Below are 288358 nucleotides of genomic sequence, written 5' to 3' on the forward strand. Positions count from 1 at the left end.
TTCACAACAGCCGAAAGGCAGAAACAACCTAGGTGTCCCTGGATAGATGAACAGAGAAACAAAACGTGGTCTGCACATACAATGGAATATTATTTACCCTTAAAAAATGAAGGAGATTCAGACACATGGTACAATATGGTTGAACCTTGAGGTCATTATCTGAAGCGAAATAAGCCAGTCACGAAAAGACAAATACTGTGAGTGTATTCACAGGATATGCACAAGGTGGGTAATCAAATTTATAGAGACAGAGTGTAGAACAGTGGCTTTCAGGGTCTAGAGGGGAGGGAGAGATAAGGAGTTACTACTTATTGGGCACAGAGTGTCAGTCTGGGAAGATGAAAAAGTTTTGGGATGGATGATGGTGACAAGTGCCCAATGGGAATGGACCTTCCGCCACTGGAATATACACTTAAAAGTGAGTCAAACAGTGACTTTGATGTCATGTGTTTTTCACCATGATTGGTTGATTAATTAATTAATTTTAGAGACTTCATTTAATACTTATCTCTCCCTCTAGATCATAAGCTCTTTGAAGATGGGGACTATGTCTGCTTTTTCATTGCTGTATTTTGTGCCTACCATACTGTAATCCATATGTATTTTTTGGAAATTAGATAAATGAGGGAATGATTGGGCTAAGTCATCCCACCTTTACAAGGATCCAAATGTGTCTGTGTTCCAGAGTTCACACCACCTACTGAGACTACCAACCCCACACAGAAAAAATATCCACTGTGTAATCTCCAGCACTCAAATTTCCATTTCTTGCCTCAATATCTGTTCATTGTCAGGACTCGTAATGATGCACATACCTTCCTTCCCTGACCTGTCCAGGGAATCCCTAGGAAGTGTAGCCTCCTTCTCTGGACTCAGAAGGATAATCTTATTAGAATATGAGATCAAAACATTAGTACATTTCCCCAAATTTTAATCATTTCATTTGAAAATAGCCCTACAGGGGCACCTGGGTGGCTCAGTGGTTGGGCACCTGCCTTCGGCCCAGGTCGTGATCCCGGGATCCAGAATCAAGTCCCACATGGGGCTCCCTGTGGGATAGCCTGCTTCTCCTTCTGCCTGTGTCTCTGCCTCTCTCTCTGTGTGTGTCTCTCATGAATAAATAAATAAATCTTAAAAAAAAAGAAAAGAAAAGAACCCTACAATTAGGACAAAAATTTCCTATGGGGATAGCAGTGCTGAACTTTCCTACAGTATCAAGTGTGAACAGTGTGGGGCAAATCATTTCTGCAATTTCAATGCTTACTTAGCTGTCAGTCATTGCTCACGCCAAAACCTACAACTCCGTAAGAACGTGTTACAGATTTTAGCACAGGGTACCCTAAACTCACACAAAGCCAAAAATATTTATATCCCCCGTTCCTCTCCTCTAAAAAATTCTAGAACATTAAAAAAAATTAATATAAGGGAAGACTCCTAACTCTGGGAAACGAACTAAGGGTGGTGGAAGGGGAGGTGGGCGGGGGATGGGGGTGACTGGGTGACGGGCACTGAGGGGGCACTTGATGGGATGAGCACTGGATGTTATTCTATATATTGGCAAATTGAACACCAATAAAAAATAAATTTATTTAAAAAAATGAATATAGCCCTGACCCAACTCTGTATTACAATTTACATGACCAAGCAAGACACTTATTTTTTACACCTTTTTATTCAGGTTAATGACACTTTTGAACGTTGACTCAAAACTTGCTTAAAAACTGATAATCAAATGGCATATTCTAATTGATCCTTCTAGAAGAAAGAGATAGTCTTTCTTTAAAAAATATTGATATTTCCAATTTTAATTAGGTATAAATAGATAGCAAGTTTAAATGGCAGGTTGTATAGTTTTTACCCATCATGGTTGCAAAAATCTTTTGATTTGACTTTTAACTAAGACACGCATTCCTTATACATATGCCGGGTAAGGGAAGATGTTCACTTTTTACCAAATCCCTACTCTTTTAAATATCTATTCAGTTCTTATAGAAAGTATCCGCTCATATCAATTTTATTATAGGTATTATATATTTATTAAAAATTTCTTTAATATCTCTTTCCAATATTTAGTAATACCTCTTTCAAATCTGAATTTTTATAGTGAAAGGAATCAGCAACCAAGAACAGGATATTGCCCACCTCGTGTTAGAGCTTATGGTAACATTTTGAAAGTCTGTATCTTGAATCTATAAACTTGGAAGTTTTCTTGTTTTATTTCCTCCTTGAAAGGAAATACATGCATTGTCTTACTGCAGACATAAAACCAGAGGAGACAAATCCATCTCTTACTCCCACAACTCTCCCAGACTCTGAGTTCCCTCTGAATCATACTCTGAGACCATCCCCAACAGGAGTGACCTAAGCAAACCCTGCCCATCTGTCATCATCACACACCCCACAATGACACCAAGACTGTAAAAATTTAATCTTGTGCAAACTAGAACCCTCAACATTAGAAGCCACTTAAATATAAAACTAAATCTTTTACTGTTTTTGAAAATACTCCAGGTAAATGGCATTACTTCTCCCGTGGCCTGATGATGCCTCTTGTTGCATTTTCCCCACACTGTGGTTCACATGTGGAAGGAGTATAGCCAGCACACCTGTGTGAATTGGGGACTGCTAACAATGGAGCTGGTGAGAGCTGTTCTTTTACAGCAAGCATCCCCAAAACTCAGAGAGCCATTTAGTGAGGTGATACTGCATGGAGGTGAAGTTCTCATTCTGGAACCAGCCAGGGATCTGTCCAGCTACTCCACTTACTAAGCACATGACCTTAAGCAAGTAACAGTAGTGCCCCCTTCTTCATGGTTTCACTTCCTGCAGTTTGTTACCTACAGCCCAGAAACAGATGATCCTCCTGACACATCGTCAGGTCGATAGTAACCTACCACTACATCCCAATGCCTACATCATTCCCCTCACTTATCAAGTTGGTCTTTTATCATCTCACAGCATCACAAGAGGAAGAGTGATTTTAGTATATTAAGATATTCTGAGAGACAGCATGAGGGAGAGAGAGATCACAGTACATTGTTGTAATTGTTCTATTTTATTATTATTGTAGTTAATCTCTTACTGTGCCTAATTTATAAATGAAACTTTATCATAGGTATGCATGTATAGGAAAGAATAGTATAAATAGGGTTCTGTAGTATCCAGTTTCAGGAATCCACTGCGCGTCTTCATATAACCCCCATAGAAGAGGGAGGGCTGCTATCTATGGTATATTTCCACCTCTGTTCCTTTATCTATAAATTGGGGATGATTGTTGTCTCCACCTCAGACAATTGTGAGAACAAAACAAATAGCGCTTGTAAAATGCTCACCATTTTACCTAGATACACTAAGCAATAAATGATAGTTCATTACTAGGATAATTCAATAAATGTGTTAACAATAAATGTTAGCTCACATCATTATTTACTTCTTCCTAGAATTGATTTCTAGCTCCCAAGCTTTTCAAGGACCTTGGCTTGAACCTAATCTTTTAAATTACACCTCACTGCCTCCTCTTGTCCTCAGTTACCACTGGAAAAGAAAATGTCCCCTCCTTATGTTCAACTAGTTCATTTTGGGATCTATGACAAATTGAGAGGAGGAAGCCAGGTGAGGGCTACTTCACAAATGGGAAGGCCATTCTCTCACTGGTTTACTCTACCTGAGGGGGAAAAAAATTCACCTGAAAAATGAAGGGGGAGAAAGGATCTCCTTCAATATTTGGGTGTTTTATTTTACTTAGTGAATATTAAGATTCCTTATACTGGCTTCTTTTCAATGCAGGCAAGCCGTGTGTGCATATGTGTGACCCTAAGCCCACTAAGTGGCTAATAAATTGATCCACTGATAGTTTACCCAAAGAGTTCTTTCAAGGAAGAGAAGACTCTGGGCAGTTTCCTTCTTCCTAACACAACTCAATCTTACTTAGTTTTATTTGGGGTTCCCGGCATAGGGCACACAAAGGAAATGAAGCAGAAGTGGGACTTCTCAAAGCTTACTTTTTTGTCATTGAACTACTGAGGCATCAGAAGGTGAATATGGCCATTAGCTTCGCCAGATTAGAGCTTATGTTCAATTCACCATCGACTATAGAAATCGCAGTGAAGCTCCAAATAAGGCAAAGAAAAGGCACTGAAAGTAAATTCAGCGAGAGGAAGTTCCATTTCACTTTATCATCCTTTTCCAAAAGAAAAACCCTTGGGAATGGGGTGTGGAGTGAAAATAGGTGTAAGGGCACACAAGTCCCACGTGATTTTCCCAGCACACCAACCTAAGCAGGTGGAGTATTCTGAGGAGGGCTGAAGTGACAGATGGTCCAACTATAGCCATTTACACTATGAAGCATGCTGGCAAGTCCTTTCTACAGTCTTCCATGTCAACACTTGTCTCCTCTCAGTAACTGCTCCAGCGTGCTACCTGTGGGGCAAGGAGAGCACTCACACATGAAGGCTCTTCTGCTATGAGGCATTGCCTTCCACCGTCCAGAAGCTGTGCCTTGGGTTTAGGGTGCAAAAGGCCACTAACCATCCTCCTCTCTGCTCAAGACCTGGAACACAGGCTTGGAGTGGAGCTGGGGATGATGGCAAGTGGCATGTCCCATTCTCTTTTCTGCCTTTCTGGGGGGTTTTCTGAGAAATAGGAAATGCAGGGATATAAGCTTGCAGTCACAGACTGACAGGGAGAAAAGTATGGGATGGGTTGCAGGGGATGGGTTCACTATCTTTGCGGGGCTAGCAGACAGATTTCTGAATAGTACTCATTTACTTGAGGCCTCTGCTCATCATCTACTCAGTACCTATACTATCATTCTCATCAACACCTGACATAATCATGCCTTCACTTGCTTACCTGGCAACTCCAGTCAGAGTGTAGCACATCCCCCCCGCCCCCCACTGAGAACCAAGGCTGCTTTGTTCACTGCTTTATCGCAGCACCTAAGACAAATCCTGGATCGTAGCTGGTGTTGAGTGGATAACTACAGAGTGCATGAGTCAGTCTATTGCAGCTGTTACATAGTTTGCATACTAGGCTCCTGGAAACAGAAAAGGATGCCAGACATCAACTTCAGAATCTCATTTCCATTAATGAGAAAACTGAGGATCAGATTTGATTTGCTCTAAATCTCACTGAGCCCAGAAAAGCAAACTGAGGCTCAGCGGACCACTGACCTACCTTTGTGAACATAGACAATTGGGCTGAAAACAATGATATATGACAGGGTGATGGAGAGAAATTGGACAGACTTTCCTGGACAATCCTGGGACATTGCCCAAATGCAAAGGGGACCACTGATCCCAGAGAAAGGGAATGAGTGAGGATGAACAGGTGCCTGTGCCCTGTGTCATACAGGCTGCACACCCAGGGATGGCATGCAGTACAGCAGATGGCTACCCTGAGACATCAGAGCTGCTGCAGCCACACAAGGTGAGTGCCCGTGAGGACCATCGCAGTAAGTGGAATTCCAGAACTCCACTTGCCAGAATGCAAAAAGGAGGAACGAAACTTGGATTTAGGTGGTGTGCTTCCCCAACTGAAAAATGAGCCACGAAGAAGAGGTCTCAAGTTGGTTCCTCATTGCCTAAGGACATATGATGGAGATTGTGTCTTAGCTTTCAACAACCACACAACCATATTGTCAAGGACTGTCTTACATCCACATATAAGAGAATATGGTTGCTGTGTAAGCAGGAGTGTCCCACACTCAATTCACCCAGTTCAGAACTAAGTAGGTCCATAAAATTCTGGGGCTTTGTCAGTAGGACCCTTTATCACCCTTCAAGTTAGCACTTTTAAGCAAGTATGGCAATATTTTGGCTTCCAACTAATCACTTATTTTTTATATTCCATATTCAGCATAAAGACCTGAAAAAATAATAAGCTTAATTTTGGAAATATTTACTTATACTTAAAGGTTTATTTATTTATTTTAGAGAGAGAGAGTGCACAAGCAAGGGGAAGGAACAGAGGGAGAGGGAGAGAATCGTCCATCAGACTCTCCACTGAGTGTAGAGCCTGACTCAGGGCTTGATCCCAAGACCCTGAGATCATGACCCGAGCTTAAATCCAGAGTTGGCTGTTTAATTGATTGAGTCACCCAGGCTCTCCTGGAAATATTTTTTAAATGTCAGGGAGGATCAAGGTGTTCTATAGACAATTGGCTAAATTGTCTAAGGGTATTCATATTAATTGGGGTAGAAATGAAGACATGAAAGTCACAAGAAGGGTGCCAAGAACTGAACTATGAAGAATACCAACATTTGAGAGACAAAGAATGGAAGGAAACCAAGGAATTGCCAGAAGAAAACAAAAGCATGATGTTTTTCTGGATGAGTTGGAAAGAATGTTTTAAGAAGGGACTGGCCAATAGTGACTCCTATTTGCAAATGTATTATTCAACAAATATTTATTGAATATCTACTATGTGCAGAGATTGTTCTAAGCACCAAGAATTCAACTGAGAATAAAACAGATAAAGTCCTTTCTCTCATAGAGTTTATGACCCTGTGCAAATTCACACAGATCAAGTCAGATAAGGAAGGAATGAAAATCATCATCAAGTGTAGCCATCAGCTAGGTGGTCACTAGAGAATTCCACACAGTCATGGAGGAACGGATGCAGACAGAGGGGTTTCAGAATTTACACAAACTGAGGCAACAATCAGACAGGACTGTTCCTGCTAGCTGTTAAGAATAACTAGGGCAGAGAGTGGAGAAAGAGCCAGCAGGGAAAGGAACCAAAGACCCAGGAAAAAAGATAAAAACACACAGAACAAATCTATAAACACACACATGGGTAAATATAGCTTGTTGTGGCGCAAATTCTACTCCAAGAATAGGAAGGAGGTTGAATTTGGCACACACTCTCTGAGTGCCTTATTACATGTTGGGCACTCTGCTAGATTCTGGAGGATACTCCTTGATTTTAAGGATCTCTCAGTCTAGTACAACAATGGAAAGAGACTAAATAAAATGATCGTTATTATGTGCTGAGTGAGAGGCTGTTCTAAGCACTTACAGGCCTTATCTCATGTGATCTTCCTAGCAAACCATGAAGGAAGGATGATTACTGTCCCCCCTTTGACAGATAATGCCACTGAGGGACATAAAGGTGAAGCACCTGATCCGAGAGACAGCCAGGTAAATAATGGAGTCAGGAATGGAATAAGACAGTCTGAGTCCAGAACCAGAGCACTCACCAATGGAAGCTAATCATCTTTGCTTTTGCTTGTCACACATGCAACATTTCCCCTGATCTAATGTCTGTTTTCAGGTTAGGGGGCTACTTGTCAAAACCTAGGCCCTCCGAGTCAAGCTGCTAATGCATCAGGAATGTGAGTTCAAAATGAATATTTGTCCTATTTTAGCAAACTCAGCATGGCAAATGAATTACCTGTTCAGGAAGATGAGCACACAGTCTGCTGGGGATTATTGTTTGACCCAAAGAGCTGGGACCTAACCAATTAATCTGTTTCCAAAACTGTGATGATCATGGAAGGTTCTAATCATTCTTTCAAACAGAAGATCTCTCAAGACCTTTAGAACACTGTGACTCTCGCTCCACCTGACTCAACCCATATGAAAATAGTGGGTTATAGAGAGACCCAGTGAAGCAAGCAATAGTAAACATATGGGAATGGGAAAAGTGGGGTGGAAGACTTTAAGGCTGTTTTATTCCCCAGAGAACATCAAGTTTAAGAAGAAAATGGAAATACAGTCCCGGAGGACACAAACTATTACACTCAATCAAGAAATATCCCAAATGCTTAAATGAGCAAGCCTAAGTATAATAATATATTCCATTCAAACAACCCCAATAAATCAGACTAGCAATTTAAAAAAAATTTTTAAAGAATTCTAAAGTTAATTTAAGAAAAAAAGAAAACTTAAAAATAAAATAAAATAATGCTAGAGTGGAGATGGTACTAGAGAAAGAGACACTGTCCTACCAGACAAGAAGCTTGTTATAATCAAGCTACAATAGCTGAAATTTTGGGGTTCCGGGACAGAACTAAGCTTATAGATCAACAGAAGAGGAAACAGTCCTGAGAAAGACACCAGCGTATGGAGGAATTTTGCATGTTTTTATGGTGTCATTTTGAATCAGTAGAGAAATGAAAAATTTTCCAATATGGTATGAGGACAGCTAGCTAGCAGTTTGAATAAAATTTAATTTAGATTCTTACCATGGGTCTTATTCCAAAATAAATTCAGGATGGATTAATTATTTAAATGTAAATCAAATGCATAAAAACACTAGAAGAAAATTTACGTGGAAATTTTTACAATTCTGATGTGAAGAATTTTCTAATCATGTCATCAGAGTGAGAAACCATGAAGGATAAATTTGAACGTCTAAGAATTCAAAACATTTGTATGGCAAAACCCCTTTGTCACCGACATCAGAAGAAAAAATAATTAATAAAACATATGGCACAGCCTCTTTGACAGGATACTGAGAGAAAAAAAAAAAAAAGATGTTCATGCTTCTCTGGAATAAAATGCAGTTTCAAGAAACACTTCCTGAGGACACACTCGGTCAGGAGCTCTTACGTGCCAAGGACACAGCTAAGCAGGGAGATGAGTTTCCTGCTCTCACTGAGCTTATGATCCAGTGATGAGTGAGGCAGATAGGGAAAAAAAGTCTTTAATGTCACCCAGAGATGAGCAGTATGATTAAAATGAAGCCCAATGCTGCCTGAGAGATTAGTGGGGGCCGGTGAGGAGCAGGGGGTCAGGGAAGGTCATTTTGAATAGGTAATCATTAACTGAGGTCCAAAGGACAGCAAAGAGCAGCAGAAATTTGGGGCAAAGGTTTTCCAAGTGGGGGAGCAGCCAGTGCAAGGCATGATGTGAAGGAGGAAGAACTAGGCCTGTATGAGGGGGTGAGAGAAAGCCAGGTGGGAGCCTGGTAGGAGTAGAGGCTGAGGACTGGGTTCAGGCTGCAGGTCATATTTTTGTAAGTGGTGTTACCTTTTATTTTACATGTAAAGGAAATCATTGGACCTTTCAAGTAGGGCATTGACTTCTGGCTCCTGGAAGGAGGATGCGGCCGCCTTCAATTGCTTTGAGATTTCCAACGGTCTACCGTAGCCACGGCACGTGGTGAGGTCCTAGGTATGTTCTCCCCAAAATCAAATCACAGCATAGGAAGAATCTATTCAAAACAGTAGAATGGAAATGCCAGTATCCAAAAGGTTCCACGAGGTATCATAACATAAAGAATCGCAGAGCTCTTAACCAATTCTGAGGTACATCTACTATCTTCAGCCATTTGCTCTTTCTTCCACTTCATCTTTTTATTTTTTATGCTTTGCCAGCCCAGTGCACTTGAAGGCCAATTTTATATACACTTTCTATTTCGAAATCTGAGCTCTTTTTGAAATCTCACTGCTTTACACGAAAGTACGCAGCTTTTTTTTTTTAATTTAAGTTGTCATGAATATGTGAAAATTTACCAGAAACTGAGATTTTTTTCATTTCTCCAATTAACCAAGAAAAATAATGTGCCTCTTGGAAAGAGTTCACATGTGACTGGGAAAGAGACTTATATAGAAATGGACATAAATGTCAGTGTTTGTGTGTGCACACATGAATGTAGGTGGGGGGAGTGGAGATGTGCAGAGGACCACGACACATACCACCGGTGACAGACACCTACAGCTAGCCCAAACTCAAATCCAGTTCCTCATGACCCAGCTGTCACTCCATCCTCCCTTTTCTCCCACTCAAGAAAGTAGTTCTGAGGCGCCTGGGTGGGAATGTCAGTTAGCATCCAACTCTTGGTTTCAGCTCAGGTCATGATCTCAGGGTCATGAGATCAAGCCCCAAGTCAGGCTCTGTGCTTATTGGGAAGTCGGCTTGAAGATTATCTTACTCTACCCTCCCCCCATGCAAGCTCTCTCTCTCTCTCTCTCTCAGAAAAAGAAAAAGAAAGAAAGAAAGAAGTTCTGTGAATTGAGGGAGATTAAGAAGGCAGATGAATGTGTTGAAAACTCAGCAGAAGAAATGAGCCCACTCTGCTGTTTGCCTTGAATCAAATCATGATAGAATTCATTTCAAAATTCCAAAGGGACATGAAATTGTTTTTTCCAGCAAGCAAAAGCCCAAAGGACAGAAACCCCTGAAATATGCTGTGTGGTAGTAAAACAAAAGTTACTACAAACTGTATAAATAATTAATAGAAACAACAGGTAGCAATAAATGATAATTTAGGAAACTCATCTTTCGATGAATTGATTTTAGGCAAATAGGTCTGCTCCACTCAGGTGTGCTTCTTACTGTTTGAAATCTCATCCTAAGCATTTACGGAGCCTTACGTCTTGTACTGAGAGTCGAGAGAATGTAAAGTTGTCAGACCTAAGACAGAAAGAGAGTTGGCACATCTCTTCCTAAGTTTCTGGAGCCCACAAAGGGAGCATTGCTGCCAGAGCCTACACCTGGAGCAGCTGCCTCTCCACACAAGCTCAGACATTTGTTTTGCTTAAAGTCTAAAAAAAAGTACAATTTTGCTAAATCAAGGTTTTTTGCTTATTTGAAATGATATCACAGCAAGGCTATTGTATTGTTATAGAAGCTCAGAATATATAAAGAAAGTAGAATGTTAGAAAAAAATAACAAAAATCACATTTTAATTTTTAACATCTTCATTCTTTTCTTTTTTTAAGATTTATTTATTTATTTATTTATGCATGAGAGACACAGACTGAAAGAAAGAGGCAGAGACAGAGGCAGAGGCAGAAGCAGGGAACCCGATGTGGGACTCGATCCCGCATCCGGGGATCACGACCTGAGCCGAAGGAAGACATTCAACCGCTGAGCCACCCAGGGTTCCCAACATCTTCATTCTTTTTTTTTTTTTTTTTTTTTTTTTTGGTAGTTAAATCAAAGTAAAAAAAAAATTTATTTATTTATTTATTTATTTATTTATTTATTTATTTATTTATTTTTTCATTCTTAAGTGAAACACTCATTCTGGGAGCTAATTTTTTTCTATTATTTCTAAAACTTTTTAAAGGAGTTGTCTCCATTCCACTGTGCCACATTCACTTGACAAACCCTGAGTATCTGCCATGTGCCAGCTAAGTTTGACCCCATCAAAGGCTCAGAATTCCTGCTTCCTTAGGGTCTGTTAGCACTAAGACCAAGTACAATGTCAGTGTAACTACCACCAGGATGAATGTTCTCCAGACAGGACACAGAGGATTAATAGAGCCTACCCTCTCTCTCATGGTACCTTTATCTCCTTTCCTCTCAAAATAAAAAGTGAAAGTCATCTTCAGTTAAACTTGATCGCCATGATTATACTGATTCCAGTTAAGTGAGCTACAATGCAGGAAATGATGCTAATGACTAGAACATCCGACCTCATGGGTGCTGATGTATAATTCAATAAACTCATAAGCATAGAAGTAAAATAATCAAACCTATTAAACCACCCATCAGGCCTGCTGACACTGTCAATCACATACACAAAACATTCACACCACACATTCAAATACACTTGTGTATGTAATTGAAGAGAAGCAGAATATGCCACCCCAAAATCTACCTTTTGGCATAAGGATTATTTAGGGCTGGTTATTTTTAAGAAATAACAGACACAGGAGAAACTCTGAAAAATGAATGCCTTTCCGTGAAACATTTACATTTATGAAGGAAATCTCCATTTGTAAGGACCTCTTCCTTACAAGGAAGAGGTTCCAAGAAGAGGAGGTTAAGTACATCTCTAGAAACTCTTAGCAATGAAGAATGTGAGGACTTAAATCTTTGAAACAGTCTTACCCCAGTTGACTATGCTTTTCCTGGCTACCTCCCCTAGCTGGCCTGCCCCCACCAACATCTTCTCTTGTCTTTAGCTGGCCATCATACATAAGGTGATGGCCAGGGCTATTTCAGGGTGTTACTCCATTTTCCTGGGGCTCTCCATACATACAGAAGGTGGACATGATATTAGACTTCTGTCCATTTTTCTCCTGTTAATCTGTCTTTTTATTACAGAGGAGGGTCTCAGCAAAGAATCTAGAAGGGTAGAGGGAAAATTTCCTTCTCTACAATATACATCAACACACAGACACAGGCACATCACACTCACATTCATACACCAGCTCACATATCTATACCAAAAACCTCCCATGCTCATTTCCTACCTGACAAAGGAAAAACAAAAATATCTAGATGTGGAGGTAGAGTTTCTTATTACTGGAACTGCAAGCATGTCCTTTTCTTCCTATTGCTAATCTCCCCATCCATCCTAAAGATTTGCAGAAGTACAGAATGAGACACATCCCAAAGGCAGGGGGTGGGTGGGGAGCAGGGATGCATTTGCTTGCTCCAGGCAGAGCACCTCTGTGAAAGAATTTCAATGTGAAATGAAGATTCTCACAAATGTATCCTCAGAAAATCAGACCTTTAAGAACTGAGAGATTGATTTCCATTAAATGTATGCTTTACGGAAGACTGAGACTTATCTCCTGACAGATGAACATCTGTCAAGAATCTCTCTCCATCCTTAAACCGACAAATTGACTGCTTCAAGTCTGGCTGGACTTTGCCCTCTCTGCATTCTTTGCCTTTAAATATAGCGCCAACCCCAAGCTTCCCCACAGCCTCACTTGTAGCTTGCTCCAGTGCGCATTTACTGAATTATAATTCCTCCACTATTCCCAAAGAAACCCAATTTTTGGTCATTTGAGCTGGCCTCACGTTACCTCTGTATTGAGGTTGATACTTTCTTCGTCTGCAAAAAAAAAAAACCTCACCCTGAGAACCGTACTGATGTCATCTTTGATTTCTGTAACACTTCTCTTTTGAAAAATCAAAGCTTTCACACTGAACCAGCTAGTTTGTTCACTACACTTCAGTATTATTGCTTGACTTTTATAGAAAGCAAACACTAAAATGTCACTTGCAGGTGATGGGGATGAGCAGTGAACTCCGGTCTCCTAGCTGCTAGTGCTCTTTCTGGAGATTCTATAGTGACTATAGCCAAGGGCCTCCAGACAAAAAGAAAGAAAAGGGAGAAAAGAGAGGGATGATCTAAGCAAGAGTCCCTATCATAATCAGATGATGTTGAGTCTCCTCTTGGAAGAAAAATTGATGAAAAATCTGTCATCCCAAAGGCTTATTTCTGAATCTGAACAGTTCTTCAAGTATGAAAATCTCTGTGGTTCCAAACATTAACATCATTTGCCCAAAATATGTAAGAAAAATAACAGGACCCATAGCCCAGTTGCAGGGTAACATAAGGATGGGGACTCTGCTCAGGGAGGGAAAATCCCAAATAGTAGTATCTGGAAGAGTGAGTGGCAAAACCCAGGGATGAGCTCCGATATGCCCATCCTTATTATTGTTCTTCCCACCCACACTACGCACTGCCTCTTCTGATACTGCAAGTCTACTTTACTGTACTTTATGGTCAGCATTTGAGAAGCCCCTGCCCTATGCCTAGATAAAAATTAATTCAGAAGTATTTAGTGAGCACCTACTGTGTACACCTCACTATTCCAGGTATCAAGGGAGAGTGTCAAAGATAAAAGGAGATCATCCCTAACCCCAAGGAATATGTAAGCTGGCTGAAAAGACAACACTATACCATTAGCCAATCTAAGTTGTACATTCAGGAAGAGAAAAGGGAAATCCAGAAGTACCAAAGAAGTCATGAAATGCTTCATGAAAGAATAGAACTGAATTGGACCCTGATACCTCATTCTTACTCCTAAAACTCTAAAATTAAGCCTGGGTCCCCCACCTGCAGGGGCAGCACACAATGGTGGAGTGGGTGGTTTGTGGGCTTCCTCTTCTGTGCCTGGCTTAAATCCTGAATCTGCATATAACTATGTTTGTGGCTTCAGGAAAGTCATTTAACTCCCCGAGTCCTAGTCAACTCATCCATAAAATGAGACTACAGGGCTAATGTGTGTCAAGGCTGCATTAGTGTCCGCCACATAGCAGGTGCTCAACCATGGTAATTATCATTATCCGGAGTTACTTCAATATGCTGAGAGGCAAAACGTTTCCTATGTTAGCTGCAATCATCAAAATTTACCAAATACCTTCAAGCTTTATGTTTAGGGCCGTAATTCCCATGGTTTGCCACACATTTGGAACACCTGTGGATCTTTACACTCATAACTGGGTCCCACCTCATATGGTCCGACTAAGTGGATCTGGGGTGCAATTTAGGCATTGAGATTTTTAAAAGCTCTCCAAGTCCCGTGATGCTAATGTGCAACCAAGTTTGGAACCACCATGTTATGGTGGAAATCGGCTTCCTATTCCACTGGAGGCCCCCAGCGCAGCAGACCAAGAATCAGGCATGGGAAGCACTTCTTTACATGGGTACTTTTTTTCATTCTATTACTCAGAGAAACAGGACCAATAGCATAAATAGATCCTACCCACCTATATAAACTATGATCCAGTGAAGGTCAATGGTTATTAGTTCTGATCCCTTAGAGAGAACACACATACATACCCCCAAACAAAAGCGAACCAGAGAGAGAGCATTTCTAGCTTCACCTCTTCACTTTAAAGACAAGGAAATTGAAGCCCAGAGAGACAGTGACTTGCCCAAAGTCACAGAGCAAATGGCAGTTCTAGGACTAGCTCACAGGACTTCAGAAGTTGACCATAAAACCCATATGATGGTTTGCCAGTTGTATTATCCGGCCTGGGGTCCTGGGTGCCCCAGACATTCTGAAAGTTGTTCTGGCTGTTGCTATACCCTGTGAGATGAGCTGCTGATGGCAAAGGCCAGGACTCTTGATGTCCTTCCAAATAGTAGAGCCAGCCCTCCAGGGAGCGATGGTTCATCGTGGGCCTGGATGTACATATTTTGAAAGGGAAAGCAAAATAAATGGGAGGCAGATCCATGAGCTAATTGCTTTGAGATCATTATAATCAATATCAGTTGCCCCAGGCCAAGGCTGCCTTTGGCTTGTCAGGCTGCTGACATTTTGTGCTCGGTCAGCCGGCTCCTCACTTCAAAGTGATAACATTATTGATTTGCCTCCTGTCCCATTAAAGCCTCCCTCTCACCTCCCAAGGGATAGATGATGCCCATGCTTGTGATTTGCTCAGCCACACACTCCTTAGCAGGAAAGGCTACATGATGAGAGGCTCACCTTTGTGATTTCACACCCCAAGATTCTATCCACAGCCTAAAAGTGCCCTTTCACACAAATCATACTGCCTGATTTCCCTAAATGCCCTTTTCATCCCTCTCTACATGTCAACCGTTTAAACACATTCCCTGACACATTCTCTGCCTCTTCCCTGATGATGCTCAGTTCCGAGCCTGCACTGAAGGTGAGCGGCGTGCCAGTTGCTCTCGCCCCTGTGCCAGGGGGGTGTCGGGAAGATCCTGGGCCTTGTGGTCAGATGGAGCTGGGTTCAAATCACTGCTTCACCATTTACCAGTGCTATGACCTTGAACAGTTTACCTAAACCCCATTCTGGACCTTCAAATCCTCATCTTCGAGAGGGCGATTAATAATACCCACCCCATCACTTTGCTGAGCTTGAACATGAGATCATCTATAGGAAGCAAGCACTGAGCTTGGTGACCCATAAGCAAGTCTTATCTGTTCCTTCTTCTCCTGCTCCTTCCTGATAGACTGTGACCACCTTCAGGCAAGGCCCCTCTTTGCTCATCTCTGTGTGGCCCTAGCACCATATATGGCATGGGGGAGCCACAGTGGATGTTTGTAGAACTGGGGACAGCAACGCAGATAAACTTTTCTGGATGATGACACTGCTTCCCGGAGTGATTAAGTGGCCCTTGCTGGTGATAGAAATGAGTATGCTATGTTCCAGCACGTTAATCTTTCTCTCAGTCTTGGTGCTGTTAATTCCGGAACAGTCTGAACACAACAACCGTGCCGACTTAGTGTGGTGCTTGTTGCACAACTTTCCCTCAATTAACTGGTCTTTGATTAATGGGTACCACAGACTCCTACCATCGTCTACACCAGCCCCGCTTTGCTTGCTGCAGCTGCCCCCCTCCTTCCCCACATAGCCACTCCTGGGTACCAAGCAGACGCTGCTCAGAGCAGAGGTGCTGACACAGACGCAGCCCGGGTTACCCCCAAGTTACCTGCACCTGGGACCCAGGGCTCTGCTTCCAGCTGCATTCCAGCTTCTGCACAAATAACACTTCACAAGCCAAAATGCTTTCACGGGCTCCAATTTTTGAGACTAATTCTCTCTTCTGAATTCTTGTTCTGTATCTCAGCCCAGAGGGCAGACCCTTCCACCCAAGGGCAGATCCAGACGCTACCTGCCCATTGGTCTGAATTTCTGTCTCCCACCTGAGTTCTCATGATTAGCTCCACTCACCTGCTGGGGTCCCTGGTACTGCGCCATCTGGAAGTACCTGCTGCGGTCATTATTGACAGAACTGCTCAGAGGGCTCATTTGCCCGCTTAGACTCTTCACCTCTACCATCAACCAGGTATGCCCCTTACGTCCTGCCTGGGTCCCGGCTCTTCACCTGTGCAGACCCTAGGCGCACACACTGCAATGACTTTCCTTCCCCAATACTATTCTTATTTCTCAATTTACCTTTATCTTACAAATCCCTCTTACCACATCACCGGCTACAAAATACACACTTGTCCCTTCATGTCAATTTAGCAACAGTGACATTTCTTTTGTTTCTTTTCTGATAACATATATTTAACAAATAAAGATCATGTAATAAAAGTAAAAATACCAATGTAAAAAGCAAAAGTCCTCCTTTAAGCCCTGCAAAATCCCACTAACCTGCTGACAGATAACCATGGTCAGAAATGCCATGTGAATACAATGGCTGAATAACATTTCTATTTTTTTTTTCTCCAGACTTCCGAATTTGCTCCCCCTTGGCCACTGCTAGACCAGGTGTACAAACATGGGTGTGAACACACATTTAATTGCTTGATATGGGAAAGGCCACAGCAAGACGACAAGGTTCCTCAGGCTTCCTATTTCTGGTTTCCTTGGTTTCACTGGTCCTTGGTACCTAACATTTGGTAGTACTGTGTCTTCAGTGTGTCCAAAACTGGCATTCCTATAGCTGAATCCTGGTGCTAGAGCAGGTGGGGTTCTCCAGGGCAGAAACACACCCCAGCTTCAGCAGCATCCTTAAACACAGGCCCTAAAGCCTGTCCTCAAATGTATTTTAGCAGGTGGTGCAATTCTGAGCAATATTCTTAGTGTCCACACTGTACCTTATCACCTTCCTTTATGAACCAGGAATGGTTTGATTAGGAAGAAGGTAGGACCCTTCCTCCTTCACCTGGGGAAAAAAAAAAAAAAAACAACCAAGAGTAATTCAGGATCTCTGCTGTGGAGTACTGTGGCAAAGACCCTTGCCTGCAGCAGAAGAGATTTTGATAGCTCACATCAAGGCTAAAATAATTTCTGTCCAAGAGGTCCCAAACATCCCTCTCTACCACATTCTCTTTAAACCCAGAGATTCTGTTCTAGCAGCTACAGTTAGCAGCAAATGCACTGCAGTCAAGGGAAACAAAGAGACCTTTACAAGTCTCACATCCTTATCCAATCTAAGGATCTTGGTCCCTTGATCAGCCATTTGGGCTCCCCTTGCCATTTTGCTCATGCTAACTGGATTTGCGATGTCTCGATTCTTTCTTTGCAAAAACAGCAGTTACCCTGGACCAGGCACTGTCCTAAGCACCTTTCACTCAGTAATTCATGTAATCTGTACCAAGTCCTGTGACATAAGGGCTAGGATCTGTACCCAAAAGTGGAAGCCTGGAGGCAAGTTCGATAGGACAGTTCACGCAAGCTGGCACAGCTAGCAAAATCATATTTGAACTCAGGCGGTCTGAGGCCAGCACCCATGTAGTGGACCAACTGTGCCAGAGCAGCTGTCATAGCCCAAGCTCTAGAAAGCCATCTCTATTCTCTGGGACAAACATCATCTTGCGCGTGGCAGGCAACTACTGAAGAGCAAAGGAATCTTCTGAATATGTAGACTTGCTGACGTGCAACCCAAGGGTCATGCCTCCCTCTGACCAAAAAAAAAAAAAAACAAGAATGAATGCCTCTGGCTGGAACCTGAAGTTTTAAGCCATTTGAGATACCCGATAGTCTGGAACGAATGTTCATCAGAGCTAAGACAAAGAAATATAAGGCTAATACAATTTCGACCCACTTGTTTATGACTTAAGTGAAGTTGTTTCAATCCACTTGTTTATGACAAGGAAAAATATAATGTGATGTTTAGAAGTAAAGATGTTTTGATATAAAGTTGAAGTAAGTTGTGTCAGGGTAGCATCATCTCTTCTGCTGTCACCAATAAGAACTCAGTAGCTCAGCCATTGAGGGGTCCCACTGAGGGCTCAGCAATAAAAACATGAAGAAGCAACTACAACAAGGGGATATTTAGACTATAAATACTGAGAGTTTGTGAGGACTGTCTGACAGTGTTCCATCTGGGCAAGCCTGTATTTTGTTGATCGAAAATAGCTCTCTGAAGACCTTGGGGGCAATTAGCTCTTGCAGTGCTGAAGGCAACTCTTTTATGAAGATCATCTTGCCTGGCAACACCAGCACCCTCGTTTCTCAGCAACACATTCTAGCAACACAGGACTTTTACTTTTGTGCTGGCAACTTTCCATTGGCTGAGCCACGCCTCCCGAGTACCAACTCCTATAAAGGTACACATCAACTCATTTGGACTTTACTCCTTTCACTCTCCTTTCCTGAACAACAGTATGATCAATAATATGATCAATCGCTCACTATTTGGGATGTATTATTTCTTCATTGGCTTGCTCAGAGACACTTTCCTGCTATGGGCTTGTGAAATTCCCACCATGCACCTATGTTAAATAAACTATTGGCAAAGGCTGTCTCAATCTCTGAGCATTAATTTGCCCCAAAACGTAACAGTCTCCACCCAAATCAGAGACCACTGTGTGAACCTCGTTAAGAAGCCGAAGTGCAGACCTCATCCTGGAGGGACACGTCGCAGAGTACAAATGAAATCACTATGATTTGAACACGCAGCTCAAAGGGTGAGACCAACAAGGAAATAAGAATAAAACAATTTGTTTTGAGGACCTACTATGTGTTGGGCTCTTCGCTTACATTATTTTTTAATCCACATGACACAGAGAGATCATCAATGTTCCCATTGTAAAGATAAGGAAAGCTGAGACAAAGACCTTCCAAGTCACGGAGGTAGTACTGGTAGTGCAACTAATCCTATTAAGGTCTATTTAAATCCAAACAATTTTAAATAAACATTGGATAATTACATAAGTGGTGTCAGGCAGACTGGGACAATCCAAAAAGAATGAGCTACACTTTAGTCTCACCCCCAGCCCAGCAGCTGGAAAGCAGGCCCACAGAGACTCTACATGGGAGTCATTGGAAAGCACCCAACGAGGAAGCAGGACCTGGGAGGGTCCCGGCAACTACAAGAAGCTGAGATTGGCAGCATTCTGCAGCCACTTAGTGGCTTTGTTTGTGTTGGTTATCAAAGGCTTCTGTATGTTCTGAATTTCTCCTCAGTTGCCTGTCAGTGGCAGGGGCTCTGTTTTCTTCATTGGGTCCCCACGATGTCTAAAAAAGTGTGTCGTATCATAGCCAGTAGGATTGGAAATGGCATTAGGAATGTGACAAAGATAAATGCTGTGAAAAAAAAAGAAGAAGCTAACGTACCTTCAGCCTCTTAGCTCAGTACCTGGCGAGTTTTATATCATTTGATCCTCAATGAGTGGATGAGGCTGATAATATAATTACACTGATCTTAGAGATGAGGGAACTGAGGTAGAGAATATAAGTGATTGCCGGCAAAATGGACAACTATTACGTTGTACAGCAGGAATTGTGAAAGTAGATCTGCCCAATGTCAAAATCCATACCCAACCAACACGGGCCCTGCACTCCATCACAGTAGTCATTGAAAAAGGCGTCTATTAAGATGAACATTCCATATGGTCTTATTTCAGCATGAAGAGTTGTGGACTTCAATAGAGTAATAGTACCGATCTTGAATTTTTAGCATCTTATACCTTCCACAGCACTCTTATAAATTCCTTGTCTTTTAAGGTGACAGTACTGTCCATCCGTAGGGTAGCTCTTTCTCTCGGTGCTGAATCTGTTTATTATCTAACCACTTGTTTCCTATCAATCATTCCTTTCTGTGTGTCAACTCTTTACCTTGTGTTCTGTTTCGTTATTTAAACTTTCTTGGTATTCCCTATTTCCCATGTCATTTAGAACAGTATCTGGCACATAGTAAATACACAATAAATATTTGAAATGTGTCTTGCACACAGTAGACATTCAATACATTTTCATGGAATTAAATATATTCTCCTCACTCAATACTCTCATGTTTGCACACAGGAGACTCTATGCTGAAACTAACCTATTTTCTAAATGAGAAATCTGAGACTCGGCCACGGGAAATGTATGACCTTGGACCACACAGCCACTTCGTAATTTTGTAAGAACCTAAATGTCACATCCTGACTCCCAGTCCAGTGCTCTTTCCTTCCCTTATTCCACTAGATCACATGGTATGAATAGTAGCAGGGTGATACAACTGGAGTTGACATCTTTAATCTGTCTTGAAGTTGAATCATCAAGCCTGGGAACAAAAATACAGCGCAAGAATCCAAGAAGGCTTCCAGTAACACCCTCAGCCAAGGAGCCAGGAAGTGGAGGCTGAGGATCAGGGAGGGCTAGGAGAACTTTGAAGGTCTCTCAAAGCAACTCTGTGCTTCTGGCTTTGCTTTTTACAGTGATTTGCAGAACAGCTTTTAGAATGAAAATGGCCTGAGGGCTTGTTCCTGGAGGCCAAAAAGGAAGACAGGGCTGTAGTGCTTACTTTGCAGCCTGAGTTAGGAGTAGGGGAGAATTTGGCAGGGGCCAGAGGGTAAAGGAACCACAAAAATGGGTGGAAATAAGGTGAATTGCAATGGCTCATAACAACATCAGAAGTTGTCCTAGACACCTGCACCCCGATGTTTCTAGCAGCAATGTCCACAATAGCCAAACTGTGGAAGGAGCCTCGGTGTCCATCGACAGATGAATGGATAAAGAAGATGTGGTCTATGTATACACTGGAATATTACTCAGCCATTAGAAATGACAAATACCCACCATTTGCTTCGACGTGGATGGAACTAGAGGGTATTATGCTGAGTGAAATAAGTCAATCAGAGAAGGACAAACATTATATGGTCTCAAAAAAAATGAGTGGGAAATACCAGAAAGGGAGACAGAACGTGAGAGACTCCTAACTCTGGGAAACGAACTAGGGGTGGTGGAAGGGGAGGCAGGCGGTGGGTGGGGGTGACGGGCACTGAAGGGGGCACTTGATGGGATGAGCACTGGGCGTTATTCTATATGTTGGCAAATTGAACATCAATAAAAAATAAATTAAAAAAAAAAAAAGAAGTTGTCCTAGAAACTTAATGGTAGAGACCTTTGGAGTTTCCTCATGGGGAGCACATCCCCAGCGAGGGAGCACTGCGTGCCAGGCACCCTGTGCGACAGGCACACTGCTTCCCCCATAGCCATTTAGAAAATATCTAACGGTCCATGAACATTGAGCTAAGTTTTTCATACTTCAGAGAGGTCGAGGAGATACGGCAAGGGGTTGAGAGTGCAGAGGAGAAAAGATCATACTCCCTCTATCCTTCAGAATTCTTGGCTGAGACCGCCTGCAATAAAAGATAGCTTATAACAAGATTAAACAAACGGAAGCTTATTAACATTGTTTTTTAAAAAGGAAATCGAGGTCCAAAATGGAGTTAATTGTCCCCAGGGCCCCAAACCCAGACTTGATTTAAGTTCCAACCTCTCCCAGAAATGTGACTTTTAGACAATCTAAAACTTCCTAATCAGCACTAGCAAAGTGATTTACAGAAGACCTCTGCTCATCCCTTCTCCCAAAAAGAATGCCTGAAACAATCTTTCTTGCTAATAGCTATCTTGCCCTTCTCTCCTTCTCTGTATAAAACACTTCTGTTTTGTACAACTCCTTGGAGTGAATGTCAGGTTACTAGAATGTTGCCCAATTTGTGAATCTTTGGATAAAGCCAATTAGATGTTCAAATTTACTTAGTTGAATTTTTGTTCCTAAACAACATGTACACTTGAGTAGCTCGCTGAGATGGCCAAAGCTACCCACCACCCTCCAGCCATCTTCAGCTATAAGCAAAAGAAAGGTGTCCAGGGGTAAGGAGAGGCTCCCTATAGGATGGTACCAGGAAAAGCACAATAAACAAGGATAACGTTTATTATGCAGATTTAATTCTACCCCTCTCCTTGGATGAACATTTCTTGTGATTTGGATTTAGTCATTCTCTCCTCTTGAACAGAGGGAGCCGCCCTTACAAATGGAGATTTCCTTTAGAAATGTAAATTTCTCTCACAAAAGGGTAACTTCCTTTCTATTTTCTGAACTTCCCCTGGGTCTGCTGTTTCTCAAAATTATCAACTCAAAAGACATATTTCAGGTGGTGTGTTCTGCTACCCTTACAAAAGCGTTCCTGTTCTTTAGTCCTAAGGAGTAAGAGACCTGGGCTACATCCTTGGGTGGGGTCAGGATGGAGGTAAGTGATGGGAGGGGAGATTCACAGGAAGAGAGGCAGGGCATCCAATTTGGGTAAATTGGTTTTTCCTAGGGTCTAATGCATCAGATCATTAAGTGAAAAGGTATTTTAAGTGACACCTATGGGGAGTATTTTCAGTGCGATCAAACAATATAATAAACCATTAAACAGTGGCACAGTGACTTTCTAAACCGGGACTTCAAAGGATTAACATAATAGAAGCAGAATTAAAACAAATGAGGCTCATCTTGCTTTCTTTCCCGAACACAACTAGAGAAATTAAATACAAAGGCAGTATGATAAACAATTATACAAAAACAGGTGGAGGCACTTAGAGATCATTCATCGTCTCTCTGAAATTCTCTTTGGGACTCCCACTGATGTAGGCAGGCAGGCACCTAGAGAATGTCCCACAGGACTAGCCAAGAGGGCCCTTGCTTTCAGGAAGGATGGAAATCAGACTCAAGCCAGCAGGAGGTGAAAGCAGATTTTATTGAAGATATATATAGGCAGAGAGCGAGATACAGAGTGTCCTGGAGACGGGAAGGAAAAGAGCACGTGTCTCCTCTGCTTGGCGTCTGGTGTTTTTACTGGTGATTGTGGCCTGGTGCACATGTCCTCTCAGGCATCCAGGAACTATCTGGTCAGAACAAAGACAGTGTCCAGGTGTCCTTCATAAGTCATTTGTTCCCTGGGGCCAGGGGTCTTGGCATCAAGGTGCTTGGAGTCAGTGGTTTTGGAAGACCTTTATGACACTCCACCCCATCACTCATCACTCCTTAGATGCTAGCTATTGTGCTGGAAGATATCATTTTCTCTTTGTCACTTACCAGGACAACATATGCTATCTGCATGCCAAGGCATGTGTAGAGTTGAAGAGGGGGTGGTTTGCAGGTTTGGGCAAGAATAGAAGCTGGAGCAAAGGGGTAAAACAGCTATTTTTATGGGGTCTCTTTGGTTTCGCTCTCTCAATCACAACGCTGTACTATTCTGATCTATTTGACCCTAGTATCTCTCCCCCTTTAATCATTCTTCTGCTGAATTCTTTCTGATTCCTCTCTGCCCTCCTGGACATATCTGGGTTCTCCTAGAGCTAAAACTTCAGTTCTTTTTCTCCTGCGACAGAGGTGACATGGCATCTTGGAACATCATGTCTTGTAGCTCCCAAAGCCTGGCATTACCACTGGCCAGCTGGTGGGCCCGGCCAAACCAGTTAATCTCTCTGAATCTCCAACGTCTCATCTTTAAAAATAAGTCACACAATATCTGCCTCAGAAGGTTTTTAATAATGATTAAATAGAGAGATGGCTTCTAACATTCCTGCCACCAGGTGGGTGCTTCACAAAACCAAGGTGTACCTAGCAGCATTGTCTTACTTTATCTCAAACTCTGCTAACTTCAAATAGACTTTTCTGTCTTTAACTGCTTGCCACAGCACAGTACTGTATTTGTATTTCTGTTGTGCTAGAAGACACATAGCCTAAAACTTGCCTTTTTCACCATTTTTAAGCGTACGGTTCAGTAGTGCTAACTACTCACATTGTTGAGCTAAGTCCAGGATCTGTTTTGTCTTACAAAACTGAAACTATACTTGTGAGATAACTGCTCATTTTGCCCTCCCCCCAGCCCATGGCAACCACCATTCTATTTCCTGTCTCTATGAATTTGACTATTCTCAGCACTTCATAGAAGTTAAATCATACAGTATTTGTCTTTTTGTCCCTGGCTTCTTTCACTTAACGTAACGTCCTCAAGGTTCATCCATGCATGGTACGTGCAGAATTTAGTTCCTTCTTAGGAATGAATAATATTTCATTTTATTGTATACCCCATTTGTCTATCCATGTATATCCACCCACCAACATTTGAGCTGCTTCTATCGCCTGGCTGGTAGGGAGAATGCTGCAATGAACATGGGTGTACAAGAATCTCTTCCAGACCCTGTTTTAAGTTTGGTGGTGGGGCAGGGGGGGAGCAGGCATATGCCCAAACATGGTATTGTTGGATTGAAATGGGGTTTTGAGCGGGGGAGAGGAGAGCTAAGTTCAGGTCTCACAGAGTGAGAGCTAAGTTCAGGTCTCACAGAGTGGAAGAATGAATCTCCCAAACAAAGGAGAGGGAGTAAAGCAATAGAAGTTTACTAAGCAAAGATACAGAGAAAGCTCTTAGAAGTGAGAGGGGTCCGGACAGGGTTGCCACGGAGGGCTTTTTTGGCTGGCCTTTTATAAAAAACCTGACTGGCGGGGGTGAGGGCCTTGAGATTTCTGTTGTCATCTTGAGTGAACAATAAGACTTGATTACTTGATAGCTAAGGAAGATACTCCTTAGTATTTTGGAGCCAGGGGGCCAGATTTACTGCCTTATCTCTGTTGCATCTCAGTGACCTTGGGATTTATGGGAGCCTGACCTTGGGGCCTCTCAATGTCCTTGGGACTTGTGAGAACCCAGAGATTTGTGGGACCCCAACTCTGGGCCTTTCCCTTATCCTTCCCTGCCTAGCCTCATTTTTCCCTAACTCAGGATCATATGGCAATTCTATTTTTAATTTTTTGAGGAATTGCCATGCTGTTTTCCATAGTAGCTGGACCATTTTACCTTCTCACCAATGGTGCAAGGGTTCCAATGTTTCAACAGCCTTGCCAACACTTGTTAATTTCTGGGTTTTTTTTTTTTCTTTCTGAGTTTTGATCATAAATAGCTGCCCTAATTGGCATGAGGCAATATATCATAGTGGCTTTGATTTGCATTTCCCTCATGATTAATAGTATTGAGCAGCATTTCTTATAGTTGTTGACCATTACCATATTTTCATCTTTATTAAGTTTCATACCATCACTTTGAATATACTTAAAAATATATGCACTTTTATTCCTCGAACTTCCTTTCCCAAATTTCCTGTTCTTTGTAAATTTCCCATTTATCCAGACTAGAAATATCATCTTAATCATTTACTATCCCGAATGACTCTACAAGCCCTCACATTCTTTTCTTTGTAATGATTCTTACTTTCACACAATTCCTTCCACTTCTGCATGACTTTCCTCATCAGGAACCTACCATGCTTAGTACAATGTTGTCATGCACATGGTGACTTCCTTTTCTCCATTAGCTCCTATCCATCATGAGCACCGTTGACAAATTAATTCACTTTTAAAATACCACATTTATTTTATAATTACTTTGATCGAGATTTAGTAAAAATTGTCTACTATCCACTCCAGAGGTTCTTGGAATTTGTCTCCCATAGAATGTTTTCCCTTATTTGGCAGAAATATTCTGCTGATAAAATTTAATAATGGCAGTCATTTCCCAAATCACAAAAAAATTAAGTTGACGATTAAGAATTTTTTTTCAATTTTTAACTTTTCTCCTACTTTTGCTTTTTTAGTTTTCCATGCTTGCCACTAATTGACGGGCAGATGACAGGACAATGAAAAAAAATAGTCCATAATTACAATTAATAGAAAAGCTCAGAAATCATGAACTTTATCTATTTGGGCAACTGAAGCTTTTCTTCATTGTCATTGTAGCTACTTGGTTTATTAGTCAGTATATAGACGTGGTTTCCTACTCGCGAAAAAAAACGGTGTTGGGAAAATTTGACAGCCACATGAAACAGAACGAAAGTGGGCCACTATCTTACACCAAGCACAAAATTAACTCAAAATAGATTAAAAACTTGAATATAAGACCTGAAACCATTAAACTTCTAGAAGAAAACATAGGTGGTATGCTCCTTGGCATCAGTCTTGGTAATGATTTTTTTGGATTTGATACCAAAACCAAAGGCAATAGAAACAAAAATAAACAAGTGGGACTATATCAAACTGAAAACCTTGTAAGGGGCATGTGGGTGGCTTAGTCAGTTAAACATCTGACTCTTGGGCAGCCAGGGTGGCTCAGTGGTTTAGCGCCACCTTCGGCCCAGGTCATGATCCTAGACCCCAGGATCGAGTCCCACATCAGGCTCTCTGCATGGAGCCTGCTTCTCCCTCTGCCCGTGTCTCTGCCTCTCTCTTTCTCTCTCTGTGTCTCTCATGAATGAATGAATAAAATGTTAAAAAAAAAATCTGACTCTTGATTTCGGCTCAGGTCATGATCTCAGGGTCCTGAGATCAAGCCCCTAGTCAGCCTCCTAGCTCGGCACGAAGTCTGATTGAGATTCTCTCTCTCCTGCCCCTCCCTTCTGCTTGCATGCTCTATATAAATAAATAAATAAATAAATAAATAAATAAATAAATAATAAATACACAAATATATAAAATCTTTTTAAAATCCCTGAAAACCTTCTGCAGAGCAAAGGAAACCATCAACCAAACAAAAAGGCAACCTATAAATGGAAGAAAATATTTACAAGTCATTTATCTGATAAGAGGTTAATATCCAAAATACATAAAAAGCTTATACAACTTGATAGCAAACACACAATACAATTTAAAAATGGGCAAAGGATCTGAATAGACCTTTTTCTAAAGAAGACATACAGATGGCCAATAGGTACATGAAAAGATGCTCAACAACACTATTCATCAGGAAAATGCAAATCAAAACCTCAATGAGATATCACTTCACACTTATGAGAATTGTCATCATCAAAAAGACTAGAAATAACAAGTGTTGAGGAGGATGTGGAGAAAAGGTAACCCTCATACACTGTTAGTAAGAATGTAAATTCATGCAGCCACTGTGGATAGCAATATGGAGATTCCTCAAAAATTAAAAACATAATTGCATCTGATCCAGCAATTCCACCTCTGGATATTTATCAAAAGAATATGAATACACTAACACAAAAAGATATATGCATCCTCATGTCCATTGCAACATTATTTATAATTTTAACATTATAATTTATAATGTTCTTGGTATTTATAATAGCCAAGACATGGAAAGTGTCCATTGATGGATACATGGATAAAGACAATATGATCTATATGTCTATCTATCTGTCCATCTACCTACCTATCTATAAAGGAAAATTATTCAGTCACAAAAGCAAGAATTAAATCTTGCTGTTTACAACAATATGAATGTACCTTGAGGGTATTATGCAAAGTGAAATAAGTCAGATAAATAAGAAAGACAAATTCGTAGCACATGATTTCACTTACATATGGAATCTAAAAACAAGCAAGCAAACAAAACCAGTCCATAGATACAAAGAATAGATCGGTGGTTGCCAGAGGCGAGGGGTGGAGGGAGGTGATATGGGTGAAGGGAGTCAAAAGGTACAAACTTCTAGTTATAAAACAAATAAATAATTATTGGGGATGCAATGTCCAGCATGGCAACATAGTTAATAATATTGTGTTGAATGTTTGAACATTGCTAAAAGAGAGTATTCTAAAAGCTCTCATTACAAGAAAAATATCTATAACTATGTACAGTAATGGACGTTAACTATATTTATTGCAAAGATCATTTTGCAATATATACAAATATCAAAGCATTATGTTGTACACTTGAAACTAACATTATATGTCAATTATACCTCAATAAAAATAAAATAAAAAGCATTAGATACAAATAAGAAAAAGAAATTGCTAAATGTCTCCCAGGATCCATTCAAACTCTCTTCCCTTTAGCAATAGAATCACCTGAATTTTAGTATGGTACAAGTTAGCCCAAATAAATACAGGATTTGCTAGCTATCCTTGCAATTAGGTGTGGCCATACGATGTAGTTCTGGCCAATAAGTGGAAATGATGTTTACAACTTCCAGATTATATCTTTAAAAAGAAACTTTTCTTGGGGTGCCTGGGTGGCTCAGTCGGTTAAGCATCTGCCTTTGGCTCAGTTCATGATCCCAGGTCCTGAGATCGAGCCCTGAATTGGGTTTATCCGGTCTCCTTCTGCCCCCACTGCGCTCCTGCGTTCTCCCTCTCTCTCTCAAAATAAGTACATAAAATCTTTAAAAAGAAAAAAAAAAAAAACTTCTAAATGTCACATGTGTAGCAACCAACTTTGACCCAGAACCACCTTTTACTTTAAGTCTTTCAGTGACTTTGTGGTAAAAAATATCCTACCAACTCTGGACAACTCCCCTTTGCACTGTTAAATGAGAAAGAAACAAAAATTTTGTTATATTGAAATTATTGTAACTTTGGATTTTCTTGATGTAGAAACTTAACCCCCCTCCCCCACAAAAAAGTCTCAGGCATTATATTTAGGGTTAGATATTGTATATGATTTCCTAAAAGATGTGTAAAGAATTAGAGAAGGTTTTGCAATGGCTGGCAAGATCCTGGGAGAAGCCTGTTCTGATTTAGTGAGTTTGTATCTCAAATAAAATAAAGCAGTTTACACAATAGTTACTGCAGCCCATCCCCCATTTATCTGCCGATCTTGAGGTAAATTAAACAGCTGCTAACCCCACCCTCCTGATGCCACAGCCTCTAAGGAGGTGGGCCAGTCTTGAGGCAGCTCGGCATGGCTGTTCAGGTACAGAGACAGGCACAGGTATGGACTATGAAAAGGAGCAGCCCTGGACAACTGGGATGGCCTTACAGTCACATTGTTTGCATGAAGACCCCCACTAATCTATTGTTTTAATTTTCTCCCTGAATAAAGATCATTACAAGAGGACCCAGGGCATTTACATTGTCCAAATAAAGCCATAAACACTTCATCCACTTACAACCATATTTATCTGGGGAAAAAAAAAAAAAAAGATTATCAATTTTATGAGATTTTCCTACCCTGTAATGAAAGAATGGAGTAAAGTAATGATAGACCTTTATTCTTTCTTTCTTTCTTTCTTTGTTCTTTCTTTCTTTCTTTTCTTTCTTTCTTTCTTTCTTTTTCTTTCTTCCTTTTGTCTTTCTTTTTTCCTTCTTTTGTTCCCTTCTTCCTTTCTTGCATTTTTTCCATTTGTGAATGATATAAAGAATGAATAATTCGGGTAAAATATGTAAGCGCAGAAATTAACCCTTACATACACAGTCAAGTAGTATTTGACAAGGGAGGTGAGAATACTCAATACCGAAAGATATTCAATAAATGATGTTGGGAGAACTGGATAATCACATGCAGAAGAATGACCTCCATCTTATATCACTCACAGCATCTTATAACACTTGAAATTTATTTGAAGGCTTAAACATAATACTTTAGGCCATGTATCTCCAACAAGAACATATAGGGGAAATAAAGCTCCTTGATATTGGCCTTGGCAATGATTTTTTTTTGGATATTACACCAAAAGCACAAGGAATAAAAACAAAACTAACAAGCTTCTGTGCAGGAAAGAAATGATCAACAAAACGAAAAGACAGCCTACCGAATACAAGAAAATATTTGCAAATCACATATCTGATAAGGAATTCATATCCAAATATATAAGGAGCTGATACAACCTAATATTTTTTTTAAATCCAATTAAAAAATGGGCAGTGGAACTGAATTTCCAAAGAAGACATACAAATGGCCAACAGGTACATGAAAAAGTGCTCAACATCACTAGTCATCAGGAAAATGCAAAATAAAATCATAATGAGGTATCACCTCATAGCTGTTAGAATGGCTATCATCAAAAGGCAAAGGATATCAAGTTGGCAAGGATGTGGAGAGAAAAGAACCCTTTGGAGGGAATGTAAATTTGTACAGACATTGTGGAAAAGAGTATGGCAATTCCTCAAAAAATTAAAAATAGGATTTCAAATGATCCAGTTAATCCCACTTCTGGATATCTTATCCAAAGGAAATGAAACAGGGTATCACTGAGATATCTGACTCCCATGCTTATTGCAGTATTATTCACAATAGCCAAGATAAGGAAACAATCTAGCAACATAAGTGGCTGTCTTAGATGAATGGATAAAGAAGATGTGATGTACATAATGATGAAAAAGAAGGCATTTGCAACAACATAGATGGACCTCGAGGAACTGTGCTAAGTAAATTATAAGTCAGACAGACAAAGACAAATACTGTATGATTTTACTTTTATGTGAAATCAAAAATGCCAAACTCATGGCAACAGAGAGCAGAATGGTGATTGCCAAGGGCTAGGAGAGTGGGGTTATGTGGTGATGCTAGTCAAAGAGTACAAACTCCCCCTTATAAGATGAGTAAGTTCTGGGGATCTGATATAGAGCACAGTGATTATGTTAACAAGCCTATATTATGTACTTAAAATTTGGTGAAAGAATAGACGTTAAATTCTCACTACCAAAGGAATAGTAATTATGTGAAGTGATAGGAGTGTCACCTTGTTACCTAACCCTACTGTAATAATTTTACATTTACAATTTACAATTTAGTTATAAATAAGTGTATCAAATCAATACATTGTACACTTTAAACTCACACAGTGTTATATGTCAATTATATCTCAATAAAACTGGGGGGGGAACCTGTTTATTTCTATATTTCATCTAACAAGATGCAGCTATCCTGAAAAGGGAAGAAATTCCCAACTTCTCCCCAAAACAAGGGGATACAAAGTCCGAACTGACTCTGTATCCAACACCAGCTACACTTTGCTCAAATGCTCCCAGTGTCTATTGCTTAAAGTTAAAATTGTAAAGTTGACTTTGAACGACTTGTGTATAAAACAAAAAAAGAGGGGGCACTTAGGTGGCTCAGTGGTTGAGCATCTGCCTTCGGCTCAGGTCATGATCCCAGGGTCCTGGGATCCAGTCCCACATTGGGCTCCCTATGAGGAGCCTGCATCTCCCTCTGCCTGTGTCTCTGCCTCTCTCTGTCTCTCCTGAAAAATTTTTTTTAAAAAATCTTTAAAAAAATGAGAAGAAAATGATTAGCCTATATAAATATACATATTGTAAGAGAAATATGCAAAGTTACCAGAGTCCCCATCTATAATTGGTCAGAATACCCTCCATAATTGATATCTATGGCTTTCTTCTTCCACTAGTCATCCCACATTTCTACTTCCTTCAGCCAGAACTTCCCATGGGTCACGACCTCTTTTAGAGTGAGATTGTGGTTTGTTCATCTGGCTTCGGGGGAGTTGAAGGACTTTAGGGCTAAAGAAATTAACTAGCTGTGTAGGCCAGTCTCAGATGGGTGATCCATACAGACGCTGATATTGCCCAAGGAAAGACAGACATTGATGAGGAACAAGCACTGAATCCAGGAAAGTGAGACAATGTCTCAGCCTGGACCGAGGCCTATGAGGGCTACGTAGGAGGGCCACACTCTACCACAAAGAGAACTGTGATGTACAATTTAACTGCAGCCAAAATACACTCCAGACACTTTTTCTCCACCCTCATCCCCATAATCAGGATGGAGCATGTAAGGAACAAAACAGCTGCTCAGAATTTTAGGGATTTACCAAAAAGAACAAATGTCTCCTATAGTGTGGGCTGTGTCATGCCATTCTTCAATGAGCTGAGATAAGTGATTCATGGATTTGAATCACCCATGACATCTGTCACATGGAGTCTCTAAAGCTGATGTGGATTTGCAGTGAGGCGTGCCCTGCTCTGTTTAGGTCTCTGTGTGTGAGGGTGCGTGTGTGGAGGGGGGAGAGACTCATATCATTATACATTAAGGAGTTTGATGCTTTTTAATTTTAAATAGTTGGAAATGAAAAAAAGTGCCAAATGAACCTGAATGCTCAGATTTAGCTGTCCTTTCTATCTTTCTAGAAAAGAGATATTAATAAACTCTGACTCCTGAGCCACCCTCTGGACTTTTACAGAGGCCCAAGGCATACTTCAAGTGGATATGGGGCAGGATCTTCACAATTTAAAGCCAGAATAAAAATATATTTCATTCACTTTGCCTAGGACATGTATTTCAGTTCCCTAGGCCTTGGAATTCATGTCATATAGAATCCCCTAGAAACAGCTGGGTTGTTGTGATAAATGGATGGACATATGCAAAATCCTCTGATAGCAGGCTCTGTAAGTATTGGCTTCTTTCCCTTCTTTCCATCATCCTTATCAGTAGGAGCAAAGCCTATTCTTTTTTTTTTTAATTTGTATTTAAATTCAATTTAGTTAAAACATAGTGTATTATTACTTTCAGAGGTAGAGTTCAATGATTCATCAGTTGCATATAGCACCCAGGGCTTATAACATCAAGGTGCTCTCCTTAATGCCGATCATCCAGTTACCCGGTTCCCCCACCCCTCCAGCCACCCCAATTTGTTTCCTAGAGTTAAGAGTATAAAGCCTATTCTTTTTTCCATAAAACCCCAAGGGCAATGCATTAGAAAAGCCCCCCAAAATTATAAATTGTGTCATTGTATCATCCTACTCAAAAGCATCCAAGCCATCAACAGGACAAGGTTGGGTTCAAGTATCAGCTCCCCACTTACTGGAAGTGGGACTTTTGGCAAAAATCCATGTGCACAGTCTCAGTTTCCTCCTCTGAAGAATGAGATAATAATGACAGATGGTCATCAAAGGAAAGTTTCAATAAAAGAATACATATAAAGTACTTAGCACTGTTCCTGGCATGTAGTAGTGTACACTCAGAAGCCGTCAGCTAGAAGGTCTGCCTTTTAATGACCTTCACTTTCATCCTAATTTGCACAAAACAAAGCAAAAGAGAGAGAAATCAAAACAGTTTGGGAGACCTTGCTTTTGTCTTAATAACAGAAAAGCTGGTCTAAGTCCTTAATTCCATTCTAAGTTCCCTTGACATCTGTGTCTCCCACCACCTGCCCTGACTTCACCTGGAGATTTTGCTCTCTGTGTTCCACACCATCTTAGAGAGTACAAATATCACAATCACATGATAGTGAATGGGTAGGTGTAGGGGAGGAGCTCCCTGAGAGATGCCCATACACACATGTACATGCACATACACACAGCCACACCCACACCCACCTTTACAAAACCAGAGCAGGGGGCCCAGAAGCCCATTAAAGATAAAAATGTTTGTTTTCCACATTTGGCTCAATTCTAATGAAAACATCTGGGTGTCACAGTGATGGTAGGAGCAAATCTGGGTAGCTACAGAAAGCACCTCCAGACCAGCCAGGAAGCCAGAGCCCTACGGATGCATGAGGAACCAGTTCTGGAGGTGTTAGCACCAGGGAGATGGGTGTCACCTCCTACATCTCTGAGATTCTGCAAGAGTATAATTTGGAGGGTTATAGGTCTTCTTGGGTTTTTTTTTGGGGGGGGGAGGCGCAAATCTACTTATTAGTTTTTGAAATAAAGTAGTCCTTACGTCTGTGTCTATATTTGTCTGTGTGTAGTTGTGTGGGGTGGTAGTAAAGATGGGATCAGAATCACTTTGAAGACTTTGTCAGAATAAATAGATAAACATTCCCCTACCAGCTCCTAAAATGCCAAGGTTTCGATTCATCTGTTGTTGAAGGTCTTTTGATGAAGAGTCTCAGGTAATTCTGACACGCACACACTCCAGCTGAGATGATCAGTAGCAAAGTATCAGCAAGGGCATGTTTATTTACTCCCAAACAGTTTATTTAAAAGTAGAAAGATAGAGCAATCCAGAACCCTTCCATGCAGGGTAAGGGCATTCAGTTCACAAGGGGCATCCATGTTTCCTGTTCATATTTTTCTCCCAAAGCCTACTCGATGCCTTCCCTTCCCTTTTTCCCCTTGTTCTCCTTTTCCCTATTCCTCTGTCTGTTACCCATTTCCTTTCTCCATTTCGCTTCTTCCTATTAGTCCCTGTGGACACTTGCATTAGGGAAGTCTACATTTGCCACTGGCTTATTTTTTTTTAAGACTTTATTCATTTATTTAAGAGAGGGAGAGGGAGAGAGAGAGCACAGCAGAGGGAGCAACAGAGGGAGAAGGAGAGACAGACTCCCTGCTGAGCAGGAGCCCAACATGCGCCTCAGTATAGGACCCTGGAGATCATGACCTAAGCCAAAGGCAGATGCTTAACCAACTGAACCACCCAGGAGACCCAACCACTGGCTAATTTAAATACCTTCCCACTAGGTGCATCTCTGGACCCTCAGGTAGCACCTTCGCTGTGATGCTGTTAACCTGTCCGTGTTCCCCACAGTGGGTCAGGGAGGGGGCTGACCTGAGCCTGCTCTCTCATCTTTGGTGACACATTGTCCTGTCTGGGCTGTTCCCTACCATTTCCAGGCTTCCCTCACCCACTGCTGGTCTCCTTTCTGGGTGCTCCTGCTTGCCCAGGCACCTCTGCGGAGCACAGCAGTTCTCAAACTTCCTCAGATTCCCCCAGAAGGCTTGTTAGAGAAGTCTCCTGGGGCTCCCTCCCTCCAACTTCCTGATTTGTAAGACTGGGTGGGGTCCTAAGAATTTGCTTTTTTCTCATAATTTCCCAGTCACTGTTGGTTCAGGCACCACACTTTCAGAACCACTGGTGAACAGAAGAAGAGAACATAAGCACCAAAGTCACTTGACTTCCATTATGAATTTAGCCACTGACGGCTGAGTCACCCAGGCAACTTATTTGCTTTCATAGAGGCTCTGTATCCTCAGCTGTAATAATATGATAATAACCTCACAGAACTATTTTAAGGAGTAAACAAGATATTGTCTTTCTGGCTTTCTGTGTGAGAAGCAAAATTTATTAAATGGGATCTGAGACATTGAGCTTCCTTCTAGCCATGATGAGCCAATGCAGGTAACACCGGTCCCCAGCACCAATGCTGTACGGTGGTTAGGGATGTGAGTAACCACTTAAATGCACAAAGTCTCAGTATTTGCCCACCTTCCCCTGACACTCCGGCTCCCTGCCAACGTGTAGTCCAAACAGAGAAGGGAAGAAAGTCACTTTCATCTTCCTGGTCCTCTTTCCCCTCCCTCTCTCCCTCACTCATGACGTTCAATCTGGAATCCTGTAGCTAATTCCAAGGAGCACATTTTGTCCTTAGAAGGAATGTACAGGGCTTGCATTCCTGTGCTCAGAAGAGAGTGTGGTCTAATGGGTAGGAAGTGGGAGCGGTAGGGTGGTGGGTTCTATTTAAAGCCTCCCCACTGAGTCACTGAGGCATCCAAGAGACATGGTTTCACTTCTGGGCCTTCGGTTTCCTCTTGGTAGAGGGAGGAGTGATATCCCCTTCTTAGCAGGGTGCTTCTGAGGGCAGAGAAGTCCGTGTTTGAAAGCACTTGGAGCTGCGGAGTTATGTGGTCATATCAAATGTGGACTCTCTGGAGGCACCTAATTCTTCCACCTTCTCACTACAGAATGCTTATGTCCAGACAGTCAGGCATGTTAAGACTCTATCCTGAGTCTCCTGAAGGCCTGTAGCTTGGAAATATTCAAGATAATGAGAATTCTGTAAGCACTCCTGCTGAGTCAGCACGCCCCTTCCCAGATGGGGCAAGCAAAAGCAGGGAGCAGAGGGACCCCTGGCCCAGGACCCTGATTGAAACATGTCTGGGCCCAGCTATGTCTGTTCCATCTTTGGAACCTTGGACCAGAGCCCTCACCACTCTGAGTCTCGAACTCTGGTGATCCCTGACACCCCACCCCTTCTGACCCTTTGACATCCCCAAGGTTCTATAACTCAGAGCCATGAGGTCTTATCCAGGGTGACGGAGAAGTTGAGGGAGACCGTGGAGAATAGCTCTTGGTTTCCATGAAGAAACAACACAAGGCATGCATGCAGTCTTTGCCTTCCCCTGGAGAGGTTGCCTATACTGTCCATTCACTAGTTCACTCAGGTTTCTTGAGTCCTTGTTTGCCTTGGGCTGGGAAGAGGGACCAGACAAAGGTCCTGCCTTCAAAGTGCCCCCTCCAGCAAGAGCAGCAGGTCCTGGAAAATGACCGCACAAGAGCACAGTTAACATCATCCAAAGGCTTAGAAAGGCCTTTAAAGAACAGAGGGAAGAAAAAGGAAATAAGGAGTCATAAGCCACAGGAAAAGCAAAAGGTAGAGAAAAGGCTATTGACTCTTCCTGCCAGATACCAAGCTGGTTGCTTTATATACATGAATTTATTTATCTTTTCATCCATCTTATGTGGTAGATTTTTTTTTTTTTTGCACAATTTAAAGTTAAGAGAAAGTGGGCATAATAAATTCCCTGATGTTCCCAGATCTAGTACTTGGTGCTTTACATCCTGTATTAACACTACAATGCTCCCTCCTTAAAAACATGACACTTGATCCGGCCTTAAACAATCACTAAGGTTTCCCCCAACAGAGAACAACCACAGTTACTCAGGTAGAGGGAGCTAAAGGAACGAAATTATGGCTATCAAACTGAATCAGAGACCACCGCTTAAGGGCAGGGATGCAGGCAGGTGGGAAGTGGGAGCCACCTCATGTGTCCCATAAGCAGCTCCAGGCAGTGACGAGCCGTGGAAATAGGGAACGTGATCTGATTTTGCCCTTTACAGCTGCTGCTTTGATAGCCCTGTGAAGGATGATGGAAAAGTCAGATTCCCAGGCACTGATAAAATGCTATGGGTGGGGGGATGAGGGACCAGTAAAGAGATGATGACAGGAGCGCAGCAGAGAGACATGGAAGGCTGGAGCCATATCTGCGACATTTCATTAACTAACAGGGATGCATAGAATCCCAGGGGGTGTGTACTTGGAATTCTGAGAGTTTCCAGGAGACCTGCCTGAGACTCCAACCAGGATCCTTGGGACCACTTAGTAGGTATGCATTTAAATGAGATCAGTCCTTAAAGGTTTGCACATTCCTAAGAGGATGTTTCAGAAACAGACTGGGTCCTCAAAGCTTCAAGGCTCATGGGGATTCGGGTCTCCTTTGGGAAAGACAGAGGGAACCTGGATTCAAATTTCTCTGGACTCTGCCAAATATACATCCTTTAAATAGAAGGAAGAGCTGGTCTTGACTGAGCAGGCCTTTGATGCTCTATTGTCCAGAAAAAGAGCGGAGTTCTCAGGCACCAACTGTGCTTGCCTGACCTGGGAAGAGAACCAGATACTCCAGATACTGGTCCTGTTAGACTGGATGGTCTGAGGCCGAGGACTCAAGATAACTGGGGCCACAGCAGCCCTCAGAGAAGACAGGGCTTGAGTCCAGCCAACCCAGAGGAGCCGGGGGGAGCTGCCGGGGTGACAGGGAATAGCACAGTGACGGAGCATGGCAGCAGAGAAGTGACTTCACAGAGCCATCACATGAGAGATAAACACAGGCCATGCTGAGGCCTCGAGGGGCCCAGCCAGAGGCCAAGAGGATGTGGGAAAAGTGATACGTGTGCACCCACTTGTGAGTAACTGCGTTAACAGTAAAAGGGGTCACTAAATGGAAATGATGACATTTCTAGTTCTTTTAGAAAAGTCAGGGCCTGGTTTCATCTTTATGTTGACCAAACATTCACTTGTCTTCTTCTTCTCTCACCCCGTCTGTCTTCTCTTCCATGCACAGCTCTCTAAGGGCTCGAGGGTGACAGGGACCACACAGCTCTCTAAGGCCTGGAGGGTGACAGGGACCACGCACAGCTCTCTAAGGTCTGGAGGGTGACAGGGACCACGCACAGCTCTCTAAGACCTAGAGGGTGACAGGGACCACGCACAGCTCTCTAAGGCCTAGAGGGTGACAGGGACCATGCACAGCTCTCTAAGGCTTAGAGGGTGACAGGGACCACGCACAGGTCTCTAAGGGCTAGAGACACTGAGGAGATCCCATCCCAGAGCTGGCCTGGCACCAGTTGCCTTCCCCTCCCATGTCCCTTCCAAGACAGAGGCCAGGAGATGCTGGGGCTGGACTCGCAGACTGCCCTGCACGGTCCCTTCTAGTTAACACAATCTCTCACTTGTTTCCTTCTCTCAGCCCCCTACTCCTCTGTCCATTTATTTTCGTCTTTTTCTTTCCCCTTTCTCTGTTTTCTCTTGCTTCTAAAATCTAGCTCGTGTGAGTAACGTTCATATGGTTATGAATACAGTCGGTTCTTTGTCATCTGTGATAATGAAAGGCGGGTCATGTGGATAACCCCAAACTGCAAACACTATTCATATACACGACTGAGGAACATTCCAGTCTGACTAACAATCTAATATTTGGTTTGGGCTGCACTCACTGGGTATCCATTAGCTCGTTAGCAGGAAGGGCATAGAGAGGTTAACCGGGCAAGCCCCAGGAAGGGTGACAGTACAGACACTGGCCAGGTCTCCTCCACTGAGCAATCGCCTGTGTGCACATCAGACTTTGTTGGTTTGTGTGATGAACGCTGCAGTGGCCTGTGTGGAGAGTGTGGCTGGGGACAGGGTACAGGCTGTCATAGGAGAAGGTGATCCTTTGCCAGAGGTTTGAAGAGACTAAGCCTCCAGACTAAGCCTCCAGAGACCAAGTAGGGTCAGCCGCTCAGTTCCAGGGTGGCTCAGCCTGCAGGGACAGGGCAGGGACAGGGCAAGGACTCCTCTCCAGATTCTGCTGTCAGTTTGATTCCCTGTGGGTGGCCCTGCATTAAGGAAATCAGCCCTCTTGGACATTTACAATACCAGACAGGACCCCATAGGAAATGTAAATTAGCTATACTCTAACACTCAGAGATGAGCACCATTAACGTTTTACTTATTTTTATTCTCTTTTCTAAGGTGACAAATGATGATTAGATAGATGGATAGATAGATGGATGGATGGTTGGATGGATGGATAGATGATAGATGTGTAGATGGTAGACAGATGTTCCACATAATGCTTTATATTTTACATTTTCTTTATACAATCTTGTAAGCATTTTTATATCATTTGATTTTTCTAATGTCTATTACGTCTAATTTAATGCATACTGAATAATTTATAATTTATTATAATTTATAATATATATTTTATATATTATATACATTATTTTTATATATTATATATAAATATATATTTATATATTATTTTATATATGATAATATATTATATTATTATATATATAATAATTTATTAAATTTCTATATTATTGAGGGGCACCTGGGTGGCTCAGTGGTTGAGTGTCTGCCTTTGGCTCAGGTTGTAATCCCAGGATCCTGGGATCAAATGCTGTATCAGGCTTCCCGCCTGAAGCCTGCTTCTCCCTCTGCCTGTGTCTCTGCCATTCTCTCTGTGTCTCTCATGAATAAACAAAATCTTAAAACAAGTAAATAAATTTCTCCATTATTGAGATATTGTTTCCAATTCTTTGCTTATTGTACATGATATGGCAAAGAAAATCCTCCTGCATGCATATTTCTTCGAATTGCTGAGTTGATCCTTAGCAGAGATTCCTTTAAAAATGACTTTACGTGTAAAGGGGAACAAAGAGTTTTAAGGCTCTTGAATCAATTATCAAAAATTTTTCTAGCTCTTTTTCATGGCTTCGCAGAGGTGGTGGGCTGCTTTGGGATGAAGCTGAGCGTCTGTTTCCCAGCCACGGGCTGCCGGGAATTCAGTGCAGTGGATGATGTTTGCAAACTTCTTATCTTTTATGAGGAGCAGAAGTTGCTGCTGATACTCTGGGTGAAGAATGGAAGGGTTATGTGGTGTGAATTCCTGTTGGGAACGACAAGCCAGGTTCCCCATGAAGCAGGGTGTCTCCACCCATGGCCATATCCATCTGCTACTGAGTGATGGGCATTCCTGTTACAGACCAAGGAGGACTGGAGAACGAATGCACACATCTGTGGATGCCCATCTGAGGGTTCTCAATTTCTTGTAAAAACAAGGAGGGGAAGGATATCCCTGGACTCACTCATAGGACTGCACCTCGTCATCTGGGGCCCAGAAGAGCTCGCAGAATGCACAGACCAGTCTCTCTGAAGAAGACACTGCCTCCCAGTATGTTGTGAGAAAGCCCCAAAACAAGGAAGATAGGACACCTAGGACCAATTAGCCCAAATTCTGCATCTTGTTACTCGAGGGTCCACACAAATGTGGGTGTATTGCTCCAAACAGTGTACTAAGAAGAATAAGGAAGGGCTGCAGGTTATGAAACTTTTGACCAAAAGAATGAAGGGGCCAAAGAAAAATGCCAGGAACAGATAACAAGAGATGGAGCCTATCCTCTCTGAGGGCTTCTGCCTCTGAGTCCAGTCAAAAAGGGGATGTTTTAAGTCTGAATGAGAATGGCCATCAGAGCTGCCGCCCACGAGTTCCCCCTGCTGCTGGCGCCTCCAGTCTCCCTCCCTCGACGGCTGCCATGGCTGAAGGGGAGGCTAAAGGAGATAAAGCCAAGGTGAAGGATGAGCCACAGAGAAGATCTGCAAGGTTATCTGCTAAACCTGCTCCTCCAAAGCCAGAGCCCAAGCCTAAAAAGGCCGCTGCAAAGAAGGGAGAGAAGGTACCCAAAGGGAAAAAAGGGAAAGCTGATGCTGGCAAGGATGGAAATAACCTGCAGAAAATGGAAAGGCCTAAACAGACCAGGCACAGAAAGCTGAAGGTGCTGGAGATGCCAAGTGAAGTGTGTGCATTTTTGATAACTGTGTACTTCTGGTGACTGTACAGTTTGAAATACTATTTTTTTATCAAGTTTTATAAAAATGCAGACTTTTGTTTTACTTTTTTTTTTTTTTTTAAGCTATGTTGTTAACACACGGAACACTTCATTGTTGTTTTGGGGGAAGGGCATGTCACTAATAGAATATCTCCGAAGCTAGATTGATAACAAGAGGGAAAAACACCTTCCCCTTCTAGTTTTAAGAAACTTCCTCTTGGCTCCCAGGAGGAGGGATTCCTCGATGTTGACACACATGAGCCACCTTGGTGGTGTGGAAAAACTAAAATTCATTTTTTTATGTACTCTTCTCCCTCTCTGCCTTCAACATAGACTTGACTCCCTTAAACCCAGAGACCTGTTGGAACCTGACTCCATGAAATGGTTCCCAGTATGTCAGGAAATCTGGACTTTACAGTGTCACCATTGAGATGGCGTCCCTCAAAAGAGTTCCTTTTTTTAGCTTGTGGATCTTCAGATTGATAATTCTGCCATTTTCATTTCATTTCCTGAAAGTCCGGGTCTGCTTGTGAAAAGTTGTTAAACAACATGCTAAATGTGAACTGTCAACCCTCACTCTAAACTTGCCCTGTTCAGAGCATCACATGAAGACTTCATGGGGTTTTATAGTGGCTTTCTGATTTTGGTAGTCCATTGAAGAAGGGAGTTTGAAAGTTGTTGTATACTGTTAACAATTGGCCGCCCAAGTCCTGCCTGAAATACCATGATTGTTTATGAAAAGTATCTTTAATAAGGCTGGATACAGTTTGGCTTGGAAAAAAAAGAGAGAGAGAGAGAGAGAGAGAGAATGACCATCAAAAAAGAGAGAAAAGTTTTCTAAGTAAGTGGCAACAATTTATTGGGGGTATAAGTATTGGACACTTGCCAACATTAAACATTCTGTTTCATGAGTAGAATTTAACATAGGTAAAAATGTGATAAATATAATGACTTTTTTTGGTTTTTTTGTTTTGTTTTTAATTGTATTTATTTATTCATGAGAGACACAAGGAGAGAGAGAGGCAGAGACATAGGCAGAGGGAGAAGCAGGGTCCCTCCCTGCAGGGAGCCCGATGTGGGGCTCAATCCCAGGACCCCGAGATCACAACTTGAGCCAATGGTAGATGCTCAATGACTGATTCACCCAGGTGTCCCAATAATTCAATGTTTTAATTAGGATTTCTTTGAATTTATTTTGAGAACATTTTTCCCATGCTTATAGAACTCTCAGTTTATAATGCTGCCCATTTTTCTATTGGTGATTCTTATTTACATGAGCTGTTCTTTTTTTTATGAGCTATTCTTATGAACTTTATGTGAGCTGTATATTTATACATATGTATGTACATTTGTATATTAATCCTGGGCTATGTGCACTGCAAATTTTTTTCTCCATTTGTTTTTGGCCTTTTGATTTTGATGATGATTTTATTATTTAAAATTTTTAATTGTCCTCAAATCTTTGCCTTTACTTTGTGACTTCCTCCATGCTTTTATGTTTATAATTCCCTCTCCACTTTAAAGACTAGAGAATATATATTCATATTTCCTACATGCTTTGCTTTATTTCTTATATTTAATTTTATGATTCATGTTTATTTTTTGTATATAATATGAAGTAAGGAATTTACTGGAGATCATTCTCCAAACTCTTTCTTGACTAATCCATTGGTTTATGATGTTTCCTTATCACATATTACACTGCCATACATGCAGTACACACCTTGGTGTATCACCCAGACTCCCTCCCCCCTCAGGAATGAAAGACTCACTCCTCCAGCTGCAGAAGACAGCCCTTCCCCCAGCTAAGGAGAATTCTGATGGCCCTATCAGCCCCTCCCCATGTGGCTGAAGCCTGTGTTGGGATTGAATCAAAGCTCAATTTCTCCCTTTGCCTGATTTCACTTCCATTCCCTACTTGTTTCCATGATGATCCTAAGAACACTCCCTATCCCACATCCTGCACCCTAATCATCATCCCAGAGTCCCAGGAACACAGCCTGTGACACACATACATAGCGGCCCACAATCTATAACCCTAAACTTCTGAAAACTGAAAGCTGTTTATCATGAGTTTGGTGCCAACATTCATTTGGGAGAAAAGTATGATCCATATCAGTAGGAGGCAGTTTATAGTTTTGATGTATCCTGCCCAGTTTTGTTACAGAAATATCAGTGTATTTGATTATGGAGTAACTGGTCCAGACTCCACTGAAGGTATTCAGTATTATTTAGGATACAACCAAATTACCTTTTAAATTCCAAAATGTTAAATTCCAAAACACATCTGGCCCCAAGAGTTTCAGCTAAGGCACTTGGGCCAATACTGAGTGTATTTTGAAACTTACCTAATGCAGGTGTCCTTTTAATTCTAATATCATCATTAAACATGGTGAAATCTAATAATTAAAGTCTCTCCTTCAGCACTGCTATTCTTTTACAAAATAATTTTGTTATTCCCACCCATTTTACTCTCTGAAATTAACTTCAGAATCATTTACCAAATGACTCTTCAGACTGAGATTTTCACTGCAATAACATTAAGCCTAAAAATTCATCTGAGGAGTAATATCTTTAAAGTACTTAACCATCCCATGGAAGAACATGAGAAACCTATCCCTTTGTTTAGGTTTACTTTTATATCTTTAGCTGGATTTAGGTGGATTTTTAAATTCCTTCAGATAAACTCCACATATATTTTGTTGAGTTATGGCCATGAATTAGCATTAATCGTCATTCTGAAAGACACTAAGCCATTTTTTCTCCATTAATTCTCCTCATTGTTTCTTATTTGTTCATAGAAAACAAAAATTTCTTCGAACTTTTACTCTCTATTGCCTCCCTGAATCGACTGAATGGTCATGTTTCCCCCACAAATTCATATAGTATTCAAACCTTCCCCCTCCACATGATGGTATTTGAAGCGGGGCTTTGGGAGGTAAGTCTTGAGAGCAGAACCTTCATGATTAGTGGGATTAGTGCCCTTATAAAAGGTATCTAGAGAGCTTTCTTGCCCCATTTTACCTTATAAAGGAAATCCGGAGAGCTCTCTTGTCCCTTTTTACCACGTGAGGGCATAGGGAGAAGGCAGCTGCTCATGAACCAGGATGTGGGCCCCCACCAGGCACTGGATCTGCTGGCATCTTCATCTCAGACTTGATGGCCTCCAGAACCATGATAAATCACTGTGTGTTGTTTAAGCTCCAGTCTGTGGTATTTTGCTATACTAGCCGGAAGGGACCAAAACATTTCCTTTCTGAAATTACTTTAATTCTAAGAAATTTTCAAGTGGATTTCCTTGAATTTTTCCTCTATATACTTATGTCGTCTGCAAATAATGATAATTTTGTTCTCTCCCATTGAATATTCACGCACCCTCTTTCCATTTTCTGCATGTTGTGCTGGACATTCTGTTCATAACAATCTGAAATAATGATGGCAGGGGCAGGAATTCTGGTCAGCTTTCCAATCTTAATTGGAATTGTCCCTAGTGCTTCACTATTAAACATCACACTGGCTGATACTTCATGACACTTATTCTTAATCATCTACAGAAATATGTTCTCAGCTTTCTAAGAGTTTCTTTTTCTTCCATGAGAAATAGGTTACATTGTATCCTACATTTTTATATCTGCTGAAATTACTATATTTGTCTCTTTTGAAATACTGCTATGAAATAATATATTGATCAATTTCCTACTGGTGAACCATTCTTGAATTTAGGATAGACTATTTTACTGTAGTGGGTGAGTTGCACCAATTCTTTACAGAAATATGGATTTTCACATACATTTTTATAACTGAGATCAGCTGTGAGGCAGTAGAATCACCACGTGGGAAACAATTTAAAGATGAAGATCACAGGACTCAGAAGCCGTAACCAAAAAGATAAATTTGTCTTTTGAATAATTTTAATTCTCTAATAGAAAACATGCCCCTCAGCCAAAAGACAATAGAAATTTGTTAAAAACAGCGAATTGGAGATCAATTCCATTATTTTCAAAGTGCTCAAGCAATCTATCACAAGAAGGAGAAGAAATCCAGTAGTAAAAAGAATAGTTGCAAACAGGTAGTTCACAGGGGGTAGAAGAAAAACTGTAAGTGGACAATATAATTTGAAACAATTCCCAAACTCTTTGATAATTAAAGAAATACAACTTAAAACTAAAACAGATAGTATTTTAAGTCTATTAATATAGCAAAATTCCAAACATTTGATGAAGACACCCGGTCCTGGCAAGGATGTGGGAAACCAGGTACTCGTATTCCTTATTGTTTCTAGGGAAGGGCTTGGCAATAGGTACCCAATTAAAAATCCATGTATATTAGATCCCAGCAACTCTGCTACTAAATATTTACCACATAGAGGTATTCACAAAGTATATGTAGAAAGTGCAAAAGTAAACCAAAACAACCAATATATTTACCAATCAGTCTTAATTTTGAGACATATCTTTTTGAGGCGCCTGGGTGGCTCAGTCGGTTAAGTGTCTGCCTTCCGCTCAAGTCATGATCTCAGGGTCCTGAGAACGGAGTCACTCCTGTTCCCTGCTAAATGGGGAATCTGCTTCCCTCTCCCTCTGCCCACCCCCAACTTGTGCACTCTCTCTCTCTCTCTCTCTCTAATGAATGAATAAAATCTTCAAAGAAAAACACACACACACACACATATCCTTTTGATGGGATAGTATGTTGCCATTAGGGAAAAAAATAGATTTCTGTGTACAATATATAGAAAGTTTGCAGTATAACTTATTAAACGAGAGAAAGCAACTTGAAGAAGAATGAGCATATTCTGGCCACATTTTTACACTTATTGAAGATGGATAGGTAAAGATAGATACTGGTATATGCATCTTTTTTGTTGTTCACACCAGAAGATATCTTTGGGGACAAAACTTGAATAAGATGGTGGCGAGAGAAGGGGGATACGGATGCTTTTTACTGTGTACTCTCTACACTGTTGGAATCTTCCACATTTCTTCTATTAAAGTGTAATATGAGCAAACATTTTTCTAAGACTTTCAAAACGCATTTTCTTTTATATATTTTTCTATATTAAATTGATAATAAGAATTTAATATTATTCGGCCCCATCCTTAAGGACTCTGATCCAATGGGGAAGAGTGGGACCCACAAATCTGAAATTTTTGCACATATTCCCAATACATTTAATGTAGGTAGCTGAGAAATATACTGAAAATCTCAGTTCTGTAGCTATGCTACTTCATTTTACCTCATTCAGATATTGATACCAAGGTTAAGTTATCGTAATAAATTATTTGCATGGCACTGAGGACCATATGGAAGTGTTGAATCACTATAATTTACACCTGAAACTAATATAACACTATATTAACTATACAGCAATTAAAATGAGAAACTTAATAAAAATTAGCATAAATAAATGATTTGTATAGCTGTCCATGATTTTCTATTATCTGAAAAGTTTTTTTTTATTTTAAAAATTTTTTAATTGGAATTCAATTTGCCAACATATGGTATAACACCCAGTGCTCACCCATCAAGTGCCCCCCTCAGTGCCCATCACCCAGTCACCCCATTCTCCCACCTCCCATTACACTACCCCTTGTTCATTTCCCAGAGTTAGGAGTCTCTCATGTTTTGTCATCCTCTCTGATTTTTCCCACTCATTATCTGAAAAGTTATATAGCATCAGAATTATCAATGCCTGGACAACTGGGGGGGAAAATTGCCAATAAGACAAGTGTCTTTCTGGAAATAAGTCTTTGATACCTTATTTATTTTCTCCAAAGCTAATTTTTCTATTCAATCTTCTATTTATTTTTTAAATCACATCAAGTCAATTATATTTTCAGTCCAAATTATTCAGATTTTCAAATTTATTGCCTTAGAATTATGCAAATAAATCTCTAATAGTTTTCCTCTCTACCATGTCTATTTTATAGCCCTTTCTTATTTCTCAATTTTATTTTTGAATACTCTCTCACTTTCTCCTGATTATCCTTATTTTTTTTTAGATTTTTAAAATTTATTTATTCATGAGAAACACAAAGAGAGAAAGAGAGGCAGAGACACAGGCAGAGGGAAAAGCAGGCTCCATGCAGGGAGCCCAATGTGGGACTCGATCCGGGGTCTCTAGGATCAGGCCCTGGACTGAAGGCAGCGCTAAACCGCTGAGCCACCCGGGCTGCGGTTATCCTTATCCTTATCCTTATTCTATTTTTATAAATCTTATCCTAAATCTATTCTATAAATATTCTTAAAGACGTGCCCCTTGAACTTTCTAATCAACACTAATTATTCTATTTCCATTCTCTAATTCTTTACTGTCTGCTTTTATTGTTATTTATTTCCCCTATTTTACTCAAATTTGTTTTGTTACTTTTGAAACAAAACTAGGGGCACCTGGGTGGATCAGTAGGTTGTGCAACTGACTTTCGGTTCTGGCTGGGGTCCTGATCTTGGGGGTCATGAGATCACCACTCCCCCCACCCCCCAGCCCTTGCCCCAGGCTCCCAGCTCTGAGTGGAGTCTGCTTGAGATTCTTTCTCTCTCCTCCTCTACTCCTCCCCCTGCTTGTGCTCTCTTTCTCTTTTTGCTTACTCTCACTCTCAAATAAATAAATAAATAAATAATCTTTGAAACATAAAACTGTCACTCCTAATAAATCACAAAAGTACATAAATTACTTGTTTTGTCTATAGATATACTGTTCACTTCATATGATAATTTTCTAAATAACTTTCCCAGTATCAGTTCACGATCTGTAGTGAAAATTTTATTTTCCCTTTTCGCTCAGTAGTTGTTTAAGAAATTTTAAGAAAATTATCACATGGTTAAATGCGTTTGCTTGTTTTAGTTATTTAAACCTGATGAAGAGCCAAAGTTATCAGAAAATGTAATTATGCTCTATCTGTATTTTCAAATCTGTTGAGGTTTTCTTTGTATCCCTAAAAATCCTGTATTTATTTTGTGAACATTCTACATGTATATTCTATTTTCAGTAGATATACATTAATTCATTTTTATTAAATAATGCTTACTATTTAATCCTGCCAAATTATATTATCTAACTTAAGTCCTTGATTTTCAGTCCCCTAATCTTTCAAAATATGAGAGGCACATGGTAAATTTTCCTACAAGTTTACATCTGTTTATTTCTGTATCCTTTTATTATATGTGTATTTTTTATTTTTGAACTCAATTTTACAGTCTTTAACTTATTAAAATATATGTGTGGCATGTTTCAGCTGCTTTATTTTAGTTCATGAAGTCATTCATCAAATATTCATTTAATGCTCACCTGTTCAGTAACAGTTGACAGAGCCCCTTGATACAGTTCTGGCCAGTAAAATGAAGCACGATTCTGCTGGAGCATCTGATTCTCCACTTTCTCCTTCTGGCCTGGATGTGGTCAACCAGCTGGAGCCACAGCAGTTTCCTTGTGAACAGGAGGGCAGGATCAAGACTTGTAGATATATCTCTAAAGATGATTTATTTCCCAAAACAACACCAACAACTAACTACCTCTGGAATCTTTATTATAAGAGAAAAAGTAATCCCTATTGTTGAATATACTGTTTATTGGTTATGGTGTGTTTATAGTTGAATACATTCCTAACTAATATATCTTTATATCTACTTCAAATTTTTCAAAGACATATGTGAAACTACAATTTTTTAATTATAAAGGCAGTACACTGCAGTAATTCTCTATGCGATAAAACAAATTAGGATATTACTAATTATCTGCATTCTCCAACCTTTATAAATGTAATTTGTGAAACCAAAATTTCATTTTGGTTGAATTTGTTTATATCATGTTACTTTTGCACTGAATTTTGGAATCATAATTGTAACAATTATTTAGAATTAACATTTTTTTTCTCAATGTTATCAGTTTACACTATGGTTCTTTAATGGTTGAATTTGTCCATTCACGGGTAAGAGTGTTTGACTCATCTTCGGAGCAGCTGTCATGTTTTCGAGCACACATCCACAAGAGTGCTATTTTTCTCCGAAATCCTTCCATGATTAAAAATGCCTTTCTTTGGCCTTTAAGCATGAACATTTCAGACAACAACCTTTTGTATTACTGTAAGAACTCTTGGGTTAACATTTTTCATCAAAACTCTGCCTTTTTAAAACTTTCTTATAAAGTTTTATAAAATATTAGGAAGAATAGCCTAAGGGCAGCACAAATTTTCTTCTTTGTTAAACTACATGTTTTTCAATTCTTTTAAAAAAAAAAAAAGAGTTGCAAGAATATGCTAGTCTATCAATAGTTTATCCTGAAAGATGGTGTAAGCTCCTTGGATCACAATCCACATTTGTGAAGTGCTGCTAATGCTGCTGATAATGGTGATCGTTTTAGATCAGTCAAGTTTTCGTCTATGTATCTTTCCTTATTCTTTCTTTTGTTTTGGTCTCTCTCTTCTGAATGTTGCTTGCCTAAAATTGGTTTTCTGTTCTCTATAGCAAATTCCTCTCTCTAATTTTTTAAGATCTTTTTTTCAGCATCTATAGCCAGATATATTTGTCTACAACATATCTCCACATCACCATTGTCTCTATATCACTGACTTGACTTGATTCTCTGCATTACCTATTCTACTTACTACTTTCAAGGCATATTTTGATTCTTCTGTTGCATTTTTAGGTTCCCAGAATTCTCTTCCTGCCCCTGTCAGATCCTTTTTCATGTCTGCTGGCATTCCAGAAGCCACTTTTATCTCATCTCTCAACTCTTGCTTCACAAGCTCACGCTTTCTCCAATTTGTTGAGAACGTAAAGAGAATGTGGTCTAGGTGACTTTTCTTCTCTTCTGCGTATGTTTTTTCTCATGTGGTATTATCCTTGGACAGTATAGATTTATGAACAACTGCACTATTTTTTATAGGCTTCATGTTATCTTTTTGTTTGTTCATCCTTGACTAATGGAACTTGAGGATTTATTTTGCCACCTGAGTATTCCTTAATGGGTTGTTCTTAACAGACATTAGCAAATAATTGACTGATAATCTTCTTTTCTGGTTGTGGTAACTTGGCATCTGAATTATCATAGTTGCTTTGATGGAAAAGTGGAGTAAGGTGAATCAAGTACAGTTTTCTTGCTGCCACACTACCAGACACTTTGCCTTTTTCTAAAAAGGGAAACCCCATGGTTCATGGATGCAAATAAAAGATTGCAAAACCATGTTTCTTTAAATCACCTAAAAGTGATTAAAGGGAAGCCAGTAAATTTGATTGCTGGTACACTATACCCAATCTGCAGTAGGGAAGCTATACAGGAGAGTGGTTCAAGTAGGTTTAGGGGCTTCTTGGGTTTCTGCCTCTTATCCACTTCCACACAGTGAGACCACAGGAGACCCACATGTGTGAATCTCAGTTCTCTCATGTGTAAAACCATGCTAATTATACCACCTCATAGGGTTATTGGGAAATTAGGTAGAGTACTATATGTTGTATGCCTCATATTATTAACGTATGTTAGGCATCGTTGATGCAGAAACCAGTATATGACAAGTATTCAAGAAAGTATAACAACTACAAATATTTTGTTAGTTGTACAATATTTTGTAAGACCTGATATTTTTTATTTTATTTTATTTTTTTATTTTTATTTATTCTTAAGTAAACCTTCTGTACTAATTTCTTGCAAGTGCCCCGTAATCAAATTCCAAAATGAACACAATGGCACTTTTTAAAAACAATTTAATTAGCTTTATTCACATAAAAAAATGCAGGATCACAGGCCCATTGCCAGCCACTAGTCAATCTGAGCAAGCTAACAAGAATATGGAACCATTTCAAGAACCCTTGGATTTACTTATTAAGAACACATTCGATTTTTGACTCAATTTTACATACTGGTAAGTAGCTTAAAAGATTCATGATAAAGTCTTTTGACAGACAAAGAAAGGCTAAATGTTACCCAGAATTTTATTTCATTTTTATCAGGTGGAAATGCTTTCCCTGTTGACATTTTTGCCAACTTAAGTTCGCAGAAAGAATGTTTTCAGTTAGTTACAAATATCAAAATGGATGGTCACCTCAGAGGGAGGGAAATGGGGAACCAGAGACCCAGGGGGCCTATGAACAACTGCAGGAAGCAGCACTTCCTTCTCTTTGGCCAGCCCTCCACATAAACCTGATGGAAGATACAAATAAAATTTGGATATTCTTCTTCAGATTGAAAAATTAGAGACACTTAATAACTGCCTGCTTTATAATTAAATTGATTTCTTTAAAACTTTGTGGGAAATACTTATATTGAAAATCCTCTTCCTTAGGCGTTTCATAGCTTCATGAATTACTGTTGGACAAGACTTGGAGGGGATGGAATGGCTTGAAGCCTTCCACTGGGGTTGAACAGCCCCTGGAGACCACAGGAGGGGTCGTGTTCTGACGCCTCAGGTGTTATCCTGAATTGAGGGGAGCTGCAGAATCAAAATCCTTTTACATCTTTCTGCTCAAGAGAGCCACCTACTGTGTTGCTTTTACATTGTCCATGTCCACCCTAGGTAAAAACAAGATTATTTGGGGGAGAAATTACATTTTTAATGATTCAAACATTTTAATGGCTTTTTTCATTCTCACAATAGAAATGTATCCATGACTTTAGGAAAGTGGTTCCTTCTCCCTGAAGTGTAACAAATTCTCAAAGAAGAGTATTTGACTAGATATGTAAAATGTCAAAAAGCACTAGTAATTAAAATCTAGCCAAGATAAAGAAAAAAAAGTCTTCCCAATGATGGGGTGAGTTAACTACTGGGGAGAAGGAGGAGATGAAGCACACCTAACTTGAGCCACATCCTTGTATTTCCCAATTGGCTGCACCTGTAAATGTGTAACATTTATCCTGCTCTTTGGAAGATGGCATGGGATGTTTGATGACCACCCTCCAGGTATCTGAAACCCTACATTGTAGGGTCATGTCAAACCAGCCACCACAAACTATGTGACTTTACACAAATCCATTTATTTCTTGAAACCTCAGGTTAAGCATCTTAAATATGAGGGCAATAACTAAATCAGAGGCCCAGGAGCATTTGTTTAAATAAATATGGCCAGAACCCAAGCATATGAAAAGATATAAAATTGGAGCACTACTGAGGAACCCTAACGCTCTGTGGGACTCTGTTTGCAAACTAGGAGACCAACTGATTTTGTAGACATTCTGTAGCACCAAAGCTCTATGGTTCTAAATGGAATATGTTAACCACAACAACAACCAGAGTCCTGTGTCTCCATCTGTACAAGGTGTTTGTGAAGTCCAGCACAATGGAAATTGATCCACATTATGTCATTTTAAAGATGAAGAAAAGAAAATAACAGGGAAAAAATTAGGTCCACTCTAATTAAGAGTCAAAGAGGAAGAAGGTGGTTAGTATTTTTGGTTTTTTTCCAGAGTTCCAGCCTCTCCTTTGAACTGGCCATGCGGGACACTGAGCCCCTTCCAAGGAAAAGAGATGGAATGTGCCAGAGCACTCGCTAACATGAATGTTCTTCCACTTGAAGTCTGTAAGATCGACTTGTACTGACACTGGAGAGAAAAACTGCGTAGTATGAGCCCTTTGTCCTCATAACAGGTTTGTCCTATTTCTTGCTTTGTGAACTAACATAAATCGAACAGAGCAATGCACTCAAACCACACTGGACTTGATAATATAAAGGAAGAATCAATGGGGAGTAAGTGTGCAGCCTACTTTACAAAGTCAACAGATCATAGAAGCACTGTCATCCCTCACACTTCCTCCCCCAGATGTGGCCTCCCAGCCTCTTTTCTTCTTGGGACATGCAGGGAATTTTACAGTAGTTCATGACTTGTGGTCACTTAGGGATTTGGAACTTTTTTATGGAACCCTTATTTTTAACCATTCAGGTTCCATCCCCTTTCTTTAGTTAGTCTTGATGTATAGCTGTTTCCATATTTATCCTTCACATGCCCAAATTCCCTAAATATTCAGAGATACAGCCAACCCTCAATAGATGCCTGTTTGATAATAGATGTATTTTCTATATTATCTCCTGTTGTATAATAGATCACTCCCAAACTTAGTGGCTTTAACAATAAATATATGTTATCTCACAGAGTTTCTGTAGATCGTTACCTTGGGAGCTGGGTGATTTCAGCTGGAGGTCTTCCATGAGGCTGTGGTCAAGATGTTGGCCCAGGGTACAGTCACTTGAACCCTCATCTGAGTCTACAGAATCCCCTTGCAAAATGACTCACTCACAGGACTGTCATAAAGAGTCCTAGATTCCTAATTGCTGTTGAAGGGAAGTCTTAATTACTCCACGCCAACCTTTCAATAGCACTGCTTGAGTGTCCTCACAACATGGTGGCCGATATCCCCTGGCATGAGTGATCCAAGTGACAGAGATCAAGAAGGAAGACATCATGCCTTTTATGATCTAGTCTCTTAAGACATACATCATCACTTCTAGAAAACTCTCTTCATTTAGAAATGCTGAAGCCATGTCCAAGGGGTGAGGATGGGAGGGGGTGACATTCAGTCTCCACCTGTCTAAGAGAGGAATATCGAGCAACATGTGAACATATTTTAAAACTTCCAAAATCTCTTTAGGATAGTTCAGGATAGAAATGATTCAAAAATGAATCATAAGGGTAGCAATTCAAATGACAAAAGAATTCTCTGAAGGACTCTGTAAGTTGGCAGCAACAAAGTACACGTAAGTATTGGTTTTCAGATCATTGCTTACTTGACAATGAGATTGGGAACCAAAGGATCTTTAATTGAAATGTTAGCATTAGAAGAAACTTTGTAATAATCTTGTAAACTAATGGAAAAATTATTTAATTCACAGAGATTTTCAGGAACACACCTGATGTTTATAAGAAATACACCTTACAATTTTTCTGCTATGATGATGAAAGGAAGTCAAAGGTGTTAATGTAAGATGCTGATGAAGATGTTAATGCTTCTAATATAACTGGTGGTGAAAGGAATGCATAGATGGCTGCAATAATCCCTTCTTTGAGACTATTTTTGTTATTTTTGCCGTATTGTATAATAAAATTCTGGAGAGAAATACAATGGCAAACACTGTACAGTTTTCATTGCACGTGTCAGGAATATGGGGTGGAGGAGACCAAAGTTTCATATTAGTTTACAAGACCAACAGTTAATTCCTGTCAAAAGTAAATAAGTAAAATTCCATCAAATGAGATCTTTTTGGCACAGAGGCAAACAATCAACTTGTGTTATTTTTTTTTTCACTTTTCCAACAGTGTGTTTCATCAACATACAACTATAGTGCCCTCTTTCTCTCCTCACACCAAAAATAAAAATAATTACAATAAAAGGCTTTTTTGGCAAAGCCAAAGACGTTTACACTTATGAAACAAACTATTTTTAAGTTCCACTGATAGAGAGACTTGTGGACAAACTGCCCGAATAAATACTGCTCTTCCTTAGCCAATGACTGGGTGTGATGGATTAAATACCAAACAAGAAAAAGTAACAAGTCTCCATGACACTCTCCATGTTTTCTGGCATTTCTCTCTTCGTGGGGACTGTTCATCTCCCCCGTCTTGAACTGTCTGGCTATGAGCTTTGTATTTCCGCCCTGAGTGACACTTTTGCCATCTGTACCTGTTTGCCTCCTACTGAAATGCACCAAGTGTGTTCCAGACAGCAGTGAATCTTTTGCCTCAGACAGGTTTTGATTTACTTAGCACCTATCAGCTAAGAAGGCTTCAGTGTCTAGAGTTGTGTGACTGTAGAGAGTTTTAAGAATGGAAGAGGTTCTTTTATAAAGTCAGTTCTCTCCTGTTATCTCTGCAGCCTTGCTCTCCCAAGTGAGGCCCATGAGCTAGACAGTTCAAATGACCCAAATCTCTGATGCCACTGCAGACCCATGGAATCAGAATCAGGGCTTCTTAAGAAGATCCCCCTTAGGTGATTCCTATATGTACGTAAGTTTGGGAAGCAGTGCCCAAACCATTTCAAACTCAAAAACATTTACATTCCACATAAATGAGAAAGCTTTACACATAGACTAGACCATCAGATGGTTCTCCTTGTTGGGTCATACTGGGAAACTCACCATAGACTCAGGCTGCAGAAAAGAAATTACAAGATGTTAATGTTCACATGAGGGTGGCTCCCCTCCATGTGTGGTGGGAAACTGAGCTATGCGACCGGACCATCAGGCCCAGCCAAGCCAGTGTTGTAGCCAAGAACTCCTAGCAGAGGTTTGCAAACAAAATCCTTCAGACAGATGAATTCTGGCTGAAGGGAAAAGCACGAGGCCACAGCATATACCCAGTTTATGGGAAAGGAGACCAAATTCAGACACATTTAGCTCTGTTAGCTTTCCTGGGTTCCCCCAACTTCTTATTTCTCCATTGAGTTATTCACAAACAGGATGACCATTTACAAATCTATGGACAAAGGGCCAGTGCTTCACTGCTGAAAAGGAGCAAAGGCATAGCTACTGCCATCCCCAAACCAAAAAGCTCCATTTGGGACTGAATCAGAAGCAGAGTTATACACTCACATCTGCAAAGAGCAAACACTCGTAACATTGAAATATTTGAAAAGCCACCATAATTACTGGCTAACAAGAAAAGCATAATACAGATTCCAACTAGCTCTCAGTAGATCTCAGCCCCTTACTTTCTTATTCAATATTCCATGACACCAACAAGGCCTGAGAGGGTAGCATTACCCTCTCCGTTTTACAGGTAAGGAAGGAGGTACTGAGCGGAGAAGTAAATCTCCCATTGTGACAGCTACCAAGTCCCAGAACCATAACTACATCTGGGCTCTGTGATTCCAACGCAGTGTTGTGTCCTCTCTACACATTTCTACACACCACTTGAGAGATTATCGAAGGCTTATCCCAACTACTCCTAAGCAACTAGTCACTCTTCCTTGTGGTGGAATTGCAGAGTGATTTGGAAACTGCAATAAATAAAGCCCCACCCCTTCCCCAAGTCACTACTCAGAGGTCACTTCTATTCTTAAGTAAATTAAAAATAATCAACTTTGAGATAATAGGAATGTAGCCACTAGTCTTCCTCAAATCAGCCAGACATGAAAGACTACAATGTCATGCTTCCTATTTAAGCCGTCATTTCCTAAAGCCTTTGGAGTTGGGTTTAACTATTCTAGAGTCATTTTTTATTCAGTTTTTCAAACGTGGCTCACAGGATTGTGTGTTTCTTCAAAGGCAATGTATATAACCCACCCAAACTCTAGTCTGCTTGAGATTCTCCCCCAGAGAATGCATCGTTGCAAGAAAACTGGAGCTGATGTCCATGGTCTTCCCAGGGCAGTCTCTGAAACACAGTGGCCAAATGGAATTAGGCAAAATTTATGGGATAAGACCCACTTAAATCTTACAAACTGGTATTGTGCTCTTAACTATGCCAGACACAGTGCTAGGCCTCCGGGACCCCAAACTGAGTAAGAATATAAGCATAAAATGGCATAATGTGAGTTGGATGGTATGATTGAAGTACATGGATATTAGTGGTGAAAGGTGTGAATGGTGATCAGTAAGTCACATTGAGGGAGGGCAGGTAAATGGTTGAGCCGAACCTTGAAAAGTGAGTAAAGGTGGGGAGGGTATTATACAATCTATACCAGGACTGACAACTACAGGTAAACCCAACACCAACCCCATTACTGTGCCCAGCACAGACATCATCAAATTATCATAGGCTTCTTTCCTTCTCAACCAAGACATGGTGGTCTCAAAATCCTAATGCTGGTATTTTAGAGAACACTCCCAGTCTGTCCAAATGTCTACAAGTTCTTTGCCATCTGACCTCAATCCGTGGCATCTTCTTCAGGCATCTTTGTTTTCAGCAAACCAATTGTATTGACTTACTCCCATAATGTTTCAAGAGAGCTTAAATAGACCTATGTTTGGAGGAACACTTCTCCATTTTTAATGTTTCCTTCCAAGTGGAGAGAACCCCACTCTGGCAAAACTTCTGGTCTCTCTCTGCCAGTTTTATTTATCCTGTCCCAGTAAAGGAGGATTAAATTAGCTGATTATTAAATTTGTGAAGAATAAACTAGACAAGCACAGTTCATCTCCTCCCATTTTCCTTTTGGAGGGATGAGTTCTCAGTATCTCCATTCCTTATGATTTTTTCTGGGCAAGGTTTTTGTCTTGTAAGTAAGGCCTCCCTCACTGAGGTGGGATGTCCATCAATAGGGCTATAGTTATACTGCATAGTTACATTAAACCACATTTTCCAGGAAAATGAGACAAGGAAATAGAGTTATATCTCAGAAGATTGTATATAATATAGAGATTTTTTTAAAAGTCACTGGGAGAGTAAGACAGAGCTCCTTTCTGCATTCTAGAGTTATGTACTTCATTCCAAAAGCATTATGAAACTGTTTACTCCAGAGAACCATGGCCAGGCTAGAGTTAAGTCTGAAAGAACTTTGCATCTTAAGGAAGGACTAGTCCATCACTCAATCTAGGGCATTAGTGTTCAACAGAAGGAAGAGAGACAGCACACCTCGAAGGTCAGTTACTGCTTGAGGCTGAGCCTTACCCTCTTGGCTGGGGACATTGGGCTGATATTTTTTTACCACAGGAATGCCATAATAGGCATACAATTTCTGCCAGCTTCATACATTAGGGCAGAAATGTGTAGATTGTTTTCATAATGGCCCATAATAAATCATGTCTCCCTATATCCATGCCTCTTTGCATCATAAGTTTGTCACTCTGACCATCAAGAGATGGTCATTTCCTTACCCTTTGAATTTGACCTAGCAACTTGCATTAACCAGCAGAATGCTGCAGACTTAATACGTATGTCATTTGCCGATGAGACTTATGAGGACTGGCACCTGTTTTTTACCCTCTTGAAATTCCCATCACTAGCCCAGGAGAGACTACTGCATGATGAGAACCATCTAGAACGACAGTGAAGATGACAACCAGTGTCAAGGCTCCAGACAGATGAGTGACCCATCTTAACTCCTCTGAGCCTGGTTAAGTTGCCAGGTGATTACAGCCATATGGGTGACCCCAGGTAAAACCAGCAGAATAACCACTCAGCTGAGTTCAATAACCCAAAGAGTCATGAGAAATAATAAGTCATTGTTTTAAGTCATCCCATAATTTGGGATGGTCTGTGCCCCTGCGAAGGCCAGTTGGTATAAAGAGTGTGTTTCTCTGTGGATCTAAAGGCTTTCTGAAGAATCTGTCGCCTTATCCAACATAGAATTCCAGTATCTTTATCTTCAACCCCCTATAAATGCCACAGACTTCTTCTTTTATTAGACAATGACTTTGTCTCCCTCTATTCCCCTAGGCTTCTTTACTGGAGCCTACTTAATTTTGCATCAAGAATCTTTAGGAGAAGCTACAGTTGGCTAAGTTCATTTCCCTTTTTTATTGTCCTCTTAATTAAAGGCATATCCCCTCTCTGAGATTCATACTCCACCACCTAAAATCTCTTTTCCTCTTCTCATATTGTCCAGAGTAATTGAACTGCAATGGAAGAGGACATACATTTCTTGCAAGAGGAAATTTTTTTTTTTTTTTTGACAAATCCTTATCTTACCAATGACACATGCCACTTTGGCTGTTCCTAGCTAGGCACAGGGACTAACTATTGTTAATTAGAGATAGGCCAGCCTCGAAGGGATTTGACTCTGGTTCCAATTTGAAATGGGGCTTGTGTGTTTGGATGTGGATTTGGATTTAGACTGTACTGCAACTTTCCTTTGCACATTAACTTAAAGCTCTTTTTCTTAAACCCAGCCAAAATGTTGCACTCCTTCTTATGCATGGGAGCACACATAGCAAAAAAGACAAACTTTTAAGTGTAGATAAAGGCTTTGAGTTGATATCTCCCAGCTGAAGGAAAATTGAAGATTCCTATTTGGAATTGCTCTGCCTTTCTAGAGCCTTAGTAGAACCAAACCTATGTTGTTTTTGTTCTGCGATGTTCAACGGTCCAACTATATTTTCATGGATTCAATAGATTATTTTGGAAGTCTTACAAACTGCTATCAACTGACTGTTTACTATGTGTATTTGCTTATCTAAATCAATCAGAAGGGTAGAGGTATTATCTCTATTTTGCAGATCAGATATATGAAGAGAGAGAAGTTAAGAAATTAACCGTGTCATGCTGAAATGCTATACTTGGTCTTAGTTCCTTAAAGAGCAAACCACATAACACAAGTAATCCATGAAAAGTTCTTCTACCATAAATACTTACATATTAACTATGTTATTCTGAAATAAACTGCAACTATCTAGCCCTACCTTACACACATCACAACTGATGCATGAATCCTAGAATCTTAGAGTTCAGAGATCTTGTCCAATTCCTTTATATTACATATAATGAGACTAAAGCTCAGCGGGATGAGGTGGGCACTTGACGGGATGGGCACTGGGTGTTATTCTGTATGTTGACAAATTGAACACCAATAAAAAATAAATTTATTAAAAAAAATAAAGCTCAGTGGGAAAAAAGTGTGACTAGCTCAAAGTCACACAGTGGGCACTGGAAAACCTGATTTACAAGCAGTTGGGGTTTGCACATTAAGGCATGTGGTGCACAACAGTAAATGAGGTTGTCCCTTGGAAAAGATTGGCTTGATCCCCTATGAGGTTCACACTGAGAATGGCATTTATCTTGCTGAATACTACTTCATCCATGACATGGCCCCGATCTTATAGACTGTGAGATTCATATTTATTTTTATGCAAGCTGGGGGTCTAGTTCTAAGAGATGGAATCACATTAACCAAACTCACAGACTGAAATAACAAACCAGAGTGTAGATTAATTTACACCAAGGAATACCTTTATCCCTCCTCTGCCAAACACACTGTATGACAGTTAAAATATTAAAATATCTTTCTGAGACACATAGTCATTCTCAAAAGCAGGACAAACATATTCATGGGCAAAAAGTAGAAGAGAATACCCAGAGATAAGTAGAAGTGGAAGCCACCTACAAATCTCCAAGACCAAAAGCAGGAAGAGGCAGCTGGGAGTTCACTGCTTTCAGCCTAACACAGAGGTCCTCAACGTCACCACCATTGACATTTGAGGCCAGGTAATTCTTAGGGTTATGGGGTCCTGTGCATTGTAGGATGTTTAACAGCATCCTTGCTCTCCACCCCCAGCACCACCCTCCCTCTTTACCTTCCAGCAGTCCCACTACATAAGCAAAAATGTCTCTCATGGCCAAAATTGCTCCCGTCTGAGTACCACTGAGACTCACCTACCACTGAGGTCATCTAAATATTACAAACGGCTAGGCTCCAGAGCCAGACTCACTTTAGAAAACCAAGGGTTGAGGTAGAGTATCCTCACTTTTGAACAGAAGCAACCAAACTGCTATCACCATCTGTCTGGCCAGCTGTTGTCACAACACACTCGGGACAGGATGGATAGAGACAGCCATCTCACCAGAGACCCAGCTAAGTCTTCCACTGGCACAAAGCACCAGATCGGTGACTCTCTCACATCCCCATGAGCCACTTAATGCTTCCAGTTTTTATGAGGCCCTATGTCACTTTCATCTCCTCTGGATTAACATCAATAACCTTGAATCCAAACCCCCAAACCAATGATCTCTGCATCATAACAAACTGCCCAAAGCCCACTCAGACTATGATTTTAAAGCCCAAACTATATTGTACTCATTATGGCATCATTAGCTCACCTGAGAATCTGGTACAGATTAGGTGTCAAATAAAATGTTTGTTCATGGACGAAGGGATGAATGGCCTAGTCTGAAGTGAGCACCTATAATGTATGAGGTTCTGAGCAAGGTTTATTAGATTATGAGCTTTGACACTATATACAAACCTGGATTTAGACCCTGATATGCTTCTCACTAGTTGTGGTACCTTGGGACTATGACTTAAATTTCTCTGAACTCTAATTTCTTTTGTAGTAAACAGGAATAACAATGACACTTAGCACGTTGCCTGACACACAGTATGCCTTTCATTTTATTTTTCTTATCCACTAGAACATATAATGATATTTAATTCTGACATCTTGTAAATTGAATCTTTCATTAGCATTTTTATTTTAGGTATCAGAGGGAGTAAGTGATTTGCCCAGGGGCACAATGCTATCAGCGAAAGGATCAGGATTCACAGCTGGCCATTCTGACAGGCTGCATCCTGGGATCTTCACAACACCACCCTATTCAGTAAACTCCTAGAGTCATTTTCAAGTAAGCAACAGATTACCTTGGACTGCTAATTGTTTGAGTCAGGGTGCTTTTTATTTACTTTCTGGAAAACTTCACTTTACTTACCCCATGTCTGGGAGGATGCAGAGAGAGCATCTCCTTCTTGAGCAGACATCATGCCTCCAAGCTCTACATACAGTCTAACTGGCACTATCACCTAGGGGCTCCTACCCTTCTAGAACTAGGATTGGGAGGTATTGTTTTATTTGTTAAAGTCAATGAGGTTTTATTTCTTATTTGTGCAAAACTTTTATTTTGATTTCCATGTCAGAATTTCTCTGTTTTAAAGATTTTATTTATTTATTTATTCCTGAGAGACACAGAGAGAAAGGCAGAAATATAGACAGAGAGACAGGCAAGCTTCCCACAGGGAACCCGATGCAGGACCCAGTCCCTGGACCTGAGATCATACCCTGAACCAAAAAAGATGCTCGACTGCTGGGACCCAGGTGTCCCAGAGTTTCTCTGTTTTAATGAAATTCAGAGTTAGTTTGGATTTGGGATTCACTGCATCCAGTTATTTGAATTGACTGAACTCATCCAGAGTTGGCTCCATCCATCTCCCAAATTCACGATGTCAGCTCCATCAGGATGTTAAGAAGCTGGATGGTTTTCATACAGCAATAAATTCCAGCACCACCAATATAGATTTGAATGTCTGGGAAGAGATGGGATTGAGTAATTGTAAGATCTTGACTCTTGGCGTTCTTATTTCAACACTCTCAATAAGAAAATGTCACTTCACCAAATAAAAAAAGGTAACCTAATAATGTTTACATCAAACACAGCTCATCCATGATTCCTGGCAAGCTTTTTCATTGGCAAGAGAGCCCAGCGATACGGAACTCCTTGGAGCGGTGAATCTGAGTTTCAAACTCTGCAATAATAAACACCTACAAAGAAAGTCATGCCCACAAAAGAGCCCATGATGCTGTCATGGGTTCCCAAGAGAGGGAACCAGGACTGAACCAGGGCCCCAGCTGTCCTCTGCTTTCCCCTAGTCCCTTGCATTTCTTTCTTAATCCCACCATTTCTTCTGATTCAAAGGAAGCATATAACCCAAAGGCTCTCTTGTTTCTTTTTCATTGGGACAAAAGTTTCTTACGAATGCCCCCCAGTACAATTCCTCATTGCTCTTCTTTTCTAAGAGTTACTGCTCTTCTCCTCACCTTTACCAGAGGATCAAAAGTGATGCAGCCAAAGCCTGTCCTCCTCCCACTTAGACTCTCCCCAGACTTGAACCTGCGAGGCCCTGTTCATGCTCTCAGGCAAAGCACTGCTACAGATACAAGTGACAGCTGGCTCGTAAGACCTCACAAGCAAGTTTTTTTTTGGGGGGGTCTTGCTAACATGCATTGAAACAAATAAGGCAGAGCAATTATCACAGTGGTGATGAGGGTAAGCTCCTTCTGAAGATGTATGTTATTTTTATAAGTGAAGCAAACTCAAATGTATTGGTGTTTTGGGGGGTTTGGGGGGGTTGGTTTTTTTGGGGGGGGTTGTTTGGTGTTTATTTGTTTGTTTGTTTTCTTGAGAGACAGCATGTGAGCAGGAAGGAGCAGAGGGAGAAAGAGAATCTTAACCAGGCTCCACACTGGGCAGGGCTCAATCTCATGATCTTGAGACCTTGATCAGAGCTGAAATCAAGAGTCAGGTGTCTAACTGACTGAGCCACCCAGATGCCCCTCCAGTATTTTTTCTGATTTGGGTTTTTCCGAATGACTTTGTGCTCTGCATGTATTCAGGAGGTGGCTCTCACATGGAGAATACGTTTAGAAGCCAATATACTATAGTCGTCACCATTCTTGACTTCCCTGGGAGAATTTTTACATCTACCTAGCACATAGGTGATGAGCATTTCCCTTCATCAAGACCCCTTGGCCTTTTGTCACTACTGATGCCCTCATCTGAATTGGAATGGCCAAGTTCATGGAACAGATGAAGGGAGCCACTCAAATAGCTTTAGGCCCTAAACAGTAAGGTTTAGCCTTCTTTCTCATAGCTGTGCTTTGTAGGAAAAAAAAAAAAAAGAGTCTAAAATGTTTCTTATGAAAGCTACTATAGCCTGAATTATGCCCCCTTAAAATTCAAATGTCAAAGCTCTGCCCCCCAATGTGATGGTATATAAAGACAATAAGGGTTAGATGAAGTCATGAGGACAGGACCCCACCCCCAGTCCAGTTAGATTTGGGCCCTTATAAGAAGAGGAAGAGACATTAGGGCTCTCCCTTTTCCTGCTATCCCAGGGCACAGTGAGAAAGTGGCTGCCTATAGGCCAGGAAAAGGGGCCTCACCAGAAACCTTCCATGCCAGCACCTTGATTTTTAGCCTGTAGTACTGTGAGAAATAAATGTCTGCTGTTTAAGCCACCTGGGCTATGGTATTGTTGTGGCACTCCAAGCATACCAAGATGGAAGCAGATGGAAATCATCACTTATGCAAAAGTAGCCTTGATTTCCTAATCGTAAAATAGCCCTGAAAAGTCAGGAGGCTGGAGAAAGATGAAAAGAAAGACTGAGCATGCTGAATTCTTCAGAGCCAACTATTAGGCTTCAGCAGGCCCCTGGCCCATGAACACCGCCCATGGGAAGAGTGGAAACATGCTGGGGTGGGGTGGGGGTAAGGGGGGCGTCGTGCTCAGGGAAACTGATCAGGAAGGTGGTACCTCAATTCCTTGGGAGTCTCTGGAGAAAGCTGATCTTTTTAATGTACCAACGAACAAACAAACAAACAACAAAAGCTAACCCATTGAAGACCCAACTATCTCAGGTTCTGCAGGAAGGGCTTATTTTTGTTTCCAGGGAATTGTTTTCTTACTGTGGAGGCTTTGCTGCCTCCTGCCCAAGAAGTGGTTTTGTTTTCTCTATAGGCATTTACCAGTCTCTTTTGTTGCAGGAAATAGAGAGCCACACAGGCCACCTCAGATAATAGGGTTTTACCGCAAGGCACAGAGAGCATTAAGGAAGGAAATAAACTCGGGAAAATGGAGAATGGACCCCTCCCCCTTTGACAGTAGGATCTCCCCAATCTCCTCATTGGGAAGATTCCACCCTCCCAGCTATTTCTCCTGTCCCTTCCTCTATGCACCATCCGCCTCATGCTTTACCCTCTCTCCACCTCAATAAATATTTCAGAATGAATGAATGAATGAAATGCCCATCCTTTCTATTCCTTCCTAATGTGGCCTTAGTCACAGCTTTAGCTTTAGAGCCCATTTTGTCATCATTGCTTTGTGAAACGTGTGTGTGTGCGCGCGTATGTGTCTGCATGTGCATGTGTTGTTTTAACTACAATTCTGTCTCCTACCTTCATCTAATTTTCCAAATTAAATTCCAGAAGCCAAGAAAGAAAAAACAATTGACCTTGCAAATCACTATTATCACTGCTTCTACAGAGATTTTTCATACCAGGTCACTCTTGTCTGGTCAGTTGGTTGGTTGGTTGGTTGGTTGGTTTGGTTTGGTTTCCAGATGGTAGGGGAAGAAAGAAGCAAGATCCTGGGGCTTAGAACATATCTACATTGGGGCGCTCACCACTAAGATTTCATGATTTAGCAAATAAAATTGCAGGATGCCATATTTGGATATACTTATTCTAAAAATCACTTATTGTTTACCTGAAATACGAATTTAACTGGCTGTTATGTATTTTATCTACTCCCCACCAAACCAGTTTGAATGAGGCACCTTCCCAAAGATGAGATTGCTGGGTGGCCTGAGTGATGTGCCCAGTCCCCCAGCCTTTAATGGAAATCTGTCTAAAATACATATGTGATCAATGGGAGGACTGAGTGACTCAGTTGGTTAAGCATCCAACTCTTTATTTCAGCTTAGGTCATGATCTCAGGGTCCTGAGATGGAGCCCCACATCAGGCTCCCAGCCAAGCATGGAGTCAGCTTCGGATTTTCTCTCTCCCTCTCCCTCTGCCCCTCCCCCTGCTTGCTCTCTCTCTCAAAAAATAAAATTAAATAAAATACATACACGATCACTGTTTGAACAGACAAAAGGCATGAAGTATACAATTAACCATTTCCTGATAATACGGGGTCATCATTGCATCAGTTTTGGGTGTGTGTTCAAGGCCTCTTGTTGCATGTACTGTTAGCCTCTGCACTGGAACTTTCATTTGGGAGGGCCTATTTTTTCAGATGTATGCTAGCTATGTTCTCGCTGTCAGTGGTCACAGCTTGCTGCTGGTAGTATGTTTGCCTCTTTTGCTTTCAAATATAGAGAGGTTTTTTTTTTTCTTTTGGTAATTATTACATTTATTATATTTTTTATATATTTGGTACTATAGTACTATTTATGTACTTAAAATACGAATACATGAGACTCTGAGTGAGGGCATTAGGAATTTTATGAGATTCCATATTAATATTGTACTTCACAGTTTCAAAACTTGTGAGTTCTAATACTTAGATTTTATAGCATTGGCTCCTCAGAAATAGATTTGCTACATTTAGAGAAGGAAGACTGCACTTATTTATTGTTGCTGAGTGGTGTTCCAGATTCTCTGCTTTATGTGACATACAACTTAGCAGTGTGTTTCAGATGCATGACATTGAGGTAGCTAAATCCCCAGTAAAAGAGGTTATTACCCTATTTTTAAAATATAACATTATGTAATCCTTGATTCCCCAGGCTGTTCCTGAGTGGGGAAAGATGACCAGGGTTAAAGATACCAATTAAAAGCATAGCTTTTTTTTTTAAATTTCTGAGCTTCCACTATTGCAATTGCTGACACCTCAAAACTGCACCTGACCAAGCTCCACACAGGGTGCTCCTCCTCCTATAAGCCCTGCTCCATCAATGGTACCACCATCACCATTGCTCAAGCCAGAAGAAGGTCCTGCTAGACCTCCCTCCTCTCTTAAAATGAATAAGTCATGAAACTGGCCAATTTTGCCTTCTGACTACATTAATCTTTTCATTCTTTCCATTCACACTCACCTGTCCCTGTCCCTTTTTAAATCTGCTGGGACTATGGAAATAGCCTTCTATTTACTTCCCTCTTTTAATTTAGGGCCTTCTGCCCCCACAAATCAATTGTGCACACCATCATTGGAACATTCTTACAAGATAAACCAACCCGTGTCACTGCTCTACCTAATTCCCCACTGGCTCTGGGAACCAGACCCTTCCACACTCGTGGCCTTCATCTCCCACCTTAGTCTTCTGACCTTGAACTTTATACTCTCTGAAAACTGCTTGTGTTCTCTCTCCCATGCAGCACTATTTCACACCTCAGTAGCTTTGCTAATACTGTGTTCTCTGCCAGAAACACTCTTAGCAACTCTACCGCCTAGCCAGCTCCCACTAATGCCTTTCTAAACTCAACCGTTCTCAGCTTCATCCTCTCCTGACCCCAACCTCAAGCTGGGTTTACATGCTTCTCCTTTGTGTCCCAACATCCGGGATAGCTCCTTCTTATAACACTGCACAACATCAAAATTTTTCATGTGAACTTATCTTGAGCTAGACTATGAGCCTCCTGAGGGTAAGGATATTCCTCATTCCCTCTGTCCTAAATGCTTGAAACAGCACCTTTCACACAGGAGATGATGACAGTCAGTGGATCTGACCATGGAGACAGAAACATCTAACATGTTCTTGAGAGCCCTTCAGCTCTCCTCTCCTCTCCTCTCCTCTCCTCTCCTCTCCTCTCCTCATGAATCTCTGCTGGACATCTGGCAGCCCCGCTCTCCAGCTGCTGCTGCCTCTGCTGATGCCAACAGTGATAGGTCAGGGCAATTCCAGCTACAACTCATGCTGTAGCCATTAGGTATTACTCTTTCCCTCATGGCATTACATTTCTTCTAAGGTACCCAACCATGGAGGCTTAGTGTTGCCATTTCTTATAGTCCCTATGATGTAATAAAATTTATTTTGTTATAACCCAGCTCCCTATTATCCAAAATTAGAAAGTATTCCCTGAGGAGTAACTTGAAGAACAATGTGAATGACATCCTCCAGTGCCTCCCTTCTCACCCCTGATCACCTCTTGCTCCTTGTGGGTGCCTGTCCTGCCCAACTGGAACAGAACTGACGTGATAGAGCTCAGTTTTACCATCTTAGTTTGTGCCAACACTCAGATACCTTGTATAAAGTTTGAACTTCACCCTTCTGGGCCCCTTAATTCCAGTACCTTAAAATGTCAACTATGGCTTTTCCCTTAGATCTCCACTAATTTTCGTGCAGATAAGATGCATCTAGACTTCTCTCTTAGATGGTCAGTTCTCTGCAGGGGATTTCCCCCCAATCCCTGACCCCTGCCTAATTTTCTGACCTTCCATACTTTTACTTAGAAATGGCCTCTTCTACTGGAATAAAGCAGATGCCCCTTCAAGGTGGATCAGACCCTCTCCTGAACTGTGAGGCCCCTGAGGCATTATTCCCGGCTCTGCTGACAGAATGTGTCAATATTCTCAATCAATGACAGTTGGGTTATAGAATAACTCTAGAGCTTTGCACAAAATCTGGGTTTTCCCCACTCATGGACTGTACAAGTGTCTGAAGATCTTATATTCCGCAGTGAAGTGTAATTATACAAACAAGCTCCCTGATGACACTGGAAGCAGAGTTTGAAAACTTAAAAACCCACAACTCCTTAAGTGTATTCTTCAAAGTCAGATGATTTATATGTCAATCATGTATAAGGTTTGTGTTTTAGTTTCCCAGTGCAATCTCAAACGTCTTACCCTTTGGTGACTTTTCTCTTCTTACACATCTATGCAGGCCTCTTTTTCCTGGATACAATGCATAATGGCACTTACAAGAAATCGTTGGTCTCTTTCTTCAAAGTAGAACACAATGAAGTTCGTGGCAGATAGTGATTCATGGTTAGATTAATTAGAAACTAAATGAAGGAGACCAGAGTATTTAGTTATCTATTAATGCATAACAAACTACCTCAACACTTAGTAGCTTAATACGACAACCATTTTATTATGTCTCTCAATTTCGTGGGTCAGGAATTCACACAAGGCTCAGCGGCATAATTCTTAGGTTCTTTATGGCATAAAGCAAGTACACTTGGGGGTTGTCCACAGGCAGATGGGCTAGTCTGGAGAGTCAGCTTCGTTCACAGATCTGGTACCATGACAGATGCCTGGGAGGCTACACTCAGCTGGGACTGCCAAGGGGAGGATGTACACCGGGTCATTCCAAGACGGTCACCTCAGAAAAATCGGACTTCCTGTGGGGCTAGCTTCCCACTGAGCAACTACTCTGAAAGACAGAAGGTGGAAGTTCACAGTCTGTTGAGGCCACAGAGTGTCACTTCCACCATTGCCGATTGGTCAAGCAGTCCTGGAGCTCACATAGGAGGGGACGTAGACCTGACCCTTCAATAGAAGAAACAGAAGAGAATTTGCAGCCATTCTTTGATGTACCTCCAAGAAAGGCTCCTGAGAGAGTGGCAGAGAGAACATAACCTCATTCATTGCCTCAGCAAATACTTACGGGGTGCCCACCACTGAGCACAAGATGATATGCTGGGCTCTAGAACAAGTCTGTGAGCTAACTCGTGGGTCGCAGACCAGGACAGCTCTCAGACCAGGACAGCTCCCAGACACTGACAACAGATCTGCAGTATTTGTTTTTAAATACTTGAATTAATCGTCAAGGCTTAAAAATCTGTGGGTGTCACATAAAATCTGAGTTCTCAACTTTAAGGGATGAAAAATTAATCTTGCCAGCACCTGGCTGGAACTGCCAAAGAGCCACACGCAGCTTGAGGGGCCTGGCCTCAGGCACAAAGGAGCACGTGGCTACAGGGAGTTCCAGGCCTTACCACCCCACCCCCCGCCCCCAGTAATGTTCCTTCTGGCTGCTTGTGGGCCCTTCAGCCCACCGCTCCCCCCTCCACTGGCAGAAATATGGATAAAACCTTGTCCCTGTCAGCTGTCACCAAAGCCATAGCTTTTGGAACAATGGCTGAACTGGCCACAATGGCCACAGCTTCTAGAATCATTTACCATTCCGTGACACCATTCTCAGAATTCTTTTTTTTTTTTTTTTCAATTTGAGAGGGAGAGAGAGATAATGACAGAGATAATGAGCGAGAGCATGAGCTGGGTGCAGAGAGAGAAGCAGGCTTCTCATTGAGCAGGGAGCCCGATGTGGGGCTCTATCCCAGGACCCTGGGATCGTGACCTGAGCCAAAAGCAGACACCCAACTGACTGAGCCACCCAGGCACCACTCTAAGACAGAAATTTTAGAAGTGACATATGGGCAGCAAAAATGGCGTAAGAAAGTTTTAAGGGCAGCCTGGGTGGCTCAGCAGTTTAGCGCCGCGTTCAACCCAGGGCCTGATCCTGGAGACCCGGGATCGAGTCCCACATCGGGCTCCCTGCATGGAGCCTGCTTCTCCCTCTGCCTGTGTCTCTGCCTCTCTCTCTCTCTCTCTCTCTCTCTCTCTCTCTCTGTGTGTGTGTCTCATGAATAAATAAATAAAATCTTTTTTAAAAAAAAGAAAATTAACTTAAAAAAAGAAATAGTTTTAAGTGACATAAAAATGCATTTTTATTTTAGCAGACTTGTTTTTAATTCCATGTACCTGAAGAAAAAATATTACCAGCACATCAAACCACGTGATGGACACTAATGATACAAATTTCATATTTTGAAAAAAAGCTTATGAAACATTTCTTGCATATAAAAATGTCTACTACATGTAAGATACAAAGAATAATCTAATAAACGTGCACACACTCACCAAACAGCACAGAAACAGAATGTTATGAATGACCAGTCGTGCTCCTATACCTCTTTCCCTGATCATGGCTTTTTTTCCCAAAGTAGCCAAATTTTAGGTTTTTGTTAGTGTCCCTCCATTGTTTTCCTTCACAGGTTCACTATACCTATATGCATCTTGAAATAACATGTTTAATTTTGAAAGTTTCAGAATTATAGAAATGGAAATGTCCACATGTATTTGTGACTTGCTTTTTTTTTTTTTTTTTTTTTGCTCCTGGTTACATTTGTGAGATTTGTCCATTTTGAAGCCTATAGATGTCATTCATTCATTTTTATTGAGTTAAGTAGTCCACTGTATGATATATTGCAACTCACATAGTCATCCCTCTATTAATGGTCAATGAAATTATACATTTTGGCTGTAATGAATAACGTCATTATGAACATTCCCCTACAGGTGCACAAGTGCAGCAGTTTCTTTAGGGTACATGCCTGAAAAGGAAATATCTGGATCTTAGAAGATGCTCCTCCTTATCAAGTATCCCAAATATAGTATTGCTAAATCACTTCACCAAGTGGCTTAACCCTGCTATCAGCCATGCATGAAAACACCTGCTACTCTACATCTTGGTCAGTACTCAGTATCACTCGACTTTTTAGCATGTACCTCTCTGGGGTATCAAGTGATATTACATTATAATTTTAATTTGAATCTCTCTCATTACCAATGAGGTTGGGTATTTTTTGTCTGTTTATTCTAAATTCTGTTTCCTTGTAAAATATCTATTCATATCTTTTCTATTGGGATAGTTTTCTTTTTTTATTGAAGTGTAGGAATTCTTTATGCATAAAACACTAGGTACATTTGTGGGGAGTTTTTTGCTTTATTAGTAGTGTGTTTTACTGGAAAGTTTTCATCTTAGTACAGTTAGATTTGTCAAATTTTTCATCAATGTTTTGTAGTTTTTAATTGTCGGCTTACCCTGAATCAATAAATACATAAGACAAAAATTTCCCTAAATATTTAAGGTTTTGTTTCTCACACTTAAATCTTTAGTCTTCCTGGAAATTATTTTTATATATTGTATAATGTAGGTACCCAATTTCACTTAATATGGATAATCAATTTTCCCAGCACTGTGCCTATTTCTAGCCCAATATGCAAGCTTTATCTGACACCAAGTTTTATATGTGCAAAGGTAGGTTTCCTAGCTCCTGAATTTATTTTAGTGGTCTAGTTTTTTTTTTTTAAATCTCTGTACTGCTGGTACACGGCCAATTAATATAGCTTCAAAAATATCACATAAGGAATATTTCCCTACCCTGTTTTTCTTCAAGAATGTTCTTTTTGGCCATTTGCTTTTTATTGTGAATGGTATGCTCTTTTTCTTTTTAACTGTATATTCAAAATGCATATTGCTGACATCCAATTTTTAAAATACTTAAATCCAGCAACCTAGCTATACTTCTTATTAATTCTGATAGTTTGTCTATAGGCCATCTGAGATTTTTGGGGGTAGGACAAAAATACTGCCTTCAACTGATGATGGTTATGTTCCAGAAGTATCCTTTTCTTGTTTCTGATTTTAAGGAGAATGCTTCTAATTAATTACCATTAAGTATGATGTAGCTGAAGGTCTTTTGGTCAATACCTTTTATGAGGTTAAGGAATTTTCTTCATATTCTTAGTTTGCTAAGAGTTTTTTTTCCATGAACAAGTGTTATCTTTTATTCCATGTGTTTTCTTCATCTAAAAAGATCAGCATATGGTTTTCACGTTATAGCAAATTTGCATTCCTTGGAATAATTCAATATGATTATGATATTCTGATATTTGTAGAATTACCTTTTCTGTACACTGTTTGCTGAAATACTTTGCCAAGGATTTCTACATCCATATTTATGATTTAGATTGGATGGTGATTTTCCCTTTCTATACAGTCATCATCTGGTTTTGGAATTACAAAATGAGTTGGGGCATTTCCTGTTTTGCTATTATCTGGAAGAATTTAAATAATATTTAAATTACCTTGAGTAACTTGATAGGATGAGCACTGGGTGCTATACTATATGTTGGCAAATCGAACTTCAATAGTATATATATGTATATATATATAATAAATATATATAATAAAATATGTAATATAATAAAATAAAACCTAAAAATTAATAAATATAGGTATATAATAAAATATATATAATAAAATAAAATAAAACCTAAAAAAAAAAAGTAAATAAATTACCTCGAGTATTAGAAAGACTAGTCTGAAATGTCATTAAAATGTTGTATTTTGGGGCACCTGAGTGGCTCAGCTGGTTAAGCATCTGCCACTGGCTCGGGTCATGATCCCCAGGTCCTGGGATCAAATCCTGCTCAGCGGGGAGCCTGCTTCTCCCTCTCCCACTTTCCCCACTTGTGATTCTCTCTCTCTCTCTCTCTCTCTCTCTCTCAATGTCAAATACATAAATTAAATCTCTTGGGGAAAAAAAGATGTTGTATTTTATTTAGGGGAAGATTTTGATATTTATTCATTCAAAAATTTTGACAATTATAGCACCATTCAGGATTTCTGTGTCTGCCTGAGTTAATTCTGGTAATTTATATTTTATAGCAATTTGTCCATCAGAGAAGAGGTCTAGGCTAAAGACCTATCTATCTTTTTATCTCCTGCATCAAGAGCCAACACCAATTGAATAAAGGTGCTAAAATAAAATGTAATGAACCAGTGATACAAAATGATCAGTCACCTGCCATGCTCCCAGACATACTAATTCATGGGCTTCTCAGGGGACACGCCAATGAATCTTGAACACAGCATAGTGAGGGCCAAAGCCTGCCTTGGTCAGTGGCTCATTTTAAGTCCTTAACTCAGCACTAAAAATTTTAACTGGAAATTGAAGCTAATAATCCTGATAAACTGCTCACTTCACTGTGTAAGTGTGCAGATGTAAGGTGATAACACACACACACACACACTGCATTTTGGAATACAATCACTCAAAATTACTAAATGCAGAGGAATTAATGTACAAACCAAGTCCCTTTCATCCCATCTTTAGGTTTCTGGTTCACATACAAAGGGGTTTGCAAACTCTATTAATGTCTCACAAAATGTAGCCACTGGCATGATGCCCACCTTAGCTATTCTCTACTGATCATTGCTTCCAATACACAGTGTATTTCAAAGAGTCAGACAGATTATGCAAGGTCAGACACAGTGCTGGGCCATCCTTCCTGGTGTCTCATGTGGCTGAAGCCGTATTCTATGTGGTCATAGGTTTACTAAACAGCTGTGCTGGAGGAGAAAGAGCTTGAACTTTGGAGTCTGGAGACCCACATGTAACTCCAACTCTTCTACTTCCTAGCAAGGGACCATAGACAATTCACAGAGCTCTTATGGGCCTCCTTCCCTGTATAACAAGAATGAAATCATCTCCCTCACAGTATAATGAGATTGAAGATTCTCACCTCCTTTGTTGTAAATATGAAGACTAAAAGAGATATTTGTACACATGTTCTTAAAACTGCTATGCACAATATAAAATAATCTTTTTTTCCCTAATGATAATCGAATAATATGAATGAAAAGCAGGATTGTATAATGGGCAAAGACTGAATCTTACAACAAGAAAATATAGGTTTGAATACTTAGTGCTGCCTCATTTAAGATGTGTGCTTTTAATCAAGGTACCCTTTACTTTGAGAAGTAAATGGGAGCTTATACATAAAGTGTTGGCAAAGAGAAATAAATAAATAATATTTTATTTTATCATCCCACCCCCGACCACTACACATTTGAATTTGACCAAAGAAAAATACACATATTTATCTTTTAACTTGTTCTGTTAATTTGTTCAATTGGTTCCAAACTGATTTTGAAAAAATCCCAGCCTGATGGAAGAAAAAACACATACGGCTTTGGAGTTCTAAGAATGTGTGGGTGAGACCAGTTGACCTCTTTGGATTAATGCTTGAACTCCACATGTGAAGTCTTTGCTCTGTGTCTGAGCAAGATCTCTCAGTAATTTAAAGACGTTTATCTCCCCAAGATTAGTTAATGGAGGATGGACTTGGGAAAGCCCGGTGATAAAATTTCTTCCTCAGATTTACCTGATGTTGAGCTTGAGAGGGGGCTTCCTCCAGAAGTCATTAGGGAAACCTCATCCATAACTAAAACCAAAACACCCTCCACTGTGGCTTTGCAGATTCACTGAATGGAGCAGTTAGAAATTAACTTGTTCGGCTTCTCTCTTGCCTTTAGCCATCCACACCCAGAAAGAAAAACACCATCCAGCAGAAGCTCAGTGCTGAGGTGTCAGAATCAGAAACTACTCTTCAGAGAATTCAACTGAGTCATTTGGAGATGACGGTTGACTAGAGATATTTTATCACTTTCTGACATTTTAAGTTAAATCTCCTTTAGAGAAATTGTGGAGTTTGAAGTTGCTTAGCAAAAGTCTGCTAATTCTCTGTATTGTATTATCAGCAATTTGAGGACAGGGATCAAGTCTCCTCATTTATTTTTAATCCCTGGGGTGGTACTGACACAGAATTGCTGCTCAATAAACATTTCTTGAATGTTATTCTTCTCTCTGAACTCAATTTGCATTGTGTGGACTTTGGCACCTGCCCCCCACTTGGCCTCCTATTCTTTTCCCATTTACTACCTCCTTTCACTAAAAATGACTAAGGCATTCTTCCAAGACCTGGCTCAAACTCATTTCTAGCAGAAAGTCATCTGAGATTAACCATACCTTCCGTGATCCCCTCCCCCACATTTGGCATTCCTTCAGCCTCAGAGGGTTTAGGCTGCATATTGGTTGCTTTATACAGGTCTTCCAACTGACTTATTTATAATATCTGTTCCTTTCCAGTTACAGAAAGATGAATACCTGGAATTGTGTTAGGCATTTATCACCTTCTCAAAAAATGTGCATTAAAAATGGAATGCATAGAGAGAAAGAAGAAAGAACAAAAAAATAAGAAAGGTAGAGGAGTATTCCTAATGTATGAATGCCTAATATACACTGCTTCTGTAAATGCAGCATCATGGCAAATCAGATGAATAAAATAATTGCCATTGGATTATTCTTCAATAAGATAAAAACAGAACACAGAAAACCAAGAGAAACCATAAAATACAGAGAATGAAGCACATATTGTTTGCCTCTTTACTCAGTTTAACTTCTCATTGTTATAGGGATTTCACAAAGGTGACCACCTTCCAGATATTTTTTATATTTGTCAAACCATCATTTGTTCTTGTAAAGAAAATCTACTTTATTATCCCCCTTAAATGCATCCGGAAGTACAAATTGAGTCAACAAGCAAGGGAGTTGGGATTAAAATCTGATACAACCGTTAGCAGGTGTTTTAGTCAGTTCTGCAGGATGAAAATCCAAGACCAAGATGCCAGTAGACTTGGTTCTTAGTGAAGATCCTCTTCCTGGCTTGTAGAGAGCTGTCTTTTCACTACATCCTTACATGGCACAGAGACTGAGCTCCAGTCTCTTCCTGTTTTTGCAAGGACACTAATTCCATCATGGGGGCTCCACCTTCATGACCTCATCTAAACTTAATCACCTTCCAAAGGCTCTACTTCCTCACACTATCACATTCGGGGTTGGGTCTTCAAATATATGAGTTTTAGAGAGACACAAATATTTGTGAATATAGAATATTCACAAATGTTCTATAACACCAGAAATCTTCAGTTGGTCCAGAGGCCATGTGAGGGTGATGTGGCAATGATGTCTGCCATGAGGGTATTCACCAGCACTAATTCATGCAGACGATGATGGCTGGCTGGAAACAGGCTGTTCTTTCCTCACCACACTGGATTCTTCTTGAAGCCACGTGCTCTGTAGAAGAGAAAATGTTCCTCTTCATTTGTTTTTTCACTGAACAATTATTTATTACTTATTGAATCTCCAGTATGTGTCAGGTGCTCTTCTAGGTACCTGTGTTGGTCCCTCTGGGAGCTTATGTTCTAGCTGGGAAAGTCAAGCGATATAGTAATGAACAAATGGGCAAGATCATTTCACAATAATATATATAATGAAGGGTAGTGTGATAGGTCATTATTCAACTCAACATACGTGACTGTCTGCTCCTTTGCTAAGGTTCCTAGATAGGTTCTCCAAGTTTGTCCTCAGATGATTTTATTTTTGTCAATGTCAGGAGAATCTCACCTTTTCTTTCTGCCATCTTCATCCTTTTCCTTCCAGCTCACATTTATTGAAGCACTGGGTTAAAATGCTTCGCAATTCAGTATCTTACTTAATCCTGATGACAGCACCATGAGTTTAATATCATGAGTACAACCATTTTACAGATGAGAAATCTGGGGCAGAGAATGTTTTAGCAACTTGCCTAAGGCCTTACAGCAAATAAGTGGTGAAGCCAGGGTATAAATGTGTGTCCTCTGATTCCAGAGCCCTTAGCAAAGTCAATCTGTCATCATTTTCCCCAAGGCAGAGTTAGCCCTTCCAACAAAAGGAAACACCAAACAGATGTCCTCCATCTCCCCAAAGGATAGAAGAAGGATTTGTATTACAGCCAAGGGATATAAACTAGACATGGTAAAGAATATCCAGCCATAAAAGCTAAAAACTTCCTAGAGAAGTTTAGGAAACTTTTTCCTCTGGAGATTTAAAATGGGGGTTGCCAAAGTACTACCCATGGGTGAAATCCAGCTACCTGGTTTCATAAATAGTGTCAGTGGCACACAGCCACACTCTTTCATTTACATATTGTCTATGGCTGCTTTCACATTACAAGGATAGAATGGAGGAGTTGTGACAAAGACCATATAGCCCACAAAGCCTAAAATTTTTATTATCTGGTCCTTTATAGAAAATATTTGCTGACTCTGATCTAGAATAGCAGGATGGATTTTGCCTGGGTTGGCTTAAGTATGGTTCTTCCTAAAGCCAAAGAATGGTCTTGTTGAAACTCTAATGTCCTTCTCAGCTCTAGGACTAAAGATGTATTTCTGTGGTCCAAACAGGCCATTCCTAATTGGTGGCACTCTTCTAGCCACTTTTTCCAGCTGTCTTCCAGCTCTGATTTGGCTATGTCCTTATATTGCGTTTAAAGTATATGTAGCTGGGATGGCTGGGCGGCTCAGTCAGTTAAGCATCCAACTCTCGATTTCAGCCAAGGTCAAGTCACAGTCTCGAGGTCCTGAGATTCAGGCCCATGTCTTGCTCTGTGCTCGTGGGACAGTCTGCTGGATATTCTCTGTCTGCCCTTCCCACTCACTTTCTCTCTCTCTCAAATAAATAAATAAATATTTAAAAATAAAATAAAATAAAGTGTATGTAGCTGACAGAAGTTTCCCAAATTACACTGTAGACTACCATAAGCACAGCTGAATTGTGGTGGGGGCTGGAGGGCACCAGTAATAAATTCAACCCCCCAAAGGAATTTAGTGTGGTGCTTGCACTGATGTTAACTCTGCTTCAGTTGCCATTTGGATTGGGTGTGAAGGGATGACAGGTGTCTGTTGTCCCATCACAATAGTGATTAATATTCTTGCTATGATCTCCATTATTACAAATAAGGATATAACTTATTTAATTTTATCTTGGATAAAAGAAAAACTGGTTGTTAAGAACATCAAGTATTAATTGCTAAAGAAGTCTTATTGATCAAACCGGAGGAGCAGAACTGAGCCATTAGTGAATTCCTTTGGAAAAATACTACACACATACACACATACACACACACACACACACACACACACACACCCTGGGAAAAATGTGCTAACTGCAAACATTTTCCATTCCAAAGAACTTCATGAGCATTTTCCCAATTCAGTTCAATATTAGATGACACTCTTTTTTTTTTTTTTTTTTTTTTTTAACCACCCCTGAGAAACTGGCCTGGGAGCCTTCTTCTCACAAACTGTTGTAATCTTAAACAAGTGACTTCATCTCTCTGAGCCTCATTTTCTTCTGTGAGATGTGGCCATAAGAATGGATGCTCTTTTCCTACACACAGAAGAGCCAGCATGCTTGTGAGCCTTAAATGCCCTCCATCCACCCCAGCTGGCTCCCTCCAAGCCACATCTCAGCACAGTGCAGTGAAAAGACATGAACTTGGGAGCTGGCCAGACTTAGGTCCAAACTTGAAAAGCACATTTTTATTTAGCAGTTTGGGCCTCATGCCCCTCATTGAAATGGCAATCCATATCCCCTACCTTCTGCCGAAGACCCTCTATTACTCAGCCTTGTGCACCACACCCTGCATTTGATTATCTTCCACAATCAAATCAGAAAATTAATATTCCTGGTTCCTCTCATTGCCCTCAAGGAGGTGTGTATTCCCAGGTCCCCCCAGGGTGTTCTGCACTGTGAGCTGTGTGTCTGTATGGACTCCTCTCATAGGCAATGACTTCCTTGAAGTCAAGTGCTGTACCTTAGGTCAAGCACTATGGGGACTTCCGCATCAAAAACACTCCCTGAGTAAAGCCCATTGACATCTTTCCAACCAACTTGGGCTCAACCTCAAAGTCCCAATTACAATTTCAAAGGGTCTGCCCAAGCCAGTCTCTGCTGATCTCTCCAAGCCCCATTGTAGGCCATTTGTTTCCCTTCTTTTAGGTTCTCTGAGGCAGGTTCCATCCCCTTGTTTTCTTTATACATATGGTTCCCTCTGCCAGGAAGCTTCTTTATACACAGCTTCCAGCAGCTGGCCCTTTGCAGACCTGAGCTCCTGTCCATTTATTCATTCATTTAGCAAATATTGCTGATTACTTTGTGATCAGTGTCTAGACTCTAGACAAAACTCCCTGCCCAGCTGGAGCCTCTACTCTAGTGGGAGCCAATAAACAATAAACCAATAAATACAGACCATATTGGATGGTGATACATGCCAAGGAATAAGATATGAGAGGGAGAACTCTGGGCCAGGATATCATTTTATAGGAGGGGGTTGGAGAGACCCTACTCAAAGAACAATGGATGAGCAAGATATATAGGAGGAGTAGAAATAAGCCATGTGGGGGTTTGTGGAAGGATCAGTGAGTGCAAAGGCCCTGAGTCATAATGGACCTGTTGGCAGATGGAGGAAGAGAGGAGTAGGAGATGAAGGCCCCCAAAGCAGAGGTCCAGCTCTTACAGGGTCTTGTCAGCCACCATGAGGACTCTGGCTTTTATTCTGAGCGGAATGAGCATTTTAAGTAAAAGGATCCAACTTCCATTTGGAAAGGGCCAGCTGGGTTGTTGTGTTGAGATTGGGTTGCAGAGGAACAGGTGCTAGGAGCTTTCTCCCCTAACAAGGTGAGAAAAGATATTGGCTTGGACCAGGGAGATAGAAATTAAAAGTAATCAACAAATGGTTGGGTTCTGGATATACTTTAAGGGTAAAATCTATAGGATTGATAGATGTGCCAGAAATGCCAAATAACAGTAAGAAAAGATTCCAAGATGATGCCAAGGTTTTGACAGGAGCCACAGGAAGAATGCATTTGCTGTTTGCTAAGATGGGCAGCCACCCGGACCTTTCCTCCTCCAGATCTCTCTCTCTCTCTCTCTCTCTCAAATAAATAATCTTTAAAAAAAAGGTGGAGGAGCAAAGGGAAAGAGAGAGACTCTCCAGCAGACTCCCCGCTAAGCACTGGGGGTTATTCTGTATGTTAGTAAATTGAACACCAATAAAAAATAAATTAAAAAAAAAAGGCAAACATTTCTGCTACATCATGTCCATTTCACCATTTCACTCTAGAGTAATTTCAGTTTTCCCCTATCCAAAATATTCCCCACTGGCCTAGGGCAACCTCAGATTCTATCGTAAATTTTAACACTCTGAATGCCATTTAATCCCTCCTACATACATGGATGGGGACATAGCTATTATTGGTCATTTTGCCAGAGTGTGATTGCAGTTTTCTGGTTGTTTCTGGCTCATGGTTTCAGAGCAGGAATGGGAATGGAGTCCACTCAGCATGAGGCTGCTTCCTGGAAAAAGACTCAAAGGGAAAGCAGCAGAGATAACAATAAACTACTCAAAGGTCCATCTAGGGCATGTCTTACTTTATAAAACTGAACAGAAAAGGTCCAATGAAAGTTGACTCGTGCCTTTAGGCAGCTCCAAATTCAACCAAACGCCAGGTGACACTGAGTAGTCATTTCTCCAACCTAGGTTTTGATATCAGCTATAAAAATTATGGAGTTGGCCTTGATAATCTAACAAGACCCTGCTGCTTTTAAAGCCAAGGCTTCTGTGACTCAGGGTTGACGTCTGTGACTAGGGGACAACTTCTGTAACTAGGTAGGGCTGGGAGGGGGGGCTTGCTCTATTTCCATTTCAGCTGACTAATGGAAATAGAGCAAATAGCCACACAGATACGTGGTGGGGGGAGGAGGGTCACAACAGCCCCAGGAAGTACTAGCCAAGCATCTTAGCACAGCAAAAAAATAATTTCTTAAATTTATTTAAGTACTAACAAAAAATTTCAATGGCTCTGGTTTGCCTCTGGACAAAGCACTCTAAGAGTGATCACATTCTCCATACATGTCAAAGGTCATAAAATCCATTCTTAGTGTTGCCTTTGGCTGACACTGAGTATACAAAATTGAGTTTGGTCTAGTCCCCATGGTGATAACCTCCTTTAGCCACCTTGCTGGTATCTATAGTATAGACTGAACTATAGGCAGTTTTTCCCATAGTGGAGACTGGCTTGTACTGGACCACGTTTATGTACATGTACAATTATCTATGGCAAGATATTCATGAGCCAGTGGACAGGGTGGAGTCTATGACCTCACTCTGGATCTGTGTTTGGTGGAGATTGAGTACAAATAAACAGATAAACAAGCGAGCAAACACGACCACGAAAGAGAATGAAGTCAACTGGATCAGCAACAGAATCCAGCCTGTCGTTCAGCTTCGTTAGCACAGCCCAAGGGCAGAGGAGGAATCATGTTTTTGGATGGCAAGAGTGAGATAAGAAATTTGAGGATCACCTGCTGCTGCTGTCAGGCCTCCCATAAGTAACAGGAGCCCTGGCCCTGGGCACCCAATGTGAATGTGTTTCAGGTGGTGCGAGTGTGTGCATGTGTTCAAAGTACTTGTGGACGGTACACTTAATACGGTGCTTTTCTGTCCAGGAAAACTATATCCCCACCAGAGCCTGAATTATTAAAACCTTGAAGTTCCCCACATCTGCTACGAGCCTCATATCACAATTTCCGCTTGCTCTTGGGTGCCACCCTCTGCATCTGAGGTTACAAGCATGCCCAAGCCCTCCACTGCCAAGCCTGGAGTTGGTTTTGCCATCCTTACAGCCAAGACCCAGGGAGCACGATTCAGAGAGGAGCCAGCACACACTGCAGGGCAGTGAGCTGGCCGGGCTGTGGGGGGGTCTCAACGCTGGATATCCAAGCCTCTCACCCGAGTGTAACCAGAGCCCTTCAGAGAGAAGCCAGCCTGAGGTGCTCCGGCAGCTGAGAAATTTCTCCCGTGGCCTATTATATTCGAAGTTCCTCTTGCTCAGACCACCACCATTTAGATGGAAACTGAGTTAGGTCCAAACAGGATGAACCAAACTTCTGTTCAAGCAAAAAAGTTGGCCCAGGGCTGCAGAGCTTTAAACGGACCATGAATAATGCTTTATTGCCTCAGCACCAGGGTGAACTCACCCCCCACACTCAGCCTCACCTTTCACGGTGTTATTTTTAGAGATCTCATTACACCCCAGCTTAAACTAAAAATATGTTTCCCAGGAATAGCAAAAGCTAGTTTTAATTGTGCGCAGTGACACAAATGCCCATGGACTCTGATTACATATGATGTTTCATGTATTTGATACCTCCTTTAGGAGCAAGGGGGGATTGATTTATTTCTTTTTTTTTTCTTTTTTTTTTTTTCAGAACAGTGACTAGATTGGCTTTGGGGGCTCTTGGGCTCAATCAGCTTTTTCTGGGCTAGAGTTGTTTCCACCGGTTGATGCTTTGGTTTCACACCATTTGGTGTGACTTGCACAAAACTAGAGGTTCCAGGAAGCCCTGTTCGTGAGAAGCTCACCTCCAAGATCTGATCCAGAAACTGACACAGCCTTCCCTGCCCACTGTCCCAGCGCTTGGACATGGAGGTCAAGCCGGAGAGGAGCTTTGGGATCTGGCAGATTGGCAGCTGGATCTCTAGGCTGCCTCTCTACCTCTGCAACTTTGGGCAAGTTATTCATCTTCCTGAGTCTGCTTCCTCACTGAAAATGAGAATAATAAATGTTGTATGGATAAAATGAAATAATTTATGTACACAGCAGGAGCCTAATAAATTATAACATTACTTTTTTATTTAACTAACTCATACACTTGTCAGGCCAGTAGGAGCATTTGTTGAATGCTAACAAAGGCCACACCGGGGATACACCATGTGGTGATGTCAGACCCTGACACGTGGATGTGGACGCAAATGGCTCTGCGCAGGGCAGGGGGATGATGCCACATGGGACTCAGGACACCAGCCTGGACTCTGGGGCTCCCAGCAAAGAAGTACTTTATCTTGGGGAGAGAAAGTCTTGTGAACACAAGCTGGGCCTTGGAGGATTCCTAGAACAGTAGGGCTCTCTCCCCTGGCACACCTAGGGGTTAAGGACGAGAGGCACTCAAGAGGGAAGCCAGTTCTGTCCTCCAACTACCAGCACCACTCGGGCAAGTTGCTGAAGTTTTTCTCCTTAGTTTCTGTATCTGTAAGATGGAGCTCATGACAATACCTGCCTCACAATGTGGCTTAGCGAGGATTAAATGAGCTAGCTCACTTAGTGCACATGTCTTTAGCGTGTTGTCTCCAAGTAAGAGGAACGCACAGGACAATGAAAGGAGCACCACATCCTACTTGGGCCAAACCATGGAGTACATCATTAGGAAAGTCAGACTCTTGTGCATCCTCACAGAGTTAGGCTCTGCATTCCCTTGTGATGTCCTCTAGATCTTCAACAGTATGCATTCAACCTTTCCCCCCAGCTGATAGGTTCCCTAAAGTCAGGAAGTTCCGTCGTCCCCACTCAGAGAAACTCCACCTTCTGTCCTCAAGGGGATCATTTTCCGTTCCTATTTTCAGACTCCTCTGGTTTCCTCAACATCACCGGACCATTCTTGACATTGTGATAAACCTCACAATTTCATGATGCCAATGAGATCATTCAGTCTGGTGAGAGGGAGGCAGGTTTGCAGAATTGCTCTCTAAGGAGAAGTCCACAGGCCCCATCTCACCTATGTAGATTCTCAAATCCCAATACCTTACCCAGAAAGTAGCTTGTTCATACTGGACCTAACAGCCACGTTCTACATCATGGCAGCAGGGAGGGACTGATGGATGCCAAGTCATGGAGGACCACAGAGACACAGGGTTTTTGAAAGAGTCAACACGTGTTTAAAATGGGATTACAGTGGGGTGGGGCGCCTGGGGGGCTCAGTCAGTTAAGCAGCTGGCTCTGGATTTTAGCTCAGGTCATGATCTCAGGGTTTGGGGATCAAGCCCCCCATCAGCCTCCGTGCTCAGCAAAGAGTCTGCTTAAGGATTCTCTTCTTCCCTCTCCCTCTGCCCCTCCTGCCGCTTGCACATGCTCTCTCTCTCTCTCTCAAATGAATAAGTAAATCTTTTTAAAAAAATAAATAAAATGGGATCACAGTGAATATGAATACTTTTTATAATGGATCTGCTACTGAAAGATTCTCTCATGGTCCCTATTATCATTTGGGTTCTTTCCAGAGCATATGCCAGTATCCAATACCAGGAAACTTTTATAGCTCCCCCCCCCTTTTTATTTCTAGAGAGGTTTCAAAGAATCACAAGCGCCCATCTCACTGATGTGTGAAGAAGGAACAATGGTTTTGCACACCGATGTGAATAAAGAACAGAAATAAGTAAGAAAATGAGAAGGCAAGATGACACATGGCCCCACGTCCAGGACTTGAGTGATGTTACCCTGTGAAGATCGCAGATTCCCTGGGTGTTGTTCTCAGATAATAGTTCTACTCTTTCTCCCCAAATCTAGAAGCACATGTATGACCCCAAGCAAAACCAGCAAATGCTTCTGGGGTGTTATTTGCCCTTTATAGGTCTCTTCAACCACAGTCTGTCCCTGCCACATTGACCTTCCAACCAGAGGGCTCTGCCCCCAGCTGCTGACTGTGAGGGGCAGTAAACCCAGCCACAGGGAAGACTCTGCCCAAGTACCATGTCACAAGCCTACTTTTAGGTTCTTCTGCAATGTGGTGGCCCATGTGCCCTGGCCTCCTGAGACCACTCAGGAGTGTCTGAGGATAACAGAGATGGCCCAGAGTAGCAGCCAGGCAGCTGAGGCAGAGAAAGTTCAACTGCCCCATCTCCACCCAGGAGGAGGCCTGCTGCCCAGAAGCAGCCTGGCTGGACAGCTGATCCTTGCTAATCCCTACACTGTAGAGACAAACTGGTTGATTTTCATCTATCTATGACTTCGTGTTGTTCTTCACATCACCTGCTTTATTTTCAAGCCTGTCAACAGTCTTCTCAAAAGGTTGTACCACAAACAAAGGCCTGGGCAGCTCCAGGAAGCACCACAGCAGACACAGGCCCAGAGGGCAGAAGGGAAGGAGAGTGGGAAGGGCAGCCACCCCACACCTGGGAGATCAAGTCAGGAAACCAGGGCTTCTTGTTTTCTTGAGTTTTTCTCTACTCAAAGCAAAAATGAGGCATAGGTTTTTACACTGTGACCCCTTCTGGTAAGGCTTGAAAGCTGGCTATAAATCCAAGATGGACCACACACTTACTAAACTATATTTATCAAGTTTCTTAATAAAGCAAAAGACTCAGAAATGTTTGGGAGTCCACTTTTTTTTTTTTCTGACAGAGACAGAAGCCAGCAACAAGCAGTTTACTGTTGTTGTTCAGTTGCCAAGTGGGTGATTCAGTTAAAATAGGATCTGCCTCACATCTGTTTATATGAACCCACAGGGTTGCTATTTGTAAAGGGGCCCTACTTGTCTGACCTGGGTTGTTGCTACACTTTGTTTTGCAAGATTGTTCCATGGTATCTAAAAGAAGACTCACAGTCCCATCATCAAGGGTGACATTTGCTCACATGCCTTGCTCCCCTTGATACCATCGCATTTTCGTGACAAATACCGGATGGGCAGACCGAGGCCGCCTCTGAAGATGGCTGTTGTGCCAACTACTTTTTCTAAACTGACCAGTTAATTTGATTTAACAATTGAGTTCAAGATCATTAATGTCAGAATGTTAGCATGAAGCGGGTTTTAGGGATTGCATAGGACAGTTTCCTCATATTCAGTTGAGGAAAATAAAGACTGATGAGCTTTTTTGGGGGGATGAGCTAGGACTCAAAGGCAGGATTACCAGTTGATCACACAACCCAAGGAGGTATCTGGCATCTTGAGATATGGCCTGCTTCGGAAACTTCACATTTGACTAGTTGAATGTGTTACACAGTGTGGGGGAGAGGAAAACCTGGGTGTCCCCAGTGATATGAGCAGAATTCTGGGTCCTCATTGTCTACGGGGGTCCTCTTGAAGCTGGGAAGTAGCATCCAGAATTTCTTTCAGCCATAAGCCAAGTAGAGAATTCAGGAAGACTACAGAGGTGAAACATCAGGATAGTCCAGGGACTCACAAGTGATACAAAAGCAAATGGGCAAAGGGCCCTTTCTGGCAAGTTCTAAAGTGCTCTCAGGTATTTTAGTGTAACAAGATGTTAAATTGGAAGTTTTAATTGGGTATCAAGACATAAATACGAGGCATAAAACTATCCAAAAGGCCACTCAATAGCCACCTCACATTTCCCTGACCCTCTCTTTAGAGAAAGCTGTGCCCTGAGTGCCACCCATCCCTCAAAATCTTTTCATGAAATCTCAAGGGAAAACTTAATTTGTTAGAGGCCACCTCATAATTAAGGGTATAACATGAACTGGCACCTTTCTCTCAACCAACAACCCTTAAAACGTGAGGGATGGCTGGCAGGGGAGAGGTGACAGCACTAGGCAGCTTGCTCTCTTTGGGTTTGGCAGAGGGTTTCCAAGGACTCATTGTGGGCCATGTGGGGAAGCCAGCACAGGGGATGTCAGCAGAGAAGTCAGCAGGGGACTTTCTGGTCTCCAGGGGCAGATGGGGAGGGGGGAGTCTGTGGCCACTGCAATGGAGAGCTTTAGAGGGTGAGAAGATCTGGAGGTAAAAGGCCACCAGTGAGCGGGGAAGGCTTACAAGGAAACTTAAGAGAAGCCACCAGCCTTCAACTCTCTGTAGGCTTGGAAAGCTCAGAGCCAGCTGTCTGCAGTTGGGCTCCCTTGGAGCAGAGTCTACCACAGGAATTCTTGTGAGAGGGTTACAGAGGAACAGCTGTCAGGGCAAGGGGAGCTGAGGAATCAGGATAGGATGGGGCAAGCACAAAACAAGGATAAGGTCTCCGTGAGAAGCTAGCTCCTCACTGGCCCCACAGGGAGCACTAGTCTGTCCTGTGGAAAGGGGCCAGGCTTTACCTCCATGTCACTTGGTCATTGGCTGCTGCTCATAATGTAGAGGGAGGGGGGAAGCCAAGGGGTAGGAAGGGTTGGGGAGATGCAGAGTCATCACCGAGGAAGGTGGCTTTATCTGACCAAGGGCAAATTCTTCCAAAAGTGGGGAGGAGGCAACTGTGGGCCATTAACCTCTGATACTCATAGCACCTGGGTACGGACCCTGGAAGGAGCATTAGCAACATTCCTTCTGCCCACTTCGTGCCCATCACCTCAGAACTTTGTGGTTCTCCTTACTCTTTCCATCCCTCAGGGGTCAGAGACAGCTAGTAAGTGAGACAGGGAGGAGGGAGACAGAGAGGAGTGGACCTTCTCTACACAAGTGTGTATACACATACACACACACACACACACACACACACATATCCCTTTCCAAAGACAAAAGACCCACCTATAACAGAGAGCTGGAGGAGAAGTCATAACTTTGAGCAAAATCAAAAGTTTTGATTACTGCATAAGACTGAACATTTCAAAATGCTTCATGGTCATAGGACATACATCTAGACAAGGGCACCTGCCACAGCTCAATGAGTGTTCCCAGAACCACCTTTGTAACAATCCCCAAGGTGAAGAAATGGAATCTCCAGCCACCAAGAGGCTCCCTCCCAGTCCCTGTTCTCTTCTTTCTACCATAAGGGTAACACCATCATGATAATTTTCCAACAGTAGAGATGACTTCTGCCATCTTGACAAAACCTGGGATCCCAACCTATCTGGAGCTTAAGTTTATTTTTTTTAAGATTTTATTTATTTATTCACGAGAGACACAAAGAGAGAGGTAGAGACACAGGCAGAGGGAGACACAGGCTCCCTAAGGGGAGCCCAATGGAGGACTCAATCCCAGGACCCTGGGATCATGACCTGAGCCGATGGCAGATGCTCAACCACTGAGACACCCAGGTCCCCTGGAGCCTGAGTTTATAACTAATGTTGTCACTCACAAACAGATCTTGAAACTCTAACTTCGATGCCTACTATCGTGGAACTAAGGAAGGTAGTTTTCATAATAAAAATGGATTAGAACCAGATTTTTATCTCCTTGCTTATTGTGGAGGGAATGGGGGGAAAACGAGGGTTTCTTGTCGTGTTTCTTCCCACCCCACCTCCACCTGCCTTCCACTCCCCCAAAGGAACACACAAGAAAATCTCATTCGTAAAGGTCCGCTCAACGCCAGCCAGGGACAGAGGGCGTGTGTTTCGGATGTGCGTAAGGTCCCATTGTAGGAAGCGGGGGCCTAGGGGAAGGATGATGTGGGCCTTTGAGATCAGTGGTCCCCAGAGGGGCCTCTGGAAGACTAGCCAAGCCTTTTGTTGCTTTTTCCCACATTTTTGTCCAGTCAGTTGTTTTTCTGAGAGAGTGGGGGATGTTAGGAAGTCAGGCCACTGCGGAAAGCCTTTGTTTAGGAGAATTTTCACCAAACGTATCATTTTCTAATTGGGGCTATTTGCTGTGGCCCTTTTGCCTGACTGTCTGCATTGAGTGAAGGTTATAATTATAAACAGAGTAGCATTTCCATTGAAAACCCGTCGTGTGGTTTCCCTGACTCATCCTAACAAACCATGAACCCCTCAAAAGTAAAGGGATTTTTTTTCCCTAAAGAAAGTACTAGGACGATGACCTCAGTTGACATTGTGGAATGATTAAATGCACTTGTCGTCCAATATTTTAAAATATCGCATAAAAAAGGCAGGAGAAGAGGTGAAGCCAAATGGTGTTTGTGTATATGCTATGAATACAACATGGATATTTACTGGAGACCTTTATTTTTTTAATGATGCCAACATTGGACTGCCATATGGCGGTACCAGAATTACTCAAATACTTTTCTCAAAGGAGACTAATTTTCATGCAAATGTAATTTCACTTCTAGACAAACTAAGAAGGACAAAGAGGAATGAATTAAATAAAAGGATACTTGGCAATTCTGCTTACATGATATGGGGGAGTGGCCGATAGAGTTATTACTTGGGGACAGAGTAGCTTCTCCTGCCTTGCTCAAGTGAAAGTGAAGGATCTCAAAAGATTGAGCAGGATCCCACAGCCTGTACGGTTAGTGAAATTCCCACTCAGAGCAGCCTCCCTGCAGATGGGGCGAGGTTTCACTTAGAGGAACTGCAGGCTGCCTTCCATTCATTAAAGATTCCATCACGTCTGGGGGGAAGAAAGACATCTCCAACCACTTAGGCCTTGAGGACATTCTAAGTAGTCCAGACTCCAGGAAGGTCAGACTGGGGAGGAACCTCCAGGGAGACCCACATGGGCACATTTCAGAAGGAAGGGGGCACTCTCCAGAGAGAGCACCAGGAGGACAGGGGGAAGCCTGGGCAAGTTGGGCAAGTCACCTGGCATCTTTCTATTTCTATTTCTTTTTAAGATTTTATTGATTTATTTGAGAGAGAGAAAGAGAGCAAGAGCACAAGCAGGGGAGTAATGGCAGAGGCAGCGGCAGAGGGAGAGGGAGAAGCAGGCTCCCCACTGAGCAGGAAGCCCAATGCAGGGCTCCATCCCAGGACCCTGGGATCATGACCTGAGCTGAAGGCAGATGCTTAACCAACTGAGCCACCCAGCTGGCCGATGCCCCACCTGGCATCTTTCTAAAAATACTTGCTCTTGGGTCTAATCACAGGCCGACTGAATCCGAATCTGCAGGCTGGAGCCACGACCCTGTAACTCTGATGCATGTCCACACTTGGAGAGTGGTGCTTCCAGTGGAAAGCCTTCCTTTCAGAGTTGATGACAGTAAGATTCAAGAAAATGAATTCCTTGTTGGGAACCACCAAGGGGCTAGTGACAAGAGTGTCTACGTGGAACGTTTAGTGTTCTTCCCATGTTGTGTCCGCAGCACCACGTTGCCTTCTGGAAAGGCCCATCACTTTGCCGTGTGACCCAGAGTCTCACCTCCCTGACCCTCATTTGTCCTCATCTGTAAATTAAAGAGTGATAAGAAATACCAAAGGAGGACTTTAAAAAAGATAAAGAAGTGCTTTCTAGGAATCCAAGAAAGAGAAGAGCAATTAAAAAAAAAAAAAAAAAAAAAACCAACTATCCATTAGTGGGCAAGCGACTTTAGAACACTCAGCCCTCTCAAGAGAAATGGGAGCAGTACTTCAGCCTGGGATGGGACAGGGCTTGGGGCCACCTGAATTTGTCCTTTAGCTGTTACTCACTGGCTCGCCCTTTCTTACCCTCACCCTCAGACTACTTTAGTTTTATCTAGTTTAATAATTTTTTAGGTGGGAAAGGGCAGAGGGAGAGAGAGAGAGAGAGAGAATCTTAAGCAGACTTCCTGTTCAGTGCAGAGCCCGACATGGGACTTTAATCCCACGACCCTGAGATTAGGACCTGAGCCAAAATCAAGAGTTAAATGCTTAACCAAATGAGCCACCCTGGCGCCCCAATGTAGTTTAATAATTTAGTGATGGTTAAAGCTGCTGTCATTACACTGCCAGCCGAGTCTCTCCCACTTCATGTGCGAGCCTCTCCCTGAAATGAAGATCAGTCTAAATTCTTCAGAAAACCACCAGCTCCTCACATGGTACCCACAGAAGATGGACTCATAGGTGGTCACAGAAGCACGGCACTGGAAGATACCCCAGAGGGCCTTTCATTCCACAGGTAACAATATTTATCCAGTGCCCACGACATGCCAGTCACTCTTCTAGGCTCCAGGGTTATACTAGTGTGCAAGAAAAAAAAATCACCCCTGTCCTCTTGATGCTCAGTTTCTATCAGGTAAGAGTAAATTTATAAATAAGTGTCTGAGCTCAGGCTTCTATAACAGAATACCACGGACTAGGTGGTTTCAACAAGACATTGACTTCTCACAGTTCTGGAGGCTGGGAGTCCAAGATCAAAGGGCCTCAGTTTGGTTCTGGGTGAGAACTCGCTTCCTGCCTTGTGGGGTCTCGCATCGCCTTTGATTGGTACAAGCGTGTGGAGAGAGAGTGAGACAGAAAGAGACCAGGCACTAGGTCTCGCTTCCTCTTCTTACGAGGGCACAAATTCCATCCCGAGGGCTCATTCCTCCCGACCTCTTCTGAACCTAGTTGCCTTCCAAAGTTCCCAACTCCAAATACCATCACACTGGGGTGAAGGCTTCCACAAATGAACATGTAGGGGACACAAATATTCAACCCCAAACAGCAAGAGGGGAATCCGAGGTGATTCTAGATTGGGATGATGAGGGAGCCCCACTGTGGGCTGGGCCCAAATGGAAGGGGTGGGACAGAGGGCCAAGGGTTGGCCACAGAGAAAGCCAGGAGAGGGTTGGAGCTTCATAGACCAAGGAGACAAGGAGACGAGCAGGGGTTGGTTCTGCTGAGCAGGTGATGCCCCAGGACAGTCTTGAAGTGGGAGGTGGCCGGGGTCTGACTCATGTTTAACAATAACCAAAAACACACCATAAAGGGATGAGCATGGAAGCAGAGAACCAATCAGAGCTTCTGGGGGGAGGGTGTTGGTGGCTTAGACGGGCAGAGGCCACAGCTGCAGGATGCACTCAGGTCACAGGTTCTCACCTGTGGGGCAGCAAGCATAACCTTCTTCTATACCTGATGGTTTGCACCAGTTCCAAGTTGAGGATGCATTTGCATTTCCCTGGGGATGGAGAGTCACAAAAACTCCACCTATCCCAGTCCTCTCATCCCCTTGTTGTCCAGATCGGGGAAACTGAATCCGGTAGGGTAGGCACCTCCGCAGGTGAAAGAGACCTTGGAAGAAATAGGAGCAGGGGTCCCCACGCTTCTCCGTGCTGGGGAGATTCATGGTGACACAGCTTGGACCGCAGCAGGTCCTGCTCAGGTGGGCAGAGCACCCTCCAAATGTTCCCCGGGGCCAAGTAATAATACAAAAGGGGGTCACAGCAGTGGGGGAGACGTAGCTAGGGAAACAGGACCCACAGTTCCTACGTAAAGGCAGAGCCACTACTTAGCTTCAACCCAGGGCGGTGGCGGGGCGGGGGGTTCGCCCTGCCGGAATGCACACAAGCAAGGCCCAATCCAATTGGCTCTTTGTGAAAAAGCCAGAGGATGCCGCTCCCCTCTGGCCTGAAATCCCCAACTTTTTATATTTTGGCACAAATTCAAATTCCTTGAAGGAAAGCGAAAGGGAAGGAAGAGAGGGCGGGTGGGAGGGCAGGAGGGAAGGTGGGAGGAGAGGAGGGAAGAGGGAGAAACAAGACCTCTGAAGCGGGTCGGCCACCTGTGTGCTTGGGGACCTGGCCAGCCCACAGCCTCGGGGGGGGATGATTAGGCCAACAGGGGCTTAGCGCTCCCCACCACCCACATTGAGGAGCCCAGGCCCACCCTCCTCCCAGGGGCAGCTTGACTCCTCTGTACTCGGAGGAAGTCCCCTTGGACAGTGGAGAGCTGGACACTCTGCACCAGTTGTGAAGGTTGTGAAAATGACCTGCTCCGGGAGCCTGATCTGTGTTAGGGGGGGCTGCAGCTCGGAACCCCCAAGGGGGAGGCAGGTGAAGTCAAGGGGTAGCAATGCAGAGCAGGGTGGGGATGCTTGCTCCCCGGCACCTCCCTTGTAGCACACCTCTGCCTGGGAACCCCACCTTCCAGGAGCCCACCGTCCCCCCACCCCACTGCTAATATTTTGAATCCCTTTGGGCCAACGCCAGGCCTCTGGTTCAATGCTGGGGCGCAAAGCAGACCCCCTACCTCTTATCCAAGGAAGAGCTGGCACAAAGCCCTCTTCCAGTCTTGCCATCCATGGGCAGCACCCACTTTTGCGCCTCTGCTTCGGCTTTCTCACCATCAGCGGCAGGGGGAGCTAACCCCGCGGCAGAGCCAGGGAGCAAACAGCCCAAATTCAAGGGGCAACTCTGGGCTGCCAAGAGCAATTTCCCCCTGTAACCTGTCAGGTGCAGACAAGCTGCATGAAGCTCATGTAACATTTTCACCATATGCCGTTTGGAAATAACCCTGTTCCGCAGGGAAAACCTTCAAAAGACTTTTCTTTGTAAACAGACCTAATATAAAGACATGCTAAGTCCCGGAGCCCAGAGGCTGTCAAAGGTTTTACATACAACCAGTTTTGTCTTATCTCCTGGGCACTGTGGGGTCGAACATGAGCTATAGCTAAGCGCTAAATTTATTAGACATATGTCAGCATCTGTCTGAAGGCCTCCCTGCCACTTGGGCCACTCTGGTTTGGGGAAAGACTGAGTATCGTCTGGAATGTCTGAGCATATTGGGAAGGACTGGGTTACATGGGTTTTGATTTCTCTGCTTTCACCGAGTCAGAAGTAAGGAAGGCACACAAGTACAGATATTGATCACCCGGAAACTGTTTCGAAACATAACTCACACACACATACGCATACGTGCGTGCGTGCACAGGCGCAGACACACTCACAGAAAAAGTCCAGGTGAATAAACATCACAATGTTTGCAGTAGTTATCTTCACGTGGTGCAATAAAGGATGATCTCTTTTATTTTTGTGTATGACTTTATTTTCTAAATGTTCTATGACAAATGTTTATTATTTTGGTCATAAGAAGAAAAATTGATTAATAAAAACTCTGAAAAAACCAAGCCTACGCAATGAACTAGTTTGCTAAGTTTATCGTAACAAAATACAACAACCAGGCAGTTCAAAGCAGCAGAAATTTATCCTCTCCCAGTTCTGGAGGCCATTGGTTTGAAATCAAGGCATCGGTAAGGTCGGTTCCTTTTAGAGCTTCTAAGAGAGAATCTATTGGTGCCTCTCTCTTGGCTTCTGGTGGTTGCTGGCAGTCCTTGATGTTTGTTTCTTGACTTATAGACACGTCACTCCAATTTCTGCCTCTGCCTCCACAGGTGTGCTCCCTATATGCACGTCTGGGCCTCCACATGGCCTTCTTATGAGGTCACCCATCTTTGAATTTGGGGCCCGGTCTTGGATTTTGGGACATCCACCCTAATTTTAACTGTTTATACCTGCCAAGACCTTACAGGATATGACGAGACCCTAGTTGGACATGAATTTGAGGGGACACTATTCAACCCAGTATCCATAACAATGAAGGGATTAATCCCCCTGAAGACATTTAGGTGACCATTGACCCTATGAAGCCTTCACTCCCGAGAAGGGGTGCTTTAGCCACCAGGTTTACATGACCAGCCTCTCCCTCAGCCTCTGTTTGGGTTGAGGAGTGGGGCCAGAGCTAGAGGACAGGCATGTGCCCACAACACAGGCCAGAACACAACGTCTGCAACCTGTCAGACCCACACGGACCATTGAGTCCTGGTGGGACTGCCGGTAACAATGGAAAGCCTGGGCGACGCGGTTCCTGGAGGGCCGCATCTCACTCAGCATGTAGTACACCTTGTAATGTGTGTAGATGCTATTAGGATTAGTGATTTACAAAGTCCTTTCAAAGCATCACTATCATGTATTTTCTCTGTTAGTGGGTACGGAAAGTAGAACAGCTGTCATGTGTGAGTCTGTGAAATATTTGATGATAAAATGATTTATCGTAACTCAAAAAGGCTGGGAATCCCTATCCCACACTTTTATCTATAATAGGCTGTCTGTAGGAGGAGAGGTCTCACCATGATGTTTTGTGTATTTTGTTAACAGGTACTATGCCCAGTCCTTCATAACCATTTTTCTCATAATCGTCAAAACAATCCCAGGAGGCATTCACCCCAGTTTTTCAGATGGGAAGACAGGCTCAGAGAGACACACAATTGTAGGGAGCCCCCAAATCACACAGCTGGAAATAGAAGAGGTGGGATAGGAGTCTGGAGGTAAAACATGCACTCTAGGGTGGTATGACTCTTCCAGAAACTCCGCTCGGTGTGTCTCCCCTTAGCAATGGAGAAACCAGCTTCTCTGGGACCACAATGTGGTTCCCCACAGATTGTCTCTCCCAGAGGAACATATTAGGGGTGTGGCCTCTGGGAGGGATCCTTAGTAAATGCCTTGCTTTTCAATGCTCAGGCATTGCTGAGAACACAGTCCACCGCAGCTTTCTGTGCTCGGCGCATGGAGCCTAGTGAGACAATCCTTCAGAGCTCAGTAACCAGAAAAGGTTGGCTTCCTCAGAAGAACTGATACATTGTCTTCTTAGGGACAAAGCAAATAGGGTTTGCATTTGCTGTATTCAATGCCCGTCCACTCAATTGCGGTAACTTGTGGTATCTGCCCCTGCCAGCTCTATTTTCTGGGGTCCCTCCAGTAGGCCAAGCCCCACATAACCTAGTGGGTGCCCCAGAGCCTCACACTGCTGACTCCAGTCCTCAAACTCCTTGCCTTTCTCTATTCTCCCCTCTTGAAGATTCCTCTGGCTCAGGTACTGTCTTAGATCCCTGTCTTCAAGTGAGTTAATTAAACAGGCAAAAAATTAACTGCCAAATGAATTCATGAGTTATGCCCAGCAGGTAATCTATAGCTCAACCTAAAAAGGAAAAACCGCTAGTTTCAACAAAGGCTCAAGATTTCTTTAAAAATACACCTAATTTATGGGGCGTCTGGGTGGCTTGGTCAGTTGAGCATCCAAATTTTATTTTCAGCTCAGGCTATGATCTCAGGGTTGTGGGATCCATGCTCAGTGGGGAGTCTGCTTTCAGATTCTCTCTCTCCTCCTACCTCTACCCCTCCTTCACATTCTCTCTCTCTAAAATAGTAATTAACCTTTAAAAAGTGTACCTAATTTATGTAAGAAAAACTAGAGCAAGGCTACCGATTAATTAAACTTAATTTGAAATTAAGGGGGCTAACCCCTCCAAGCTCTGCAACTTCTCGGACCTAAGCCAGACTCCCAAGCAGTTGTTAATATAAAGTTTTGGTCCTTAGTTCAGTAGAAATAACGATGTTCTAAAATGCAAGGCCAAATAAAGGTGTAGAAAACCTTAAGAATCTGATTTTTTAAAAGATTTTATTTATTCATGAGAGAGGCAAAGACATAGGCAGAGGGAAAAGCGGGCTCCCTCCTGGGAGGCCGATGTAGGACTTGATCCCTGTACCCGGGATCACACCCTGAGTTGAAGGCAGACACTCAACCGCTGAGCCACTAAAGCGTCCAAGAATCTGATTTCTTTTTTTTTTTTTTTATTTATGATAGTCACAGAGAGAGAGAGAGAGAGGCAGAGACACAGGCAGAGGGAGAAGCAGGCTCCATGCACAGGGAGCCTGATGTGGGATTCGATCCCGGGTCTCCAGGATCGCGCCCTGGGCCAAAGGCAGGCGCCAAACCGCTGCGCCACCCAGGGATCCCAAGAATCTGATTTCAATTCCAATTCAACTATGGTATATTGACCATCTTCTGAATGGGCTCAAGTGTTCAGGTTATTTTAGTTAATCTTCCAGTTACTTTGTGATCTTTTTTCCCAAAGCTCTTCTGTCAAGGCCAAACCTATCTGGAGTAGAGAAGCGGAAAACAGCATCTGCTCTGCTCCAGAAATGTGACCTTCTGCCCTGGGACCAGAAGGAAGAATTGGTCATGCCGAAGCAAACATCCACAGCACCCTGCCACATGGCCTGATCCCTAGACTGGAACACAAAGCCTCATGTTAGCCTCAGCCTTCCCGTGAGTCAACACCTAGCCTGGCATAGTTAGCACTGCCCGACATTGAAGCAAGATCCTCAGAAGACTACCTGCTGTGAGCTGAGGTCCAGGACAGTGACATGACCCAGCAAGAGACCGCTGGGCAGCTGAGTAGGCACCTTGCAACTAGCTACCCAGGTACAGAAGTGCCTGGAAGCATCAGATAGAGACTCCACAGCATAGGTATTGGGAAGCAGCCAATCCATCTGTGTCTCATGGACATCTGAGCCAACCTAGGACAGCCATTAGCATGAACCCTACTTTCATGAACATTATTCTTGCCAACTGGCTCCACCAATGTTGACCCTTCCTAAGAAGGAAAATTATCACACATGCCCCTGTAAGGACACAAGGGGCAGATACAAAGTTCCTGATGTTAGACAGCCTCTACAACCAGAGTCAAGAGTCCTTAAGTCTCCTATCACATTGTACCAGACATATGCTCTCGCACATAAGGCAACAGTTGCATACCATTCGTTCGCATGGACATGGCAAAACTATGCAAGATGCCATCTTGCCACTCTTTGGCTCAAAATTCACTGCTTTATGAGGCAAGATTTACAACACGATTAGAATGTACAAAGCTTCATTCTTCGGAAGTCATAATTTCAGTGAAAACACTAGGAAATGGAGGCAAACAGCATCCATTGGAATAGGTTTTGTAAGATGTGGGAACAAAGACATAAAATTAATTTGTATCATTTGGTTGTCTAACTTAGGAGAAATGAGAAGAGTCATTAAAATTTTTCCTAGGAAAATATATTTGTACTTGATCCCAGAATTCAAAGAAATTCTTACAATAATTTAACCAAAGTTTTTAAGCCTGGGCCCTGGTGGCCCTTGAAATTCCATCTAGGTGCGTTGTGATGGAAAGAGAAGTCATATATTTCCCCAGAAACTAAAGGGGCTGAACCACTGCTCTAGGGCTCAATGCCATTAGTTGATGGATAAAAACCTGACACCCCAAATGAATTCACATTACAATAGTTACAGAATTTTGGCCCGACCCGCTTACTTTCCATTGTGGTCTCACAGTAGCGTTGTTATTTCAAGAAAAGTTTGGGGCTTCTATGAAGGGTTAGCCAGACCTCTCTATCTGACATGTCCCAGCAAGAATCCAGATTAATCTCCCATCAGCCTGGGACACAGAGGGACCTGGGAAAACAGGCTTACTTAAAGGGAATGGACAGCATCATGCAACCAAATTAGTCATTATGTAAGCCTTTAAGTCTAATTCCACAGTTTCTTAACACTTGGGGAATTCTTCAAAGAGGCTAGAAAATTGGCAGTGCATCATTTGCCCTCATGGGCATTTTTATTAAATTATAAGAGGATGCATATTCTTATATTGAAACCAGCACAAGGAAACAGCCCTATACTGCTTGGCTTTCTGCTCAAAACTCACTTTCAATTATCATGGTCAGTACTGAATTGTCTCACCCCCCCCTTTAGCATCACAGCTTCTAAGAAATACAAAGTACAAAAAGCAAAAGCAATTATTACACCATCACCCAAAACATAAATCAATAGTAACAAATGATCTCCTACTCTTATGTTGTTGCCGGCCCCTGTCTAGACCAGGGTCCAACTTGGTCTTTCTCCCTTTTGTTTTATAATGTTTCTACTGCAATAAAACCAACCTTGTAATTAATCCAAGAGTGGGGGTCTTCATTCACATCTGCTAGCCTGTACCATTCCCAGGTCCTCGAGGTGAAAGGGTCTCCCCAGAAACTCTTTCCCATGCCCCCTGCCCCTAAGCCAGGCTGACTTCTAAAATATGATTGTCTGAATGTGTGGATCACCATATCAGAATGTTTAAAAGTCTATGATTCTAATGGTAACAAAGACTACTAACATTCATTGTCCTGAACTCTTTATTAAGAAATGTGCTGAGCAAAAAAAAAAAAAAAAGAAATGTGCTGAGCACATTTATAAAAATCTCAGTTCATCCTAACAGTTTACAATGTAGGTGATTTTTTAATTCTCATTTTACATGGGAGGATACCGACTTTTACAAACTCAAAGATCATGGCCTACAGTAGCAGATTTCGAATTTGAGCTGCCCTTCAGAGGCCCTTCTCTTCACATCCTACCTATATCTTATACAATTACCATGAACTTCTAGGCTGGTAGTTGTACTCAGATGTGGTCCTTATTGGTAATGAGTTTTCTAATTGGGAAAATAGACAAACACAGATATATTACCAGGATATATATGAATTTAGCCATCAGTTTCAGGAGACTTTAACTTGTTATAAGTCCATATTTTAAAGCCATTGTTGAGAATTTACTAAGTGCTTAATAAAGCCACGTCCCTCGGTATTTTTGGTTTTTGTACTATCTCCAATACTTCACTTCAAGGATGATTTCATATATCAGATGGAAGGAAACTAAAGAATAAAAAGGTTAAGTGACTTGCCTAAGGCCATATAAGTAGTGATCCAGGTCAGGATTTGCTAGTTCCCACACCTTCCATATTCTCACTGCGCCTCCTATACCCCTAGTTGTTCTCTTGTTTTATGTATGCGAAGTGAGCAGTGCTAACTGCCCACCAGTCTCCATTAGTGGGACCCAAATTCAGGTGGGTCTGCATGCATGTGATCACTTCGGTGGGCAGCATGTAATGTTTGGAGCCAGGGAGCCTGGGTGTGGCAGTCAATACTAAAATGTATCTCTTTCAGGTAGTTGGTTGTGGCACAAACACAGCGATCTAGCTGACTCTGAAGCAAACCCCTGGTCTTATGATGGTACATGCAATCCAAATGAGTAACTTGTAGAAACTTTAGAAACTCAAATCTTTCAAGACCATAGTGTTGTTAATCACATGAAAAACTATGGAACAGTGAAAAAAATATAGGCTTTGAAGTCACATAGACCTAGCGGTGTCCCGGTTTAATAACCAGATCTCCACTGGTAGGGAGGAAGCTCTGATGTGTAACATTTGTCATGTCATTCTATAGTATAAGTACTCCCATCATGGCTCATTTCAAGATGTCAAGATGATGTCACTGAACACAGAGTTGGTCAAAGATGGCAATAATTGGCTCTCAAGAGCTGATGCCAGCCAGCTCCAACACCCCATTGCCAGGAGACCTTCTACTAACCCCAGCTCATAACTTCCCAGTATAAGATTTGAGGCAAGCCACTGAGCCTTTCTGAATATCAATTTCTACTTGTATATAGTGGGGAAGATAATACTAGAAAAATAATGGCACAACTAAAGGACTACTAGCAGGAGAACTGGATCACTTCTCACTTTCTGAAGAAGCTGCACACACAAAGCATTCTGACCAAGAGAGGCAAAGAAACACTTTACTATAAGTACAACTTATGCCTCTGAATTCAATTAGGAAGAATTTGATAAGCTGCATTGTATCCTGTGGTCAAGGTTGGCATTCTACTCCATCCCACCCCATTCCAGCACATCCTATCCTGCTATCTTTAGCCCAAGCCACATCTTAGGACCTGCTCACCCTCTGCCAACCCCTTAAAGGAGAGCAACTAAAAAGTGGTGAATCACCCCAAGATGTGTGGCCAGGCCTGCCCTGGGGCAGCAAGACATAGGCCAGCCAGGTGGCATGAGAACAAGAGAGGGGTAAGAGAACAGCAAGGTAACCAGGCCCCATTGCTTGGCATCTTTTTGCCTCCCCTTCCTGCCACCTAGAAGGGGAAGCAGAGGAGACCACCACATTTAATCAACTTCCACCGGCAATGACTCATGTCCTGGCACCAGGGACCTCTCAGCACTCAGCTCATTTAGATTAGCACCCAGGAGAGGGGATGTTCTGCTTGGCCCCACATGTAGGCTTCGTGGTTGCTGGGGAGATTAGATGACATGAAGTGAAGCACAAGGCTTGGGCCAGAGTGATGCTGCCCAGCTTCATTATCCAGCTTCTCCTCACCTGAGAGACTCTGAATGAACTCTGGCTGTTAAGAATCAAAGGAAAGGGGCAACCCAGGTGGCTCAGCAGCTGAGTGCTGCCTTCGGCCCTGGAGACCCAGGATCAAGTCCCACATTGGGCTCCCTGCATGGAGCCTGCTTCTCCCTCTGCCTGTGTGTGTGTGTGTGTGTGTGTGTGTGTGTCTGTGTGAATAAATAAATAAAATCTTTAAAAAAAATGAATGAAAGGAAAGAAAAGAAGTTATGTCTAGGGGTACCTGGGTGGCTCAGTTAGTCAAGCATCTGCCTTTGGCTCAGGTCATGATCCTGTGGTCCTGGGATTGAGCCCCACATCGGGCTCCCTGCTCAGTGGGGACCCTGCTTTTCCCCCTCTCTGCAGCTCCCCCAGCTCATGTGCTCTCTCTCTCTCTCTCTGTTAAATAAATAAATAAAATCTTAAAAAAAGAAGAAGAAGAAGTTCTGTCTATTTGTGGCTGCATAGAATCCTTATAATCAGGATTCCTTCACATGGAGCCTACCATCAAATAAGGAGGTTGATTTATTAATTTGAAGACTATTCCAAAGGATGTATGTACTATGTGCTCAGCAGACAGATGGAAAGGCGCACCTAGCAAGGGCGATATTGTTGGGACAAGCAGCTCAATCCAGAGTTGCCCATTCTCAAGTGAAAATGCATCCTGATGTTTTTAAGTTTTTACATGGTTGTATAAAATTCAGTCACATGGCTTCATACAAATGACTCTGACTTTTAAATAGGAGTCACATTAGTTCAGAGTAAATGAACTGTATTAAATTAAACACAGTGTAAAATTACGTTCATTCTGTATCGAGAAGCCATGAGTATGGGAATGTTTTTAACTCTGATTTTTGCCTTAACCTTGCTTTCCAGCATCTGTAGTTTCTTATGCCATGGGTCTCCCTCTCATGACTTTGGTGATGCAAATGTATGCTGAGATCCAGCAACAGAAAGGAGTTTTCTGGATTTGTGTGTGTTAGCTCTAATTCGTCGAGTGCCAGTTCTGTCAAATGGACCTGCGACAGTGTGGCTCACTGAGGAGCATTTGGGGAATCTTCCTGACCTCCTTCCATGCTCCCTAAGCCCCGATGATTTTGTGTCCTTTTAATTTCCACCAAGAGTGGCGGGGGGAAAAGATAATCTGCCTGCCTAAAATACATCCAAAATGTCTAGACAAGAAACCTAAATTGGATATATCTCCCTCGGCACAAAGAACTAATGTCACAGCCAAAGGAAATAAGATTGTGACCGGGCTGAGGGGGGCAGGAAAAGTGGGGAGGGCCTAAGATGGGCTACTCTTCTAAGGTCTTAGGGTCCCCGATAAGGATCCTTTTTCTGTCGATGACATGGTCCCACACTGAAGCGTGTTGTCTCAGAGGCCAGCAGATTTTAGCAATCTAAGGAATTCTAAGTGAATTGCCTGGAAATAACAAATTGAAATAACTAAAAAGCCACCCACCTTTTCTGGACTAAAGACCCTACATGTGTGCAGACACTAGGGAATTACAAACAGGGTGCAGTGAGTGTTATACAACATACAAGCTTTCCCACAGCCTAGCCAGAAAGCAAGGTTCCCAGGCTGTAAAATCACTCAGGCTCTGGGTCAAGTTTCTAAAGATGCACTGTCCAATGTAGTTGCTAGCTACATGTGGCCATTTACATTTAAATTTAAATAAATTAAAAGTAAGTGAAATGAAAAATTCAGTTCCTCTGTTGCACTAGCACATTTCAAGCACCCAATAACCACATGAAGCTAGTGGCTACCATCTTGAAGAGTACAGATATAAACACTTCTATCATCACAAAAGTTCTATTGGATCACACTGGTCTAAACATACATAAAAGTCCAAGAAATCTCTGATCCTTTATGGGAAGCATTTTCCAGGCTAAAACCCCCTACTCAGGTTTTCAAATAATTCATCAAAGCAAATAAAGATAAACAGGATTTGTTCTTCCTTTGTGGCCAACCTGGAACTATTTTAGGGAATAAAGGGGGGAAAAGTCTTAATTTATTAATTCCATGCAATTTCCTTTTGTTAAATGGAAAAAAGTAAGGAAACCCACATATCATATAAATAATCAAGCATACAACACTACAAAACTTTGGCTAGCAACTCCTTTCTCTATAATAATATAAATTTACACATAAATTACCTCAAGGAGGTAACTCTTTAAAATCTGATTTCAACCACTCTCAAAAGACAATTAAGAAAAAACGAGTGCTGTGTTAATTGCTTATCACCAACAGAGATCCCAGTGGAGCCTTGCTGGGCTCCTTAGGCCAGTCTGAGTACAGAATGTACTCGAAAGTACTATTTTAGAACGCTTCATATATATATATTTGTATGCAGGTATGCTCCTGTGTGTGCATAAAAATTCTGCTTTTCACAAACAGACTGTCCCCTTTTCAGTGGAGTTTGGTTACTTTGTTATTCCATCATTATTACATTTCTTTAAGAGAAGAAGACTACAGCCAGAGCAGATTTTCTCCTGGCCAGTCTGCAGGGTGAGGTAGCTTCCTTCTCTGGCGATTGGCATCCTGCACCTCTGCTCTGGGCTTTTTAAGGATGCCAGGTTGGCTGGAGTCAAAAGTACGTAACAACTCTTGTGAGCATCTGATTGGGCTCTTGGTGCCAAGTGGAGACACAGAAGGCCCACCACACCCTTTGTGAGGGCAGTTTTATTGTGATGTGTGGTAGCCCTGGGGTTGCTCTCCAAATGATTTCAACTCTCTGTCTTCCAGACATGTGGATTACACACAGGGCCCCTTAGGACTCTGCAAGACCCAAATCATAAATCCTGTGGCTACTTCCAACCAATGACTGGTGAAGAAAGGTGTCACGTGACCACATTGGACCAGAGCACTTGATAGATTAAGCAAGACCCTTCAGAGGTCTCTTTTCCTCTGTCACAGAGATTTTTAAGATTTTAGACAGTGACTTTTCTGTTAACCTGAGCCCTAGAGGATAATAAAGCAGAATAAAAAAATCTTGCTCAAACACAGTTGACACATGTATGAGTCAAAAATAAACTTCTGTTGTTTTAAGACAGTGAGCTTTTGAGCTGTTACCACTGCATGATGGAGCCCAACTGGGCTGATACATGAGATAAGCAAGAGTAGGGGGTGGGAGGTGCAGACAGACACTGTTTCTAATGTGGAGTTATATAGCAGAGGGTGTTCCTAACTCTGTCAACAACAGGCTCATGTCCATTGCTGAGCAAATGCCACTAGACCAGTACTGAGTTGGGGGTGTAGTGTCTGGTAGGTGGGCCCTCTGCCCTCAAGGAACTCATGATTTAGTATAGAGACAGAAGTCTAAAAACACTCTTATTTTAAGAGGATGAATCCTCTTCTATCCATATAAACAAAATGCTATAGCAGTTCAGAATAGATTTCAACAATTCATCTTACAAAATTCAAAAAAGGTTGCCATTACAGATAAACTTCCCTAAGAAGCAGACTCTGAGACAGAGATCTACATGCAGAACTTGACTGGGGGAGTGCTTTGGGGGTCAATACCAGTGATGGAATGGAAGAGGATACACTTGTAACAGTACTCTAGTTGGACAGGAAGATGAAGGAACCACATAATGTAGTTACAGTGACCAAGGCAGGGGCAAAGATAAAGAACATGCGTGTAGCAAATGATGAAGAGTTCACGAAGGTGAAGTCTGAATTGGTTCTTTGGATTCAACTGGAAGGATGTCATTCTTTTCCAAAGATCAGGGAATGAGGCTAAGAAACAATTGAGTGGTGAGGAAGGGTTCACATGGGTTTCCTAAACTTTCCCATATCATGGTATGCCCAGGAATTCTCTATTTTGCATGACACACTGGTGTACGTAAACACAGGCCATGCTTGTAGTCAGGTGTGATGATCCCGGGGGGCCCCCTGGCCACCTTGAGGGTTGAGGACACCAGTACGGGAGGCTCCTGAAACACTGTGCTTTGGTATGCCTGGTAAACCACCCGCGTGCCAAGGCACAACAGGCAGGCAGCTCTGCATCATTATACGCAGATCTGTCATTTGAGATGATTAGTTGTGCCAGAAAGACCAAAGAACAAGGGATAGAGGAGTTAGCAGGCTAAGTGAAGTGATCTTTGTTTTCCCCAAGATTAAGAAGACTATGCACCTACTTGGCAATAGAAGAAGCTGATAGAGGGAACAATCATAGGAGAGCAAAAAACACCTGAAAGAACAAAACCTATCCAGGTTTAAGAGGAAAAGCGAGGGCATTTGTAGGGTGGCTGTTTTAAAGAGAAAGTCTTTCCATAAAATTGAATGAAAATATGAAAGAGTTAATGATTTTGGGGTGGGGGAAAGCTTTAGTACAGGAATGAAGGAAAATTAGGGAGTTACAAGCAGTTTGTTGTGAGAAAGGGATGTTTGGGGAGGAGAAACAAAAGACCCAAATAGTGATCTGTTCACAAAGCACCTTGCATGCAGAGCTGAAATATCCGGGTCCTATGAGCAGAAAGGGGAGCTCCAGAAGCATCCCAAGGAGGATTTGTAGTTAGATAAGTAAGTGTCATAGTCAGTTTGGGCTGCTCCCACAAAGTAGCATAGACTAAGCAGCTTATAAGCAACCAAAATTTGTTTCTCACAGTTCTGGAGGCCCCGAAGTCCAAGATCATGGTGCCAGCATGGGGCCTCTGCTGGGGTGGAGACTGCAGTCTTCCCGCTGTGTCCTCATATGGCAGGAAGAGGGCTAAAGAGCTCTCTGGGGTCCTCAGAGCAAGGGCACCTAAATCCCATTCCTGAGGACTCCAGCCCTACTACTTAATTACCTCTCAAAGACCCCATTTCCAAATACCATCACTTTGGGGGGAGGAATTTCAATATATTACTGGTGGGAGGCGGGCCCACACGCTCAGCCCACAACCCTAAGCCTGGTGTGAAGAGGAGATTCAAGACAAGAGAGGCAATGAGAAGATCAGCAGGAGGCGGCAAGTACACTCCAAGTGAGAAATGAGAGCCGAAGGCATTGGTGGTGGGAACCGAAGGGACAATTATGGGTTTAGAAGGTATTTGGCAGAATGAAAGGACAGCAAGCAGAGAGACAATTGAATTGGACCATGAACACCACAGTGTGAGCACACCGACCCAGACATACTATACTAGAGTAACTATAATATGCTGTCTTGATACTATATTAACCTAACAATATATCACCAGAAAGGTACATACTGTTAAGATTTAAGTATATATAATTATCGGCAATTCTGAGACTCAGGGGAGATCACAAAGAAACAGGACAAGACCCTATATAGCTCATTCCACAGTCACTATCTCTTGCATTTGAAACTCCTTCCTTTTCATATCCTCATGGAGCTCCCACCTCTTTAAATTTAACTGTTATCAAAAAAAATAATGACTGTTACAATTGGTGCATTCCTATGCACACAATTCCTATGCATTCTCTTTCACAGCTAGAGGAAAGGATGCACAAATTGTTTGGTTTTTCTGTTTTTTGTTTTTTTTACCAAGGGATGTTTTTCAACCAACAGTTACTTTATTAAAAGGAAAAAAAAAAGTAATGAGGTTAAAATCCCATTGGTTTTTTAAAGCAACTGGAAATAATCAATGTGCATCTGCAACCTGTTTCTAAATGGTCTTGGAGAACTCTCTTTTGAAGTGTCCTGCTGTGACCCAGGCCATCCTAATAGAAGAAACGGGTTTGGATCCATGCCTGATAGGAACTTATCACAGACTGAATGAGCAAATGAATAGGCAGTTGTTTGCAGCCCTTTTGAAACTGTCAGCTGTGCTCCTCAAGGAATAAGTGAGCAGAAGTAGAGACCAAAAATTTCGAGGCTGCTCTGATCTTTAGTTTTAAGAGGAAGCCGATTTGCAAGCTCAGCCCTGCATGCTGTGATGGTGTGCTTGGCAGGGCTATTCACGTTGATACCGCATTGATCTTTAGATTAAAGCTGGAGCCACTCATTTTTGTTACCTTTTCTCTTTGGGATTGCAGAAACTTCAATCACAATGCCTCGCCTCTTCTTCCAAGTTTTTAACAGAATTAGTTGATTTAGCACTGCGTACCTCCTAGCAAGGAGGGCTATTTAGGCTGCCCTTGCAAGATGGCAGGTATATCCGCTCATCATGGAGGTAGATGTAAGAAGACAGCCTAACTTACAAAAGCTGCCATCGCTCACAGAACCTCCAGCTCTGCTCAGGACAGATTCCCTATTCCAGACAGGCTCCTACCACCTTCTGGGACCAGCCAGGCATTTGTCCATTTGTCTAGGGGCTTGGGAGTTCATGGGGCCTCTGAACACTTGAAGTTTACCCAGCACCATTTCTGACACAGAGAAGACCCTAAAATGTATTTATCCCCTTGCCTCTCTCTTTCAGGATAGAAGGATTAGGCACCAGACCCGCCAAGGTCTGTCCCCTAAAAACATCTGTCAACCAAGCCTCCTTATCACCTGGAGCCTGAGAGAGAACAAGTTCCAACCATGCTCCACTGGATTAGCAAAAGCCATCTTTATACCACTTCATGCTCAAAGTCCATCATAACCATTATATTCGCCATCATCATCATCATCATCATCATCGCCACCATCCTCACCAGCATCACCATCCAAAGAATTTCTATCTTTATCTTTTTATTTCTATAGTTCTGTTGGTTTTTTTTAAGGTTTTATTTATTTATTCATGAGAGACACAGAGAGAGAGAAGCAGAGGGAGAAGCAGGCTCCGTGCAAGGAGCCTGATGTGGGACTCGGTCCCTGGACTCCAGGATCACACCCTGGGCCAAAGGCAGGCGCTAAACCGCTGAGCCACCCAAGTATCCCCTATAGTTCTGTTTTTTTAATGATTTCAGGCCCTTGTATCCTGGGGATGGAGCCTCAGGAGAGGAGATGTAATATCTGAAATCTCACACTGACTGAATGTAATACAAGGTCAGGTTCAGAAACTCCATTCTTCTGCTCAAGGTAAGATATTTTGTAAATGCCTTAAATTTTGCAAAGCATTTTCACTCATGTTGTCTATTTGATCCTCACCAAAACCCTCTGAGATGTACAGAGCACAAAATGCTAATCCCACTCTACAGGCAAGGGAATGAAACCTGAAGAGTTAAAAAAACCTTTGCCCAGATTCACAGAATCCCACCTAGAACTCAGACCCCAGCCAGATCCTGGCTTCTTTCTGCTGTGCCAGGCTGGAATGGACAGAAAAGAGAGGGAGCGGTGTCCCACTTCTCTTGACAAGTCCAGCTCTGCACCCCTGCCTCTGCACACGTGTCAATATCCCAGCAATTTTCTCCAACCCTCTCTTGCATGTCCTCCTGGAGCCCAAGTGTATAGGAGCCCTCACCAGGAGAAATATTCCAGTTCCTTCTCTTCCAGTTTCCCAACTCAATCTTCCCATTCTCCATTTCAAAGAGCCCTTTGCAATAAGGCCTTTCAATCTTTTTATTAGGCTGTTCTAAAGCCTCTCTTTACATCTTTTTTCTTTCATATTTCCTTAAATGAGAAACTCACTAAGAAGTGAATTCTGGGGTCACCCAAAGGTTACGAGGGAGAGGGTAGGGGTGTGATCAGTTCCAAATCCCAGCCTGCAATAAACTAATCAGGTTATACTCATATTCAGAGGGGCCCCCTCCACTTAATTAAAGATTGGCTATGCAGCACCTAACCGCCCATAGAAACACAGCCCACTGCTATTGTGGAGAAGCAAAAATAATTATTTAGAAGCAGAAATGAATTCCTTACATCTATCTGAACCCCCGTTGGTTTACAACCATAAGGTAATTTGCTTCAACTAACTTAATTTCTGTTCCCTGTTCAATTCCCTTGTGCCTTTTAACTAATGTTTTAATTCTCTTTTGCACTCTCTGCGCCACCAAATCAAAGCAAAATTTATCTCTCTTTCATTTGCCAAAGCCAAGCAAATTTGGAAGGGAAAAAAAATTACTAATAAAGGACAAAGAAAATGTATTTTTCATTTCAGTGAATCAGAACAGAGTACAAAGAAGCTTAATCATTATATTAAATCAAAGGAATGTAAATCACATTATTCATATTCATAAATTGCTGACAACATGTGGCCTTTGAAAAGCTTGGGATGAGAAGCCTCTTGGTGGAAGGGGGAGGGAGGGACATACTTTGGAAGTGGGGAACATTTAGAGCCAGGATTAGTTCTGTCCCTGTATCTGTTCCTTTTTCCTCACAAGGCAGCCATTTTACAATTAAATCCCAGCCTGGCTCTCCATGCTTTTGGCATCTAGCCTCTCACAAATTGAAGACCAAACGATGATTTGAGTCCTGAGCATTCAGCTGGTCTGGACAAAATTCTAATTATGGGTGACCACATTGTGTCGTCTTGATGACCAAGCTGGATAGAACTTCACGGTTGCTCTCCATGGCTCAAAGATTTTTTGTTTCATGCCAGTTACTATGAGATGAATCAATAGTAATAAGGATAAATCATGTTTAATAAAACATTATACATATATGTTGGCAGATTGAACACCAATAAAAAACAAATTTACAAAAATAAATAAATAAAAATAAAACATTATACATTTCTAAAGGCTTCCATAAACATCCCCTTGCCACACTGGCTCAAGAGGAGGCTGTGGGTGCAGAGGCTAAGGCCAAACTGCCAGCCTTGGCTCCTCCCTCTCTGCTGAGTGATGTTAGGTCAGGTGTTTAACTTCCTTGTACTTAGTTCTCTCACCTGTAATACGGGAATGATGATAGCACCTAACTCACTGTGTTTATAGTTAAGTGAGAAAATGCACATAAAGCTCTTCGGGTGCTCAGTAAAGATTGTTTACTATAGAGTCAATTATTGTTATTCACAGTAGTTATGGTCTATGAACTCATCTCAAAAAATGAATTCACAAACACTGACCCATTGCTCCTAGGTGGGTTTCTACCTCTGGTAACATTTTCATCAATCAGTCAATACACAATCACATGTTATCAGTATTTCTGTTTAGAGACATCTTGCTTAATATATATCGTTGAACTCCTGGCCACCAAAACTATAACTCAGGCCTGAACAAAGCCTATCAAAAACACCCATATTCAGGGATGCCTGGCTGGCTCAATCAGTAGAGCGTGTGACTTTTGCTCTCAGGTGAGTTCAAGCCTCACACTGGGTGAAGAGACTAGAGACTACTTTAAAAAAAAAATTTTAAACACCCATTTTCTCCATCAGGCACATCACAGCCTTCTTACACTTTGCATCACGGAAAAGCACTTGAGCACTATATTTTGAGCCCATTTTAAAAGTAAAATCACCAACAAAAAGCACAAACATGAAAAAATGTGACACTAAATAGATAACAGAAAGGATATTTGCTTACAGTATGATCTGAAACAAAAAAGTAGCATGTCACCTTGCTTGCCCTCATCTTAGGAACATGTGCATCAGGGACTTACATATTTCACTGCTCTGCACATATCTGTGAATGACCAGGAAAGCACAGCAGGTATTGATTCGAAGAGCTACAAAGAAATTTTAGTGAGTAGGCAAATTTGCAAATATGGGATCATGAATAAGAAGATCACCGGCATTATGATTAATCACCCAATGAAGTAAACAAAGTAGTTATTATTTACCTTTTAAAGTTCAGTATGGTTGGGGCACCTGGGTGGTTCAGTCAGTTAAGCATCTGCCTTTGGCTCAGGTCATGATCCCAGGGATCCTTTGGGATCCCTGCTCAGCGAGGAGTCTGCTTCTCCTTCAGCTATTCCCCCTCCCCCTACTGGTGCACGTGTGCATGTGCTCTCTCTCTATCTCAAATAAATAAGTAAAATCTTTCAAAAAAATTTTCCAAGTTCAATATGGTTCTTAGGAAACAGAATATGACTTATATTGCGATCCATATGCTGTGGTGTGGACAAACAATAAACAATAGATCTAATAAGATACATGAAAACAATAGAGAAAACTTTGCTTTTTTTAATCATCCAAAGGAGAGTGGTGGGGTGAGGGGGTCAAGAAGAATTTTCCATCCTACAGGAATAGAAAATGAAAAGCAGATAATAGATAATATTAAAAACCTCAGGAGAAATGCTTCATGCTATTTTTAGTCTCTGTTTTGATAACATATTTTAAAAGGTCAACCATGATACAGAGTATGCATCATTTATGTGAGAAGGACAAAAAGTAAATTGGACTGGAGAAGGAAGTAGTTCAAAACTGTCTTTTTTAAATGGCATGTTCACATCAGCAAAGGGCAATGACATGTATTTTGGGGTGGGCCACTTGCTTCAAAACTGGCAGTGAAAGACACTTCTTTATAAGAGCTAGAGCATGATATGCAACTGAGAAATAAAATGAGTTGCTGCTATTTTTGATAAAAAGAAATAATGTATTTATTTATTTATTTATTTATTTATTTATTTATTTATTTGAGAGAGAGAGAGTGCGCGCACTAGCCAGGGGTGGGTGACAGAGAGAGAGGGAGAAGCAGGCTCCCCCTGAGCAGGGAACCCAACATGGGACTTGATCCCAGGACCCCGGGATCATGATCTGAGCCAAAGGCAGATGCTTAACCAATTGAGCCACCCAGGTGCTGCAAGAAATAATATTTTTGATAAAAAAAATAATAATTGGCCAAAAAATGGCAAGAAAAATAGAAGATGGAATTAGCATGGCTTTGTCAAGAGTAAATTATCAGTGGATTTCTGGGGAAGATTGCAAAGTTGAAGGATCCTACCTCACCTGTCCCCTGGATACTTCAAAAATACCTACATCAGGGGAAATAACCCAGAAAATGACCTGAAGACTGGAAAAATAGACTGCACAACTAAATGTAAAGAAGAGGCCATATCAAAGAGCAGAGACATAGTCAGGAGGCAAATGGATCCACAGGACTGTCCACAGGAGGCAGGGACACCATGGATGGAGGGGAGAGAGGAGTAATCCACACCAGGGGCCCTAGGCATGGAGGACCCACACCGGAAAGACAAACTTCCAAAATATTTGGCTTTGAAAACAAGAGGTCCTTAACTTCACAAATTCTTACAATCAATATGTCTTACCACCTGGAACTTTGAAAATCAGTGGGCTTAGATCTGAGAGAGCCAGGGGGGTGATAGGAAACTGAGTCCCCATCCTTAAAGGGACAGTGTAATAAACAGCCCCACTGAGATACAGCATAGAAGCAGCAGTTTGAAAAATGCCTGCAGAGTATATGGGAGGGAAATTTGCTTACTAATCTCAGAGCATGTGCTGGAGGGGCAGGGATCTTTGGGAGACTTCTCCAAGGGCAAAAGAGCTGGAGGGTGCCATTTCTCTCCCCTGCCCCCCATCCTAGATACATGGACAGCCTGGGGCGGGGGAGGGAGGGAACTAGTACAGCATCAAGACTCTTCACCCAACTTAGTAGTGTGCCCTGCCCCTCACTCCTCTGTGGACTAGCCCCCTCCAGCCTGACTTGGCAGGGGATTTCCCAGGCCGATGCAGGTTCCCTATCCCAGAGGATCATTGCAGAACTTGCTGGTCCTGCACACCCACCCTCACACATCCATGCCTTTGGCAGTTATCCATCCAAAGCAGTGCCACAAGTGTAGTGGTGTGCAAGCAGACCCAATCCAAAATGACCCCACCCTAGGAAGAAGGGAAGAAAACCATACACACCAGTTCAACTGCGGTCCCAGCAGGACTGGGGGCAGACATCTAGTCTGATTGCACACCCCATCCACCAACAAAAGGTCTCAGGGGACAAGACAGGGAGAGTGCCCTGCAGTTTAGTGCTACTGGAACTCTGGCAAACACTTGATCTAACCCAATTCAAGGCCAAAGCAGTCCAAGACTGCCCCACCAACAACCCAGGGACTAAACCTTGTCACAACAGGCACAGAGAGACATTGCAGATGACTGGACTGAAGGCAAATGTAGCTCAGCCACAACACAACTGGATAGCTGCATGGGAAAGAATGAAACGGGACCACTTCCTTACACTAGACACAAAAATAAACTTAAAATAGATTAAGGACTTAAACATAAGACCTGAAACCTTAAAAATCCTAGGAGAAAGCACACAAGCAGCAATTTCTCTGACATCAGCCATAGCAATTTTTGTAGGCATGTTTCTTAAGGGAAACAAAAATAAAAATAAGCTATTGGGATTACATCAAAATAAAAAGCTTCTGCACAGCAAATGAATCAATTTACCAAACAAAAAGACAATGCACAGAATGGGAGAAGATATTTGCAAATGGCATATCCAATAAGGGTTTAGTATCCACAATATATAAAGAACTAAAACAACTCAACAACAAAACCCAAATAATTCAATTTAAAAATGATCAGAGGACATGAACAGACTTTCCTCAAAGAAGACATTCAGATGTCCAACAGACACACAAAAAGATGCTCAACATCACTCATCATCAGGGAAATGCAAATCAAATCCACAATGAGATATCACGTCACACCTGTCAGAATGACTACAATCAAAAATACAAGAAACAAGTGTTGATAAGGATGTGTATAAAAAGAACCTTTCTGCATGTTGGCAAGAATGGAAACTGGCGTAGCCTCTGTGGAAAATAGTATGGAAGTTCCTCAAGAAATTAAAAATAAAATTAGATGTGATCCAGCAATTTCACTACTGGGTATTTACCCAAAGAATGTGAGAACACTAATTTGAAAAGGTATATGCACCCCTTATATTTATTACAGCGTTATTTATAATAGCCAAATTATGGAAGAAACCCAAGTGTCCAGCCATAGATAAATGCATAAAGAATATGTGAGAGATAGATAAATAGATATAGAGATATCTGCTTGAATATTACTCAGCCATAAAAAGGAATGGCATCTTGCTATTTGCAACAACATGAATAGATCTACAGGGTATAATGGTAGGGGAAATAAGTCAGTCAGAGAAAGACAAATACCATATGATCTCATTTGTATATAGAATTTAAGAAACGAAATAAATAGGGACGCCTGGGTGGCTCAGCGGTTGAGTGTCTGCCTTTGGCTCAGGGCATGATCCTGGAGACCCGGGATTGAGTCCCATATCAGGCTTTCTTTTTTTTTTTTTTAATGATTTTATTTATTTATTCATGAGAGACAATGAGAGAGAGACAGAGACACAAGCAGAGGGAGAAGAGGCTCCATGCAAGGAGCCCGACGTGGGACTCGATCCCGGATTCCGAGATCATGCCCTGAGCCAAAGGCAGATGCTCAACCGCTGAGCCACCCAGGTGTCCCCCATATCAGGCTTTCTGAATGGAGCCTGCTTCTCCCTCTGCCTATGTCTCTGCCTCTGTGTGTGTGTGTCTCTCATGAATAAATAAATAAAACCTCTTTTAAAAAAAAGAAAAGAAAGAAGAAAAAAAAAAGAAATGAAATAAATAAAAAAGAGACCAACAACAACAACAAAAAATACTCTTAAATGTAGAGAACAAACTGGTGGGTGCCAAAGCAGAGATGGGTGGGGGTATAGAGGAAAGTAGGTGAAGACAATTAAGAATACACTTATGATGAGCACTGAGTAATGTATAGAATTGTTAAACCACTTTATTCTACACTTGAAGGTAATATAACACTGTTAATTACACTGAAATTAAAATAAATCTTCAGATAATGTCATTACCTTCTAGAAATAATGGCAGGAATTATATATGGGGGTGGAGCCACAGATGAATTGTGTGTAGACTTTAAAAACTTTACTGAGAAAAGGACCCAGAAATAGAAGAACACAGAAAACAATCGTAGGACTCAAGGCATTATTGTAAGGAAGACACTGTCACCTCCAGTATCTAGATCAAGAACAGAAATTTTCAACCTCTGCATAAGACCTCCATGTACCTCATTCTAATCCCAGCCTCTGCACCAGGAAATAATTCTGATTTGCATGGTAATCAGCTCTTTGTATTTCTCGATATAGTCACATGTCTTAGTTTCCTAGAGCTGCCATAACAAATTACTGCAAAGTGGGTACCTTAAAATAACAGAAATTTGTTCTCTCACAGTTTTAGAGTCCAGTTTAAAATCAAGATGTTGGTAGACTTGATTCCCTCTGAAGACCCTAAGAGGGAATTTATTCTAGGCCTCTCTCCTAGCCTCCTGTGGCTGCTGGCAATCCTTGGCATTCCTTGACTTGTGTCTGCCCTCCCATCTGGCCTCTGTCTTCACATGGCCTTTTCTTCTGTGTCTATGTGTCTAAAATTTCCCTCTCCTTTCTCTTATAAGGATACCAGTCACTAGTTTAAGACCTACTCTGAATCCCAAATATTCTCATCCCAAGATCCTAACTTATCTGCAAAGACCCTGTTTTCAAACAATGTCACATCCACAGTTACTAGGGATGCGGATTTGAATATGTCTTTGGGGACTACTACTCGACCACTATACCATGTGTGTATCCCTAGTCTCAATCTTTTCATATTGCTTGTTTTTTATTTTTAATCTTTGTCTTTTAATTTGCAAGCCTCCCTCCATATCCCTTTTTTTCCTTTATAATTTATGTGTTGAAAGCCCAGGCCATTTAACCTGTAGTTCCCACAGTCTAGATATAGCTGATTGTACACTCAAATAAAGACCCTCTATTTGACCAAACTTGAGAAAGGCTGTTCTGAGCCCTCTTTTTGACTATACCTCATCCTTGGACTCTGTCATTAGCCTGCCTGGGCCAGCTGTAGCAAGAATCCCTCCACTCTTGATATCTGACCACCCTGGCCTGTCCTCAGCCAGAATCCTGTTAACTCAGGTTAGCAAGAATCTTCCAACCCTCCACCTGATGATGTCTCCTCCTAATAAATTTCCATATACCAATCCCTTTACCCTATTCCTTGGCTATGAATCCCCACTTGTTCTAGTATTTGGAATCCTGCTCAGTTCTATACTGAAGTCTCTTTTCCCCTATTGTAATAGTTTTGAATAAAATCCATTTTTACTGCTTTAACGTGTGTCCAGCTCTAGTTCTCTTTGATAGCTCACAGCTTGCCATTCAGCATTTCCTCTGTCCTTTCCATTTCCTACAAATGTGCAACTGGATCTAGACACTGGACCAAACTCAGGTTCAATTCCTTTGACGAAAGTACAGGTGGTGGTGGTGGTGCATTTTCATCAAGTCTATTATGTCTGTTTTCTCTTTTCCTTCTAAGGCAACAGCCATTGGTGTTCAATGACTACACCCCACAAGGGTGATATTCTATCATTATCCTCTTCCTTTATTCAGCAAAATGATTCTATAATAATACACTTCTATATTAGTTATTAGCTCTTTGGTTATTAGTATTATGTTTCATATAGTAAAAGTATGAAAAAATGCTTCATTCTTTCCCTTATTAGATTTAAAGATTCTTATTTATTTATTTGAGATAGAGAGAGAGAACTAGTAGAGGAGCAGAGGAAGAGGGAGAAGCAGGCTCCCCTTGAGCAGGGATCCTGACATGGGCCTTGATCCTAGGACCCTGGTATCATGACCTGAGGCAAAAGCAGAGGCTTAACCAACTGAGCCACCCAGGCACCCCTCTCTTGTCAGATTTAAAGGCAACACGTGTGTTTATATATTTATATTCATGCACCCATACTGGTACTTCTAATATATAGTTCACAGGGTTTTTTATTAACTTTATGTATTATATGTGTTCCCTTTCTTCCAAACCAAGACACTTGGTTTTCAACGATATTAAGAGGTGATAGAATTAGAGTAGCCCACATATACTTTTGTGCTTTATCATGTGTTAACTACTGAAGAGTCCCAATAAAACCATTCTAAGTTAAAACTTCTTTTGCATTTGCTTTCTCCAAACTTCCCCCATTTTATTTCTATTTTACTATATCTATATATCTAGCCATTACATATTATGCTCTCTCCCTTCTTAAAGCTAAATTACCTTTAGTCTACAGTCTATAAATAAATATATATTTAAATCTCACCACCAGTGATTACTAGTAATGTGTTTGCAGTCATTTTATATATTGAAAGTTTGTTTTCTAGCAGATTTCCCAAGAATACTAGAAAAGAACATATTCCCTGAGTCCTTATGTGATGGTAATGCTTGTTCTATGTCTTTTTATGTACTCAAATCAGTTTTAATTGATATAAACAATTTGGCTCATATTTTCTTTCTTTGATTAGATTAAATATATCACTCCATTTTCTTCTGGCAAAAGGTGCTGCTGTTGAAATTCTGATAATAATCTAACTTTTTCCTCATAAATCACTACATTTTTTTGTCAAGACTGCAGAAGGAAATTTTTGGCTTGTTTTATCATCACCTCAAGCAGTTTTAGTAGAATATGTCTTGATATGTGTATCCCTCTGAGTTGATATTATAAGGTATTATGCTTTTTCAATATGTAGTTCAAAACTAGCTCTCTTTTTTTTTTTAATTTCAGGCAAGTTTCTTCACCTACAGCTTAACATTTGCTATATTCTCTTGTTTTGGTTTTCTTTTTAAAGAGGTCTAATTATCCATATGTTGGATCCTCTTTGCCTATCTTCAGTATTTGCCATTTCACAGAATCCTTTTTACCAGTTGCTGTTTCTTCTTTATTTTTATTTTTTTTCTGTTTTTCAGTTTCCATTTATCTTAAGGCACAATTTTTTGCATTTCTTCTATTCTAGTCTTCTTTTCTACATTATGATTCTTTCATTTCTAATGCTTTCCTGACTTCTAAAATCATGTTCTGAACTCTGGTTCTAATTTGTGTTGCTTTATCATATTTTGTATCAATTTCTTAATGTCACTAAGCTTGTTTTGAAATAGGAAGTTACAATTTTTATCTGTTTTGTAAATATAACTTTCATATATCCTTTCATTGTGTTTAGGGATGTTATTCTGCTTTTGCTCCTTTTTGCTCATAGTAACTTCCTTTGAGATTTGGTCAGCAGTTTAGCGCCACCTGCAGCCCGGGGTTTGATCCTGGGGACCCTGGATCGAGTCCCACGTCGGGCTCCCTGCATGGAGCCTGCTTCTCCCTCTGCCTGTGCCTCTGACCCTCTCTCTCTCTCTGTCTCTATGAATAAATAAATAAATAAATAAAATCTTTTAAAAAAGAGAGAATTGGTCTTGATATTTCCCTATTGTTCACTTTAATTTGAAGTTAGCTTCTTGAACTTTAAAAAGAGGTGGGGGATCCCTGGGTGGCGCAGTGGTTTAGCGCCTGCCTTTGGCCCAGGGCGGGATCCTGGAGACCCGGGATCAAATCCCACGTCAGGCTCCCAGTGCATGGAGCCTGCTTCTCCCTCTGCCTATGTCTCTGCCTCTCTCTCTCTCTCTCTCTCTCTCTCTCTGTGTGACTATCATAAATAAATTAAAAAAGAATTAAAAAAAATTTAAAAAGAGGTGTGGGGATCCCTGGGTGGTGCAGCGGTTTGGCGCCTGCCTTTGGCCCAGGGCCGATCCTGGAGACCCCGAATCAAGTCCCACGTTAGGCTCCCAGTGCATGGAGTCTGCTTCTCCCTCTGCCTGTGTCTCTGCCTCTCTCTCTCTCTGTGACTATCATAAATAATAAATAAAAATTTAAAAAAAAGAGGTGTGGTTCAGGATAGCTTTTCTAACTTAAGAGTTTCCTTTTCTGTTGTTTTAAGGTAATATGAAGCTTGCTTTTTGAGACTTCCTTGCTGTAATTTCCCTTTCCCCCTTTTCATCGGTACATTCTGTTTCTTGTTTCTACTGCCCTTATCTCAGGTAAGTTTAATCCCATCCCCATTGTTTTCTCCTTCCACATGAGGTGCTACCCTGAAAAAGATGACGTTTCAAAAATTCACAGAGCCTAGACTCTTCCACACCTTGGAGACTTCATTATATCCCACTGACATAAGGTCACAAAAGTTGCCCAAAATTTACGTGCTGTTCTCAAACTAGACTCTGAAATTTTTAGTGAATATTTATTGCCTAATTTGGGTTTTCTTCTTCCCAGATTTAGTAAATGCTGCATTGCTTTCCTCTGCTTCCTCCTGAACAGACATTGATTCCATGTAGGTTTTGAGCCTGTTGCTGGTTTCTCTCTACCCAGCTGAATTTGGGGGTTCCAGAGGACACCCTGTTAGTTTTATTTTAAATGTTGTATATAGGATTTTGGTTTTATTATCTATTTTCTCTGTGTTAAGGAAGAAATTCAAAAACTATGCTGCTGCCTCTGTCTTCCCAGAATGCCTTTGATAATGAATATGTATCTTGATTGATGCAAAGAATCTAGGCCATGACTACAAAGATCCAAGGTGTATAAATTTCAGATGAAAAAAAAATTCAGATGATGTTTACAATACCCCTACAAAGAGACGACTACATGTGTAGGGTAAGGAGAGCAACTATATGAGTGTCTACAGACCCAGAAACCACCATCCTACACTACAAAAGCTCAGCCTCTTAAAATTAAGAAAAATCTAGGGTCAGTGTTGGCACAGGTTTCTTAAACACACGCACATCCACACACACATGCATACAGACATTTGATCTCTTGACTGCTGGTCTAACCATGGGAGATCATGCATCAGAAAACCACGCCAAAACAAAAAGGGATGATATTGATCAATTTGGTCCTAGTGCACATTCACAGGTACCTTTTTACATATTCTGAGTACTGGCAAAAGAAAATCAAGGTATTCAATGAAAGGCAGCCTTTCACCTAAATCTAAATGTGTTTTATAGTTAGGTTTTGGTGTTAAAAATATTCAATCTGATATATTTAAAAATAGGAAAACTAGAATAGCAAAGATTTATTTAAAAACTACCACAAGAAAACAAGATAAAAAGATATCCCTACAAACTCTCAAATATAATTAATGTGGAGACAAACCACCAATTGCTCCCAAATCCTCATGGTGTCAGCACTCAGGCAAGATAAAGTGGAGGGAATGTAATGAGGTTCTAAATAGCCTTGAAAACAGAACTCAAAACCACCCCAGGGTCCTCACCAGAAAACCTCCCATGGTGGGCCCATCTGAGAACAGCCGTCAAACTAGAAGGGATCTCTGAAGTATCTAAACCACTATGGAAACTCTAACAGCAAAAGCAGCCAGTTTCTTCAACATCAATGACAAGAAAAAAAAATGAGTGAGAGAGGAAATCTATAAAGTAAAAGACATTTAAAGAGATATATAGATGACATAGTTGGAACCTTTCTTGGAATCCAATTCAAATAAACAAACAATTTAAAAGACACTCGGTGAAATATGAACAATGAATGCATATTTAATTATATTAAAGAATGACTATTGATTTATTTTGTGTCGTAATAATGTTGTGGTTATGCTTTTTAAAGTAGGCCTCATTTTCCAGAGATGCATATGAAATATTTACAGATGAAATGCATGATATTTGAGATTTACTTCAAAATCATCCTGTTGGTGGGGATGGGTGGGTATAGATGAAGGAAGATTGTCCATGTAATGATCACTTTTGAAGTTGGTACATTGACTTTATTTTTTTTAAAGATTTTATTTATTTATTCATGATAGTCACAGAGAGAGAGAGAGAGAGAGGCAGAGACACTGGCAGAGGGAGAAGCGGGCTCCATGCAGGGAGCCCGACGTGGGACTCGATCCCGGGTCTCCAGGATCGCGCCCTAGGCCAAAGGCAGGCGCCAAACTGCTGCGCCACCCAGGGATCCCTACATTGACTTTATTATAATAATCTCCCTGCTTCTGTATATGTTTTAAATTTTCCATGATGGAAAATTCAAAGAAGTTTCATAGAAAAAAAGTATTTTTGGGGTACCTGGGTGGTACAGTCAGTTAAACATAGGACTCTCGGTTTTGGCTTAGGGTCATGATCTTGGTGTTGGGCTCTGTGCTCAGTGCGGAGTCTGCTTAAGACTCTCTCTCCCTCTCCTCTGCCCCTCCATACCCTTTAAAATAAATAAATAAATCTTTAAAAATATTTTTAAATGATACTTATGATGAAAGCAGCAAGGTGTTACATCGATTGAGGGGAATGCATGTCTTCCAGGAAGAAGGAAGATAGGAGAGTCTCAAATACAGGCATTGCTTAGAAAGCCATATGGACCATGTAGGGTTCCTAGGGATGCTAACTAATTTTTTGATCTTGTAGAGCCTAAGTCTAAAAAGAAGGAAAAGTGGATGAAGATTATATTCAAGGAGGCAACTATTGAAATAGTTTTAAGCACTGTTAGATCCTACAGATAGATTCAAAGAGAAATGGAAAAGTACCACTCAGTTGTTCTAACAGAACAGCAATTTTTAAGGATAAAAGATGGCATGTGTTCTTTTAGCCACATACAAAGTGAGGCAGTTCAAATTGACCCTATTGATGCTGAAAACCTCAATTCAAGAGAGGTATCAGAAAGCACTAGAATTTTTTTTCAAGACAGGTTTGTTATGGGTGAAAATGAGAGAGGACAAGCTATACAGTATGAATGAACTCTGCATGTGTCCCTCATAAAAGAGCATGAAGGAGTCAAGGTAGCTCTCAGATGGGGAGCAGAAGGTCTTATCTGGGCCCTTTCCTTTTTTCCATTTCCTCAATCTGCATCTTCATGTTTCTGAGGCTTGGTTTTCCATTCTACTATGTATGATGTGTTGGGTCCAGGATTTGGTGTAGGGATTTATGTAAGGAAGTGTGCTTTCTCAACTATAAAGCCAGCACTTTCCATCAACAAAAGGCCTGCAGTACCTGGCACGTAGGGGTGATTAATAAATTGCCACCAGTACTGGAGCTCTGGGTCACTATAGTTTAAAGGCAAATATGAGACAACCCCTGGCAACAGGATCTTCTGTATTACACTTCAAACGCTCCTTCCACACTAAAGACTCAGCAATTTTTACTCAGCATTGTGAAGGCCAAGAAGAAATCAGGTTATAAATCAGCCTTTGGACTTTTCTGGCTTTATTTTGACTCTTGTTTGAAATATTGCTTTAAAAAAGAAAGACCAGGTCCTGTAGTCTTAATATAAAAGCAGATTAAAATCCCAGTTCCATCATTTACAAGTTTGATGACCTTGGGCAAATGACCTGACCTCTCAAAACCTTGGCGTACAAACCTGAATAACATGGATACTGATACCTCCCCCTTTGGACTGTTGTAAGGATTAAATCCAATAAAATACTGTATACGAAGGTTTTAACCCGTCCTGGAAAACAATAAATAGTGACAATAATAATGATACAGTTAATGTGGCATTATAATTTTATTATTATTATTATTATTATTATTATTATTATTATTATTGCCAACCATGCCAGGCAATTTATCTGAGCTCTTGTTTTCTCAGATTTGTCACAGTCAGCGCTCCCGTCAAGCAATCTATTTACATTGTAAATGTTTTTATTAACATTTATTATTTGACCATTTGTAAGCTGCCTCTACCCAATAGTTAGTATCTCCCTTGGCGATAGTTTGAGAATTAGATATTTAAGATTTACACAGATAAGAGCCTGTCTGTGAATAGCAACAAAGAGACAGATGCCTCTCCTTTCTCGGGCTTGGGATGCAGAAACATCACAAGATACTTCGCACACACTTAAAATTGAGGAAAGCAGTTGGTTTCCATGTTGCATATCACTTCCTTCTTGACATTTCCCTCTGCCACTCCTCACCGTGTAGCCAAGAAGCCAGGCGACTCATAGACTGGCTTCTCGAGAACTGAACTACATTGAGGCCTCCCCTCATGTTTATGTAAAAACTCAGGGCTGGCTTTCAGACCCCTAAAGCACTCTGCCACGGTGCACACAGCCTCAGATTTTCAAACTGCAGGCTAGGAGCTGGAATATGATGAGAAGGAGTTGAGGTGGGGTGGATGGGGTATCTCCTGTTCCCCCAGGGATTCAGTTCAGAGGGAGAGGGTGAGACAGGGCACCTCACTCCTAATTTCTGCAAGGCCCTCATGACCCCTCTCATTTTTCCTCGGCGCAGCCACTTCCAATCTGCAGCCTGGTGCCTCTCACATCTCCCTGGAGGGAACCTATGGAGCAGAACGACTCTCTAATAAACAGGACCATCGAAATTTCATATGCTCGGTTCGTTTATTTATTACAAAACGGAGTAGGGCAAAAGATAGCCATTTTCTCTTCTGATTATTATTTTCTTTGTTACCTTTTACAAGCAAACCAACAATGCTCAGCAAAACTCATCTCCTTACAAATGTTCGTATCCTGAAATCAACTTTTGGTGCTTATTCCTAATACTGTACAATTTAGTGGTTTCAGGGAGTCAGAGGCTCCAGCCTTGCCATTTGCTTACATCAGGGTTAGAGTTACATGACCCCAATTCATCTAGGCTAAATCACCCATTCCATCACACTGGATGCTCAAGGAGAAAGTCCTATGGGAGAGGGTTGTCGAAGAAATAACACTTGTCTTGCCTCTACTACAGTAATGTCTGGTGAGCTGATTTGTTTGTATGTGCCAGGCCCTTGAGACACTAGAACTGCATTGCTTTATGCACAGACTTTATGCAATGACTCTCAGCCACACTGAGGTTGTCAGGCAAGGGAAGTAACGTGTGGCTGGAACAGTTTATATCAACCCCCTTGTATTCTTCATCTCCCCAAGCCAACCCATCCCTACCCCCAACACACAGGAGACAATTCGTAATTCTCACTCTAGTCCCAGCTGGATCATGGATTCCACAATCCTCTCTCACATGCCTTGCAGACATAATGTAACTGGCAAGCTATTTACCCCTTCTAGACAGACAAGGCTGTGGGTGAGGCAAACTGTCTTCTTATATGGAAGTGAGAACTTCAGCATGACGCCAGCAGACCACGATGGAGTAAGAGGGATAAGGATGACTTTACTCAGCAGGCCAGATCCTGACCCAGAACAAATTCCTCTCCAAGAGAGCTATTGCCTCTTCCTTACCCTTCCAACTGGAGAGTAAACCAAAACAGCCTATTAACTTGCTAGCAAGCCTACTAATTTGCTGGTAGCATATGGACAACCTCCTACTCCAAATACCCTAGCCACATGAGCCACTTTTGTTGAGACAACCATTACTCACTTGGTTGCGTCTTTCATTTTCCTGTAATGAAATGAATCTGTTCTCCACTTAATCAGGACATTCCTAAATTTCATTTTTCAAGTCTACAACTCTAAGGGTGTCAGTAAAGTTAATAGAAAATAGAATTGTCATATTGTCATTTTAAAACAGCATGTCAGAAAGGAAGCATCTACCAGGCACAAGATGGGGACTCTAGATTACCAGTGGATTTCTGATCCTACAACTTCAAAAGTGACCATGCCCAAATCCAGGCATGCCTGCTCTCAACCCTAATTGTGATCATTGTCCCTACTATAATTATGTAACTTCATTTCGTATTAAGTACATTTAAGAAACATGAGTCAAAAAGGAAAAAGTATTTCTATGTAAGTGTCATTGACGGGGTGCCTGGGTGGTTCAGTCACTTAAGCATCTGACTCTTGATTTCGGCTCAGGTCATGATCTCAGGGTTGTGAGATTGAGCTGGGAGTACAGCTTGCTTAAGATTCTCTCTCTCCCTTTCCATCACCCGCCCTCTCGCTCCCCCCCCCCAAAAAATTGAACATCTTATGGAAAATCAATAAGCATGACTCTCTAAAGCAGTACTATCCAGTAAAAATATAATGCAAAACACATATGTAACTTTCCATTTTCTAGTCATCACATCTACTATCATTTCAACCTGTAATATATAAAATTATTAATGAGATATTTTGTATTCTTCTTCTGTGCTATCTTAGAAATCCAAGTATATTTTAGACTTCTGGCACATGCTACTCCTGACCAGCCATGTATCCAGTGCCCGATAATCATAAATGACAAGTGACTACCATATTGGACAGTGCAAGTCTAAAGAATTGCAATTCATTTAACAGACCCAACTATTATAGACTAAGGGAAACTTTAGATAGATAGTTATTGAACTCAGCTTGTGCTGGGTCTATAAGTTCTCCCTCCATATTGAAGACACTGAAATTAGAAATTACAATGCTTCACTGTGAATATGATTAATGCAAGAAGAAAAACCAGAACTCAAATCAGAGAAAACATACTACAGGGAGAGTCCTTTTCTCTCCATCAAAAAAACATGACAAAGAATGTAGGTTTTAAACAAAATGCTTTACATATACATATAGATTTTTCTCTTTAATTATTATCTATGTTAACCTACTTTTAAAGAAATTAAGGGCAGCCCGGGTGGCTCAGCGGTTTAGCATCGCCTTCAGCCCAGGGCATGATCTTGGAGACCTGGGATCGAGTCCCACGTCAGGGTCCCTGTATGGAGCCTGCGTCTCCCTCTGCCTGTGTCTCTGCCTCTCTCTCTCTCTCTCTCTCTGTGTCTCTCATGAATAAATAAAAATCTTTCAAACAAATGAAATTTAAAAATTAAGACTTTTGGGGCACCTGGGTGGCTCAGTTAAGTGTTTGACTCTTGATTTCCGTTCAGGTCCTGATCTCAAAGAGACAGTGGGATGAGCTCCACCTCCCACTCAGCACTGAGCGAGGACTCTGCTTGAGATTCTCTCCCTCTCCCTCTGCCCCTCACCCTGCTTATGCTCACTCTTGCTCTCTCTCCCTCTTTCTAATAAATAAATAAGTCTTTTAAAAAAATTAATACTTCTATTAACAGGTGCTTGCCATTTGATTTTTCTTGTTGTTTCAAAACAAAACCAAGTTGTACATTTTTATTACAAATTAAAAAGGGGGGGGTCTCAAAAATCTCAATGTGGCCAAATATGAAAGAATTTTAAAACTGTCAAGGGCTAAGAGTGGGGGACCTGTTAAAGGTGTATTGAGAGAAATCAGGCTTTTTTTTTTTTTAATTAAAGCACATTTGTCATTACGAACAAGAAAAGTCTTTAGGTAAAAACAATTTTTAAAACCCCATGCTGCATCAATAATGCAGCTAGTTCTAGTTATCTGATCAGGGGGTGGTAAAAAGTAAGCATTTAAGGCCTCCAGGGCCAACTTTTGCTGGTCTCTTACAGTTGGGATTTCGCATTCATTTCTTCACATGAGATCACTACACCTGGTGATGGTGGAGGAGGTTAGAGTCCATGCTTCAGGCCCAGCCTGCTTACTCAGCCCCACCAAGGTGGAATTCTCAGCTGGTGGACCAACTGTTTTGTTTCTTCGCGGTCGAGTGGTTTGGGGTTTTCTGGGCATCTGGGCAGCTGAGCATCCACGTAGAGGTGGCTGCTGACCTTGGGCCTCCTCTCTTTCAATTTCTTTACCTTCAGTGTGAGGACCATCTCTCCTCCAATATTGTGGGAAGGGGGCCATGGGGCTGTCTGCAGCTGCAGCTGCTATGGCTCCCCCCCCCCTCCCGGGGTGCGATGATGACTGGCCCCTCACCGCGAGGCTGCTCAGGGCTTTCGGATCCCCTTCTACTTTTTTACTTAAGCAAAAAATACTGGTAGCAATCGCTTTTGATAAAGGGCTTCCATTGTACCAGAAGTCATTCGAACTAATTCATTTCAACGGAATTCAACAGATGTTTACTGAGCATCCCCTCTTTGTCCTCACTGACCCCGAGGATGACACGGGGAGTAGGAACCAGGAGAAAAAGAATAAAAATAAATGTAACAGAACAAAGAAGAAAAATGTCAGAGAAGAGATCAGGTTTCATTAGAGAATCAAAAAGATAATCCATGAAAAAAAAATGACATTTGAGATAAGCCCAGAAGGCCGAGGAGATTTTCAATCACAAAGGAAGAAGGAGGTATTTCGTGAACCGATTTTGGCCTTTTTCTGATAGGCAGTTTTCCTCTCGATAATGTCAGTGCTTACGGTCACACAGATCAAATGGTTCAAAAGTTCTCATGGAAAAGATGTAGGGATTTTATCTGATGATACATTCACCAAGAGCAAGGGAAATATGAGGTCAAGTGTAGGAGGAAACCAAGGGCCCAAGAGCAGTCAAGGGATTGCGAGCAAAGAGTCGAAGGAAGTAAGCCACCCTACAGGATGTAAGAATTTACGAGATGATGGTTCTAGATTGTGGGCAAAGAGGCAAAGGGAGTTAGCCGCCCTACAGGATGTAAGAGTTTACGAGATGATGGTTCTAGCAACTGGATAAAATTAGATCAGAACAAGGAGACGCTAAGGGCACAAATATAGGCTGGCGGTGTTCAGGTTGGGGCCAGTACCAACTTAAGGTTCATCCCCACTTGCAAACCCTACCAGTCTGGGCAAATCACTTAGCCCTCTGAGCCTCAGTTTCCCATTATCACAGGAGTGCCATTAGGATCACGTGAGACAAAGGACGGAAAAGTCCTTAGCCCACTGTGAACATTACTCAGATTTTAGGTGTGAGATATTGCTATGATTAACATTACCATCAGGAAGGTGCTGTTTATCCCAAGGTGGGGTAATAAGATCCTGGAATGGCGTGAAGGCAGTAAAGCACTGACAAGAAGAAACAGACACAAAAGATAATGAAGGAGACCCCAGTGACCCCAAAGTGGGTCATTGATCGGATTGGTGGAGGCTGGGGCCACAGAGCCTAAGTAGGATAAGAAAAAAAATCATTTCCCATTAATGCCAACCAAGGAAAGGAACCTCAACTTAGGCATTTGTGGCATCAACACAGCAGGCTTTTTTACTGAAGCTACCACTTGGCTTGCATTTCCTACCCCATTCTATGTCCCAGTACCCCCAGCTTCCACCGGAGATTAGAGGTTTTCTTTTTCTCTCTCTCTACCCTGAAATTGAACCACAGGACATAGAGAAGCATGTGGTTTGGTGGGCTAAAAGTTCTTGTCATTTATCAACTCCTGCTTTCAAGGACAGAAATGACAAATGGAATGCGGAGGCGCTGTTACTTGTACAGATAAAATATGCTCTAAAAATTGATAGGATGCACACCCACCATTCTCCTCATTGCTGGCCACTAATATATCAACTGTCACCAAGTGATAACAGCCCACAACCGCCAGTGGCTAGGTATTGATTTCTCCTGTACTCAACAGCAACTGAAGGTAGGCACACACGCATGTGTACGTGCGCACTCACACACACAGATGATACTTCCAAGCTTACGGCCAAGTAAATTAAATATGTCTCTCTCAGGAAACATATTTTCATTTTCTAAGACAAGATTTTTTCACCCTTTAATAAGAAGCAACTGTTAAATAAAACTTTATTAAATTGCTTATAAGGAGATGTAACCACCCCAATCCCACCCTTACTCATACAAAAAAAAAAAAAATCTAGATCAGCACTAATCCTATGGCTTCTCTCAGTTCCCTTCATGCCATGAGTAAGGCAAGTTCCATAAGTAGAACAGGTAAACCGTTCACAGGATGGTAAAGATACCAAGAAACAAGCATCATGTCCTCTGCACATCCAATTGTACTTACCTTTCAAGGTTGTCCGTTGTTTTGAATTATGTTGTCCAACTTTCTTCCATTAGAGTGGATAATGGAGCATGAACTCTATTTGGCAAGATCTGTGATCCAGGAGTAGGCCAGGCCCTAGCAAAATTATGAAGTAGGAAAAATTATATTTTTAATATCTTGGATCTCTCTTTTGAACATCTTCCTTACCTGGCTACTGCGTCCTCCCTCTCCCCCTCTGATCCCTCTTTCAGATCTTCTCTCTCCAATGATATCCCACAATCTAGATCTTTCTTGTACGATCTTGGGTTATTCACATTAACATATCCTGTACTCTATTCCTTAAAAGACACAGTCTCTATGTTAAAAAGAGTTTCCTTGGTGGTAATGTAAGGCCTGTGGCTAGCCAACGAGATTTTTTATATCCTTCAAATCACACGGTACAGTGCAGGTAAAGAAAAATATTTCGGAGTGCTTGGGGAAGCACAAACAGACCCATAAGTCAAAGGAATTATTAGTGTCATAATTATTTCTCTTCCTGCATTAAGGATCAATGGTGTGTTGGAGCTGGTTTGTGCTGGCATGCAAGAAGAGACTGTGCAAAACTCTTCCCCCAAGTCCACATCCAGTGACATCATGCTGATATTTTGAAATCAACCATGGCAAGAGCATTTACACCATGGTAATTGGCAAATGGTACAATCAGGCCTTCCTTCTGTACCCCCAGAGAACCAAGTTACCTGGGTATCCCTGCATAAGATCAACTGGCTCCCCCATGCCCTTCCTGCTCACTGGTAATGCTAGCACCTACACTACCTGACATATGGAATATGAAATACTTTAGTTAAATGAAAATACACAGACACACTCCAACTCTACACGTGCGTATACACACACACACACACACACACACACACATACACACACACCTGAATCTAAGTGTTCAGACTCAGAACACTGACTATATCTGAGGAATAATAAAGGACAATTTTATTTTCTATTTTAGAATATTCACTTGGTTTACTGCCAAAGGCCTGGAATTCCTGGAGAAGCAAGTATTAACAACTGTCAGGATAAGAAGCTATTTAAATATTGCAGAAAGGCATATTATGGTTCTTTCCAGTTTTAATAACCTCTTAGGAAAAAAACTAATTTTTGAAATTGCAAGTTGTCCAAATAAGTCCTTTTAGCTTCTCAAGTTGTACCAATAAGGTTAATGGACGCCTTGCCTAGCTGTATCCCATCCCTGCTTCCAACTCAAGAATCACAGCCTCTCTCCTCCACCCCTCACCTTCTGCCCATTGCTCCACTGAGCTCCAAGAAAACACTCTGAAAAGTCCCATGACCCTCCAAATATCCAGGCCACTTCTTGGTCCTTTTAGGCCCTCTGTGGCACTTGGCACCACTGTCTGCTCCACTTGGCCTCATCCTGGCCATGTCTATTTCCTATGGTCACCATTGTGTATCAGGACCCCTCGCTGGAATTCATCGAGGCCACTGTCTGCTTCACAGTTCCTGGCTCTCATTTTCCCTGACTCTTTGACTCTTGTCCCTCGGGTGTGCACCCACACTTTGGCTGCCATTCCTCCACTTTGCTCAGAGGATTGTCGGATGCCTGGCACACAGAAGGCTACTATTAGATATGCATTCATAAATCAACATGTATTTCATAGCCCACACACACACAAGTGCACACACACATAGCATTATCCCTCCATAAGGACACACTCCTTAGCACACTCACCCATATGTAGACTCTCCCCCTTCCTTCTAGCACATCTGGCTCCTACTTCAATGCTCGTCTTGGCCTCTAGGGGGCAAACTGTGCATCAGTCCAAGCTTGATGTTGGAAAAGTCCTTCCTAAAATTCTCCCTTCCCTTTAATTGCCTTGAGCTGCTCACCTGCAGTCTAGGGAATAGGCCTCTTCCCTCTGCCTTTCTCCTAAAGGCACAGTCTTTGTCCTCTAGTCTCTCTTATAGAATCATCTCAGAGAATCCCATGGCTTCAGCTTTCATCTCAACATGCTCATAATTCCCAAATGCAAATCTGGGGAACTGAATTAAATCTTTATTTGTAGATTCTACAGACTCCCAAACCTTGGTAAGTCCTACACCACACTTTTTTATCTTCTCCCTCAAACACACAAGCTTCACTATTAATGGCGCCCCCAACTCCTAATTAGTCCAAAGACTAATTGGTCCCCCTCCCACAATTTCCATTCCCTCACTAACTCTCGTCCACTCGGCCTTTAGAGAGCTTTCTCCACTCGTTTCTCTGCATCACCACCACCTGCTGCCATAGCTCAGGCATGGGGTATTTTGCAGGATACCCATCACAGTGAACTGCTAACAGACCACCCCACAGGGTGACTTTCTTCCCCAATTCTCCTTTGAATTCACTTGGTTAGACATGTCTTTCTGATGTCACTTTTGGTATTTCCCATTGCCATGTGCAACAACATAGCAGTGTCTGTCTAAAGTGATTAGCAGATTGCCTACATCACAATCCCCTGGGAAGCTGGCTCATATTAAAGATTTTTTGAACCCCACTTCAAACCAACTGACTATGACTAAATCTGTGGGTCCCAGAAAGCTGTACATCCAGTCAGCTCTGTGGATGAGGCTTCAACCCGTGGAGAGCCACTGCCCTGCAGCCTCCTCCATAGGACATGTAAGGACTCTTACATCTAGCCCCTGCCCACCTTTTAAATCTTATTTTCACCAGCTCCTTTCCTCCATGCCTTTATGCAGTCTGTTCCCTCTGCCTAGAATGTCCTTTGGCCTTTTGCTGCCGAATCTCACTCAAGTTTAGCGCAGGTTCACCTCTGCTGTGACATCTGTGATGCCCATGGTTATAAGCAATTCCTAGCTCCTCAGTAATTCTCCTTCTCCTTGATTATACCTTTATGACAGGGTATCTCACTGCATGAATGTAAGATTTTCATATCAATTTCCTCGTTAGGTCAAGTACTTCTTAAAGGCAAGAACCAGGTTTTATTTATCTTTTCACCCCCCAGTTTCTGACACATCCTGAGTAGTCAGTAAAATGATTTTTGAATACATGACTGAATAAACAAATCTTGCCTTCTGCCTCCACGATACAAACATCGGACCCTGCATAAAGCAGCATTTAGGAGAAAAACATTTAAATCTAACCATAATGGTGCTGACAGATCCCTGATGAACCTGAGGACCAAGAGGACCTGAAGTTTATTCCCAAAACCCAGAGAACATCACAAGGAGACAGGTATATCTAGATCGCTCCTCCCAGCCAAGGGCATGGACATAGATTTGGCCAGTTTGTTTAATAGAGCCAATCATAGAAAAGGCAACGGTTAAGACCTAATTCCCAGACAGAGGGGGAACTAAAGATACCTTTTAAAAAGGTGAGTGGCAGGAACATGGCAGGGATGCCAAAAAAACAAGGCTCTGGATGGGTTTTGCCATCTGTCATGTATCTGACAATTGATGGCGCTGTTTGTATAACCCCAGGTTCATGATTTGAAGGTCACATGATTCCTCCTTTCCAGGAGTTTCCAGTATAGATAGAATACCTAAGTGTAGCACATGGCAACAGCCCAAGGATAAAAACAAAGTAGCGTGGTGGAAACTGCGAATCAAGCTAATATGAAACAAAGTCCACAGCTGCAGAGGGAATACCAGGGAAAGGAAGAGATCAGATTATTTGTAATCGCAGAAGGCTGGCACCGGAAGAGGCTAGGGAGACCATGCCACGCAGCACTCTTATTTTATAAAGGAAAACGAAAGGCAGACTTCAATAACCTTTTCCAACGCCATTCAAATAATTTATCTAACCAGGAAAGCTTCCGGGTAAAAGTGAGATAAGGTTGGAGAAAGAGAAGGAGAGCTTTGCACAGGGGTGTTTGGGAGGAGGAAATAGCAGGAGGATGGGGAGAAAGAAAGAGGCTTTGGGGAAGGATAAGAGGCAAATGAGTCAGGTCGTGAGAGACAAATGTGGAAAGTGCTGGGTGAAGCAGACCGTAGCTCCCAAACATCCAGTGTGCTATGCCAAGCAGCGAGTGGGGCAAGGGAGAAGGGTTCAGTCTGGGAGATGTTTGTCCCTGGAGAACATTTTTAATCACCCTCCCCTCCCCATCTCACCCCACCACATCCCCGCCTGAGCAATACACCCAATGCTTTGCATATAAGTAGTGTCCCCCACATGCCCAGTATGGGCTGACTTACTACTGAGCCCCCTCGTACTTCATGCTTTCTCCTCCTTACTCCTCTGCCACAAATGCAGTTATGCACATGCTCTCCCTGCAGCTCTAATCTGCTGACCTTCTCCCGTCAAGGAACTTCTAATTTCAGCTACTTCTCCTTCATGCTTTGCTTTTATTTCTTTTCTCTGATTTGATACATATGCAAGTAATCTGTAGGTCAGGCCCTAAGATTCTAGGCCTATTTGTTACTCATACTGTCAAATCTTGGAAGCTGACCCATGATCAAGGATCATGGAATCCCTTGCATGTCTGGTGGACACTTAACCTGCCATCATATAGTCTTTCCTGATGCCCATCTTGGCCCATTACCCTCCAGCCAGATAAATGTGTGTAAACGTATGTGGGGTGGCTGAAGGTGAATCTCAGGGGGTTGAACTAATTATGTCCTTAGTTCATGACACATTCACATCCTCAGTTTGAGAAAATCCTTTATTTACTTTTCCTTTTTATTTCTGTTCTCCATTCCCACCCCCTGCATAAGCAATGGTATCTATGTGTTTAGTTTGTACCATTTTATTTGTAAGTGTCCTTGTAAAAACATATTGTTATTTAGTACATCTATTTTTAATTCATGTAAGTGGTATTTCATATTTTTTCACTCAACACTATACTTTTAAGATGCATGCATGTTGCTATGTGTGCTCCTAACTGTGGCACTGTGGGTGTCAAGGAACACCAGAGCTGGAGAGAAAAAGTGGTAAAGGTGAATTCTGTTCTAGAGCTATCACAAAGGGAAAAGAGAGACCTCAGAATACAATTGGGTTCAAGTCCAAATACAATAAGGACAAGTGAGGACTCATATCAGAGGAGAAGGGTAGGGATCAGGGGATGGAAAATCCCTAAGAGGAAATATCAGAGACAGGGGGATTCTGGTTAAACTGACTTGACAGGATTCTTGCTGGAGGCAGGCAGGGTGATAAGATATAGAGAATGAGGGATCCCTGGGTGGCGCAGTGGTTTGGCGCCTGCCTTTGGCCCAGGGCGCGATCCTGGAGACCCGGGATCGAGTCCCAGGTCGGGCTCCAGGTGCATGGAGTCTGCTTCTCCCTCTGCCTCTCTCTCTCTCTCTCTCTCTGTGTGTGTGTGTGTGTGTGTGTGTGTGAGAGAGAGAGAGACTATCATAAATAAATAAAAATTTAAAAAAAAGATATCGAGGATGAGGAAGGACAAATTATGTCAGATATTGAGGGTAGGGGACTAAGTGGGCCAAGGACAGGGGTCAAGGGTGGGGTTTGGGAGTCTAGAGGACTAGATTTGGGTCCAGGAGAGTTCTTATTATAAGCTACAACATGCCCACACCATCTCAGGCCCCTCAGCCCTTCCACCCTGCACCACCCTCACACACACACAATGCTCTTGAGAATGTCATGACACGTATTTCCTTATGGATCTGGGTGAGATTCTTTTAGGGACATATTCCACAAATTAAATTAAGCTCTGTAAGACAGATGATATGGAGATACAGGAATATATAGGTATAGATGTAGATGGATAGGTGTACATGTGTAGGGGTACCTGTGTAGGTGTAGATGGGTAGGTGTAGACATGTGGGTGTGAATGTGTAGGTGTACATGTGTAAGTATAGATGGGTAGGTGTAGATGTGTATGTGTGGAGGTATTGGTATACATGGGTAGGTGTAGATGTGGTATAAATGGGTAGGTATGGATGTGAAGGTGTGGATGGGTAGGTGTAGATGTGTAGGTATATATGTATAGATGTAGATGGGTAGGCATAGATGGGTAGGTGTAGATATAGGTATGAGTAGATTTAGATTGCAAAGATAAATATAGATATATTTAATCTATACCTTTTTTTGACTAAGAATATGCTATGCCAGATAGAACCACCCCCTACTTCCTCTACAGCCCTTACAAATTTCTAGCATAGCACTTGCTAGAGCACCCAGAAAGGAAGGGGCCCCAGTTCACATATCTCATACTCAAATCATAACCAGATTTCAAAATTAAAACAACCTCTCTACAAAGTTTTCCTTGACTCCACCAGCTAAAAACACTGGTGTCCAAATTCTCAGTACCTGTTTCTTGTGGTCTGATAACCCAAATCTCTCTAAGGACACTAACCTCCCCTCCAAGCTCTAAATGCCTGAACCAGGATTCCACCGTGAGTCGTCTTGGTTACTTGGCTTGGAGATCCTAACAGAACTGAGATTGATTCTCTCCTCTGTCATTTACAAGCTGTGTGGCCTTTGGGCAAGTTCATTAAACTCTTAGCCTTAGCTTCCTCCTGTTGATGCTGCCTGTCTTAAAAGATTATGGAAAAACTAAATGAGAAGTTACAAATAAAATACATAAGCCAGTGCCTAATACATAATCCTAGCCCAATAAGTGTTGTCCTCATTATTACCAGGCACCTGGACAGAACATGGCACAGTCCCTTAAACACTGGGCACTCAGTAATTGTGCAGTGAATGAACGAGCCTCAGAAAGGCTGACTGCCTTGCCCACGGCCATCTGGCTAGTAAGAGTCAAGGATCTACTTGAACCCAAACCTTCTCTATGGCCTATCTTCTCTAAAACTCTGCTAGTTGAGATTTTCAGAAAAATAGCTATAAGACTTAAACAGTGAGATAAGAAGGATTGGGGGAATCGCCATCACCTCAGTTAGAGAAGTAGGAATCAAAAGTATGGTAAAGGCCTGTGTCTATTCTCTATCTCCTGACACCCCAGCTTGGTGGTGGTGGTGGTGGTGGGAAAGCTCTGTGAGATGAAATACACATAAAGTACTTGGATCTGTGCCAACACATGCCAAGTATATGAATTTCGGTGATTATTATTACCCCCTTGGCCCACAGGCACAGAGTTTTGGCATCTTCCCACATAAAGCAACCACTTCCTTAGCCTGAAGAAAAATCTCAATTTGAACAATTTTCCAACCCTTCTCAAATGAGGCTGTTCAGATTCAGTAAAACACAATCTTTGTGACCTAAAGAACTCTTGGAAGCTGATTAAAATGTTCCAAAGTCTTCACGAACATCAAATGGCTTTTTGCAGTCAATATTTTCGTGCTCTGGAGTGAAAGAATTGCAATTATGAAGATCAAACGTAAGAAGTCAAGAAATCTGTCTAACTGAACAGGAAGACCAGCACATTGGTCAGTTCACTGTCCCACAGGCCCTGGTCCGAGGGAGAGGCATCTGGAGACCAGGCAGGATTTACCCAGAGCCACCAAATCATGGATCGAAGTCAAGAAAGGAAAAGAAATATAATATCCAAAGAAAGTTTGAAATGATAGTGTGAATAAGAGTGTGTCTCCAAAAGCAAAAGTCTAGGTGACCAGGAGTATGTTTCCATACTGGGTTCAATGAGGGTCAAGCAATTTGGAAGGAAAGGCCCCAAATTGAGCCCAACAATCAAGGGCTGCCTTTAAGTGAAGAAGTCCTACAAAGGAGAAGCTAGGAATATTGATCTTCTTAAATCCTTGGCAATGCAGGCTCTGTTTCTTGTGATGGCCAGGATCCCAAAAACTATCCACCCAGACTGCTGAAAGCTAGCTAGGAGATATGAGTGACAGTGAAGGGGACACTCAGTGTCACATTGAATGCACACAAGGCCAAGTGTATGTTTGACTTGACTGCATGGAGCTTCTTGGGGTGCCTATATCCCATGGGGTGAGGCCAGCAATGGTGTGACTAAGTCACACAGCAAGGGCCTGTGGGATATTCCAGCAAATTGGCTGAAAAGGGGAGACCTAGAGTATCACAAGGCACGCAGTAAGCACAGATGTCTCTGGAACCCTGAGCTGTTGAACTCTACTCATTACAAAACAGATCAGATGTTGTCTATTCCTTGCATGATTTTGTTGCAGTTGCCCCGGGAGGCCCACCAGGACCCACAGACTCAGGTCATAGCCCCAAGGATGTTTTAGCTTCTCCAGTAAAGTCTGCTCCCCACCATGCAGGGATGGCCCTGCCTGCACTGCCAAGAGACCTAAATCATAATGAAGGTTAATTTTGCATGGGATGGTAAGGCCAGGCCTGGGACAAAGGGCTCTGCATAGCTCCATGAAACAGTGTTCACACTTGACAAAGGCAAACCTGACTGTGATGGGGAGAAAGGAGTCCCTTCTCATGAGCTGTCACCACCCACTGCAACAGAACCACCTGCCAGGCTGCCTGGGTCCTGGGCACCAGGAGGCCCAAACAAAGAATCCTGTTTCTCTACTCCTTTACCTCATGTATACCCAGTGTATGTTTATCTCAGAGGCTTCATTCAGGGGGAGCCCACCAGCCCCACCTCCTACAGGAAGGGGGTGCACCTCACCAGTCCATTCATCTTAACGCAATGCCTGAAGTCAGCCACAGAAGGACTTAGATTGCAGTTGAGCACCAAGTAATCGATCGAATCGTTGGTGATAAATCCAATCCAGGCACCTTACTTAATGACTGAGAGCAGTTAAAGATACCCAGTGGCACTGCCTGGTCATGGCTGTTTTATTCTCAACTATATGCATTTGTGCTCAAAGTAGGGGAGGCTTGGGGCCCCATGGCTGACCTATAAGCAGAAAAAAAATTTTTTTTGAACACAAACAGTGAAATTTTGCTCAGTTCTCCAGGGAAATGTTCATCTCAGCTTCTTGCTGCAGTCAGACTTTTTGCCTAGATTGGGGGATTGTTCTCAGAAATAAACGATGAATTTGCCTTGAGCTGGATCAGGAAGCAGGGCTGTGATTCATTGGGTGAAATGCAGGTCACCCTTCTGTAAGAGCATCAGTGCCAGTTATTCTCAGCCTATATGAAGACTGCATTGTGGGCGTCATGCCAGATCTTACCCCATTTTGTTCCCCACTCTTCATTTGCCTGCTTTGTTCATCCAAAGGATTCGACGATACCCAGTGAGTTGTAAGCAGCATATTTGGGGAAGGAGGAGCTCATCCTACTGTAATGGCAGGTGCCTCGATGACTAGCTGGTTCTGAGTCAATGACATCACTGTCATCCAGGGAGTGAAAGAAAGCACAACTTCCTCGTCACTGCAAGACTCATAATGCACATGCCCAAAGTCCCATTGCCTTCTCTGGTTCTGGTTATTATTCCCTCACAAAAGGCAGAGCTGTGGCCTGCTCTAACCCAGAGCTGATGAGAGAGATGGAGGCACCACCACCCCTCATTCCCACCCTCCTTAGCCCGCACCCCCAAACAGAGGGTGTGAAGTCTGGAAAACAGCTGGCACATGGGATTCACTACAGAGCCATACTCTATTTGCAAGAAGCAGGACAGTGTGACATGAATGAGGACAGGAGTAGATTAGAACTGCCTCAGCCTTGAGAGACTGGAATCACCAGCCAGAACAATCAACAACACACTTGAATTTGGGGACCCTACATATGGCCCAGGAAATACTCTAAAGCAGGTAATCTAGATGATCGGGGACACACTGCCTGTGCAGAATCATGCTGAGGTCCCAATCTGCCTTTTGGGTCTTGGTAACCCTGAGCAAGATGCACAGCATCTGAGCCCTGGTCTCCTCATCTGTAAAATGGGATCCATTCATTTAGTAATTTATGAAATGTTTTCTCACTGCCTCCTGGCTCCAGGCACTTATTATCCGCACATAGTCAGAAGAGACAAAGCTCCAGCCCTCTCACGGCCCATGGTCTACTGGGGGAAATAGGTAATAAACAAAGAAAACACAGAGATCCATGCCAAGTAGTGTTATGTTCTATGAAGAAAGACAAAGCAAGTTTAGAGGAGAGGCAGTGGTAAGGGCGATTCTTTACAGAGTGTTCCAAGATGACCTCTCCAACAATATTACATGGATGTGCGGGACAAAAGTGCTTTGGGGAGAAGGAAAAGCCAAGAGCCCAGGACCTGAAGACAGACATGAGGCTGACTGGTTCAGAAATAGAAAGCTCAGTAATACCTTCTTCACTAGGCTCTTCTGGAAGTTGAATGAGGTTAGTAGTGTCGTTACTTCATATGAACATACATATGATTTCATTTTTCTTAGGAGCTTGGGCAGATGACTCAAAGCAGAGCAAGGAGAAAGGAGAAGAAGACAGGCCACAGTCTTATGCATATCCACATAAGACGGGAGACCTGGTGTGAAGCCAGTGGGATACAGGCAGTGGCCCAAGTTTCTGCTCCAGGCTCTGCTACTTCCAATGCTGTGACTTCAGGTAAGTCACAGTTTTGTGGGATCTCAGTCTACACATCTAATAAAGCAGAAGGACCACACATGTATTAAATACTGATGTTCATCTTCACTGATCAGTAACCTATTTCTCACTGGAACTAGTCATGTATTTCTTTTAGTCCTCACAACACTGCTGCGAGATAAGTCTCATTTTACAGATACTCTGAGGTTCAGAACAATTAAGTAACTTTCCCAAGAACACGCAGGGATATAAAAGAGAAAACAGAATATTCGAGCTCCAAAAATTGGAAATTATTTAATCTCATTATCCTCCCTTTTTTAAAATGTTTTATTTATTTATTTATTTTTTAATTTTTAATTTTTATTTATTTATGATAGTCACACAGAGAGAGAGAGGCACAGAGACACAGGCAGAGGGAGAAGCAGGCTCCATGCACCGGGAGCCCGACGTGGGATTCGATCCCGGGTCTCCAGGATCGCACCCTGGGCCAAAGGCAGGCGCCAAACCGCTGCGCCACCCAGGGATCCCTAAAATGTTTTATTTAAATTAAATTTAGTTAACAGGGGATCCCTGGGTGGCGCAGCGGTTTGGCGCCTGCCTTTGGCCCAGGGCGCGATCCTGGAGACCCGGGATCGAATCCCACATCGGGCTCCCGGTGCATGGAGCCTGCTTCTCCCTCTGCCTATGTCTCTGCCTCTCTCTCTCTCTCTGTGTGACTATCATAAATAAATAAAAATTAAAAATAAATAAATAAATAAATAAATTTAGTTAACATAAACTGTATTATTAGTTTCAGGAATAGAATTTAGTGATTCATCAGTTGCATATAATATCCAGCGCTGATTACTTCAAGTGCCCTCCTTAATACCCGTCACCCAGTGACCCCATCCCCCCACCCACCTCCCCTCCAACAACCCTCAGTTTGTTTTCCAGAGTTAAGAGTCTCTTATGGTTTGCCTCCCTCTCTCTTTTTATCTTATTTTATTTTTCCTTCCCTTCCTTTATTTTCATCTGTTTTGTTTCTTAAATTCCACATGAGTGAAATCATATGGTCTTTGTCTTTCTCTGACTTATTTTTATTTTGCTTAACATAACACCCTGTAGCTCCATTTATGTCATTGCAAATGGCAAGAGTTCATCCTTTCTGATGGCTGAGTAATATTCCATCATATATAAATATAAATATATATAAATATATGTATATGTATATACCACATCTTCTTTATCCATTCATCTGTTGATGGACATTCGAGCTTTTACCATAGTTTGGCTCCTGTTGACATTGCTGCTACAATCATGGGGAGCATGTGCCCCTTCCAATCACTATGGTTGTATCCTCTGGATAAATCCCTACTAGTGCAATTGTTGGGTCATAGGGTAGCTCTATTTTTAACTTCTTGAGGAGCTTTCATACTGTTTTCCAGAGTGGCTACACCAGTTTGCATTCCCACCAACAGTATAAAAGGGTTCCCCTTTCTCCACATCCTCACCAACATCTGTTGTTTCCTGTGTTGCTTATTTTAGCCATTCAGACTGGTGCGAAGTGGTAACTCATTGTGGTTTTGATTTCTATTTCCTTAATGCTGAGTGATGTTGAGCATTTTTTCATGTGTCTGTTAGCCAGTTGTATGTCTTCTTTGGAGAAATGTCTGTTCATGTCTTCTGTCCATTTCTTCACTAGATTTTTTGTTTTTTTAGGTATTGAGTTTGATAGGTTCCTTATAGACTTCATTATTCTCAAATCTAACATCAATGTAATCCTTTCTTCAAATGAAATGTTTCCTGAAAGCACACTGAATAATGTGATACAGATTTAGAGGTTTTGTTGTGCTGGGGGAAGGGGTCCAGCCTTGCCTATGAGATATCCACCTTCATCTTCCAGCAGATCTCGATGCTTAAGTTCTTGTGGGCTATGATTGGAAAACTCATGTAATTTGATCCTTCCTTTGCCACAAAACACTGGAGCCCAGGGACATGGTCACTACAACAGAGCTTCAGGGAAAAGGAAGGAACAGAAAGAGAGACCAACTAAATTGGTCAAATGATGTGCATGCAAAAAAGAAAGGTTAAAAACCACCCTCACAGGTTTTCCCCCTCACAGTAAGGAATGGGGAGACAAACTGTATCCAAAGAGCAGAGCTGGGGATGGTGAGCAGTGTGAGTGGGTGAACTCAGTGCCTGCCACCTTGCTCAGCCTACCACATTTAAAACATGTCTGCCATGAGTCATCCCACTTAAGATACCAGGTTGATGGATCTCAATGCAAGGCTGATGCAGGAAGAAAGTTCACAGCAAACAAGTAAGTGTGCCATTTGTAACAATGATTTGCATGCATAGAGTACTGTGCTGTTTACAAAGCACTTTTCATGATCTCATTTGCATTCAAAGGCTTGCTGGTCAGGGTGCCCTGGGCAGGGATGATGATGCCCTGGAGAAATGTCATACTTAGTCTGTGAGAGATGCAGGGCACATCCCCAGAAACACCCTGAAACAATGAATCCAGTCCAGGCAGGGTGGGCTTGGGGACACTCACCTGGCTGCAATGAGGATCTAGTGAATATGTCCATCAGTTGCTCATCTCCATTCTCACAGTTTGAGGCTTAATCCTGGACTCCAGCCAGGCAGCTCAAATCTTTGGTCCCTGGGCCTCAGGCAGCAGTGAGCTCAAACAATTTTACAATCTAAGGAGTTCAAAGTAGTTATGCTACCTGGAAGGAGACAGGTAGGTGTAGGCCATGAGAGGAGAGGGTGGTCTTGCCATAGGCATTGGGACCACTGTTGGGGTGTAGATAAAAGAGCAGTCTCCTGACCCACTGACAGTGTCACAGACAAATTCAGAGAGGGACTCCAGCCCCAGCGGGAACAGGTGGGCAAAGAGATGTCAAACTATATAGAACACAGTCTATAGAAAAGACTGACAGGTAAAGCATACAGATGACCTGCCATCTTGGTTCTTCCTGGCCTCACCCTTGATGCTGTTGTTACCCTTCCTGCCCTGGACAGAGTAGGCTGGTGACAGAGACAGGGGGAACCTGCAGTGTCTCCCTGGAGAGGGCACGGGCAACAGCCAGTACCAGGACAAGAAGCACTCACAACTTGCTTTTGGTTTCTGCCTACAAAGTTCTCAGACTCCCGGGGTCTCAGACAGATGGCCCTGCTGGCCACATTTGCAGCCTCCTCCAAGCATCCCCGTGCTGGTCCGAGGGCCTTGGCTCCCCATCTGAAACGTGGCTCTAATTGCTTCACCACTCCACAGCATCCTTTCCCTTCCTGCTGCTGATTAATTTTACTCATTTTCCTCCCTTGGCAACTCAGCTATTGTAAGAATACTCTGGAGCGTTCCATCTGTCTTGGGTTTGTGGTAAATAATAAGCTGGCTCTTCAGACATTCTCATCACCTTCTGATCTCAAGGACCTTCTTTTGAATTCCAATGTGGAGTGGAGAAATGAGGACTTATCTCAGGGACACAGGGCCCTGGAGTTAAGGACAGAGATGCAAGGTCACTTTGCAAGGGAGCCAGTGACTCCTGGTTAAACCTTATCTCCGTACTCAGAAGCAACAATCTCTTCTCCCTTTGGGTGGGCAAATCATGAAGTAAAGTGGACCTCAACCCTGGATACTAATTAGAATTATCTGGTATGGTTTTTTTAAAAAACAATGTCCAGACCCCACACCCTTCTTGACCAATTCAATTTGAATAGCTGGGACTTGGGCCCCTGTGTTCATACTTTTAAAAAAACTCTCCAGATCATTATAATGGATAGGAAATTACCTATTGACAAATCAACTCTTCAAGGAATCCCACTCATCCCAGCCTATGTGTTATTTCCTTCCCATCCCTCCATTAATTATTGAATTTACAATTACACAGTACAATACAAAGCATGTCCACATATGTATTTCACTATGCAAATCAGGTGATCCTCCATCACACCTGTGAAGGGAAGGGACTGAGTCCTATTCAGCTTAGCTCTACCATCTTGCCCAATATCTAGCATGAGATGGATATTCAATGTCTGTTGAATAATTCTATAAGATCGTTTTAACTTTATGATCACACTTTAATTATTTATTATCATGATTGTATGGTTGAGAAAACTGAGGCCAAGTGAAGAGAGATGTCTTTGCCCAAGATTGTACAGCCAGTAAGAGCAGAGGTCGGGAATGGCACTGAGATATTTTGAGTCTGGCATGATTTCCAAAGTGGGCCCTCTCTTTATTCTTTGCCCAGGTCTGCCCATGGCCTGCCATTAACCTTAACACTGTCCTTCAGGAATAGGAAGGTTGTTAAGCTCCAGGTCACAGCTCAGAGAAGCACCAAGGGCACTGGCCACAGTCAAGGAGCAGAGCTGGGGTGCCCCAGACAGAACAAAGAGCCCCCGAGTCTAGCCTCAGGGCTGCGGTTAGATAGGAAAGAAAGCAGAATGAGTAAATCTGGATCCTATACTTGACCACAACCATCTAGGTTGCGGATAACGAGGGTTGCAGCAGTGATGGCAAGAATGAGGTGCTGAATCATTGCCCTTCCATCGATAACTCAAGGTCTCTGCTCTGTGATGGCAAGCAGAGTCCCCCAACAGGCAGGCTTATTGAAGAAGCTCCACAGAAGGAGAGTTATAGCCCATGGATCCCCTAATGTCCTCAATTTCCCCTTTGAAAAGTGAACACTGGCACTTTGATAGGGCCCTGCTTTGAAAGATGGTAAAGTGTTCTGGGAGAGAGTGGGGGATAGTGCAGTGGTTCCCAATATATGGCCCTTGGACCAACAGCATCAATATACCCCAGATGTGCCCAGCAATCTGTTTTATCAAGTCCTAAAACATTATACTGAGTGAAATAAAGAAAACACAAAAGACTATGTAATCTATGGTTTCATTTATATGAATTTCTAGAAAACCAAAACTATACAAACAGAAAGAAGATCAGTGGTTTCTTGGAGCCAGGCACCAGGAGAGGCATTAACTCCAAAGACATCCACAAGATCTCTGGACTGAGGAAAATAGTCCATATCTTCATTGTGTTGGTGTTTACAAATTAGTATATGATTCCAAAATCCATCAAATGTATATTTAACATGGGTGAATTTTACTGTGTATAAATAATGCATAAAACATCATACCTAATGACATCATATATGACATAAAAAACATAATATTTAAAAGGCTGGCCAAATCAACCCTAGAGTGGGACATTGATATTGAAGAAGATGATGTGAACAGGCTGGTCAGGATGACCTCTAACCGGGAGCCAAATTCCAAAGCCTGGGTTACATGTCCTGCTGCTCCCACCCCAGTTCTGAAAGTTAGTTTAAATATGAACAATAAAAACAGAAAAGATTTCAAATTCAAAATTACACATATCAATGAATATTTGTAAGTCTGCTTTGGGTTAGTCCCTACTGTGTGTGTGTGTGTGTGTGTGTGTGTGTGTGTGAATCCTAGCCATTGGTCTTTTCTGAATGATCTGCTTCTAGCTCTGGAAGTGGGGATGACTTTAATTCAAAATATTTGAGTAAGTGCTATTGTGCTTTAACTTCAGAAGAGTTATTGGTGGAAATGTTCTTTAGGTATCAACCAAAGACACTCTAAAAAGGGACCTTGCCTTCTTCACTTTTGCTCCCTCTGCATTCAGCAAAGTCCTTATCACTCTGGAGGTTTTTAGTAAATGTTTAATAAATAAATAAAAACCTACCTAAACACCTAATGACACAGGAAAGGCAATTGGGTCTAAAGACAACCTGTGCCTGGACCTATTTCCAATGCAATTATTTATTCATTCTTTCAACAAGCCTCCCCAGTAAACAGACGAGGTGCTGAGGTTACATACATTCATAAGACAAGGCTTTCACTCTTACTGAACCCACACTTAGCACCCACATGGGATTCCCTAGGCTGAGCATCCTAACAAAAGGTATGAGGAGAATGACTCCAGTGAATGGTCCTGAGGCATCCAGCTCTATAGCAACATACTGCCATTTCCTTCCAGAGAGAGCTTTCCAAGCATTTCCTTTTCCTCTCTCAAAATTAGATTCCCTTCTGATGCCCTCATAAAGCCAATGACTCTAGTAAAACTGGAAAAAGAAAAAAAGAGAGAAAGAAAGAAAGAAGAAAGAAAGAAAGAAAGAAAGAAAGAAAGAAAGAAAGAAAGAAAGAAAGAAAGAAAGAAAGAGACAAGGAACAAGGAGCTATCCAAATCAATAAAGTTTCTCCCCCCTGAGAATCTAAATGCCTCTCCAAAATACTGCAAGGAAACTGCAGGCATAGAGAAAATAGATTCTATTTCTTGGTCTAAGAAGTGTCACTCTGGAATCCACTGCCTTGGTGAGATAAGCTCTGCATTGGCGAGGGACTGGAGCGTGCCAGGAAATTGAGGACGGAAGGGTATTTTCCCAAGCTGTATTAACACTTCTTCTCTTGCTTTGCAGAGATTAGAACTTTTATCACTAGCTCACACACCTAAAAAAATGTATTAAGCTGTAGTTTTTTAGGACAGAATGGACCCAAATTGTTCCCTTTCTCAGGATGCAGTGAGATGATGCGGATGAACACTGACAAGGAACCCAAACCCCACTAAACCAAAGCTCTCCCATGTTCCGATGGGGGCATCTTCTCACGATGAGCAAAACTCTGGCTCAGGATGGATTTATAGAAATGTCCATTTTTAGGAATGGAATCAACGGGTCCCCTTTGCCCCTGGCTGACCGGCCTCTGGGCAGAAGAGAAGCAGCAGTTGTCAAGACAATGCCAACTGAAAAAGGGCAGTCCCGGAAGTTAGAGCATGCTGCTACAGGAGGGAAGAAGGGGATCCAGAATCCCAGTAGGCAGGACACAGGGGCAGACAGGAGTCAGAGATGCTAGCTGCTGGCAAAAGGAATGAAAAGCCAGGCCAAGATGCTGTGAACAAGGACACAGTGATTCTGAGGCAGTCCCTCTAACTAGGGCCTGGGCTCACAGCCATTCTCTTCCCTAGGCCACCTCCCCCTCACCCGCCTGACCTGGAGCATCTGTGCTCTCACCCAAGCAGGGGAGAGTCCCAGGGGCTATCAGCCTGAATCTTTGGGTTCTGTGTGATGATACAGCAAGGCCCTCCTGAGCAGGGACAATGTCCTAGTGTTTTCTGTTTCCCCAGCTCCCGGCCTGCTAGGGAAGGAGGGACCCAACTGCCATTTCAAGTGCCCCCATAACACCCATGCTGGTGCATAGACAGGTAAGGATGCTAGACAAGGTATCTGCCTGCTGGCCCAAGCCTTGGCAGAGATCTCCAACTGCCAGTTACCCATCTACTGCCTGCTTGAACTTCTGTGAATTAGAGACCTTGTTAGGGCTGAAACAAATTAAGTAGACTTTAACTATCTACGAGAAACAATTAAGTATCCCAGAACAGCACCAAGTTTGGGGATCTGATTAGAAAAGGGGCCTGCCATCTTTTCCTAGAATTAGCAGTTTTCCAAGCAAGAAACAAACAAAAAATCATGGTCAGGGTTGACTCAGTCCACAGGGGCAATTCCTACTAAGTGTGGGTCACTATGCCAGGGACAGGGGAATTACAAAGGAAAGGGGGTGCCTTGGAGTTTGACTAGTCTCAGAGTTAGTCCAGAGCAAGGAGATATTACCCCAGGCCGGGGAATCAAGAGGGTCTCCCTGGGGAAAATGAGATTTAGAATGAGTTTTTCAGGATGAGCAGAGATCTGGCCAGTAGACAGGAAGGAAGGGAAAGTGTAGATGTGGGAAGCCATGAGAGCCAAGGCACACCTAGGGGAACTACAGACAGAAGTTGGGAAAGTTGGAAGAATGTCCAAATGTGGCAGCCTTGAAGGTCAGTCTGAGGAATTCGGACAGAGAGCTACGTGCCAGCTAATACCAAACGAGAGCCAGACAAGTCCAAACACTATCGCCATCTGCATTTCTGTAAGCGTTTCTGTCCCTACATTGATAATGTGACAATTTCCAGGTTTCAGAGAACTATTAGAGTCTTCAGTTCTCCAAGACCTAGAAAGCACACCTCTCATTGTAGAAGTCAACCTCCTCCCTTTCTTGAAGGTTTTGAGAGGTATCAGCAACCAGAGAAAAGGCAAATTCCTAGAAATAAGCATCTCTTTGGACACATTGGAACAAAAAAGAAAATGCTAAGAAAGGAGAAGGAAGAAACCTGTATCAAAAGAAGGAAAACAACATTACAAATTCAAATGGCATATAAAAAGATATCTACCACTCAAAGACAACAGGACAAAAGTATGACCACAATTGAGTAACTATTGAAACAGGCCAGAGCTGAAGGGACCACAGTTGTCACGAGATAGCATTAGAAGGTGAAGGAAAATGTATTCCTTTCTCATGACTTCCATAACAAATTATCACAAATTTGGTGGCTTAAAACAACAAAAATGTATTCTTTGAGAGTTCTGGAGGCCAGAAGTCCAAAATCAAGGCATCAGCAGGGCCCATCACCCTCTGAAGACTATGGGGTTGGGGTTTCTTCCTCATCATTTCCAGTTAGGGTGACCCTGGTGTTCCTTGGCCTGTGGCTGCCGGACACCAGGCTCTACGTCCATCTTCATGTAGGCTTCTCCAATGTGCCTACATCTCCTCTTCTGTATCTTTTAAGGACATTGGTCATTGAACTTAAGATCCATCTAAATAACCCAGAATGATCTCTCCAGATCCTTTACTGAATTACATTTGCAACAATTCTTTCTCCAAATAAGATCATATTCACAAGTTCTTCATTCTAGGGGTTAGGACATAGACATATCTTCTGGAAAACCGTCATTCAACTCACTACAAAAAATATACTTCAGTTCTTCTCCATTTTCTGGGTTTCAACTAGATTGTACTTGGCTTTGTTTCCATTAATAGAAGAGAAAAATGAATAAGAAATACAATCTTTTCTTATTGGCAGGCTCCTGATTGCCAGGGAACCTGCTAAACCTCCTGAAAGATATATCAAAAATGGTTACCCTTCTAGCTCAGATAAATTGTTGCACTCGTGATGTCCAACAGGATCTTGGGAATGGGCTGTAAAGTGTACACTTAGCTTAAAAGTTTACAACCAGGATTTCTAGTCTGCTTCTTACCCCCCTTCACAGCATTCAACATGCTTTGTGATCCAAATGCCTCTTCCTCCTAACTACCCATTACAGCTGTTATCCAAAAGGGCAGAAAGTGGGCATGCATCCTGCCAGGGTTTCTAGTTCCTGCTGGCATCCTCAAAAGGCAGTTTTTAAACTTTCATCAAACACAGTGGCCTCCAAATACCAGATTGCAGAGCAGTGCTGGTGTGGCTTCCTAAGAATCACCAGAGAAGGTTGTTAAAAATTCACATTCTCAAGTCTACTGGAGATTTTTACTAAGGTGTGGAGTAGAGCCTATGACTTTATATTTTTAACAACCTCCTCAGGTGATTTGGATGGGTACAATGTTGACATACTTTGACAGTATACAGATGTTACCTAAATCCTATGAAATGAATGCAGTGGGTCTCATGAGCCTTCAGTCCCTGTCTCCCCCTTGCTTGTTCCAGCACACTGGCCTCTTATTGTCTCCACACATTTCCTCTGGCTCCTTCATCTCTGCTGTTCCCTCGGCCTGGGACAGTCCTCCTAGCTATCTGTATTTCTTACTCCTTCACTATTTCAGACCTCTGCTCCAGTGTCACCTCCTAAGACACCCTACTCTGACTACTCTATACAGCAAAATGTACACTCAAATGCACATTCATCACTCCCTAACCAATTACCCTACTTTATTTGTCAGAGTAATAATTAGTACCTGTAAGTTTATATGTGTATTTATTTGTACTTTTCTGTCTCACAAGAAATGTAAACTCTGGGGATCCCTGAGTGGCTCAGCAGTTTGGCGTCTGCCTTCGGCCCAGGGCGTAATCCTGGAGACCCAGGATCAATCCTGCGTCGGGATCCCTGCATGGAGCCTGCTTCTCCCTCTGCCTGTGTCTCTGCCTCTCTCTCTGTGTCTCTCATGAATAAATAAATAAAATCTTAAAAAAAAAAAAAGAAATGTAAATTCCCTGAAAGCAGAAATATTGTTCACTTATTAGTTTTTCTTTGCTGTTTATATGCTGTCCTGGTGTCTACAACAGCACCTAGAAGGTATTGTATTCAATAAATATTAATGGATTAATAAACAGAAGAATGCATCTCTATCTACCACAAACAGTTGGTAAGAAGCCCAACTTCTTAAAATATCTTCAGAAATTTAGATAAGATAGAATGCCTTAGAGGGCTTCTAGCTTAAGAAAGGAGAGACAGAGAGAAGACAAGCTAATGCTCTGTATTCTTAACCTTAAAGAGTGGGTCCCTCAATTCTGGTTGAGTTATTAAACCTTCATCGGCAGAGTGAAAATGAAAGAACTCAGTTCTGAGATTCTGGAATTTCTCAGCATATCCTGGGGGAAGTTGCTGTTCACAGAAGAGGGGCCAGAAATGAAAACCAGAGAAGTAGACAAGGGAAACATGTCCATTCTCCAAAACTATCCTCTCTGCCCCCTGAAGCATCCAGAACATTGGGGAAGGAGGCAGCCATATTCAGTCCTGAGATCCTGGGGCCAGTTCCAAGCCTAGAGGAAAGATTGGTCCAGCTTTCAAAACATGGAGCCAAGAGAACCACAAAAGCAGCACCCAGAGATGATGGGATGACAGAATCAAAGAGATGCACAGATTAAGTAAAGTGTAACTCAAAGGGACTAGACGCAGAGAGAAGACCAGGCTCCAGGCTACACAAATAAAGGAATGAGGGAGAATAAGCCAGTTCAACAATGTGGAGATAAGTAAGAGTCAAAAAGGTCCCCATGGGGCCCTGAAAGTTAGAGACAGGGACATTTCAGATAGGAAGAAGGTTGTTAAAGCACTGAGCCACTTTGGACAATATTGGCCATTGCCAAAACACAGCCATGACATGTTGGTAAACAATCAGAAGACTTCTACAACAATCTCACTTAAAGAAAATATTTTTGGCAAAAAAAGTGGGAATCAAAATGAAGGAAAAGTTTGGAAAAAAATAATAATTCTAACAATTCTAAATGATACATATAAATCCATTAAATCCAAAAATGTAAATGGTATTATAAATTGCATTAATTGGAGACCACTGGGTGGCTCAGCAGTTGAGTGTCTGCCTTCAGCTCAGATGGTGATCCTGGGGTCTGGGGATGGAGTTCCACATCTGGCTCCCTATGAGGAGTCTGCTTCTCCCTCCACCTATGTCTTGCCTCCTTTCTCTCTCATGAATAAAATCCTTAAAAAAAATAAATTGCATTAATTGTAAATGGACTAAATTCTCAAGAGAGATGCTGTTAGACTGTAATTAAAAAAAAAAAAACTCAGGTTCTATTTACAAGAGACCCATCAAAATACTAAATAAAATTTGAAAGTAAAGGATAGAAGAAGATACTTTAGAGTTACTAAAACCTAAAAAATGCTGGGAAACTATTGTCCTTAGACATAAGACAACATCAGTGACAAAATAGGTTACTTCAAAATGAAAAAATGTTCTATTCATAAAAAAGATAATTCTCTTTCTTTTCCCCAAAGCAGGCCACCCCCAAACAAGATTTCAAGGCTAAAGATTATTGAATCTTCCCCTAAATTAACTGAATTCAACTATTTGGGTTTATGTTGACACAGACTGTAGTATTTTTTAAAAAATAAATTGACTACTTTTACCATAAAATTTTACATAATCTTCATATAAACAAAATGCTCTAGTAGTTGATAAAATAATCCTGACTTATTTCCACCACTAACCTTCTATCTTTAAGAAGCTAAAAACTCAACAAGATCGGGATCTCTGGGTGGCGCAGTGGTTTAGCGCCTGCCTTTGGCCCAGGGCACGATCCTGGAGACCCGGGATCGAATCCCACATCAGGCTCCCGGTGCGTGGAGCCTGCTTCTCCCTCTGCCTGTGTCTCTGCCTCTCTCTCTCTCTCTCTCTCTGTGACTATCATAAATAAATAAAAATTAAAAAAAAAACTCAACAAGATCTACAAACAAGGAGCTAAAAACTGCTCTCAGACCAAAAATATTTCCTATTCTGGCTACTGAGTAATTGTAATACAACAGAATCGGCATTTCAAGCTATTAACTATCTTCAGTCAGACCCAAAAAATGCATTGTATAGATATAAAATATTATTAACAATTCTGTGGATTTGTACAAGTATACGTGAGAAAAACAGACACAGTCAAATTTATCAGGACCCAGGAGAACAATTAGATCCAGAGAAATCAATACAGTATAATTTTCTCTTGTAGAGTTTTTTCATACACACTGCATTAGAGTGGTTTTTACCAAATTAAAATTTCCAAAATAGATGACAGTATATAGTACAAATTATAAAAACCACTGGTGTAATGGAAAGACATTTCATGATAACGAAATTAAACCACTCAATCATGAGGCTGATAATAAAGACAGAGAGGCCGGGCAACAAGGCAGATGGTCAAAAGATAGTTACATGGTATCTGAAATGAGAGGTACTTCCTAACAGCACTGGCTAGAGAAGACTTCACAGTGACTGGCTCATTTACCAGCATGCGAGGAGCTTCTAGAGGGGCTTCAGCACTTCTGTCCGGTAGAATTTCCAAAGCAACCTGGATTTGTAGAGTAGCTTTATTTTCCATGATGAGATTCCTTAGACATGTAACTAAATATAATTTCATTTTTATAGTTTTGTGAGACTTTTTGTTAAACAATTCACAAATCAAAAAAAGCAAAAATAAATAAATAAAACTCTGGCCAACCACAGAATCTATGTTTTATTTCACAGCCTATGGTTATTTTAAATCATAGCAAAAGGTATCAATGGCACATCTGAAGACTTAGATCTCTGGATAACTTTCAATACTCCCTGTAGAAATACAGCCACTACATTGCTATAGATTCACCAGACATGAAAGTTGGAAAATTCTCTAATGCTTACCCTGATCCTCCTTTACATTATCCAAGGCACCTAAGAGCCAATCCTTTTTTAAGTATGCTTTTTTTTTAGGGGTGCCCGGGTGGCTCAGTTGGTTAAGTGTCCAACTCTTGACTTCAGCTCAGATCATGATCTCAGAGTCGTGGGATTGAGCCCCAAGTCGGGATCTACTTGTCCCTCTCCCATTGCTCATGTCACATATGCATGGGTGTGCTCTTTCTCTCAAATGAACAAATAAAATCTTTTTAACATACGCTGCCAACAAATAGTATCTTGAAAATTTTAGCTATGTATTAGAATTTTTAAACTGATTAAAATTCTCACAGATGAGTCTTTCTTGGGTTCACATAAGTTTTCTAACTTTCTATATATAATGGTTGGAAGCAATGGGTTTTTCTGGTTTTACCAACCTCTAGCTGTAAGTCAGTTTTTGGATCACTTCCCTAAGCATCAGCTACCTCAGGTATAAAAAAATAGGAGGGGGAGCATGAATAATAGTCCCACAATTCAAAAGTGAGAACTGAAGGAAATCATCCACTGAAAATACGCAAGACAGTTCCTACAACACTAAGTTCTTCATGCATGTCACTGTCACTGTCAGCCACCACCACCAGCAGCACATCAGCCCTGCACCAAGCTGGTACCACCCCTCTGCATCAAGCCCTCACCGCCCCCACATCTTACCCAGGTCCCCTTGGTCTCTTCTTCTGCAGGTTGAATCATAACACCTTCTCTCAAATGTCCTCAAATATTTTAGCTCCTCCACTTCTCGAGTGGCATTTGTTCATTGCACATGTGTTTTAGAGAGAAAAATAACCATATTATCTTGTGCCGAGTCTTCCAGGCAATGCCGAGTCTGCACTTCCTCTTATATTTCATTTCAGGGCCATCCCCGATCCATAATTCTAATGGAGTCATAAATAAAACATCTTGTATGGGTTACACCTGATGTTAGATGACTTTAGATTATCCCCTGAAAATCTGTGTATAAATTACTTAATTTTCAAATGGCAGTTATAGTTTAAATATACCAAGACAGGTGATATTTAATGTACCCTACAGTAAATTACTTTGCAGAGCAAAGCATTCATCTTTAATATGATCATTCGTTCCTTAATCTGTTTTGTAAGCTGAATTTTTTATTTATCATATTTGCTTAAAGCATGACCTCTCTGTAGATTTTATCACTTAATTGTATATTGTGCCTGTATTGTAAAGCGTATTTACTTTTAAATCTGTCTTAATGCCTTCTCTCTCCCTCCAGCTGTTGGCATCTCCATCTTGGACCAGTGGGGTTACTAGAAAGACAATTGAGACCATTGGCATTTCAGATACTAAACCTACAATAGAAACCAGTGGAACAGATGATTTAAGAGGTTTAGACTAAGTCTCTGTTGATAAAAGCCAAGCTTTCAGAGAATTCCAATTCAGTCTTCAAAACACATTTCTTGGGCGAGAGCCAGCACTATAATTGTGTTTAAGAGTATGATGATTGTGCCATTTCCATCTATTTTGCATAAATTTAAATAACGAATGCAAGTGGCCCTAACCCCACATATGTAACAATTAGCTCAATTAATTAGTACAAATGTATTCCAACTCTGTATTCCAGGCATGACAGACATGAAATGTCTAACAGGGTATGAAATCAACCGATTTACCTCCCAGATAATATTCCACAAAGACATACTGTGTGAGATTGTCTTCTATTCCTAGACACTGAAGAGTCAAAATAAATAATCTAACACTTAAGAGAAGACTACTCTGGCCAGAGAGTTGAGACTTTGAAAGCATGCCCAATGCAGCAGCAGCAGATTGGGGGCGCATGTATTGGGGTAAGGGGAGGGAAGATTGCTGGTTTAAGTAGCAGCAAGAAGGTGGTTCTGTAGGGGTGTAGAATCCAGTATTTCCATGAGCTCAAGAGTATGCAACCACAGACCAGCTTGATAAAAGACTCTACATGCATTAAGTTCTAACTGTGTGTGAAGCAGTTTGCAAAACACCAAGCCTGCCTTATCATCCCTGCTAATGCTCACACACTACCTCGGGAGTAAGCACACAAATCTCCACCGCTCAGAGGAAGGAACTGATAGGCCAGCTTGCCCAGTCCTAGGCTCCTTCACTTCCAACACAGTGCCTGGCACCCAGCTGGCACTCATTCTTTTGAATTTCAGGTTTAGCCTGTTTGTGAAAAAGTATCCACACGGACCTGAGTGAGTGGTCAGCATTTCCCCAGGAGGCAGGAAGCTCTTTTAAGAGTAAGGAGTATGCCGTAGAGATGCATCACACAGAGTGGCTGAAAACTAGCATGGGCTCTGAGGCTGTCGGGCTAAAAGCCTTGGCCACCTCTTCTTGGTTGTGTGGTCTTGGGCAAGTGACTCCTCCACACTTTCTTGCCTCATTTCCTTCACGGTAATAGTGACCAGGTTTGTTTTGAGAATGAAATAGAACAGTAGTACCCAGCTCTTAACATGTGTTCAGAAAAATATTTGAGTATAGCTTTTCCCAGAGAGAAGATCAAGGTCAAGGTAAAGTCGACTTCCAAAAACTTTCTCAGTTTCGAATGAAAGTTTTGATCTAGTGTCTCTTTAGCTACCAATGGAAAGGACTAAAATTGGGAATTTCGCTTGGAAGATGGAAGAGCAGACAGTAGAGAAATGTTGGTGCTGGCGTGGTGGGTGCTTGCTCCCCTCCAATGTGCCCTGAGAGTGGCACTCTTGCGCTTGTCCGCATCGCACACTTACCCAGTTGAGGGGCGCCGCAGGTGTCCCCCACATTCGTGTTCTTGGTGATGTTTACAGTATCCAGCATGGAGCCCACTGGAACAGGCTCACAAATGTTTCACTTATTTGTTCAGCCAACAAACATCTTTTAACATAGCCAACATGTGTGTCAGGCCCTGGGCTAGGTGTGGGAAGTAATACAGTGAGCATGCGGACATAATTATACATATTGAAGGCATGTCAGGAGACTGGCAGTAATGTAGGATGGCTCTCACACTCTCCTTCCTCTATCCTACTTCAGAGCTTGACTATCACACACACACACACACACACACACACACACACACACACACTACCATCACCACCACTACTGCTACCACCACCAGGAAGCCTTCCTGGCTTGATGCTCAGCTAGTCCTTGGCACAGTCCTCCTCGTTAGCAAAGAGCCCTACATAGGCCAGTTTCCAGAGACCTTCCCCACCCTGGACATCCGACCAGGCTCTTCCGGCTCCACCCTGGATATCCACTAGAGTTTTCCTTCATCCCTGCCCTCGGCACCTACCTGCGTCCCTCTTCATGAAAGTCTATTCCTTCCCTCACCCTGCCAGGTCAGCTAAGTCCCTTCCACTCCTGCTGTAGTCCTTAGTGAAGTTCAATCTCTCTCCCTTGCCTTTTCTACCAAGAGTCCAAACCATTTAACTTTAGCATCACCTTGGCCATGTGTGCCCAGGCCCTGAGCGGGGTCTTGAAGATACACAAAGCATAGGGCTTGACTCCAGCCTGTGTCTGGAGACAACTGAGGTTCTCAGGCTGAAAGCCCTGGTGGATCCACCACTTCTCAGTTGTGTGGTTGTAAGCAAGTGACTTATTTCCTGCAGGATGTAGCCCAGCCTTCATGAAGTGACTTGAGTGGTCAAAGCCAGAAGCCATGTGTTTGCCACCAGTGCTCCATGTTGGACCATTCTACTGGAGAAGAGCATTCTGGAATCATCAGCCCAACACACTGCTCTGAGTCCCAAGTCAACCTAGTTCCAAGAGGAAGTAAGACAATTCAATGGAAGAATCCAGGATGTGATTTTCCTTATCCTTCATGCTTTCACATTATAACATTGAATGTGCCAACTTTGACCCAAAAGTCTGAGGTTTGACTCCAGAACTTACTTTATATAGCAGCTGTTCATATCCAAAGTAACCCAGCAAAGGTGCTTCAGATGCTGTGAAACATGGAATATTTACTATTTTTATAGTTAGTCGCCACCCTATACACTCTAACAGTCAACTCTCCTAGGTTCTAAAAGTGATTTCCTTTTTCATATGGAGAAAGCCAAATATCCAAAAATTCACTATTTTCAGTGACTCTTTTCCCTTTTCAAAAACTGTTCCATTTGACCAGCAAAGGAGGGAGTGGAAGCTAGAAGTTGGGTGAGTGTGGCATCCGTGGTGTGGCTGCCACTCCCCTGGTGCCATCCTCCCTCTCCAGGGCACAGCTGTTACGAACTCTGCACGATGAATCCCATTACCTTATAGGGCAAGAATTCAGCTTTACAAAATAAATTTCACATCAATTCTCATTCATCCCTGCACAGGATGGAGCTTCTATTATATCCAGAGGCCTGAGGACAGGAGACAGAAGGGAGGGTACAGAAAAATGTGCACTGGATCATAGCCAATGCCCAGAGGCTACAAAACCCTCCACCCCTGGAAATCTGGTGGGGGGGGGGGCCTCTGGCTCCATGGGCAAGGGGAGAGTGGTTTGATTCTTGCTTTGGCCTTGGTGCCCTGCAGCAGGGACAGTGAGGGGGGCTGGGAGGAGAAGGAGGCTCAAGGGAGTGCCAGGCAAGGCCATTCTCCATCAGGGATCAGATATCCACCTGGCAAGGCATCTAGCCCCCACAACCTTTTCCTGTTACATCCACCTTGGCTTGATCCACCTTCACCTCCCAAGAAACTTGGGTCAATGCTCCCTTTGGATAAACATCAACTACCCTGGCCTCCTACCCCAGCGTGTCCAGGGAGACATCCCCTGGCTTTCTACTCTATTTCCACTCCTAGGTGAAATTTCAACCACAGGCTGTGTTGCAGGAAAACATAGACTTCATCAGTAGAGACTCTGCAGCTGAGAATCCCTAGTGTCTCAGGGTGAGCAGCCCTGGCAGAGCCACCTGGATGTTGAGCAGTCCACCAGGCTCTGGTCCCACCTGCAACATTCCCCCTTTGCTGATACAAGTGCTGGGTCAGACCCCAACACTGATTGGTCTATGTGATATTGGATATTTCATCCAGGAGCTTAGGATCCTCCTCTTGAATCAGAAACTCATTTTCTATTTTTTTTTTTTTTTTTTTTTTTTTTTTTTTTTTTTTTCAGTTTTTTTTTTTTTTATTGGTGTTCAATTTACTAACATACAGGATAACACCCAGTGCCCGTCACCCATTCACTCCCACCCCCCGCCCTCCTCCCCTTCTACCACCCCTAGTTCGTTTCCCAGAGTTAGCAGTCTTTACGTTCTGTCTCCCTTTATGATATTTCCCACACATTTCTTCTCCCTTCCCTTATTTTCCCTTTCACTATTATTTATATTCCCCAAATGAATGAGAACATATAATGTTTGTCCTTCTCCGACTGACTTACTTCACTCAGCATAATACCCTCCAGTTCCATCCACGTTGAAGCAAATGGTGGGTATTTGTCATTTCTAATAGCTGAGTAATATTCCATTGTATACATAAACCACATCTTCTTTATCCATTCATCTTTCGTTGGACACCGAGGCTCCTTCCACAGTTTGGCTATAGTGGCCATTGCTGCTAGAAACATCGGGGTGCAGGTGTCCCGGCGTTTCATTGCATTTGTATCTTTGGGGTAAATCCCCAACAGTGCAATTGCTGGGTCGTAGGGCAGGTATATTTTTAACTGTTTGAGGAACCTCCACACAGTTTTCCAGAGTGGCTGCACCAGTTCACATTCCCACCAACAGTGTAAGAGGGTTCCCTTTTCTCCGCATCCTCTCCAACATTTGTTGTTTCCTGCCTTGTTAATTTTCCCCATTCTCACTGGTGTGAGGTGGTATCTCATTGTAGTTTTGATTTGTATTTCCCTGATGGCAAGTGATGCAGAGCATTTTCTCATATGCATGTTGGCCATGTCTATGTCTTCTTCTGTGAGATTTCTGTTCATGTCTTTTGCCCATTTCATGATTGGATTGTTTGTTTCTTTGGTGTTGAGTTTAGTAAGTTCTTTATAGATCTTGGAAACTAGCCCTTTATCTGATATGTCATTTGCAAATATCTTCTCCCATTCTGTAGGTTGTCTTTGAGTTTTGTTGACTGTATCCTTTGCTGTGCAAAAGCTTCTTATCTTGATGAAGTCCCAATAGTTCATTTTTGCTTTTGTTTCTTTTGCCTTTGTGGATGTATCTTGCAAGAAGTTACTATGGCCGAGTTCAAAAAGGGTGTTGCCTGTGTTCTTCTCTAGGATTTTGATGGAATCTTGTCTCACATTTAGATCTTTCATCCATTTTGAGTTTATCTTTGTGTATGGTGAAAGAGAGTGGTCTAGTTTCATTCTTCTGCATGTGGATGTCCAATTTTCCCAGCACCATTTATTGAAGAGACTGTCTTTCTTCCAATGGATAGTCTTTCCTCCTTTATCGAATATTAGTTGCCCATAAAGTTCAGGGTCCACTTCTGGATTCTCTATTCTAGAAACTCATTTTCTAATTGGCTTTTTCCCCTGACAGTGGCCTACAACTTCATCCCTTCTGAATATTTGGGCTGTGGCCAGTGTTCTGAGTGTCCAGGGACTTACCTTTGTGTCTCTGCCAAAAAGGAGGCCCCTCCTTGTACACAGATGTCCAGCCTGGTATTCTGGGAGTGTCAGAAACTCAACACAAGTGGAATTCTGTATCTGCTTGTTCCTAATTATTCAGCTTTTTTGAGCCTCTGTCTCCTCATCTGTAAGGTAGGGATAATGTCACTTTATAGGGCTACTTGGTAATCAAAAGCAAGACTATGTGGGAAAGCAGAGAGCACAGTCCAGACATGCCACAGATATCTAGTAAATGCTACTTGACTCAGAACCCTTTTCCTGGCCATCAATGAGCATCCTCCAGAGTGTGATCGGAGAACCCCCGATGGAGGACGACGTGGGGACACTGGCAGGCTCTCCAGTGTCATCGGTTTACACACATCAGGCTGTGAGCAGGTTCACAAATTTCCCTGGGACATTATGTTCCCATCTTTCTGCATCCTTCTTGCTCATTTTACATAATATCATATGTTTAAGAGAAAAGCACTTGGTGAAAATTTTTATTAAATTTACTTTTCTTATGACTCAGCTCAGGAGGATCACGAGTAAGAAAGAATTGTTTTATTGGAGGTTTTATGACTTTAGTCTCCAACATTCGTAATAGCCTTATTACATATTATAGACACCTTCCATTTACAAGGAAAGATAACCCGGTTGACAACAGAGGCTTTACTTGATTACCCATTTGCCTCACATATGCATGTGAACATATATTTATTTTTATAAAATAATGTCTGTGTTTATGACGTTATGCCTTAAATATATGTGAATCTTTCATTCAAGATGAAAGTCACATGTTTGCAATGGTTTGAAAACCAAGATGCTTGCCTTTTGAGGGCTGCGTTCCCGCCATACTGGGGTTGGGGGGACTGTTGGGGGCTCCATCCCAAGCTGACTCTGCTTCTGGATCCCCTGGAAGATTGAACCCCGAAGTCTGCCACCTGCAGCTCATGATGAATTGGGGCCTTGGCATGTCAATCCTGCCGTGGTCAGCACTTTGGAGACTTTTGACTGCTTGCTTCATGGTTACATTCAAAAATCACTAAGATGAAAAAAAAAATCACTAAGATGGGATAAGAATGACCTGGACCCCTGAACCAGCAGGTTATCCAAGATCCCCAAGTGATTTTGCCCACATGGGGGGAGATGGGAATAAAGTGGCCCTTAGAGTAGACCCTTTAGGGCCAGCTCCTGGGTTTCCTCCCTCCTGTTCCAGAGCCCTCACAGAAAAGGCTCTTTATAAAGTGGCATTTAAAATATGTATAGGATTTGGATGATTGCAATGAGCAGGAAAAACACTCCATGCTGAGGTTTCAAAAACACAAGTTAATAATTCAATGCCCGATAATTAATTTACATGTTCACCTTTACCGCCTGACAAAGACCTAGAAGGCAGGTCCTAGAGGGGAGAGGAGACTCTATATCCTACAAGTCTTCTCTGCTCCCCAAAGCACCCAGCTCAAGGTTGGACACACAGTGAGTTCCTCATAAATATTATTAATTACTGTTCTGCATTTCACTCTGTGGGACACATATACACGCAGAAGGTGGGAATTTTGTGGTTAGCCATAAAGAGTGCTTTGTTGTTATGTCAAATAAGCATTTGAACACACTGAAATATAAGATCAAATTATGCCTTAATCACTGCCTGTTCTCAGACAGAAAGCCAACCAAAAAAGGGAATGATTCATCTTAAATCCACAATCAAAGAGACAGGATTTTTCTATTTTCCAAGCTCTACTCCGGAACTACAGTCCAGGATGGATGAGCATATTCAGACTGGATATAAACGAAATTGAAGGACATTGGCCACCAGAATTGAGTCTGGTGAACTGTATCTGGAAGAAATTGCTGTCTGGGGTGGTGTGTGTGTGAGGGGGCATCCCATGTTCTTAGGGTTGGGGTCATTTTCCATTGCAATCAGATTTCATTTCTCGTCTGGCATGCATTGTTCCTCACACATGGCATGCCCCTTTCTCCTTGCAAGGGTGAATTCTCAAAGCACACCATAAATTAATAATATCTGCCCTTCGTTGAGTATTTCACTATGTGCCTGTCATGATTCTTAAATTTTAAGTGCATTTCCTTGTGTAAGCTTGTCAGCGGTCTTCTAATGCAGATAACATTAGATCCAGTTTGTAGATTCAGAAACTAAGGCATAGTGAAGACAAGCCATTTGCCCAGTTTACCCTTTGTAACCAACTCACTAGGCTCCTTCTACCTCTGCCTGCATGGACACAGCCAGAGTACTGGCAAGCCAGTGCAAAAAAAAAATCTTTAACTTTATCTCCCTCGATTTCTCTATTCTCATGAGAATTTGTACAGGAAGTATGGAGTTAGAGAATTAAGCCTGGGTCTGATCCCCAAGCAGTGAGCAGCTAGCTGGCTCACTAGAGCTCCTTGACCTTTCCAGTGTTCTCTGCAGGTAAAGGCTGGGCTCTTCCCATTTAACGCAGAAATTCTCCAACTGTAGTCTCAGGACTACCAGCAGCTGCATCACCTGGGAAATATTACAAATACACATTCATAGGCCCCGCCCAGACCTACAGAATCTGAAACTGGGGGAGTAGAGCCCAGTAGCCTGTTTTTAAAGCCTTGCAGGTAATTCTGATGCATGCCAAGCTTGCAGAACCTCCGGTTTAGCATAATAGCAACCAGACCCAGAAAAAGGTTAGCCAGTGAAAATACTTGTGATTTTCATATTTGGAATCACAATATCCTAATATAAAATTGAAAGGGAATTTGGAGGCTTTCTAACTCAAGCCACTCACTTCACAACGTGGGAAAACTAAAGTTCAGAGAGGTAGAAACTGTTATTCCTTGTCACATAGCAGGATTGTGCCAGAACCTGAACCCGGACCCCCTGCTCCTGATTCTGAGTCATCTTCTGCAATCCCACTTCCCTTCCAGTTTCCAAATATACCCGCAACAACTGTTACTTCTCCTAAGTCTGTGTTTAGACATTGTCTAATAGTCTGTGAGCAGATAAAAGAAAAAATCTTTCTTCTGATTCTGAACATAAAGTACACTTTCTTTCTTTATATTTCTATTCTGCATCAATATTTATATACCCACAATTTTTAAAGCAATTTATCAAACATTTTATTCAAATTAGTATAATAATTTTACTTACTCTTTTATCTCATGGCTGGGCTAGAATTGAAGTTGTTACACTTTTAGGTTTTTATTATACATTTGCATAATTTTTTCTGAAAAACTGAGAACTGTGTTTCTTTATCTCTCAGCAGATAATCATCTCAGATTGCTCTAATCATGATGTGCTCAGCGACGCTGTTTGACTATCTTTGCTGAGCTGTGGGAAGCCATTTTTCTAAAACTCTTCATCCTTATAATCAAATCTACTCTTTCCCCACCCCCATATAGCAAGCCAGATGGCCAAACAAAAATTCAGTCCGAGTCACTGGTCTGTGAAAATAACTAGGTAACTGTCATTCAAGGGAATGAGTAGTTGTCAGAATTTTAATATTTCCATTTAAATATTTAGGATTTCATTGGTGAGTTATTTGCTGAGTTGCTTGCAGTTAGTATCCTTACTTGTTATCTTCTTCCTATGTGTTGGAGAAACCAGCTTGTTAAGAAGTAATCTTGACCACAGTCAATGCTAAAAATGCTCTGGACACCCAGAGCTGGGTGCCCTCCCACTCAAGTAGGAGATGTGGTCATGGCTCTTCAGTAGGGTCACCAGAGGTTTATCTTCACAGAGGCCACCAGCTTTTCTCTTCAACCTATTTTAAACTGTCTTCATTTCAAAAATGCAATTAAGTACTTGCCATCCAAATTTTAAGAAGGCATCATGAATAATCTCAGAGAGTTAAAATAATGTTATGAATCTACGCTGTAGGAGCTCGTGATCCAAAACCGGTAGCAACGATGTGGACATCAGCTGGAGTCAGAGAAAATGCATTGAGCTGTTTTGCGTACTAGAGAATTGCCTGGCTGCTATCAGAACACATCACTCTTGCTTTGGAAAAATAACCTGACGGAGTACCCTTTTGTGTGAGAGTTTACATCTTCCTTTAGACCATGAACTGGAAGCAGTAATGAAGGAAGAGGTAAGAAAGGGGTTAAACTCTCCTGCTTGTGGAAATTTGGAGTTTCAGGGCCCTTCAGGAGCAGGAGAAAATGTGAAGGAGGGAAGGAGAGAGGAGAGATAGAAGAAGAATCTAGGAGTTGGGAGGGAGGGAGAAGAGGCCCACCTAGGAACTGAGGTTTTACCAGCCACACAGCCCCTGGTCCTGTGCTATTGATTGTCCAGGGATGAGACCAGCATGGGGGCTCAGTGGGAGAGCACAAGGGTGTGGCATAGAAAGCTCTTGTGCTAAAAAGCAAGGCTGGTCACTCCTATTATGAGCCTGGAGTTTTCTGACACTGAATTCACATGAAGTCCTTAGGACAAGTAAGAAGAGAAATAATTCCTAGAGCCAGTTCAAAGGACACTGTGATCAAGAACAATCTGTGAATTAAAACCCCTAGAATGTCATACCAGTGTAAAGCCAGTGAGCTTAAAACCTGGTCATATGAAGAATACCCAAGGAACTTTTAAAAATACAAAATGCTGAGTCCAACACAGACATTACTGGGCTGGGATTGATTACAAGGCTACATGTTTTAGAAGAGGATTCTGATACACATCTAGTGATCTGTACCAAGCAATTTAAAAAACATATTAAAATTTTGAAATTTTTGAAATTGTTGAGGCCTTTGGTCAAAAACCGTGGTAAATCCTGACTCCTCTTCTTCATTTGGTTGGCCACCCTTCTGCATCCAGTCTTCTCAAATGCTTTCCATCTACTGATTAATTCAGAAGGGGGAAAGTATTTGTGGAGAAGATCCCGCATCTTCCCCAAATTGCCGCTGAGAAAAAGAAAAGAAGAAATATACCATCAGAACAGAAACAAAAATGTCTTTATTTTAAAGAAGGAAGAATCAAGGATCAGGTGAATTATTAACAATCAAACGTGGAAGCCAAGACTTCACTCCATCAAGGGATCATGCTGTGGGCCACAAATTGGTGCCCTGATCCCCTGCTGAGAGCATTGTTCTGGGAGACCAACCCATGAATCAAATATATCAATATCTCTTACGAACCATGCAAGGAATGTCAGGGTAAATGTGCCATCCATGACCAGTGCCCAAAAAGGGCCCTGTCTTCCCCCGTAGCCTGAGCCTGACTCATACTGGGTGACTTGAGAATTGGGGTTTTGAGTAATGAGTCAACAGGCTCCAGATGCCCATGTGTTATTTCCATTGTAAGATGGGACACTCATCATTAGACTATCTTCTAAAAGAACTGTGCTGGTCAGTTGTTCATTTTGGTATCTATGATCTAAATCAAGATCATTTTTAGAAAGTGTATAAGCGGCCTATTAAAAAGTCAACCTCCGAAGTCATAATAGATAAGACTTCCGGTATCAAACAGGTGCTCAGAAAATCAATCTATGGCAAGAGCAAACGAACTGAAAAAACAGTTTTAATCACCCTAGGCTATTTTTATTCAATGCACTGCTGCAATATGACACTGAAAATGAGATTTGCTTTTTTCTTTGAAGAAGACAACAGATGCCACAAACACCAGGCAAAAGGAGGAAACAAACTCACCAGGTCATTGTATCATTGGTCTTATCAATTATTCATCATTGTCAATGCATGTTGATTAAACAGACACAGTTTGATTAGCACAGCATGAAGAACTGGTTTCTTATTTCTTAGCCTTCTGTGTCTGGGTTTGGGGTCTTTCACCATGGATGACCCTTTTCTACTAGAAAAATGCTCACAGTTCTACTCACTTCTCCCTTGCTCAAAACTTCCCATAGTTTCTCCGTAAGGCCCAGAACCTGTGTCCTGATATGCAAGGTCCTCCATCCTTCTCTAACCCTAATCCCCATTTCTGCTTCCTGCACTGAGTTCTAGCTTCTTGGATCTACTCACTGCTGCCCACTCAAACACCAGCACTTCTCCCTTGACCCTTTGCTTTTTTTTTCCTAAGCCTGGGACACCTACTGCCCCAACCCTCAATACACCTCACCCACTTCAAATGCTACTTTCTCCACTGTGTCTTCGGTTCTGTTCCCACTCTGCCAATGTAGACAAAAAACTAAATACCCACCTTGTTCTTGATCTCTGCTTCTTATATGACACATCCCTTTTCCACCGTTTATTTTTATCCTGTTTCACTTACTAGACAATGGTCTGCAGGAGACTGGTTGTGCTGGTTTTATCTTTGTGTCCTATGTCTTCTGTGCTTCTTGGCCCTTAGTGTAGTCCAGTATGCATTTGTAGATAGGAGGAAAGGAAGAAGAAAGAGAAGGAAGGAGGGAAGTATAGGAGGATGACAGGAAGGGAATGGGGAGGAAGGATTTTAGTTCACACTAGTGTAATTGGCATTTAGGAAAGTTGTATATGTGTCTAGAACTTCCTGTATCTATGGTCTCACCTTCTATTCTTTTCTCAGTCACCTATATCTGGGCTCTGTCCTCACCCCTCCACTGAACTGGTCTTCTTAAAGTCTCCCACAAATCCCCTCTCACCAAGTCTGGCCCTCACTTCTCAGGCCCACCTTATTTCACTGACTTGTGACACTTAACACCTCCATCATGCTTTTCTTGAACATTTTGGAAATCCACATGTGATGCTTATGATACTATCACTTTTGCTTTTCCCTGGATCTCTTATCCTTGCATCTCTGGCTCCTGCATTGCACTTATTTCCTCCAGCTATTCTTAAATATTGGTGATTTTCAGTATTCCTCATCTTGCCTTTCTCTTTTCGTGCTACCTACACACTCTCTGGTTAAACTTATCCATCTTCCTGGCTTCAAATTATTTCCTACCTGTTGATAATCCCCAATCTATACTCCTTGGCTTCCTCCCCTCCTGAATTCCATCCAGAATGATGTGGGCAACCTCCACTAGCCTCAGCAGCCATCATAAATTCAACATGTCAGAACCAGAACATTCTAGAGTCCCCCAACAGGCTTATTCTTCATCCTGTATGTTTATGTCAATCAATAATGCCATGCACTTGATCAGCCCCCAAGGCCAGAAATAAAAGAACCTTTCTAAAGCCCCCTCTACTTACTACATCCAATTAGTCACTGAAGTTCCTTAATGTTTTTTGTATCCTCATACCACCATCTTCCTTGGTGCAGAGCATTATTCTTTGGTTTCTGGGTCACCACAAAAGCCTCCTGAAAGGCAGCTTCCCTGTCTTTGGTCTTTGTTTATAATCATCTTCTAAACTTTAGCCAACTCAACTATACCTTCCTAAAATATAAAATATGTTCACTTCACACTCTACTTAGAATCCTTCAGTAGAAGACCATTGTCTTCAGGACAAAACCCAAACTCATTAACTTCATGTGTGTAAGTCAATCTTACCCTCTCTTTGCTGGTCCATGCAATTACCAATAACCATGGCGGCTCATGTAGAAATCATTGTCAGGGAGCAGGATCAGGGCCTGATGATTCTCTCTGCCCTCCTCTCAGAACTCTTATGTAAAACCTAATTAAAAGGTGTTATTTTATCTTTCCTGACAAATAACAAACTACCTTTCTCATAGGAAGGAAGGCTGTTCTTCCAGTTAGTGTGACTCTAAGCCCACCTGCCTTCTTATTTACTCTTTTATCTTGGACTTTGAATGCCAGGAGTTGAGTTAATTGTATTCCTCCCATCTCTCAACCCCTCCCTCTTGTGAAACAATAAACCTTGATTTATTATTCTAAGATCTTGAAAGTCCCCTTAGTCTGACCTAAGTTATAAGACTCCTATCACCAGCTATAAGCAGCCCTATGAGTGAATTTCCCCTCAAATTGGTCCCCAACAATTCCACTTTAACTTTACCTCCAGCAGAAGGAAGGGAGAGAAGATTTTCATTCATTCAACCCCAACTGCAGGACTTTCACAACCCAGCACCATCCAGTCCTCCAGGCTCACCTCCACCACTCCCCTCCACATGCCCCATGTATTAGAACTACCTGCAGTGTTCCCCAATGCTGTGTTCGCTACTGCCTCTGCACCTGCACACATGCTATCATATTCAGCTTAGATGATCTTCTCCACATTTATCCTTGCCTCTCCCTTTCCTATTCCATTACTCCCCACTCCTTGTATATCTTGTACTCATTAAATCTTGGAATCTTTATCAGACTTGGTTTTCCTCTTCCAGTAGGCTGGCCTTCCTCTCTATTCTCACACTGACTGAACATACTCTATCATAGCATTTACATTCTGTAGTGCCACTGTGGGATGTTTATCTATCTCAGCCATGAGACAGAAAGCTCCTTGAAATTGAGGATAATGTTGTATGTTTCTTTTTGACTCCAGGATCAGAACCATTGTTCATTAAAGTCTTTTGATAGATGACTGATAGATAGATGATAGATAGATAGATAGATAGATAGATAGATAGATGATAGGTAGAGTGAGTCTTTCATCAGAAAGAGTAGTATTTCTTCAAACATGTTTGATGTTGTTTCTTATCCAAGTAGAGTAGCATATGTCACTAGGAAGCAACTTCATTCACTGTATGGAGCAGACACTCTCAGGTTTTTTCTTGGCATATTTGCAAATGTGACTCTGAGGAAAATAAAACCCAGTAGCTGGGGCAGGTGTGTGTGTGTGTGTGTGTGTGTGTGTGTGTGTGTGAGAGAGAGAGAGAGAGAGAGAAAGAGAGAGAGACAGAGACAGACAGATTGGAATGGAAGTGGGCAGAAGGATGGATCATGGGGAAGTAGGCCTTAGAAGAAGAGTGTTAGATGGATGAGAACTTTCACTGGTAATCAAAAATCTTAACCAGCTAAGCGAATTCTTTTATCAGATCAAAAAGCACAATAGAATCCATTTGGTTAGCACCTTTGTTGTTGGGCCTCTCCTTCTAGCTGGCCAGTCCAATTTTTACCACTTTCCATCTCAGAAGATAACACCAATATTCTTCATTCAACAGCACCTCCCTCTGTTGGATGTTCTGCCAAAAAATATAGATTTTTCTGAAGAAAAAATAAAATTATCAAAAAGGAGAAGCAAAGAGCTTTGAGATTCATTTGGACTCTATGTTCGTTTTCTTTGGATCCAGTGTTTAGCTTCTATAGGAATTCTGGCTCAATGGCTAATGCCGACTCTCACAGATGATATAAATAAGACATTAGAAAAATCAGATTAGATCCATGTGCTGGAACTGAATAGAAATCCCCAATATACCAGAACAGTGACTTTTGAATATGCTTTTTTTACCAACACACACACACACACACACACACACACACACACATAAACACACACACAAACCCAAACTGAAACAAGTTTCACAAAGCAAGACACGGTGTCCCAAATGTCTTAGTACAGTTTTAAGTTGTAATAACCTGGGAAGGATAAGCTCAACAAACTTAGAATAGCATCATTTGACTATTTATTTAGATTTATTGTGTTTTTATTTGGTTTATGACCTTTGAAAGATACATCTTTAATTTTTTTCAGTCGATGTATGCCATCTTCCATCAGAGGTACTGAAACAAAAAATTAAAATTAAAAATGCGATTTGAGGCAGGGCAAGACGGTGGAGGAGTAGGGTCCTCAACTCACCTGGCCCCACCAACTTACCTAGATAACTTTCAAACCATCTTGAAAACCTACAAATTCGACCTGAGATTTAAAGAGAAACAGCTGGAATGCTACAGAGGGAATTTCGCTTCTAACACGGTAGGAAGGCAGAAAAAAAAATAAAATAAAAAAGTATCCAGTGTGGGGTGGGGGCGCAAGGAGCTGGGCTAACCAGGGGAGCCAGTGCCTCTGGGACAGGAGAGCCCAGCCCTGGAGAAGTGGGAACTTTAAAAAATCTGCACCGGAGGGGCAAGATGACGGAAGAGTAGGGTCCCCAAATCACCTGTCCCCACCAAATTACCTAGATAACCTTCAAATCATCCTGAAAATCTACGAATTCGGCCTGAGAATTAAAGAGAGACACCTGGAATGCTACAGTGAGAAGAGTTCGCGCTTCTATCAAGGTAGGAAGACGGGGAGAAAGAAATAAAGGAACAAAAGGGCCTCCAAGGGGGAGGGGCCCAGCGAGGAGCCGGGCTGAGGCCGGGGCCAGTGTCCCCAGGACAGGAGAGCCCCGGACCAGAGAAGCAGGAGCTGCACCGACCTTCCTGGGGGAAAGGGGCTCGCAGGGAGGTGGAGCAGGATCCAGGAGGGCGGGGATGCCCTCGGGCTCCCGGGGACACTAACAGACACCAGCACGCCGGGGGAGTGCGCCGAGCTCCCTAAGGGCTGCAGTGCGCACGGGGGACCCGGAGCAGCTCGGGGGGCTCGGGGGCGGCTCCGCGGAGGGGGCTGCGGGGCGGGAGCAGCGCCGGGGGCTCGGGCGGAGGAAGAGGCTCCGTGGAGGGCGCTGCGGTGCGGGAGCAGCTGCGGGGGGCTCGGGCGGAGGAAGAGGTTCCGCGGAGGGGGCTGCAGGGCGGGAGCGGCTCAGAGGGGCTCGGGGGCGGCTCCGCGGAGGGGGCTGCGGGGCAGGAGCGCGAATCCAACAGCACAGGAGCCAGGAGCACAGGGCGCCGGGACACAGCCCAGGATCCGGCCTCCCCCGGGACAGGCAGAGGCCGGGAGGGCCCAGGACAGCAAGGACGCTCCTGCCCCGAGCTGAGCAGATCAGCGGCCCCGCCCCGGAGCCTCCAGGTCCTGCAAACTGAGAGCTCCGTAGTTACTGCGGGGGCTGAATCCAGGTTTCCAGAGCAGCCACTGGGGTTGTTCCTCCAGGGGCCTAACGGGGTAAACAACCCCCACTGAGCCCTGCACCAGGCAGGAGGCAGAGCAGCTCCCCCAAGTGCTAACACCTGAAAATCAGCACAACAGGCCCCTCCCCCAGAACACCAGCTAGACGGACAAGTTCCAGGGGAAGTCAAGGGACTTAAAGTACACAGAATCAGAAGATACTCCCCCGTGGGTTTTTTTTTCTTTTTGATTTCTGATTGCTTCCCCCAGCCCTTTTTTTTTTCACCTTTCTTTCTTTTTCTTTCTCTTTTTCTTCTTTTTTCCTTCCTTTTTTCTTTTTTCTTTTTCTCTTTTCTTTCCTTCTCTCTCTCTCTCTTTTTCTTCTTTTCCCAATACAACTTGTTTTTGGCCACTCTGCACTGAGCAAAATGACTAGAAGGAAAACCTCACCTCAAAAGAAAGAATCAGAAACAGTCCGTCTCTCCCACAGAGTTACAAAATCTGGATTACAATTCAATGTCAGAAAGCCAATTCAGAAGCACTATTATACAGCTACTGGTGGCTCTAGAAAAAAGCATAAAGGACTCAAGAGACTTCATGACTGCGGAATTTAGATCCAATCAGGCAGAAATTAAAAATCAATTGAATGAGATGCAATCCAAACTAGAAGTCCTAACGACGAGGGTTAACGAGGTGGAAGAACAAGTGAGTGACATAGAAGACAAGTTGATGGCAAAGAGGGAAACTGAGGAAAAAAGAGACAGACAATTAAAAGACCAGGAAGACAGATTAAGGGAAATAAACGATAGCCTGAGGAAGAAAAACCTACGTTTAATTGGGGTTCCCGAGGGCGCCGAAAGGGCCAGAGGGCCAGAATATGGATTTGAACAAATCATAGCTGAAAACTTTCCTAATCTGGGAAGGGAAATAGGCATTCAGATCCAGGAAATAGAGAGATCTCCCCCTAAAATCAATAAAAACCGTTCAACACCTCAACATTTAATAGTGAAGCTTGCAAATTCCAAAGATAAAGAGAAGATCCTTAAAGCAGCAAGAGACAAGAAATCCCTGACTTTTATGGGGAGGAATATTAGGGTAACAGCAGACCTCTCCACCGAGACCTAGGCAGGCCAGAAAGGGCTGGCAGGATATATTCAGGGTCCTAAATGAGAAGAACATGCAACCAAGAATACTTTATCCAGCAAGGCTCTCATTCAACATGGAAGGAGAGATAAAGAGCTTCCAAGACAGGCAGGAACTGAAAGAATATGTGACCTCCAAACCAGCTCTGCAAGAAATTTTAAGGGGGACTCTTAAAATTCCCCTTTAAGAAGAAGTTCAGTGGAACAATCCACAAAAAACAAGGACTGAATAGATATCATGATGACACTAAACTCATATCTCTCAATAGTAACTCTGAACGTAAACGGGCTTAATGACCCCATCAAAAGGTGCAGGGTTTCATACTGGATAAAAAAGCAGGACCCATCTATTTGCTGTCTACAAGAGACTCATTTTAGACAGAAGGACACCTACAGCCTGAAAATAAAAGGTTGGAGAACCATTTACCATTCGAATGGTCCTCAAAAGAAAGCAGGGGTAGCCATCCTTATATCAGATAAACTAAAATTTACCCCGAAGACTGTAGTGAGAGATGAAGAGAGATACTATCTCATACTTAAAGGATCTATCCAACAAGAGGACTTAACAATCCTCAATATATATGCCCCGAATGTGGGAGCTGCCAAATATTTAAACCAATTAATAACCAAAGTGAAGAAATACTTAGATAATAATACACTTATACTTGGTGACTTCAATCTAGCTCTTTCTACCCTCGATAGGTCTTCTAAGCACAACATCTCCAAAGAAACAAGAGCTTTAAATGATACACTGGACCAGATGGATTTCACAGATATCTACAGAACTTTACATCCAAACTCAACTGAATACACATTCTTCTCAAGTGCACATGGAACTTTCTCCAGAATAGACCACATACTGGGTCACAAATCGGGTCTGAACCGATACCAAAAGATTGGGATCATCCCCTGCATATTCTCAGACCATAATGCCTTGAAATTAGAACTAAATCACAACAAGAAGTTTGGAAGGACCTCAAACACATGGAGGTTAAGGACCATCCTGCTAAAAGATGAAAGGGTCAACCAGGAAATTAAGGAAGAATTAAAAACATTCATGGAAACTAATGAGAATGAAGATACAACCATCCAAAATCTTTGGGATGCAGCAAAAGCAGTCCTAAGGGGGAAATACATCGCAATACAAGCATCCATTCAAAAACTGGAAAGAACTCAAATACAAAAGCTAACCTTACACATAAAGGAGCTAGAGAAAAAACAGCAGATGGACCCTACGCCCAGCAGAAGAAGAGAGTTAATTAAAATTCGAGCAGAACTCAACAAAATCGAGACCAGAAGAACTGTGGAACAGATCAACGGAACCAGGAGTTGGTTCTTTGAAAGAATTAATAAGATAGGGATCCCTGGGTGGCGCAGCGGTTTGGCGCCTGCCTTTGGCCCAGGGCGCGATCCTGGAGAGCCGGGATCGAATCCCACGTCGGGCTCCCGGTGCATGGAGCCTGCTTCTCCCTCTGCCTGTGTCTCTGCCTCTCTCTCTCTCTCTGTAACTATCATAAATAAATAAAAAAAAAAATTTAAAAAAAAAAAAAGAATTAATAAGATAGATAAACCATTAGCCAACCTTATTAAAAAGAAGAGAGAGAAGACTCAAATTAATAAAATCATGAATGAGAAAGGAGAGATCATTAACAACACTAAAAAATAGAAACGATTTTAAAAACATATTATGAACAGCTATACGCCAATAAATTAGGCAATCTAGAAGAAATGGACTGCATTCCTGGAAAGCCACAAACTACGAAAACTGGAACAGGAAGAAATAGAAAACCTGAACAGGCCAATAACCAGGGAGGAAGTTGAAGCAGTCATCAAAAACCTCCCAAGACACAAGAGTCCAGGGCCAGATGGCTTCCCAGGGGAATTCTATCAGATGTTTAAAGAAGAAATCATACCTATTCTACTAAAACTGTTTGGAAAGATAGAAAGATATGGAGCACTTCCAAATTCGTTCTATGAGGCCAGCATCAGCTTAATTCCAAAACCGGACAAAGACCCCACCAAAAAGGAAAATTACAGACCAATATCCCTGATGAACATGGATGCAAAAATTCTCGACAAGATACTAGCCAATAGGATCCAACAGAACATTAAGAAAATTATTCACCATGACCAAGTAGGATTTATCCCTGGGACACAAAGCTGGTTCAACACCCATAAAACAATCAATGTGATTCATCATATCAGCAAGAGAAAAACCAAGAACCATAGGATCCTCTCATTAGATGCAGAGAAAGCATTTGACAAAATACAGCATCCATTGCTGATCAAAACTCTTCAGAGTGTAGGGATAGAGGGAACATTCCTCGACATCTTAAAAACCATCTACGAAAAGCCCATACCAAATATCATTCTCAATGGGGAAGCACTGGGAGCATTTCCCCTAACATCAAGAACAAGACAGGGATGTCCACTCTCACCACTGCTATTCAACCTAGTACTGGAAGTCCTAGCCTCAGTAATCAGACAACAAAAAGACATTAAAGGCATTCAAATTGGCAAAGAAGAAGTCAAACTCTCCCTCTTTGCCAATGACATGATACTCTACATAGAAAACCCAAAAGCCTCCACCCCAAGATTGCTAGAACTCATACAGCAATTCAGCAGTGTGGTGGGATACAAAATCAATGCCCAGAAGTCAGTGGCATTTCTATACACTAATAATGAGACTGAAGAAAGAGAAATTAAGGAGTCAGTCTCATTTATAATTGCACCCAAAAGCATAAGATACCTAGGAATAAACCTAACCAAAGAGGTAAAGGATCTAAATCCTAAAAACTACAGAACACTTCTGAAAGAAATTGAGGAAGACACAAAGAGATGGAAAAATATTCCATGCTCATGGATTGGCAGAATTAATATTGTGAAAATATCTATACTACCCAGGGCAATTTACACGTTTAATGCAATCCCTATTAAAATACTATGGATTTTCTTCACAGAGTAGGAACAAATTATTTTAAGATTTGTGTGGAATCAGAAAAGACCCCGAATAGCCAGGGGAATTTTAAAAAAGAAAACCATATCTGGGGGCATCACAATGCCAGATTTCAGGTTGTGCTACAAAGCTGTGGTCATCAAGACAGTGTGGTACTGGCACAAAAACAGACACATAGATCAATGGAACAGAATAGAGAACCCAGAAGTGGACCCTGAACTTTATGGTCAACTAATATTCGATAAAGGAGGAAAGACTATCCATTGGAAGAAAGACAGTCTCTTCAATAAATGGTGCTGGGAAAATTGGACATCCACATGCAGAAGAATGAAACTAGACCACTCTCTTGCACCAGACACAAAGATAAACTCAAAATGGATGAAAGATCTAAATGTGAGACAAGATTCCATCAAAATCCTAGAGAAGAACACAGGCAACACCCTTTTTGAACTTGGCCACAGTAACTTCTTGCAAGATACATCCACGAAGGCAAAAGAAACAAAAGCAAAAATGAACTATTGGGACTTCATCAAGATAAGAAGCTTTTGCACAGCAAAGGATACAGTCAACAAAACTCAAAGACAACCTACAGAATGGGAGAAGATATTTGTAAATGACGTATCAGATAAAGGGCTAGTTTCCAATATCTATAAATAACTTCTTAAACTCAACAGCAAAGAAACAAACAATCCAATCATGAAATGGGCAAAAGACATGAAGAGAAATCTCACAGAGGAAGACATAGACATGGCAACATGCACATGAGAAAATGCTCTGCATCACTTGCCATCAGGGAAATACAAATCAAAACCACAATGAGATATCACCTCACACCAGTGAGAATGGGGAAAATTAACAAGGCAGGAAACAACAAATGTTGGAGGGGATGCGGAGAAAAGGGAACCCTCCTGCACTGTTGATGGGAATGTGAACTGGTGCAGCCCCTCTGGAAAACTGTGTGGAGGTTCCTCAAAGAGTTAAAAATAGACCTGCCCTATGACCCAGCAATTGCACTACTGTTGGGGATTTACCCCAAAGATACAAATGCAATGAAACGCCGGGACACCTGCACCCCGATGTTTCTAGCAGCAATGTCCATAATAGCCAAACTGTGGAAAGAGCCTCAGTGTCCATAAAAAGATGAGTGGATAAAGAAGATGTGGTCTATGTATACAATGAAATATTACTCAGCCATTAGAAATGACAAATACCCACCATTTGCTTCAATGTGGATGGAACTGGAGGGTATTATGCTGAGTGAAGTAAGTCAATCGGAGAAGGACAAACAGTGTATGTTCTCATTCATTTGGGGAATATAAATAATAGTGAAAGGGAATATAAGGGAAAGGAGAAGAAATGTGTGGGAGGTGTCAGAGGGGAGACAGAACATAAAGACTCCTAACTCTGGGAAACGAACTAGGGGTGGTGGAAGGGGAGGAGGGCGGGGAGTGGGGGTGAGTGGGTGACGGGCACTGAGGGGGACACTTAATGGGATGAGCACTGGGTGTTATTCTGTATGTTGGTAAATTGAACACCAATAAAAATTATTTTATTAATAAAATACTAAAAAAAAAAAAAGAAATGACAAATAACCACCATTTGCTTCAATGTGGATGGAACTGGAGGGTATTATGCTGAGTGAAGTAAGTCCATTGGAGAAGGACAAACATTATCTGGTTTCATTCATATGAGGAATATAAAAAACAGTGAAAGGGATCATAGTGGAAAGGAGAGAAAATGAGTGGGAAATATCAGAGAGGGTGACAACATGAGAGACTCCTAACTGGGAAATAAACAAGGGGTAGTGGAAGGGGAGGTGGGAAGGGGGATAGGGTGACTGGGTGACAGGCACTGAGGTGGGCGCTTGACAGGATGAGCACTGAGTGTTATGCTATATGTTGGCAAATAGAACTCCGATAAAAAATATGCATATATATATATACTTTTGAAAATACATCTAAAACTGAACAAAGACTTTTGGGACATTATCCACTTTTAATATTCTGCATTCTCTAATGTTTTCCAATCTGTTCAGCTTTATTCTTCTCTATTTTAGTAATTCTGTGCTGTTTTATTCTGTCTTTTCAAAATGCTGATCTCACCCCCAATAAATTCATTTCATGATCCACTAGCAAAAATCACGATAGAGTGAAGGAAACATCAGTCCTTCCTTGATTCAAGAGCTCAGTCATCCTGGCCTTGGGTGAGATGGGAACCCATTGATTTTCTAGATGACCTGGTGAGTGAAAGTCAGGAAAGCAAGGGTGGGATGAGGTGTGTGGAGCTCCTTGCTGAAGAAAACAATCCTATCACTCAGTGCTGACAATCCCCCTACAGCTGTGTGTGTCATTGCAGGAAGTCATCATTTTAACAAGGTCTGAAAGCAATGGATTCTTGGGATGAATGACTCTGTGACATAATGGAACATTTTCTGCACCCAAGGAACATCTGAAAATATTTTACTTGTTAACAGTGAATCTCGTCCCCTGCCAACCTTCTCTGCTCCCCATTTCCCATCCTTGGTAACAGCATAATGGTCTTAATGAAAAACACTCAGAGTGGAAATGACAAGCTTTTATGACAGCAGTCACCGAGTTTAGAAGCCCAGAACAGAGGAGAAATAAAATCACATCCTTTGTGACGTATTCTCAGGATAAAGATGCCTGGTTCTGATCACTGTAGTCATACTAACAACCCCAGCATATGACACAATAAGGCTACTTATGTTTCACTCACATTCAACTATTTCCAGGCTTAATTCCTTAGTTCTGGTCACATCTACTTTACCTTTCACTTATATTAAACTGAAAGTGTCTCAAGGGTTCTGTCTATCTCTCATACATCTCACTGTATTTTAGTGTTTTCAGCTACAAGTGAGCAGATAATTAAATAATAAATGTTGACACATTAATGACATTGTCATGATCTCAAATAGCATAATGATGTTCCCAGGACCAATTACCTCAGGGGCACAATGATCTCATCAAGAATCCCAGTGTTTCGGGATCCCTGGGTGGCGCAGCGGTTTAGCGCCTGCCTTTGGCCCAGGGCGTGATCCTGGAGACCCGGGATCGAATCCCACGTTGGGCTCCCGGTGCATGGAGCCTGCTTCTCCCTCTGCCTGTGTCTCTGCCTCTCTCTCAATCTCTCTCTCTCTCTCTCTCTCTCTCTATCATAGATAAATAAAAATTAAAAAAAAAAAAGAATCCCAGTGTTTCTATTTCTCTGCTCTGCCATTCTCAGTGTAGAGCTCTTCATCCTGAGTCCTATGGCTTCATGGGCTCACGATGGCTTCCAAAGCCTACTGCTCCCCACATCACATCCTCACATTGGCACCATTCTGAGTCAAAAGACAGGGAAGGGAATTTCTCCTCACACTTCCTGTTCTCAGAAGCTCCCCAGCAGACTTCTCCTCAGGAACCACTGGCCAGGATTAGATGCCATGTTCATGCACCAGTTATAAGGGAAGCTGAAGAATGTGAGTTCTGGCATTTTCAATTTTTATAGTGGTAGACAGTCTTTACCAGGAAGGAAAACATACAACACTTAGTGTTCTGCACTCAGTATTGCCCACTGCATTTTTAAACTGATCACTCTATGATTGCTCTCTAAGTGAGAGTGAACACACAGATTTGGTTTCATCACTATATGAATAGGTTAACTTAGATCTAGTGAAGGGTAATCCACTTCCCCGCCTAGGGAGAGGCCATTTCACATTATGCTGGTTACTGTCCACAGGGATCCTGCACCAGAAGGTACACAGAAGGATCAATACAAAGCCACTCCCCAAACTGTGAAAACAGTCATAACAACAGCTCTCTGTTGCTAGGTCAGTTGGGCAGCAATTGTTTTTCAACCAATAATGTAGATTTCCCATTTCTGTTAATCTCCCTATTTTACATGTGAGGACACTGACAATAGAGAGATGTCTCTAGATCCCTGATACCGCATCTCCAATTAATTCTGCATCTAAGAATCAGAGTAACTTTTCATAAAAAACATTTTCATCATGAGATCCAAACAAAAGATATATTGTTAACTTATCTTGACAAAAGCTCAATGGTAGGGATGAGGTGATAGGATGGGAAGAAATAACATCTTTAAATGGAGGAAGGGGGTATACCTGTGTGACACAGTTGGTTAAGCAGCCAACTCTTGATTTTGGCTCAGATCATGATCTCAGGGTCCTGGGATTGAGCCCTACATTGGGCTCTGCACTCAGCATGGAGTCTGCTTGAGATTCTTTCTCCCTCTCTCTGTGCCCCTCCTGCTTGTGTGCTTGCTTTCTCTCTTCTCTTGTTCTCTCTCTCAAATAAATAAATCTTTTTAAATAATATATAAATAACCATGTGTGCACATATATGAACTCTCATGTGTGGATGCATGCTAAACTTCTATATCATGTTTAGCTCTTATCTCCAAATTTAGATTCACAATTTTATTTGATGAAATTATCTATCGATGTCTATTACTTATCATTGGTCTATGTGTGTTGATCTTGTATTTTAGTGTAGAAAACACCCATACTTCTTGACCCATCCTGACACCTGGCAACTAATAGGTGCTTAAAGAATATACTGAACATGTAAGTTCCTTGAGGGCACAGCATGTACTATGTTAGGTTGTGATTCTCCTTTAGTTTCTATTCTAGAATAAAGTAAAAAGAAAAGATATGGATAATGGAAAGTTCCTGCCTTCTTGAAAGTAATCTCAGAAAGGTATTTAAAAACAATTTTTAGAAAATTTACTTCAGACATAAGGATTCTATGAGAGCCATGGAACAGCAGAACACATTCAGGTGTCAGTGAGTCTGGCCCAGCCAGATGGTTGAACTTTGAGATGGAAGAGTGGAAAGGAGGCTCTCTGGGTTTTTTTTTTTTTTTTCCTTTTAGCCTGAATCCCACTCACCCAGTCTGCTTCATGCACAGTACTGGCAGATCTTCTTTCACTTACCACCTCCCTCCCCAACTCTAAACTTCACCTATTGCTTGCATTCCTTCTCTTCAACTAAACTAGATTGACTGAAGCTCCCTCTGGACACTCTAATGGACCATGGGGATTGTCCCCTCATGGCCCACCTTTGAAGCCTAATTCACACCTGGTAAACAAGTTTGCACTTTGTCCTAATTTTCTCTCCCACCCAGCACCCCATCCATATCAGTTACATTCTGCTTAGATTCCTGCACTTCTCTGACAGGTACTACTCCAGTCCTAATGTGTGACAATCAGGCTTCACCTCAGTCTTCTCAGCCTAAGCATAACAGAGCAGAGGCTGCCATGTGTGAAGTTTCTTCTTGTGGTTCACAGCCATTTCTTCCATTGGATCATAAGGATTCATTGTTTGTTATATCCAGTTGGTATTTCTCAGCAGATCATGGATCTTCCCTGGAGCACACAGCTGGATTTCAGTGTCTTCTTTGCCTGTGCTTCACCTTGGTTTTCAAATCCTTTGCTTTTGTTCACTTTGCACTGCCTGCCCCAGGACATTACATCGCAGCCATCCCATAAGCTCAATTGCAGAAAGGGTTCTTTTTTAAATTATTTCTTATTGGAGTATAATTCACATACAATATTATATTGATTTCAGGTGTACAACATATTAAATTGACAATTCTATGCATTATGCAACACTTACCATAGTATGTCACCAAACATTATTATAATACTATTGATTATATTTCTTATGCTATACTTTTCATCTCATTTGACTTATTTATTTTATAAGTGAGAGTTTGCGCCTCTTCATCGCCTTCCCCTATTTTGCCCACTCTGCCTTCTGGCAACCACCAGTTTGTCCTCTGTACTTAAGAGTCTGTTTGCTTGTTTGTTCATTTATTTTATTTTTTAGATTCCACATATACATGAGATCATATAGTATTTGTCTCAGAAAGTATTTCTTTTGTGCTAGTATTATTATTGACTTCAAGGTCTCAGTTATATATCCATTCTTGACCCGGCCCAAAAGGTTTTCTCATAATGGTGTCACTCCACCTCCTTTTCCTGATTTGTACTGATTGTGTGATCAGACCTGATTTCATAGTCCAAGATTATATTAACTTTGAGCAGCAAGACATGGTTATAGGCATAAATCTACTTATCACAGCTACTTAGTACATTAACTCTTATCTGGTTTTCCACCAAAGGCAACTTGCCAGGAAATATAGCTGCATTTTGAAGTCTTATCATTACTAATCAGGGTAATACCTTAAGAATGCATCTATTTTGTTGTTGTTATTCAATTATAAGCTCCTTGGGGGCAGAAAAGTAATATAATATCCATAAGTTTATCCCTAGAACACAGCTCAGCATCTGGCATGTACATAAAATATAATTGTTGAATTTAATTAAATTGGGTCAGACTTTAAACTTTTCAAATAATTTTTCATTCAAATCACAGAGGTAACAATTTCCACTTCTGGCAATGGCAGACTAAGCAAAAAGAATTATAGGTGTCCTTCTGAAAACAACTATTAACAACAGTTTTAAAATATTTCTTTGAACAAGACAGATATAAGTGCAGTGAAATTGTGGGGACACTATCTGGAAGAAGATGGAAGACCAGAGAGATAAGTCTTTCATTGGGACCACTCTTCACCTCAGGCATCTACCAATTGTGAAACTGTGGTTGAGAACCCTAGAAAAGCTTCCAAAAGATCCTGTGGGGACAAGTAAGTAAAGTTTATGGTCTTCTAATAAAGACGAGGTCTGGTAAACCTCACAAGATTAGAGGTGGGACCCAAAAAATCATATCCAAGGAAAAACTTATGAATACAAAACATAAAAAGACTTTGTACTAGATATCAGCATACAGGAAGTTTATTCATAAGTTTTCTCAGACCAACGCCTATGGGGAATGGAAAGAAGCACGCTGAACAGAGGGAGAAGTAGGGCTATGATGGAATCTCAGTGAAGGCTTCAGGAAATTACCACAGGAAGCTCTGAAACTTGGGCAACCTTGTAGAGTTTTCCCATACTGAAAGAAGGGAGCTAGACCTTTACACCCTACATTTACTAGTAATTGGATACAAGCCTCCTTTGGGAAGAGGGTATAACCTTAAACAAAATGCTTCTCCTTAGCTGTGGATGTACTTGAGAGAACTAACAGCTGAGGGCTGACTGCAAGCATCCTTTCTAACAAGTAGGGAAATAAGTCCTTCAGTCAAGAAAGTAGATCTGGACAATGTAACAAGCAACCACTGCAGGGACATAAACCCAGCTTTGAATAATCTCAGTTCCTGACTGGATTAAGGTGACCTGTGTATTCCTAGACTAGTTGCCTGATAGAGCAAATGTAAATCCTTTCTGCAGGAAAATAACCTAATCAAGGGACTAAAACTATCTCTATTAATATATAATAACTGGCACAGTGAAAAAAAAACAAGGCATACTAGGAGATATGCCCATAAAACTGAAAACCAAGAGAAACAGAAACAAACTAAAATAGAGCAACAGACACCCAGATAAAAAAGATATCAAACATGAACCTTCAGATAATTACATTTAATAAGTTAAAGAAATAGACAATAAAAGAATTTAAGTATAGAACTAAAAAGTAAATTATTAACCCACTGAGCCACCAAATGAAAATTTTTGAACTTAAAATGTAATAACTGAAGTTATAGGCTTAAATAGCAGTTTAGACACAACTGAAGAAAGAGATAGAGGACTAGAAAATAAAAATATCCAGGCTAAAGCATAAAGAGAGACAAAAAGATAGAAAATATAGATAAAGGAGAAGGAAGTAAACAGGATACTAGAGAAAAAATGTGTAATTAGAATTTCAGAGGGGAGAGAATGCTGTAAAGAAATATTTGGAGATAAGAGATGAGAATTTTCCAAAACTTATGTAAGAGTTCAAACCATAGATTTAATCAACTCAGTGAACAAGAAGCACAATAAAACAAAGAAAAACACTTCCAGGCCCATCAAAGTAAAATTACTGGGGGTGGGGGAGACAAAGACAAAAATCATAAAAGAAGCCAAGGAATAGATTCTTTGCCATCAGAAGGACAGTAAGTTTGGTAGCTAATTTCTCAGTAAAAACTATGAAAGTCAGAAAATAATATATAAATATCTTCAAAGTCTTGAAAGAAAATAAATACCAGGTGGTTCAGTCAGTTTAGTGTGTGACTCTTGATTTCAGCTCAGGTCATGATCTCAGGGTTATGAGATCAAGCCCCCTGTGGGGTTGCATACTAGGCATGGAGCCTGCTTTAGACTCTCTTTCTCCCTCTCCCTCTGCTCCTCCCTCTCCTGCTCACAAGCACATGTGCACATGCAATTTCTCTCTAAAAGAAAGAAGAAAGAAAAAGAAAGAAAGAAGAAAGAAAGAAAGAAGAAAGAAAGAAAGAAAGAAAGAAAGAAAGAAAGAAAGAAAGAAAGAAAGAGAAAAACTGCTAAGCTGCAAATCTATATCTACCAAAAATATCTCCCAAAAATAATATTGAATAAAAACATGCCAAGACAAACACTTGAGAGAATTGATCATTAGTGGACTAGTTCTAATGAAAATTTTATAAAGGTTCATGAAGAAGAAAAATATTCCTAGATAGAAGCCTGGATATACAAGAAAAAATACATAGCAATGGAAAGGGAAATTATATGTTGATCTAAATAAATACTGACTGTATAAAGTGGTAATAAAATATAGTCTATGGGTTTTTAAATAGAGACAATTAAAACATGCAAAAATAATGGCCTATAAATTTTGAGGGGATAAACAGAATTGAAGTATTTTAAAGTCCTTAAATTATCCAAGAAGAAGTAAAAATACTAATTGATTTTGAACCTTTATAAGTATTTATGTTATAATTAATCAAGAATTTTAAAAATATATATCTCGCAAGCTAATTATTTCTCGGAGAACAATATGGAAACATTCTACACTTATTAATTGTGTGAAAGAAAGGGACTAGGGGATCCCTGGGTGGCGCAGTGGTTTGGCACCTGCCTTTGGCCCAGGGCACGATCCTGGAGACCCGGGATCGAATCCCACGTCGGGTTCCCGGTGCATGGAGCCTGCTTCTCCCTCTGCCTGTGTCTCTGCCTCTCTCTCTCTCTCTCTGACCATCATAAATAAATAAAAAAAAAGAAAGAGACTACCAGAGACTCCCTAGATTCATGAATATGAAATCAAATATTAAAAGTTGGGAAATACAGAAGGCATGCCAAGTGATCCCATCAGAATCCTTGGAGGCAATGAGAGAGTATTTTGTACCTTTATCTATAGTAGGTCTCTAAATTGTGTAATTTAAAATCTCTATACATTTGGAAAGCATTCCAAGCTTCCAAGCTTTCTCATTTAGTGTATTCCATTAATTAAAAGAGACTAGAGGATAAAGGAGGAAATTATTTTAGGGTGTCATAGGCTGAACTGTGTTTTCCAAAATTCATGTATTGAGATCCTAATCCTTATTACCCCAGACTGTGGCAGTATTTGGAGACAGATCCTCTAAAGTCATTAAATTCAGATTAAGTTCAAATAAGATCATATAAGTGGCCCTAATCCAATATGACTGATGTCCTTATAAGAGGAGATTAGGACACACACTGAGAGAAGACCATGTGAGGACACAGAAGATGGCCATCTTCAAACCAAGAAAAGAGTCTTTAAGAGAAGCCAACTCTGCCAACACCTTGATCTCAGACTTCTAGCCTCTGAAACCATGAGAAAAGAGTTTTCTGTTGTTGAAACTACCCAGTCTGTGGTACTAGGTTATGGCAGCCCTAACAAACTAATGCACTGGTTAAAAAGCCAGTGTTTTCTTGCTGCAGGAAATAAACTACAGAAGGGATTCATAAGAAAGAATCTTTATTAAGGAAAATGAAATCATTTCCAGATCAAGGATGACTCAGTTCCTTCCCTCCTACCATGTTTTCTCCCCATCTTTTCTGCATATTGGCAGATCCAGGACCTAGAGCTGTCATTCCTTTAGCTCTGTACGCACCCTATCACAGGCAGTTCCTACACCCGGTGCTCATGCAGGTTTTACACGACTGACAACTCCCCTCCAAATACCCACAGTTAAATTCAAATAGTGTTAATAACCTCTGATAGAAACTTTTATTATATAGAAAGAAGGAAGAAACATGAGATGCTTGAGTGGCTCAGTTGGTTGAGCATTAACTCTTGATTTCAACTCAGGTCATGATCTCAGGACTGTGGATCAAGTCCTGAGTTGAGCTGCTTGCTGGGTATGGAGCCTGCTTGAGATTCTCTCTGTCCTCTCTCTCTGCCCCTCCTTTCCTCCCCCCAAAAGAAGAAAGAAACAAAGGGTGGAAGGAAGGGAGGGAGGGGACAGAACGGACCAGCTGAGACACTCAAGATCCCACCACACCTTAGCCCCTTTCTAGTCAAGCAACTATTCACTCATTTGCATCCATCTTTACTATTATTAACACTTTTATACATATGCTTTTATATTTGCATTGACATCTTCTCAGCCCCAGCTCTGACACTGATCCTCCCTTCCCACCCCAGGTGCCATCTTGGAACCAAACTTTACCCCCTTAACCCTGTGGGAATTTCATTCGTCTTTATGACTTTTCTGTAAATAGTCTCTTATATTACTGAAAACTCCTTTAAAATAGCTTTGGAATGGATAATTGAGTCCTCCATGTGCAGCTGAAACCCAGAATATAAAGACAACGACCCTTCATGATTAGGCAAGGCTCTATGTCACCTAAACATACGTAAGCAAATACATAGACTACCTCCTGTAGGGTTTGTAAGAAATTAGAGCTGGAACCACAGGATGGACAACTAGACCACTTAGGGAATACTGAGCTCACAGGCACTCATGCATGCTCAGTGTTAGGAGAAGAATCCATCTCAAATTGTATGACTTGCAATAGGTGACAGGGTCTCTGTGTTGGAATCTCAGTAAATTTTCTTTTTTGGCTTCAAATTGAGCTAGCAGTTGCTTTCTGTACTTATAATTACATATTAGGGAATGTAGTCAATATTTTAATTCTTAGTTGTAATAAGGCTAGCTGGAATTCTGTAAGCCACTGACTCACTGCTACCCCAAATACAGACCACCATGTCTGCAAGCATTAGTGTACAAGCTCAAGCTTGGTGCCTGATTGTTATCCTGACTCAGCTCAGGGCATCTGAGTGGCTCAGTCAGTGAGTTAAGTGTCTAACTCCTTATTTCGTCTCAGGTCATGATCTCAGTTTCCTGGGTGAGGCTTCATGCCCAGCTCAGTGGGGAATCTGTTTGAGATCCTTCTCTCCCTCTCTCTCTGCTCCTCCCCTGCTGCACTCTCATTCTCTTTCCCTAAAATAAATAAATAAATCTTTTTTTTTTAAGGCACTTTTACTTACTAGAACCTGTCCTCCATAGGAAAATCTTCATGGAAAATAAAAAAGATACCTTTGTAATGCTTGCCTTGGTATGTCTACAACCAAGATTAACAAATATAATTGAGAAATCATAGAAGATGAGGGGGCTTGGCCTGAGGTTTCCTTTGGGCAAATAAAAAAAATTTAAGGCAAAAATGTTTCAAATTAAAAAAATAATAATAAAAAAATTCTACTTTAATGAAAAACTCTTACCCACATAAAAACAACCTCCAGGGGCTTTCTCAAAAACTGTTAAGATAAAATATATCCCACATCTTACTCTTCACAAAAAGGCTTATTATGTTCTCCCCCATTAACTTTCTCCTCGGGGTATTTCTGATGTCTGCAAAACATATTACAGCCATTTCCTGCTGAACAGTTTCACCACGCTGTCACTGAATTAAATTCAAGAAATGACTAAAACTGTGGACAAGCATAGGAGTACTTAAACGAGGGACCCATTAAATAATAGATACGAAGGTAAATATAAGTATCTACTTGGTCCTGTTAAGCAGCAAGCCCAAAACGAGGCTGAACATGGATCCAGGGTGCCAGTGAGAATCTCTCTGTAGAGGAATTGGTGCCTGGCTGACCACATCCTACATGAGCCTTTCCCTTGCCAAGTGTTGCTGCACCATGCATCCTCAGCCATCTCTTCTCAATTAGTCTTTTAACTAACTCCCTTTCTCAAAATGCTGATAATCTCTGATCTCTAAAAGGTAGGTTCTCCAAGCAAAGGGAGAGAGGTCATGGTGATTTCTATCTCAGGGCTTCACCTTATTTGTACCTGAATTCCATATTCTAATTTGACCAGAGATATAATGGGTCTGTCTCTAGGGGAGGAAAGAGGGAGAAGGTGTGGGCTAGGTAATCAAGGGTGGCTATAGGTTCTGTTTCCTCCACCACCTATGGTGATTGCCCTGCCACCAGGCCTCAACTACACGCTTTAAGTGTCAGTTCTACATTACTTGACCTCTTGTACTTAGAAACAGTATTACCTCAAAAACAGGCCCCCTGTAATTAAGAATCCAAATCAGGTTCTTTGAAAAGCCATAATTTAAAAGTCACCTTCTTCTTAAAAAAAAGAATACGACGACAACAATGATGATGATGAAAGAATAATTTATGAAAGCATTATGATCAAAAATTGGAAGGAAAAATCACCCATAATCTCACCATCCTACCATGGAGTCACATGGGGAGGAAGGGCTGGGAGCAGCAGGGACTCCAGCCTGGCTTCCCACCAGCACTCAGATGGTCCCTCTTCAGGGACCAAGATCGTAAGCCAGGAGTGCCCAGGACCAGGCCTACTTAGTACTCCCATGCAAGGAGCAAAGGACAGATGTTCCTCTGTTGAGACAGAGTACAGAGCTTCCAGAGGCTGATTCTCAGACAAGACTGAGTATTTTTTCCAGGTTTTCAAATACTTTTCATTGCACCAAAAATTCATCTAAGGGATATACAGAGAAACAACTGATTTGATGCTACTAATATATTTGGGCATCCCTTTACTTTCGTACCTGAGATCCAGTTCATTTTTTTCTCCAAGTCCAACACCTGGCTTTGGCAAAATTTTGATTTGTTCTTTTCTACCTTTTACTGAAGCATGAGTGTTTTTAGCCTATTGGTTTAAGCTGCTCTTTTAAAGATTTTATTTATTTATTTATTTATTTATTTATTTATTTATTTATGAAAGAGAGAGTTGGTGGCTGGCAGAGGGAGGGAGAAAATCTCAAGCAGACGACATGCTGAGCACAGAGCCCAATTCAGGGCTCAATCTCATGACTCTGAGATCATGACCTGAGCCAATATCAAGAGTCAGATGCTAAACCAACTGCACCACCCAGGCACCCCTAAGTTACTCCTTTAGTCTTCTTTCCATGGGTATGTTTTGTACTACTGTGCTGTTTTTTTCTCAATGTCACTGTTTACATCCATCATCATCTTCCCATCCTCCCCTCTGGTAAGCAGCTAATAGATACAGACCCAGGACTGAAGAGTAGTCTCCTCCAGAGTGCAGCTACAGGCTGAATGTCCAGAGAAATGTCACCACAGAGGCCAGGGGAGGGAAAGGACAGAACAAAAACAAGTGCTTATGTGTCCAAGACCCCAGGTGTCTCCCATGTCCATAAAGTCACAGTCACACCTTCTCCCACACACCCAGATGCCATCTCCATGTGGACCAATGAAAGGGACAAGACTGTGATACTGTATCCCAAAGAGGCTGAGCCAGGGTAACCAGATGAAAAGACATTTCAGTTTCCCCTTGAACCACCAGGGTAGAGGGTAGAGGGAAGGTGGGCACAGCAGGATGAGCAGTCCCGAAAAAAATTAGGTTAGTTACAGGAAAGCAAAAAAACAAAGTTACATCTCCTTTGTGCATCGGAATGCATTATAAGTAAAATGTCTACCTCTCTTTATACTGTTCCAGTGATCGTCCCCAGGCATAAAACAACTTTTCCATGTTTTGGGTTCTTTCTTCAGAGTAAATTCCCAGAAGGACTGTAGTTGGGTCGAAGGTTTCAAGTATCTGGATGTATTCTGCTAGATTGCTCTCCAAAAGAAATAGAGCAATTTTGACTCTTCAAGCAATGTGTGTGAGGTTAACTTGTCCTCTCTGTCTTACTTTCCAGGAATTCCCTTACATTTCCAAGAAAGCAACTGAACATGGAATGACCAGGAGGGTCAGGAAAACACACCCTGAATCACACTGCCTTCTGAGTTCAGAGTTGAGCCCTATTAGTAGTGACAACCTGGGTTCAGATTGCCTAGGCTACAGGCCCACCAAGCTCACCTCCAAGGCTATAGGCCCACCAAGCCCACCTCCAAGGTATTTGGGAAGTACTGTTCTTTCTCCTCTATAAATGGGGATGGAAATACCTACTCCATGGGTCATTTGTGGGATTTAGCAAAATACACTTGGAAAAGCACACGTTAACCAAACCTAGTAAATGCTCAATAAATGTTCACCATTTTATTTTTAGAATATAAACTCCTTCATGCTTCATCCAGTCTTTGTTCCCTGAGGACTAGTAAAATGCCAAGCCCATGGCAATGTTTAATAAACATCTGTTGAACAAATGCCGAATGAATATGTGCACATATTTTCAAGCTCAAACACACTTGCTGACAGGGCAGGAAGAACAGCACAGGCAAATGGTGTGAAGCCTCAAGCAGCAAGTGCCAGGAGCTCCTCCATCCTCGTGGATGTGACAGAGAGCAGCCTCCATAAGATGCTAATAAACCAATGAGCTAGTGCTGCAGAGGAGTGATGGATGGGAGTGAGGAGAATGGTACACAGGCGGTCAGGACAAAGGTTCCGAGATGCACTACGTGGGGAGATTAAATCAAGAATGGAGACAGGAATTATAGAGGAGAAAGTGCACATGGTTCTGTGGCTAACGTGGGCAGAGAAGAGGATTTTTAGACAGCTAACTGGTCAAATAGTAATATGTTCCTCAAGAACCTCAAGAGCATCAAGAACCTCAGCGTGTGAACACTCGAACAGCAGAAACCAGCCTGCCAGAGGCTGAGGATGGAGGTGAGGTATCTCTGGAGGGAGATGAAGACCTTTGAGAAACTCTCACTGAGGAAACCCAGGACATAATTTTTCTAATTTTCACTGTCTGCTTGTGTGTCTCTAGGCATCAGCTTGAGGAAAATAAAAATGTCATCCTAGGCAGACAGTGGTCCGTACTGACCAGGTGTTACTAGGCCCTATCCTTTTCCCTCATCAAAAGTGTAAACATCTCCTCATGGGGGCACTTGGGGGGATTATTATCCCAAACTCATTCTCATTTCTAAGGTCTTCTCTAGCTCCTGGACTGTGAGTCTTTCCACTTTTGTCATTAGCCACAGGTGGTGCTCACCCATGTCTACCTGACATGATACCTTCTTTTCCATCAGAGTCTAGAAAGTCAGTGAACACCACTGAAGGCCAAACAGTTCCTTCCAAAGATATCCAGATCCTTATCTCTGAAAGCTGTGAATGTTACAAATTAAAAGAGACTTTGCAAATGGAGTATGTTAAGGGTCTTGATGGGAAGAGTCTCCTGAATTGTCCAAGTGGACCTAGATAGAATCACAAATGTCCTTAGAAGAGGGAGGCTGGGGGAGATTTGACAATCAAAGAGCAGAAGGCCGTGTGATGATGGAGACAGAGCCTGGGGTGAAGTGGCCACCAGCCAAGCTATGCCAACAGCCACCAAAAGCTGGAAGAGACAGAAACAACTTCTCCCCCTTAGAGTCTCCAGAAAGAATCAGCCCTTGTCTATACCTTGATTTTTACCCCACAAAATCGTTCAGGACTTCTGGCCTCCAAACTGTAGGAGAATAAATTTTTGTTATTTTAAGCCACCAAGCTTGTGTTAGTTTGTTACAACAGCCCAAGAAAATGAATACAGAGGCCAAGCCATCCCGTCCCTTCTGGCACACTCTGCTCCTTCCAGCTCCCTCCAGCCTTACCCACTAGAAAGTGTCCATCCACAAAGTACATCTCTGCAGGATACCATGATGCTGCCGAGCTTGGGCTGTACCTTGTGCCTCACAAGAGAAGTCTGGACCTAGCCTTCTCCTAGAAGGTGGGCCCATAAACACTTGCCTCAAGTCCCCCCCCCCCACCCCGGGAAAACTTGCCTCCTTTCTGCTGGGAGAGTGTTTGCCCCTTGGATACTCATTGCTGACCCACCCCAAGGCTATCAGAAGTGGGTCCTGTCCTCCTAGCAGGTGCGGAGGTGGGCCTCCATTTCCACCTCAGCCTCCCCACAAGCGAAAGCTGCCAGGTGACAGGGGGCCTCCCTGATTCACCTGTCAAAAAGCACTCCTCCCAAAACACACAATACTTTTCCTGAGATGACACAATCTAATCCCGAATCTACAGTCTAGAGACCTGTGGCCCTTGTTTGGCCAGAATGTTGCTGGAACACAATGTTATGTTTTGCTTAATTTCTTTAATTAGTTACCAATCATTAAATATCCAAATCTCCCACTTGTTTCAAACGTTCAGAAGAGGTACATCACTGAGGCTGGATTTCCTCCAGCACCACCTGGAACCAAGCTCGCTGCTCCTCCAGAGCAAGCATATGTGAGACCACCTGAAGGAGGGAACTGGCTCTAGCATCACTCTTTAGGCTCAACAGACCCTCCCATGTTGTCCTACACAGGGTCCAGTTTTGTCCTTCTAAAGCCTGGCAATGTTGTGCCAAATCTCACCAGCTCTTTCTGGTTGCTAGTGTTGCCTAAGGCAGATGACATAGCCTCCCATCACATCCTCCAGGGCCTGGGCCTCCCTCTACTGTGTGTAACAAGGAAAGGGAGTTGGGGAAAGGAAGACTTGGCCAAGCAGGATTTCTCTGGTCAATAAGCTCAACACAGAAAATAACCCAAGAGACAGGAAGTGGGGGAAAAGCACACATTCAGCAGATGTCAAAGACCACTGCTGCTTCCAGCTTTAGAAATATCTCTGTTCCTTCTCATGAATGTTCAGTGCCAAAGGCAGTAGAGTCTGCATCATTCCCAACACTCAAAAGGGCTTCCAGGGACCCTCATGGTGATGAAGCAGAGGCTCCAACAAAATCTTCCAGTTCCAGGCTTCCTCTATGGGGTTATCTCTGCCTGCAGCTTCTGGGTTCAGTGGTGCTCTGGTCCCAGCCCAGGAACAGAGCTACTTGGCTGGTCACAGCCCAGGCGCCCCAAGGAAACCTAGCAGTGGTAAAAATTAAATTTCACTAAAGCTTTCTCTTTAAAGTTTTGTTACTTTGGCATATTAAAATATGATATCCTGTTTTTTATTTGGATTTCTATGGCAGGCAGCAAATTTTAACATTGTAATAAGCCTTTTCTATTTCTTTCAAAAATTTCCCTATTTGCAGCTTTCATACATTTTACTATCATACACTTTCTTTTCTTTTAATAATAAATTTATTTTTTATTGGAGTTCAATTTGCCAGCATACAGAATAACACCCAGTGCTCATCCCGTCAAGTGCCCCCTCAGTGCCCGTCACCCATTCACACCCACCCACCCCCCCCGCCCTCCTCCCCTTCCACCACCCCTAGTTCGTTTCCCAGAGTTAGGAGTCTTTATGTTCTGTCTCCCTTTCTGATATTTCCCACACATTTCTTCTGCCTTCCCTTCTATTCCCTTTCACTATTATTTATATTCCCCAAATGAATGAGAACATATAATGTTTGTCCTTCTCCGATTGACTTATTTCACATACCCAAAAGCCTCCACCTCAAGATTGCTAGAACTCATACAGTAATTTGGCAGCGTGGCAGGATACAAAATCAATGCCCAGAAGTCAGTGGCATTTTTATACACTAACAATGAGACTGAAGAAAGAGAAATTAAGGAGTCAGTCCCATTTACAATTGCACCCAAAAGCATAAGATACCTGGGAATATCATACACTTTCTTTGGAGTTATGAAAGCTCTTTATAATTAAGCATACTCTGCTGTATTTATCATAACTTTTCCACTTTAAATTTTGTGCATACCGTTTATGACATTCAGGGCCATTTAATTTAATTTCTTAATTAAAGCTCTATCAAATTTTTCACCTGTGATTTTTCAATAGCCTTTATGCTGCAAGTTACTTTTTTATTGTTGTTCCAAGAGAAGATACATATTAATTTATTGTTTCTCTTAGATACTTATGGTTACATTTTATCCATAATTTCTATAATTCATCTGGAATTCAAAGTGAAGTATGTTATGAGATTAAATATCGAATTTAATTTTTCCAAATGCTGATTATCCACACATCCACAGCTATTGAAAAGCTATTCTCCTCCCCCTATTTGTTTCAAAAACTCAACAAATACGTTTTTCCGTTATTTATTTATTTAAATTATTTTTTAATTTTATTTTATTTTTTACATTTTATTTATTTTATTTTTTACATTTTATTTATTTATTTAAATTATTTTATTTTTACATTTTATTTAATTTAAATTATTTGATTTTTTAAAAAATTATTTTATTTTTTACATTTATTTTATTTATTTATTTATTTATTTATTTATTTATTTATTTATTTATTTATGTGAGAGAGGGAGAGCAAGGGGAGGAACAGAGGGGGAGGGAAGGAATCCCAAGAACCCCAAGCAGACTGCCAGCTGAGCACAGAGCCTGATGTGGGGCTCGATCTCACAAGCCTGAGATTATGACCTAAGCTAAAACCAAGAGTCAGAAACTCAACTGACCAAGCCACCCAGGTGCCTCTTTTGTTGTTTTTAATTGAAGTATGGTTGACATATAATATTGAATTAGTTTCAGGTGTGCAACATAATGATTTACAATTTATACATTACCCAATGGTCACCACAATAGGTATATTACAGTATTATTGACTATCAATATGTATTTTTTAGTAAAAAATGTGTATGTTTAGTAATTATAAATATGTGTTTTATAATAAAAATGTATATACATGTATATAAAAATGTACATAAATATGTATTTTTTACTATAAACCAGGTACGGTGCTAAGTGTAGACTATATAAGTTTGACCAACTTGGACATGGCCATTAGTCTCATGGAGCGGACAGATATTACACACACAATTATAATTATGCTGTAGATCTTATGAGGACATGAGCAAAGGGAATCTTATTTATTCCAGATAGTCAGTGAGGGCATCTCAGCAGCAATGATATTTGAAATGTTTCTTGTATTAAGTTTTTATGTATACCAGTATATAATCTAGAGCCATACTAACTTCTTAAAAATCAATTTATCAATTCTTACACCTCCTCTACATCAGTATAATTATAATGGCTTAATAATATATGTTAACATCTGACACAGCGAGTTTGCCTCCAAGATTCTTCCTCTTTCAAAGTGTTTTGTTTCATTTTGCCACTCTTAACTGCAGCATTTTAACAAATTTTATTTATTTTGTTTGGGTTTTTTGTGGGGGTTTTTTGTTTTGTTAATTTTATTTAAATTCAATTAATAAACATATCATGTATTATTGGTTTCAGAGGCAGAGGTCAGTGACTCCTCAGTCTTATATGATACCCAGTGTTCATTTCATCACAGAAAATCACATCTTAGGTTAGTCATTGTCACTTTACTTTTATTAGGATTTTGTTAAATATATTCATTTATTTGATGAAAACATTGTCATCTTTATAACCCTTTAGTTTTCCTACCCAATGGTCTGATATTTCTATTCCTTTATACAAATTTTTTTCTTAGTATGGATCATAACATTTTATAATTGTGTTCATATAGAGCCACTTACTTCTCATTAGGATTTTTCCTGTGCATTTCTGTTTGGGTTGCTATCCAAAATGGGGGAGGTGATGTCAAGCTAAAAGGAGTGTTTCGGCATTGCCCAGTCTGCTGACCTCACCTGCATTTCACATATTGTCAGCTCGGGTATTATAGATGCATTCCATGCAATTTGTTCTGCATTGCATTTTTCCATTAGGATAATTTAGGATAAGGGTCTGTACACATCGCAATTACCAAGGCTTCTTTAAAAGAATCTGCTGACAAATGGAAGTTTTAACCATCTACTGTAAAATACATGATGTAGATACATGGGCTCTCATAAATCATTTTCTATATTTAAATATTAATCTTGAAACAATATTTACATATTCCCTCCTGCAGCTTATGAGACTCTATTGGGGAGAAAAGAGAAACCCTCCATATGTTTCTAAGCGTTGAAATATTAACAGATTTCTTAACTACTCTTGTCCATTTGGAAAGTAAAATAGCAGAGCCAAGCAGAGAAATAAAAGAATCAAAACGCCTGACTCTTGGGCTTATAAGAATGCATACACTTTTTTCTTCAGAACTCTAAAAAAAAAAAAAAAAAAAAAAAAAAAAAAAAACTCTCTCAGAGGCAGGCTCTCCTTGGAGGAAACTTTCCTTCCCTCCATGCCTCTCATTGTGCTGCTAATTCCCAAATGCACACCCAGTCCTAAGCACATGCACACATACCCCTACCTGCCAGATTCCAAAGTGGCTCCTCTTACTGATCCCCCTTTGTCCCAGAATGACATCACATCAACCCAATACCCAAACCAGAGCTGAGTGTCAACCTTGACACCACTTTTCCTCTCAATCCTCACTTCCAATCAGCCATCCATCCCTATCAGGATGGAGGAGATCCACAAGGGCACCCTCTGGGGGATCTCCTAATCCCTCCTCCTGCCACATTTCCACTTCCTGGTTAATCTCCAAACGTCTCCCTTTTACACTTCAGCAAGAAAGACATATTTTCCCCCACATAATAATCTCACTCCTGAAAAGTTTCTGTACTCTTGCCAAAGGATTTAACCTAATCTTTTCACTTTAATTTAATTACTGGTGGTTTCCTTTTTTTAATTTTAGATGGAATTTTACAAGATTTATCAGGAAAAACAGCAGTCCCTAAGCTTCTCCACTATTCCTGTTCCCTCGATGCTCAATGACCATCACCTTCCAACCTTCTTAGCTACTTTGGTATTTACAAGATACCAACTGTATACTTACATTACTCTCAACACAATACTGACATTACTTGATTTTTCAGACTTAGGCATTTTTGAGTGCCTATAGGGGAAAGTAAAGATTTAGCTGCCTTCTGTCTCAAACTCACATAGACACATACACACACACAAAATTTCCCTCCGTCAACCTCTGAAACAATTATATCAAAGGTGGGATTGAATTCATAATTAACATGATACTATGGAAGGCTGAATAATGGCCTTCAAAGATAATCAGGTCCTAATCCCTGAAATTCTACATGTACCCTTTATGGCAAAAGAAACTTTGCCAATGCAATTAAATTAAGCATTGTGAGGTAAGGAGATTATTCTGGATTCACCAGGTAGGTGCTAGAAGCAATCACAAGTATCTTTATAAGACAGAGATTCTACTTGTTACTCATTATTTCCAAATTCTCCACATCAATATAAATCTAGTCTCATATTATTCATCACATTCACCATTGAGTTCATCTTCTTACAGGCTTTGCTCATAAGCCCTCCTTCACTTTGCTCAGTCCTGAGTGCCTCTCTCCAGGTCCACCACAGAGCAGATATCCCAAGGTCATCTTTCATCATCATCCAAGGGGATCTGGTCTCCTCCTTCCTGTCCTGGATCCCCTGCCTCCTGGATCCCACTTCTCTGTCCTTCACCTGGGATTACTCCCTTACTCATTCCACTCATTCTCTGAGGAAATAAAACTTCTGAGATCCTGTCTGTCTGAAATATTGCATTTAAGTCTCACACTTGATTTCTATTCTGAGTATAGAATGATAGGTTGGACATCATAAAATTTTGAAGACATTCTTCCTTTGTTTTCTATCCTTTATTTTTGCTCTTGAGAAGTTGCAAACCATTTTGGTTTCTGATCTTCTGTAAGAGAACCTCTTTCCTCCCTAGGGATGGTCTCAGTAGCTTCTCTCTCCCCTCAGGGTTCTGAAATTTCACATTCATGTGCATTGTAACGGGTCTTGTTTGATCCACATCCACTGTGCTGGGCATCCTCCGATTCTTCCAGTCTAAGTTCATATTCTTTCATTCCAGGAAATTGTCCTGAATTAGTCCTTTGATCATTTCTTTCAATTTTCCGTGTCCTAAAATAATAAATAGTTTTAAAAATTGGACCTCCTAATCTGGATCTCTAATCTTCTTACTTCTTACTATTCTTATTCTATTCTCAACTTCTCTCTTTTTTTTATTCTTATTCTACTTCTAGAACATTACCTCACTTGGTCTTCCAGGTCTTTTATTGGGTTTTTTAGATCTTCTATAATTATTTTCATTTCAAAGAGTTCTTCCTGATCATAATAATATATCTTTCTTTTGTATATTCATCTTTGTTTTAGAGATGAAATGTCATTTATTTCTCTAAGAATATAGTTCTTATTTGATTTTTTCTTTTATTTAAATTCAATTTGCCAATATATAGTATAGCACCCTGTGCTCATCTCATCATGTGCCCTCCTTAATGCCCATCACCCAGTCATTCCATCCCCCTACCAATCTGCCCTTCTCCAATCCTTTGTTTCCCAGAGTTAAGAGTCTCTCATGGTTTGTCTTTCTCTCTAATTTTTTGTCATTCAATTTTCCCTCAAGAATATACGTTTTAGGGCAGCCCAGGTGGCTCAGTGGTTTAGCGCCGCCTTCAGCCGAAGGCATGATCCTGGAGTCCCGGGATCAAGTCCCACGCCAGACTCCCTGCATGGAGCCTGCTTTTCCCTCTGCCTGTGTCTCTGCCTCTCTCTGTGTGTCTCTCATGAATAAATAAATAAAATCTTTAAATATATATATATACTTTTTAAAAAAGTATTCTACTTTTCCACATTTTCTCTTTTCTTCTGAAGTTGCACCCCACCCTGCATTTTGGATTCTGACTTTTATGTCAGAAGCTCTCCTCAAATGTGTTGATGGTTGGTCATGTCTTCATTTTTAAGGCAGCATTAAAAATTTAATTGGAAGTTTGTGCATGGGTAGGAGGTTTATCACCTAGTAGGCTTCACCACAATGCAGTATGACAAGGGCTGAGCTATTCCCTTATAGATCCCTAAATAGCCTTATTTGTAGTACTTTTCTATTTTCCAGAAATAACTTTTTAAATTTCCTGCCTGAAGGTTGAGGGTGAGAGATAAGTATAAACACAACTGTGACCATATCAGAAGGCAAGTGCGGGAAAAAGAAAGAGGGTATGGATCTCACTGTTCAGAATATCAACCTTCAGTTAATTACTCTGTTTTCATTAAAACCCCCAAATAGTACTTTGCCTTGTGTTCCTAAGCACAGAGTCCCACTTGCTTAACATCTTCAAAGAGTTAAATACCAATCTTATGCAGGAGGGTCCTAGTGATATTTCTAAGAAAATTTTAGTATGGTTCTCTCTTACTACTCTTTGATGAGTCCTGTTGTTATTTGGGGAAAATTCAAGTTGCAAAGCACAGCCTCCCAACCCGGTCTCTGATAATCTTTTCACCATTATATCTCAACAAATGTTGTTCCTCCTCTTTTCACCCTATCATTCCATTCGCCCTCTGTTGTATGCTCCATGTACACTCGGCTTATTTCAATTGCCTGCCTAGTTCTCATTTTTCCAGACCTACTCAATTGCCATGTCTTCTGCCAATGACCATTATTTTCACCCTTCTTTTACATGACTAAGTCCTGCTTATCCTTTAGAAGTCAACCTGTATCTCACTTCCTATGAGGCATTTTCTTTGAGCCAGATAAACTGAGTTGTGACACCACATCATGTGTTTCCTCTAGCTCCCTGTTCCCTTGTCTTCACAGACTTCACCACACTATGTTATCTTTGCTTATAAATTTGATCTTCCATTTGAGTAAAGTTCTCTACATGCAGGGACCATGCACTGATTATGGTACCCAGTACACAGAAATATTTTATTTTTTTTTTCACAGAATGTTTTAACAAGTATTAGTTAGATGAACTGATTAAGAAAAAGAAGGAGGACGGATGGAAGAAAGGAAGAGAAAAAGGAGGAAACACTTGGGATCCTCTCTTTTCACCTTCCCAAATCCTTACTTAGAATTACAATAAATCTGAAACATTATAAGTCGTGTATTATTACTTTTCCCTTGTATATTAAACTAATGCATGTGTAAATATGTTATACTGATATAATTAATTTGTTCCTCCCCCAGAGGCCCTCGCACCAGGTCTTTTTCTCCTAAACACCATGAAAATATACCTTCCCTCACCAGTTACATGGAATAGCTCTTAGACAGGTGTCACAGAGACCTTCTTAGTGAAATTTCCAGCCTAATTGGATGGTAGTGGAGCCTTCTCAGAGATACACTGGAATGTTGAGTCTGGCCCTGTTCAAACACTGGCAACCATACTGAGAAGAGCCCAGCTGCAAATTAGATGATCTAATAAGGTCTTTTTCATCTGTAGAATCTCCGATTACAGGCGTGTCGTTTCTATTCCCATTCCAGAGTAGATGCATTACTTTCTAAAGACTGAAAGAGTCTGGTTTCATTGTTTATGAGGCCAGAACTATGGAATTCAGAGAAGTTCAAGTTTAATGACACACTTGACATACCACATTTAGGGTATCCAGAGAAACAAACTGGGTTGCAATGTCTGACTGTGTAACGTTAACAACTAACTAACACCCATCTGAAGAAACACCCTTCAACGGATGCTTGCAACACAGCTTTGAAATGCCTACGTGTCCTGAGAGTCTCATAAGAACTTCACCCTTAACTACTACCTTTCACCTCAATAGGCCAAAGAATTTGCAGATGTTATCTCAGAAGAGAATTTCTCATGTTCCTTTAAAATAAAGAGATTATGTTCAAATAACTTGTCCAGTCACCCTCAAAGCAAAGGTAGGGGTAGGACAATGGGAGTGGGTGATGTGACCCCAGATCTGGAATTCTCATGGAAGCAAGATAGTGTTCTATCCCACTATCAGAGTTGTATCATGTGGTATCAAGTCTAAACTTCAGAAATCCCATAGCTTGAGCATTTATACTAAGGTTCTTTGTGCATCAGTGTTTCCCACTCAATCATGCTACTTTCCAGTTGTGCAGCAAAGGGTTACCATAGCCATCTGTCTTCAGAAAGGCCTTCCTGCAAGGTTGGCCTTTTAGCTAATATCTGGTAACTTGACTTTTAGGAGGGTTCCCACCACCCTAACTTGTAAGTGGCTCACAGGGCCTATATATACCCCTTGTACAAACAATATAATTTGTGCCAAACATCTGCTGTCATAGAGGTCTGGAATTTTGGTATTTCCTTGACAAAAGGTGCCTATAAGATAATTCTCCCCACCCCCCAAAAAAACTCTGGGCACCATGTCTCTAACAAGCTTCCCAACCAACAGCATTTCACATATGTTGTCATGACTCGTTGCTGGGGGAGTAAGCATGTCTTGTGTGATTTCACTGGGAGAGGACTCTTGAAAGCTTGCATCTGGTTTCCTCTGGATTTCATTCATGCACCTTTTCCCTTTGCTGATTTTGTTTCTGATACTTTTGCTGAAAAAACTCAACAGCTGTGAGTACAACTGTATGATTAGTCCTGTGGACCATCCTAGCAAAATCACAGAACCTGGGGTGGTCTTAGGGACACTTGGCACACCACTGTAGTCACAAAATTCTGCGATTAGAAGGCAGTATTATCAATCTCATTGTGTTTAACATTGAAGTCCCTTGTTTACATTACTGGATAGTGGGTCCCTCGAATGTGCATACTCATTTTTCTCCATAACTCCCAATAGAAACACACTGTAATTCTCATTACTTTTTGGTCTTGATGCCATGTGTTACTTTCTCCTATAAAGCCTCCTTCCAGAAGTTGCTTGTGTAACTACAAGCTGAATGCATGACTCACCAGCGCTCTGGCAGTACTTTAAATACATTGCATAGTAGTACTACTCCTTTTCTGGAATATTCCTTGTTTTCTTACATGAACTGAAAACTTTGACTTTTTCTTTGGTTTTAATACAAGATGATGCAAATCCTACTTGCATTCTCACATGCAAAATTTGTTTGTGGTTACTCTTGCCTGTGCTCTCATTGACCCCAATCACTTCAAAGGCACTTGGTTTTCAAGACAAGATACTTTGAAAAGAAGATACTTTGTGTCCTTGGCAGGAAAGTTACAAGGCGAAAGTTTCTGCTTGTTATGCTAATCTTATCTGATTGGATTTATTTTTAGAAAGTAGAGAAAAAGATATGAGAGCTACAAATTCTAGGGCAAGACCACTTACTTAGCATTTGACACAAACTCCAGATCCCACTTTAGGGGATGTGATCAGATCACTGGTATACTTCACTGAGCTGGAGTCAGCCCACATAATTAATATATGGCATGATGTATAATAAAAAAGTGTCTGGCTTTTTCTGAAAGCACATAAAATCACACCAATAAAGATTTTAGGAATTACTGGCCAATAGTAGAAACCTAAGAACCAAGAACCTGTTAGATCAACACGAGGCAATTTATTCCCATAAATCTTGCCAGTCAAGCTTAAAGATAGCAGTCTGAATAGGAAAGATTGTAAACCCTGCACCAAATGGAAATCAAGCTTCAAGAAATTCTAACCCTCCTGCCTAAATCCTTGAAAATTTATGCCAACTCCCAGTTGGCAGAATGAGCCTATCTCTCCAATAGACTTGCATGCCCAATGACATGCCCAGCTTGGGCACAACATGAGTAATTGTTACCCATCATCTGGCCACTGAATTCAAATCCCAAATTGAATAATTAGCAGTGTGACATTGACCAAGTAACTTATATACATTGGGCCTCCATTTCCTCATTTGTAAAATGCTCATGATTATAGCATCTACCTTATAATATTGTTATGAAGATTAAATGAGTCTATAAATATCTAATACTTAAATCACTGCCTGGTACCTTGTAAGCCCAGTAACTTGTAGCTTGAGGTCACAGCTTTCTTTCCACAAAAAAAGAAATTTCTTTATCCAAAGTTGGCAAAGGGCTGTATGACCCAATCACTTTACTATGGTTGAGTCATTAAAAGAATAAAATATTTGACATTGAACCTTCAAGAAGTGAAAAACAAGAACCAACCCAAGTTAAAGTGAGAGAGTAAGAATTATAGCTAGTTCACAATGTGGATCTCTCCTTTATTGAAGGCAAAAAAATGGCAGCATTTTTAAAGATTTTACATAACTCTTGAAAGTCCAAAATGTTCTGATTATTTTTCCTAAGCCTAAGACTAGCCAAGTATGAAATTTCCTGGAAGCTTCTTCTTAGTTTTCTTTTGTCCACCCCACCCCACTCCAATGCCTGGGAACAAATCAGCACCCAGCCACCATGGTCATCTTGATACAATACATTTACTCACTCAATTGAATAATTAAGAGCCATTAAGTCCTGCAAATGTTTTCTTGAAGCCCAACATCTGGGTATTTGGTAACATCTAGATACTAGGTGTTGTGAAAACCCAAACAGTGCTGCCTTTGAGAATATGCCAGATGGAGCTCAAGTTCCCAAGAGAGTGTAAGAAATAGTAAATGCATTCACCAAGGTTTTGAGAGGATTTCAACCACATGAAGTGCAAAATGTTTTGATTATCATTAGATTAGTCATAGGGTTTATTTAAACACATATTTGGGTGCAGTTTACTATTTTAGCTAGAAGAATTACCTGAGACTTAGAACATAAATCTCTGAAACTGAACATAGAAAATAATATAAATTCTCTTTATTGGACTGGCAAAAGGCCCACCTTTCGTGATCTTTTGTTTGTTTGTTTCTTAAAGAAAGACTCTCTTTGATTTTGCTTCAAACTTTTATAGTTTGTTGACATAGTATTAACTTCAACTCAAATCTTACTTGGACTGAAATTTCCAAAAATCATTTGCAGATGAGAATCACACTAAGAATTATAACATTCCAGTGACCCATTGACCACTTTTCTCCAAAGAGATTTTTAGTGAAATGTTTGAATAGACATATTGGTGGGGGGAAGGAAGAAGTATCTCTAACATGCATTTAGTCATCTCTTCATTCCCATTAATTTTGCCAGAAATTTTATATTCCCTGAAATCTAATTTAAAAAACATTTATGGGTCTAGAGATCTAACAGTCAGATGCATTGCTCTTTTATTGGGTATTTTTATGTTAGGAAGGCAGAGGAATATCTATCTTGCATATATTAGGGATCAAATATGAAGCTAAAACAGGCAGCATGAAGCAATAAAAATACCATTGCCTTTAAGGTTTCTATAGTCTAGTAAGAAATATAATATAGGGATCCCTGGGTGGCGCAGCGGTTTGGCGCCTGCCTTTGGCCCAGGGCGCGATCCTGGAGATCCGGGATCGAGTCCCGCATCGGGCTCCCGGTGCATGGAGCCTGCTTCTCCCTCTGCCTGTGTCTCTGCCTCTCTCTCTCTCACTGTTGCCTATCATAAATAAATAAAAAAAAAGAAATATAATATATAGCACATGCATGTGTGTATGCACATATACACAAACATAGTGTACAATATCAAAGATTAGAACTTGAGAATATAAACTGGATTGATGGACATTTATATAAGCAGCTAACATCTACAAAAGAAGGAAGAGATCAGAGAGAATGAAAAGGAAGTAGCATTTATTGAGCAACTATACAGTGTAATGACTATAATTCCAAATGCTTTTTCTCCCACAGTCCTCACATCAATCTTGCATAGTCAGTAGTGTTTTAGAGATGAGAAGCGTAGACCTCAACCAAGGTCAGTAGAATCTAAAATTCCAGTTTTTACTCAACATGACCCACTAACTCACCAGAACACACGCCATTAGTTTCTTTTCTTTTGAATGTTTTCCTCTATATCATGGAGATTTTCTAGTACATGGTGTATGCATAGATGCTATATACTTTATTTCCTCCCATACCATTAAACACCTTGAAGGTAAAGATTTCTCACTCTTTCATGGTGCCTATTATGCTCAGCATTCACTGGCAGAGGCAATCCATAAGCGACATCAAGGAAAGTAAAATTTTAATCAACCAACCCACTGGGAATGACTTTTGTCCCCACTAAAGTGGCTAACATTAACTGTTCAGTTTTCCCCATATAGGGAAACCCTGACTGACTATATAATGAACAAAATCTATGGAAACCCTCTGCCAAACAAAATTTTATGTTCAATTCCAATGTATAAAACAAACAGAGATGGCATTACTCTGGTGGAAGCAGGGCAGAGCTGACTGTCTCGACCTCAGCCCTGCCCTAAGCATATGACAATCCATGATGCACTGCCTCTGAACCTCTTGGATTCCACCAAGTTCATAAAGATCAATTTTAGAAACAATTAAACCAGAATACTTCAGCCAATAACCTCAATTTACCAGAGCAATATTCCCATCATTTGGTGTCAATAGGAAAGACTGTTTAAATAATAATAATGATGATGATGATAATGAGAGTAGGTCCCAGTCTCTTCTTCAACTACCTAATAAATGAGCATATGGCAGAGTGTGGATCTATGCTAGAAGTTATTCCCACAGTTATTCCTTAAGAATCTGGAGAACAGGCTGCAGAGAAAATTTCCAAGCCACTCTGTATAAGCAGGAATATAAAAACACAACAGATGTTTTCCTCATCAAAATATTAATCTACAATATTCTACTTCAAGTGTAATGAAGCAGAACCGAGACCAGGAAGTTAGCTTTGTGGTTTGTATAATTATTCTGATTTGGGGTTTACAATTGCTTAGAAATCAGAACAGAAGAATGGGGAATGGGAAGTTATGGTGGGCTGAGTCCCACCTGGCAGGAAGTTTGAAAGCAGTCTACTTTACTCAAAGAAATATGCTAAGAACTCAAATCCACAGACATTGAAAGTAGGGGCCTCCTTGGTACATGGCTCTGATAGTTTCGAGTAATCTGCAAAAGTTTGCCCACAAAAGATTCACGATAAGTGAAAATAATTTGGATGCCTTCGGTTCCCCCAAATAATTAATACATTTTTTTCAGAGTAAAGTCCATAAATCTATCCTTTAAAAAAAATTGAAAGACCTCATCCTGAGATCAGGCACTCAGTTCTCTACATAACATAAAATGTTAAAATACAAAAATAGTAACAATCCAAGAGAAAAAAAATGGGATAGTAAGTAAGTATCAACTTTCTTGTCTATCTTTCCACTCCGACAAGCCCCTTAAGAACAGGAAATGTGTCATACTCATTTTTGCCTCACTAGAACCTATGAAGATCTTTGCAGAGCTTAATAAACATGTGCTGCTTACAGAGAAGAGAAAATGAAAGGTGTTCTTGAAGAAAGTACTTACTATGCACTTGCTGAGAAAGGGGGCATACCTATGGGGCATGACCATTTTTCTCGCACATGTTTGGATGACATCAGCTCATCACATCCACACGTATTTTTTCCCCATCCCAACACCAGCAACGGAATCATGTGGATGTGATGAGCTGATGTCATCCAAACATGTGGTGTTGGGATGGGGGAAGAGGGTCCTATTCTGAAGGGAAGAGTTTGTCACAGTTTCTGAGATCTGCCCACAGCATCACTTACTCTTTCCACTTACCCAAACAGGGGATTCCAGTTGTGTTGTAAAATACAGCACTGGCTTGAATCTGAAACATGTGGAGTAAGGACAAAAGCCAAAGTAATGTACAATATCGGCAAGAGAAAGATTGAAAAGCAATAACAACAACAACAAAAAATATCTACCACGAATTAGGAGATGTTGAGCCTCGGTGGAATGAAATCTCAGGCACTCCTTCCAAAAAATAAAAAATAAAAAAATCCTGAGGGCAGAAGTCAACAAACTTAGATTTCCTGAAAATGTCTAATCTGTCCGCTGTTCCACTAAATATCTAAGTTGTGATGCAAGCCGATAACACTTGGCACTCACAGGAGTTTTCCATCTTCACACTCTGTGTACAGAATCTCAGTAATTGATCTTGACAGCTCGGCTCCAAGGGGTGCTTGAGTGTCCACACACTTATCATGCGAGTTTACAGGCACCTGCTTCTTACCTCCATGGGTTCTCAGCACCCTTGGCTTCAATTCTCATGACAGAATTGAAGGCACAGTCCCATCTTCAATGTGTCCTTCTGGATCCCCTTCAGGACCACAGCTCCCTCGGAACTCACTGGAGCCAATTTTACTCAGGTCATTGAAATGTATCCCAGGGTCTAGTCTGAAAATGAGGAAGGTATGATGAGCCCCAGCTTCCTCTGGCATGAGGAGCATGTCCCTTCGTGTTTCTGGAATGAGGTTGCAAGTTCCTGCCTTCCAAGATGTTTCCCACAGAATGAGAGAGAAATAAAATACAATCAAATACAAGAAAAGGCAATTTCACTACACCAAAGGAGAGAAAAGGAAACCCCTCCAAAGAAGAGCTGAAATACTACTCCCCTTCTGTCCCACCATTCTTTCTTCATGGCAAAAGCTAAACTCCAAAGAGGTGACCTCATTGGTCAAAGGCTAGACTGTCTCTCCATGTTTGGATATATGGTAAGTCAAATTTTACATGAGAGTCCACTGACATGAAGGAAGGATAAATATATACTGATATTAAAAACTACTGGAGTTTTCCCAATTGTAATACCTTCTAGCTCTGATAGAAACTGAGCCTGGTTGTACCACCTGCACTAACATCTAAACCAGCGTCTATGGAGCTTGGCGCCTGGCTCGGAGAATTGGCTGTGATGAGTCGCCCAGCAATGACTCATGCTGTCCAATTTCTGATGAGTTACTTGGAAATTTGGCAAGAAATGTCCCCTCTAAAAATATCTTAAAACACCTTTATGAACATCTAAGAAACGATAGTTACATACACAATGATGTGTGAAGATGCGGGGGGGGGGCGGGGGGAATATCTTCTGAAAAATAACAGAAATCCCATAACACCACAGCATTGATAATCAAATGGTCTTAATTATTCCTGAAAATCATCCGAGTGATTTGAAGTTAAACAAATGTAAGGCTAATAAAACCCATAAAAGCCAAGGAGTTTTATTTAAGTGAAAATCTAAGGAACAGAAAAAGAAAGAGGAAATCTGATTTTATAAGCTCATCCATTCTACAAATACAGCTTCTTGTTTATAGTTTAATCTTAACAGCTCCTGACCATGGGTTTTAGGGACCACAGTTCAGCGATCCATGTACAATGGCTGTGAAATCTTCAAACAAGACATCAACCACTCAACATGTCATTCCCCAACTCTCTGAGACATCTCTGTCTTGGCATTCACTTATTTTATTAAGACAGAACTCTCTGAAAACCTCAGGGGAGTCTTCTCCATGTTTGAAAGGGCCTCCTTTAAGATATCAGATTTTCAAAAGCCTGTGTGCTCTGTTCATGTTCATCCCCACTGGTTCCTGATTTGGGGGAGTTTCCCTTCCAGCCCTCCCAGCCCTCAGTTGGAATGAAGCAGCAGGTATCATTGGAAGATGAGTCCAAAGAAAACTAAAGCCAAGGAAAGCCAGGACTCCCACATAAACTCCTCTGAATGACTGGTCGGTACAGAGATGTCTTTAACTGGCATCCACGTCCATGCAAAATCCAATCTAATGCAACAAAAGTATGCCAGCTTCAAGAAAGAAAACAGGAAGGGGTTTGTTTTGGGGAAAAAAAGGATATTAGTAAGACTCAGGTGAAATGGTAAAATGCTAGTCAATAGGACCAAGATCCAGAGCAACACAGTCTTAATATGAAACTTGAGGCTGGGTAAGGAGCTAGCAGAAGCCCAGTGCCGCAGCATGGGAACCCACAGCCCAGTTTAGCAGGTTACGGCATCATGAGCAGCACTACCAGCGGTTCATCCCAGGCCACCAGAAATGCAGCACGACACCTGCCATGCTACAAGGCTGGTGGATCAGAGCTGAATGGCAGGCAAGTCTCCCAAGCCAGCCTGGCCAAAGCCCTAAGAAGCTCCAGGGAGAAGACATGAGTATCTGTCCTGGAGTAGGCTAGGGCAGGAGATGACACGCACAGTGTTCCCTTCCCCTTGCTGAGTCTGTGAGATAAATAACAGAGATGAGAATCAGGCTTCTTATGTCCTAGGCACGATTGCATTACTGACGCACAGATGTGAAACCCACAAACCCCATGCTATGACTCCTTTAGAAATGTACTATTAAGTCAGTATTTGATGTTTTTAATAGCTTGAAGGAATCTCTTCATCCTTTACATCTTAAACCCACTATTTAGTTTACTGTAAGATGTGAGGTGCTTTTCACATTTTAACATCTCTTAAACCAGGATTCATCTGATAATCAACAAAGTCCCACAACCACTCTTGGCCACATGGTCATCATGACAGAGATATCATCGCCTGCATGCACATGAACTTGGTTGTTTATTCCCGGAGCTTGTTTGGACAACTACATCGTTTGGACAACTACACATTTCAGCCAAGACAACATTTAAAGACCACTTGAAGGAGCAATATAATTTCTGGTTGCCACTGTCTTATAAGATCAAAAAAGTCCTTGTTTCAAAACATGCAGAAATGCTAGAAGGGACCCACAGGAAGACTGAAGAGACACTGTGAAGGGAGTTTTTTTTTTTTTTAAAGAAAGCTCCTGGTGGCACAGAGGACAGCAGCAAGTGGAAAAACATGGATGCTGATGACAGACCAGAAACAATTCAGAAAAATCAAGAGTCTGTATGAATAGATTTTAGGGTCACACTAACCAACTTCTTTTGCTTTTATTTTCCATTCTATTGGATGTACAAAATGATGTATAATTTTATAATTTTAAAATGTCTAAAACTAAAAGAATTCTTTTGGTAAGTTATAAACAAAAATTCTAAGTGATGGAAAGGCAGGGTCACTGTTTAATTCAAAGAAAATTTTCTCTATTAGCATTACACAAAACACAGTGGCTTATAGTCAAGAATTCAATGAAAAACAGCAGTAGTTATTTTCCTAGGCTTTACCTTTTTACTTGATCCTTTCAACAACTTTCTCTCACAACTGCCACCACATCCAGGGTGTTCCAACCCTGATTGGTGTTCCAACCCAGGAAGGGTTCCATTGGTGTTCCATTGGTGTTCCAACCCAGGAAGGTCAGTTGCTGCAGCAGAGAATGCTGGTACTGACTAACACCCCTGTTTCTCCTCTTTTCCCAGGGTACATAGCTAGGTTACAAATCCCATACGAGTGAGATGGTGGGTACAAGCTCTGACCAAGGGAACCTTGGTAGGAGTAATCATGCCATCTCCAGACCTGATCTCTGAAACCACTCATGCAATTCTCTCTGAACCCATTTTTTTAATTTAAATTCAATTTACTTAACATATCATATCATTAGTTTCAGACGTAGAATTCAGTGATTGAACAGTTGCATACAACACCCACTGCTCATTACATCATGTGCCCTCCCTAATGCCCATTACCCAGTTACCCCGTCCTCCCACCCACCTCCCTCCAGCAACCCTGTTTGTTTACTGTAGTTAAAAGAGTCTCTTCATAGACATGGCCAACATGCACATGAGAAAATGCTCTGCATCACTTGCCATCAGGGAAATACAAATCAAAACCACAATGAGATACCACCTCACACCAGTGAGAATGGGGAAAATTAACAAGGCAGGAAACAATAAATGTTGGAGAGGATGTGGAGAAAGGGGAACCCTCCTGCACTGTTGGTGGGAATGTGAAATGGTGCAGCCACTTCTGGAAAACTGTGGGGAGGTTCCTCAAAGAGTTAAAAATAGATCTGCCCTACGACCCAGCAATTGTACTTCTGGGTATTTACCCCAAAGATACAGATGCAGTGAAACGCCAGGACACCTGCACCCCGATGTTTATAGCAGCAATGTCCACAATAGCCAAACTGTGGAAGGAGCCTCAGTGTCCATCGAAAGATGATGGATAAAGAAGCTGTGGTCTATGTATACACTGGAATATTCCTCAGCCATTTGAAACGACAAATATCCACCATTTGCTTCAACGTGGATGGAACTGGAGGGTATGATGCTGAGTGAAATAAGTCAATCAGAGAAGGACAAACATATGGTCTCATTCATTTGGGGAATATAAAAAATAGTGAAAGGGAATAAAGGGGAAAGGAGAAAAATGAGTGGGAAATAGCAGGGAGGGAGACAGAACATGGAAGACTCCTAACTCTGGGAAACGAACTAGGGGTGGTGGAAGGGGAGGAGGGCGGGGGGTTGGGGTGACGGGCACTGAGGGGGGCACTTGATGGGATGAGCACTGGGTGTTATTCTGTATGTTGGCAAATTGAACACCAATAAAAAATAAATTTATAAAAAGAAAGAAAGAAGAAAGAAAGAAAGAAAGAAAGAAAGAAAGAAAGAAAGAAAGAGAAAATAAATGGTATTTCATTAAAAAAAATAAAAATAAATAAGAGTCTCTTATAGTTTGCCTCCCTCTCCATTTTCAGCATATTTTATTTTTCCTTCCCTTCCCTTCCCCTGTGTTCATCTGTTTCATTTCTCAAATTCCACATATGAGTAAGATCATGTTAATTGTATTTCTCTGATTAACTTATTGCATTTAGCATAAAACCCTCTAGTTGCATCCACATTGTTGCATATGGTAAGATTTCATCTTCTGATGGCCAAGTAATATTCCATTGTATATATGTACACCACACTTCTTTTTTTTAAGATTTTATTCATTTATTCATGAGAGACACAGAGAGAACCCTACACTTCTTTATCCATTCATTTGTCGATGGACTTCTGGGCTCTTTCCATAGTGTGGCTATGGACATTGCTGCCATAAATATTGGGGTGCAGATGCCCCTTTGAATCACTACATTTGTATCTTTGGGGTAAATACCTAGTAGTACAATTGCTGGGTCATAGGGCAGCTTTATTTTCAACTTTTTTTTAATTTTTATTAATTTATGATAGTCACAGAGAGAGAGAGAGGCAGAGACATAGGCAGAGGGAGAAGCAGGCTCCATGCACTGGGAGCCCGATGTGGGATTCGATCCCAGGTCTCCAGGATCGCGCCCTGGGCCAAAGGCAGGCGCCAAACCGCTGCGCCACTCAGGGATCCCCTATTTTCAACTTTTTGAGGAAACTCCACACTGTTTTCCAGAGTGATTGTACCACCTTGCATTCCCACCAGCAGTGTAAGAGGGTTCCCCTTTTTCTGCATCCTCACCAACATCCCATAATACCATAGCATTAATAGTCAAATGGTCTTAATTAGTCCTGAAAACCATCTGAGTGATTTTAGCCATTCTGACCACTGTGAGGTGGTATCTCATTGTGGTTTTGATTTGATTTCCCCGATTCCTTGCACCCATGTTCTTCCCATGTTCATTCCTTGCACCCTCCTCACATTGGGCTAGAGATGGTCCTTTGGCAACTTTGGGAGCCATGATTAGACCCAGAGGAGCATGTATTCCTGAGCAACGAGGTGGAACAGAACTCCCATAGCCACCGATGCCTGCTAGACTCTGTTGGAAATGAAAGACCAGCTTTTATTGTATTGAACCAATGACATACGGTGGATGCTGTTACTGTTTGTTGTTACAGAGTTTTCTCATCCTGGCAAGCACATTCACACCTCAGGCTTTTATACCCGCTGCTTTTTCTTCTCCAACACATTCATTGGCTTAATCCCTTACCTCATTTAAGTTTATACTCAAATGTCACATCCTCAAAGACGCCATTCCTGAACTTCCTACTTGTCTAATCTATGCCACTTTATTTTTCTTTGTACCACTAATCACTATATGATATTATATATAGGTTTATTTATTTATTAATATTCTACAAGAACATTAAACTTTGTTTGGTTCAATGATGTTTCCCCGGTCCACCAACCCCATGCCTAGAAAAGTGCCCAGTACAAGGTAGGGTCTCCATAAATATTTGTTGAATTAATGAATGACTTAATTAGCTATAGGAGAGAAGTAAAACAGGTTAAATTATTATTCCCATTCTAGACAAAAAACTGAGTTATAAACAGAATGAGTGACACCCCAAGGTCAGAAGCAGTGGCCAAAAAATGCGATTAGTGAACTAATTGGTGAAGTTCCAATTAGAGAATCAAGGCAGGGCAAAAGGTAGAGATTTCAAATAAGAAACTAAGCATTTGTCAATAAACTTCAAAACTCAAGATGTGAAAATAATTGACCATATTTTTCCTGTCTTTCCATTCATCTTTGCCAATTATATTCTCCTGGTACTAGGAAACTGCTCCAAACAAGCTCACCATTCCAGGACCCCCTCAGCCTACATTCCAGCAATACCACGACCAATTATATTTTCAGCTAGATGCACAGCTCTTTGGGGCTTCTTACACCCACACTGACTCTTTCCATCTCCTTCCCTCTATCCTAAGTGCACCCAGTCCTCACAACTTGTAGAAAATATCTCCCAGAAATAACTAATAAATAATCCCTTAACAAGAGGACCAAAATCTTAACCCTCCCAGAATTCAAAAATGCTGGGTTTAGAATGTATTATTTCTTTTCTTAGGCACAGAGAACAATTGAACACCACTTTCATACACTGTATCACTGCGTTTTTCTTATAACTTACATGCTTTCTTTTAAGTACCAGTGCTGAACTCTGGTTTGGGAAAAATGCTGAAGTTGATAAACAACCATTTTTGTGCCTTTCTTTACCCCCTTCTTCACTGGCTAAAGTATCATGAAATTAGAGCTGTGCCTCCCTTTGGCCAGCCTTTGGAGACAGTATTGCATGTCCTGAACCAGCATTCCCCAAAATCTGTTCCCCAGAAGACTATTTGTGTGCAATTGCCCATTGTAAACAGTTTTATGCTCAAATAAGCTGGGGAAATCCTGTGTCTTATACACCAAGCTCACAGATTCACGTTGCATAAAAGTATATTAAGAGTTTCAAGAAGCACTAAGGTATTTAATTTTAAGCCAGAATTTTCCAAAATAATTTCAATAAAGAATTTCTTTCTTTTTTCTCTTAATGCCTATTAAGACTTCCCACTGAATTAGTGTTCCTCGAAAGGTATTCTGAAAAATGTTACTCTAGGTCTTCATGATGTATCACATACAACCTCCTGACTACCACTGCTACCGAAGCCAAACAATGTTGAAAAAAAAAAGTCAACTTACAATTAAAATAATTTACACTAATCATCAAACATCTGCATATGTGGCTCTGGGGCTGCTGCAGTTCTGACTCAGACTGGTTCTCAAACTGTCCTTGAAGGCTCTATCTCCTCCTGCCCATCCCCTTGGCATTTGCTCAGCTTCCTTTGGCCAGATCCAGCCGTCCTTGCTAAAGAGTCATGTAATGACTCTGACCCGAAGAGACCCAGCTTTCTGAATTCTTTTGTTCTTCTCTCCATGCTTCAACCTTTCTCCCAGGCATTCTGCTCCACGTTCCAAATGTTCCCTGTGATTTAAACAATTGCCTCATGAACTATGATTAATTCGATGATGAGAAGCGTCAGAGTAAATGAGAGGCCAGGAAGGCAGTCACTTGTGGCTCCCAGTCCACTGCAATTACCTCTAGAAATGAAGGAGAGAGGTGATCTGGAGAATCCAAAACAGTCTCCGGCTGGAACCTCCAGAACTACATTAGGTAAGTTGGTGGACCACCCCACGCCACCCCCTGCCTCGTGGCCATTCCAGTCTAAAGGCCATAATGGAATCTAGTAATCTTCAGGATCTCATCCACTCAACTACTCAGGCCAACTGATTTCATAAGAGGCAACAGCAAAGGGAAGAGACAACTTCTGCATTTGCCCATCAGGGCAAATGCTGACTGACCAATCCCCAAAAGAAGTTTCTAGGGGCTTCTAGATAGAGAAAAAGCCTCTGTGGAATCACAAAATAGAAATAGGAGAGGGCTGGTGTACTAAGAGAGCTTCACCTTTGGAATAAGTGCTGGGCACCTGTCCTAGACTCATATTCTTTGGGGAATGCCAACTTGGACAGCATGAACACAAGCCTCCAAGCATTACACCCTGGGAGTAGGCACAGCTCCAAGGACATGAGAGATAAAAGCCACACGAACTTATCTTGCTGCTAGTTCTATTTCCAATCATTTTTGAGGATGGATCGATGTTCATCTTCAACCCGTTTAAGGGTTTGTAACATGGCTGGTTTCAGGATGGCTGAGTCACATTTTATGACAGCATGGAGAATGCTGTGGTATGTCGTACTCTTCAGAGGACACCCTGAGGCTGAAGTTAACAACATAGGTCTGACACTAGTTAGACATGGAGGACAGTTAGGTCACAGTGTTCAGCACCTCCAGAAAGCTCCCCGTGTCTAACAAATGGTACTCAACAAAGTAAATAGGAGGGATTCAAGACATTAGTGTAGAAATAGTTTAAAATAGTATATAATAATACAGCAATATTTTTGCATGTGTAATAAGAAAGACAAACTATTTCAGAGAACTTGCAGATCTATGAAAATAATAGCAAATGAGAGGAAACATGAAAAAGAAACATTACAGGGTACCTGGGTGGCTCAGTTGGCTAAACATCTGCCTTGGGCTCAGGACATGGTGTTGGGGTCCTGGGATGGAGTCTCACATCAGGCTCCCTACTCAGCGGGGACCCCCTGCTCATGTTCTCTCTCTCTCTATCTCTCTCTGTCAAATAAATAGAATCTTAAAAAAGAAAAAGAAACATTGCAAATCTTCATTCTTTCCATCCAGCCCTCCGAAACAAAAGAGAACAAAAAAGTAAGAGAGTTAAGAACCCTTTGAACATAATCTCTTTCTTTGAATTTGCGCTATTATTTATACCTGGCCCTTCAATTTAAAAAATCCAATATTTTAATTGGCCCAAACTGTTCCCTCTCTCATAAACATGGATAGAAACAATTTTATTTGCTTCCATTTTTATCTAAAGTTAAATAAAATCCTCTACCAATCATTCATACCCATAGCTTGCACTGAAAATGCTTCCATTGAAAGATTCTTGTGTACAGAAAATTCTATCATGCATTGTCCCCACCACCAACAGAGCTAAATAAATCAATGAGTGATCCACACTTCTGAAGGTCATTTCGTGTCCTTGATACTGCTCCTGATTCTTTAGATATTCCTTCTGTTCTCCTTCCCTGCCCCTAGACTCCTTTGTCTAGAACAAGAAAAATAGAGAGGAGAGAAATCCAGAAAGTAAGGAAGTTTCAAACAGGCGTAAACCTGCAATCTCACTCGATTTGAAATGAATTAAAGGGAAAGTAAAACTTTTTAGAATTTTTACTCTTTTTAGAATATTACTGAGTTTTACTCAAAACATGGAGATTTTGTTTGTTAGCTTTTTAAATGTCATTGTATATGACCTTTGGCTCATGTGAAAACATCACAACATCTGTTTGAGAAGTAGCAACTCAAGTTGTTTTCCTGACCAGCAAGATGTGTGCTTTTTCCTCCTCCCCAGAGCAAACACATATATTGATATTGATCTGCTGTCAAAAGGTGATTCCTGTACAAAATTAGTCTGCAAATCATCTTGCACCTAACTAGATGTCTTCGAGTACAAACATGAGGTGATTCATCTTTTCAAAACAGAATCTAACTGGCAAAAATGTTGTATTGCTTTAATTTTGCCTTTGGATTTGGGAGGAAAGAAAAGCAACTCAGCTATTACGGAATGAACTACTTCGTCTTCAACATTGAGTCTGACTTGACCAGGAGAGCACATAAACACTCTGCTTGCTTTAAGAACAACAGCTGGTTGACTCTCCGATTACAGTCAGCAAATTTTCTAGCTGTGTCAGAGCCTGCCTGAGATTGCAACCAGGAAAGCAAAGATATTCCTTAGGCAGGTGGGACTTCTCAAATCAGCTGGCAGCTCAGGAAACTCAGGAGTTCAAGTCCCTAGGCAGCCAAAACTCGTCATATGGCCCAGATCAGCCTCTTCTCCCTATTTGAGATTCATCCATCTGAGAAACGTAATTACTCTTCATTGCCATCAGCATCTTCATCATCACTGTCATGATCATCACCCGAAAGAATTAATCAAACTCCACCTGCATACGATACAGTACCTGGTGCAGTACAAACACGGGGGGAGCAATCTCTCCTCCCCAGATCTCCCACTGTGCCTCTTCCTGAATCTTTTTGCCACCCTATTTTAGAATTAATGGTGCAAGTTTGTGCTGGCATGTACTCCTGCAGTCTGTGAGCCTCTGCCCTGGAGACTTATTCATTCTTCTTTACTCACCACACTGCCCTGTACAGTGATGCATAACCCAAAAGAAAATTTCTCTTTTTTAAAAGACTTATTTAGCCATTGAGAGGTAGAGAAAGTGCAGGGAGTGTCAGAGGAAGAGGGAAAGAGAATCCTCCAGTAGACTCCATGCTGAGTGCAAACTCCAACACAGGCCTGGATCCCAGGACTTAGAGATCATGATATAAGCTGAAATCAAGAGTCAGACACTCAATCCACTGAGCCACCCAGGCATCTGCTTAAAGGAAGATTCTAAACAGAATTCAGGTGGAACCTAACCAAAAGTCGTCATCCAACATGAAGCTACAAAATGATCATTTATCAGAAGATACTTTGACACATTTACACATTTAAAAAAATTACACAGATTAAAATATATGAGCAAATCTCTGTTATCTTTATTAATGAGAAAAAAGAGAATGAAGTAGTTAATCCAAAGCAGAACTTAATCAAGACATCATGAGTATTTGCCTTTGGGAAGTGACGTGATTTTTATACAGTGATTCAATATGTGCTTACATCCCACTAAAACTAGTTTGCATTCCTTAAGTACTCTGAGGAAAGTCATGGGGAGTATAATTCATCATGTCCTGGGTGGCAAGGGAGACTCAGTGAGAAATGAATTAAACAGGGCCAATGAACCACAGTATGATAAATTGTTGGAGATGGGGGGTGAGGTGAGATCTGTGTAAGGGTACCTAAGTGTGTGTGTGTGTGTGTGTGTGTGTGTGTGTGTGTATTTGTGTACCTGCATATGTTTAGCCAGACTTCACTGTATTTACCCTAGGATCAAAGCTGCTACACAAGTGTGTTTGATAATCATCTTTTAAAAGAAACTCTTTCACATGGAGCTTATTTAGTTCACTTCATTTATCAACACTTGTATATCACTCCCTATGTGTCAAGTTTTGCTCTAAGCCAGAGGCCAGCAAACTGTGGCCACATCCAAGCTGCTGCCCATTTTCATAAGTAAAGTTTTATTGGAACACAATCACAAGGTTCAAGACAATAGAAAATGTGGATACTGGTCTCTATCTCCAGTCCCTGGCAAAGAGCTCCTAAAACCCTTGTATTTCCTAAATGATAAGAACACTAGGAACATTTCTTTCTCTAATATTTGATCATTGACCCCATCCCTGACATGGGCTCTCAAAAGGCTTATAAATTCCTAAGCAATAAGAGCACAAGGAGCATCTTTTGTTCCAATGAGGTGGCTCCTGGAAGGTTCCTGGATCAGGGACGGTCACCAGAAGCACAAAGCCATGATTAGAAGCTTGGAATTCTCAGCTCCACTTCTCCAAACAGGGAAGAAGGGCTAGAAACAGAGTGAGGAAGCCTCCATAAAAATCCTAATAGCATGGATTTTGGGATCTTCCAAGCTGGTGAACAGATGGAGGTGTAGGGAGGGTGATGTGCCCAGAGATGGCATGAAAGCCCCGTACCCCTTCCCACACAACTTACCCTATGCATCTCCTCCATTTGGATGTTCATCTGTGTTCTTTATCATATTTTTTAAATAAATAAACTGGTAAACATTAAATTACAGTTTTCCTGGGTTCTATGATTCTAGCAATCAAACCTGAGGAAGAAACACTCGTAAAACAATCAATGTGATTCATCATATCAGCAAGAGAAAAACCAAGAACCATATGATCCTCTCATTAGATGCAGAGAAACCATTTGACAAAATACAGCATCCATTCCTGATCAAAACTCTTCAGAGTGTAGGAATAGAGGGAACATTCCTCGACATCTTAAAAGCCATCTACGAAAAGCCCACAGCAAATATCATTCTCAATGGGGAAACACTGGCAGCCTTTCCCCTAAGATCAGGAACAAGACAGGGATGTCCACTCTCACCACTGCTATTTAACATAGTATTGGAAGTCCTAGCCTCAGCAATCAGACAACAAAAAGAAATAAGGGCATTCAAATTGGCAAAGAAGAAGTGAAACTCTCCCTCTTCGCCAATGACATGATACTCTACCTAGAAAACCCAAAAGTCTCCACCCCAAGATTGCTAGAACTCATACAGCAATTTGGTAGCATGGCAGGATACAAAATCAATGCCCAGAAATCAATGGCATTTCTACACTAACAATGAGACTGAAGAAAGAGAAATTAAGGAGTCAATCCCATTTACAATTGCACCCAAAAGCATAAGATACCTAGGAATAAACCTAACCAAAGATGTAAAGGATCTATACCCTCAAAACTATAGAACACTTCTGAAAGAAATTGAGGAAGACACAAAGAGATGGAAAAATATTCCATGCTCATGGATTGGCAGAATTAATATTGTGAAAATGTCAGTGTTACCCAGGGCAATTTACACGTTTAATGCAATCCCTATCAAAATACCATGGACTTTCTTCAGAGAGTTAGAACAAATTATTTTAAGATTTGTGTGGAACCAGAAAAGACCCCGAATAGCCAGGGGAATTTTAAAAAAGAAAACCATATCTGGGGGCATCACAATGCCAGATTTCAGGTTGTACTACAAAGCTGTGGTCATCAAGACAGTGTGGTACTGGCACAAAAACAGACACATAGATCAATGCAACAGAATAGAGAACCCAGAAGTGGACCCTGAACTTTATGGTCAACTAATATTCGATAAAGGAGGAAAGACTATCCATTGGAAGAAAGACAGTCTCTTCAATAAATGGTGCTGGGAAAATTGGACATCCACATGCAGAAGAATGAAACTAGACCACTCTCTTTCACCAGACACAAAAATAAACTCAAAATGGATGAAAGATCTAAATGTGAGACAAGATTCCATCAAAATCCTAGAGGAGAACACAGGCAACACCCTTATTGAACTCGGCCACAGTAACTTCTTGTAAGATACATCCAGGAAGGCAAAAGAAACAAAAGCAAAAATGAACTATTGGGACTTCATCAAGATAAGAAGCTTTTGCACAGCAAAGGATACAGTCAACAAAACTCAAAGACAACCTACAGAATGGGAGAAGATATTTGCAAATGACGTATCAGATAAAGGGCTAGTTTCCAAGATCTATAAATAACTTATTAACAGCAAAGAAACAAACAATCCAATCATGAAATGGGCAAAAGACATGAAGAGAAATCTCACAGAGGAAGACATAGACATGGGCAACAAGCACATGAGAAAATGCTCTGCATCACTTGCCATCAGGGAAATACAAATCAAAACCACAATGAGATACCACCTCACACCAGTGAGAATGGGGAAAATTAACAAGGCAGGAAACCACAAATGTTGGAGAGGATGCGGAGAAAAGGGAACCCTCTTACACTGTTGGTGGGAATGCAAACTGGTGCAGCCACTCTGGAAAACTGTGAGGAAGTTCCTCAAAGAGTTAGAAATAGACCTGCCCTATGACCCAGCAATTGCACTACTGTTGGGGATTTATCCCAAAGATTCAGATGCAATGAAATGCCGGGACACCTGCACCCCGATGTTTATAGCAGCAATGTCCATAATAGCCAAACTGTGGAAAGAGCCTCAGTGTCCATAAAAAGATGAATGGATAAAGAAGATGTGGTCTATGTATACAATGGAATATTACTCAGCCATTAGAAATGACAAATACCCACCATTTGCTTCAACATGGATGGAACTGGAGGGTATTATGCTGAGTGAAAGAAGTCAATCGGAGAAGGACAAACAGTGTATGTTCCCATTCATTTGGGGAATATAAATAATAGTGAAAGGGAATATAAGGGAAGAGAGAAGAAATGTGCGGGAAATATCAGAAAGGGAGACAGAACATAAAGACTCCTAACTCTGGGAAACTAACTAGGGGTGGTAGAAGGCGAGGAGGGCGGGGTATGGGGGTGAGTGGGTGACGGGCACTGAGGGGGACACTTGACGGGATGAGCACTGGGTGTTATTCTGTATGTTGGTAAATTGAACACCAATAAAAAATTAATTTATTAAAAAAAAAACTGAGGAGGAGGTCTTGGGAACCTCAGACTTAGACGCACTCAGTCAGAAACATAGGTGACAACCATATCTTGCAAATGGCATCTGAGGTGAAGGGGGACAGCTTGTGGGACTGAACTCTTGATCTGTGGGTTATAATGCTATTCTTAGTAGACAGTGTCAGAACAGAGTTAAATTGTAGGACACCCAGCTGGTGTCATGGAGAATTGCTTGGTGTAGGAGAAAAGCCCACACATTTGGCAACCAGAAGTGTCAGAAGTGAAGTATTGTGTGTGAGTAGTAAAGGAGACACATAAGAGGTGGAAAATTGAATTTTTCAAATACATACACATTTATTTACATAATGTTTATGGCTGCTTTCATACTAAAATAGTTGTGACAGAAACCATATGGCCCACAAAGCCCAACATATTTACTATCTGGCACCTTCCAGAAAAAGTTTGCCAACATCTGTCCTAAGTGCTTTACAATTACTAACTCATTTAATGTTTATAACAACACTATAAAATAGATACTATTATTGGAAGAAATCATCCTTTCACACCCAGCAAATTAAAAACCTTTCAATGAGGCTTTCACTAGCTTCATAAGGGCATGGAATTAGAATAGAGTTGAAGAATCTACAACATCCAGGATTTCTGCATCCAAACCACTGTGTAGATAATGAACTCAGAAAAGAAATAGAGGGGGGAAAAAACCAACCTCCTATCAGTAAGGAAGGTGAAATTATATGATACCCAGGATAGTTTTGAATGAATACTTTGTAAAAAGCATTGAAGAAAGGTACAAAACAACTATAGGATGAAAATGGGACATGGAAGCAGTGTCAAGGGCCAAAAGAAAGGGAAAAGGAAGATAGGAAAAGGAAGTTGATCATTTATTTTATTGATTTTTTGAAAAACAATTTTATAAACAAAGAAAATAAATATTTGATATGATAATCCAACAAGTCTTTCCATTAAAAAAATTTTTAAAAGACTAGAATCTACACACTGAAAGGGCCCACCAGTCACAAGGAAAGTTGACCCAGAATTTTCAACTGTGAGACACGCATTCATTAAACATTAGACCTGAAAGGGCCTCCTGCCAAAAAGAGGAAATAACTTTGACAGCCAAAAAAAAAAAAAAATTAGATTGGCACCAAACTTCACAAAAACAACTTACAAAGCAAGACAACAGCAGAACAATATTTTTAGGAAACTTTGAGAAAGTGTAAACGAGGACATAATGCCCAAACCAGCTGATTTTCAAGTTTCAAGGCCAAGGAAAAGGGTTTGAATGTGCCAGAACTAAGGAAATACTCTATACACATGCCTTTTCTAAGAAATCTGGTAGAAGATAAGCTTCCTCTAATCCCAAAATGATGGAGCAGACTTCTTAAAGGACTAATGGTGAGCATTCTGCATAATCAACTGTAAAGGTAGGAATAGAAAGAGAGCGAGTCATGGGCTCAGTCATAATATGCAAATCCTAGATGTGCTGACAACATCAAAAGAAGGCAAGTAAAAGGTAGGAGAAAAGAGAAAAGGGCATAGGATCATTAACTGTTGCATAGGTAATAGGTGGGAGTCAACTTTCACCACTTAAAACTGACAAATACTAAAAGTTAAATAAAAATAAAAGGGATTTAAGAGCACTATAAAATGTATTAACACTAAACCACTAGAATAAAAATAAGAACCTTTCCTCAATACCAAAATAAAATTTTTTTTAAAACCCAAAGAGGGTATACAAACAGAGAAACAGTAAATGTAGAATAACACACATAATAATCAGAACATAACATATGTATAAAATATATCAGGGTAGAATTGTGATGGAACATCGCCATCATATCAATAAATGTAAGTGGGATTAAATTACCTATTAATTAAAAAAGGTTTTTAAATTGGCATATAAAGCAAACTCTAACTTTATGCTATATACAAGAGACACACTTAAAACGCTGTAATTGAAAATGGCCAGAAATTTCCAGGTAAAAAAAAGGATGAAGTTGCAATTCCTTTTTTTTTTTTTTCCAGGTAAAAAAAGGCAGAGGTTGCAATTCCCTTTTTTTTTTTTTTTTTTTTTTTTTTGAGGGGTGAGGAGCACAGTGCAAGCAGTAGCAGGGGTAGGGGCAGAAGAAGAGGGAGTGTGAAAATCTTAAGCAGGCTCCACACCCTGTGCAGAGCCTGATCTGGGACTCGATCTCACTAGCCTGAGATCATGACCTGAGCTGAAATCAAGAGTCAGAGGCATAACCAACTGAGCTACCCGGGCACCCCAAGAGCAGAGGTCATGATCCTGATAGCAAAGTAGACTTCAAGACAGAATGCATTCCATGAGAAAAAGAATGTTTTTTCTAACTTTCTAAAAGTGTTTTATAATGTCTTATGTAATGTTAATGCTCTATAATGTTAAAATGTTTTCTGTAACGTTGAAAGCCACATTCCACCGTGAAATTAAAGTTGTTAATATCTAGGCACCCAATAATCCAACAGTCACCTATATAAAATAAAAATTATGAGAGATGCAAGGGGAAATAAATGGAAACACTCTGAAACATCATTCTCAGTGTATGCAGGTCAAATAGATCAAAATGTTAAGGTTATAAAATATGTGAACAACATAAGGCAGATCTTTTAGACATATATTGAACACTTTATTTTGATAATAAAGAGTATACCTCTGCTCACGTGTACCTGAAACAAAAATTAATCATATACTTTAATTCAAAGAAAATTCAGCAGGTTCCACACAGCAGAAATATTGCAAAACAGTACTCTCTGGTCACAATGCAAAAAAGGTTGACGATAATATTAATATCCACAAAAACGCCTTACAATCTGGAAATTAAAAGATCTTCTAGCAAATAATTCTTGGAAAAAGAGAAAATATAAACAGAAACTATAGAATTTCTGAAAAATTATTATTATGGAAACACTACATATCAAAGTAGGAATACATTAAAGGAGTGAACAGAAGAAATGCATAGCTAAACATCAATAGCAATAAAAAAAAGAACAATAAGTTAAAACTAGAAAAAGAACAGGTAAACCAAAAGAAAAAATAATTAAAAGTAATAAATATGAAAGCAAAGATTAATGAGTTACATATAGTTAATAATGAGATATTATAAGCTTTATACCAGAAAAATAAGAATTTAGATAAAATGGATAAATTCCTTAAAAAATCCAACTCAGGGGGAGGAGCAAGATGGCGGAGGAGTAGGGTCTCCAAATCACCTGTCTCCACCAAACTACCTAGAAAACCTTCAAATTATCCTGAAAATCTATGAATTCGGCCTGAGATTCAAAGAGAGACCAGCTGGAATGCTACAGTGAGAAGAGTTCGCGCATCTATCAAGGTAGGAAGACGGGGAAAAAGAAGTAAAGGAACAAAGGCCTCCAAGGGGGAGGGGCCCCGCGAGGAGCCGGGCTGAGGCCGGGGCGAGTGTCCCCAGGACAGGAGAGCCCCGTCCCGGAGGAGCAGGAGCTGCACCGACCTTCCCGGGCGGAAAGGGGCTCGCGGGGAGTTGGAGCAGGACCCAGGAGGGCGGGGATGCCCTCGGGCTCCCGGGGACAGTAACAGCAACTGCGCGCCCAGGAGAGTGCGCCGAGCTCCCTAAGGGCTGCAGCGCGCACGGCGGGACCCGGCGGGACCGGAGCAGCTGAAGGGGCTCGGGCAGCGGCTCCGCGGAGGGGGCTGCGCGGCCCCGGGAGCAGCTCGGGGGGCTCGGGCAGAGGAAGAGGCTCCGTGCGGTGGGGGCTGCGCGGTTCCAGGAGCAGCTCGGAGGGGCTCGGGCGGCAGCTCCGCGGAGGGGGTTGCGCGGCCCGGGAGCGCGAATCCACCAGCGCAGGCTCCGGAGCACAGGGCGCCGGGACACAGCCCAGGATCCCGCCTCCCCCGGGACAGGCAGAGGCCGGGAGGGCCCAGGACAGCAAGGACGCTCCTGCCCCAGCTGAGCAGATCAGCGGCCCCGCCCCGGAGCCTCCAGGCCCTGCAGACGGAGTTCCTGCCGGAGCTGAATCCAGGTTTCCAGAGCTGCCCCGCCACTGGGGCTGTTCCTCCTGCGGCCTCACGGGGTAAACAACCCCCACTGAGCCCTGCACCAGGCAGGGGCACAGCAGCTCCCCCAACTGCTAACACCTGAAAATCAGCACAACAGGCCCCTCCCCCAGAACACCAGCTAGACGGACAACTTCCAGGAGAAGCCAAGGGACTTAAAGAACACAGAATCAGAAGATACTCCCCGGTGGTTCTTTTTTTGTTTGTTTGTTTTTGTTTTTGTTTTGTTTTGCTTTTTGATTTGTTTCCTTCCCCCACCCCCTTTTTTTCTCCTTTCTTTTTCTTTCTCTTTTTCTTCTTTTTTTTTTTTTCGTTTTTTTTTTCTTTTTCTTCCCCTTTTTTTTTTCTCTTTCTCTTTTCTTTCCTTCTTTCTCTCCTCTCTTTTTCTCTTTTTCCCTTTTTCCCAATACAACTTGCTTTTGGCCACTCTGCACTGAGCAAAATGACTAGAAGGAAAACCTCACCTCAAAAGAAAGAATCAGAAACAGTCCTCTCTCCCACAGAGTTACAAAATCTGGATTACAATTCAATGTCAGAAAGCCAATTCAGAAGCACTATTATACAGCTACTGGTGGCTCTAGAAAAAAGTATAAAGGACTCAAGAGACTTCATGACTGCAGAATTTAGAGCTAATCAGGCAGAAATTAAAAATCAATGGAATGAGATGCAATCCAAACTAGAAGTCCTAACGACGAGGGTTAACGAGGTGGAAGAACGAGTGAGTGACCTAGAAGACAAGTTGATAGCAAAGAGGGAAACTGAGGAAAAAAGAGACAAACAATTAAAAGACCATGAAGATAGATTAAGGGAAATAAACGACAGCCTGAGGAAGAAAAACCTACGTTTAATTGGGGTTCCCGAGGGCGCCGAAAGGGACAGAGGGCCAGAATATGTATTTGAACAAATTCTAGCTGAAAACTTTCCTAATCTGGGAAGGGAAACAGGCATTCAGATCCAGGAAATAGAGAGATCCCCCCCTAAAATCAATAAAAAACCGTTCAACACCTCGACATTTAATTGTGAAGCTTGCAAATTCCAAAGATAAGGAGAAGATCCTTAAAGCAGCAAGAGACAAGAAATCCCTGACTTTTATGGGGAGGAGTATTAGGGTAACAGCAGACCTCTCCACAGAGACCTGGCAGGCCAGAAAGGGCTGGCAGGATATATTCAGGGTCCTAAATGAAAAGAACATGCAACCAAGAATACTTTATCCAGCAAGGCTCTCATTCAAAATGGAAGGAGAGATAAAGAGCTTCCAAGACAGGCAGCAACTAAAAGAATATGTGACCTCCAAACCAGCTCTGCAAGAAATTTTAAGGGGGCCTCTTAAAATTCCCCTTTAAGAAGAAGTTCAGTGGAACAGTCCACAAAAACAAAGACTGAATAGATATCATGATGACACTAAACTCATATCTCTCAATAGTAACTCTGAATGTGAACGGGCTTAATGACCCCATCAAAAGGCGCAGGGTTTCAGACTGGATAAAAAAGCAGGACCCATCTATTTGCTGTCTACAAGAGACTCATTTTAGACAGAAGGACACCTACAGCCTGAAAATAAAAGGTTGGAGAACCATTTACCATTCGAATGGTCCTCAAAAGAAAGCAGGGGTAGCCATCCTTATATCAGATAAACTAAAATTTACCCCAAAGACTGTAGTGAGAGATGAAGAGGGACACTATATCATACTTAAAGGATCTATTCAACAAGAGGACTTAACAATCCTCAATATATATGCTCCGAATGTGGGAGCTGCCAAATATATAAATCAATTATTAACCAAAGTGAAGAAATACTTAGATAATAATACACTTATACTTGGTGACTTCAATCTAGCTCTTTCTATACTTGATAGGTCTTCTAAGCAAAACATCTCCAAAGAAACGAGAGCTTTAAATGATACACTGGACCAGATGGATTTCACAGATATCTACAGAACTTGACATCCAAACTCAACTGAATACACATTCTTCTCAAGCGCACATGGAACTTTCTCCAGAATAGACCACATATTGGGTCACAAATCGGGTCTGAACCGATACCAAAAGATTGGGATTGTCCCCTGCATATTCTCGGACCATAATGCCTTGAAATTAGAACTAAATCACAACAAGAAGTTTGGAAGGACCTCAAACACATGGAGGTTAAGGACCATCCTGCTAAAAGATAAAAGGGTCAACCAGGAAATTAAGGAAGAATTAAAAAGATTCATGGAAACTAATGAGAATGAAGATACAACCGTTCAAAATCTTTGGGATGCAGCAAAAGCAGTCCTAAGGGGGAAATACATCGCAATACAAGCATCCATTCAAAAACTGGAAAGAACTCAAATACAAAAGCTAACCTTACACATAAAGGAGCTAGAGAAAAAACAGCAAATAGATCCTACACCCAAGAGAAGAAGGGAGCTAATAAAGATTCGAGCAGAACTCAACGAAATCGAGACCAGAAGAACTGTGGAACAGATCAACAGAACCAGGAGTTGGTTCTTTGAAAGAATTAATAAGATAGATAAACCATTAGCCAGCCTTATTAAAAAGAAGAGAGAGAAGACTCAAATTAATAAAATCATGAATGAGAAAGGAGAGATCACTACCAACACCAAGGAAATACAAACGATTTTAAAAACATATTATGAACAGCTATACGCCAATAAATTAGGCAATCTAGAAGAAATGGACGCATTCCTGGAAAGCCACAAACTACCAAAACTGGAACAGGAAGAAATAGAAAACCTGAACAGGCCAATAACCAGGGAGGAAATTGAAGCAGTCATCAAAAACCTCCCAAGACACAAGAGTCCAGGGCCAGATGGCTTCCCAGGAGAATTTTATCAAACGTTTAAAGAAGAAATCATACCTATTCTCCTAAAGCTGTTTGGAAAGATAGAAAGAGATGGAGTACTTCCAAATTCGTTCTATGAAGCCAGCATCACCTTAATTCCAAAGCCAGACAAAGACCCCGCCAAAAAGGAGAATTACAGACCAATATCCCTGATGAACATGGATGCAAAAATTCTCAACAAGATACTGGCCAATAGGATCCAACAGTACATTAAGAACATTATTCACCATGACCAAGTAGGATTTATCCCTGGGACACAAGGCTGGTTCAACACCCGTAAAACAATCAATGTGATTCATCATATCAGCAAGAGAAAAACCAAGAACCATATGATCCTCTCATTGGATGCAGAGAAAGCATTTGACAAAATACAGCATCCATTCCTGATCAAAACTCTTCAGAGTGTAGGGATAGAGGGAACATTCCTCGACATCTTAAAAGCCATCTATGAAAAGCCCACAGCAAATATCATTCTCAATGGGGAAGCACTGGGAGCCTTTCCCCTAAGATCAGGAACAAGACAGGGATGTCCACTCTCACCACTGCTATTCAACATAGTACTGGAAGTCCTAGCCTCAGCAATCAGACAACAAAAAGACATTAAAGGCATTCAAATTGGCAAAGAAGAAGTCAAACTCTCCCTCTTCGCCGATGACATGATACTCTACATAGAAAACCCAAAAGTCTCCACCCCAAGATTGCTAGAACTCATACAGCAATTCGGTAGCGTGGCAGGATACAAAATCAATGCCCAGAAGTCAGTGGCATTTCTATACACTAACAATGAGACTGAAGAAAGAGAAATTAAGGAGTCAATCCCATTTACAATTGCACCCAAAAGCATAAGATACCTAGGAATAAACCTCACCAAAGATGTAAAGGATCTATACCCTCAAAACTATAGAACACTTCTGAAAGAAATTGAGGAAGACACAAAGAGATGGAAAAATATTCCATGCTCATGGATTGGCAGAATTAATATTGTGAAAATGTCAATGTTACCCAGGGCAATATACACGTTTAATGCAATCCCTATCAAAATACCATGGACTTTCTTCAGAGAGTTAGAACAAATTATTTTAAGATTTGTGTGGAATCAGAAAAGACCCCGAATAGCCAGGGGAATTTTAAAAAAGAAAACCATATCTGGGGGCATCACAATGCCAGATTTCAGGTTGTACTACAAAGCTGTGGTCATCAAGACAGTGTGGTACTGGCACAAAAACAGACGCATAGATCAGTGGAACAGAATAGAGAATCCAGAAGTGGACCCTGAACTTTATGGGCAACTAATATTCGATAAAGGAGGAAAGACTATCCATTGGAAGAAAGACAGTCTCTTCAATAAATGGTGCTGGGAAAATTGGACATCCACATGCAGAAGAATGAAACTAGACCACTCTCTTTCACCATACACAAAGATAAACTCAAAATGGATGAAAGATCTAAATGTGAGACAAGATTCCATCAAAATCCTAGAGAAGAACACAGGCAACACCCTTTTTGAACTCGGCCATAGTAACTTCTTGCAAGATACATCCACGAAGGCAAAAGAAACAAAAGCAAAAATGAACTATTGGGACTTCATCAAGATAAGAAGCTTTTGCACAGCAAAGGATACAGTCAACAAAACTCAAAGACAACCTACAGAATGGGAGAAGATATTTGCAAATGACATATCAGATAAAGGGCTAGTTTCCAAGATCTATAAAGAACTTTTTAAACTCAACACCAAAGAAACAAACAATCCAATCATGAAATGGGCAAAAGACATGAACAGAAATCTCACAGAAGAAGACATAGACATGGCCAACATGCACATGAGAAAATGCTCTGCATCACTTGCCATCAGGGAAATACAAATCAAAACCACAATGAGATACCACCTCACACCAGTGAGAATGGGAAAAATTAACAAGGCAGGAAACAACAAATGTTGGAGAGGATGTGGAGAAAAGGGAACCCTCCTACACTGTTGGTGGGAATGTGAACTGGTGCAGCCACTGTGGAAAACTGTGTGGAGGTTCCTCAAACAGTTAAAAATATACCTGCCCTACGACCCAGCAATTGCACTGTTGGGGATTTACCCCAAAGATACAAATGCAATGAAACGCTGGGACACCTGCACCCCGATGTTTCTAGCAGCAATGGCCACGATAGCCAAACTGTGGAAGGAGCCTCGGTGTCCAACGAAAGATGAATGGATAAAGAAGATGTGGTTTATGTATACAATGGAATATTACTCAGCTATTAGAAATGACAAATACCCACCATTTGCTTCAACGTGGATGGAACTGGAGGGTATTATGCTGAGTGAAGTAAGTCAGTCAGAGAAGGACAAACATTATATGTTCTCATTCATTTGGGGAATATAAATAATAGTGAAAGGGAAAATAAGGGAAGGGAGAAGAAATGTGTGGGAAATATCAGAAAGGGAGACAGAACATAAAGACTGCTAACTCTGGGAAACGAACTAGGGGTGGTAGAAGGGGAGGAGGGCGGGGGGTGGGAGTGAATGGGTGACGGGCACTGGGTGTTATTCTGTATGTTAGTAAATTGAACACCAATAAAAAAAAAAAAAAAAAAAAAAAAAAAAAAAAAAAAAAAAGAAGTACTCCCTAACATAATAGCCTGGAAGACTGGTAGACATGTATAACTCATCACTAAAACCAGGTAGCAAGAACTATTTCATATTGTATAGTTGTTGGATTAAAGAATAATGCTTTGTTTGGAAAAAAAAAAAAAAAAAAAAAAAAAAATCCAACTCATAAGAACTAATACAAGAAAAAAAAAGAAAGAAAATTTAACTAGTCACACATCAACTTTTTTTTTTTTTTTTTTAATTTATGATAGTCACAGAGAGAGAGAGAGAAAGAGAGGCAGAGACACAGGCAGAGGGAGAAGCAGGCTCCATGCACCGGGAGCCTGATGTGGGATTCCATCCCGGGTCTCCAGGATCGCGCCCTGGGCCGAAGGCAGGCACCAAACCGCTGCGCCACCCAGGGATCCCCACACACATCAACTTTTTAAAATGAACCTATAAATTTAAAATCTTTCCCAAAAAATCTAGGCCCAGGGCACTTGGGTGGCTCAGTCAGTTAAGCATCTGGCTCTTGGTTTCGACTCAGGTCATGATCTCAGGGCTGTGAGACTGAGCCCCAAGTCAAACTCCACACTCAGCACAGAGTCTGAGAGTCTTTCCCCCTTCTCTTTCTAAAATAAAATAAATAAACAAAATCTTAAAAAAAAAAAATCTAGGCCCAGAAGTCTTCAACAATGAATCCATCCAAACATTTGAAAAGAAGTAACAAAAATCATATTAAAAATATCTTAGAGAATAAAAAAGGAAAGGACACTGTACTAATTTTATGAGGCCAGCATAATGTCAATAACAAAACGTAACAAGGATATTTCAAAAAAGAAATGTGTCTTCCATTGTGCTATTGTAAAGCATATTTCCATATAATGCCCCCTACATGTGCTCGTACAGTAATGTCGCTTTGCCATAAGAGTTATTTTTCTGGGGAGTGTTTCTTTTAGTTCCCTTAACAAGGTAGAAGTCAAACATTTTGAGAGTTACTAATTTAAGTGTCTCATCCACCAACTATAATTAAATAAATGGAAGACCCTTGGATTGCTTTATTTCAAAAAACTCTGAGGCTCTCTCTCCAGCAAGAAAAGATACCACAATTAATTAGCATATCACTGTACCTCTGGTTGCAAGTAACAGAAAACCTGAGCAAACTAGTTTAATCAATATATCAACATGAAAAATTGCTTCATGTTAATGAAAAGTGCTGACTTCAGGTGAAACTAATCCAGCAACAACTGCACAGCGTTGCCAATCTTTTTTTGTCTAAATTCTGCCTTCTACTAGGCCAACTTAATCCTGATCTTGGCTTTCCTTGTGATCCCACAATGGCAGCCAGAGGTCCATGCTTCCTCATTCATATTCATCAGGTTAAAACTGCATCATCTTTATCCCAGCATTTCCATCTGTGGTCCTGAGACCCACTACGCTTGAACTATACACAGCACATACTCTGAACCAATGCAACATAATAAAGAATGCTTAGCCTAGGTCACATACCACACACCTGGAGCAATATGTGGGATTAGCTATCCCAGAACCACATAGGTAGGGCTGTTAGGATGGAGATGTTTGGAGTCGATACTGAAAAGGCAACCTACAAATGTCTTCTAAGATTAGCAATGACTCCAGAGGCATAGAACAGACAGTGGCAATAATATACCAGATATTTGTCTTCCCTACTCCAAAAGTTTCACCTCAGACCCCAATGTGAGGGAAAGGAGAAGGTGAGCAAGGACTGAAGAGAAATCACCGTCCCCAAGGAGAATTGGAGCAAGGGAGAAATTTACCTCATGTTTCAAAGACATTGTTTTGGAAAGTATGAGAACTGCTCCATCCCTTAACTACCATAGGTGACCAGAACTAAGTCACTATACCCCAAGGAGTTCTCTCCCCTAGTGATGGAAACCTAAAGTCCCACTCCACCTCCAAAAGCAGTAGATAGCAGACATTTTGTCCATATGGCAGAAACAACCAAGAGGAAATGCCTGGCAGACAATAAGCAAACCTGGCCCACACTGGAAGAGCTGCAGGTGTCTGGGAACCCAACTGAGCAGGCTAACGTTGCTCTCCAGGGGACAGCAAGGGAGGAAAAAACGGGAGAAAACAAGGACCAAGAGAAATACAAAGAGATGGAGAAAGGGCAAGGAGGCAAGAAAGAGCCGGGGCATGATGGGTTCTTTAGACAGAAGAATACTTTCGGGGGCAAAGAAGTGATGGAGCATTTCATCTGACCACAAGACAGACACCACTTTCATTTCTTCTTCTTCCAGGTTCATGTCCCCTGGCAGGACTTCTTAGAAACCACAGAGACCTACAGGGCAGAGATTTCAGTATCTAGCACATTTTCTTCCCCTAACTCTAAGGCAGACCCATTCTCCCAGAAAACAAATTGCAGATAAAGAACCCCCTGCATACCCAAGACATGCATCCAAAGAGAATAGGACATTGCTGAGCATTCAGTCTTGCGCTCCATGATCAGGGTGGGGGGAGGCCAGGAAGTATGCTCACCTGTGACAAAGACTCCCTAATGTTCTGCAGGCTGTCTTCTATCTGCGTGCCATTCTTCCCCCCGCCCCCCCCCCACACCAGTCCCCTACTTCCTCCCCATCCACTCCACTCTCTCCACCCTGCCTCATGTCCTGGGATCTTGACCTGTACAGATGGCATCAATAGGCTTTTCAGACTCCTGGTTGAGTCCCATCAATGGAAATGCAAGCATGGAATAGGAGGGAGGTGGGGAGAGACAGGGTCAGTGCACCTGTGGAGTCCTGCAGTGTCCTGACTGATTCCTAAGAAGAAAGCCCCATGCTCAGATAGCACAGCCTTTGCCACACAATTTTCTCTCTGGGTTCCAGGAACTCATCCTCTCTTCATCTCCTTGGATCTCTGCTCACTCACTGCATCCTCCATCCCTTCCCCTGAGGATGTGCTTTTTCATGCTCTGCCTTTTGCTTTGGAAAGAACTCATTGATCCAACGCTCTGCGGATACCTGCCATCGCCTCACATTCTGCTCTCAAGTTTCTGACTCTCCAGGAAACAAACTCTCAAAAAAGAACAGTGGTAGCCTGGAGGCCAGGACCATGCTGCAATCAAAGAGCAAGGTCATAACAGTAAGGACATGTCCCTAATTGTCACTCCAGGATATTCCAAATTGGAAAATAAAAACGAACACTGGTGTCCATCTTTGTTGGACATAGAAAACCAAGACTGAATGTCTTTTTTTATTTCAATACCGAATCTGTACAATAAATGTTTGTGTTTCAGAAGCTTTTTTTTTTCCAAATGCTTGGAAAATAACCTTCCTCCCCAATAAGCATTTGAAATCGTTAATGAAATTTTGTTTATTTTCTTATTTTTTCCCTTTGTTTCTATTCTTTTAAGTCATTAAAAAAAATCCTCCCCTGCTTGACTATCCTATTAAGGCTCAACTCCTCTGCAAGAGTGTCCAAGAGGAAAGAAAATGCTTACCACCAGTCCTTTGGGTAGTGTGGCTTTGACCTCAAGGTTCAAGAGGGCTCAGATGACATAGTCCAACTGTATCTGTACTGCTTTCTCATTTAAATCCTGATTTCCATCCCCTTCTGAACAAGCCTGTTTTAACTCCCTGCACTGGCATCTCCAACAGGAAACAAAAAGAAAATGTATAAAACAAATGACTGTCAGTTCTTTGATACAATCTAAAGTGACCATACACTTCAACTGAATTCAGAAAAATGCTTAATTTTGGAGTCAGAAGACCCGGGTTCAAATTCTGACCCTTCATAGTCGTAACACTTAAATTCTTGGATACTCATATTAGTCATCTGTAAAGTGAATATGATAAAATGTTCTCATCTGCACAGTGTTGTTGTGAAATGTATATAAGGGAACTGACATACAAGCATATAAAAATCTAATATGCAGGCAAGTTTATGTTTTTAAAATAATCTCTGACAATGGATGAGAGAAATAGGCAAAGGGGAAGAAGCACTGAGTAATATATAGACCGTTCAATCACTGTACTGTATACCTGAAACTAATATCACACTGCATGCTAAGTATATTGGAATTAAAATTAAGGAAATATACAGATTTTCAATCAAATTAAAAATTCTATGAAAACTATAAAAGAAGACACAAGTAAATGAAAACACAAGTTATTGGTAGATAATAAAACTCAGTATTATAAAAAAAAACTCTGAAAAAAGTGAAATCTAGACAATTTTATCCAAAATTATTCTTCAGATATTAATTAAGGGCTTGGCAGTGACTCAGAAGATGTATAGAACTTAGAATCTGCCTCTAGAGTTTGCAAGATAATTAGGGAGACAAGCTGAACACACCTTTAAAATTATTAAAGAGCACTAGCAAGTATATTAAGGGGCACGTGGGTGGTGAAGCATCAGGCTCTCGGTTTCCACTCAGGTCGTGATCTCAGGGTCGTGAGATCAAGCCCCACATCGGGCTCTGTGCTTAGTGTGGAGTCTTGTTAAGATTCTCTCTCCTTCTCCCTCTGCCGCTCCTGCTTGTGTGCTCTCGCTCTGTCTCTCTCAAATAAATAAATAAATCTTTCAAAAAATTAAGTCTTTCGTGATTAGGGTTCAGAGAAGAAAAAGAGTAATGTGGATTCATTGGTATTATCAGAGAAGTCTTCATAGAGGAATTTTGAGTGTAATAATAGTAGGAGTTAGCATTTATTGAGTACTTCCTACATTTTAGGGATGATTTTAGGCTTTCTTTACATATTAACTTGTCTAAGCCTTGTAACAACCACATGAGATAGTGAGTACAATTTTTCCCATTTATAGAGGAGAAAAGTAGGATTCACAGAGTCTAAGCAACTTTCTCAGTGTATACAATTAAGTAAGCAGAAGACCTAGTAATATTCAATCCTGGGCAGTCTGACCCCAGAGGCCAGGCTTTGAACTTCTCTATGCTACTGAATCCATATGAGGGCACCTGCTAATGCCACCACACAACCACTCTGCATATGCCACTGAATAATTTGCCATCTGGCCACTTCATTTTGGCTCCTTCCTATTCAGTAACTAATTTGAGAATTAGAAGATGTTTTACTGCAGGCCCTCAGGTGACTTGCTATGTCATCCTGGGAAAGCCAATATTTGTTGCCACATCTTTCTTATGAATAAGGTTAAAAGAATGATACTTTGACAAATGTACCTCCACACTTTATAAGCTATTCAGAATTTTTAAAATGTGAAAATAAAAGGGAGAGTCTACTGAAAAATATGAAATACTTAGGGGTGCTTGAGCGGCTCAGTGGGTTAAGTGTCGGACTCTTGATTTTGACTCAGGTCATGATCTCAGTATTGTGAGATCGAGCCCTGAGTCAGGCTCCATGCCCAGAAGAAAGAAATACAGAAAAGAAAGAAAGAGAAAGAAGAAAGAAAAAGAAAGAAAGAAGAAAGAAAAGAAAGAAAGAAGAAAGAAAGAAAGAAAGAAAGAAAGAAGAAAGAAAGAAATCTAAATGATGACATTATCATCATTTTTATTTATTCTTTTACTTATTTATTTATTTTGTATTATTGTTCTATCCAAACCCATTGCCAGAGGTATGTATGTAACCACAGTCTAGGATGATAAAAGGGGAGTGGGCAGAAGCATGTGGCTGGATCAGCATAGCCCATAACCTCTGCCAGATGAGCCACGGTGATGACATGTCCTGCAGGAGACAGGATGGTAGCTGTGCCATTTGAGGGGCTGCACACATGCAGAAGAAGGAGAGAAAAGACTTTGGGAACCTATCTTGTTTCTGCTTGTGTCCCACTTGTAATATTCTGCACTGCTTTATGTCTTACTTTTAAATTTCTCTGAATACATATTCCTTTGATATGTCCAAGCAAGACACAGAGCTCTTACATAAAGGAAGAAATAGGAATATGGACAAGCAGTATGGAGATGTATTTATTTCTTCTTTTAAAGATATACTTCTGGGATGCCTGGGTGGCCCAGTGGTTTAGTGCCTGCCTTCGGCCCAGGGCATGATCCTGGAGTCCCAGGATCGAGTCCTACATCAGGCTCCCTGCATGGAGCCTGCTTCTCCCTCTGCCTATGTCTCTGCCCCTGTGTGTGTGTGTGTGTATGTGTGTGTGTGTCTCATGAATAAATAAATAAAATCTTTCTTAAAAAAGATATATTTCTATCCTGACAGCAGATAGAAGCCCTAAAGGAGCATTGAGTAGAATTTTTAAAAGGCACTTCCACTGATTCAGTCAATACTAACTTCATGATGAAGCCTGAGCAAACTTAGATGAACGAGCCCACAGTTAAGTGACAGAAATCAATCAGACTCTGCTGCTGCCAAATTCACAAGATGATAATGTCACTGACTAAGAAGTGAAGACTGTCCCTTGGACCAAGTTGTGGGAGCCTTAAGATACATAACATGGAAGGATTTAGGGCAGTTATCCATTTGATAACAAGCAAAGGTCAAGGGGATAGAATTCACATCTCCTGGTGTTTTCCATGTCTGATGAATTAAAGAGAAATTTTACTTGGCTAAAAAGAAGGAATAAAACCATAGATGTGACAGAAATATTAACAAATATTTATGCATTCATTATTTCATTCACCCATAAATCATTCAATGATTGTCAAATAATTGACTACATGTCAAGTGCTCAAAGCCTGGACTAGGTGCTGTGGATACAAAGATAAGGAAGCATAGTCCCTAATAAAAGTTCATAATCTACTGGCAGAAACATATATACACAGATAAACATAATGTGATGAGCTTATGTTTGATTATAGAGATGAGCACAAGGTACCACAGGAGCCTCTACAGGGACATGGGGGCTGCTACATCAGAGACCCTCCTGAAATCTAAAGATCAATGATAGAGACACAGAGACTGAAAGATGCTGGAGAAAAGTCATCAAAGCAAAAGTCTTGCTACTGGGGGGGCCCCAGAATCCAGAGGCACACTGGACTTACCTTAACCTAGGCTTTCAGTTTGTGAGGAACCCAGTATCACTAGAGAAGCGCTTCCCCAACCATCTGCGGAGAAGAAACCGTTGTTTGCGATTTCCAATCTACCACATACCAGTGCTTTTGTAACATATGAGAACAATGGATTACTATAACTCCAGTCCAATCCTGAGAAAAGCATGAGACAAATCTCAGTTGGGAAGTTCTACAAAACACCCAAACTGTACCCCTCAAAACCATGAAGGTCATCAAAAACAAGGAAAATCTGAGAAATTAACACAGCTAAGAGGAACCTAAGGAAACACAATAATTAAAGGCAATGTGCTATCCTAGATGACATTCTGGAACAGAAAAAAAATTTTTTGACTATAGAAATTTGATTAATGTATGGGCTTTAGTTAATGATAACGCTTGTAACAAATGTACAATAGTAATATAGGATGTTAGTAATAGGGGAAGCTGGGTAGGGGATATGAGAACTCTTTGAACTATCTTTATGACCTTTTAAAAAGATTTATTTATTTATTTGAGAGAGAGAGAGCAGAGAGAGAGAATCTTCAAGCAAATTCTGCACTGATCATGGACCCCGACTCTACGTTCAATCTCATGACCCATGAGATCACGGACCTGAGCCAAAATCAAAAATTGTTTGGACACTCAACTGACTATGCCATAAATTTCTGTAAGTCTAAAAGTATTCCAAAAAATAGTTTATTTTTAAAAACAATTTATTTAGAAAAAATAAAATGAACTAAAAAGATGAACAAAATAAACCTCAAATTTATTGTTATATTCAAAAGACATAAAATTACAGCTCAATAAATATAAGAACACAGTTTATCTAGAAAAAAATGCAAAAATATTAGACTTCATTTACTGTTAAGTGTGAGTATAGGTGAATAAATAATGAGTCACTTATACGTTTATAACTTCTTTTCATTCTTCTTATTCATTTGTAACTAAGCAGAGAGTAATATGTGCAAGAGGGAGTCTCCATATTAAATGCTTAAATGCACACTTTGAAGGAACATCATATTTATCAATATCAAAGTTATTAACATGACAAATGAGAAGGCTTTGTGCTTGTTAATGTATCTAATCTAGTTTGGATTGATTACAGTGCTTCTCACTGGCAATAAATATCTAAATTGTTCCTGTGTTTTGTTTTAGTAACAATGACAATACAGAAGCCAGTCTCACAAATAAATGGAAAGATATTGCATGTTTAGGAATTGGAAGAATTAATATTGCCAAAATGTGCATATTACCCAAAACAATGTATAGATTCAATGCAATCCCTATCAAATACAACCATATTTGTCACAAAACTAGAACAAATAAAACTAAAATTTTTATGGAATTGCAAAAGATCCTGGATAGCCAAATAAATCTTGAGAAAGAAGAAAGCTGGAGATATCACAATTCCAGATCTCAAGATACACTCCAAATCTGTTGTAATCAAAACAGTATGGCATTGGCACAAAAATAGACACATAGATCAACAGACAGGACAGAGACCCCAGAAATAAACCCACATTTATGTGGTTAATTAATCAGTGACAAAGAAGGAAAGAATATACAATGGGAAAAAGACTGTTTTTTCAATAAATGGTATTCGAATACTGAATGGCTACATGTAAAAGAAGGAAACTACTTTCTCACACTACACACACAAAAAAAATGTTTAATTAAAAAATTAAAATGTTTATTAAAATTTTTAATTAAAAATTAAAATTAAATTCAAAATGAATTAAAGACCCACATGTGAGACCTAAAGCCATAAAAATCCTAGAAGAGAACACAGGCAGTAATTTCTCTGACATCAGTCATTGCAACATTTTTCCAGATACATCTCCTAAAACAAGGAAACAAAAGAAAAAATAAACTATTGAGACTACATCGAAATAAAAATCTTTTACAGAGCAAACAAAACCATCAACCAAACAAAAAGCCTACTGAATGAGAGAAGATATTTGTAAAAGATATGTCTGATTAGGGGTTAATATCCAAAATATATAAAGAATTCATACAACTCAACACCAGAAAAACAAGCAATCTGATTAAAACATAGGCAGAGGACCTTAACAGACATTTTTCCAAAGAAGACATACGGATAGCCAACACAGACATGAAAATATGCTCAACATCACTCATCATCAGGGAAATGCAAATCAAAACCACAATGAGATATCACCTCACTCTTGTTAGAATGCCTAAAATCAACAAGACAAGTGTTGGTGAAGATGTGGAGAAAAAAGGAACTTTTGTGCACAGTTGATGGGAATTAAAATTGGTACAGCTGCTGTGAAAAACAGTGGACATTCCTCAAAAAATTAAAAAGAGAAATACCATATGATCCAATAATTCCAGTATTGGGAAGATGAAAACACTAACTCAAAAGACATATGCATCCCTACGTTTGTTGCATCATTCTTCCCAATAGCCAGGACATGGAAGCAACCTAAGTGTCCATCAGTAGATGAATATAAGGATAAGGAAAATGAATGTATACACAATGGGATATTGCACAGCCACTAAAAAAAGATGAGATCATGGATGGCCCTAGAGGGATTTGTGCTAAGTGAAATAAGTCAGACTGAGAAAGACAAATGCCATATGATTCCACTTATGTGTGGAAAAATGAAAAAATTAAAAAAAAAACAGAAAGTCAAATCAGACCTGTAAATATGGATAACAAGCTGATGGTTGCCAGAGGGAAGGGGAGTGAAGGGCTGGGCAAAATGGGTGAAGAAGAGAGAGAGATACAAGCCTCCAGTTATGGAACAAGTAAGTCACAGGAATGAAAAGCAGAGCATAAGGAACATAGTCAATATTGTAATAATTATATAACAGGACAGATGGTAGCTATACCTGTGGTGAATACAGCATAATGTATAAAATTGTCACATCACTAGGTTGTACACTTGAAGCTAGTGTAACATTCTGTGTCAACTACACTCAAAGGAAAAAGAAAAATAAAATCTATTCAATCACTCTTTAAAAAAAATGATGGGACCTAACAGATTTTCTGTCTTACGGAAATATTGAGTTTGTTCTGTAGATCAAGCATTCTCAACTTTTCTTCTCTACAATCATTGGGCCTAAATATTCAATGAAAGTCATTTATAATTCATTTTCATATTATCATATGGCAAAGAGAATAACCCAAAATTTAATGCTTTACACTTCACTTAATTTATAATTTTTATTATATCCCTTGGTGCATTGCTTATTTCAGCTGACATTTTTTTCATAGCAAGACTTTCTCAGGAAAGAAGGTGGTGCATTGATTTCCTTCTGCCCAACCTCCTTGATCTGGGTAAATACTCCAGAAAGTTTCCTTTTCACTGCAACTGTGACATCAGAGTACATTTCCACACTGAACTAACTCTGAAACATCCTTGTTAATGTTGTAATCCTTCACCGTTTTATGCAGTTCATTTGTGTTGATCATGAAGCTGAAAAAAATTGATTTTTGAATTGCCATCATGTTCAAATTACACATATGTGAAAAGAATTCCAAAGCTGGCAACATCTGTGCATAAGTCAAGTTTCAGTAAAAACTACATTGCTAGTACACCTCTGAAAATTGGATCCAACCATATATTTAAAAAGGTGAAGACATCATGACCAATTGGAGTTTATCCCAGGAAATCAAGGTTGGTATAACATTCTATAACCACAGTATAAACAAACTGTGGAAAATAATATTATTATCTCAATAGACGAAGAAAAAGCACATGATAAATTCCAACATTAATCCCATTAATTCCTGATAAATACTCCCAGCAAATTAAAAATAGATGGAAAATTCCATAACATGTTAACAGGCATCTACAAAAAAACTGACTGCTAGCATCATGCTTATTGATGAAAGACTGTATGTTTTCTTCTTACTGTGAGCTGAATTGTATTACTTAACATTACTATGTTGAGTCCTAACTCTTATACCTCAGAATGTGACTGTATTTGGAGACAGGACCTTTAAGAGGTAATAAATGTAAAATGAAATCATCTGAGTGGGCCCTAATCCAATATGACTGGTGTCCTTATTTAAAAAAAAAAAAAAAAGGTGGGGGGACACCTGGGTGGCTCAGTGGTTGGGCATCTGCCTTTGGCTCAGGGCGTGATCGCGGGATTCCAGGATTGAATCCCACATCAGGCTCCCTGCAGAGATCCTGCTTCTCCCTCTGCCTATGTCTCTGCCTCTCTCTGTGTCTCTCACAAATAGATAAATAAAACCTTTTTTTAAAAAAAAAAAAAAGGTAATTAGGACACAAGCATGGACAGGAACAGAGGAAAGAAATATCTGCAAGCCAGGGCAAGAGGCTTCAGAAAAAAATCATATACTTGCCAATATTTAGATCTTAGATTTCTAACCTCCAGAATACATTTCTGTTGTTTAAACCCCCAGTCTGTGGTATTTTGTTATAACCACCCTGGAAAACTACTACACTGCCTACATTCAGGAAAAATGCAAGTATATCTTTCCTTCTCTTCAACATTGTCCTAGAGGTGATAGCCAATTAAAGAAGAAAAAAAAAAAGAAATAAAAGTTCAGAATGGGAAAAGAAAGTCAAAACTATCTTCAAAAAAAAAAAACTATCTTCATCTGCAGACCACAGATAGCCAATTAAAGGGGAAAAAAAAGAAATAAAAGTTCAATGGGAAAAGAAAGTCAAAACTATCTTCATCTGCGACCACAAGATCATCTACATAGAAAATTTTATGAAATTTACCCAAAAATGACATCAGAATTATTGAGTTTAGCAAGGTTGCCATTTACAAAATCAACATACAAAATTCTGCTTGTTTCTATACAACAAAAAAGGTGGAAATTGACATTTCAAAGTGCTAGGCAGGCTCTAAGTACCATTCATAGCAATTTAGCCATCAGCCAAGCCATGAGAAAAGGCAACGTCAGGTTCATTTCTCAGACTCTTTGTAGACTATTCATCAGACTTGGTCTTTGGGACTGCTATGTCTTCCCCGTGCTATTACTTAAAGGGTTAAAATAATGGGTCACTGGGAGGGAAGACACATGCTTTCCAATTTCCTGTCAGGACTTTTTCTTCTATTGTCTTAAAAAGAAACCTCACAATTTAAAAAATTGGGGTATTTCACAGAAACTCTTTGGTTATCATAAAAACCTCTATGTTGCCCTTGCAGAGATAGTAAAGCATCTTCACATCTATTACCATACTTAATTTTCACAACAGCTACATGGGATAGGCTATGTGGAAGTCATTGTGCCCATTTAATAGATGAGGAACATGGGAGCTCTCTTGACTCACAGAACTGGAATATCCAAGGCATGCATCTGACCACAGACACAGCTGATTCCAAGATTTGAAATTACATCACTTGAATGTCCAATATCCATCTCCGAGAAAGTTAACTGTTTTGCTCAAGGTCATGTGGTTCATCATTAGTAAGACTAGGACCTGAACAGTGATCTCCAAACTCCAAATCTCATGCTTTCTCACAGTTTCTTCTGTTGAGAAAAGAGAGAGAGAGGCCAGAAGTTCCTTGCCCAGGACTAATTATCCCCTGATCTTTATTCCCATATTCCTGTTATGGTTCATGTCACATTGCATTATAGCTATTTATTAATGTATCTGTCTTCTTTACTCATGAAGGCAGCCACTGTCTCATTCACCACTCAATGGATGTCTTTTAAATTGAATTATCATCAAAAATAATTTGTTAATGGCTTGCCTCAAAACATACTCTCTCTAACCACACACAGACAGGAAAAAACGTCGGTGGAGCTTTGAAGGGAAGGCCACAGAATTAGCTCTTGCCTTTTCGTGGATTATAACCTAAGACAGCAATAAAGAGACACATGGATGGGCACAGTGAAATTTGATAGGATAGACACAAAAAATGACACGGTCAATGAACTAATAAGAGGGTGAGTGAACCAACCACTTTGGTTGCCAGTCGTTGAAGCAAAAACCCCAGCACAAAAAATGATATTGGCTCACAGACATGGAAAATCCAAGAGATGTGTCTGACTAGAGACATAGCTGTATTCAGGGTTTCAAATTATATCATTTGGATGTCCAATGCCTATCCCAAAGCTGATATGTCAAAACCTTAGCCCTTAATCCTCCTCCAAAATCCACTCTCCTGTATCTTCTGCATCTCAGAAAATGGCACCCTTCAGTGGCTCCACACTTTAGTCAGTCAGGCAAAAATCCCTAGAAGGGTCAAAAAATCTTGACCCTCTCTTTCTCTGATCCCTCATATTCAATCCTTTACCTTATTATGGCTCCACCATGAAAATACATCCTGAATACAATCTTCTTGCTGCCTGTCCTAAACCAAATCATCATCCTCCCTCATCTAAAGAATTGAAATTGCCTTCCTAGGGCCAGTTTTCAACAGCTGAGTGATGCTATATAGTAAATCCTATCATGTCACTCCTCTTCTCAAAACCCTCCAGGGTCTTCTTATCTCACTCCACCAAGAAAAAAAAAAAAAAAAAAAAAGGGCCAAAATCCTTACAAGTCCCTACACAGCTCTTCCTCTCACTTCTCTGACCTCACCTCCACTGTTCCCTCACTAAATCTGCTCCAGCCACAGTGGCCTCCCTTCCCTTCTTCAAACACACAGGGTATGCAACTCATATCAAGGCCTTTTTATTTGCTCCTCTCTTCTCCCAAATGCACTTCCTCCAAAGAGCCACAGGGCTCATACCTCAGAGCCTCTAGATCTTTACACAAATGTCATTTTCTCAAAGAGGCTTTTTCAAGATGCTCTTTCAAAATTGCAACAATCCCTACCACCACCACCCCCAAAGTTCCCTACTGTCCTTCCTCATTTTTTATCTCCATTGCATTTATCAAAATACTACACAATTGACCAAAGTGTTTTGTTTAATGTTTAATATTAGAATGTAAATTCCCGGGATCCCTGGGTGGCGCAGCGGTTTGGCGCCTGCCTTTGGCCCAGGGCGCGATCCTGGAGACCCGGGATCAAATCCCACTTCGGGCTCCTGGTGCATGGAGCCTGCTTCTCCCTCTGCCTATGTCTCTGCCTCTCTCTCTCTCTCTCTCTCTCTCTATCATAAATAAATAAAAATTAAAAAAATAAAATCTTTAAAAAAAAAAAAGAATGTAAATTCCCTTCTCCACTGGAGGACACCAGAGTGTTCTAGGCAGGAATGGTGGACAATTACCCCTTTCCCCTTCATCTGCATTGAATTCTGTCACCTGAGCCCTAGTTCTCATATAGTTCTGTTGGATTTTTTCCAGTGTCCCCTTTTCCACTTGGGGTCAGACCTTGTCCTGGAGCCAGGCTGTGGAGCATGATACAATAGAGTCCCCTGTTGGGAAGGCTGAAGATGTCCTCTTTCCGTGGACCACCAGGTGTACACAGCCAAATTTCTTTCCTCCTCCTCCGGTCAAAATACAGAAATTCTCAGGCATATCATCTCAGCTGAATAGACCCAAAGGGTGCATAAGTGTGTCATCATGGGCCAAGACAGGGGCGAGGGGTGGGGGGAGTGCCAGAGGGAAATGTCACCTCTTGATCTAGTGTCTACTCAGGCTCAGTTGGGACTGGACCATTAAGCTGTGAAAAAACACTGCTATTTGGCCAAAGATATACATTTCGCTTTCTTTAATAAGAGAACTCCTGAGTTTTAGCTGGCAATTGGTGTGATTATGTGAATAAACTGGCCAACAGCATGGGAGCAGAAGTGATGTGTGCCACCTACAGGTCGTGGCCCAAAAAAAGAAATGTGCTGGTGCTTTCCTGACTCCCTTGTTTTCCCCTGTGGTTAGGGAAATGACAAGAATGAATCATCTGCTTTGGACTCAGAGGTGGAAGTTCTATACAGAGGGCACCTCTGCTACCCTACAAGTCCTAGACCACTTCCCTCTGAGCTGTCCCAGGAGGAAGAGATAAACTTTACCTCACTTGAGGCATCGTACCTTGGGTTTCCCTTGTTACAGCAGCCTGGCCAATACATTCGCTAACATAAAGATCACACTCAGAATGTCTTTCTTGCCATAGAGCATTTTGAAATCAAAGGAGCATAGTTGAGAGTCAGAGGAAGGGAGCAGAAGGGAAGTCAGACTCTAACTTCCAGATCCAATTCTGCAAAGAACGCTGGAGCTTTTGATAGCATACAGTGTAAGCACTGCTATTTATATAAAGTAATCTCCAGAGAAATTGCTTATATTTCAAATTTTTTAAACTAGCTAATTTTTAAAACATTTCTATACAGGTGACTCTTGAACAGCATGGGTTTGAATTGCCCTGGTCCACCTACATGTGGACTTTTTAGAGGACAGTACTATAAGCGCATTTCCCCTTCCTTATGATTTTTTTTTTCTGATTTGTTTTATTCCCACAAGACAGACAGGGGTGGAGGGTGCCCAGCCACCCTCTGGGCAGAGGGACCTTCCACCAGCAGCCTGGGTTCTCTGGTAGCCCCATCAGGGAGCTGGTTTTCATCCAGGTGGTCCTGAGTGCCAGCTGGCGGACTCCGAGGGCTGGAAGCAGTGGATTCAGTGGGGAGAGGAGGGTCACACTTGTGGAGCTAGAGATAGCAGGGCAGGTCCTTTCTATCACCAGGAGATCCTCCGTGAGAATCTGCTACTTACCAAACAGCTGTTCTTGTCAAGAAGAACTTGGTGAAATTCCATTTAATGGCACTTCCCAGAAGCCTCACCCCTGGGGCTGGGCTTTCCATTCACTTTCACTGTGGGTGTGGGGGAAGTTGCCCTTACTCACAGATCTTGTGGTATGTATTGAATTTGATACCTGCATTAACTCTTTGGTTTCTGCATTACTCCCTCCTGAACTGGTTGACAGAGAAGGCCAGGATCTGTAAACCACTCAGCATGCAGGTCCATGAGTTGAGTATTGCTTATGTCTGTTTTGCCTTGTTGCTGGGCCACGTTGGTGATGATGACCATGAAACCCCATCCATTAGCCCAGGTCATCGTCCAGGTTAACCATGCACCCCTCCCTATCCTTGGCTAAGAACTTGTGCATCCAGTGAGCAAGGGCCAGTTCTGATCCAGGGCCCAGTATAGCAGCTCTGACTCCCTTCCTTATGATTTCTCTCAATAATTTTTTATCCTCTAGCCTACTTTGTTATAAAAATACATTATGTATGGGACGCCTGGGTGGCTCAGTGGTTTAGCGCCTGCCTTTGGCCCAGGGCATGATCCTGGAGGCCCAGGATCAAGTCCCACACTGGGCTCCCTGCATGGAGCCTACTTCTCCCTCTGCCTGTGTCTCTGTCCTCTCTCTCTCTCTCTCTCTCTCTTGTGTGTGTCTCATGAATAAATAAATAAAACTTAAAAAAAATACATTATGTAATACAAATAACATACAAAGTATGTGTTCATTGGTTATGTCATCAATAAGACTACCAGTCAATAGTAGGTTATTACATTATGGACAAGTCAGAAGTTATACGTGGATTTTTGGTTGCATAAGGAAATCAGTGTCCTTAACCTCTGTGTTGTTCAAGAGTTAACTATATATGCAAGGTTTGTAAGCATAGACTATTTTTGGAAGAACACCAATGAAATCAAAAGTGGCTGGCTCTGGAGATAGGAACTAGCAGGGCAGGTGGAGTGCTGGAGGTAAAAGACTTGTATCTGGTACCTTTTGAATGTTCCCATTTGCAACTACTCAAAAATAATCATATTTAAAGCTACAAAAGGTGACCCAATCTAAAATAAATTGCTAAAGGTGGTTAGAGTTTCACGTATTAACCTTTCACCACCTCAGATGAATGAATTTCACCATCTTTGGGTGACATAGCCCACAGTGGTGCAATAAGGGGAAAATGCAGTATTTGTTAAGGCTATTGTTAACAATAGATGTAAAAGCAAAATTACTTGTGGATATACACATCTAAAGCTTTTAAGTAAGGTGCAAGGAAAGTCAGTGTATTTTGTGTTTGTTGCAGTAGAGGCAGGAATTGGCAGCAGCCTAGCATCCTTGAAACTCCTACCCTCCCCCGGACATGCACGAACATCATCATTTTGTAAAGGTCATCCCACAGTGAAGGGGTTGCCAAGTCAGGGTGGAGACAGCTCAGCCATGGCCCTCATTACACTGATCCACGCTGTCTTCCATCCCTCATCAGCACCTGAAGTCAATATTTCATCTGGGAGCTAAAATTAAGTCATCACCCCTCCTGTGAGCAACACTACTCCTGAAATAAAAATTTTACAACATTAGGTTGGAGGAGGATCACTTAGCATTTGAAAACACTTCCCCTGTGACCTTGAGCTTTTATCGCTCGGGAGCCAAAATAAAATCTCTGAGGCAAGATTTATGAATAAATAATTAACCCTGAAAATAAAATCAGCACTGACAAAAGAAGGGTGTCCTTTCCATTTACAATGAAAAGTTTCTTTTGTGGGTATCATATTCTTTTTTGTGCACACAGCATTTTTAATTAAAAAAAATTCTAAGATATGTGGGCCTGATCTAATCAGAGGAACTATAAAAACTCGAGGACAGGTTCTATGTCATGTGCTGTCCTGGGTCTCCAGAATGTGCACAAGTCACCCAGACACTGAGCAGCAATGGCAACACTCATTATTCTCCATTGAGAGAATAGCGGTGGCTTCTCCTCACGGTTGGCTTCTCTCCACCCCACTCCACCCTTCCCAACAGGACCATGGGATGCTTTCCCAGGGATCTACCAACCAGCCCACACTCTTCGTACATGAGGGGGTGCGGAGGGAAAGCAACAAGGTTGAGGTCTTCGGAGAAGACCCAGAGCTCTACAACCCCACCTCAGAGTAGGGTTCTGTAAGAGCAGCTCACCCAATGTGACAAAATGATGACATTAGAGAAAGTTCAACCCACTTTTCAGATAACTTGGAAAAAATATCACAGAGAAAAAGAGCTACCTCTCTCCTTCAAATGGAAGCTCGGTATTCAGAGAGAGCTAGCCCATTGTCTTTGGCTCTGATCCTCTTAACGCTCTCTGAAGACCTGAAAGTGCCTTCTCCTCCCCTAAAGGGCTCGCCTCTTAGTGAGCTGCCCATCCTCATCTTCTTTCAAGCAACTGAAACATTCCCAGGGTGATGAGAGGAACCCAAAGAGAAGAGGTCCCGCTGCCCCAGGCAAAAGAACGGGGGTAATCAGATCTTCTGCAGAGTGGTCTGGAGCCAAGGTACCTCCTGAGTGTTTCCCAGGGCCCAGTCTGTGAGGACACATAAAATAAAGCTGAAAATCGACTCTTTTTTTTCTTTATTTTCACAGCTCCTATTGTTTTTCTTTAAACTGCTCTAAAATGCCTCCCTGCTGACTCATTTTAGTCAGGTATCCTCCAAAGAAAGATGACAGATCAAAATATCCTGAAGCACAACCAGCTGCCAAGTATCAGAAGAAGGCCCTTCCCAGCTTTTCTACCTGTACATCAGGCAAGTTCTCTGTCCCAAGTTGGGAGTGGCCTTGGCAGGGAGCCAAGTCCTCCTGGAGCAGCCTAGGTCTGGGAAGTTCAACATGGAAGCCTCCAGGCTGGTAGGAGCCCTGTTCCTGGGGTTGAAAACAGCAGAAACACTCTTCCCATCAAAGGAATTCAAACTGAGATTGATGCCCTTCCATCCCCCAAACTTCCCCTCAGAAGTGAGGTTCATTTTAAGAATTGTGTGGTCCCTCGGGGTTTTTTCTACCTTCAAGATTCCATGATTCTCGTGCTTCCTGCTTTGAGCAGGGGATTTTGGTGGGTTTGCATGAAATCCCCTTAGACTGAATCTCCCTTAAAGAATCTGAGGGATGATATTAACAAAAACACCCTGTAAACACTGAAGCATGATACCAGTGGCAGTTTGTGTGTTTAGCAAACAGCTCACTTCTGTTCTCCTGTATCCCTAATGAGCTTAAACTGCTATTTATCTTACTCTTAAATCAACTTTTTTATTCTTGCCTTAAATATTTTTAAGCAACTTTATTGAAATGTAACTGGCATATAAAATAATAAACTGCAAATATTTAAATGTGCAACTGGATGAGTTTTAGCAAATGTAAACATCCATAAGACCATCCTTCCAGTCAAGGTAAGAAATATATCCATCACCCTGAGAAGTTTCCTCAAGCCCTTTTGAAACCAGATTTATAGCAAAATAACACTGTTTCTTGCCCAGCTGAGTTACTATGGGCCTCTTGCCACATTGTCATTTCCTCACACGTTAATGGAGGGAATGGGACTGAATGATCATGCTCCTGGCCCAAGCCTTCCGTGAAGCCAGTCTTAAAACCAGGCTTCAAGGATGGGTTTCCTTATTGTTCTTTCATGCTCAAGCTGTGACAACACACATGGCATCATGATATTTAAATTTCTTCTAACAAAATTCCACTCAGTCACCTCTCTAACAGCACTAGTTTCATGGACAAAAGACCAGTGTACTTACACAATGTCCCACCCGCAGCAGGGCCATGTACTCAAAAGTTTTGTACTCTACTATTGCCATCCTGAAATTCTGAATAATTTCGTCCTTGTGTTGTTTTATTTTAAGCCAACACCAAGCTTGCACTCATGATCCTGAGGTCAAGACCTGAGCTGAGATCAAGAGTTGGACACTTAACTGCCTAAGACATCCAGATGCCCCAATAATTTTATATTTGAATTTGTGCTTAGTAAGTGAAGTCCATGGGACAATGGAGTGGGGGGCTTGGAGCTTTGGCTCATATGTAATCCTACCTCCCACCATATCTCCACCACCTCACCACTCAGTCATCTTCTCTCGATTTCCTGGTACCTTGGCCCCTCATTCCTGATCCCGTCCCACAATCATTGGCACCCTCTGGAGTGGAGATCAAGTAGGACAGGGGGAGAGGTCTACATTCTGCTGTCATTCTCTTCCCCTAAGAGGGGAAGGATCAGGGTGAGACACTCCTTCTATGGCATCTTGAGACAAGGCAAGACAGCACCCATCCTTCATCCAGCTGGCAGCACTACTGCACATTTGATGGGCAACTGGTGAGAGAGGTGGAGGTCTTGGGAGGGTCAGTTTCAATCCAGGTACCAAGCACATCTAGGCAGCCAGTGCATGGGAAAAGAAATTGACTTCAGAACCCCCCTGGCCCCATATTTTTATTTTGCACTAAGATCCTCAAAATATATGCTCTTTAATACCATGTCTTATTAATATAAATTGCCTGATGTAGTCTAGGAATCAATAGGACTGTTCCTTGTCTCTGCAGTGTCAGGAAGTAATATTGGAAATGCCATTTCATGGTGCTAAAAGTAATGAATCGTTGATGACCCTCTGCCTGTGGCCATCATGTCACCCAGAGGCAGACAGAGACAGCTAGCTCAAGGAGCAGCACAAAATGGTTAATCAAGCTGGAGCTGAACTGTAGCAAATGCCAGGCTGGATTATTGTGTCAGATTGCTGGGTACAAGCATCTTAGTAGATGGCAAATCTTCCTGATCTGATGTTACATTGAGGCTCTGACCACCCTTCTCCAGATGCCTCTTCCACCACCTCACAGCCACCAAAGATAGATTTAATGGAAAATAACACCCCAATAATTTTCTAGGGCTGCTGTAGTAAAGTACCATAAATTGGGTGGTTCAGAATAACAGAATGTTATTGTCTCACAGTTCTGGGGGCCCGAAGTCCTAGATCAAAGTGCCAGCAAATTTGGTTCCTTCTGAGGGCTGGGAGGTGAATGTGTCCCATTCCTCTTCTCTGGCTCCCAGTGGTTTGCTTTGGGAGATTTGCTCCATTTGCTCCTGGTGGCTCACCACAATCTTTGGTGTCTCTTGGCTTGTAGACACATCACCCTGATCTCTGCTTTTGTGTTCACATGGAGTTCCTCCTCTGTGTGTGTCTATGTCCAAATTTCCCCTTTTTTAATGGCCCATCCCTATTCCAGGATGATATCATCATAACTCAAGTAATGACACCTGCAAACTCTATTTCCAAATAAAATCACATTTTCTGAGGTACTAGGGGTTACAGCTTCAACATGAACTTTGGGGGGGAAATACAATTTGACCCATAACAGGAGCCATGAGTCAACCATCTGAGGCTGTGCTTCTGCAACAATTACTCCTGGGAAAGGAAGAACATTGGCCAGCCCAAAACTCATGGTAAGGGTGAACAAGTTTTGATTAGAGAGGAGAGAGAGAAATCTAAGGTTTTTTGGCTCTAGAATGCACCTGGGGTTTAGGACAGAAGGTTGGAGAGAGGAGAAAGAGAAAAATGAAGGATTATCACAGAAGAAGGGAATAAAAGAACATAGAGAGTGGCAGAGCCAAAGGCCTGGTTTGGCCACCTCCACCAAAGGCCAGGCCAAATCCTGGGGATGGAGGAAGAGCTGCTTTTATCAAAAAGCTACCTGTTCTGGTCTCCAACTTCACTCTCATTTTCACAGTCTGGAAACTTCCCAGCACACGCACACACACACACACACATGCACACAAACTGTCAAATATCTCATCTCTAATAATCTTCCCTTTGTTGCAGCAAGGCCCAGTGTCTCTTCCAAAGCAAGTTCTTCCAGGAATGAGTCCTTCATCTCCAACCATGCCCAGGCCTGAATCAACACTTCTTAACTGTGTTAAGCAAAATTCTGCAGCATCTGCAAGCCTGGATATCAAAAGCCTGTTAAAAAAAAAAGAAAAAAAGAAGTTACAATTGCTTCACCTTCCTGAAAAAAAGTAATCATTTTAATGCTTCTTCAAATATATTCAAGTGTATTATAACGTACATACAAAATGGCAGATGGGTATTTAAAATCCTATTAAGAGCCCCTGCCTTATCACCAGTCAGCCTCAGCACCTGTAATCTCCTCTACAATCCTGCTTTCCTAGCACCAGGCTGTGGTGTTAGCTAACTGCTTGTACAGCAGAGGAAAGGTAAATGTATGTTCTCATGAACATGCACTTATTAATGGCCCTAAATGTTCAACAAATTAGCAGATTTTAAAAATTCATTAACACTTCTGTTCCTAATCCATGGATTTGTTCATTTAATAAATGTAAGCTTATAGTAAGGAGCTATTAGCATTTCATAATTGCTCTTTGGGGGGATCTGGCAAGGTGATGAATTAGATGGAGTTTTACTCTTTCTTGAACCGACATGTGTTGAAATCCTCTGCTATGGGAAATAAGCAAGTTCTGTCCAGGGAGGGAGCCACGTGGTTTTGAATGACCCTGGCAGGTCAGAATAATGATTGGCATTGATGCTCAGTTCCCACAGTCAGCATCTTTGTTATTCTCATAATTTCCAGTCAATTCCTCCATTTCTAAAACTACATATTCATAAAAGCTTCTGCATTTTATTCCTTATATCTTCCTACTTGACAAAGAGATTCTCAGCTTATAATAATTTAGGGTACTTAAAAACTTTTAAGGGATGCCTGGGTGGCTCAGCCAGTTAAGCATCTTCCTTTGGCTCAGGTCATGATCCCAGGTCTGGGGATCAAGCCCCACACTGGGGTCCCTGCTCAGTGGGGAGTCTATGTCTCCCTCTCCCTCTGCCCCTCCCTACACCCATGCTTTGTCTCTTGCTTTCTCTCTCTCTCTCAAATAAATAAAAAATCTTTTTAAAAAGAAGCTTTTAAGTAGTAGTTGCATAATAAATTTGGCAGCCCCCAAGTAATGACCAGTGCAGGTCCAAGATATGCGTTTGCTGAGTATTGCTGGACATTGGTGAACTTCATAGAAATTAGCACTGTCTATATACATATACACACAAACACCTTGCCCAAAGTTCCAAATAAAAGAGGATAGCTGGGGTGGGGGGGGGCGGGGAGGGACCTGTATCAGTCAGTTCAGGCTGCTATAACAAAAGACCAAAGGCTAGGTGGCTTAAACAATAGGTATTTATTTTTCACAGTCTGGAGGGTGGAAGTGCAAGCATGATCACGTTTTGATGAGGACTCTCTTCTTGGCTTGCAGATAGCCACCTCCTTTCTGTGTTCTCACGTGACAAAGAAATCTTTCTTCTTCTTTTAAAGCCACTAATCTCATCATTAAAGCCCCACCTTCATGTCTTCATCTAACCCTAATGACCTCCCAAAGGCCCATCTCTAAAAGCAATCATATTAGGAGTTACAGAATCACACATGAATTTGGAGAGGACACAATTCAGTCTATAATATTCTGCCCCTGGCTCCCAGAAATCCTGTCCATCTAGCCTGTAAAATGTATTCATTCTAACCCAACAGTTCCAAATGTCTTCTATCATTGCAGCATCCATTCTAAAGTCTCATCTAAATCAGATATGGTGAGAATTAAGGTACGATTCATCCTGAGGCAAATTCCTCTCCAGCTGTGACCCTGTAAATCCAGCCAAGATATGTGCTTCCAAAGTACCATAGTGGGACAGACATAGGATAGACATCTGGGGGAAATGGGAAAAAAAGGAAGGGGTGATGAATCTCAAGCAAGTCCAAAACTCAGCAAGGTAAATTCTACTTGATTCTAATCTGGAGAATATCCTCTTTGATTTGATGCCCTGCCTTTGGGACCCACTAGGGCATTGGTTCTATCTCCATAGCTCTGTTGGGTACAGGGTCACACCCCCCAAGAGTCCATACAGCCCTGTTCCCAAGATTTCACAGAATGTCCCAGCCACAGGGCTCTGCAGGACAGCCCCACTCTTAAGTCTGCAATTAGAGGCCAATCTGGCCAATTGGAACCAAGACAGTGATCTCAATGCCCTTTAAATTGCCTTTAGGCTCCTTCTATTCTCTTGAAGAGTAGTGAACACTTTTTTAACAAAATTGCTCAAGGATTCAGTCTTGTATTATCTAAGAATTCCAAAAGACTTCCTTCATTTTAGCTCATTTTTTTTCTATTCCTTTTAGTTCAAACTGGTAAGATCTTTGCTGATATAATCCCAGTTCTATTCCTGCCTTCTGTTGAGAAGGCTGGTTCAAACCACAAGTCACCCTTATGGCCTGTTTATCAAATGATTGTTCAAGTCACACCCTGAGTGTTCCCTTCAAAACAACATTTCTCACTTTCTGAAATATGGATTAGCTGAGGATTTTCTGAATCTTCATGTTCTGGTTCCTTTCTGCCAAATAATTCTTCCCTCAATCTAGTTGTCTCCTTTTACATTGTACTGTAAGCATTCAGGAAGAACCAAGCTGCTGCTTCAACACTGCTTAAAAATCTCCTCAGCTAAGTATCTATTTTTATTGTTCACAAATTCTACCTTCCAAAAAAAAACACAAGAACATCCTTCAGCCAAGTTCTTTGCCTCTTTATAACAAGAATCACCTTTCCCCCAGTTTCCAATTACATATTCTTCATTTCCATCTGAGAGTTCACCAGAATAGCTTTTAACATCCATATTTCTAGCATGCACCTCAAAAACTTTCCAGCCTCTACATATTGCCCAGTTTAAGAGATGCTTCCACTTGTTTAGGGATTTGTTGCAGCAACATCCCTACTTCTTGGTACCAAAATCTGTATTAGTCTGGTTTTCCAGAAAAACAGAACAAAAACAAGGAGAGAGAGACAGAGAGAGAGAGAGAGAGAGAGAGAGAGAGAGAGAAGGGAAGAAATGGAGGTGAGGAATAGAATGGAGAGGCAGAAAGCCCCTCCCCCCACTCATGCCTCTCTCTCTCTCTCTCTCTCTCTCTCTCTCTAAAATAAATAAATGAATGAATGAATGGATAAATAAGTAAATCTTTCTTTAAAAAGAAATTATAATAACAAGATTTGCAAGGAGGTAACAGGATTAAGAAGACACTTTTTAAAAAAGGAGGACTTAATAAATCCCCTTCCTTCCAAGTTCCCACCATGTCTGTGATCTTCTTATGCACCCAAAGCCCTGGTAGGTAGATATTACTATCCCCACATTAGAGATGTGGAAACCGAGGTAAAGATGGAGTAAGGACTATCTCAAATTGCTGTCATTGTTGGCCTGTCATTCTCCACTACCTCACACTCAGCAGGTGACCTTCTGTTAATTAGCAATGATTTCTCTTCTTTTCTCCACATGTACACATCTCCAAAGAACATTTTTCTCTCATTAGTATCAAAAATGAATCAGGGTTTTTAGTACCCAAGCTCTGTAATCAATTAAGCATTTTAATCAGAGATGAGAGTTACAAGAAGCTGTCAGTAGACTCATTCCCAGGCAAATACTCTTGCCCATGCCTCATCACTTCTAATAAGACAATAATAACACTTTTAATCCTGCACTCCACAGTTAGTGAATCGTTCCTAATTACTCACATCTGCGAGAGAAATCTCTTTATTAGGCCCTGAGCTAATGCTGTCCTAGAACCCCTTGCATGATTTCACAAATTCCCTGGGACAGTTGTATGTCAAGATGAGAGGAAACAGGGAAACATTCTTCCCCATGCAGAAGACATCACATATCCTATAGCTGTGATAAAGCCAGGGGCTATTAGTCACAATTAATGCAGTTGGATTAAAGAGAACTTGAACTTTTTTTTTTTCAATGTATCTACCAGCAAAGAAAAATCACAACACATTCTCCTGCAGAAATAGTTATTCTGTGTGGTCAGACTTAACCCACCATGCCCCTGTTACTAGTCCACTCCCATTTTTAGGAAAAGCAGACCTGGAGCTCCTGTTTCATAGTAACACATGCCATGATTTTGTTAAATAAATCCTAATTGATGGATTATTTCAAACAGCAACCATCTAGGTTTGATATGCCTCTTTCCCCAGGATACCAAGGGACACATATTGATACCTGCACACTTCATCAGTACATTTAATTGGTCAATTACACATGAAGTGAAAGGCCCTCCTCTTCCCTGAGCCAGTATTTGGTTGGGAAATCCTCTGGGGGAGAGATGGAGGCATTGAGTTTTGAAAATATAACTGAGCTCTTCGTGACAAACAAGGCAATAGAATCTGAGACCTCAGAGAAACCTCCGAGTGCCACTCTGCCAGCCTCCAGTCCCTCAGGAATAAATCCCCTTCCCTCCAAAATAGCAGTGAACTCTGCAAAACTGTTGATAGCAGTTTGAAATACTTTAACTCTCGCTGTCACTTTCCAGATAGGCTTAATACTAGCTATATCCACAAGAATACAAATGTTGCCTGACCACAGAACAGTGCACATAGGAGCTCATGGGAGCATCATTCGGAGATTGTAACTAATTTACGCTACACCGTGCACACCTCCTGTTCTCTTCTCATCCCATACCATCTGCTCCTTTGCCAGTGACGCCATAGTGAGACATCTCAGCTACCACCACTGAGCATAGTTGTGCCCTCTCCCCAGTGACCTGCTGTCAGGCAAGCATTTCACACTCATCCCTGAATTAGATGGGACTTATTTCATCTGAAGGGGCACACTGTGCAGCCACACCTTGGCACACTTTACACGAGTCTGCATCACTGGGATGCAGACTGAGGAGAATTTCCCGTGCTGTTGTTTCCCAGCCTCCTTAGATCTAAGAAAGCACAAAAGTTAGTAAACAGCAGCCCCCCAGAGGGCATAAGCCACCAGTAAAATAAAAACATTATCACACTCTCTGACTTCTACCTCCCGTACATTCTCTTCTGTCTACACCATACAAAGTATTCACTCATTCCAAAAACATGCTCTGGCACCTGTCCTGGGCTCTGACACGTAATCCTTGCCCTCATCTGGAAGTAGAGAGCCAGGAGAAATGCTTGGACAAGTTCTCACGTTCACAAAGGGGTTCAAATTCAGAGTTGTGAAGTGATCTCCAAATGAAGTCCTACATCAGTGACAGATACAACTGAATGATTGAAAGAAGGAATTCACCTCCCCAGACTTAAACTCATACCCAATTATCAGAATGCATCACATCTAATGCACCATGAATTGCAATCAAGCTGTAATTAAACTCTGAATAGAAAGAATTATCTTGTGTTTTGCATTTTAGACCATTAATTTGTTCAGTGAAAACCTTTAAAATGGACTACAAGACAGTTGGAACTTGTCTTTTTGTGTTTTAATATATTGGACGTATTTAAAATGGAAGAGAACCGGACCTCTTTCAACCCCTGTCAGAGAGAAAGGAAGACAAGGAGGAAGAGAAATGACCTCCAGTGTGTAATATATAATATCTGTCATCCGCCCAACACTCTGCATTTTCCCCAGGGGCTTTGCTAAACTAGAGCTTCCAAGAGCCTCCTCCCACACCTGAATATTCACCCTCTCCATATGTCAAAGTATCTAACAATATGGCACAGTATGGATATTATGGCATACTGAATTGATTTTTTTAAAAAGGCCTCCCTCAAAATCATGTTAAATGTTTGATAAAATATTAACGCTTTTCAGGAGAAGGAGGGGAATGAGAATAATGACTGGATAGACTGAACTGTTTTATGATGAGCCTATTCTAAATAGAGGAATTCATATTTAATTTTTTAACTAATATTTAGTCTATAAGGCTTTTTATTAAGGAATGCCATTGATTAATAATTATTTTTCTTAATTAGATGTTACATGAACCTTGTGTTTATGTATTATTTATGTGTTAATTTATGTATTTTAGTACCTGTTTTTGTCAATGGACCTTAAGTGTGTTTATTCACTATTTTTTATAAAATATTGTCTTAAACATTTTAAGTATGTACTCAAAATCTAGCAATATTTTCATCTTACTTTATTTTTTTAAGATTTTAGTTTCATTTATTCAAGAGAGAAAGAGAGCAGGTGGAGGAGCAGAGGGTGAGGGAAAAGCTGACTCTGCACTGAGCATGCATCTCCATGTGGGGTTCAATCTCATGACCCTAAGATCATGACCTGAGCAGAAACCAAGAGTCAGATTCCTAACCGACTGAGCCAACCAGGTTACCCTTTATTTTTTTATATTTTTATCTCCCTTTTTAAAAAATCTTTTAATAGAATGAAGGGCTAAATCTCATCATGTACTTATGTACATCCTACACTTCCATCATAGTAGGAACCCATATTCAGTTGGTGACTTTACACGACATTCATGTACTACATTTAGCTATGGTAATGTTTAGAATTTCCCTCTTATCTCTAAAGAAGTGTCCTTTAGATAGCTATTTGTCAGTTGGTGAAACCATAAAATTGATGAAACTATGATGAAACTATAAAAATGGTTTATTCACTATGAAACTACAAATAAGCTTGTACTTAGATCTCATGAAGTTTGCCTCTCGTAACATCATGTCAAATGCTTGATAAAATATGGAACATTTTTAAACTCATGGTTAATTTTGAAAGAGAAAAACTTTCATGGTTAATTTTGAAAGAGAATAAAGGGAGGATCCAAGCCGAAGAGTTGATGGGAGCTGCACCTTCAGGTCTTTATTGCATGCCAAATATTTGGATAAGCATCTTTATATATAAAGCTTTACTTAGGTTTTAGTACCCCACCTCCAACCCCCCATCCGCAGCTTCTAGGATAGATTTATAGAAGTAATGTTGTTTGTACATATGCTTCCTATCTATGTATCCTCACACATTCTGATTATTGGCACCCATTTCCTCTATTGCCGTTAAATTTTAATATATGCATTGTCAAAGCAAGCACACACTCTACTACAGCAAAAACTGTTTTGTGTAGGTAGATGACCAAATACCAATGTGGTCATCTTTCCCCATCATCCCCTTCCCTGACAGCTATTGGCATAAACAACAATGAGCCCACAGTTCTGGATCCTCTGACCTGGTGAATATCTCAATCTATGGGGACCACATTGACTCTATCTCTGTGGAGAGGAGGGAGATGATGGGAAGCGCATCCACTCACTGGTGTCCTTGAACTTCTTGGTTGGTCCAGTGGTACACCGAAGTGACAGCCACTTTAAACCAAGTCTAAATCATCTTTACTTCCAGTCTCCAAACCCAGACCATCCCTAGTGATCTGACCTAGCTCACCAACCACAACTTCCCACCAATATTTGTTATCCATACTCTTAATGGCAGATAAAGTTTATCATAAACCCAAGATCCATCTTCTTTCCTTGCTCACTAACAGAACCTCAATCTTGGAATAGCTGTGTACTCATCCCTAGAATTATAGTTAGTTTTAGCTAACAAAGCAATCCCAATGCCCTGTTTCTGAACCTCCCTATGGACAGCTGCCAGTTCCAGTTCTAGCCAGTCAGATGTAAACAAATGAGGCTGTGGTTCTGGAAAGGTTTTAGTATTCTTGATAGAAGAGATAGACACTGCTAATCGTGCTCCTTCCCTTTCTCCCTGCCATGAACATGGATGTCATGCCAGGAGCTACAGCAGAAGGCTTCAACCAGGAGGAATCAAACCAAATAGTTAAGACTGAGAGGACCAAGAGAAAGGTATTGGATTTTTAAGAACATGGCTGAACTGCTGCTTCCACCCTGCACTGCAAAACTCTAGACTTATTTAAGATAATTAAATGCCTTTGTTGCTTAAACCAATGTTAGACACTCTGATCAATGCAGCTGAAAGCATTTCTAACTAATATACCATTTTTCCTCTGCATTGCACTCAGGGCACTGAGTAAATTTAAAGATTTAATTGTCTTTATTCAATGATTTATGAATTAGGTATCTGATCTAGCAAATAGAAAGAAGTTCTAAGGAGCTGTACAAAATGGAAGGCAGAAGGAAGTGGGACAAGGATGTTACTAGAAAAGAGTGGGCTGTTTCAGGCAAGACCACCTTCCTTTGGGGGACAGTGGATGTGTATCAGATTACCTCACTAGTGCTGACCAGAAAATTCCAGACTAGGGTACCTGGGTGGCTCAATCAGTTAAGCATCTGCCTTTGGCTCAGGTCATGATCCCAGGGTACTGAGACTGAGCCCCACATCAGGATCTCTGCTCAGTGGGGATCCTGCTTCTCCATCTCCTTCTGCCTGCTGCTCTGCCTACTTATTCTCTCTCTCTCTCTCTCTCTCTCTCTCTCTCTGTCAAATAAGTGAATAAAGAAAAAAATAAAATTTCAGAGTGACTGGTTAAGATTACATTCCTAGGAGAAACTGAAACTGCAGTTAAGTTAGGTATGAACTCTAGTTTGATGACATGGGCTTAGCACAAGTGACTCCATTTGGGAGAGTGAATATCGTTGTAGCTAAATCTTCCATACATCTATTATATCTTTCCATAGGATAAATACCTAAAAGTAGTATGGTTATACTAAAAATACCCACATTTTAGGATTTTCTTATTTGAATTGCCAAATTCACCACCAAAAAAGTAGCAGTATCTATTGCAAACAGAAATACAAGACTTGGTAGTCACAAAACCTAGCATTATTATTTCTTACCCTTTATTTAATATTTGCCAATTTGATGGACCAAAAGTAGTTTTTTGAAGTTATTGTAATTTTGTTTTTTCATTTCCCTATTGGCTGATATTAATGTCTTTTATAAATTGCCTATTCATATCTTTTGCCCATATTTTAATTAATAAAGCCATTAGCACCTTTCTATTGAGTAATATGAGAATATTGTCAACCAAAACTTCCAAGATTTTTTCTGTGAATGATGCTGTTCAGACACAGCTCTCCTATCTGGTATGTGTCCTATAGTTTTGGGAGTCAGTATGCTTCATTTACATGTCTCCATATGAAATTTCATTTTGTTAAATTTTCTACATTTTTGCTACCCAATAAAATAATTTTTTAGGGGCACCTGGGTGGTTCAGTTGGTTAAGCATCTGTTTTGGGTTCAGGTCATGGTCCCAGGGACATGAAAGCAAGCCCCATGTTGACCTCCCTGTTCAGGAGGGAGTCTGCTTCTGCCTCTCCCTCCCCTCTCCCCTGTTTATGCACTCTCTCTCACACACACACAAATAAATAAATATTTTAAAAATAAAAAATAAAATTTTTATATCCATCCTATAATATTTTCTCCCTATTTTGAGGGTTCCAACAATTTAGACTATATTCCATCAACATATGTACTTGGTTCAGGATAAGAGATATCATAGGACAGCCAAGACTTTGCTTAGAGTCCTGAGCCCTTCCTACAAGGAAACATTATTCACTATTTCTTTAACAGTCCCCTTCAGTTATGTCAGAGATTTCCTTCATTTATTAATGTGTGCCTACCACTGAAGATACAAAGCATGAGTCAAAAGAGACATGGCCCCAGGTCAGAGATAGCTTATAGACTACTGAGGAAGATATTAATCAATAGTCACGCAAACACATAAACATTGTAATGCAGTAAAGGAGGGACACTCAGGACTATGAAAGCCAATAATAGAAGCCCATCAATTGAAAGAGTCCAATCAAGTCATGATTGTTGTTTGGTATAGGATAGAGATGATATAAAGAAAGAGGAGTAAACTTGAGAAATATTTAGAAAGTAAAATAAAAGGGTCTTAGTGATAACTTGAGTATAGAAAATATAGGAAAAAGTTGTCGAGGATAATTCCTAGGACTTTGGTTTGCATAAGGTCTGTGGATATAACCTCCAGCGTCCCACAGCTTCGTGTGTGTGCGTGTGTGTGTGTGTGTGTTTTCATTCCAAGCCAAATAAATTATTTTAAGCATATTTTGGATAATCTTTAAGTTAAACAATTCCACACTCCAAGGACACCTGGTTGAGTGTCTGCCTTCCATTCAGGGCATGATCCTGGAGTTCTGGAATGGTGTCCCACATCAGGATCCCTACAGGGAGCCCGGTTCTCCCTTTGCCTATGTTTCTGCCTTTCTCTGTGTGTCTCTCATGAATAAATAAATAAAATATTTAAAAATAAACAATTCCATGTTTGTGCTTACATTCAGGATCTTGCTAGAACCAAAGTTTTCCTAGGGTGATAATGTTTAATCATTAGTGGATTGGCAAGTATGTTTACAGCCCTGAGTTTGGTTTATCTTCTTATCAAACTAACTTGTTTTAAGTGTAACGCCAAATATTGAATTCTTTGACTGGTTATAAAGATATTAACCAGTTATAAACCAGTGATTTTTTTCAACAATTATAAAGATGAGATTTTGAAAAATGAAAATATTTTTATTTCTTAGTATATTAAGGCTTTAAATTGTCATTATGAAAACTTCTAAGTAAAGAAATAGCACTTTTTTTTTTTTTTAAAGATTTTATTTATTTATTCATGATAGTCACAGAGAGAGAGAGAGAGAGAGAGGCAGAGACACAGGCAGAGGGAGAAGCAGGCTCCATGCACCGGGAGCCCGACGTGGGATTCGATCCCGGGCCTCCAGGATCGCGCCCTGGGCCAAAGGCAGGCGCCAAACCGCTGCGCCACCCAGGGATCCCAGAAATAGCACTTTTTTAATTGTCACAAGCTAATTAGAAAAATCCAGAGATAATCTGGAAAAGGAATTGGTCTGAGTCCAAGGAAAGAACAAATAAAAGGTCATTTCAGGACGTGGAAATGAAGATCATACATTAATCTGAATAGAAAAAGTGGGTGGAGTCTTACTTGGCCCAATGCTGAATTCAAAAGAAATTGGGTAGTAGCAATAAGGAGTATTCACAGTAGGCAGAGTGACTTAACTTCAGAAAAGAAAAATATTAAAACAAATCAGAGTAATAAAGATAATGTGGTACTGGCATTAGTATAAACATATAGATCACTAGAACAGAATTGAGAGCACAGAAATAAACTGTTTATGGCCAATCAATCCTCAACAAGGATGCCAAGACAATTCAATAGGAAAAGAATAGTCTTCTCAACTATAAGTACTGAGACAACTGTATATCCACACACATCCACATGAAGCTGGGTCTCTTCCTTATACCATCCACAAAAATAATTCAATATGAACCACAGACCTAAATATTAGAGTCAAAACTGTAAAATTCTCACATATCCATACAATGGAATATTATTCAGCAATAAAAAAAGAATGAAGGAAGGATAGATGGGTGGATGGAGGGATGGAGGGATGGGTAGACCTTGAAAACATTATGATAAATGAAAAAAAAAACAAATACACAAGGTCACATATTGTATGATTCCGTTATATGAAATGTCTGGAGTAGACAAATCAACAGAAGCAGAAAATAGATTGCTTATGCCCAAGGGGGAAACAGAAGAACAGGGCTCATGGAGCAGGAAGTAAGAGACAGTGGAAGTGACTGCTAATGGATACAGGGTTTCTTAGGGAGATGATAAAAAATGTTTTTTAAAAAGAGATGAAGTTTGCACAACTCTGTGATTACACTAAAATCCATTTAATTATATGCCTTAAATGGGTAGACTATATGGTATGTGAATAATTTATGCAAAATGTATAGATTTTAACTTTGCAATTTGATGAATTTTGACTATTATATATACTGATGTATCTACCACCCCAAATCAAATATAGAAAATTTCTCTTTTCCAGGAATGTTTCTCAGGGAGCTATAGCTTTTTATTTAATCTACCTTCTTCCAAAAGGTAACCACTATTCTGATTTCTGTCACTATAGCTTCTTGGATCTCATATGAAATGAATGGAACCAGACATTTATATATTGTGTGTGTGTGGTTTCCTTTATTTAGCACAGTTTTGAGATTCATCCATGTATTTATATCTATCTGTAGTTTTTTGGTTTTGGTTTTGTTTGCAGCTGACTAGTCATCCACTGTAGGAATATAACACAACTATTTTATCAATTCACCAACTAATGGGCATTTAAGTCATTGCTTATTTTGGGTTACTAGAAATAAAAATGCTATGAATATTTTTGGTTTTGTTTTAAGATCCTTTTAGTAGCAGAGGTCACTGGAGTTCCCTCCCCTTGAATTGAGGCAGGCTTTGTCACTGTCTCATGAATTAGAGTATGGAGGAATAATGCAGTGTCAGGGCCTACAGGGCTTAAAAGACTAGCAGATTTCACTTCCTATGTCTTAGACCACTCATCTGGGAGCCCTGAGTCCAACTACCCAGCTGAAGAGATGAAATGGAGAGGTTCTAGATAACATGAAAATGGAGAAGGCCCAGTGACATCCAGCCTTCTAGCTGTCTTTATCAAGGGACTTAACATGTGAGTAAGGCTACCCTTGACCATCCAGACTAGACCAGCCACCAACTGAGTACCAGTGAGTGACCCAAATCAATCCACATAGAGCAGAAGAATTGCTCAAATAAGCTTTTCCCGAATTCTTGACTCATAAAATAGTGCCGCCCCAAAATTCCTTTCTACCAAGAACCTTAGAATGTAGCCTTATTTGGGAACAGGGTCTTTGCAGATGTAATTAAGCTCAGGATTGAAATGGGATTATACAGGTGGATCCTAAATCCACAAAGAGACAGATACACAGAGGAGAAGACAATGTGAAGGCAAAGGCAGAGATTGGATTGGAGTGATGCAGCTATAAATCAAGGAAAAGGAAGAACTTCCAGGAGCCACCAGAAGCTAGGAAGGGACAAGGGACATCCTTCCATGAGTCTTTGGATGGAGTGTGGCCCTACTGATACCTTCATTTCAAATCTCTAACCTCTAGAAATGTGAAATAAATTTTTCTTGTTTATGCCATCAACTCTGGCAATTTTTTTTATGGTAGCCCCAGAAAACTAAGGATTCTATTCTCTCAGTCTATATGTAGCTCATAAAAATACGGCTGGCTTCTCCCTCCATGGTGGGGTTGGCCAGTCCTCCATCTTTACTCCTACAATGAAAACACCTTGTGTCTCCTCTCCTGGGAAGGCCTTCTTCAGTTCCTTTAGATTTATTTGCATTTTCAACTCCCTGATGGGTTTTCTTTCAACGATTATTTTGTAAGGAATCCAGATTTCTCATGATGTTAGGATGAGATCTGCATTCGCTTGCAACTTTCTAAAACCTTAAGTGCAAGCTGAGATATAACTTTTTAAATTAGCCATCCTTAGACTTTAACAAAAGCTATTATGAGTTTATAGTTACTTTTTCTTCCCCTTTTGTGATATTATAATAAGATTAATCTGAGTCTTATTGGGCTCTGAGAGGTCTTCTTTTAAATTCTCCTCAAGTACGGGAAGCAATGGAGTAGGTCTGTCAGTTAATTATGAATTTACTCAGTTTTACGTAGTTTAGCCCACAATTCCCGTCTCTACATTCCTTGTTCCTGACTGTGCTCCTCATCAAATGCTCCATCCTCCTGTTTCCCTGGCTCCATCCTTGTTCCAATCCAAGACAAATATAGGACAGACTCCTCTCTGTCCAAAAATCAGATTTTCTAAAGCTGAAAATAAACATGTAAGTAAATGTGTGTCCTAATTTTCTATGATGCTAATGCTTCCTGTACTGGACTAGATCTCATTTCTTATTATAGTGGAGATTTCTGGAGGGAAAAAAATCTCAGCCCCATTAGGATGTAACTGAATGGAACTGAATTTTTAGTGTTAAAATCATGTTAGACTCGGAAAAAAATCATAACTGGTTATTTTCATAGAGAAAGGAAAATGTAAGATACCCTTTCATTAGGAATTGAGCATCTTTTTTCCAGTTCCCCCCCAGGAAGTCCTGTCAACAAACATGAAATGCACACTGCTTTGCAGATGGCGTCACACTTGTGGTTCACTCCCCATGCTCATCACTAAATGTAGTGAAACATTCTTTTGTCTCTACATCAGACACTAACTGAGGATCCAAGGCCTGGGAGAATATAAATATTTTCATATAAAAAAGAGTTATAACCTGATTTTTCTGCTCCTTCGCCCAGATGTTTGCACTGCTGGTATTTTTTTTATCCACTCCACTGCAGACTGATCTTCAAAACGATAAAAGCTACTAAGATGCTTTATTTTCTTTTTCCCATAATAATATTTTTTTAATACCCAGAGCTGATGAAATATCAAAACATATATCTTTATAACTAGCTAAACCCAAGGTGATTATGATAAATATCTTACCTTCCCCTTCCCAGGGAGGTAAAGCCAGGCCAGGAGGGCCCTTGGCCAAGCAGGCTAAGGTTTGGGCTTGGGTTTGAGTAGACAGATTAATGTCCTAAAAAGAAGGAGGTGGAAAAAAAACAGTGAGGTATTAAAACCACGTCCAAATAAAATGCTAAAGGTCAATCCTGGTGAAGCCAAATGCATTGTTAAGACTAAGGACAAGTTCAGGAAGTCAGGAGCCAGGGAGACAGAAGGATAGAGCAGTTGATGAGGAGCAAGGCAGGGGCAAGGCCATCTGTCCCAGGACACCTACTGTGAGCAGAGCAGAATTCTTCTCAGGCACTGGTCACGCATTACATGGTGGCTTATATTGGCTGATCTGAGGAAGTGGAGTTCACTAAAGATAGGAGAAAACACCCCCCCCCCTCCGCTACTTCCACACTGGATGCAGAGAGACCCTCAAATTTCTTCCCTACTGAAAATCCTACATATTTCATTGGCAGATTCCACTGGATTCAGGGGAACTGAAGGAACTCTTTATCTTTCTCTTTCAAATGGTGAGAATTGTTGTAAAAGAATCCAACAGCTCACCTTCACCCCATTCTCCATTGTGCACCTTTACTCTGACAACAGCCCTCTTCGATTTTGGTTCTGATGTGTCCAATGTTCCCCCACAACTTCTCCTAGCCCAGATCAAGTACTTTCCTTCCCACCTGGCAGTAGGACCTCTTACCATAGATTTCTGCCACCTTGCTCAAAAGCCCATGCAGAGCACCCAGAATATGGATGCTCATATCTAGACTAGCCTAGATGTTAGGCCTCAGCATTAGAGATTCCATTCAGGATGTAGCACATTCAACTCTATTTCTCTTTGATCTGCCCTTCCCTTCATTCTGAAGACACATATTTCTTATAATTAAAGAAGTTAATGTCCAGACCTGGCATTTTACCCTACGTAGAAGCTAGAGAGTTAACCTTTTTCACACATGCTCACAGATGACATGAGATTCCTAAATCGGAGACAAAAGACATTACTACTCATGGCTCAGCAAGTACATGAGTTTTATGTTTCATGTCAGTTCCCTTTGTCTCCATTCCTGCAGGGGCAACTCAGAGCAGCCCAGATGGATCAGCCTGGTGGATGCTACACACATAATGGCTTTGCAGCACATGAGGAGCATGGAGCTTGGGGAATCTAGCTTTTCTATAGTATGCCTGTCCCTTGTTCCAAAGTGAGTCATTACCTCATTCTTCTACATTACTCATTGCAAATGTGACCCTGAGAATGGCCTAGGCATAGTGAGTGGTTAAGGCCTTGCATTTTTGAAAAACCCAACAAGAATGAATAGGGCCACTCAGGGCCCATGGAGGATTGCCTCTTCCAACAGTTGCTACCAAATTTTTGCCAAAGACCTTGGTCTTATAGTCTAAACTATGAAGTCATGTTTAATTTCAGATGCAGGAAAGAAATCAGGATTTTTTTGGTCTTTTATGCATGTAAGCCACATAACTCCCAATGGAAAGGGCTAAAGCATTTATTGTATATGGAAAAGATAGATTTTAAAATAGATTTTAAATGTAATTTTTTTCGTTTTCTTTTTCCTAATTGTTAATGTTTTGATTCTTTAGGTCATTCACTCACCAACTTACTTCAATAATCAGTCCTCTGGATTTATGCGCAGCATCCTCATTCCATCTGAGATCAAGATGCTTTTATCTTTGTCTCCTGAGGGAAAACAATTTCCTTTGGGGATTCACAACTCAGGGAAAATCTGCAGTTTGCTTGTACATGCTCCAGCTGTCATCTCTAGATGTCTTTCCCATATATGGCAGAAAGAAAGCCACATGAACCATGTCTAACTTGAGGATTATTAGTAAGTTTATTTCTATGTTTTCATTTATTCCTTCCGTCAATCACAATAAGAACTACCATTTACTGAGTGCCGTTTTTGGGGCCAAGTGGTGTTCTAAACAATTTATATGTATTGTCTCATGCAATCCTTACAACCACACTTTGATATATTTTTTTTGATATATTTAATATAGGTGCTATTGGTATACCCATTTTACAGATGGAGAAACTGAGTTACAGAGAAGTTGCATACTCTGTCCAAGTCAGCCAGTAACTAAGTAGTATAACCATATTCAAACTCAGGCATTTTGACTCCAAAGCCCACACTCTTCTACTCTATATTATATTGCCTCCCCAAATTATTCTAATCCCTCCATCTCTTGCCCACCCTCCTGAAATCAATAACTTATTTGAAACAATACTTATCCAATGTCCACAAGCATTTACCTCCAGTACTGGCTTATGCTTATCTAAAACTTTCTCAAATGAAGCTGAAATAAATACAAGTTATATCAGAATATAACAATAACAAAGAAAAATATAAAATATATCCTTAAACTAGTAACACCCCATCAGAAAAGAATTGCTGGTTTACTTGAGTTTCTTTATATTGCAACTAACAGAAACAATGAGCTTAAAGAAATTTTTTAAATGGAGTTTGTTAAAGAATTCTTAGGTATGTCAGAGAAGTTGGGTGTCTCCAAGATGCACGAGGGACAGGAGACAGGGACTGGGAGCTGCCAAGTGCCCAGGCAAGGACCTCCCTCTGGTTCTTACCTCCACTTGTCTCTGCTCATCTTTGTAAATACTCTGTATACAAACAGGTACTTTCTGTTTCTTTATACCTACAGGGGTCTCATTCCACAGTTCAGAGCTTACATTATTCTACACAAAATAGCAGCCCAGACTCACTACAAATTCCTATGGCCAATTCCAAATTCCCATGAGATAAAATCTGATGGGCCCAATTTAGGTCACATGCCCAGATCACCTTCTATCAACTATAGCCAAAGAATCTGCTCTTAAGAAAAGGGGCATTTCTGGAGAAAGTTGGTTGTCCTGGCCTTGGCAGCCTTCCCAAAGGTATCTACAGCCAACCATTTGCCATCAGCCAGCCATTTATTTATAGGACAAAAAATGCATTTATTAGGACTCAGAATCTGGAAATATGGTTTCCAACAGGATTATTATGTTTGTCTTCTCAGAACTTAGATATGCTGCACAGATGACAGTATGTTGACATGTAATTTTGTGATCAGTCTTGAAACTTGTTACGCACATAAAATTTCTTCTCCTGAGGATAATTCAATTGTAGGCAGATCCTATGTTATCTTTCTCACTTATACATCCCCTACGCAGTGCTTAGGGGCTTTTTTTTTTTTTTTTTTTTTTGCACCAGACTAAGTATATGGGTAGGTGGACATATAGAGATGGAGAAGGAGACAGCAATAAGGGTGGGCTGGGGATGGAAAGGGGGAGGGGGAGAGAGAATGAGAAATAGCTCCTTGCATCTATATCGGCCTTCACATCGTCATGAACTAAAAAGCATTGGTCTTTGCTCCTTATCAACCATGTGATCCTGGTAGGGGAGGCTTGGGTTCTCTCAGAGAACACTCAAGCTGTCCTACACGATATATATATGCTATCCAAATAGATGGTCTATTGTCTTAAAGAGTAGGAAAGGCTGGAGGTGCCCACTGAACAGAAAGGAAGTACTGACATCCAAAGGCATGTTAAAATCTAATAATATCCAAATTGCTTGGTAGTAAAATTTTAATTTTTTAATTACATAGCCAACGCTTGAAGATGTCTTCCTTTTTAACAATAAAACGTTATGGATTGAATTCCCTTCCCTTTTGAACCCTACATCCTATCCAGATCCTCTACTATGCCATGGCAACTGTCTCCCCTTTGGCATGTTTCTTCCCATATCTATTTGCAACTGTACAGTTTTCAACTTGCTTTCCCCCTCAACAATATCTCCTGGAGATCTATTTGTATTAGCACCTATAGATAAGCTTCATTCTTTTCTATCTTTTGAACAGTGCTTCATAATCTGGATGTGCCACAGTTTAACTAAGTATTCCCCTAATCAATATTAGGCTCATATGGCAGAGTTTTGTCCTTAGTTATGGGCAGATCAAAGTTTCTGTCCTCAAGAGCTAGAGGTAAACAGAATCTAGTATGCCTCCATGTTGAATTGTAGGTATTTAACATCATCGAAAAGTGAATGAACCCATGATCAATGTGTTAATTGATGTAAACAGAACCACAGGGCCAGAAGAATGGACCCTTGAGCTCACCTATGAGCCCTTGGACACTTCTGCCATTTGTATGCATACCAGCTCCTGGTATGATTCCACCCTCAACCAACTACCTACATCTATTTTCCAGGGCACTGTCCTCAGGCTGCAGTGACCTGCTTTGCCTATGTGCAGAGAACCACATGTGTCTAGAAATGTATATTCCCCAGGTAAAGGCTTGAACCAATATTTGAGGGCTGGCAGTATAAATGCCTTCACTCCTTCAGTCCTGATGTGGATAACTCTAAAGTATGATTTATACTATTTCCAGAACTCCCTTGTAAGCGTGAAGCATAGTTATTTTCTATGCAACTTTGTTTGACACCTTATCCATATTTGGCCTCTCTCTCTTCCAACTTCTGCACTCTCTACCAGACCTTCTTGGAGACATTCCTCAATAAGTCATTTTCACATAAGTCCTCAGTTTAGGGTTTGCCTTTAGAAACTAAAGGAACTCACTCTAGAAAGGGTCCTATAAAACAAACTCTTAGAATAGGTTTCTAGAATGGGAATCACGAACCCACTGTTGGTAGGAGGGAGAGTGTAGGTATTTGCTGACATGTTGCCCCAGGGGCTTTAAGTTTATTTGTGGTGAATGTGGATAGGATACACAGGTGAAAGGAGATGCACTGGCATACACAACACATATATTAGCTGAGATATATAGAGGATTTGGCAATTAAAAAGAGTGTAATTGGTTGGTTGTTTCCATGTGCAATATGGATTGCAAGAGAATAGTAAGCTTAAGTAAGCCAATTACTAACTCAAAAGTATAGGAGCTAGAAAGCTTCCATGACAGTGTTTAAAGAAACCTGTAGCCAGATAGTGGATTGTGCTGAAGTCAAGCCCAGGACTTGTAAGGGCAGGTGGCAGAGCAACGATGACAACAAAGTCTGAAGATATTTCATTGAGTAAAATCATAGGTCTGCCTAGAGGCATTTCCATCCTGTATGTCACTAACACAAGCCTGAAAGTCACTCCAGCCACTGAACACAGCCACTATACCAGGTCAACCATCTCCATTTTAGCTTTGACTTAGAGAGCTCCCTTACTATTACTGCTGTCAACCTCATATTCTTACTGTCATCCTCCTGACAGCTTTGTTGTTATAGATGTCCCAAACCATATCAGGTAAGTCTAAAGCCATCAGAGCAGAGTGTATTTCTGTTTAGGGCTATTCAGAACTGTCTTGTTACCTGAAAGATCCCCCTAATTTATGTGACAACTGGTGATCCACCTTACCCATCATGAGAGGACCATGCAACTCTCTCTCTCTCTCTCTCTCTCTCTTTCTCTCTTCCCCAATAGTGTTATTGATGGATTTCCATGGAGTCATACATATTCTCTCCTTAATCATATTCTTTGTCACCAAAATACCCAAGAGTACTTTTGCTATTCATTCAACAAGTATTTCTCAAGTGCTCTATTGCATATCAGACTCTATGCTAGGCGCTGCAGAGGCAGTATGGGCAGACTTGGTCCATAAGTATCCAGCCTAGGGAATAACATGTATATTATACAAATAACTATGTAAATAATTATATATATAAATATAATTACTGCTTCAACAATTGTTACAAAGGAGAATCACAAGATGCAGTGAGAGCATATAACTGCAGGATTTAACATCCCTACCATCTTCTGGGGACTCAGAGGAGGCTTGACTGAAGAATAGATATTTAAACCATAATCCAGAAGATGGAAAAGATTGCCAAGCATAGAGGGATAGGGGAGGGAGAGGTAAAGAACAAGAGCATTCAAAGTAAACAAACTCTGTCAAGGTCCTGAGGCAGGAATGAGAGAGACAAAACCGGGAGGATATAGTATAACAACCAAGGAAGAGGGTAGTAAGAGCCGAGGCCAGGGGGAGGCAAGGCCAAATGATCCTGGTTTTGTTACCATGTTCTTGAATTAGATCTCCTACATACTAAAAATCATGAGATTTGAGCTAAAAGATAGTATAAATAAAGATTTTTATGTGGAAATTCTGGCATGAAGTGCACGGGACAAAGAGCAAGATGAAAAACTCACTTCTTCAAAAGTATCTTTATCTTTTATCCGATATAGGTGGGGGTATCTGGCTTTTTTTTTTCAGTGTTCAGGGCAAGACAAGTTCTACCATCACTCGAAGCACCAAGGCCTGACATATCACTGCCAAAAGAGCTAATATGGACATTTGGGCAACAAGAAAATAAGAATATCTCCCCACCTAGAGTGTTCACTTACTGCTTGCAGACTTATCCAAAATATAGCCAATTTGATTTATGTCTATGGACATTTTTGTTAAATAATAGGAGGCTTCAGATGAGACTCATTACTTATGGTCCTCTAACTTGATGACAGTGTAAAAAAAGAAGGCAAAAGCTTCTGCTATGAGAAATCTAAATGAAATACCTAAATGGAAAATCTTCTGAAAATTACTATCTTGAGTGGGAGCTATTAGAAATAAAACACTTCAGAAAATAACCAAAAATAAAGAGTGCAGCTGTGACTTTGGAGCCAAATCGACGAGGTGACGTTGCCAAGAATGGGGAGTGAGGGGCACTATGCTGGCTCACCAGCACCCTCCTGCTGCTCCCAAGACCAAAGCTACTGCTGACTCGGGCTTCACCCATGGCTCCTGGGGCATCCTTCTCCTTGCCTTTCTGAACTTGTGTGGTCCCTGGACCAATAGCACAGATACGTCCAACCCTTCTTTGTTCTTCCTTCTGAGTTAGACACTGCCCCGAAGGGCGTGTGTGTGTGTGTGTGTGTGTGTGTGTGTGTGTGTGTGAGAGAGAGAGAGAGAGAGAGAGAGAGAGAGAGAGACCCAAGTGAGTTTTACTTTCCCCCTTTAGTGTTTGCTGATGGCACCACACCCAGCAAGGGAAGTAGCACCAGCTTCCTTCTTCTCTAATTAGAAGCCAATGTTAAAGAGGGATTCACAATTCTGACTTTAGCTTTTCAAGTGGTGATTACCCACACAGTGTCCTATTGAAACAGTGAGGTCAGCAAGGAGGAGGGGCAAGGTTGCCCCAAACAAAAAATCCCTCTGATTGTATAGTTAGTAAATATGGTACTGGGGTGATCAATTTCTCGGGAGACCTCCTAGAATTGCAAATCTGAGATACCAGATAAACACTGTCAACAGCAGGCGATGGCCCAGAATATCAAAACTTCCGTCCCTAAGTCAGCAGCCTTTCTAGGCCAGGGCTCCAGGAGTGAAGGAGCAGGAGCTGCCTGGAGATGAGCCCATGGCTTCCAGGGATGGAGAAGAGGAAGGAACTACTAGAGAACCATGGTCACAAATAGGCTTAGACCAAATGTCCATGTGGTTAAGGCTGATTCCTGTGATTTTTAACTTGAAGGGAAACTACTATTAATCCAATTGGTACTGAGCAGGAGATGGATACAACTGTCTTTTATTTGACTTTCTCTTGTGCAAAGAACTGGTTTGTCCCCTTGATTTTAAAAAGATACATACAAGCGGTGCCTGGGTGGCTCAATGGGTTGTCTGACTCTTGATTTCAGCTCTGCGTCATGAGATCGAGCCCCATGTCGCACCCCACGCTGAGCGTGGAGCCTGCTTGTGAGTCTCTCTCCCTCTTTCTGCCACTCCCCACTGCACCCCCTCGCCCATGTGTGCACACACACCCACTCTCTCTGTGTCTCTAACAACAAAGCAAAACAAAACAAAAAAAGGATGCATACTCACTGTGGAACATTTAATGTGAAGTCTAAAGAAGACAATAAAATCAACCAGAGATCCACCACCAGTGATAACCACACTCAGTTTTGCGGGGGGGCATCTCTTCAGACATCTTATCACATAGTTTTTTCCATGTACACCCACATACATACCCCCATACCAACACATATATACCCACATATACAGACATGTACACACATACACTACATACCCAGGTACACACATGCACACACATATGCATGTAAAAGACACACTTCAGATAAGAGGGCTTATAGTCAACATCTCATCTTATAACCTATTTAATTATGTATATGTGTAAAATTTAGCACTTTAAATCACCAATATGGGCACGCAGGATCTGGATTTTATTCCATTATCTATATCACTATATGTACTATGCGTGCTATATTTATCTAGCCAATCCCTGAACAGTTGTAAAGCCAGCTTTGTTCTTTATACATTTTAAATATTCTTCTTATATCCATCTTTATACACTTTTCTGAATGTCTTCTTAGGAAAATTTCTAGCAGTGAAATTCCTGGGTAAGAGGGTGGCCCAATTTTGTAAAATCTCAGTACCTCTTGCAAACTGGAGATGATCTGGGGCCACAGATCATCCTTATACCTTGCCTCCAAATCCAATGAAGCTCTGCATGGGACTTTCCTTGGCCCAGCTGGGGTCTGTCTTCACAGAGAGGGCACAGGCCTGCCTGAGTCTCCACTGTTTCCCTGCTTCCTGCAGGGAAGGCTAGAGCCCCATGCTAACCTCACCTCCCTGCTGCTCCACAGTGGGGCAGGACCCTAAGTGGAAGCTCCTCATGTCTCCTGCAGCCTGATGACAGCCCCTTCCAAACTGGACACTTACCGGGGGCATTTCAAGTGTCACCACTGACTGGCTGCTCAGGTACTATGCTCCAAGTGACAGCAACTAGGTGAAGACTCCAGGCAAGAATCTGTAGTAAAAGGTCAGGGGGCATCCTCTCATTTGAGTGCAGATCAAAGGTTCTCAGCTAGGGGAAGGAGCAATTTTGCCCCTCAAGGAACATTTGGCATTGTCTAGGGACATTTTATGTTGGCACAACGCAGGGGAGGTATTGCTGGCTTCAGTGAGTAGAAGCCAAGGATGCTGCTAAAAACCCTACAGTGAACAGGCCAGGCCCCCACAACAAGGAATCATCTGACCCCAAATGTCAACAGTACTGAGGCTGAGAAACCCTGTGTAGATAGTGTAGTCTCTATCACTTGGTTCCATTTGTTAGTTTACCTGAGTTTTAGGGAGAGAAGACTCCCTAAATAAATTTAGGTAAATTTGCAAATATCTCCACCTTTTGCCTGTGAATTTTTTTGAAATAAAAGTCTTGCTTTATCATTCCACCCTTCACTTCCCCTCCCACTCTCTGCCAGCTCCTGACTCAGGACCCACGAGCCTTCTGGTGCCCCCACAGTTCCACGCTGCTTCTTTACCCACTTTCCCCAAGTGTGGTTGTCCACACACACACCCAAACAGCACTGACAGCAGACAAGCCTGATTACACATTTTCCCTCCTCTGTCCTTTTGTTGTAAATTAACTCAAATAATCAGCAGAACATGAAGACCTGCTCCTTTTCCTCCAGGGGGTATTTGTATCCCATTCTTATCCCAGTCTTATTTTAATATGCAGTCATCTCACACATCACTTGCTGTTATGATAAGCCCCTTTGGCCTAAAGAGAAAAATAGTGTTTTTTCTGGGAGGAGAGTAGCTCTTTCTTACATGAGAGTTCCAACATTCCACATGCTGCCCCACTCCCTCCACCGCACTTTAGATTTACATGAACAGGATATAAGGCATTCAGAAGCATTCAAGCGGGTTCATGTGACACGCCTCATTGGTTAGATGACTACCTGAGGAGAATCCATATTTTATCCAGACTTGGACTCATTCCAACCCTTCCTTGGGGTCTATCCCCTCAGTAAGCACCCAGTCATTGTTACTAGCGGACCAGAAATGGAGTCCCCCAGAAGGGGAAAGCAATGAGCCATGAGTGAAAATTTTGAGGTAAACAAAGGTGGCTCCTATGATAACAGAGTCTCTGTAATGTTTCCCTGCTGCATTGGGTAGCATTCAGGAACCATTAATGGAGTCTATATTTTTTAGAAGAGAATTTTATTGCAAAACTAAATTGAGTTCACAGCCTACACATGTGTACATACATGCACACACCCTAACCTTCCCCTGTAGAAAAGCAGCCATGCTTGATTTATTTCCCTGTCCACCAGAATGATTCATCCACACTAGAGAAAGGAAACAGCCACATTCTATCCAGGTATGGGACAAGAAATGCCCTCTCTCTCTCTTTGTGCATCGAAATAAAAACTACCCCTTGTAAAGCAAAGTGGAGGATGGCCTGATGAGGGAGGCAAAGGCTAGGTCACGCTGATGACCTGGAGAAATGCTGGGATCCACTGGAATTGAAAGCTTTGTCTACATGAGGAAGAGAAACACCTCTTGAGAAAAAAGCCACAGAAATCTCTGTGCTTTAATGCAAAGTCATATGGAGTCTTCTGGAGATAAAGGTGTGCATCTGGTTCCTCTACAAACCCTTAGCCCCGTGTTCTGCAGCAGGTTCTTAATAAATCATAATCAAATGGATCGCTCACACCAGAAAGCACTGTGTGTCTTGCTGTCACCTAAATCCTTGCTGTTCAAAATATAGTCTGCAAACCAGCAGCAGCAGCCTGGAACTTATTAGAAATACAGATTAAGGCTCCTCCCTGGATGCACCTACAGAATCTGAATTTTAACAAGATCCCAAGTGATTCGTATGCTCATAAAAATGTGATGTGCATGGCTGTAAACAATTCTCCCAACAATATGTAGCAATTCTGCCCCAAGATGGTGGAAGGCCTGGCCAATCAATCCAAATGCCAACACGGTGGCCCAAGCACTGACACGTCAGTATGATATAGCACTGATAGAATGATAGCTGGGCAGCATTTCCTGTGGAAGGCACCAAGCACACCAGAGAGGGATGGATGAGAGAGAAAATTGGGGCCTTGGTGGGATTTGTCTCAAAAGGAGCCCTGGGAGTCCAGAAGTCCAGCAATGATTATTCCTTCATCTTCTACAGACCTTCCCAGGGTACTTTCCCCTGGTAAGTGGGTAGGCTGATCCGAAGAAAGTTGTTAAATTAGAGGTAACAGAAAATAGCAAGCAGTACATTGGAGTGAAGTGAACACAAAAGGCAAGAGACAAAGGCTTGTCCCTAGCAATGACTTGAGTAACTCATCTCTGAGCTGCCGGAGACAATCTTCATCAGCAGTCGGGAGCCAGCAAATGAATGGCTTCTGTCGCCATCATGACTTGGAGCTGTAGTTCTAATTACCTGTTGGGAGTTAGTCTTAAATTAAGAAAAAAGGAGCATCCTGAAGGGAGTACAACTTTGTCCTCTGGCTTCCATCCGGGTTCAGCAGTGGCTGGTACACAGGACATGGGGGCACTGAGTAAGACATCAGGTTGTGTCTCCCCTCCCCCTACCACTCCCACTCCAGGTTCTGTGCTGGGAGAGGGAGCCTGGCAGCCATCATATCCCTTCACTACAGTGGATCTCAGCTGGAGAGTGAATTGGCCCCCCGTGGGACACTTGGCAAGTGTAGAGACATTTTGAGATGTCATGACTAGGTGGGTGAGTGGGTGATACCAGCCTGTTGTGAGTAATGAATGGACCAGGGACACTGCCCTATGAAGCACAGGACAGCCCCCCACCCAATACAGAACTATCTGATCCCAAATAACCACAGTGCTGAGACCTAGAAAACACATTCTGATGGCGCCCGATGGAAGCACTTCCTGCAAGACCCTCTTTGGGTGACAGATTTCTGGCTCTTGTTCCTCCCATGTGCCTCTACTTACCTTTCACCTACTCTTCCTCTGAAATTAGCACCAGGGTTAAAACTTACCTCAAAATCCCAGTCAAGTGAACCCTTTGATTGCTTCCCACATGGTGTATTGAGAGTTGAGCTAAGCTTACTCCCCAGTGTTGCATCCATTCTGTTAGGCTAAGTGGCCTGCAGAGACCTAAAACTGACACCAGCCTCCTCAACCAAGGCAGCACTGAATAGCAGCCACAGCATCACAAGCAAATGTAGGTTCCTGACGTGACCCCCTAAGAGCCCTTGCCATCAACAGTGTCCCCTGCCTCCCAGAGCCTTGCCTTTATGCTCTCCCCTAGAGAAGACCCCTGTGGGACTTACCAAAACCCCATTCTTTTGGGTTTGAACTGACCAATCCAGCCTTAGCCTGAGAACCCTAAAACACTCCACCTATGGACCCTGATAAAGCCATGTTCCAGCCTCTGTCCCTCTCTGCCTGCAACCTGTCCTGACCTCTCATGGCCTTCAAGGTATCTCTTGTGGTCCCTGCTGAACCACAGCTTACCATCTGGCACCCCGGGATTCTACTTAACAAATGTCAGTTTAACAAAGTCACAACACCCTGACTCAAAGAGCAGTAATGAGAAAAATAATAAGGTTCGTCCTGAGGCAATAATTCCTAATTGATAACTGGTGGAAGCTAAGAAAGAGAAAAGAGAGGACGGCCTGGAGGCAGGCAGAGTGGGTTACAAGAATATTGGGCTTTGTTTCTAATTTTACTGGCCACCTCCACTCCTTTGTGAGAGCACAAACTGCACAAATGTGTATGCGGGAGCCTTAATGATCAAAGGGTTATGAATGTGTATCCAGAAGCTGGCAATGCATAGAATATGAAAGTTGCTCAATAAATTGAGTGAATGAATGGATGAATGAGTGAGTGAATGAATAAATGGACAAATTAATGCAACCTAGACTGGTTGGAGAGGCTTCCTGGAAGAAGAGGTCACAAGACACAACATAAGCTCTGGGTAGGTGCCCAGTGTGAAGTGGGGTCTAGTAAGCTCACTGAAGAAAAATGAACGTCCAGAGGAGCGATGGGAAGCTACGCTGGATAGGAGGGCAGGACCAGACACTGGAAGTTCTTGGAAGCCAGAGTGGCTTGATTTTTATGCTGTAAATAATAGGAAGCCATTATAGGTTACAGAACAGCGTACAGAGCAGGGTAGTGGTGTTTTTCAAAAATTGTCTTGATGGTGGGACCGAAAATAAGTGTAGCAGGGAGCAATCAGACATGAGGAAGCACCACCGTAATTCAAGTACATTATATGGGCCTGGATTTAGGGTACTGGAAATGGTAAAGGAAAAATGAATTTTAAAGAGAAAATTCGTGGCAGGAATATCTCAAATTAACATTAATGAAAATCTCTAAGGTACTATAAACTGCTTCTCGAAAAAAATGAGTGGGAAATATCAGAAAGGGAGACAGAACATGAGAGACTCCTAACTCTGGGAAACGAACTAGAGGTGGTAGAAAGGGAGGTGGGCGGGCGGTGGGGGTGACTGGGTGATGGGCACTGGGGGGGGCACTTGATGGGATGAGCACTGGGTGTTATTCTATATGTTAGCAAATTGAACACCAATAAAAATAAATTTATAAAAAATAAAAAAATAAACTGCTTCTTGAAATTGGCCACGGACAGAAAGATAACTAGCATCATGGCTCTGAGTTCTCCGACGAGTAGCTCGAGCATAGCGACTCTGGGATTATGTAATATGGCCAAGAAAAAGCTCTCTAGATATCTTGGTAAAGCAAATATCCATGAAGCCAGCATCTTGCCCCTTGTCTGTATTCACAGAGTCAGCTGCTGCCACTGTCATCCTCTGCAGCTGTTTTACAGCATGTGACATCCTGAATGAGCCTCCACCGGAAACTCAGTGGGTGCTGATGCCCATCTTAGGGCCTGCTGTGTGGCAGCGGATATGCACATCCTCCCTGAGGGTGGTGGGTGTATTCCGGAGCCCTCGTGCAGATGATCCTGCACAGACCCCTCCGAAGGAACTTCAGGATAATTAATTAAATCAGTGCTTTTCAGTCCTTCTGATTAGGTATTGAGCTGGCCCCAGAAGGTTTTCCTTCTTTTGAGAATCATTCCACTCAATGTTGATTTCCTTTCCTCCTGGTCTTCGGGCAGGAGAAAGGAAGGCCAGCAAAAGTGAGCAAAAGGATCATTCATAACTTTTGAGAACACAGCCGAGAAATTACCATTGCTCAATGAACCTGCATTATTGATCCCTCAGCCTTACTCCGCAATTCCATGCCACAGGGTCTATTTGTTACTTCCGAAATGTAAAAGAAGGGCAGTGTCCCGGTAAACAGCATCCAGGGTCTTTTGTGCTGTGGCCACCAGGGCCCTCTTTGGCTGGGGAGGACAGAAGCACAGCCTTACAGCTCTCCTCTTGAGGGCTGAATTTTTTTCATTGGCCCAGAGTTGTTGCAAACTCTTCTCCAGATGCCCTGTGCTTCCTCTTCCCTCAAAAGGAGCCCAGAGTTGTGCAGCCAGTCAGTGAAAAGCACAGTGACAAAGTGGGCCTGTGAAGGGAGATGACTCTATCCCCAGTAGCAGACTGAGAACTCCAGTGTCAGGACATGTTACATTGTAGGACAGCAGTTCAGGGTCAGCAGAGGATTGGAGAATTGCTCAATGGTGCATGCACGTGTATACACACACTCACACACACACCCCAGATCTGTGCTTTTCATGTAAAAGGTGTAAGCACATTTCTTTGTAAACAGTTTGCATGCAAAAAAACAAAAAACAAAAACAAAAAACAACAGTTTGCATGCTTAACCAAACTTGATTTATAACATTTATAAACATGTGTTACTTGATTTACAAAAGCTGTCCTGAAACCAGAGAGAGCTTGTTTTCTGGGTAAGTTTGCCCTTTCAAGCATGTGATGTATTTAGGAGAATCAGACAAATTGCATTTTAATGTGCAGAAAGACATTTAAAAGATATAAATTAATTAGGTTTGTAAATGGGGTTAATTGTTTAGGGGAAATCGATCTGTTAAACTTATTAATTTATTGAACATCATTAATGTACATGGAAAGGTAATTATTCTTACTCTTATATAAATATTTAATAAATTCAGATAGAATAACAAAGTTTATAAGTTGAACTAAAACCCTTAAGAAAAAATAGGGTTTTTTTTTATTTGTGACCTTAATAAACTTAGTATTGATTAAAAAAACACACGTAACTATAAATAGTCCTTTCTACACACATTCATGCACACACATGACCTCTCCTTGGGTAACTTTAAAACAACTTTAAGAAACACACATCAATGTCCTTTGATGGGGTCCTGCAATTCTCATCTCATCAAGGCATGTCCCACCCCTGGTCTAGCTACTGCTCCTACAGGGAGTACATCAAACACCCATGTTGAGTAAGAATTGTACTTCCTTAAGGGCAATGTTCATGACTTCTGTCCCCCTTGACTGTAAACCCCACAAGGTGAGAAGCCATGTCTGTTTTGCTCACAATTACATATCCCCACCATTATTTCTCTAGCATGGGACCCAACATTCAGAAGTCACTTAAAATACTAAATGAGTGAATGAGGGTGTATGGCTTGCCTGGGCTCCTCCCCCTGCCCTAGACTATGTCTAGACACAGGCTTGCCCTATGCCTCGCTTTCCAGCAGCTGAACTTCTACAACTTTAGACTGTTTACCTGATGTGACCCACCTTCCTGCCTCATTCTCCAGCCCCAACATGTCATTCAGTTCATCACTGCCACGTTTTATTTTTTACCACTCCTTAAAAATGGGAATCCAGTAACCGTATACTTGAGACACAATTTTTCAGAAACAGAGACTTGGAGGCAAATGGACAATTTGCTGAAACGATACCATATGTTATAAAATTAATTATTTGCAAATATCTTCTCCCATTCTGTAGGTTGTCTTTGAGTTTTGTAGACTGTATCCTTTGCTGTGCAAAAGCTTCTTATCTTGATGAAGTCCCAATAGTTCATTTTTGCTTTTGTTTCTTTTGCCTTCGTGGATGTATCTTGCAAGAAGTTACTATGGCCGAGTTCAAAAAGGGTGTTGCCTGTGTTCTTCTCTAGGATTTTGATGGAATCTTGTTTCACATTTAGATCTTTCATCCATTTTGAGTTTATCTTTGTGTATGGTGAAAGAGAGTGGTCTAGTTTCATTGTTCTGCATGTGGATGTCCAATTTTCCCAGCACCATTTATTGAAGAGACTGTCTTTCTTCCAGTGGATAGTCTTTCCTCCTTTATCGAATATTAGTTGCCCATAAAGTTCAGGGTCCACTTCTGGATTCTCTATTCTGTTCCACTGATCTATGTGTCTGTTTTTGTGTGCAGCCACTCTGGAAAACTGTGTGGAGGTTCCTCAAACAGTTAAAAATATACCTGCCCTACGACCCAGCAATTGCACTGTTGGGGATTTATCCCAAAGATACAAATGCAATGAAACGCCGGGACACCTGCACCCCGATGTTTATAGCAGCAATGGCCACTATAGCCAAACTGTGGAAGGAGCCTCGGTGTCCAACGAAAGATGAATGGATAAAGAAGATGTGGTTTATGTATACAATGGAATATTACTCAGCTATTAGAAATGACAAATACCCACCATTTGCTTCAACGTGGATGGAACTGGAGGGTATTATGCTGAGTGAAGTAAGTCAGTCAGAGAAGGACAAACATTATATGTTCTCATTCATTTGGGGAATATAAATAATAGTGAAAGGGAATATAAGGGAAGGGAGAAGAAATGTGTGGGAAATATCAGAAAGGGAGACAGAACGTAAAGACTGGTAACTCTGGGAAACGAACTAGGGGTGGTGGAGGGGAGGAGGGCGGGGGGTGGGAGTGAATGGGTGACGGGCACTGGGGGTTATTCATGTATGTTAGTAAATTGAACACCAATAAAAAATAAATTTAAAAAAAATTAATTATTAACTGGCAAAGGGACTTTGGACACTAACTTCTCAGCAGGGAAGGGCATCCTGAAACAGCAGACTGTCTGCTATGAGGACCCCTAAGAAGACTTAATGAACATTGATATTAAGGGATGCCGGCAAAAAGATCTCCATAGCAATGCCTCCTTCTGGTTGTCCTGGTCCGAGATGTCCCTGTCTCTCTGAGTGGTAACAGTGGGGTTTTCCATGACTCACTCTCCTTCTGAGGTCCAGGCCTCCATTTTAGCCCCAGAATACTTTGCAAATGGAGCTGACATTTCAAATCTCATATCTTCTTTTTTGCTTTCTATTGTCTTCGTCTCTTCCATTGCTCAACATTTTAGGGTTAAGGAATGAAAGAAGAGAAATATCAGAAGGAGAGAAAGGTAAAAATAATGAAATCTCATTTCTCTCTTTTCATGCAGCCAAGAGAAATGGACTATAGATACCCTTTAGCCCTAAAGAAAAGAGAAGAATTTCTTTCTGTGTTACCCCCACCTTCACCACTTGATGCCATTTTCTTTTGCGGGATTTAAGAAAATAGATGCAAACGCCAACACCAATGTTATACCAAAAGGTGCCTCATATCTTGTGGTGCTGCACACTGTCAGCCTCTCTCAGAGAAACATTTAACTCTGAAGTTTCTCAAAAAGTTATTGAGAGTTAGAGGATTATATGCTGGTCTGGATACCGTTTATGGTTAATCTGAATTTGAAGTCAAATTAGATGTCCTAATAGTGCTTGAGGGTCCAATCAGGTCAAAATAAATGGAAAGCTTCTTTAGGGTAGTTGAAACAAGCTCAGTTTCCCTGATAAAGCACCATCTTTGTTTGATTTATTTTGTCACCAAAAGGACCAATCTCTTCAAAACCCCCTTTGCTTGGGCTCAGTTATAGACTATATGTCTGGGAATCCCGGGGTAGCTCAGCGGTTTAGTGCCGCCTTCGGCCCAGGACGTGATCCTGGAGTCCCGGGATCGAGTTCCACATCAGGCTCCCTGCATGGGGCCTGCTTCTCCCTCTGCCTGTGTCTCTGCCCCTCTGTGTGTGTGTGTGTGTGTGTGTGTGTGTATGTGTGTGTGTGTGTGTCTTTCATGAATAAATAAATAAAATCTTTAAAAAAAAGAAAAGAAAATTTTTAAAAAATTAAAAATTAAAAATAAATAAATAAATAAACTATATGTCTCCAAAACCCTGGAAGGTTGCTAGACCATTCGCCTCATTCTAGTCAAAGTCTTTGGGCTCTTTGAGGTTTTCAAGGAACACCTGGGTTACCTCAACCAGCATGGTGTTTTGCTACAGAGCCTGAGGAAGAAATGGCACATAATAAACATGGATTATCTTTGGGGTAAATACCCAGTAGTGCAATCGCTGGGTGGTAGGGTAGCTCTATTTTTAACTCTTTGAGGAGCACTGGGTGTTATACTAATATCAGATTAATAGAAGCTGGAAAGTTGTCAGGATGCAATGGCAATGTTTATGTCCCCAGTACCTATCTCTCTCTCTCTCTTTCTCTCTCTCTCTCTCTCTCTCTCTCTCTCTCCTTCAAGCTTCTCTTCTTATTATTCTTTGCTTCACTTGAGTCTCCACCGTGCCGATGCCATGTTCCTCCTGCCCTGTGACTTATGTCCTCCACCCACTTTGTGCTCTCAAACTGTGCTGCCAATCTCTGTGGATCATCTGTTTCTCACATAAAAATCTCCATTAGAGACTCACTTGGGGTCTCTTAGTCATTGTCCAATATAAATCATCCTCACTGGCCAGAATTCTCCCCAGGAGTCACCCAGGCGCCCCTTGAACAAGACAGCAATCCATGGAGTCCACAGTACAAATCATTTCCAGTGACTTCTCTGAGGAGGGTAGTGAGCAGGACAGTTCCTCAGAACATCTGAGCCAGTACACTCTATAGACGTATGGTTCCAATTTATTTTTATGGCAACAAAATCAAAGCTAAAGAAGGATGGCATATTATTACATTATAAGCATCTTCCTGCATATAGCCTTGCACTGGAGACTTATGGAAAATATAATAAACCAGCTTCTCTGTCTTCATTGAAGCCACTGATAGAATATCAAGCAGAACGAAGCACAAACACAGAATACTCAGGCACATCATGTTCACGACTAGCCTGGTCACAAATCAACATTCTTACAGTGTGGCTCAGTGTTTCAGCCATTTATGACTTTATTTAACGTGGTTATCCTGTTTCTCCAACTAAGAAATGAAAAGAACTTTGTCAAAAGCCTCGCTGGCATGAAGCTGCCCTTGTGGATTTGGAAAGTTTGGCTTTCCTATTTTTCAGTTGTCCATAAAGCATGTCATTATTCCCCAGACTTCAGGCTCTCGAAGTGGGCTTTAATACTATGATTGTGATTATCCAAGCTGTTCCATTACTGCAGCTGAGCAACTCCTGGCTGGATTCAGTTAGAGCGAATCCAATGCCCAAGATAGTTTTCCCTTTCCATTCACAGGCTTTTCAGCAGAAAATTGAATTGAAGCAAGCACTGATGCACGCTGCCTGGTCTATCAGCCTTGTGACCCCATCCCAAAAGGAAGCAAGGTTAGGGTGACATGTTCTCAATGAATTGGTGTTGACTTTTCCAGTCGCCACTGGTTCTGCAAAGGATTCAAACCACCTATCCAACTCATGACTCCAGCATTTGCAAGGGCATTGGACCTAGCAATTTTCTTTTTCCAAGGCCAACTTGTCCCACTCTAAGGAAAGGCCTTTCATTAATTGATCTGGATGTCATTTCCAAGCTTTAGTTCCAGTTAAAGCTCCTACACGAAGCCTCTGCTACTGATACCAAACCACCTCAGAATAAAGTAGGGTTGGGAGAACTGTCATTCAGAAAGGCCCAAATGTGATAGTCTTTCTGACTGATGGTCCCCTCTTTTCCCCGCATGCATAATCCAAATGGCACCAGCCAGAGATGGAAACTCTGATGTGACCTGAAGGACAATCTCTCTCAGACAGGACCTCGGTTCCCTGGAGATCTCAACTTCCTGTTTTCTCCTTGAAAACCTCCTACAAAGAATCCCATTCCACACAAATGAGTGGGCTCCTTAGTCTCTGACTAACTATGCAATCAATTGATATTTATTGAACATTTGCCAAGGGCTGGGATCTGACCTAATTATTAAGGTAAACCAGAGAACAAAATAACAAAGGCCTAGCTCTTCTGGACCTTACCTTCTGGTGCCTCGTGTGTGGACCTTCATTGAGCCATTTGGATTCCTATGTCTAGGCTTTTGCTCATACTCTCCCAGCTGCTTGGAATTTCAACCTTCATCATTCCCACTTACCTAACTGCTAACAACTTCAAAGCCCAGCTCAATTCATATCCCCTCCATGACTCTTCTTCAGACTGTCCTGGCCAAGCAAACATACTCTCATACCAACGATTTAGTCCCTAATGCCTTACTTACTATTTATATATGTTTTTACACATAGTCTATCCCTCCAACTCTACTGAAGTCCTCTAAGGGCATGGTATAAGTCTTGTAATTTTTTTGAAGCCCAGCACTAAAATGAGTGCCATCCATGAAGAAGGTTCATGATGAATACTAATACTTAATGAAAATGATAGCCAAGAATCGGCAAATAAATCAGAGATATCTTGGGAAGTTGTATTTTCATTGGTGAAAATTGTATAAAACAATGGGGCACCTCTGTGGCTCAGTCTGTTAAACATCTGCCTTCAGCTCAGGTCATGATCCCGGGTTCCTGGAATGGAGCCCCACATCAGGCTTCATGCTCAGTGAGGAGTCAGTTTGTCCCTCTCCCTCTTCTTCTGCCACTCCCCCAGCTCATGCTCTCTTTCAAATAAATAAGTAAAATATTTTAAAAATAAAGAAGAAAACATCTTGATAACCACTAACAGCCAGGTTTCTTTTCACTTGGTCTAAAATATAGTTTCCAGCCTTGTATGAGATATTTTTGAAACCATTGTCATTAAAACGTCTTTTTTCAGCACTCAGGGCCAACCGTTCGTTGATTCTTGCTTTGGTTTAATTTTAGGTGAACAGTCTGTGAGTGAAAATGGAAAAAAGCTTTGGCCTTCATTTCATTTAAACTGAATTGAGCAAGGGATCACTCAGCAGGTATAATACAGTAGATTTCATAATGATGACAATAGCAGTATAACATTTATTTTCAGAGGATAAGACCCAAGCATTTACAAGACATGTTTTATAGATAAGAGAAAAAACAAAAAGAAAACAAGTTTTTTCCAAACTGGTGAATGTTATGTGATCAAGCAAGCTTTGCCTGTCAGTACAAGTCCTAATGTGCAAGCATTAGCACCATTTGGGCTGGATTTTTCATAGGGATTCTAGAAAACCTGGGAACTGGAGGGAAGCACAAATGATAATAAACATATCTGAGCATCATTCCAAAATATACACAGTGTTTTCACACACATGATCTCACTCAGTTCTTTCACAAATCCAGAGTAGATATTTTATACCCATGTTAAATTTTAGGATAGGAACACTGAAGCTCAAGTATTAAGATCATTCTAAGGATTAGCCATATTAGGTGACATTCCCATCAACCTATGCTTCTACATCCAAAGCAGATCTCCTTTAAGCCAAGAAGAGAGTTCTCCATATTGAAATGATGGAAAGATGTGAAATCAGATTTGTCCTCACGACGCAAGCATCATCAATTCCAGTGAGCTTGTACTTGATGTTTGCTGCAACTTCCCATACATGCCCTCACACTGGTCTCCTGCTTTCCTGCTTCTGATCTTTTTCTTTCTGTTTAAAATTAAAGAAAATAAAAATAGTTCCGCTTCTGGCAAAATGGATTGACTTGTTTGGACCTGCTCTCATAGACATCGACTGGGAAACATGGACAAAATACTTAGAAATATCTATTTGAACGTACCTGACAGCTACAAAGTCACTGAGGACTTGTGAGTGCAATATCCTGCAGAGAAGAGAAATTCAGAGAAATGAATCTGGTATTTAGTGTAGATTTTCCTCTGAGGGCATTTGTCTACTCAAAAGCAGCAATGGAATTAAAGAAACTGAACAGAGTTTCTCACAGGGGTGGGACATAGAAAAATTGAAGTTTAGGGGCACAAAGAGACGAATCCCTAGAAAATATTCCAGGCTTTTGATTGTGACACAGGAGAGATTACAACCAAGAAAAAAAGAGAGAGGTAGAAGTAGGACAAGCACTCAAGCCCAGCTTTAACAGCTTATTTTCTGATTTGGGTGATAATTTCACACCTGGTGTTCTGTCAGAAGCAAAAGTGAATCTCTTTGGGAGGAAGGTATCATCTGTAACCTCAAATCATCTCTACAATTTTTCAACACAACATCCAGAACACGCATAAAAAAATAAATAAAACCATCATACAGAAAGATAAGAATTGACCAAAAAAATAAATAAAAGAAAAATGATAATGAAACATAATAAACTAGAATAGAATAGAAGAATCAAGTAGACTGACACACAGGATACCTGGATATTATAATCACGTTGAGTATGTTCAAAAAAATAAATAAGAAGATGAAACGTTTAGGAGAGAAGTGAAAACTATAAAAAGGAGATAAATGGGAACTCTTAACAAAAATCAAGAGCTCAGTGGATTAAAGCACCCGAAGAGAGAATATAGGTCAAAAATAGTTACAGAGGAAAGATGATCATAGCTATGTTTTTTTCAAAAAGTAAAGGAAAAATGGAAGGTGCACCTGGGGAGGCCAGGGAGCTGTGCACCGTTTCCCCACACCTGGCCTCCTGCATCTCTTCATCTGGCTCTTCCTGAGTTACATCCTGTTATAATCAACCAGCCATGCGGATCCCATCTGGGCTCCCACGTGGCATACTTGAAACGGCCACTTAGTCTCATCCTGTGTGGCAAAACTCCTATATCTTCCGTGATCTTCCCTGACCTGAATCCTTGTGAAAAATAATGACATGGACACAAGCCACATGAGGTCTTCCCCATTCTGGGTTCACTTACTCAACGCCCCATGGAATGTGGACACTTCCCCCTTTAACCTATCATGGCAATAGGACCATATTGAACGCAAGGAGCTTGAACCATCAACCAAGGGTCCAGCAAGGAGGAAGAGAAAAAATCCACTACTTTGTTTCAAGAAAACTCCTACTCTGAACCGTGAACATCTCAGAGTATAGCTTGTCCTCATGGGGTGGGAGTAGCCAGGCTGAGAGTCACTGTAACGCATCAGGACTTCAGCGCTCTGTGGATGGGGTGCTGGGTTGGACGGCCAGCAGCATGAGTTGCTTGTAATACGTGGTAAAGCATGTCCCCCCAGAAATGAAGGCAGTGTCTCATTGCTTCACTCTGGCATGAATGAAGACAATTCATACCTGCAATGGGTAGATTTCACAATATTCAGAATCTTAGTGGAGGCCATTAAATATAAGGTTTCAAATTTCCCTAGGTGGGTAAATGAAAAAATAAAAGTAAACTTAAATAAAATAAAATAATTTAATTTAAAAAAATAAAATAAAAGTTTTTAAAGTAAAGAAAAAAGGACAAGGAAATATATCAAAATGACATCAGTGATTTTGATTGCCTTTAGTGAAATTATGAGCAGATCTTTCTCTATTTTCATTTTGTTATTACTTAGAATTCTTTTAGAGTAAGTATATATTATTTTTACAATGGTGAAAATGGAAAAAGCCACATGATTAAAGTGGAAAACTTTGCGAAGGAACCCACTCAAGTTCTTGCCCTGGCTATATCTGTTGGCCCCCCACGGGCTTTGACTATGACCTGGTTCTACAGAGCTTACCACTGTGCCTTATAACTCACACACATGTTGCTTTGATTTTTGTGTTTTGTTTTCTCAGCTAAAACACAGTGACAGGGCACACAGCAGCCTCCTTCTGGGTTTCTCTTCCACCTTCCCCACCTTCTTTTTTCTATATGTCAAGAAAGAGAAACCCATTCAAGCCAATTTGAGGGTCTTCATGGCATTTAATTTTCAAGCAGCTCAGTGTTGGAACACATACACACACACAACTGATCAACTGATAGAATTTGCTAGAAAGAAAATATCATATCATCTGAACCATAACATGACCACTGAGTCCAGTTCTCCCTAATGCCTCCATTAGTTGCCAGCATCAGACAAGTTACCTCGGGCATAAATTCATTTTCCTGACCCACTAAGCACTGGTTAGCGCCTTCGTGTTGCAAAATCTACCCTTGGGGGGTGACTCTGAAACTTTTATGGAATTCAAAACTTTCATCCTAGTTAAAGCCTGGGGGTTGAGAAAATGAGGTACATAACCACAAAAAAAAAAAGCTTGTTATTGAGAGGAAATCTGCTGAGAAACTCTCTTTCAGAATCTTTTTTTTTTCTCAGAGAATTCCCATGGAAAAAACAGGATTAATCTGTTCCAACCATATATGTTTTTGTCTCCTCATGAGTCATTCCATGTATTCATTCCACAAACAATTCCTGTGTGTGATTATTGTGTAAGACACAGTGCCAGGTACTAACATAAAGAAAATAAAAGAAATTTCCCTTGCATGAAATGAGCTCAGAGTCTGTAGCAGAGAACAGATACATCAACAAGTCCTCAAGTCAGTGGGGTCAGGGCTATGACAGAGACCAACGATGTGTTAGAAGATTAAAGTGAAGGAAGGCATGTTCATTTCTGCCTTTTTTTACAGAATGGTCACTTCCTACTTACAGTGCCATTCAATTTCCTCTGAATCAGTGTTAACACATATTAAACACATTCCTCCAACATCAGTAGCTCAGAGCTACAACCAACTAACCACACATTCACTTGATGTCACCAGCATGCTCTGATGCCACAACCCCTCTTTTAACTTTTTTAAAAGATTTGTTTATTTGAGACAGAGACAACACAATGTGGGGTGGGGAGGGGCAGAGGAACAGGGAGAAAGAAACCCATGCAGAATCCACACTGAATACATAGTCCATTGTGGGGCTTGATCTCAGGACCCTGAGATCACAACCGGAGCCAAAATGAAGAGTCTGTGGCTTAACCAAACACACCCAGGCAGCCCCCTTTTAACTTTTAACAACATAAAAGTTACCATTTATGCTATGCTAAGCTCCAAGGAGCTAAGGGCTCTATACTCTTGTTCTCATTCAATTTTTACAACAATTCCTTAATTTTGTAATATTATGTGCTTTTTTTAAGACAGATATTTTGAGGTATAATCGACTCATAAGTACACATATTTAAAGTATGCAATCTGATAAGTTTGACATATGTATTATACCTTTATGCAAAGAGGATAACTAAGACTTAGAGAAGTTAAGGAACTTGTCAAAGCATTGAATGTCAAGGTCAAGATCCAAATGCAGGTGTGTCAGATTCCAGAACTTAAGACTCTATCCACTGTGCCCTCCTTCTTCACTGACTGTGCTCTTTCTGAGATTTTTATCAAGCCCACAATGTTTTCTATGAAAACACATGCTCCCAGTAAGGTGAGAAAAAGAAATAAATGGTATACAGATGAGAAGGAAACATAAAACCATCTTTGTCTACAAGTGACATGACTGTCTATGTAGAAAATCCAAAAGAATCAACAACAAAAAAGTGGAACAAATACACAATTATAGTAACGTTGGAGATCAAGGTTTATATATAAAAGTCAGTTACTTTTCTATATGCCAAGAATGAATAAGTAGAATTTGAAATTAAAAACATGATACCATTCATGTTAGCACCCCCAAAAATGAAATACTTAAGTATAAATCTAACAAACTATATACAAGACTTTTATAAAGAAAACTACACAATTCTGATCAACAAAACCAAAGAAGAAAGAAATAAATAAATGGATAACCCATGTTTATGAGTAGGAAGATTCTATATTGTCAAGGTATCAGTTCTTCCCAACTTGGTCTATACAGTCAGTGCAATTCCAATCAAAACCCCAGCATGTTATTTTGTGGATATCAACAAAATGGTTTATGGGAAGGCAAAAGATCCAAAACAGCCAGGATAATATTGAAGAAGAACAAAGTTGGATGACTGACACTACTGGACTTCAAAACATTAGTATTAAGCTACAGGAATCAAAACAGTGTGATATTGGTGAAAAAAACAGACAAATGGATCAGTAAAATAGAATAGAGAGCTCAGAAATAGATCCCCATAAATACCAGTCAACTGATACTTGACAAATGAGCAGAACAATACAATGGAACAGAGATAGTCTCTTCATCAAGTGGTGCTGGAACAGCTGGACATCCACATGGGAAAAAAAAAAAAGAACCTAGAAACAGATTTTACACCCTTCTCAAAAATTAACCCAAAATGAATTACAGATCTAAATGTAAAATGCAAAATTATAAGACTGCCACATGGAAATAGCCACATCTAGGGATAGCCTAGAAGACCTTGGGTGTGGCAATGTCTTTCTATATACAACATCAAAGAAATCACTGAAAAGCTGAACTTATTAAAATTTAAAAGTTTGTGAAAAGTTGTGAAAAGTTTGTTTGTGAAAAACAGTATCAAGAGAATTAGAAGACAAGCCACAAAGTGGAAGAAAATATTTGCAAAAGACACATCTGGCAAAGAATTGTTATACAAAACATACTTGAAAAAAATTCTTAAAGGTCCACAATGAAAACAAGCAATTCAATTTAAAAGTGAGCCAAACCAGCACTGCTCAGAACCAAGAGGGAACTTCCCAGCCAGAAAGAGCTCCCCTCACTGGGAAAGTGAGAGCGAAATGAGCAACATGCATCATGTTTCCCCAGCCTTTCAGGTCACTACATCAAGGCCCCGCTTCAGTTTTGCAAAGCTGGGACATAGAGACATGGGTAGGGACAGGGAAGAAGAGCAGGTGCCACCGGTGGCAGCCATGCATTGAGAACAGTTACAGTTCCCGGTGACCTGCTCTGGACAAGATCCCCGCAGCTTTCAGCCCTTAAAAAGCCAACAGCCAGTCACTCCAGATGCCCAGCAGACTTCACTGGTTTTTGCCCCACAGGTATTCATATTCACAGACACCAGCCATTTGAGTCCCTCCTCATTTTTCCCTTCCAGAGCCCATGGTCCACATTGGCAGCTCCCTCATGCCTCTGCAACGG

At 41.3% G+C, this 288358-nt stretch overlaps 4 long non-coding RNA genes and 1 pseudogene across 6 annotated transcripts; 3 read left to right on the plus strand and 2 right to left on the minus strand.

Moving 5' to 3' along the window:
• Nucleotides 1–9007: 9007 nt before the first annotated feature.
• Nucleotides 9008–136155, minus strand: LOC112643103 (uncharacterized). Its single transcript, XR_003125626.3, has 6 exons — nt 136010–136155; nt 128721–128786; nt 127001–127114; nt 81825–82005; nt 48169–48306; nt 9008–9157 (listed from the first exon to the last, which is right to left on the minus strand). It is a non-coding gene; the product is annotated as an uncharacterized LOC112643103 (long non-coding RNA).
• Nucleotides 40531–40942, plus strand: LOC125754567 (non-histone chromosomal protein HMG-17-like; annotated as a pseudogene).
• Nucleotides 57271–74346, plus strand: LOC118353575 (uncharacterized). Of its 2 annotated transcripts, XR_004812803.2 has the most exons (5): nt 57271–57382; nt 57747–57897; nt 60934–61077; nt 70251–70423; nt 74056–74346. It is a non-coding gene; the product is annotated as an uncharacterized LOC118353575 (long non-coding RNA). The 2 variants fall into 2 exon arrangements; XR_007409181.1 differs by lacking the exon at nt 57747–57897.
• Nucleotides 68013–69063, minus strand: LOC112643102 (uncharacterized). 2 transcript variants are annotated; one of them, XR_003125625.2, is made up of 3 exons: nt 68984–69063; nt 68557–68680; nt 68013–68322 (listed from the first exon to the last, which is right to left on the minus strand). It is a non-coding gene; the product is annotated as an uncharacterized LOC112643102 (long non-coding RNA). The 2 variants fall into 2 exon arrangements; XR_003125624.3 differs by lacking the exon at nt 68984–69063 and having other exon boundaries at nt 68557–68975.
• A 169-nt stretch (nt 136156–136324) lies between the features above and the next one.
• LOC112643101 (uncharacterized) lies at nt 136325–154509 on the plus strand. The gene is made up of 3 exons (XR_003125623.2): nt 136325–136588; nt 137186–137354; nt 153866–154509. It is a non-coding gene; the product is annotated as an uncharacterized LOC112643101 (long non-coding RNA).
• Nucleotides 154510–288358: the final 133849 nt, after the last annotated feature.

The sequence above is a fragment of the Canis lupus genome, chromosome 38, assembly GCF_003254725.2.
Source record: "Canis lupus dingo isolate Sandy chromosome 38, ASM325472v2, whole genome shotgun sequence".
NCBI lineage: Eukaryota > Metazoa > Chordata > Mammalia > Carnivora > Canidae > Canis > Canis lupus.